At 45.4% G+C, this 259,674-nt stretch overlaps 6 protein-coding genes, 2 long non-coding RNA genes, 1 other non-coding gene and 2 pseudogenes across 65 annotated transcripts, besides 31 other annotated features; 7 read left to right on the plus strand and 4 right to left on the minus strand.

Moving 5' to 3' along the window:
- Positions 4,046 to 4,205: a silencer, noted in NCBI's record as "silent region_4444". NCBI's record gives its function as "represses an Ori minimal core promoter by ATAC-STARR-seq in GM12878 lymphoblastoid cells {active_cell/tissue: GM12878}" and the evidence as "EXISTENCE:reporter gene assay evidence [ECO:0000049][PMID:35858748]".
- ASIC1 (acid sensing ion channel subunit 1) lies at positions 4,243 to 30,269 on the plus strand. 13 transcript variants are annotated; one of them, NR_046389.2, is made up of 13 exons: positions 4,243 to 4,563; positions 5,398 to 5,775; positions 6,406 to 6,601; positions 23,615 to 23,696; positions 23,860 to 24,010; positions 24,647 to 24,774; positions 25,068 to 25,224; positions 25,571 to 25,627; positions 26,549 to 26,702; positions 27,145 to 27,236; positions 27,749 to 27,828; positions 27,907 to 28,011; positions 28,192 to 30,258. NR_046389.2 is itself a non-coding variant. In XM_011538350.2 (13 exons), the coding sequence occupies exons 2-13, from the start codon at positions 5,414 to 5,416 to the stop codon at positions 28,294 to 28,296; spliced, it is 1,683 nt and encodes a 560-aa protein (XP_011536652.1). In that variant the 5' UTR covers positions 4,243 to 4,563; positions 5,398 to 5,413; the 3' UTR covers positions 28,297 to 30,269. The 13 variants fall into 13 exon arrangements, 12 of the variants coding, with proteins under 12 accessions (XP_011536652.1, NP_001399685.1, XP_011536654.1 ...); XM_011538350.2 differs by having other exon boundaries at positions 23,615 to 23,707; positions 25,065 to 25,224; positions 28,192 to 30,269; NM_001412756.1 differs by having other exon boundaries at positions 23,615 to 23,707.
- Positions 4,276 to 4,445: a silencer, noted in NCBI's record as "silent region_4445". NCBI's record gives its function as "represses an Ori minimal core promoter by ATAC-STARR-seq in GM12878 lymphoblastoid cells {active_cell/tissue: GM12878}" and the evidence as "EXISTENCE:reporter gene assay evidence [ECO:0000049][PMID:35858748]".
- Positions 21,716 to 21,985: an enhancer, noted in NCBI's record as "active region_6339". NCBI's record gives its function as "activates an Ori minimal core promoter by ATAC-STARR-seq in GM12878 lymphoblastoid cells {active_cell/tissue: GM12878}" and the evidence as "EXISTENCE:reporter gene assay evidence [ECO:0000049][PMID:35858748]".
- Positions 22,006 to 22,105: an enhancer, noted in NCBI's record as "active region_6340". NCBI's record gives its function as "activates an Ori minimal core promoter by ATAC-STARR-seq in GM12878 lymphoblastoid cells {active_cell/tissue: GM12878}" and the evidence as "EXISTENCE:reporter gene assay evidence [ECO:0000049][PMID:35858748]".
- Positions 22,236 to 22,285: an enhancer, noted in NCBI's record as "active region_6341". NCBI's record gives its function as "activates an Ori minimal core promoter by ATAC-STARR-seq in GM12878 lymphoblastoid cells {active_cell/tissue: GM12878}" and the evidence as "EXISTENCE:reporter gene assay evidence [ECO:0000049][PMID:35858748]".
- Positions 27,735 to 27,904: a silencer, noted in NCBI's record as "fragment chr12:50474871-50475040 (GRCh37/hg19 assembly coordinates)". NCBI's record gives its function as "represses an EF-1alpha promoter that drives an FKBP-Casp9 reporter gene in an ReSE screen in HepG2 liver carcinoma cells {active_cell/tissue: HepG2}" and the evidence as "EXISTENCE:reporter gene assay evidence [ECO:0000049][PMID:32094911]".
- Positions 30,482 to 31,214: an enhancer, noted in NCBI's record as "H3K27ac-H3K4me1 hESC enhancer chr12:50477618-50478350 (GRCh37/hg19 assembly coordinates)". NCBI's record gives its function as "activates a minimal SCP1, AML or CMV promoter by ChIP-STARR-seq in primed H9 embryonic stem cells {active_cell/tissue: H9 hESC(primed)}" and the evidence as "EXISTENCE:reporter gene assay evidence [ECO:0000049][PMID:30033119]".
- Positions 31,572 to 31,831: an enhancer, noted in NCBI's record as "active region_6342". NCBI's record gives its function as "activates an Ori minimal core promoter by ATAC-STARR-seq in GM12878 lymphoblastoid cells {active_cell/tissue: GM12878}" and the evidence as "EXISTENCE:reporter gene assay evidence [ECO:0000049][PMID:35858748]".
- Positions 31,902 to 32,341: a silencer, noted in NCBI's record as "silent region_4446". NCBI's record gives its function as "represses an Ori minimal core promoter by ATAC-STARR-seq in GM12878 lymphoblastoid cells {active_cell/tissue: GM12878}" and the evidence as "EXISTENCE:reporter gene assay evidence [ECO:0000049][PMID:35858748]".
- SMARCD1 (SWI/SNF related BAF chromatin remodeling complex subunit D1) lies at positions 31,989 to 47,354 on the plus strand. Of its 11 annotated transcripts, none has more exons than XR_944683.3 (14): positions 31,989 to 32,193; positions 32,808 to 32,995; positions 33,268 to 33,310; positions 33,403 to 33,525; positions 34,010 to 34,132; positions 35,168 to 35,284; positions 36,531 to 36,632; positions 36,888 to 37,049; positions 37,140 to 37,237; positions 41,084 to 41,219; positions 43,497 to 43,619; positions 45,361 to 45,462; positions 45,594 to 46,547; positions 46,701 to 47,289. XR_944683.3 is itself a non-coding variant. In NM_003076.5 (13 exons), exons 1-13 carry the CDS (start codon positions 32,017 to 32,019, stop codon positions 45,645 to 45,647), a joined length of 1,548 nt encoding a protein of 515 aa, NP_003067.3. In that variant the 5' UTR covers positions 31,989 to 32,016; the 3' UTR covers positions 45,648 to 47,354. The 11 variants fall into 11 exon arrangements, 5 of the variants coding, with proteins under 5 accessions (NP_003067.3, NP_620710.2, XP_005269164.2 ...); XR_944684.3 differs by having other exon boundaries at positions 45,594 to 46,212; XR_007063120.1 differs by lacking the exon at positions 43,497 to 43,619 and having other exon boundaries at positions 45,594 to 46,212.
- Positions 32,681 to 33,412: an enhancer, noted in NCBI's record as "H3K4me1 hESC enhancer chr12:50479817-50480548 (GRCh37/hg19 assembly coordinates)". NCBI's record gives its function as "activates a minimal SCP1, AML or CMV promoter by ChIP-STARR-seq in primed H9 embryonic stem cells {active_cell/tissue: H9 hESC(primed)}" and the evidence as "EXISTENCE:reporter gene assay evidence [ECO:0000049][PMID:30033119]".
- Positions 49,665 to 49,714: an enhancer, noted in NCBI's record as "active region_6343". NCBI's record gives its function as "activates an Ori minimal core promoter by ATAC-STARR-seq in GM12878 lymphoblastoid cells {active_cell/tissue: GM12878}" and the evidence as "EXISTENCE:reporter gene assay evidence [ECO:0000049][PMID:35858748]".
- On the plus strand, positions 50,655 to 57,960 carry GPD1 (glycerol-3-phosphate dehydrogenase 1). Of its 2 annotated transcripts, none has more exons than NM_005276.4 (8): positions 50,655 to 50,738; positions 51,221 to 51,398; positions 52,195 to 52,335; positions 52,935 to 53,073; positions 53,452 to 53,564; positions 54,214 to 54,447; positions 54,671 to 54,777; positions 56,070 to 57,960. In NM_005276.4, exons 1-8 carry the CDS (start codon positions 50,698 to 50,700, stop codon positions 56,164 to 56,166), a joined length of 1,050 nt encoding a protein of 349 aa, NP_005267.2. In that variant the 5' UTR covers positions 50,655 to 50,697; the 3' UTR covers positions 56,167 to 57,960. The 2 variants fall into 2 exon arrangements, with proteins under 2 accessions (NP_005267.2, NP_001244128.1); NM_001257199.2 differs by having other exon boundaries at positions 52,264 to 52,335.
- Positions 58,323 to 58,372: an enhancer, noted in NCBI's record as "active region_6344". NCBI's record gives its function as "activates an Ori minimal core promoter by ATAC-STARR-seq in GM12878 lymphoblastoid cells {active_cell/tissue: GM12878}" and the evidence as "EXISTENCE:reporter gene assay evidence [ECO:0000049][PMID:35858748]".
- Positions 58,433 to 58,692: an enhancer, noted in NCBI's record as "active region_6345". NCBI's record gives its function as "activates an Ori minimal core promoter by ATAC-STARR-seq in GM12878 lymphoblastoid cells {active_cell/tissue: GM12878}" and the evidence as "EXISTENCE:reporter gene assay evidence [ECO:0000049][PMID:35858748]".
- Positions 58,883 to 67,100, plus strand: COX14 (cytochrome c oxidase assembly factor COX14). 4 transcript variants are annotated; one of them, XM_047429769.1, is made up of 3 exons: positions 58,883 to 58,948; positions 59,479 to 59,550; positions 66,683 to 67,100. In XM_047429769.1, the coding sequence occupies exon 3, from the start codon at positions 66,691 to 66,693 to the stop codon at positions 66,862 to 66,864; it is 174 nt and encodes a 57-aa protein (XP_047285725.1). In that variant the 5' UTR covers positions 58,883 to 58,948; positions 59,479 to 59,550; positions 66,683 to 66,690; the 3' UTR covers positions 66,865 to 67,100. The 4 variants fall into 4 exon arrangements, with proteins under 4 accessions (XP_047285725.1, NP_001244062.1, NP_001244063.1 ...); NM_001257133.2 differs by lacking the exon at positions 59,479 to 59,550 and adding an exon at positions 65,140 to 65,199; NM_001257134.2 differs by lacking the exon at positions 59,479 to 59,550 and having other exon boundaries at positions 58,883 to 59,144.
- Positions 58,913 to 59,152: an enhancer, noted in NCBI's record as "active region_6346". NCBI's record gives its function as "activates an Ori minimal core promoter by ATAC-STARR-seq in GM12878 lymphoblastoid cells {active_cell/tissue: GM12878}" and the evidence as "EXISTENCE:reporter gene assay evidence [ECO:0000049][PMID:35858748]".
- Positions 59,163 to 59,212: an enhancer, noted in NCBI's record as "active region_6347". NCBI's record gives its function as "activates an Ori minimal core promoter by ATAC-STARR-seq in GM12878 lymphoblastoid cells {active_cell/tissue: GM12878}" and the evidence as "EXISTENCE:reporter gene assay evidence [ECO:0000049][PMID:35858748]".
- CERS5 (ceramide synthase 5) lies at positions 75,936 to 114,016 on the minus strand. 18 transcript variants are annotated; one of them, NR_138535.3, is made up of 12 exons: positions 113,748 to 114,016; positions 90,850 to 91,011; positions 90,599 to 90,704; positions 89,721 to 89,851; positions 88,700 to 88,757; positions 85,214 to 85,264; positions 84,375 to 84,467; positions 82,588 to 82,716; positions 82,379 to 82,485; positions 81,193 to 81,349; positions 79,609 to 80,715; positions 75,936 to 77,341 (listed from the first exon to the last, which is right to left on the minus strand). NR_138535.3 is itself a non-coding variant. In NM_001331073.3 (12 exons), coding segments are annotated over exons 4-12 (714 nt in total). In that variant the 5' UTR covers positions 89,723 to 89,851; positions 90,599 to 90,704; positions 90,850 to 91,011; positions 113,748 to 114,016; the 3' UTR covers positions 75,936 to 77,327. The 18 variants fall into 18 exon arrangements, 12 of the variants coding, with proteins under 12 accessions (NP_001318002.1, NP_001317998.1, NP_001318000.1 ...); NM_001331073.3 differs by having other exon boundaries at positions 79,609 to 79,711; NM_001331069.3 differs by lacking the exon at positions 90,850 to 91,011 and adding an exon at positions 91,416 to 91,616 and having other exon boundaries at positions 79,609 to 79,711.
- On the plus strand, positions 89,847 to 112,270 carry LOC124902931 (uncharacterized). 2 transcript variants are annotated; one of them, XR_007063304.1, is made up of 2 exons: positions 89,847 to 90,338; positions 111,673 to 112,270. It is a non-coding gene; the product is annotated as an uncharacterized LOC124902931 (long non-coding RNA). The 2 variants fall into 2 exon arrangements; XR_007063305.1 differs by lacking the exon at positions 89,847 to 90,338 and adding an exon at positions 111,023 to 111,456.
- Positions 113,363 to 113,502: an enhancer, noted in NCBI's record as "active region_6348". NCBI's record gives its function as "activates an Ori minimal core promoter by ATAC-STARR-seq in GM12878 lymphoblastoid cells {active_cell/tissue: GM12878}" and the evidence as "EXISTENCE:reporter gene assay evidence [ECO:0000049][PMID:35858748]".
- Positions 113,643 to 113,792: a silencer, noted in NCBI's record as "silent region_4447". NCBI's record gives its function as "represses an Ori minimal core promoter by ATAC-STARR-seq in GM12878 lymphoblastoid cells {active_cell/tissue: GM12878}" and the evidence as "EXISTENCE:reporter gene assay evidence [ECO:0000049][PMID:35858748]".
- Positions 113,893 to 114,292: a silencer, noted in NCBI's record as "silent region_4448". NCBI's record gives its function as "represses an Ori minimal core promoter by ATAC-STARR-seq in GM12878 lymphoblastoid cells {active_cell/tissue: GM12878}" and the evidence as "EXISTENCE:reporter gene assay evidence [ECO:0000049][PMID:35858748]".
- Positions 114,393 to 114,552: an enhancer, noted in NCBI's record as "active region_6349". NCBI's record gives its function as "activates an Ori minimal core promoter by ATAC-STARR-seq in GM12878 lymphoblastoid cells {active_cell/tissue: GM12878}" and the evidence as "EXISTENCE:reporter gene assay evidence [ECO:0000049][PMID:35858748]".
- Positions 114,604 to 115,365: an enhancer, noted in NCBI's record as "H3K27ac-H3K4me1 hESC enhancer chr12:50561740-50562501 (GRCh37/hg19 assembly coordinates)". NCBI's record gives its function as "activates a minimal SCP1, AML or CMV promoter by ChIP-STARR-seq in naive H9 embryonic stem cells {active_cell/tissue: H9 hESC(naive)}" and the evidence as "EXISTENCE:reporter gene assay evidence [ECO:0000049][PMID:30033119]".
- On the minus strand, positions 122,435 to 230,167 carry LIMA1 (LIM domain and actin binding 1). 13 transcript variants are annotated; one of them, NM_001394887.1, is made up of 12 exons: positions 230,067 to 230,167; positions 196,330 to 196,433; positions 195,280 to 195,421; positions 178,312 to 178,357; positions 168,668 to 169,132; positions 152,631 to 152,715; positions 151,199 to 151,347; positions 147,424 to 147,531; positions 142,477 to 142,534; positions 139,099 to 139,208; positions 128,551 to 128,684; positions 122,435 to 124,716 (listed from the first exon to the last, which is right to left on the minus strand). In NM_001394887.1, exons 3-12 carry the CDS (start codon positions 195,396 to 195,398, stop codon positions 123,711 to 123,713), a joined length of 2,280 nt encoding a protein of 759 aa, NP_001381816.1. In that variant the 5' UTR covers positions 195,399 to 195,421; positions 196,330 to 196,433; positions 230,067 to 230,167; the 3' UTR covers positions 122,435 to 123,710. The 13 variants fall into 13 exon arrangements, with proteins under 13 accessions (NP_001381816.1, NP_001381822.1, NP_001381820.1 ...); NM_001394893.1 differs by lacking the exon at positions 196,330 to 196,433 and having other exon boundaries at positions 168,668 to 168,859; NM_001394891.1 differs by lacking the exons at positions 139,099 to 139,208; positions 196,330 to 196,433 and adding an exon at positions 132,037 to 132,095.
- Positions 164,851 to 166,050: an enhancer, noted in NCBI's record as "MED14-independent group 3 enhancer chr12:50611987-50613186 (GRCh37/hg19 assembly coordinates)". NCBI's record gives its function as "activates an origin of replication core promoter dependent on BRD2, BRD4, P300/CBP and CDK7 cofactors, and independent of MED14, by STARR-seq in HCT116 cells {active_cell/tissue: HCT116}" and the evidence as "EXISTENCE:reporter gene assay evidence [ECO:0000049][PMID:35650434]".
- Positions 168,531 to 169,382: an enhancer, noted in NCBI's record as "H3K27ac hESC enhancer chr12:50615667-50616518 (GRCh37/hg19 assembly coordinates)". NCBI's record gives its function as "activates a minimal SCP1, AML or CMV promoter by ChIP-STARR-seq in naive H9 embryonic stem cells {active_cell/tissue: H9 hESC(naive)}" and the evidence as "EXISTENCE:reporter gene assay evidence [ECO:0000049][PMID:30033119]".
- Positions 169,222 to 169,281: an enhancer, noted in NCBI's record as "active region_6350". NCBI's record gives its function as "activates an Ori minimal core promoter by ATAC-STARR-seq in GM12878 lymphoblastoid cells {active_cell/tissue: GM12878}" and the evidence as "EXISTENCE:reporter gene assay evidence [ECO:0000049][PMID:35858748]".
- Positions 169,312 to 169,361: an enhancer, noted in NCBI's record as "active region_6351". NCBI's record gives its function as "activates an Ori minimal core promoter by ATAC-STARR-seq in GM12878 lymphoblastoid cells {active_cell/tissue: GM12878}" and the evidence as "EXISTENCE:reporter gene assay evidence [ECO:0000049][PMID:35858748]".
- Positions 179,016 to 179,065: an enhancer, noted in NCBI's record as "active region_6352". NCBI's record gives its function as "activates an Ori minimal core promoter by ATAC-STARR-seq in GM12878 lymphoblastoid cells {active_cell/tissue: GM12878}" and the evidence as "EXISTENCE:reporter gene assay evidence [ECO:0000049][PMID:35858748]".
- On the minus strand, positions 180,789 to 180,859 carry MIR1293 (microRNA 1293). Its single transcript, NR_031625.1, has one exon. It is a non-coding gene; the product is annotated as a microRNA 1293 (primary transcript).
- Positions 181,162 to 181,301: a silencer, noted in NCBI's record as "silent region_4449". NCBI's record gives its function as "represses an Ori minimal core promoter by ATAC-STARR-seq in GM12878 lymphoblastoid cells {active_cell/tissue: GM12878}" and the evidence as "EXISTENCE:reporter gene assay evidence [ECO:0000049][PMID:35858748]".
- Positions 181,503 to 182,004: an enhancer, noted in NCBI's record as "H3K4me1 hESC enhancer chr12:50628639-50629140 (GRCh37/hg19 assembly coordinates)". NCBI's record gives its function as "activates a minimal SCP1, AML or CMV promoter by ChIP-STARR-seq in naive H9 embryonic stem cells {active_cell/tissue: H9 hESC(naive)}" and the evidence as "EXISTENCE:reporter gene assay evidence [ECO:0000049][PMID:30033119]".
- Positions 182,005 to 182,504: an enhancer, noted in NCBI's record as "H3K4me1 hESC enhancer chr12:50629141-50629640 (GRCh37/hg19 assembly coordinates)". NCBI's record gives its function as "activates a minimal SCP1, AML or CMV promoter by ChIP-STARR-seq in naive H9 embryonic stem cells {active_cell/tissue: H9 hESC(naive)}" and the evidence as "EXISTENCE:reporter gene assay evidence [ECO:0000049][PMID:30033119]".
- Positions 193,617 to 193,666: a silencer, noted in NCBI's record as "silent region_4450". NCBI's record gives its function as "represses an Ori minimal core promoter by ATAC-STARR-seq in GM12878 lymphoblastoid cells {active_cell/tissue: GM12878}" and the evidence as "EXISTENCE:reporter gene assay evidence [ECO:0000049][PMID:35858748]".
- RNU6-1093P (RNA, U6 small nuclear 1093, pseudogene) lies at positions 202,885 to 202,991 on the minus strand (annotated as a pseudogene).
- Positions 219,778 to 219,957: a silencer, noted in NCBI's record as "fragment chr12:50666914-50667093 (GRCh37/hg19 assembly coordinates)". NCBI's record gives its function as "represses an EF-1alpha promoter that drives an FKBP-Casp9 reporter gene in an ReSE screen in HepG2 liver carcinoma cells {active_cell/tissue: HepG2}" and the evidence as "EXISTENCE:reporter gene assay evidence [ECO:0000049][PMID:32094911]".
- Positions 230,078 to 230,387: a silencer, noted in NCBI's record as "silent region_4451". NCBI's record gives its function as "represses an Ori minimal core promoter by ATAC-STARR-seq in GM12878 lymphoblastoid cells {active_cell/tissue: GM12878}" and the evidence as "EXISTENCE:reporter gene assay evidence [ECO:0000049][PMID:35858748]".
- LOC107984505 (uncharacterized) lies at positions 230,268 to 243,114 on the plus strand. Its single transcript, XR_001749144.2, has 2 exons — positions 230,268 to 230,529; positions 242,323 to 243,114. It is a non-coding gene; the product is annotated as an uncharacterized LOC107984505 (long non-coding RNA).
- LOC100418734 (KIAA1586 pseudogene) lies at positions 234,379 to 234,921 on the plus strand (annotated as a pseudogene).
- Positions 243,115 to 259,674: the final 16,560 nt, after the last annotated feature.

Consider the following 259,674-nt stretch of genomic DNA (forward strand, 5'->3'; position numbering starts at 1 on the left):
CATTGTTTCAACAGCATGGGCATTAGCTGGGTTTTATGGTTTCTGGAGAAAAGTGAGACTCAGGCTAGGTTACTTGCCCAGGGCCACACAGCACTGGTGTGACAGAGCTGAGATTTGAACCTAGGTGAGCACAAGGCCAAAGTCCTAAGTGGGCCCTGGCTAGATGCCTCCTGCCAGCAGAAGGAGAAATATCTTCAGGCCTGTTTCCCTCTCAGTCCGTGGTGGGGATAAAGGGTACTGAGGTCTAAGGACTGCAGGGTCCAGAGAAAACGAAGCATGGAGAAGAAGCTGGGAGGATGCTGAAGGAGCCAGTATCCTCTGTCAGGACTTGGACAAGGGGTGGGTGGGCCAGAGAAGCAGAAAGAAGTAATGAGACACTAATCACAGCCCTTGGATCCCTCAAGTGTTATCTTACTAAGGCCCTGCCAACACCAACTTCCTCTTTTCCTCATCCTTGTCCCACAAACCCCTGTCAGAGTGACTGCCCCCCTGCCTCTCTCTGCTGGCAGCCCTGGCTCAGCCTTCTATTTCACTCCTGGCCCTTGCACTAGAGTCACAAGTCAACATGTTTGTCTCTCTTTCCACACTGGGATATTTTGAGGCAAGGACTCTGCCAATCCTCACCATGTCCACAGGGCCAATCTTGGGGCTTGATCCAGGAAAACCCTCGGTGAAGGTTTGCTGCGATGTACAGGGTAGGGATGAGGGGATGTGTGTGTGCAAGGACCCATCACTTCTCAAACGAAGAAGAAACAACAGCATGAGGGATTTAGGTTGTATATAAGAAAGAACTTCCTAAGACTGGGGCCTGTGACACTATGAAACCATAATTCAGACCCATAAGTTCTGAAGAGCAAGGTTGCTCAAGATTGGCTATATGTTAAAGGCCTCAAAAAGTTGGGCGATTGTCCGGGCGCAGTGGCTCATGCCTGTAATCCCAGCACTTTGGGAGGCCAAGGTGGGTGGATCACCTGAGGTCGGGAGTTCAAGCCTACATGGTGAAACCCCCAGCTCTACAAAAGATACAAAAAATTAGCCGGGCGTCGTGGTGTGCGCCTGTAATCCCAGCTACTCGGGAGGCTGAGGCAGAAGAACCTCTTGAACCGGGGAGGCGGAGGTTGCAGTGAGCCGAGATTGTGCCATTGCACTCCAGCCTGGGCGACAGGGTGAGACCCCAACTTAAAAAAAAAAAAAAAAAAAAAGGCCGGGTATGGTGGCTCACGCCTATAATCCCAGCACTTTGGGAGGCTGAGACGGGTGGATCACAAGGTCAGGAGATTGAGACCATCCTGGCTAACACGGTGAAACCCCGTCTCTACTAAAAATACAAAAAACTTTGCCAGGTGTAGTGGCGGGTGCCTGTAGTCCCAGCTACTTGGGAGGCTGAGGCAGGAGAATGGCGTGAACCCAGGAGACTGAGCTTGCAGTGAGCCAAGATCGCGCCACAGCCCCAGAGATTCTGATTTAACTGGTCTAAAGTGGAGCCATGGCATTGCAGTTTTTTTTTTTTTTTTCTGAGACAGAGTCTCGCTCTGTTGCCCAGGCTAGAGTGCAGTGGCACGATCTCCGATCACTGCAACCTCTGTCTCCCGGGTTCAAGCACTTCTGCCTCAGCCTCCTGAGTAGCTGGGATTACAGGTGCGTGCCACCACGCCTGGCTAATTTTTGTATTTTCTGTGGAGGCAGGGTTTCACCATGTTGGCCAGGTTGGTCTCCTGACCTCAGGTGATCCACTCACCTCGGCCTCCCAAAGTGCTGGGATTGCAGGCGTGAGCCACCACGCCTGGCTGGCATTGCAGTTTTATCTTATTATTTTTATTTTTTGAAATGGAGTTTCGCTCTTGTCTCCCCGGCTAGAGTGCAATAGCACAATCTCGGCTCACTGCAACCTCCGCCTCCCAGGTTCAAATGATTCTCCTGCCTCAGCCTCTCGAGTAGCTGGGATTACAGGTGCCCGCCACCACGCCCAGCTACTTTTTGTATTTTTAGTAGAGATGGGTTTCACCATGTTGGCCAGGTTGGTCTCAAACTCCTGACCTCAGGCGATCCACCCTCCTCTGCCTCCCAAAGTGCTGGGATTACAGGAGTGAGCCACCGCGCCCAGCTGGCATTGCAGTTTTAAAAGCTCCCCAGGTGATTCGAATGTGCAGCCTGGGTTAAGAACCAGTGCCTTAGATTCTGCCCTGGTTTGGCTGCACTGGTGGTTTTACCACTAGATCCAAATGCTAATACTAATAATAGTTATTTACTTATTGGGATTTACTAGGTACATGCCAATGTACTAAGCACTTTCCATGCGTTAGCTCATGTAATCCTCGAAAAATCCTGTGAAATAAATATTATCTCTGCCTTACAGATGAGGAAACCGAGGTCCAGAGAGGTCAAGGGGCCTGCCTATGCTAATGAATGGCAGGGCCAGGTCTGGAAGCTGATTCTCCTGATTCATACCTTCTGTCTTCCCCCAGACTCCTCCTGAGGCTGCTCCTTGGCCTCAATCAGTCCTCGCCTGCCTCCACCTCACCTCATCACCTTCCCTCCACCCCCGCTGCTCCCTCAGTAACATCCCAGGTGACTGAAGCAATTGCAGCCATTTGAAGAGGCTCCACGTGTCAGTCAGCCTGCGAGCCGCGGGGAGGTGGGGAAATTACAGATGCTCCAAAATAGTGTTCCCCTCCCCCTGAGGATATTTGGAATTCAGGAATCAGACTCTGCCTGATGCTTCCTCAGGTCTCTGGGACCCTCCCAGGTGATTTCCCACTCTCAAATGCCCCCCACGAGTTGATTCTAAGTATCTGGGAGAGGGCTGCCACCCAGTGGCTGCCCGGGGGCATAGCAACCCTCCAGCACTGCCTGGTACCGCTGAACAGCTCCCCAAGACCTGAATGGAAGATCCTCCCTTCCTTTTGGCAGCTCCGTGTCCAGTCCCCTAGTAAATGGATCTCGACCTCCCTCCTCCACAATCTTAAGTCCACTCTCCCACTAGGGACCTCCAGACCCCTTCTCTGGTTTCCTAGATGTCCACTACTCCCAACTTCTCATCCAACTTCTTTCCAATGTGCCATCCCCTTCTCGTTACAGGTTTTCTTCTAACTTAAAGCCCGGCACCATGTCCTAGGAATACACCTCTCACCATCCTTCTCCCCGAGCCGCACCAGCCTGCAAGTAGAGCGAAGGAGCCACTAGAGACAGAACTCTGGTCCCCCGCACCCTCCTCCTCATCATCTGACACCATCAGACCTCAACAGCCTCTGTGCTAAGAGCCCCTAATGAGCATCAGCAAATTAACAACTTCCCCTTGATTGCTCCTTCTCTGTTAATTGGATAGGGAGGGCCCCCCTCCCCAAGGCCTCTCAGAGAAGAGGAGGGAGGCAGGGAAGGAGAAAGGTGAGAGCCACAGGAGCAGCCCCCAGGCCTGCGTTCTGTGCTGAGACTTCTGCTCCATCCCTGAGCATAGCTCCCCGTTCCAACCCTTCCTCACCCTGTCCCCTTCACTCCCTTTGCCTCCTTCCTTCTGTCCAAATTCCCTTGACCTCTGGCTATTTTTCCTTCCTTTTCTCTGCTCCTTCTTTGGAGATTTGGCAGTAAGGGGTTGCGACCATGCCCCCCACAAGCCCAAAGCTACAAGGATGGGATCTGAGTGGTCAAGGCTGCGTGTTGGCTCACATATGTGCACGTGTATATGTGTCACATGCAGGTGGGAGCAGGGATAAGAGCAGGTGAGTGCTTGCCATGTGGGTCAGGCCCCCGGGATACGTGGACATCTGTTGCGGGGGGGTGTGGTTGTGAATGGTGTGGTGTGACTCTGGTCGGTATGTGTGTCTGTCTCCATATGGGCTAAGTGCTTGAATTAGTCAAGTGTGACTCGGAGCGTGTGTGTGTATGTGTGTGTGTACGCGCGTGTGTGCCACCAGAGGAAGCAGCAGCAAGAGGCAGGAGCATCGATCCGAAGGAGACAGCGCGGGGAGAGGGACGCTAGGGGCAGACACCCTCCCTCCTGCGCGCACACACGCGCGCGCGCACACACACCACACACAGAGTCATACACACAAGCCATAGGGCCTCGCAGGCAGGGAGACGGCTCCGGGACTGGAGAGAGGCAGCGCCGCCGAAAGCGGCCGCGAGGAGGGGCGAGGCGGCGCGGGGAGCCCTGGGTCCCGCTCCCGGATCCGGGGCCCCGCGCGCACACCAGCCCAGAGACAGCCTCGCAGACACTCGTAGGCGCGCACGCGCACCCTCTCCCCTCCCCCTCCCCTCCCGCCGCCTCCCGGCCGGACGATGGATCCCTGCAGATCCCAGGGCTGAGAGCACCGCGCACCGCGCCGAGCCCGGGCAGACCGAGCCGAGGCGAGCGAGCCAGCGAGCCAGCGCGCGCGGGCGGGCGGACAGATCGGAGCCGAGCGGGGCCGGGCGGGGCGCTCCCTGCAGGGCTCTGCGCGGCGTGCCGCGGCGGCCGCGGGCTCCGGCCCCGGGCCATGAGCCCCTCCGCGACTCGGCGCTGAGCCCGCCACCGGTCCAGCGCCCCAGGACCCGCCGCCGGCTGCCGGCTTGCCGAAGCCCCCTCAGGTGGGTTTCCGATACCCCTGCCTTTGGCCGCGAGGCTCCTCGGTACCCCGAAGCCGGGACTCTCCTCCCTCTGGATTTCCCTTGCTGCTGGGGCGGCTCGGTGGCTGGGGAGGGGGGCGGGGGCCGAGCTGGGGATCTGACTGCGACGAGAAGCTGGACTGGGGGGGGCTGCGTCCGGGGCGGGGACAGCTCGCTGTCATAGGGAACCGCGCCCCCCCTCCATACATCCACCTCGGGCAGCCCGCCACCCCCCACTCCCAACATACACACAGCCTGCGCTTATGTGAGAACTGGAGACACCCGCAGGTGAGGACTCAGGCTGGGCCCCTCCCTAGATGTAGCCACCTCCCTGGGGGTTTTCTGGCCCCAGTTTAGCCCTTAGGACCACAGCCCCGTCCAGGGAATACCCGTGACCAGGACAGGAGCTCCTTACCCCGGGGTCAGCCCATCTGGGTGAGTTTTCATCTCCAGGATGGGGTGGATATTCTTGTCCCAGAGTGACCCCACATCTGGAGGGAACTCCTGCGCCTGCCTATGGGTGCATCAGGACTTCCCCCTCAACCTCGGATGACTATATCTGGGGTCTCCCCGGGCCTGGGAAGCTTCTCTGGGGAGCATTCTCTTGGCCTGACCTGACCCCCTGTGCCTCTGTATTTGGAGGAACCCTGGATGTGTCCCTTGGTCAGCCACCTCTGGGCTTGCAAAGCAGGGAAGTCTTCTGCCCGAGGAGTGGTGACCTCTGGAGATGAGGATTCTGGATGGGCACATGTGGAGGGGCTCCATGTGTACTTTCATCCCAGGACAATGATAGACTGTCCCTCCCTCCTCCCCCAGGATCCCCTCAACAAGGATGGAACTGAAGGCCGAGGAGGAGGAGGTGGGTGGCGTCCAGCCGGTGAGCATCCAGGCCTTCGCCAGCAGCTCCACACTGCACGGCCTGGCCCACATCTTCTCCTACGAGCGGCTGTCTCTGAAGCGGGCACTGTGGGCCCTGTGCTTCCTGGGCTCCCTGGCTGTGCTGCTGTGTGTGTGCACGGAGCGTGTGCAGTACTACTTCCACTACCACCATGTCACCAAGCTCGACGAGGTGGCTGCCTCTCAGCTTACCTTCCCTGCTGTCACGCTGTGCAACCTCAACGAGTTCCGCTTTAGCCAAGTCTCCAAGAATGACCTGTATCATGCTGGGGAGCTGCTGGCCCTGCTCAACAACAGGTGGGTGGCTCCCACCCTCCCTCAGCCCTGCTCCTGGAGTTGCTTGAGTTCCAGTCAGGATGTCTGCCTCCCTGACCCACCATAGAGCCCAGCCAACCCTGCCCTTTAACCCACCCCCACCCCCAAACCTGCCACTCACAGCAGAGGAGTTAGGGTGCTGCTGAGCACCCAGTTAAGGGCACCCAGCCTCCGATCCCAGCATAGTCCAGAACAGCTCGACCCCCACCCAGCCTGAGGTATGAGACATTGTCACCCTCTCTGGAGTGAGCTTTACCTTCATTCTGGCCACTCTGTCTTGACCTTCTCGTCAGTTGGGGGATGGGGACAGAACATCTTTAAAGGGTAGAAACTACAGTATAAAAGCCACAGCCCCTGCCTTGTCTCTCTGCCCACCTTATCCATGCTTCCTCTCACCCATGTGCTGGGATGGGATGCCCTGCCCCTGGGCAGCCACTACAGTTCCTCCTGTCATTTCAGACCCATGTGGTAGAGCCTCTGCATGCCCAGCTCTCCTTCCTTGCCTACACCTGGGACTGATCCCCAGGGCTGGAGGCTGCCCCCATCACCCAAGTTGGGTGCAGGACACTGATGACTGTACTGACCCGTGTGTCACTCACCCCCGGACCCCAGGTATGAGATACCAGACACACAGATGGCAGATGAAAAGCAGCTGGAGATACTGCAGGACAAAGCCAACTTCCGCAGCTTCAAACCCAAACCCTTCAACATGCGTGAGTTCTACGACCGAGCTGGGCACGACATTCGAGACATGCTGCTCTCCTGCCACTTCCGGGGGGAGGTCTGCAGCGCTGAAGACTTCAAGGTGGTGAGTCCCCTCGTGTGGGGTGTGAGTCAGCCTGGCCCACAGAGGAGGAGGAGGAGACAAGGAGCAGGCTGGGCCTCTCCGGGTGCTTGCTACTCTGGGAGAGGAAGTTGTATGTCCTGGGGTTTGCTTCTAGTAGAAGGGGAGTTTGTTCAGCATAGGGGCACATTTGCACTCACTGCATGAGCACCTGAGCCTCAGCCTTGCAGCCATGATGGCAGGAAAGAGAGCCTACAGTGCACAACACACACATATATGCACACACGTGCGTGGTCTGGCATAGCCACAAACCCACCAAGCTTACCTTCTAGGCCACAGGTGTCAGAGCTGAGCAGACAGGTGGGTAAGCTACAGCCGTGTTACTTGTAGTGAGGTCCAGGACCATCAACTGGGAGCTTGAAAGGAATGCAGGACTTTGCCACCCCACTTCCCAAACCTACTGAACCAGAATCTCCATCTAATAAGATCCTCAGGTGACTGGAGTATACACTAAAGTTTGAGAAGCACCGTGAAGCACAAGTAAGGGAAACCTTCTCTTAAATAGCCAGACAGTAACTCCCTGTGTGCCATCCGCACCCCATACATAGACACATACACTGTTTGGTTAGGTTTCCTGCTTGCCGGCAAGAGCCGCAGAGCCAGGATCTGAGGAAAGGAAGGCCATCGGGACACCCAGTCATGGCTGCCCTGGAGGCTTCCTTTGCATCTTAAAATGGAGATGCCCCACAGATGTGGCTGCCTCAGGCCAGCACCTCAGGGAGGGCATAGGGAAACTGATTTTGGCATCTGATGTGCTGGGCAACCCTGGGCAAGTCACACAGATTCCTGAGGGTTAAGACCTGGACCCAGATGGCAAAGAGACCAGAGGCTCCAGAGCCATGCAGGAACAATAACACCAAATGAATGGACAATGCTTGTAACTCTTTCAAATGCTTTCTAGGCTCCCCTCAATCCCCTTGATACATAATCACATTACCTCTGTTTTACAAATGCACGAAACTGAGACACAGGCAGAATGATTTACCCAAGCTCACACAGTTAGTGACAGGTGACAGGTTCAGGATTAGAACTCATGTCTTGTTAAGCTGAAAATGTCCTTTACTCTTTTAATTAATATTGTGGACCCTGGGGTTATTGTGTCCACTTCAAATTCTTGCCAGTCTTTTCCAGGACCCTTTGCTCTCCATGCCTACTCAGCTCTTGGATTCTCTTCCTTCTTCCTGCCTATTTTCTCCCCGCTTGCTTGCTTCCTCCTGCAGTATGGGAATATGAACTGTATTTGTGCAGAAAGGATGGCACCATAGTCATGCTTAGTGTTTCTAGCTGTGCAAGACCTCCCAATATCCTTAAGCCTTGCTCTGCAGACCAGTTTCACTGGCCTTTGTCAATCCTGCTGGACAAAGTTCACATGACTGCACTCTTTGCTGAGCCAAGCTGATGGGGAGCTTAGCCAAGATGCAAGAACCACTTCCTTCCCTCTCTTACTGCTTCATAACAGGAGAGTCCTGGATTCCCCAGAGCTTGAGACCAGAGGGTTTGCAGTCTCACAAGTGATGCTCCCAAGAGTAACAGGACTGTAGGTGAAGGTGGAAGCAAAAGCCAGAGCCGCCTCCCTCCAACACACCCAACACACAAGCAGGAGGGACCCGTGAGAAAGATGGAGAAAACGTATTTGTTTGAGTGGTTTGTAGTGTTGGATGAGGGAGAGAAGTGCTTGGCTCAATCTGAGGAGGTGCTAAGATATAAATTTGGGCACAGTTAGTCCATAGAAAGTATTCAGTTGAGGCTCCATCTGTCCATCATGTCCAGAAAGATTCCAAGTGGTGATGCTAAGATAACATTTGGTTGATGGTAATGGAGACACTGAGATGTGATTGGTCCATGCTGTCTGAGGGGACCATTCTAAGTAGTCAGATGGAGATGTGATTGGCTCACAAAGTTCTGGAGCAGTCTGAATTATTCCTCTTACTCAGGGGTAAAGACACACAGGCTAGCACCCTGCAGCCCCAGCTGTGCCCCTTCTTGCTTCTGGGTTGTCAGGGAAGACCAGGTTTTTGCTGTTTTGCAGCCCATGTCAAAGACCTGACCCTGAATTTTGCTGGACTCAAACCTCTCACTCCTCCCTCTGCTCTCTTCAGTTGGTTTCATTGCCAGCCCCTCTCCATGTCAAGAGCTCTACCCATAGGGATGTTCCCACACAGATGGGCGTCTGGCTGGAGTCCATGTCTGACACCTCCCCGGTGGAGAAGGGCCTGGCAGTCTCTCTCCTCCAGCTCCCCAGTCCTAAGGGCTCCCACACTCCTTGCCTGATACTCCATGCTCTCCCTTCTCTCCTCAGTCTTGTGATTAACATCCTTGCCATTCTCTGCTAGGCCAAGAGGTGTGTTGGGAGTGTGTCTCTAGCCCTGGGCAGATGTAGCACTGACAGGAAACACCTGTCTATAGGGTCGATCTAAGGGAGACCATCTTGGCATCTTCTGCAGCCTTCAGAGCAGAGGTTCTTCACTGAGGAAAGAAGGTAGTCAGGGAAGAGAGGCTTTGTGGTTAGGGCTTTGCTTGCTCTTTCAGTAGCTCAGGAAGAAGCTGCTGGGCCCCATCCAACAGGATTGCTGTGGGATACCACCCCCCACTGTCCAAGACCTTGCTCAATGCTTTTGCAAAGTATAGCGTGCGGGGGCACGTGTGGACTCTTTTGTAGATTTCTAAGGGCAACCCTCTTCTCAACAATAAGAACCCTGTTTCTCAAGGCTGGTTGGGGGAGGCATAAGAAGACAATTCAGGGAGGCTACTCTGGTCACTCAAAGACCCCAGCTCCCCTGATGAGGATCTGCAGTAACAGGCATTTCTCCAGATGTGCTCCTGGATCTAGCTCAACCCCAGGGAATAGTTGGTGGTCACAAAGCATTTGGCCAGGGTCCATCCCCCAGGTGTGGCTGAGTCAGCTTGGGAGGGTGGGGGTGAATATGGGGAGCCTGAGCTGAATCTGGGAGAGACTGGTTTGGAAATCCTTCGGGACTGAAGAGGGAGAAGGGCAGGGCAGGGAGTATCCCCACAGCAACCTGGCTGGGAAGGTTTCAATAGCTGCCTCCTGAGCAACCACAGTGACCCAACCACAAGGCCCCCTCTTCCCGGCCACCTCCTTTTCTTCCTGGTAGGGTGTGTTGTTGCCAAGACAATGGGGTCCATGGCTCCTCTCTCCTGCCCCACCTTGAGGCCAGCCAGGCCAAGGCAGGGCAGGGATTCCATGGAGGGGGGCTGGGGTGCAGCTGTCTGCTGGTGTCTGGGTGGGGGCCAGAGAAGTGAGCACAGTCGCAGCTGGTGCCATCCTCCAGCTGCACCTTATCTGTCCCTGGCAGTGGGAGCAGCTGATGTGGCCAGAATGCTGAGCAGCAGCAAGGGGAGGGGGCTGGCAGATGGTCACCCAGTCTGCCCTATGCCACCCCCTCCTCCGCTGAGACCTAGACCCTTTGCCTAGCGGAGAGAGAAGCAGGAATTCATTTCTGGGGCCTGGAAGAGAAGGAAGAGGAGGACAGAGTGGAAATGCTGGGGTGGACATGTGGTGTGACTCATAATCTCTCTCAGGAGGGTGAAATTGGGGGACAGGAATCCCTGGGAGGGGTCCACAGGAGTCCTTCTCAGGACCCTGGATTGGAGACCAGAATCTCCCAGGGAAGAGGTGGAGTGAATGGGGATGAGCACAGAAGCCTCCCCTGCAATCCACTGCTAGGTTCTGAAGGGGCCCGGGCATCCCCTGGAGCACCTAGGGAAGTAAGATGCTGCAATGAGAGGTGGCTGTGGGCGCCTGATCCTGGGACCCAAAGTGGGGAGAGAGAAGTCATCTTAAAGCAGGAGAGCCAGGGATGGCAGTGCCCAGCAAGAGCCAGGACTAGCATGGAGTTTATTCATCCCTAGGGCTCACCCCTCATCCCCACACCCCATGCTGCCCCATAGAAGCTCAGACCAGAAGTCCCTTGGGAGGGCCTGACCTTACTACTGGGGTCTGCACCCTCCAGCTAGGCAGGGAGTGGAGGGGCTGCTGAAGGGAAAGGCTGCCCAGACTGCCATGCAGACAGGGGAAGGGGAATCTTGGGCAGCCCCACCCAGAGGCCTGGTGGTCTTCATGGGTGGGAAGGGGGAACATGCACAGATTGCAGAGGGATAGAAGAGGCCGACCTGGAGACAGTAACTTTAGAGGAGGGGTTCATGGGGTTCATGAACTTTGGGGGAAGGGTTCCTGCCCTAGGGGTTCATGGCTACCACCTCCTGCCTTATCCTTCTCATCTGTCCCTCTCTCCTAGGAAGTGCCTAAACTGAACACAGGTGGGTGGAGAGAGGAGATGGGAGCAGAGCCCATTGCAGTTGCAGGAATCCAGTGGGTGGTCCCTGGGTTGGGGTCTCAGATGTCTCCTTTTGCCTCTCTCTCAGACACAGATACACACAAACATCCTTCAGGTAGCCCAATTTCCTCTCTCACCTCTTCCCCTTCTCCCCAGACCCCAGCCATTTCTGACTCCATCCCTCTCTCAGACAGCTATCAGCTAAGAACTACTCTAAGCTAATTGACCTGGGGGCTGTTGGCTAAAGCAATAGGGAATTCAGTAACTAAGTGCCTCTGGGGGCCAAGCCTGGAAGTGGAGGGCTGGGGAGGAGCACCTCTAAGTCTTGGGACTTTGTCACTGCCCAGCTGGTGGAGAACTCCTGGATATGGCCACTGCATGCCCAGTGTGTCCTGGAGGCAGAAGGGCAGGCCCACAGAGAGGCTTGGAATGTTCTGCTGTGGATGGAGGTTGCTTCTGAGTGTGTTTCAGTTTTGTGGAAAGTAATTTCAATTCTCTGGGGATAGCGAGGGAGACAGAATATTCAGAATGAGAAGCTGGGATTAGGGGAGCGTTAAGCTCCACTGGATTCATTCCCATAGCAGACAGTGCCACTTCCATGTGCCAGGTCCTGCGCTGGGGCAGTTAAGTGCAGCACGGAAGGTTCAGGGCTGAGAGCCATGGGGGTGGTACTAAAGGGGGCCCAGTGGGGTGGGCTTCAGAACAAGGGGGAACATGCTGGGGATGAGCAGACTCTCAACATCCAGGGGGAGTCCTCCCAATCTCCCCAGCCAAACTCAGCCTCTCGGAAAATGCCAGGTTCATAGAATATGTTGGTGTCTCCCCAGCTAACTAAATCAACCGGCCAATTCTCTCCGGCCATTCTTCCGCCTTGGCCAACCCCTGCCCACCCCCACCCCCAAGCTTTCCCTCACTTGTATGTTTGGGGTGGCCAATGCAGAAGCCTCTACCTTCTGACCTATAACGTCCCAGTCAGGACCCTTAGGTGTGCATTCTGGGAGGCAAAGCTGGAAGGAGACAGCGAGAATGAGAAGGGGTGCCTAGCTGGGTGGAGGATAGGACTGGGCATTAGGGCTCCTGGTCTCTATTTTGGGCAAAGTTCCACCTGGCCCCACTTCTTAGCTTCTAAGCCCAATCTCCTGTAAGGAGGTTGTAAAATTATTCTTTATTGAGGGGCAGTCCTTCCTCTGGGACTCTTTGGCCAAGCCCACGGTGCCCCATGTGTAATGGATGTGCAGCGCCAACCTACCTGGACACAGGAATTGGACATCTTCCTCATAGAATATTTAAAAATGATCATGAAGCTGCTGTGTATTCACTTGAAAGGGAAGTTCCCTTAAGGAACTGTAAGGACAGACACTGCCACCCCAGGCTCTCCAAGGCCACTCTCCAGGGAGAGGGAGGGTCAATTGTGATCTTTCTGAGATCCCATGAGTTCTTGGATAGAAAATGCTTTCCCACCCTTCTGCATGCCCTCTGTGTGGCTGACAGTTCTGGGGGCCCAGGAGGTTGGGCTGTGCAGCTTAGTGCCATGTGTCTCTAGTTGGTGTCACACCAGCATGCCAGGCTGAGAACATCCCTGGGGGTGAGACTGTGGCAGTGGCCTTGGCCATGGACAGCAGCCATCTCAGACTTCCTCACAACACCCTCATCACATATGCGCCCCGAGCATGCAAGCACACATGTGCACCTCTGTGTGTGTCTGCAGGGGAGTGTGAATGTAGAGTGTGAAGTGGAAGCATGTGGAGGTGTATGGGGGCCCATGCAGCTTGGTGTGTGTGGCTGTGAGAGAAAGCTTCTGTGTAGGCAAACCTCTGGTTGCATGCAGAGCACATACTAGCAAAATTAATCATCTCTTTCAGTTGTGCTTTGCAATTTACAAATTCCCTTTACTTTAGCTCACGTGATCTTCATAATTCTTGTAGGAAGGAAATTATTAACATCTTCATTGGAAAGATGGGAAAACTGAGGCTCAGAGGAGTTGTGTGACTTGCCTGAGGTCACACAGCTGGGAAATGACAGAGTGGGACCCTGACTTCAGATCTTCTAAGTCCGGGTTCTTTGTGTGTGGCTGTAGGAGTGTGTATGGAGGAGGGTGCTCTGTTGAGAAGCAGTGTGGAGAGGCAGGAAGGGCAAGAAAGGGTATAGAGAAGAGACCCTAGGAATCCCGTTCCCAAGTTGAGTAGGCCTAGTTTTTTGATGCTTTTGTCTTTTCATTGCATCATCAGGCCAAGTGCCAATCTTAGGTGAACCCACCACTGGCTTTCCCCAGGGTCACACCAGGGCAGTCAGGACCTCCCTGAGGAAGTCACATACCAGGGCAGCTTAGTATCACATTGCGTTCATGCTCAACATCCTTAAATGGGCGTGCAGTGCTGCCTGGCAACCCCACTGTGTTTTCCTGGTCAGCTTGCTCTCTCTGATGACTACTTCGAACTTCTCCACTCTTCTCAGTCACCCTTCCTAGCTCCTCTCTCACCCTCAGCGGATGACCTTGGCTACCACTTACTTCACTGAGAAAATAGAAGCCTCAGACAAGATCTTGTCCTTCTTCTGGGTACCAAGCCCTAGAAGGGAACATTCATCTTATCTAGGATAAAGTCTCAACCTAGAATTTTCATCTTATTCCCTCTGCCTTTTTAAGATCTTTCTCCTGCTAATTCTGTCTCTCCCTGCTCTACAGTTGGTCGCTCTTTCTCAAGTGAAACCCCATTGACAATGAAACATGCTGAAGATGCTCTTGTCTTAAAATACATAGCTGTAACGACAGCTAACATATATTGAGAACTTGCTATGTATCGGTCTTTGTGCTAAGATAAAAACTAAAACATGTGTCTCTCAACTCCACAGCACCTGCCAGCTCCTATAGTATCTCTCTGCTTCCCTTTACAAAGTTCCTAAAAGTGATATGTTTATTTCACTGTTTCTATTTCCTCATCTCTAACTCACTTTCTGATCCACTCCAGGCTGCCTTCTTCCCCCATCATCACCATTCCTCCTAAATGGTTCTAGCTAAGGCCAGTGGTCACCTTCATGTTGCCGAATCCAGCAAATATTTTTTTTATTATTCTTGATCTCTCAATAGCATTTAAAATAGTTGCCCACCAACTCTTCTGCTGTTGTTTTTTTTTTTTTTTTGAGACGGAGTTTTGCTCTTGTTGCTCAGGCTGGAGTGCAGTGGCACCATCTCAGCTCACTGCAACCTCCGCCTCCTGGGTTCAAGCAATTCTCCTGCCTCAGCCTCCTGAGTAGCTGGATTACAGATGCGTGCCACCATGCGCGGCTATTTTTTTGTTGTTGTTGTATTTTTCGTAGAGACGGGTTTTCTCCATGTTGGTCAGGCTGGTCTTGAGCTCCCGACCTCAGGTGATCCGCCTGTCTCGGCCTCCCGGAGTGCTGGGATTACAGGCGTGAGCCACTGCGCCCGGACCCCACCACCTCTTTTTTGAACTATTCGCTTTCCTGACAATCATACTCTCTTTGTTTTCCTCCTATGTCTACCCACTCCTCTGTCTCTTTGCCAGTTCATTTTCTTCTACTTGGCCATTTAGTGTCATCACTACTCAAGGCTCAGTCTCAAGCTTTAATCTTCTTTTAAATCATAAGAGTACAATGCACCAGCTTGAAAAATTTTTACACTGGTATGTCTTACAGTGTAGTATTTTGCATATTGCATTGGTATAAAACATTTCCAGTACCCCAGAAAGTTCCTTCAGGCTGTTTCCTAGTCAATGCTACCCCATAAGAGTTAACCACTGTTCTAACAGTATAGATCAATTTCCCTCATTCTTGAACTTCTTGGAGTATATGTATCCTCCATACAGTGTATACTCTTTTGTGTCTGTTTGTTTTGTTTTGTTTTGCTTGTGATTACGTCTGTGAGATTTAGCCATGTTGTTGTGTGTGGAAGTGGTTAGTTCTTTTTTGATGCTGTATAGTATCTCATTATATGAATATGCCACAATTGATCCATTCTACTGATGCTAGACATTTGGGTTGTTACTAGTTTTTGGCTCTTATCTATAAAGCTACTATGAACATTTTTGTTCATGTTTTTTGGTTGATATATGCACTCATTTCTCCTGGGCACATGACTAGCTATGGAGCTATGGTTAAGTCATAGGGTATGATTCTGTTTAGCTTTAGTGGATACTGCCAAATCAGACCTTTTTTTCTATCTTTTTTTTAAACTTTATATTCTATTCTTGGGCAGTCTCATCTTCACTCATCACTTCAATTACCATCTACACACTGACAACTGCCAAATTTATGTCTCAGCCCAGCTCTCTCCTCTTAGCATCAGCTCCAGTCGCCAATTTTCCCACTTAACGTCTCTACTTGGATGTCCCTAAGACTCCTCAAAACCTGCATGTGCAAAACCAAAGTCATCATCTTACCTCCCAAACTAGTTCTTTACCTGTGTGCCTGATCTAGTGAGCCACCCACTGTTCACCCCGTCATGCAAACCAGAAATCATCCCTGACACTCCATCTCCCTCACCTGCCTTGACAGGATCTGCCAATTTTGCCTCATAAACATCTCCACTCTACCCCCTGTTCCGGCCCATCCCACCACTGCATGTCTCTTTGGGCCACGGCAATGGCTCCTCGACAGGCCTTCCAGCAGCCCTTCTATATCCTTCACTCTGCAGCCAGAGTGGTCTTTTCAAATCAAAGCTCTGATCACTTGAACGCCTTCCATGGGGAGTCTTTCATTGTCCCTCAGCCAGAATCCTCACCGTGGCCTTTAAGGCCCTGAGTGACCTGGGTCCTCCCTGCCTTTACCCACCTCTCCAGCCACACTTGCCCCTTCTCATCTCTCTCCTTCCAGGCCTTTGCATACACTCAGTTCTCTCTCTGGAATATCCTCCCTCCTCCACAGCGGTAAGCGCTAGTGCGCACGTGCACACACACAAATATATACACACACACACCATTACCTAATTACTCCTCTTTATTTATTTTTTATTTTATTTATTTATTTATTTATTTATTTATTTATTTATTATTTAATTTATTTTTTTGAGACAGAATCTCGTTCTATTGCCTGGGCTGGAGTGCAGTGGTGCAATCTTAGCTCACTGCAACTTCCACATCCTTGGTTCAAGCAAGTCTCATGCCTCAGCCTCCCAAGTAGCTGAGATTACAGTCATGTGTCACCATGCCTGGCTAATTTTTGTATTTTTAGTAGATAAGGGGTTTCACCATGGTGGCCAGGCTGGTCTTGAACTCCTGGCCTCAAGTGATCCGCCCATTTCAGCCTCCCAAAGTGCTGGGATTACAGGCATAAGCCACCGCGCCCAGCCTCCTCTTTATTCTTTAGACTGTAATTCAAACATCATTTCCTCAGAGAAAGCTTCCTTAATTCCCCAGTCTGGGGCAAGTCCCTCTGTCATTCACTCTGATAGAGTCATTTTTTTTTTTCATAGCACTTATGGTTTGCAATTAGATATTTGTTTTTTTCATTTTTGAATTGAGGTCTGTCTTCCCTGTTCGACAGTAAGCTCCATGAGGGCAGGTCCATGATGTGTTCTCCACTGTGTCAATGAGTAAATGCAAGAATGAAGAAGCAAGGGATTTGGAGACAGATGACCTCATTCCAGCCTCCAGCCCACTTCTTGCTCTCCCTAAGACTTGAATAGGCTGGTGTGGCTCAGTTTTCTCACTTGTCAGATGGGAATGAAGTTACTCAAACCTGCTTATTTCACTGGGTTGTGTGAGGATCCCATGAGATAACAATTGAAAACCATGAAGCATTACACAGACATGAGGGGTGGCTGGAATGAAGAAAGGGATATAGAAAAAGTCAGAAACCACTCAGCACACACTGCTAAAGAGAAGGTCTGGGTGGGGGGCGCTGTATGCTTGGACAGAGGGTTCAGGACTGAGTGCAGCTCTGTGTGTGTGTCTGCTTGGGCACCTCTCCAGGGGCCCTCTGTGTATGCCCTTTGACACTTTCCTCATCCCCCAATTACTTGAACAAGATGAAGATGGGAAAGAATGTTAGAAGAATAAGCATTTGTTTGAACAAGCATACAGGCGATGGAGGAGAGAGGACATGCAGTTGGGTGTGTGTGTGTGTTGGGGTGTGTGCGTGTTGGGGTGTGTGTGTGTTGGGGCGTGTGTGTGTGTGTTGGGGTGTGTGTGTCGCCCCACACCAGGGCTGCGTGTCTGTGTGGTAATGTGCAAGTGTGCAGTGTGGTCTTGGTTGCTGTGGGGGAAGAGGTATTCAGTTGCACCCAACTTACTGTCCTTTGGCACTGTCTGTGCGTGCACACCCTTGTCTTTGCTGGGGCTCCCAAGCTGGAAGCTCCCGCTGCCTTAGCTGCTTCCTTCTGGAAATCAATCTACTTCCCCTTCCAAAACATCTGAAGGAGGGGGACAGTGCCCTCTAGTGGGAACGCATGGGCAGCTGCAGCTTCCTCAGCCCAAGCCTCAGCCCCACTCCACCCAAGTCTGGAAGTCCTCTCTGAAGCACTTCCTGGGGAATGCAAAGGAGGAGGCCCCTGCCCTCTGAGAGCTCAAGATCTGGCAGGCAGGAAAAAGATACACACAGGACAGGACACACAGGTTCATGCAGGAGAAGCCTGAGGACAGCAGCTGAAGGTGGGGGAGTCTCTCCTCATCTCTGCAATGACTTATCTCTGGTTGCCCTGGGTGTTCCTGGCCTTCCTTGCTTCCTGTTCCTGCACATGGTCTCTTGGTCCTGCTCTTTTGCTCTCGGTCATTACTCATAGCTGTAGGGCCTTGAGCAGAACTGGACCCTTTAGTCTATTCCCTGGGTGGGCACTAACAGCACCCTGTGGAGTCGGGAGGATTCTTGGAGGAGGTAACATGTGAGTAGGATCTTGAAAAATGAGTAGGAATTCTCCAGATGGAGTCCAGGGAAGGCACAGGACTGTGGATGAGCCTCGTGTGTCTGGGGACAGGTGGTGGTGGCTGGATGCTGGCCTGAGGTGGAGGGTACATTGCTTTCAGCTTTTTTTTTTTTTTTTTTGAGACGGAGTCTTGCTCTGTCCCCCAGGCTGGAGTGCAGTGGCTCAGTCTCGGCTCACTGCAAGCTCCACCTCCTGGGTTCACACCATTCTCCTGCCTCAGCCTCCCGAGTAGCTGGGACCACAGGCGCCTGCCAGCACACCTGGCTAAATTTTTTTGGTTTTTTTTTTTTGTATTTTTAGTAGAGACAGGGTTTCACTGTGTTAGCCAGGATGGTCTCGATCTCCTGACCTCTTGATCTGTCCACCTCGACCTCCCAAAGTGCTGGGATTACAGGCGTGAGCCACCACGCCTGGCTGCTTTCAGCTTTGTGGGGCTACAAGAGAGGACTAAATTTTGCCAGGAGGCAGTGGGGAGTGAGAGAAGGTCTTTACTTTTTTGAGATGGAGCCTTGTTCTGTCGCCCAGGCTGGAGTGCAGTGGTGCGATCTCGGCTCACTGCAACCTCCGCCTCCCGGGTTCAAGCGATTCTTCTGCCTCAACCTCCCAAGCAGCTGGAACTACAGGTGCGTGCCACCATACCTGGCTAGAGAAGGTCTTTAAGCAGAAGAATGGTCAGAGTCACACAACTCGAACTAAAGGTGGGGAGAAACTGCAGGGAGGCAGGGAGACCAGTTGAGAGGCTGTTGTTTAGGCAAAAGAGGAGGGCAGTGGCAGAAAGAGGAGGACAGTGGCTGTTGTTTAGGCCAGTCTGAGGGCAGTGGCAGAAGGATGGAGAGGGGCTAGAGCTCAAGACTCTGCTTCTGAGGCCTCTTTGTCCCTGGCAGCAAAGCTGAGGCCAAAGGTTCCACATCACTCAGTTCTGCTAGAACCTGACACCCTGCCTCACATCCCCAACACACTCTAGGGTCTCTGCAAATGGAGAAGGGAAGATGGTGGGAGCAGGGAGGGAGAAGAGAGGAGGAGGAAGGGGAACATGGCCTGGGGCTAGGGGATGCTTAAGGAATGGGGAGGCCCAAGCAGACCCACCTAGCCCCGGTCTAGCCCCACTGCTCCTCCTCTGGCCCTGCAGAGAAAGCATTAATCTGCTATACCTCCCTCCCCCGCTTCCCCTCCTCCCCTCGGGTCACCTTCTTGGCCCTGGAGACTTGGCTGATGGCTCAAGTTCCTCAACCAGTGGCCCTGAGTAATCAGAACACACAGAGGGGCCAGGGGCCTGGGGGCAGGGAATGGTAAATTAGCGGTAGGGGAGCCTCAGAGACTGAGGCCGGGAGTCTGCAAGGCTGAGGGTTTTGGTGGGAACCCCAAGTTGGTTCCCAATACTCTCTACCTGACCCAGGTCCCCCTGCCCCACCCCCAGCACTGATCTCAATTTCTTCCACCCACCAGAGAATTCCTCGAACAAACTAAACTGTTCGGGGGGCGGGGGGCAGGCCAAAAAGGGTAGTGGTGATCTGCCAGGAAGCTTTCCCACTGCAGGAGACAGGGTCCCTCCCCCTAGTGCCGGGAACTGGTCAGAAATGAGTCTGTGGTCAGTGAGAGACTGCTGCTAATGGAACCTGGGCTGGCCCACAAGCCACAGGAGGGGTAGGGGAGAGGAAAGGAACCAAAATACATCTCAGCATAGGTGGGTAGGACGAGGGCTGGTAATGCTGTCCTGAAATAGAGCTGGGGCCAGGGAGGGAGGGGAAGAGAAACAGGGTCGGGGACTGGAATTGGAGGTCTGAGAGAGTACCTGGTGGTGGGGCACGGAGGGGCTCAGGTATCCCAGAGGAATAACTGGACGAGGGAGAATAAGGGAGAGGACCCAGAATTGGGATGGGGACACTGAGGGATATGCTGAGGAACAGATTGGAGGATGACAGAGAGCATGAGTGTGTGTTGTGTGTGTCCTGGGGGGGTAGGGACTGTGGTCGCTGTGATCATCATGGCAGTGGGTGCAAAGGATGGTGCTAGGTCCCGTCTCACCTGGGAGGGGTGGGTTCCAGGAATCCCAGCCCTAGGCTTTTCCAGGGTTTCCACTCTGTCCTAAACCCTCTCTGTGCTGCCGGAGCTGGTGACAGGAAAGGGGCTCCAGCCCCCTGCTCTCCATCAGCCTCCCTTTCCCACTGCCATCAATTATTCATCAGCCCAGACACCCGCCCTCCCTGGCAGGGCAGGCTGGTCCTCCTCCCATGCCCCGCCCCAGCCACACTGCCACAGAGGCCCTGGTGAGGAAGGACGGCCAGCTGGGCTGAGATACCTGGCTGACGGGCTGGGTGGCTGGCTCTGCCGGACTCTGCCTGGAGTCACATCGCCTTCCCCTCTGGCACCTTCCCCCTTCCTCCTGCAAATCCCTGGCACCAGGAAGCCCCTGGAGAAAATGCCCATCCAGATCTTCTGCTCCATGTCATTCTCCTCTGGAGAGGAAGCCCCAGGGCCCTTGGGAGATATTTGGGGTCCCCACCACCATCAGCAGCAGCAGGACATCTCAGAATCGGAAGAGGAGGAAGAAGAGAAGGAAAAGGAGGCAGTGAGGAAGGAGGCCAGTGAGGGGCATTCACCCATGGACTTGGTGGCCTTTGCCAACAGCTGCACCCTCCATGGCACCAACCACATTTTTGTGGAGGGGGGTCCAGGGCCAAGGCAGGTGCTGTGGGCGGTGGCCTTTGTCCTGGCACTGGGTGCCTTCCTGTGCCAGGTAGGGGACCGCGTTGCTTATTACCTCAGCTACCCACACGTGACCCTTCTAAACGAAGTGGCCACCACGGAGCTGGCCTTCCCGGCAGTCACCCTCTGCAACACTAATGCTGTGCGGCTGTCCCAGCTCAGCTACCCTGACTTGCTTTATTTGGCCCCCATGCTGGGACTGGATGAAAGTGATGACCCCGGGGTGCCCCTCGCTCCACCGGGCCCTGAGGCCTTCTCTGGGGAGCCCTTTAACCTGCACCGCTTCTACAATCGCTCCTGCCACCGGCTGGAGGACATGCTGCTCTATTGCTCCTACCAAGGGGGACCCTGCGGCCCTCACAACTTCTCAGTGGTGAGTGGAGCCCCATGCCTGCCACAGTACCCCAAGAGTGTCTGCCATGGCTGTCCCTGACTGTCACCTCCTGGGGTTGGGGCTGGGGCTGGGGCTGGGGCTGATGACTGTGCTGCCCCCTACCTCATCTGGCTGACACAGGCCAGAGCTCACCCAGGAGTCCGGGGCCTGGAGCTGGGCTGGTATTCCCAGGTCCACACCAGTGCTGCTTTTCCTGTTAGAATCTTGAAACACGTCTGTCTTAGTTGGTATTTTGCTGCTGCCTCCCAACATGTCCTCCAGCTTTACCTGCCCTTCTCAAGACTTCCTCATGGTCCAGCAGGGCCCGGGACCTTGCTCCATCTGTGAGGTCAACCTTTGATCTGTTGGTGGACGCCAGTGCCTGGCCAGTTGTTCACTATTTTGACTAGCACCCATGGACTGAAGCTGGGGTGGGTGCTGCCTGGTCTCTGGTGGTACAAGAGAAGGGAGTGAAAGGGTGACAGTAGAGGGGTGGGGATATCCCCCAACCCCACCCCACCATGGCCCTTGTCAGCATCTCCTGCAGCAGGGACTTCATTGCATCTTCACTTGGTCTTCCTGTGCCCTCCTATGGACGCCCCACCCCCACCAGCTCTGTGTGTGTGTGTGTGTGTGTGTGTGTGTGTGTGTGTGTGTGTGTGTCTGAGGGTAAATAACAGGTCTCTAAATCATATCCCTCTCCCCAGCTTTAAGTGGCCAGGGACCCTCTTCCTAGGGGAAGCTCTCACTGGGAACTGTCCTTCTGCTTGGCCCCCCACCCAGGGGTCCAGGGCTTTCCCTGCTGGGGGGCCACCTGGTACCCCACTGTCTCTCCTAAGTTCATCTTCCAGGTCTGTCTGGCCTGACTGCTCTCCTGCCCCACCAGCTCCCAGATGCCAGGCCTTCCCTGCCCCACACACCCATCCCTCAGTCCTCCACCCCCTCCCTAGCGTAGGGGCAGGGGGTGTCATCATACCCGTGCATCATGGGATGACTGCAGGCATACAGGGGCCTGGGGGTTTGGGCCACTGGGCCTCAGGCCAGGAGCCATAGGAATGTGTCTACCTCTGGGCCCGAGAGTAGAGCAGACAGTTCTCACCCAGGCCCACCAGGTGGCAGCAGCAATCCACTGTACAGCAGCCCTGTCCTCTGAACCGGCGCAAGACAGGGCTGCTAGCCGGCCTCAGACACCTCTAATCCCATACAACTCCGGATGGAGTGTAGGCATGGGCATATGTCCAGCCTGGAGCCTGTGGCTGGGTGCCGCAAGACCTGGTCATGGGGCTGGGGACTAGGAGCCCTTGGAGTTCTCTCTTTGCCTCATCTCTGGACCTCACCCACAAAGTGGGGAGAGCAGTATGTCTCCTCTTCTGGAGGTCAATGGAGGAGGCTGTTCTAGGAAGGGGGAAGGGGGCAAAGACCGTATTCCCTAGTAACCTACTGCCATTGCTGCTCCAGTCTGGCCTGAAACTCTTTTGTCTCTCCCCTGCTCTGGGCTGTATTGACTCACCTTATGACCTGTTTTGTGGACTTTGTCACCATCCAGCAGTAGTAAAAGCACAGCCACCCCAACTTGGGGACATTCAAGGAGGCTGTGGGGAAAAGGCCAAGGATAACTGGTTTACTTTTCTCTTTGCAGCTTTTTAATCAGCACTGTGACCAGGGCTGCACTGGGGCATGGAGTGGGGAGAAGACTGGGGAGACAGCCCCTGGGGCTGAGATATCTTCTGAGGCCCTCCTAGTTTTGCAAAAGCATTAACGCACACACCATGCCCTGGGGGCTCAGTCCCAAGTGCTGGAAGAAGAGGTGCTGGTGCTTGGTTGAGTGTGGTCCTTGGCATGGCAACTGGGTCTACTTTCAGGTTCTGCTGATAATGGGATAATGGAATAATGATGGACCCAAGGGGCTAGGGGCTGAATGAAACCAAAAAACTGAGTTTGGCTGGGCACGGTGGCTCATGCCTGTAATCCCAACACTTTGGGAGGCTGAGGCAGGTGGATCACCTGAGGTCAGGAGTTTGAGACCAGCCTGGCCAACAGGGTGAAACCCCATCTCTACTAAAAATACAAAAATTAGCCGGGTGTGATGTTGTGCACTTGTAATCCCAGCTACTTGGGAGGCTGAGGCAGGAGAATCACTTGAGCCCAGGAGGCGGAAGTTGCAGTGAGCTGAGATCGCACCACTGCACTCCAGCCTGGGCAACAGAGCAAGACTCCATCCCAAAAAAAAAAAACTGAGTTTGGGTCTTGGGGAAAGCAGAATTTCAGATTCCCAGAGTGAAATCTAGGAGAAGAGAAGATATGTCTTGGAGGGCCTCAGGAGCTTGGGCCTGAGGAAAGTGTCCCAAGGAGGGGCCGTGTTAGGATCCTGGTGATGAAAATGTATATGTCAGGGTCCTGGCAGGAAAAAGACAGCTACTTGATGATTTAATTGAAGACTTTAACAAAGGGACTGCTGACAGAGCTGGGGGCAGGGTTAAGGAAACCAATAAGGGGGACTGAGGCAGTGAGCAGTACTAGGAAATCGTTATCACTTCTAGGCTGAAGAAGCACAAAAGAAGACAGTGCTCTGTAGGGAGCCCTGGCAGGATCTGTAATCATGGAGGGCCTAAGGCACTACTAGAGCTACAGAGGGGCGAGGGCTGGGGAAGGATTCATACCCCAATCTTTCCTCCTGCCTTCTGAGCCATTACCAATACCTCCCAACTGTCAACCCCAACTAGAAGCCCATGCAGGTGGCAAAGGAGCTCAGGCGATGCACCCTACCAGGAACAGTTTTCCAGGGCACACAGAGGGCAAGAAAGGGTGAGAAACAGGTGGGAGAGGGGAGCAAATGGAGAATGGGCTGCACGGGAGGAACCATTCCCAAAGGGTGTTGAGATTCCAACAGCTGGGGTGGCTAGGAACAGCCCTTGGTGAGTAGAGGGTGCTGGCAGGACTCTTAGGCTCTCCACTCTGCCCTCGCCAGGTCTTCACACGCTATGGAAAGTGCTACACGTTCAACTCGGGCCGAGATGGGCGGCCGCGGCTGAAGACCATGAAGGGTGGGACGGGCAATGGGCTGGAAATCATGCTGGACATCCAGCAGGACGAGTACCTGCCTGTGTGGGGGGAGACTGGTACGTCACCCACTTCAGGGGCCCCTCTGCATGGCTCTAGGCCCCAGCCTCTGCCAGGGGATTCCTGGGCTTCACTGTGAGACCTGGGCAGGGCCCGGGCTTTCCCCTCTCCCTCCAGCATCTCACCATCTCTATCACTGACTCTACCTGACTTCCACACTCACATCTCTCTGGCTCCCACTTCCTGGTTCAGTTACTCTCCAAGGTAACCAGCCATCCTCTTCCATCAACGCCGCCGCCACTCTATAAATAACTCCCTCTCTTCTCGGGCTGCCTGCCTGTCTGGTCTCGGGGGGCCTTGGGGCAGAGAGAGATGGGGGAAAAGGGAAAAAGGGAGTGGGAGAAATGGAGAGCATCTGAAACAGTGACACTCTGGGAGAAAGTATTTGAAACATCAAGATGCAGAGCAGAAGCCAGGTAAGAAAAGAAGTGTGTAGGATACAGGGGTCATCGGAGCAGCTCAGAGCTGGTAAACCCAGAAGGAGGCTAGGGGGTGGGCTAGGACCCTATAGACTTCCCCCACCCCAGCCCCAGTGCACCCTATGCTTATTTCCAGGAGAGGTAGGATGCCCCCAGGTCTGAGGGGTGTTAGGGAGTCAGGAGCCCTCCCAACCCACACACTCCTCATTCCCCTAGACGAGACGTCCTTCGAAGCAGGCATCAAAGTGCAGATCCATAGTCAGGATGAACCTCCTTTCATCGACCAGCTGGGCTTTGGCGTGGCCCCAGGCTTCCAGACCTTTGTGGCCTGCCAGGAGCAGCGGGTGAGAGGGCCATGGGAGGCTGGTCCTGGGGTGGGGTATTGAGGGGTCCAGATGGAGTGGTGGGCAATCAGTAATGGGAAGGACAGGTGAGCAAGGACCTGGGTGGTAATCTGGCTAGTCAGAAGCATGAGTGATCGAATGAACAAGAATGCTCTGTAAACTCTGAGACCTTTGGAGGCTGCAGAGGGAGAGGGGAGCAGAACTCCAGAGATCTGCATCTTGTCAGAGGAGTCCATCAAGCTGATTTGGGGAGAAGTCCCCGCACTCCCCCAGCTCCCCGGCTCTCCCAGCAGCTCATCTACCTGCCCCCACCCTGGGGCACCTGCAAAGCTGTTACCATGGACTCGGATTTGGATTTCTTCGACTCCTACAGCATCACTGCCTGCCGCATCGACTGTGAGACGCGCTACCTGGTGGAGAACTGCAACTGCCGCATGGTGCACATGCCAGGTCAGGCCTGGGGCTCCGAGCATACTCCTGGGGTCCCTGGGCCTTTGCTGCCCTTCACTAGCTCCCCATCCATATCAATCTCCCAACCCCAGTTCCAGCCCACCCCATCCCACACCCACCTGGCTCATGTCTCTCTGACCTCAGTTCCCGCCTGCACCCCCAGGGATGGGTGGGAAGGGTCTAGAAGGTATGGACCTGGAGTGGGTCACTTCTGGGGCAGCATGGGGGCCTGCCAGTCCTCCCTTCCCATCTTCTCCCAGCTTACACCTTCTAGGCCTTTGGTACTACCACCATCACCAGACCCCTTGAATTCCCATCCTGCATCATTGTCTTTTCTCCTCTGTAGGGGATGCCCCATACTGTACTCCAGAGCAGTACAAGGAGTGTGCAGATCCTGCTCTGGGTGAGCGCCCCTGGCCTGGGGCAGTCTGGGGGAGGGAAAAGGTGCTGCCAGCCACGTGCGCAGGAGTTTCAGGTCACGCTCCCAGAAGCCTCACATAACTCCTGGACTGGGCTGCACCCTCTCTTGTGTCTGACATTAAAGCTGAGAATGGTCAGTCATGGTGGCTTACACCTGTAATCCCAGCACTTTGGGAGGCTGAGGTGGGCAAATTGCTTGAGCCCAGGAGTTCGAGACCAGCCTGGTTTCATGGTGAAACCCTGACTCTATGAAAAATTAAAAAAAAATTATGTGGGCATGGTGGCATGTGCCTCTAGTCCCAGCTACTCTGGAGGCTGAGGTGGGAGAATTCCTTGAACCGGGGAGGTGAGGTTGCAGTGAGCCGAGATTGCACCACTGCACTCCAGCCTGGGTGACAGAGCAAGACCCTGTCTGAGAATAATAATAATAATCAATAAAGTTGAGAATAGCATCTTCAGAGGCCCCTATGAAAAATGAACAGAGGTCACCTGGGAATGGCCTTCATCTTCTTTCATCAGCCCCTCAGCTGGTTGACCCTGGAGGGTCCTGAGGAAGTGAGATATAAGAGTAAGAAATATCCATGGGGAGGCTTGGTGAGAATTAGCACATGGTAGACACAGCTGTGAGGGGGCAGCTGGGGTTCTCCTCACTCTCCTAGTTCTCTCCATCTACATCGTTGGTTCAGTGGCCTGCAGGGTTCAGCAGGTAAAGTCCTCAAACATGCCTCAGGCTGGATGGTGAGGTAGGATGTTGGCAGAGTTTAGCATCCAGGCAGGGTGAAGGGCAGGTCACGGAAAGAGAAAGGGGCCCAGAGTTTCTCTGGGCAGAGCTAGGATGTGCATGTGGGAAGGTGCTGGCAGAAGGGCACCACTCAACTGAGACCTCTCACCTGGCTGAGTGCAGACTTCCTGGTGGAGAAGGACCAGGAGTACTGCGTGTGTGAAATGCCTTGCAACCTGACCCGCTATGGCAAAGAGCTGTCCATGGTCAAGATCCCCAGCAAAGCCTCAGCCAAGTACCTGGCCAAGAAGTTCAACAAATCTGAGCAATACATAGGGTAAGGGCTCTGGCTGGGTAGAGCAAGGCCCTTGGGTTGGGACTGTGGAATGGATGAGTGGGGTTTGATGGGGGCGGGGGCTGGCAGGCAGGGGGAACTTGAGATAACACGGGGAAGGTCCAAAAGGCAAGCAAAGAGTCTAGGGTGGGTATGCAGGGAAGATCAAGCCAGAATAAGCAGGGAAGCACCCCTTTCTCCTCCTTCTTCATCCTCATTGTTGTAACCGGAGTCACTTTATACTTGATGCATACTGCATATGGTACAGAACATTTTTTCATATATGCCATCTCATTTAATCCTAAAAGGCAGGTATCTCCATCAGCATCTCATTTTATGGATATGGAAACTGAGATTCAGAGAGGCTGCCTTGCCAAGGTCACCTGGTTAGTAAGAGATAGAGATATGACTTGAACCTAGGTCTCCTCCCCCAATCCCTGTGCAGGGAGAACATCCTGGTGCTGGACATTTTCTTTGAAGTCCTCAACTATGAGACCATTGAACAGAAGAAGGCCTATGAGATTGCAGGGCTCCTGGGTGAGCTGCTGATGACACCTGTCCCCTTCTCATGCCATGGGCATGGCGTGGCTCCCTATCATCCAAAAGCAGGGTGCTCACTTCTGTCCCATGAGGGTCCTCCACCCCAGAGGCCCTTCCCCAAACCCTGTTGTCTTGGTAAGTGGTGAGGGAAGGGAACTGAGCCTTCTCTTAGGGCAAAGTGGAAAAGAGAAAAGACAGGCCTGTGGGCATGAGGGAGGGGTAGGCATGGAAGTGGAGACTATTTCATATGCCCCTAAACTAAGAGGGTTGTGGTATTTTGTAAACGATTATTTTTCTTGAAAAACACCTGCTTGTTTTAGAAAGGTAGAAAAACGCAGAAAAGCATAGAGAAGAAAACAAAAATTCCACCTGAATCTGGCTTTGCGATCCTTCTGTGCGAAGGCTACCAATCCCTTTGAGAATACAACTTGCCTGCCCCAGTCCCAGTAAACCCTGCTGCCCCCACGATGTCCTGACCCCACTGACCCCCCTGGCGCCTGCCCCCGCAGGTGACATCGGGGGCCAGATGGGGCTGTTCATCGGGGCCAGCATCCTCACGGTGCTGGAGCTCTTTGACTACGCCTACGAGGTAAGCGGGGGCGAGGCCCGGCACGGGGCCACGTGGGGGCGGGGTCCAGCCCGCCCACCTGCCCCGTCCCCGTCCTAGGTCATTAAGCACAAGCTGTGCCGACGAGGAAAATGCCAGAAGGAGGCCAAAAGGAGCAGTGCGGACAAGGGCGTGGCCCTCAGCCTGGACGACGTCAAAAGACACGTGAGGGAGCGAGCGAGGGCGCCCTCCAGCCCGCCTGTGCCTCCACCGCCCCAGGAACCCCGTCCACCCCCGCCCACCCGCCTCTGCCACCACCTTCTCTCCTTTGCCTCCCGAATGCCCCAGCACTACCTGAAGCCCTTCCGAGGGATAACCCGTCCCTGTCCTGTCCCCTTCCCCCAGAACCCGTGCGAGAGCCTTCGGGGCCACCCTGCCGGGATGACATACGCTGCCAACATCCTACCTCACCATCCGGCCCGAGGCACGTTCGAGGACTTTACCTGCTGAGCCCCGCAGGCCGCTGAACCAAAGGCCTAGATGGGGAGGACTAGGAGAGCGAGGGGGCCCCCAGCTGCCTCCTCACATCTGCCCTGGGGACTCCCCACACTCCGGGGCAGATCTTTCCTCTTGTCTGTGGTAAGGAAGGAGTCTTGACCATAGAGTCCTCTCTCTGCCTCTATCCCATTCTTTTTACATTTAACAAAACTAATCTAAAAAAGAACTAAAAAGGGAGAACGGGGCAAGGGACCTCAGGCTGCCCCTCTCTCCTCCATGCTGCCTCCCCTAGCTCCCAGCCTGAATTCTGTCTATCTAGCTGTCTGCCATCTGAGTGTCCATCTACATTCTGCTGCCACCAGTCACCAAAGGCCCTTCCCAGTGAGGGGTGGAAGGGATCTCTGGGGTCTGGAATTTGGCCCCAAACCAGAGAATGTACCTTAAGGGGGAGGGCTAGTGTGGGGGAGGGAGGCTTCCCCAGCCTTAAGAGACCCTCTCAGCCCAGTGACTGTCCCCAAACCCAAGTCTCCTGGCAGGAACTAAAACCTCAGCCCCACTCTCTCACACCATGTGGAATCTCGTGGGGGTCGGGGATCCCCTTAAGAAGTGGTAATGGGGACAAGATGCGGCCCTGGTGCTGTAGGCTACATCCTGATACCTATAAGTTCACCCCCACCCCACAGCTGCTGGAGAGAAATCCCAAGAGGCAGCCCTTCCTCACCATCCCATTAAAGACCGGGCTGGTTAGCGTCCAGCTCAGGGAGAAGGGCGCTAGTGCCTAACCTCACTGGTCCCTCTCCCGGAGGCCCTTGTAGAGGGCCACGTCCATAAATTTTCTTATGGAACTCTCCCACATCCTCTTCCCCAACTTCATTTGCTTCTCTCAACAACCTCATCTGCATTTTCTATTTCTATATGATACAGACTCTATATTGCTATATCTCTGTATATACTTTCCCAGCCCTGTCTGTCTCCACCCCATCCCCTCTTGTCTCTGAGAACCATTCTCCCACCCCAAGTTCCACCTTCTATGTTTCTACTCCCTCCCTGGTCTCTGAATGCCTTCGCCTGTATAAAGAGTTGGACTCTCTCCCCTGGTGTCTGTACTGTGTACACACATCCCTCTGAGAAGCACAAGGAGACGACACGCGCATTGTAACCTTTGCACTGTCTCAGTGGCGACAAAGGAAGCTGTGAATCACAAGCTCTGCCTCTTTCTGGCCTCACCCTCTCCCCCAACCCGGGCACCCTCGGCCCTCCCTGCAGCCTTAACATTCTCTTCCCCTGCTCCTCCTATCCCATTGCCCTCTGCCCAGCTGACAGTGGCATCCCCAGGGAAGGGGTTGCTGTAGAGATAGCCCCCACCCAGGGGATGGAGGTCTACCCTGGACACTAAGCCAAGTGTGTCAGAGACAGAAGGGAGCTGGGGATTGGCGACTCCTGAAGTTGGGGCAGTGGGATGCTGACAGGCAGAAGCTGAGGTCCTCAGTCAGTGGCCTTTCCTCCTTCTGGGTGCCCAGCCCCCTTTCCTCACCTGATACCCAAGCCCACCACTTTTATTTTCTGGTGAGGTGGGTTTGGGAGGAAAGAGAGGCCTAGAGGAGGAGTTGAAAGCTCTGCTGTTGTCTCACCCTATCTTAATGAGAGACAAGTGAGGTGGAGGGCCTGCCCCCCCTCCCTCCACCAGACACTCCTTCCAGGCCTGAGCCCCAACCCCTCTTCAGGCCTTCCTTCCCTAGCTGTGTCTTGGTCTTCAATCCCAGAACAGGACCTGTGAGCAGCTGCATTGGCCTGGAGCTGGAGAGTAAGGCTGTAGGATCTTTGGAATCTCTTGGTTCCTAAGAGTTTCCTCAGAGATCATACCTCCCCAGAGGGAAGCAGGAATGAGGCCAAAAAGTGTGCATTGGATAGGGGAACAGCAGGCAGGGCTCTGGGTGACGCATGCCTCTGGTCTAATAAACTGGGTTTCAACCATCTCCTCTTCAGTGTTGTTCTCTTATTTGAAAAAGTATTTAGATATTCTCACTAAGTGCCTAAAGCTGAGCTTGGTTTGGGGCCAATTAGGGGATGAGTAAGGAGAAGGTTTGAGTAGGGACACTGTGGTCCCCCTGGGATGGGACAGGCTGACCATTATATCAGGAATAGTTTGAACCACTGGGCAGGGAAAGAGGGAGAAGTCAAAGGCAACAAAGTTCCAAAACAGAATCCCCAATACAAAGGATGCTTTAGAGAGAGAGAGCAGAGTCAAAATTCAAGATAAACTGGAACTTATCATAAAATCTGGAAGCAGGCTGGCACGGTGGCTCATGCCCGTAATCCCAACACTTTGGGAGGCTGAGACAGGTGGATCACTTGCGGCCAGGAGTTCGAGATCAGCCTATGCAACATAGTGAAACCCCCATCCCTATTTTTTTTTTCTTTTTTGAGATGGAGTCTCGCTCTGTCGCCCAGGCTGGAGTGCAGTGGCGCGATCTCGGCTCACTGCAAGCTCCGCCTCCCGGGTTCACACCATTCCCCTGCCTCAGCCTCCCGAGTAGCTGGGACTACAGGCGCCCGCCACCACGCCCGGCTAATTTTTTTGTGTTTTTAGTAGAGACGGGGTTTCACCGTGTTAGCCAGGATGGTCTCGATCTCCTGACCTCATGATCCACCCGCCTGGGCCTCCCAAGTGCTGGGATTACAGGCATGAGCCACCGTGCCCAGCCCCCCATCCCTATTTTTTAATATTTAAAAAAAAAAAAATCTGAGGCCAGGCACAATGGCTCACACCTGTAATCCCAGCATTTTGGGAGGCTGAGGAGCACAGATCGCTTGAGCTCAGGAGTTCGAGACCAACCTGGGCAACATGGCGAAACCCCATCCCTACCAAAAATACAAAACAGTCTGGCATGGTGGTGCATGCCTGTGGTCCCAGCTACTTGGTAGGCTGAGTTGGGAGGATCACTTGAGCCTGGGAGGCGGAGGTTGCAGTGAGCTGAGATGGTGCCACTGCACTCCAGCTTGGGCGAGAGAGAGACAGACCTCATCTAAAAAAAAATAAAAAATAAAAAATAATAATCCGGAAGCAGGTTAGGTCAGAGAGAAAGTTAGGATGAAGTTCCCACGTGAGGTACTTATTGAGGCACTTTATCTGTGGAATGAGTCCCGGGCTATGAGCAAGGGTATCTGGAATCTTGGCTTCGGCTTTATGGCTAACTTGCTGGTTGACCTTTGCCAAGTCATTCACCTGTGAGTTCAGCTTTCCCATTTGTAAAATGGAATAAACTGTGTTTCCCTCCTCAGCCCCTGATAGTTATAGCAGTAAGAAAACGAAACGAAAAGCAGTCAAAGCGTTTTGGAAAGTTAACGCCATGCGCCAAGATGAAGCTATTACTCCAAGCCCCTCTTCATCAGAGGGCTCGAGTTGGGGTTGAGACTGGGGCTGAGGCTGTGGTCCGTCCCCCTTTCCAGGTCCTTGTCTTCCTCCCGTCGGCCTGGGGGCGCCCGCTCACGCGGCCTCTCTATTGCAGAGCTCTTCTCTATGGTTTTCCCTCCCGGACCGTGAAGGCGGGAGGGCGTGGCCAGCACGCCTTTTCCGCTAGTCGCCCCGCTCTATCCCATAGTCTCGCTGCCCTGAGCCTCCCGTGCCGGCCGGCCGGCCGGGGGAACAGGCGGGCGCTCGGGGGGCGCTCGGGGGGCGGGGGGAGTTCCGGTTCCGGTTCTTTGTGCGGCTGCATCGGCGGCTCCGGGAAGATGGCGGCCCGGGCGGGTTTCCAGTCTGTGGCTCCAAGCGGCGGCGCCGGAGCCTCAGGAGGGGCGGGCGCGGCTGCTGCCTTGGGCCCGGGCGGAACTCCGGGGCCTCCTGTGCGAATGGGCCCGGCTCCGGGTCAAGGGCTGTACCGCTCCCCGATGCCCGGAGCGGCCTATCCGGTGAGTGGGGCAGGAGGAGGGGCGCGCGGGCCGGGGGCGGGGCCGAGCGGGGACATGGGAGTGACAGGGGTGGGGGGAGAAGTAGGAGGGACTCCCTTGGGAGGGGTTCGGGCTCTGGGTGGGGGTTGGGGGAGGCAGTGCGCAGAAAGAGAGGGGGAGGCAGTTACACACCTGCTCCTAGGGGCATTGTTTCCCTGGGGAGTCGGTAGAGAACCTGGGTGGGTGAAGTGGGTCCAGGGATACCTGTATGAGGGCCGGAGTGCAAAGGGGCTTGAGCAGCTCCAGTGATCAGAGGAACACAGAACGTGTAGCTGACAAATTGAGGTCAGCTTCTAAAGAGATAGTAGCTAGCAGAGTAAATGTGGAACTGGCGATGTCCGATGTGTCCCATCCAAAATAGACTGAGAATTTGAGTATAATCTGGCTCTCGCTTAGCTTTTGGACTCTGTTTTTCTATGGAGTCACTACTGGAGCAAAGGGTTCTCCTCTCATTGTCCTCCATTCCATCCCTAAACCTTACTTCATTCAAAGATCTCAGGCGTTCCCTGCTTTTCTTTCTTGATGGGGTTTAGCAGGTGAAACCATGACATCTCTGGGTCCTCTCCCCTCTGTAGAGACCAGGTATGTTGCCAGGCAGCCGAATGACACCTCAGGGACCTTCCATGGGACCCCCTGGCTATGGGGGGAACCCTTCAGTCCGACCTGGCCTGGCCCAGTCAGGGATGGATCAGTCCCGCAAGAGACCTGCCCCTCAGCAGATCCAGCAGGTCCAGCAGCAGGCGGTCCAAAATCGAAACCACAAGTAAGATGATCCTGGGGCAGAGGGAGGGAGGGAGGGAGCCTGGGAGGACACAGGTGGTGGGAGTACCTGAACCAAGAAGTGGTGGTGCTGTGTCAGCAGATGGTGCTACAGAACTCATCCTTGAGAATGCTTGGTGGTGGTGGTGGTGGTGGTAGTTCTTTGAGAGAAGCTTTGCAGTCCCTTCACATTACTATAAATGGACGTGCTGACAGCTTATTTTCACGTTCTGACTAGTTCTGTCCCAACCTGATAATAGTATTTATTCCCAACAGTGCAAAGAAAAAGAAGATGGCTGACAAAATTCTACCTCAAAGGGTGAGTCCAGGCTATATGTCTTCTGGAAAGTGTGGTGAGTTTGAGTATAGAGATGATCATCCTAGATTTCAATTAATTTTTCTGTTCCTAAGATTCGTGAACTGGTACCAGAATCCCAGGCCTATATGGATCTCTTGGCTTTTGAAAGGAAACTGGACCAGACTATCATGAGGAAACGGCTAGATATCCAAGAGGCCTTGAAACGTCCCATCAAGGTAACACAGGAAAGTACTAGGCAGAGAGCCAAAGGAGAGGACCCAGGAACCTTCAGCAGAATTAGGATGAGAAATCAAAGGCACAGCACAACTCTCCTTGGCATTTAAATTGCATCTCTCCCTTCCGCCTACAAACTGAGAATTACATTAGGAGGATAAGAACAGAATGGCAAAGGGGGAGGGGCTCTTGATGTCTCTTGCACTACAAATATACCCTTGTCCATGTTTTCGCTGTAACTGCTCTGCTACCTTGGGAACCTGGCACCTTGCATGACTTTGTCCACCTGGCATCCCACTATATGCACTTGTACTTAGGCTGATGGCCAGTACTCCTCTTCTAAATGGAATCTTCATCCACCCACCCAAGGGACTGGGTAGACAGTAAGCCAGTCTGTTAGGAGTAATTTTGGGGTTTGGGGAGACCGTTGTCTTCAACATCAGACCACTGAAGCCCCACGATCAATCCTGTTTCTGCCTTCCTCAGCAAAAACGGAAGCTGCGAATTTTCATTTCTAACACTTTCAATCCGGCTAAGTCAGATGCCGAGGATGGGGAAGGGACGGTGGCTTCCTGGGAGCTTCGGGTAGAAGGACGGCTCCTGGAGGATGTGAGTTCAAGGTCCACAATGGTTGGCATCTAGGGTGGGAGCTGCTGGGAATGAACAGTGTTGTCTGGTCAGCAGGAAGCCTAACTGGTGCTCACAGCTCCTTTTGGGAGCAGTAAGGAGAGGGACACTGTTCCCTGCACTGAAAGACAGTGGTCCTTTGTGTTTGCCCCCACACCTTTGGCCCTCACTGGTATCATATGGAGAACCTTATTGTCCTGGGATCTGATTTGTGGTTTACCTTCCTCTTGGTGCTGCTGGCCATTGGATTTAGCCATATCTGTAGATTATTTAGTTTTTTTTTTTTAATCGAGTTTGCACTTAATTTGAGGCTGTGTTTCCTCTCTGAGTCCTTGTGGTATCTCCATCTTCTCAACTTTCACTGGAGGCACCCCACAGTTTAAGTAGGATAGATTTCTCTTGACAGGCTCTTTGTTGCTTCCTGGGGAGCATCAGCTGACAGGTGATAGTCCCCAAACTTCCCACCCCAGAAGCTCCTCGGGGAAGCTCACCTTTCTCTCATTCCCTTACATTCTCTGGCTCTTATTTTTAGCTGCTCGCAGGCAAGCTAGTTGGAATGCACTTTTGCAGGAGAACCAGGGCTCAGTGTCAGAGCCTCCTTCTCTATATAGGTCCGGTCCATCTGCTGGTGGTGTCATTCTGTCCAAATAAAGCTGTTTTTGTTCTGGCTGCTTATTGCCTGTGATTCATTTCCCCTCTAGAGTCAGACTTTTCTCTGTTCAAACTCGCTTAGTTATGTGCAATGGTTTGCTTAACTTGCCTCATTTCCCTTGGGCAAATGAGATGGGTAAAACAGTGACCCTCTATGTGTTCTAGGCTGCTTCTTCAGGGTTCTGTTGCTACTATGATTGGTTTAATACCTGCAGATGCCTACTTTGCCTATCTCTCTTAAGAGATATTCAGAAGATATTTTTTGAGTTTTTTTCCATTGTTGTTGGGGTTCCTTTTTCATAGGATTTTGTCTTGGGAAGTTTCTTCTGGCCTTTCCTAATGTGATTTTTATTTTCTCTCCTCTAGTCAGCCTTGTCCAAATATGATGCCACTAAACAAAAGAGGAAGTTCTCTTCCTTTTTTAAGTCCTTGGTGATTGAACTGGACAAAGACCTGTATGGGCCAGACAACCATCTGGTAGAAGTGAGTAGCTCTGCCTTCTAGGCTTTGACTCTGATTGGAGGATGATGGACTTGGGAGCCGTATTTTAATGTCTAAGGAGATGGGGAGGTATAAAGTAGTCACTCTAGGTGTACACAGTACCGCTCCAGGTGTACAGTTTGCACATTGACCTCTAGGTGGCACTAGCATGTTTAGTTAGGACCAAGGGCTCTTGTAACCTAACTTGTCCCATCTTTTTAATGTTACTATCCTGGTCACTGCCACCTCTTTCAAGGGAAAGTCTACTGGTGGCCTCTTGTATGTGCCAGGCCATCTCTGTATCTTGCTTGTTAATAATGGTGAGATGTAGTTATCCATTTTTCCTGGCAGCAGTTGCTGTAATTAGAGTGATTGACTGATAGGGTACTAGTACTTGCCAAGGTTACCATTATAGATCTGGGACTTCCTCTTGGTCTCTGCTCTGTTTACATTTACATTCCAATTCACCAAAAATCCTTTATTATGATGCCTGATTGCACAACGTTTTGAAGCCCATGTTAGCAACAGTATTCTTTGGGAAACAGGCAAAACCAGAATGACAGTCCAGCCAGCACTCCAAGTGAACCTAACCTGCTCCTTTCTTTGCCAGTGTAGCTGCAGCCCCTTAACCTCAACCACTAAGAGACATGGGGAGGTCTTTACCATCTAATAAGGGAAGTAAGTCATAGAATCAATAGAAACTTGTAAATATATTTAATTTTATAGCAGTAGAGTATAGTGGCTAAGAATGTGGACTGTAGAATCAGACACATCAGAGCTCAAATGGTGGCTCCGCCACTTACTGGCTGTTTGACCTAGGCAAGTTACTTTATTATGCTGAGCATTAGTTTTCTCATCTGTAAAATAAGTATAATTGTGCCTATCTTGTATAGATGTTCGGGAAGTGAGATAATCCAGGTAAATGTCTTAGAATACTGTCACACATAGTAAGTACTCAGTAAATGATAGCTATGTTACTGTTCACATGTGTATTATCCATTTTGTGGATAAAATTATCACTGGACATTGAGGCTTATTTAAATCAACCACAAACAATTAAAAGGTTAATCTACTTATACACAGACAGTAATCCCAAAGCCATATGCAGTTTTTTAAAATGCCTCATGCTATTACTCTTCTCCAGTAGCCTCAGTAATCAAAGTTGAATATTCAGTCATTACAGAAGCTCTTCCCTCCCACCCCAGCTCTTCCTCTGGGAGAGCACCCCCTGACATCTTCCTCTCTGTAGTGGCACAGGACCGCCACTACCCAGGAGACCGATGGCTTTCAGGTGAAGCGGCCGGGAGACGTGAATGTACGGTGTACTGTCCTACTGATGCTGGATTACCAGGTATTCTGTGGTGGTGTGAGGGGGTCCAGCTTTCACAGCCACATACCGTCAGCAGTCTCACTTTAAAGAGTTTATGTCTAGTTGTGAATAATTTGCCACTTTGGCACAGAGATAGAGTCTTAGTCATCTCTGAGTTCTTCCTAGAATTTTTCTGTCCCAGAAAAAGCACTACATTATTTGTTGAATAGCTTGAATGTATTGCTGCATATAGACGCAGCTAACTAGCTTCATCCCCTATACTTTGGTTCCCTGCAGCCTCCCCAGTTTAAATTAGACCCCCGCCTAGCTCGACTCCTGGGCATCCATACCCAGACTCGTCCAGTGATCATCCAAGCACTGTGGCAATATATTAAGACACATAAGCTCCAGGACCCTCACGAGCGGGAGTTTGTCATCTGTGACAAGTACCTGCAGCAGGTAAGTAATGGACCCATTCTTTTGCTAGAATCCATTAGAACACTAGTTATGCTCAAACTGCTAACCTCGTGCTTCTCCCCTTTGCTACAGATCTTTGAGTCTCAACGTATGAAGTTTTCAGAGATCCCTCAGCGGCTCCATGCCTTGCTTATGCCACCAGAACCTATCATCATTAATCATGTCATCAGGTAGGCCTGTGTGTGGGAGGCAGTGCTGTGCCGGAGCTGCCTTGTGCCGATTTGCACAAGCCAGTTGTCAAATTTTCAGGAATTTTGCAAACAGGTTGTTAAACACAACTGTTACACTGTTACTTACAATTAAATTACATAAACTTATAATTAAATATATTAGACTAAAAGTGGGTAACATATATTCAAAATGTATAACTTCCTAATTATTACATTTTATTGTATTTGTGCTTTTTTTTTTTTTTTTTTTTGGAGACAGAGTCTCACTCTGTTGCCCAGGCTGGAGTCCAGTGGCGCGATCTCGGCTCACTGCAAGCTCCGCCTCCTGGGTTCACGCCATTCTCCTGCCTCAGCCTCCCGAGTAGCCGGGACTACAGGCACCCGTCACCACACCTGGCTAATTTTTTGTATTTTTAGTAGAGATGGGGTTTCACCATGTTAGCCAGGATGGTCTCAATCTGACCTCGTGATCTGCCCGCCGAGCCTCGTGATCTGCCCGCCTCGGCCTCCCAAAGTGCTCGGATTACAGGCATGAGCCACCGCGCCCAGCCTGTATTTGTGCTCTTGAGGTTATTTTTGCCTGTTGTATCCATCTGGCGGAAATATGATATAATGATGTGCTTATGTGTTACTGTGCATCTCTTCCCATGAACAGTAATGTAATGTTGGTAGCTTGAAATCAGAATTTTTTTTTTTTTTTTTGGGATGGAGTTTCACTCTTGTTATGCAGGCTGGAGTGCAATGGCACAATGTTGGCTCACCGTAACCTCTGCCTACTGGGTTCAAGTGATTCTCCTGCCGTAGCCTCCCACATAGCTGGGATTACAGGCATGTGCCACCATGCCTGGCTAATTTTGTATTTTTAGTAGAGACAAGGTTTCTCCATGTTGGTCAGGCTGGTCTTGAACTCCCGACCTCAGGTGATCCACCCGCCTTGGCTTCCCAAAGTGCTGGGACTACAGGCGTGAGCCACCGCGCCCGGCCTTTTGTTTTGTTTTGTTTTGAGATGTAGTTTTGCTCTTGTTGCCCAGGCTGGTGTGCAATGGCATGATCTCAGCTCACTGAAACCTCCGCCACCTGAGTTCAAGCAATTCTCCCTCCCCAGCCTCCCACGTCGCTGGGATTACAGGCACCTGCTACCATGCCCAGCTAATTTTTTTATATTTTTAGTAGAGACGGGGCTTCACCATGTTTGCCAGGCTGATCTCAAACTCCTGACCTCAGGTGATCCGCCCACCTGGCCTCCCAAAGTGCTGGGATTACAGGTGTGAGCCACTGCGCCCGGCTGAAATCAGAATATTTAAAGCCCAAAGATCAGCAAATGCCACACATCTGGGCACTTCCTCCCACTCTCCTTTGGAAGATCAGTTGTTAAACATCTACCAGCTCTTCACTCATGGAAGGGCTCAGCAGCCATCTTTTCTCTGGATGGTACAGCATTCTAGTCCGAGCCTCCCAATTCCATTACCTCTGTTCACTTTTTTGTTTAGAAGCTGGAGAGCAAGGCATCTCTAGATAGGGGGTGAAGAAAATTTCCTTCTCAAAGCAGCGTGTCTCTGTAGTTGGATATAGTCTCTTTGTCTTCCTTCCTTTATTCCATATTAATTCTGGTAAGGGCTTTCTTTTCTTTTCTTTTCTTTCTTTCTTTTTTTTTTTTTTTTTTTTTTGAGACAGACAGAATCTCACTCTGTTGCACAATCTCGGCTCACTGCAACCTCTGCCTCCTGGGTTCAAGCGATTCTCCTGCCTCAGCCTCCCAAGTAGTTGGGATTACAGGCGCATGCCACCACGCCCAGCTAATTTTTTGTATTTTAGTAGAGACGGGGTTTTACCATGTTGGCCAGGATGGTCTCGATCTCTTGGTCACGTGATCCACCCGCCTCGGCCTCCCAAAGTGCTGGGATTACAGGTGTGAGCCACCACACCCGGTGGGCTTTTTTTTTTTTTTTCTTTTGACCCTGAACCTACAAGATGACAGAGAGGGAGGGGAAAAAAAGAAAAAAGATAAGACCCTGAACCTTCACTTACACAGTAGTAACTCCTCAACCTATAAATTAGGTCAGTAGAAGTTGGTCTGTCCTATATTCCTATGCTTAAAGTTAGACCACTTTTAATTTTGTGTTTGACTTTATTTTTGGGGTCAATTTTAGTTTAAAAGGGAGAAAGCCAGGCACGGTGGCACATTCCTGTAGACCCAGCTACTCCAGAGGCTGAGGTGGGTAGATCACTTGAGTCCTGGAGTTCGAGTCCAGCCTGGGCAACAGAGTAAAATCCTGTCTCTGAAACAATAAAAAAAGATTTGTTTGGCTGGGCGCAGTGGCTCACGTCTGTAATCCCAGCACTTTGGGAGGCCAAGGTGGGTGGATCACAAGGTCAGGAGTTCAAGACCAGTCTGGCTAATATGGTGAAACCCCATCTCTACTAAAAATACAAAAATTAGCTGGGCATGGTGGTGGGCGCCTGTAGTCCCAGCTACTTGGGAGGCTGAGGCAGGAGAATCACTTGAACCGGGGAGGCAGAGGTTGCAGTGAGCCAAGACTGCGCCACTGCACTCCAGCATAGACAACAGAGCAAGACTCCATCTAAAAAAAAAAAGAAAGGCTTCGTTTGTTTAAACATACAGAGTCTTGCTCTGTCATCCAGGCTGGAGTGCAGTGGCATGATCTTCGCTCTCTGCAACCGCTGCCTCCCAGGTTCAAGCAATTCTCGTGCCTCAGCCTCCCAAGTAGTTGTAATTACAGGCGTGCACCACTTTTTGTATTGAGGTTTCGCCATGTTGGCCACACTAGCGTTGAATTCCTGGCCTTGAGTGATCTGCCCGTGTTGGCTTCCCAGAATGCTGGGATTACAGGTGTGAGCCACCGCACCTGGCCAAAAAAGTTTTAAAAATTATTATTATTATTTCTTTTTTGAGACAGAGTCTCTCTCTGTTGCCCAGGCTGGAGTGCAGTGGTGTAATCATGGCTCACTGCATCCTCGACCTCCTGGGCTCAAGTGATCCTCCCACCTCGCCTCCTGAGCAGCTGGGACCACAGATGTGTGCCACCACGCCCAGGAATTGTTTTGAAATTTTTTGTAGAAACTGGGGTCTGTGTGGTGTAGGCTGGTCTCAAACTCGTGGGCTCAAGCAGTCCTCTTACCTGAGCCTCCCAAAGTGTTAGGATTACAGGCATGAGCCACCATGGCTCGCCGAATTTTTTTTATTTTTAGAGATCGTCTCACTCTGTCACCCAGGCTGAAGTATAGTGGCATGAACTTGGCTCACTATATCCTCTGCCTCCCGGGTTCAAGAGATTCTCCTGCCTCAGCTTCCCCAGTAGCTGGGATTACAGGCGTGAGCTACCACGTCCGGCTAGTTTTTAGTAGAAATGGGGTTTCACCATGTTCCTGACCTCAGGTGATCGCCCACCTTGGCCTCCCAAAGTGCTGGGATTACAGGCATAAGCCACCACGCCTGGCTGCCAAATATTTTTTTTAAAGGGAGAAAGATATATAGGAGACTGTAGCAGTGATTTCCTCTGGAGAGAAAGGAACTACTTTTCACAGGATACCTTTTGTACTGCTTGAATTTTTACCATTGACTTTTTAAATAAATCAACTTTATTGAAGTATAATTTATATATAACAAATTATACCAATTGAAAGTGTAGTTTGAAGATTTTTGCCAGATCTGTACACCATGTAGCTGCCACAATAAAGTGTAGAACATTTCTGTCACACCCGAAAGTTCTCGGGCCCTTTTACAGTTAGCCCCTTTTCTCTTCATCCTGGGTCATCTTTTTGACCCTGTGTAATTAGGTCTTAGGGGACAAGCTCTTTACCAGGCTCCTTTGGTTTCCTGTCCAGTGTTGACCCGAATGATCAGAAAAAGACAGCTTGTTATGACATTGATGTTGAAGTGGATGACACCTTGAAGACCCAGATGAATTCTTTTCTGCTGTCCACTGCCAGCCAACAGGAGATTGCTACTCTAGACAACAAGGTAGGGGTCTGTGCCCTGGATAGTTGGGTACCACCAGCCCCTATCACAGCTTCAAGGCCTCCTTTTGATTCTTAGTGTTCATTCAAAATACGGTGACACCCAGTATATGTCAGGTACTGTGCTTGGTGCTGGTTTGAGCCAGACTCAAATGAATTCTGATTGTGGGGATACTCTCAACAGCACTGAGCCTCGGTTTCTGATTTGTGGAATAGAGACCATAGTACCTTTTTTTTCCTTTTTTCTTTTCAGGAGTCTCGCTCTCTCGCCCAGGCTGGAGTGCAGTGGTGCAATCCCGCCTCACGGCAACCTCCACTTCCTGGGTTCAAGCGATTCTCCTGCCTCAGCCTCCCAAGTAGCTGGGATTACAGTCACCCACCATCACACCCGGCTGATTTTTGTATTTTTAGTAGAGACGAGGTTTCACCATGTTGGCCAGGCTGGTCTCCAACTCCTGACCTCAAGTGATCTGCCCGCCTCAGCCTCCCAAAGTACTGGGATTACAGGCGTGAGCCACCACGCCCAGCCCATAGTACCTATTTTAATCAGGTTGCTATGACGATTAAATGAGGGAGTGTGTGTAAAGACTTGAGACTGTATCTGGCACATAAAAACAACAAATGGTAACTTCTGCTACTATTATTGTTATCTGGGTTGTTATTACTAGACGCAGTCCTTGCAAATAAAGCCAAAAGTGCTTTGGGAACATGAAGGAGAAAGGGAGGCTTTGCTGGAAGAGTTGATGCCCCAACTAAATCTTTTCTTTTTTTTTTTTGAGATGGAGTCTTGCTCTGCCGCTCAGGCTGGAGTGCAATGGCATGATCTTGGCTCACTACGACCTCCGCCTCCTGGGTTCAAGCAATTCTCCTGTCTCAGCCTCCTGAGTAGCTGGGACTACAGGCACCTGCCACTACGCCCGGCTAATTTTTGTATTTTTAGTAGAGACGGAGTTTCACCATATTGGTCAGGCTGGTCTTGAACTCCTGACCTCAGGTGATCCACCCGCTTCGGCCTCCCAAAGTGCTGGGATCACAGGCGTGAGCCACCGCGCCCGGCCCCAACTAAATCTTGAAGGACAAAGTGGGTGTTAATGAAAGGGCAAAAAGGATAGTAGTGCTGGGGGCATAGGAGGCAGAAGACGTTCCAGAAAGAGGGAATAGGGCATGTAAAGGTCCAGAGAAGAGAGAGAGAGCCTGGTGTCTTAAAGAAGTACGAGCCATTTAGTATGCTAGATGCAGCATAGAGTGCCGAGGACGGGATGTTTTGGGAAGGAAAGCTAGATAGGGAGCCAGATGCCTAATTATGAAGAACCTTTGATTCAGGGAAAACTGGTTTATGTTTCATCCCGAAGACTGTGTAAGACAGCTGGTTGAGAGATCATTACCAGTGGAGGGACTGATGCTATTTGTATATAGAATGATCACTTGCAGGAAGGTGGATGGAGAATAATTTGTCAAGAGGGCAGGGCTGGAGGCAGGAAGCCCAGTTAGGAGGCTGGTGCAGTAATCCATGTGAGACGTGTTGAGGCCCTAAATTTACAGTCCCGACAGTGAGGGTGGAGATAAGTAGATAGATTTGAGAGGTGTCAAGGTGGAATTGAAGGAATTTGGCCACTGTTTGGATTATTAGAGTGAGGGATGAATGAGAAGGAAATGTTATGATGCCTCCCAGGTCTCTAGCTTGGGTGGACAGTAGTATTTACTATGACTGGGAAGAGGGGAGGAGGAGGAGCAGGTATTGGAGAAACGGTAGTGAGTTTAATGTCAAGTTTAAGCAGTTGGATTGGTTGGAGTATAGAAGATAGACTCTGGGCTGCAGACTGGGGACTCATTACCCTGTCACTGGTAATGGAAGATATACAAGTCAAAGAAATTGCCGGGAGGAGTATGCAGAATGAGAAGAGAGTTGAGAACAAAACCCAGAGATGAGAGCTTATGAGACAGCCCCATATGCCAGTCCTTTTCTTCCTGAGAACACTTTTGGACCCATTTGTGCTGTGGAGTAAGTATTCATCATGTAGCTTTGCCCATAGTGGGCAATGTGGAGACCAAAAGGAAAGCTTTCCTCACATGGGGTATACAGAGAGACAGAAACAAGGGCAAATTACTTGCTGAAAGAATGCCAAGGGTCGGAGCAGTTGGAGCTCTATATGATGGTGCCAGCTGTGGGCAGCATGGTGACTAGGTTGGAAGTGGCATGTGGAGTTGTCAGGCACCACCTGCCATTTAACTTCTCATTTTTCTAGTTTGAAAATGGTATGAGCTTCGTTCTTCCTTTCAGATCCATGAGACAATAGAAACCATCAACCAGCTGAAGACTCAGCGGGAGTTCATGCTGAGCTTTGCCAGAGACCCTCAGGGTTTCATCAATGACTGGCTTCAGTCCCAGTGCAGGGACCTCAAGGTAAAGAACCTAGGAGAGGTCTGAAGGGACTTAGGTCAGTGAGGTGCACAGCTGCTTTATTCATGTAGCAGCTGGTAGGAGACCCAGAGGAAGGAGTGAGGGGCCAGATTTTTCTTTAGCATGTTCCAGGGTCCATTTTGCAATTAAGCAGGGAAATGGGGGCAGAGCCATCAAGTGTTGATTTAGTGCTTACTTTGTCTGTCACTGTGCTTCATCTTGTCAGGGATACAGAGTGGAAGACCTGATCTCTGCTTTCAAAGCAGCCTACATTCTGTCTGAAGAAACTAGGCTAGTATAGCCGGGCATGGTGGCTCACACCTGTAATCCCAGCACTTTGGGAGGCCGAGGCCGACGGATCGCTTGAGGTCAGGAGTTTGAGACCAGCCTGGCCAACATGGCGAAACCCCGTCTCCACTAAAAATACAAAAACTTAGCTGGGCGTGGTGGTGCGCGCCTGTAATCCCAGCTACTTGGGAGGCTAAGGCAGGAGAATTGCTTGAACCCAGGAAGCAGAGGTTGCAGTGAGCCAAGATCGTGCCGCTGCACTCCAGCCTGGGTGACAGAGCGAAACTCTGTCTCAAAAAAAAGAAACTAGGCTAGTATGATACAAAGTAGTAAACCACATAAGACATTATCAGGCCAGGTGCGGTGGCTCACGCCTGTAATCCCAGCACTTTGGGAGGCTGAGGAGGGCAGATCACCTGAGGTCAGGAGTTTGAGACTAGCCTGGCCAACATGGTGAAACCCCATCTCTACTAAAATAAAAAAATCAGCCAGGCGTGGTGGCGGGTGCCTGTAATCCCAGCTACCCAGGAGGCTGAGGCAGGAGAATCGCTTGAACCTGGGAGGTAGAGGCTGCAGTGAGCCGAGATTGCGCCACTGCACTCCCAGCCTGGCTGACAGAGTGAGACTCCATCTCAAAAAAAAAAAAAAAAAAAAAGACATTATTAGACTGACCAGGACCAATAAGATGATTCAGATAAGGGAGATCAGTGAGACTAGAATCTCTGGGGAAGGCTTCATGGAAAATTTGGGATTTGAAGACGTTCCCAGAAAGGGGAGCACAGTAAGCTCAGACAAGAAGATAGGAATGGGCACAGAGTATGAACTCATCCGTTGTCACCCCTCCTGTGCTGACTGTGACGAGTTAGAGAGGCTGAGCAGAGGAGCAAGGAAAAAGGGATGCCAGGAAAGATCCCTGAACAAGGCAACGACTTGTTGATTGCAGAGGTGACTGGGTGTTGTATCAGTTTGCTGAGGCTGCTGTAGCAAACTACCACAAACTGGGCAGTTTCAAACAACAGGCTTGTCTCACAGTTGTGGAGGCTGGAAGTCCAAAATCAGTGTGGGCAGCACTGCTTCCTTCCGCGAGCTGGGAGGGAGACTCTGTTCTGTGCATCTCTCAGCTTCTGGTACCTCAGGCATTCCTTGGCTTGTAGGTGGTGGTCTCTGTGTGACTTCACGTTGTCTTCCTTCTGTATGTGTCTGTCTCCATGTCTAAATTTCCCCTCTTTATAAGGGAACCTACCGGTCATATTAGGGGGTACTCTAATGACCTCATCTTAACTTGAGCATCTGTAGAGACCCTATTTCCAAATAAGGTCACATTCACAGGTACTAGGGGTTGGTTAGACTTCAACATTTTGGGGAAGGATACAATTTACCCAATAATGGGTGTGAAGGAAGGAAACAAGCCTTTTCTCCTCTCTCTTCCTCCACCCTGCATCTCCATTTCCCTCAGACAATGACTGATGTGGTGGGTAACCCAGAGGAGGAGCGCCGAGCTGAGTTCTACTTCCAGCCCTGGGCTCAGGAGGCTGTGTGCCGATACTTCTACTCCAAGGTAAGTACATGGGGTGCACGGGGGAAATTGACAAAAGGCACGGGGTTTTCACCCCTGATGGGGGTCAGTGGTGTTAGATACCAACTTCTGGTTTGTCTCATCTTCCACTCCCTTCACTATTTTCTCCTTAGGTGCAGCAGAGACGACAAGAATTAGAGCAAGCCCTGGGAATCCGGAATACATAGGGCCTCTCCCACAGCCCTGATTCGACTGCACCAATTCTTGATTTGGGCCCTGTGCTGCCTGCCTCATAGTATCTGCCTTGGTCTTGCTTGGGGCGTTCCAGGGGATGCTGTTGGTTCAAGGACAACACCAGAATGAAGAGGGTCTCACAAGACACCTGTTATCCTCTTCTTTCACCCTATCTCTTCCCACCCCCAGCTTCCCTTTGCCCCACAAAGTTCCCATGTGCCTGTACCCTCCCCTGGTCTACATAGGACCTCTAGATAGTGTTAGAGAGAGAACATGTAGTGGTAATGAGTGCTTGGAATGGATTGGGCCTCAGGCCAGGTGGTCTTCAAGGGGACCAGCTAACTGATCCTGCCCTTCAGAGACCCAGGAGTTGGGAGCTTTCGCTCCTTCTCCAAGACTCAGGCCTGTGGGCACTCTATAAGCTAGTTGATCTTGGCTCTCCTGATAACAGAATCCAATTTCCTTCCTTCCCTCCACAGGTTTGGAACAAACTCTCCCTTCACTTGTTGCCCTGTAGCACTACAGAAACCCTGGTTCTTGGGCTCCACTGAGCCCCAGGTCAGTCCCCAGCCCTCTGGGTTGGCCTGCTGTCAGTGCTTCTCTCACTCCTTAGTTGGGGTCCACATCAGTATTGGAGTTTTGTTCTTTATTGCTCCCTCCCAGACACTCCCTGTGGCTGCCCTTTGTGATTCCCTCAGATCTGCCCTAATCCCGGGCATTTGGGTGGGGGAATCTTGCCTTTCCCTTTCAGAGCCCCAGGGATCTCATCTGGGGAACTGTCATTGCCAGCAGAGGCTGTTCCTTCCTGCTGTTTGGAGATGTGACTCATTCATTCACTCACTCCACCCTGCCTCTGCATCCCTTAATGGAGAAACGGGCCTAAAACCAAACGGGTAAAAAGCCCTGGGCCATCCCTGTCTTCCTGTCCCTTGTCTGCCCAGTTGACACCTACTGGTGACTTCTAGGGCACTGAGGAGTGAAAGCGCCTAGGGCTGGAGAATAGCGCTGAGTTGGGTTTGTGACTCTTCCCTCTCCCTGCCTCACAGGATTGTGACTCCCCAGCCCCTGCCCTCAAAGCTTCAGACCCCTCAGGTAGCAGCAGGACCTTGTGATCTTGGCCCCTTGGATCTGAGATGGTTTTTGCATCTTTCCAGGAGAGCCTCACATTCTTCTTCCAGGTTGTATCACCCCCGAGTTAGCATATCCCAGGCTCGCAGACTCAACACAGCAAGGGTGGGAGACAGCTGGGCACAAAGGGGGAATTCCGTTCAGCATGGGCTCTAAACCCACAGAACTGACAAAGCCCCTGCTTCCCCACCCCCTCCTCAGGCTCCTGCGAGCACACCCCCACCCCCAAATCCCTCCCTGTTCTACACTGGGGACAGCAGAATTTTCTCCCCGTCTTCCCCTTCCTGCCATTTTCCCTCCCTTGAAAGGTTGACACTGGACAACCTTGGGGCAGCTGAGCCCTGGCCGCCTCCTGGCTGGAACCATGAGAAGGAAGCTCAGTACTTCCCACAGTGTCCCTGTTGATAACTGTTTTTATTAACTGAATTGTTTTTTTCATGGACCAAACTTTTTTTTGTACTGTCCCCTTATTGATGTTACCCAGTTTTAATAAAAGAATCTTCTGAAGGATGGGTCCTCCTACCTACTGTGAGAGAGCTCTTCCCTGAGCTCTTCTTCCTTCAATACCATTAGCCACGCTTGTAGTGTTTGTTCATTTTATTTGACAAGTATTTATTGAGCACCTGCTATGTGCTAGTTGTGATGCTAGACACGGGAGATAAAGTGGAAAATGAGATTTCTACTTTTGTGGACCTCAGGGTCTTACCTTAAGAGATTGCTGTCTGCCCCAGTGGTCCAAGCAGCCTAGTTGCTGGTTGGGATTATTGGGCTTCACCACTGGATCTTAAGAGCCCTTTCCCGACTTGCTAGGCAGGTACTAACAGGTTGGTGGCAGTCATTTTCCCCCTTGTCCATCTGAGCTCCCCAGAGCACTTGTTGGCTGGAGTGAGCCATAGATGCCCGTGATCCCTTAGGTTTGACGAACCTGAGCCGCCTTTGGAGGAGTTTCACTTCTTCCCCAGGGCTTCTGTTTAGATGTGGGCAGGATCTGGACGACCAAAGACATTTTTGCTTTTTGTGCCTGCTACTCTTTTTTTTTTTTTTTTTTTAGACGGAGTCTCACTGTTGCCCAGGCTGGAGTGCAGTAGCGCGATCTTGGCTCACTGCAAGCTCTGCCTCCTGGGTTCACGCCATTCTCCTGCCTCAGCCTCCCGAGTAGCTGGGACTACAGGCGCCTGCCACCATGCCCGGCTAATTTTTTGTATTTTTTAGTAGAGACAGGGTTTCACCGTGTTAGCCAGGATGGTCTCGATCTCCTGACCTCGTGATCCGCCCGCCTCGGTCTCCCAAAGTGCTGGGATTACAGGTGTGAACCACCGTGCCCAGCCTGTGCCTGCTACTCTAAGGTTCCGCTTTCATGGTTCAAATAAGAGTTCAGTTTTTGTTTGCCTGTTTTGAGATGGAGTTGTGTTCTTGTTCCCCAGGCTGGAGTGCAATGGCGCGTTCTCGGCTTACTGCAACCTCCGCCTCCCAGGTTCAAGTGATTTTCCTGCCTCAGCCTCCTGAGTAGCTGGTTCTTAAGAGCACCATGGAAGTTCTGTGTTGTCATCCTCATACTGTAGACAACTAGCCCCTCCTTGGCAGAGTTTGGAAGACAGCTCAGGAGGGATTCCCATTAGCAATCACTTGAAACTCGCCTGCAGTTCTGCCTGCTTCCCACTTGGAGGCTCATGACTTTTTTCCTTTGTCATTATGCAAGAATGGGGTTTGGAATATAGGATCAGAGTACAACCACTTTCCAAAGTTGTAGTTTAAAAATTATCCTTTGCCTGTTTGGATGGGAACATTCTAGTATTGCCTGTTCAATATATGTAATCAAACCCACCAAAAAATCCAACCACTGTTCCTACTCCGGAACTTGGGGTTTATCAGACTTGAGAAGGGAAAGCAGAGAGGAGTGGTTGGGCCGATAACTAGGAGTGGAGAAAATTGATGTCAAGGACATTGAAATGGCATCTGTTTTTACCCAGGCTAATTACATGTGTAATGAATGGCTGATGAACCATTATTAATTTCAAGCAAATCTACAGTTTGCTCTTGGGAAAAGAGCTCTAGTGATACAGATAACTTCCTGTGATGAGCCGATTCTGAATCTCTGCACCCTCTTTATTCCCATGTAAATGAGCACATTCTTAGTCTCCACACTATCTAAAATGATTGTAGGGGCAAAATGAGAGAGGGAAGCATTTAGGCAAAAACAAGGGGGTTATTTTATGCATAAACATCCATTCTTTGGGGCTCCCATCATTTGTGCCAGGGACAGAAGCATCCTTTCTCTTCCATCACCCGTAATCAGTGCTCCCAGCTGGCAGCCTGGCACTGGAGCCTTCATCTCAGTGCCAGTGCAATAAAGGAGTGGTCTGTGGGAGGCTGTTTCTGTATTAGGTATAACATTGTGCTAAGAAAAACAGCCAACTACTGATTTCATGTCCGTTTCCCTATGGGAAATTACTGGCCATGGAAGGAGAATATGGTTGGTTTTTCCTGGGCAGTCCCCGGAACTTAGAAAGCCATTTCTCCCCAGTCTTGACCTCCTGCCTGCTTACTCCTACCCATGGGTTGCACACAGACTCCCCTGTAGCCCAGTGCTTGTTACCAGTTGCTGGCCAGCAACAGCCCAGGGGGATGGCAACACCCACCTAGCCGTCTGCCAAGCCAGGAGGTCAGCACATGAGCACACAGTGGTGTCTGCCCTCTAGGCCAAGGTGCACAGTGTTAGGAGCCTCTTGCTCCACTCTCCAGATCAGCCTGGAAACCAGAGCTTCCCTCGTCTTAGACAAACAGATGGCCGTGGGCGATGCAGAGCCCTGAACTGCTGAGGGTGCTCCTTCCATTCTCGCCCTTCCCCAAAAAACATACACCAAACTTACCCCCAATCACAGCATCTGAGACCACAAAGCCCCACGGACACAGCTGCCCCGGGTACTGCCTGCCTTCCCCTTTTCTGGCCTCTGCAAACTAGCCATTCACCTGATGAAGCCCCTGGGGCAGTACCTTGGAAACCCCTGAGAGGAGGAGTTGAAGGAGGCTCAAAGCCTTTCAAGGACAGTGTGCACTCTGCCTGCCTCCTATTCTCTCCTGTCCTCTTAAGCCCAGAGTCTACAACAAAATTGTGTACCGCAATTCTCAGAGCTCTCTAACTTTAACCTTTCCCACCTTCCCTAGAACACATTTTTGGGTGGGGATCATCTGAGAGGCCCATGGATGAGTCCCCAAGATGACCTCTGTGGGTGACCAAGACAATCTTGTCTTTTGAGGCACCTGGAGTCTCTCATCCTTTTTTGAGCTGGGCTGTCCTCAAAGCAGGCCCTTACCTCTTATGTGGCCTCATCTTTAGAGGTGGGAAGTGGGCCCACATCCCCCACCCCAGCCCTGCAGTGGAGCTAGCGTGGGCCTGCTGGAGGACAGAACTGTGGAACAGGGTCCTGTGAGGATATGTGGCAGGGTTGGCGGGGGGATAGGGGGTCATGGAGGAGCCTACCTCTGAAAAGCATTCCCCTAGCTGCTACTGAAGCTAAATACAATTTATTTCATGCTGGGGGACAGAAAGGAGCAAGGGAGAGCAGTCACCTGCTCCTTATCTGGGCTATTTTCTTAGCAGACCTCAAAATGAGACCATGGTGGGAAGCTGGGCTGGGGCCAAGGGAAGAAGCTTGCCAGCACTGTCAGCCGATGAGCCCAGGAGAAAAAGCTGGGCCTAGTCTCTGCCCCATTCCTGTTCCACACCTGTCTGTACCCCTGTCTCTCCTTTCCCTGGCTCTGCCAGACTCTCTATCTCCCTGGGCGCCAGCCTCCCCACCCACCCCTGGAGGGCGGGGCTTGGCTGCACCCACGTGTGGTGGAGTTAAATGCTCCTAGCCGGCAGAGGAGCTAGGGAGTGTGGCACTGAGCCGGCTCAGGCAGAGACGCGGCACCATGGCTAGCAAGAAAGTCTGCATTGTAGGCTCCGGGAACTGGTAAGCAGCTCTGTCAAGTGATATGGGGGAAGGGTAGGCCCCCCAAGACAGAGGTGGGTAGGAGGCAGAATGGGTGGGAAAGGCCCTCAGGTTCCTGTTCAGCCCCTGCTGCTATCTTCTATCATAGCAGCACAGGACAGACGGTGCCCGGCCCTCTCCTGACCCCCGCCCTCCTGGGCAGCTGCACCTGTTCACCATGGGAAGGCGTCTCCAGAGCTCTCTATGTGAAGAGCCGCTTGAGTTTGGGGGTGGGAAGATGAGAAGTGGGGCTCCCTTCTCTAGTAGCAAAGGGTGAGGAGACTGAGTCTCCTTTCTACTGCCAGGTCACTGGGGACTATTTGTCATGGGAGTGGAGGTGATAAGGAAGGTAGGTAGGAGTGAACAGCCTGGGGGGCTGCTGTGAGATCCTGAGGTGGGGCGCTGCCCCAACTCCTGCCACTGTTCCCTCCTCCTGTACTTTCCTGTGCTCCCCCTCCCACCAGGGGCTCAGCCATCGCCAAGATCGTGGGTGGCAATGCAGCCCAGCTGGCACAGTTTGACCCACGGGTGACCATGTGGGTATTTGAGGAAGACATTGGAGGCAAAAAGCTGACTGAGATCATCAACACGCAGCATGAGAATGTCAAATACCTGCCAGGGCACAAGTTGCCCCCAAATGTGGTGAGCCCCAACACCCTGCGAAGAACAGGGAGAGGAAGGGAGGGCCAGGAGTTGGAGCCGACCTTACTCAACAGGTGCCTCCTGCTGAGAGGGCCGCTTCAGGTGCAGCAGGACTTGGGAAGGTCTCAGGAGGGCTGCTCTGGGCCCTTTCCTGAGGACTGAGGAGAACCTATGCTTTCCCCTCACAGGCTCCCAGGCGGGTGGGTGGGGAAGGGATGGGAGAACAAGTTGGTCTCCATGGCAGCCAAAGACTGGGCTCCCAGACTTGGGGTCCAGTAGTGCCTGCCTCCGGCACTAATCCTGTTACTCATTCACTGAGTGAGTAGCCGACTTGGAGGCTGCTCCTTGGACTTACGGTCTTTGGTCAAATCCACGTGGCTCTCCCCACCTGGAAAGGGGAAGCAGGGAAGAGAGCAGAAAGGCTGGGGCTCCCCCTTCCCAGCTGGGGTTCCTGAGGAGCTGGGTGATGAAATCTTATTTGAGCTCTTTCTTTTGCCAAGCCCAGGCTGCTTTTGGCCTCCCGCACTGTCCCACAGCCAAGGGATAGGAGAGTGCTGGGATGAGGTTTCCAGGAGTCCTCAAGAGCCCAGGACAGCTGGAGGGAGACAGAGTGGTAGCTGGGGGGAGGGAGTAGAGTGTCTTATTCCTCCAAGTTCAGTCCTTCTAGATTCAGTCCCAAACAAGCCTTCCTGCTCCCCTACCAGCCTCACTCTTTGGCTCCCAGATCTCCTGAATAGGGTTCCACAGGGGCTAGGGGAGGTCTGCCAGGCCCGCGAGCACTTGGTCACCCCCACAGGTGGCTGTCCCAGATGTGGTCCAGGCTGCAGAGGATGCTGACATCCTGATCTTTGTGGTGCCCCATCAGTTCATCGGCAAGATCTGTGACCAGCTCAAGGGCCATCTGAAGGCAAACGCCACTGGCATATCTCTTATTAAGGTGCCAGGGACACCTTCATGTGGATGGGGGAGGGTGCGGCTCACTGTTGTGGGGTTCAGGGTGGGTGAAGCAAGGAGAACAGAAAATGGCAGACGCAGGCCAAGAGTTTGCTGGAGAAAAGAGAGGCAGTTGGCTCTGGAGAGGCTTAGGAAAGCAGTGAGGTGCTGGGGGTCACTGGAAGGGAGGCTGAAGGGAGGAGACGAGATTGGTTTGGAGGTCCTCTCGGGGAGTTTCGGAGGTATAAAGGAATGCCTGGGAGATATGAGAAGCGGGCTGGTTTGAGAAGTGTGAAGAGTAGCTGGTTTGGAGCAGTGACTGGTCACTGAATGGCAGTTTGTTGGGGCAGTCAGGCGGGGTTGCCTAGGGATGTGGAGGGGACCCGTTGCCTTGGAGAAGTAGACTGGTTGAGGGTATGTGGCAGGACAGTTGGTCACATGCTGTCTGGCCTCCTCACAGCAAACTTGAGCTGGGTTGGAATGGGGCAGGACCTGTCGGGAGGGACACAGATGAGCAATGGATTTGGAAGGGACAGAATTTCTGGGCGGAAGCCCGCAGGTGGGCCCAAAGGGCACCTGGCCTGAGCTCCATCCTGTGCTCAGGGGGTAGACGAGGGCCCCAATGGGCTGAAGCTCATCTCGGAAGTGATTGGGGAGCGCCTCGGCATCCCCATGAGTGTGCTGATGGGGGCCAACATTGCCAGCGAGGTGGCTGATGAGAAGTTCTGTGAGACAACCATTGGTGAGAGCCCCCTGGCACCTGCATACACAGTGCATCTAGTTGCATCCCCTCCCCAAACTGCCCCAACCCCACTTAGCCATCTCTTTCCCATAAGGCAGAGAAAGGAAAATACAAGCATCAGAGGTGAAGGAGGCTGGGACACCCCCAGGGAAGGGGCTTCAGGGCCTGCTTAGGGAAACACAGTGATGAGCCCTCCCTCAGAGTTGGTGCAGTGGCACACCTGTGGTCCCAGCTACTTAAGAGGCTGAGGTGGGAGGATCGCTTAAGCCCAGGAGTTTGAGTCCAGCCTGGGCAACAGAGAGAGACTCCCATCTCTATAAAATAAATATTTTTTAAAAAGAGTCCTTCCCTCAAAGCCTTGCCCCCTCCTCACTTTAGGCTGCAAGGACCCGGCCCAGGGACAACTCCTGAAAGAGCTGATGCAGACACCAAACTTCCGTATCACAGTGGTGCAAGAGGTGGACACAGTAGAGATCTGTGGAGCCTTAAAGGTGAGAGGGGCACAGAGGCAGCTATGGGGTGAGGAGAAGGCCCCAAAGGAGGTCTGGCTGAGCTCTGCAAGGCTGCAGGTACTCCAGGCTCTCACTATTGAGCAGTGGTTCCCCTTTCCTACCATGTCCCATGCATATAGGAGGAGCTGCAGAAGCAAGGCCAGGGCCATTCAGGCCGGCTGATTATTCATCATCAGACCGTGGACCCCCTTGCTCCTGTCCCATTTTAGCCCCGTGTGGGACTCCCCACCCTCTGGCTCCAGGAGGTGGTCCAGGGGGACAAGGAGATGCCCAGGCTAATGGGAGACAAAACATCCTTGACACCCAGACAGACTAATGGCCAGAACTATGGATCCTGGACAGCTGTTGACTTGAGGGCTGTACAATGGAATGGTCATAGATGGGAAGATCAACTAGAGAGAAGAGTGGTTTTCAGAAAATGTCCTCGAGGAGGGAGTATGGGGCAGGGCTTAAGAAAGGGGGTGCAGCAAGGGGGGAAACCAAGAGGCGGAAGTAGGCTTCTAAAAGGCCACACACTATACCTCTCTTCTGCAGTGGGTGTCACGGCTGATGAAATGAGTATGAGGGGGCTCCACATGGGGCCTATAGGAGGGGGTCTTTTCTCACCTATGACCTCCACTCCTTCAAGAATGTAGTGGCCGTGGGGGCTGGCTTCTGTGATGGCCTGGGCTTTGGCGACAACACCAAGGCGGCAGTGATCCGGCTGGGACTCATGGAGATGATAGCCTTCGCCAAGCTCTTCTGCAGTGGCCCTGTGTCCTCTGCCACCTTCTTGGAGAGCTGTGGTGTTGCTGACCTGATCACTACCTGCTATGGAGGGCGGAACCGGAAAGTGGCTGAGGCCTTTGCGCGTACAGGAAAGGTGGGCCCCGGGAGAAGGGAGAACAGAGGGGCGGCTCTGTAGGCATCCAGGTAGAGGTGCTTGGCGGGAGGCATCTCTGGAGCACAAACATTAAGACTGTTGTGCACATCCCCATCCCTCTTTTCCTCCCAAGACCCCACTCCCATCTGAGCTCCAGTCTCTCCACCCCCTACTGACAACCCTTCTCTCCCATTTCCATCCACTCATCCTGTTTTCTGCACAGTCCATTGAGCAGCTGGAGAAAGAGTTGCTGAATGGGCAGAAACTGCAGGGGCCCGAGACAGCCCGGGAGCTATACAGCATCCTCCAGCACAAGGGCCTGGTAGACAAGTAAGTATTGGCCACAGCCCCACTGATTAAGGGAGCCACAGCCAGAAGTGCTCGCCCTGTTCATCATCTTCCTAAACCTGCCACAAATCTGTGAAGTGGACAGAAAGGGGAGTATTACCTTACATTTCAGACAGAGTCCAGAGCTTGCAGAGTCTGGCATGCCCATTGTCCGCCAGCTAGTTCATGGTCTTTGAACTCCTTCCAGTCTAGTGCTCTTCACACTACATTACCTGGATCCCTTTGTGCCCCTCCTTCCTTGTCCTCTGCTCTGGGGTTGGAGCTCTGGGGCAGCAGGAATAAGCTCATCCCACTTCTGTCCATCACCCCTAGTTTGAGTCTCTTCCCCAAGGCCAACCCATCTGTTCCCTGAATCCTGTTCTGGGTGCTGAGGTGTAAGGAGAAGGATGGGCTTCAAGGTGCTCGTTTTCAGAAAGACAGCGGGGGTGATTGGGCTGATCAGAGCAGAGCTGTGCTGGTCTGAGAAAGACTCCTAGAAGAAGACAGTATGAAACAGGTTCAGAATATCCACTCATGACTGGTCAGGGTAAAGCTTGGAAAAGGGAGCAGCTGGGCAAAAGGACAGTAAGAAGGAAATGAGTATTTATTAAGCACTTTCACATCATACCTAATTACATCTTCACATACACAATCATTCCTTTGTTATATTGGCCCCATTTTACAGTTGGTGACACTGAGGCTCAGAGAGGTTAAGTGGGTTGCTCAAGGCTGGGTGTGGTGTCTCACACCTGTAATCCCAGCACTTTGGGAGGCCAAGGTGGGTGGATCACGAGGTCAGGAGTTTGAGCTCAGCCTGACCAACATGGTGAAACCCCATCTCTACTAAAAATACAAAAATTAGTCAGGCATGGTGGTGTGTGCCTGTAATCCCAGCTACTCAGGAGGCTGATGCAGGAGAATCGCTTGAACCTGGGAGGCGGAGGTTGCAGTGAGCCAAGATTGCACCACTGCGCTCCAGCCTAGGCGACAGAGCGAGAGTCTGTCTCAAAAAAAAAAAAAAAAAAAAAAAAGTGGGTTGCCCAGTTGGCACAGAAAATCCAAGCCAGAGAATCATGCAGGCCAGTTCAACATGGTAGGGAGCAGGGCAATTAGCAATCTGACCTTAAACCTAGGGCTAGGGAGTTCACATTCTCAGAAGGTAGAAACTCACAGCCATCCTTCCTGAGCTCCAAGGTGGGAGGGCAAGGGACAGGAGGGTTAGGCAGTGAGTGGGGGTGGGGGTAGAGTGGACCAGGAGTGGGAGGCTAAGCTGAGCCTTTCCCTCTCCAATCTAGGTTTCCCTTGTTCATGGCTGTGTACAAGGTGTGCTACGAGGGCCAGCCAGTGGGTGAATTCATCCACTGCCTGCAGAATCATCCAGAACATATGTGAGTGGGGCCAGGGCCCAGGCCAGGCCGCTTTTTTACCCCAGTGGAGACCAGCAGAAGCCTGGGGTACCTAGTCACCAGGATCTCCAGGACTCCCAGGGAGCAGAGTCTTCTCATCTTTTCACTGGAGGACAGGAGGCTATGGGGCCCAGCTACGCACCTGGAGATCCTGAACTGTCAAGCCACTGGCAGCCTCATGCCACCACATTTGCCAGAAATGCAGTTGCCCTGTCCCTCTCCAGATGTGGGGCTTTCTCCATATCCTCTGGGAGGGGTGGAATCAAGCCCCAGTGCTGCCTGCTTGGTGGCGGGGGTGATGTATGTGGAGAAGGGTTGGGGGAGAGGCCGGTAGGGCAGGGGCTGCTAGTGGCTGTCTCACATACACCAGTAATCCTGTTAAAGGGCTGAAGAAGTATCTTAGCCACAGGAGCGATGAGGCAAGGATTGTCAGGGAGGGGTCTGGGCTTCTGAGCTGATGCAGGCCCCAAGGACCCCTTTGCTGACCTCTGCCAGGACCCACACAGCTTCGATGGATCTCAGTGTTTGTTAACAAAATACAAAGATCTCAAACAAACCCCTTTTAGCTTCTCCTAGCAACATCTGTGTCCTCAGAAACCTCTGGTTCTCCCCCTTCCCCCTCCCCCAGGCTGCCCTGGCACCCAAATTGCTGCCATGCTGGCATCTGTAGCTCGGTGGCTTGACATTCTCCCCAGGGACTTCCCGGTTCCTAGTTCTTTGCCAGCTCCTCCCCACTCTGTGCGACCTTTCCAAGCCTTCCCTCACCCTCCCCGCCAGCACCCTCTTTGGGGAGCAGGAACTTAATCTGCTGACAGAGCTACACCTTTCATAACAGGCTCAGATCACTCAGCTCCCTGTGACCTTTGTATTCACCCAGGCTTCCTTCTCAGTAGCTCTAGCTGGGGGAGGTGTCAGCTGGGCCCCTCCTGTGCTATCTCCCCAGAGGACATCCCTGACTCCACCCCTTTCTTCCTCCCAAACTCTGCACCTCTTCCTCAGCTGCTCCAGACCGGCCAGGGTAACCAGCTAACCATGCCTGGCATCTGGAAGCCAGCAGGCCAGAGGGTGGCCCAAAGGCTGATGAACGGTAGGGAAGGGTGAGCAGATTCCTATGTTGGTGGGCACCAATATTCCAAGGGCAGCTCTCTTTGCTGAATGAGGGCCTTCTCGTGAGGTACTGACAACACCAGCAACTCGAGAGCTGGGAAACTCAAGGAGGAGGAAGAAAATCAAAACCACCCTACTCCCTGGGGTGAGGAAAGAACAGGAGGGGAGGAGGAGGAGTGTGCTCTGCACTTGCCTTGCTCCAGGATGGGGTGGCAGCAGAGGAATGTCACAGGTCAGCAGCCTAGGCCTCCAGCTATAAATAGTCCGGAGGGCCCGAGAGGCTCCCGCCCGTCCAGCAGGGCTGTCAGCTTCCTGTGTGGCAGCACCTGGCACACTGGCTCTGGCCAGCATTATGCTAAAACCCTGTTACTCTCCAATGAACCAGGGAGGCGGGCTCCTCTCTGCGCCTATCCCTTGAGAATTCTGTCTTACCAGTGAAGGGTGGGGCTGCCCAGATCAGGCAGCAGGAGTGAGGGGCACAGTCACCCCAGGCCTTGCTGAGCCCAGGTCTGGGTACTGAGTGTCCAGAGCTGCCTCCCCAGGAGGTTAAGGTGGGGGCAAAGGGGAAGCTTCAAGCACTTTGCCTACTTTTGTTCACTCCCCAGTGCACTGTGACTCAGGCCTTCCCATCAGGCCTATTTGTCTACCCAATAAAGCGTGTTTTTTCCAGAAACAAGAAGAGTTGGGAGAGGGAGCTTCAGTGCATGTGGCAGTGCGTGTGCTGGCGCGTATCATTGCACGTATGTTTTCCCTCTTACCGTAGGAAAAATGAAAAAAGAAATCCCTCCTCCATAATCGCAGCTACTCCAGGGGTCAGCGGCGGTGCCCACTCAGTCCCCATCCCTCTCTCTCCCCTCCCGCCAGCGCCCCCTCCCGCCCTCGCCGCAAGCTGGCCCCGGCCTTGCCGGCCCTTCTTAGGGGCTTTATCATGCCTCCTGCAAGAATAGAGATCACACACGGGACGGAAACGTTAGACTCTCATCCCTTGTGCCCATTCCTTGGTCACGGGCCAAGCTGCCGCATCCTTAGCGGTCCAGGCATCGCGGTGCCCCTCGGGCCCCTACCTGGACTAGGCCCACAGCCGGGCTCTAGGGGGCGCGCGATCCACCTCCAGAAGGCCGGCTGCGAAAATCTACCCAGCTACTGGCGACGTCACCGCACCGTAGGCTGAGGATTGGCTGACTCTGATTTAGCATCCTAAAACTTCCGGTTCCAGAGCTTGGCTCGCCAAAGACCCTCCCTCGAGGGAGAGAAACCACAGCCCCCAGAATTCAGCGGGCCTCTCCGAGAGCACGGCGCGTCTGAGGATGCGTAGTAAGGATAACGGGCCCGGAAGCCGGAAGTTCAAAGCCGGCCTCCAGCCAGAGTGACGGCCTGCGCGGACTCCCGCCTTAGTGGGCGGAGTTGTGCCGCGTCTGATGCGCAGTTCCCTTTATAGCGCGGCAAGCCGAATCCTAGAGGCTAACCCGGCAGGTGGGAGGGAGAAAGTTGCTTTCTGCACCAATAGCTGAGGCGTTCAGGGTTGTCCAGGGACGCTACCCTCACGTGTCTGGTTCCGAGTGCTGCGTTCGGCTGTGCTGGGAAGTTGCGTAGACAGTGGCCTCGAGACCCTGCCTGCCTGAGGAGGCCTCGGTTGGATGCGAAGGAGCTGCAGCATCCAGGTACGCTGCCGGCTAGGGCCGAGCAGGGGCTGCCAGTCCCACTGCCTGCGCGCCCACCTGGGCCAGTCTCCGCTTGCCGCGTCCTCCCATCCCCTAGTCTGCAGGCCTGGTGCCCTTGAATTCACCCGCTTCTGTTGCGTTGCGGACCGCGAGCTGCACTGCTTCCTGCCCAAGCCCAAGCTCCTCGCAGCAGTAGGTCAGTCTTGCTAGAGCTCAGCGCTAATCCTGTCAAACCTCGACTCCTGCCTGGCGTCTCGACCCTCCACGCTCCAACTCTGCCTCTTCCTTGCTCTATAGACCTCTGCGTCCTGATAAGTGGCTCTCCGGGGCACCCTTCGTGCATATCGGCTATCCAGCTCCACCTCTTGACCGCTTTCACTTCCTGGAATGCTCTCACTGCTCCTCTTCTCCAGGCCATCCTTCTAAAAAGACAGTTCCACTCCCACCCCGATTCCCACCCCTACACCTTTCTGCTAAGTTTTCTCAAGCCCCCACCCTGTCTTTGAGCTGTTGTCTCTGAACTCTCACAGTGCCTCTCCATGAGACCATAAGCTCCTGTATGACAGAAGCCATGTTCTTTTTAGCGGCCTCCGTAGCATGATGTACGTTATGTTATGTTATGTTATGTTATGTTATGTTATGTTATTTTGAGACAGGGTCTTGCTTTGTCGCTCAGGCTGCAGGTGTGCGCCACCACGCCCGGGTAATTTTTAAAAAAAGGTTTTTTTTTTGTTGTTGTTGTTGTTGTTTTTAAATAGAGAAAAGGTCTCCCTATGTTGCCCAACCTGGTCTCCAACTCCTGAGCTCAAGCCATCCTCCCGCCTCGGCCTCCCAAAGTGTTGGGATTACCGGCGTGAGCCACCGTACCCGGCCGATGTACTACTCTCTAAGTGCCAAACAAAAAGTAGATAAAAGATGATGGATACCTTAAAAGCCCTGAGTTGACCACTATGCAGTGTATGCATGTAACAAAATCGCACTTCTACCCATACGTTTACGCAATTTTTTTTTTTTTTTTTTGAGACGGAGTCTTGCTCTGTCGCCCAGGCTGGGGTCCCGTGGCGGGATCTCGGCTCACTACAAGCTCCGCCTTCCGGGTTCATGCCATTCTCCTGCCTCAGCCTCCAGAGTAGCTGGGACTACAGGTGCCCGCCACCACGCCCGGCTAATTTTTTGTGTTTTTAGTAGAGATGGGGTTTCACTGTGTTAGCCAGGATGGTCTCGATATCCTGACCTCGTGATCCACCCGCCTCGGCCTCCCAAAGTGCTGGGATTACAGGCGTGAGCCACTGTACCCGGCCGTTATTTTATTTATTTATTTATTTGTTTGTTATTTTATTTATTTTTTTGAGACGGAGTCTCGCCCTGTCGCCCAGGCTGGAGTACAGTGGCGCGATCTCGGCTCACTGCAACCTCCGCCTCCCGGGTTCAAATGATTCTCCTGTCTCAGCCTCCTGAGTAGCTGGGATTACAGGCATGTGCCACCATGCCTGGCTAATTTTTGTATTTTTAGTCAAGACAGGGTTTTATCATATTGGCCAAGATGGTCTCGAACTCCTGACCTCAGGTTATCAGCCCACTTCTGCCTCCCAAAGTACTGAGATTACAGGTGGCTCACGCCCAGCCTTTTTTTTTTCTTTATTATCATTATTATTATTATTTTTAGAGACACAGTCTTGCTCTGCAAGTGCAGGGCCGTGATCACAGCTCACTGCAGCCCCAAACTCGTTGGCTCAGGCAAGCCTCCCACCCAAACCTCCCTAGTAGCTGGGACTGCAGGTGCATGTCACCACACCCAGCTATGGTTCTCAATTTTTATTCTAGCCTAACACACTGGAAAGATACAGTACACCTCCATCAGTGGCAGTGACTTGATTCAGCAGTGGTTTTCAACCAGGAAGGGGGATGTAGTTAAATGAAAAAAAAAAAAAAAAAAACAGGTGTTTCTGGAATTTTTTTTTTTTTGAGGGGTGGAGTTTCACTCGTTGCCCAGGCTGGAGTGCAGTGGCGCGATCTCAGCTCACCACAACCTCCGCCTCCTGGATTCAAGCGATTCTCCTGCCTCAGCCTCCTGAGTAGCTGGGATTACAGGCATGTGCCACCCCACGCCTGGCTAATTTTTGTACTTTTAGTAGAGGTGGGGTTTTTCCGTGTTGGTCAGGCTGGTCTCGAGCTCCCAACCTCAGGTGATCCGCCCTCCTCGGCTTCCCAAAGTGCTGGGACTACAGGAGTGAGCCACTGCGCCGGGCCTTGGAATTTCCTACCTGCCTTTTCTCCTTAATTGTTGCCTTCTTTGAACTGTTGCTCCCTTGGCCTCTCTCTTTCTGGTCTTATCCTCTCCTTTGGTTTTGCTTATTACCTCCATATGTATCTGAAACATAGCTTCCCTTCTAAGCTGTATCTATCTAAATTTGTATTTCCATCTGCCTGATAGACATCATCACATGAATGTTGTGTTGAGTATCTTAATTTTTTTTTTTTTTTTTTTTTTTTTTTTTTTGAGATGGAGTCTCACTCTGTCGCCAGGCTGGAGTACAGTGGCTGCAACTTCCGCCTCCTGGGTTCAAGCAATTCTCCTGCGTCAGCCTCCAGAGTAGTTCCGACTACAGGCAGGCGCCACCATGCCCAGCTAATTTTTGTAGTTTTAGTAGAGATGGGGTTTCACCATGTTGGCCAGGATGGTCTCAATCTCTGGACCTTGTGATCTGCCCACCTTGACCTCCCAAAGTGCTGGGATTACAGGCGTGAGCCACCGTGCCCGGCCGGTTTTTTTTTTTTTTTTTAAATAGAGATGGGGTCTCGCTGTGTTGCCTAGGCGTAGTCTTGAACTCCTGGGCTCAAGCGATTCTCCTGCCTCAGCCTCCCAAAGTGCTGGGATTACCAGTGTGAGCCACCATGCCTGGCTGAGCATCTTAATTTTTTTTTTTTTTTGAGACGGAGTCTGGTTTTGTTGCCCAGGCTGGAGTGCAGTGGCGCGATCTCTGCTCACTGCGAGCTCCGCCTCCCGGGTTCATGCCATTCTCCTGCCTCAGCCTCCTGAGTAGCTGGGACTACAGGCACCCGCCACCATGCCCGGCTAATTTTTTTGTATTTTTACTAGAGACGGGGTTTCACCGTGTTAGCCAGGATGGTCTCGATCTCCTGACCTCGTGATCCACCCGCCTTGGCCTCCCAAAGTGCTGGGATTACAGGCTTGAGCCACCGCGCCCGGCCGAGCATCTTCATTTTAACGTGTTCAAGCCCAGCTCATGATCCTCCTTTTTTTTTTTTTGAGACAGGGTCTCCCTGTCACCCAGGCTGCAGTGTAATGGCATGATCTCGGCCCACTGCACCTCTACCTCCTGGGCTCAAGCGATCCTCCAACCTCAGCCTCTTGAGTAGCTGGGACTACAGGTGCATGCCACTACGCCCCACTAATTTTTGTATTTTTTGTAGAGACAGGGTTTCACCATGTTGCCCAGGCTGGTCTCAAACTCGTGGGCTCAACGATCCGTCTGTCTTTGCCTCCCAAAGTGCTGGCATTACAGGTGTGAGCCACTGCACCGGCCACGTGATCTTCTTGATGGACACTGTCACCACCCTGTATATACAGTGATACATACCTCTTCTCTTGTTTCTTATTTCTGTTAACAGTATCCCAGTCTACAAAGTTTCCTAACTTGGAGGTATTAATATTTTCAGCTTTGCCCTAATTCGCTCCATTGATAAATCCTTTTCTACTTCCAAAGTATCTTCTGCATCTGTTCTTTCCACTTCTACTGCTACCACTGCTTTAGCTCAGAATCTGAAGAGTTTTTTTTTTTTTTTTTGAGACAGAGTCTTGCTCTGTCCCCCATGCTGGAGTGCCGTGGCACTCTCTTGGCTCACTGCAACCTCTGCCTCCCAGGTTCAAGTGATTCTCTTGCCTCAGCCTCCTGAGTAGCTGGGGCTACAGGCATCCGCCACCACGCCTGGCTAATTTTTGTATTTTTAGTAGAGACAGGGTTTTGCCATGTTGGCCAGGCTGGTCTCGAACTCCTGACCTCAGGTGATCTGCCCGACTCAGCCTCCCAAACTGTTGGGATTATAGGCGTGAGCCACTGCGCCCGGCCTGAAGAGTTTTTGCTAATTGGATATTAGGGAAAACCACAGGATGGATTAAGACAAGAGAGGGAAGGTAAGGTTCTAGACAGCAGGATTATGTCTGTTAGTTGGTTTTATGTCACTTTTCTAGCCAAGCTGTACCATCCTGTTTTTGTTGGTTGGTGAATGCTTCCAGCTCTTTTCCTCCAGCCCTTGGAAGAGGTGGTCCTATAATTGTTAAGCATCTAGCTAGGGTGATGAGTAGGAATAGCAATAAGTGACAGGGAAGTTGAAGGCTGCAGGGCTCTTTGCAGGCGGCTTAGCGTTCAGCTCCATGGGTGTGTGTTTTGTTCACTATTGCATGCACAGCTTGGGGCCATTTCAAACCTCAGATTTCAAACCTGAACACAATCCTTTCTCATCTTGAACTTGTGTCACTTAGTATTCTTCCTCTGACCTTACTTAATATCACTTTCCATAGTGGGATTATATTTCAAAGAAGCTGTGTCTCAGCTCAGCTTGGGGTCCACACTCAAGACCTGCCTCAAAGGCAATGTTCAGCCCTTAGGGTTTACTCTGAGAAGTATTTACATGTCTGTACCCATGTCTGACCCCTCTAAACCAGCGAATCCTGAGCTTTACTTTCAATTTTTTTTTGTTTTTTGAGACAGGGTCTCACTCTGTCACCCAAGCTGTAGTGCAGTGGTACGATCTCAGCTCACTGTAGCCTCAACCTCCTGGGCTCAAGCAATCCTCCCACCTCAGCCTCCTGAGTAGCTGGGACTACAGCCATATGCCACCATGCGTGGCTAATTTAAAAAAAAATTTTTTTTGTGGGGACAGGGTCTCACTATGTTGCCCAGGCTGGTCTCAAACTCCTGGCCTCAAGTGATCCTCCTGACTCGGCCTCCCAAAGCATGGGATTACAAGTGTGAGCCACCATGCCCTGCCTAGGTTCTTGACTTTGTTGTTTGTGTGTATGCTTTGGTGTGTGTGTGTGCGTGGCCATGGTAAGGGGCGGGATTTTAAGTGTCTCTGCCTACAGTGCTGAGAGCCATTAAGTGGAGAGCAAGCTGCCAAAAACTAAAAATAGGGCCCTCTTAGGCCTCACTGGCAGGCTTATTGGGCCCAGTTCTCTCAAGGCTCCTCAGGACTGGGTCCAAAGGTCCTTGAGACATTCCCCTCTTGGCTTCCACCCTGGCACTCTTTTTCTGTCTCTTTTTTTTTTTTTTTGAGACGGTGTCTCACTCTGTTGCCCAGGTTGGAGTGCAATGATGCGATCTCGGCTCAACTGCAACCTCTGCCTCTGGGATTCAAGCAATTCTCCTGTCTCAGCCTCCGAGTAGCAGGGACGCAGGCATGCACCACCACGCTGGGCTAATTTTTTTTTTTTTTTTTTTGAGATGGAGTCTTGCTCTGTCACCAGGCTGGAGTGCAGTGGCACGATCTCAGCTCACTGCAGCCTCCGCCTCCGGGTTCAAGTGATTCTCCTGCCTCAGCCTCCTGAGTAGCTGGGACTACAGGCGCGCACTGCCATGCCCAGCTAATTTTTTGTATTTTTAGTAGAGACAGGGTTTCACCATGTTGGCCAGGATGGTCTCGATCTCTTGACCTCGTGATCCACCTGCCTCAGCCTCCCAGAGTGCTGGGATTACAGGCGTGAGCCACCATACCTGGCACCCCCCCTTTTTTTTTTTTTGAGATGGAGTCTCACTCCCCGTCATCCAGGCTGGAATGCACTGGCGCAATCTCACCTCGCTGCAACCTCCGCCTCCCAGGTTCAAGCAGTTCTCCTGCCTTAGCCTCTCGAGTAGCTGGGATTACAGGCATGCGCCACCACGCCCAGCTACTTTTTGTATTTTTAGTAGAGACAGGGTTTCACCATGTTTGCCAGGCTGGTCTCGAACTCCTGACCTCAGGTGATCCACCCTCCTCGGCCTTCCAAAGTGCTGAGATTACAGGCGTGAGCCACTGCATCCGGTCCCACCTTGGCATTCTGAACACAGTCTTGCCTTTCACTGCAGTTTCTGTCAGTCTTCGTGCAGCTTGCACATACCCCAACCCCGTCCTTGATGGACATCATGCTCTGGTTGTTGTTTCTTTAAAAATAAATATGTATTTTTGGCCAGGCGCGGTGGCTCACGCCGTAATCCCAGCACTTTGGGAGGCCAAGGCGAGTGGATCACAAGGTGAGGAGATCAAAACCATCCTGGCTAACACGGTGAAACCCCATCTCTACTAAAAATACAAAAAATTAGCTGGGTGTGGTGGCGGGCGCCTGTAGTCCCAGCTACTCGGGAGGCTGAGGCAGGAGAATGGCATGAACCTGGGAGGTGGAGGTTGCAGTGAGCCGAGATCGTGCCACTGCACTCCAGCCTGGGGGACAGAGTGAGACTCCGTCTCAAAAAATATATCTATATATCTATATATGTATTTTTTATTTTATTTTATTGAGGTAGTCTTCCTGACTTTTAAGAAACCTATCTCGCTAATTTCAGTCAGTCTTTTAATTTCAGTTCCCTCAACAGAGTAGCACCTAGGAACACATTCATAGTCCCAAATTGAGGGACATTTTGTTCCAGATGAGGGATTCTCTACTAAACTTTCTCTTGTTTCCTAGCTTGGAATATCCAGGGAACAGTTAAATTAGAAGTAATTTATCTCATGCAAATATGAGTTAACAATTTGCTGGGGACCCAGTAAGTTTCTTTTTAGCCTGTGGGATAGGTTCTTAGTGTTGGGTTTAGAACGTAGAATTAATACTGTAGAAGGTTAAGTATAATTGAAATAATATAAAAGTACTTTTGACACTATTTCAGTTATATTATGGCTTAAACAAGCTTTAGTGTTGACTTGGAAACCTAACCACCATGAATAAGATCGTTTTTATGGGGAAACAAATTGGATATTGCCTGAAAGGTTCCCATTTGATCTTCCTAGAGAGAATAATTCACTGCAAATGTTTCATTTCTGCTACCTCCATTAGTTCCCTCCTAGCTAGAAAAACTGATGCTTGCTTAATGTTACCAGTTAGAGCAGCCCTGGCTGGTGCAGTGGCTCATGCCTGTACACAATCCCAGCACTTTGGGAGGCCAAGGTGGGAGGATCACTTGAGCCCAGGAGTTCAAGAGCAGCCCTGGCAACATACATAGCAAGACCCTGTCTCTACAAAAGTAGAAAAACTGGGCGGTGTGGTGGTACACACCTGTAGCGTCAGCTACTTGGGAGGCTGAGGTGGGAGGGTGGACTTCAGCCCAGGAGGTTGAAGCTGCAATGAGTCATACTCACACCACTGCACTCCAGCCTGGGCAACAGAGTGAGAACCTGTCTCAAAACAAAACAAACCCCAGCAGTCCAGGCTGGTCCATGCCAGTCACTTCTGTCCACAGGCATGGAAGGCCAAATGTTGGCTTTGATGACATTCAGAGACACCTGGTTCCAGGCTTGTTTCTGTATCTTGTAGGCACATTTTATTTGCCCTTTTGAATCATAGAGTTCCTAAATGATATCTTCCAGTATCCCTATGAGACTTTACCTAGACATAGGGGCCATTCAGTATAGAGTGCAGACAGACCAAGCAGGATGCAGAAGTTATGGAATGGCGTTAAACAGGGAGATGGGCTGGGCAGATGAGGCCTTATCCTCAGGTCTAAATTCAATCTGTCTTTGTAGGGGACAAGATGCCAACTGGCAAGCAGCTAGCTGACATTGGCTATAAGACCTTCTCTACCTCCATGATGCTTCTCACTGTGTATGGGGGGTACCTCTGCAGTGTCCGAGTCTACCACTATTTCCAGTGGCGCAGGGCCCAGCGCCAGGCCGCAGAAGAACAGAAGACCTCAGGAATCATGTAGAACTGGGGGGCTTTTTCTCCTGAGCAGAGAGGCCCAAGGCATGCTGTGGAGAGACTTCACCTGCCACCATTTCCAGGTCAACAGGACTAGAGCGTTGATGGTTTTCAAACCCTGTTGGAAGAAAGTGCCCATGGTTTCTCTGGTTCTGCCAGTTTGACAGTTTATGGAGGCTTTTGAATCGTAATAGCAATGTGAGGGTGAGGTACACCTACAGACATTAAATAATTTGCTGTGTCTGTGTCTTGGTGTTTTTTGTTTACCCAAATAGCATATGGACCACAAAAGGGGAGCCTTGACTACCAGTTTTCTGGGTATAGACTGGATTACCATATCTTGAGCTCTTAGCACCCATGAAGTGGGTGATGTACAGCTCCAGGAGTAGTATCTGCCCTCATGATCTTAGAGGAAAGGTTGTCCCAGGATTTATATAAATCCCCTGAAATAATTCTGTAAGGAGCTTTTCTCTGGGTAGAGCCCATTCCTGAGCTGATTACTGGATCTAGGTATCTGGTTACTCTGGCCAGCATGGCCACATGTGCAGCTCTGCATCAAGGAGGGTAGAGGCCCTTGTTTGACAGCCGTAATCAAACTGCATGCAGCAGAGGAGGATAGTTCGCAAGAGGAAGGGCTGTTGGGCAGCGTGTGGTAAAGCAGTTCACCTCCTTAAGCTCAGTGGGTGTAGTAGAGCATAAGGATAGATTCACTGTGCTACTGCACGGGAAACCTACCTGGAGGTTTTATTGCAGAGATGTGAAGAGGATTTGAAAGAAAACAAAGTGCTTTCAAGACCTCATTAGGAAGTGAGAGATCCTTGCCACCATTCCATTTTGAGCTTTGAGGCTCAGCTGGTTCACCTCATTCTTGATGATTGCCCAGAATATCAGCCTCTCTGGACACCTGTCCTCTCCCATACACTCATGTGCAGACTGCGCTGACCTTTGCCCCTGCTCATAAACCTCTTCCATGATTTTAAAACACCAACTTTCGGCTGGGCACGGTGGCTCACACCTATAATCCCAGCACTTTGGGAGGCTCAAGCAGGAGGATCCCATGAGCCCAGGAGTTTGAGACCAGCCTGGGCAACATGGTTGAAACCCTGTCTCTACAAAAAAATTTGAAAAGTTAGCCAGGCATGGTGGTGCATACCTGTAGTCCGGCTGGAGGATCGCTTGAGCCCAGGAGGCTGAGGCTGCAGTGAGCTCTGATTGTGCCACTGCAGTCTAGCCTGGGTGACAGAGACCCTGCCAGCCAAAATCCATCCATCCATATATACATACCAACTTTCCTATATCCTCAACCCCTGTACTCCCATCTTTGTGTCAGCCTAGGCATTCCTGCCTGCTCTGCTTTCCCACAGTAGGGTCATAATTCTCCCAGATCCTCAGTGCCACTTTCGAATATTACTTTCCCTACCCAAGCATCAGATTAGTCCTTTTTGACAAACTTTCTTATATTCTCATTTCTACCATTCTAGACCTTGGAGACTTCAGGTCTCTTGATTCCATTTTTCCCCAATCTGTCAGCCCCCTTTGCCTGCACTGCTTCCTTGTCCAGCATATGCCCATAGATGATCCCCTGAACAACTCACCACACCTGCAGTCTCTGCCTTCATCTGTCTTGTTACCAAGCCTGGACCTTGCTCCTTTAATTACCCTTTCTAACTCACCCTCTTCTTTCGAGTATGTAAACTTGCTTAAGGCCCTCTATCCCACACCAAAACAGCTATTCAAGGTTTGTTTTTTGTTGTTGTTGTTTTTTGTTTGTTTAGATGGAGTCTCGCTCTTTCGCCTAGGTTGGAGTGCAGTGGCGTGATCTCGGCTCACTGCAGCCTCCACCTCCCAGGTTCAAGCAATCCTCCCACTTCAGCCTCATGAGTAGCTGGGACTACAGGCGCATGCCACTGTGCCTGGCTAATTTTTGTATTTTTAGTAGTGACAGGGTTTCACCATGTTGTCCAGGCTGGTCTTGAACTCCTGACTTCAAGTGGTCCTCCCGCTTCGGCCTCCCAAAATGATGGGATTACAGGCATGAGCCACTGTACCTGGTCCCTGGGGTAGTCTTGTACAACAAATTGTCCTAAGTCCTGCACAACTATCAGATGTCCTAGATATTTGGTAGGTGAAAAAAGTTTATATAATAATTAGCTGAGCATATAACCTAACTCCCTTTTACATAAAAACAAAGTATTTTTTGTACAGTTCTGCAGGCATGCAACTAAATAGAGGCAAGACTGTACAGTAGTTTGTTCACCATTTCAGAAAATCGTGCCATTAATGGCTGAGCTGGCTCCTGGTGTTTGAGTCTCTGATACAACAGAATATAGATCAGTCTGCACAGGATAGTAGAGTGTTTTAAGGCCAGGCACAGTGGCTTACGCCTGTAATCCCAACACTTTGGAAGGATGAGGTGGAGGATTGCCTGAGCCTAGGAGTTAGAGGTTACTGTGAGCCATGATTGCACGACTGCACTCCAGCCTGGCAACAGAGTGAGACCCTGTCTTTTTTTTCTTTTTTTGAGACAGTCTTCCTCTGTTACCTAGGTTGCAGTGCAGTGGCGCAGTCTCGGCTCACTGCACCCTTCTGCCTCCCGGGTTCAAGCGGTTCTCCTGCCTCAGCTTCCCAAGTAGCTGGGACTATGTGTGTGCGCCACCACACCTGGCTAATTTTTGTATTTTTAGTAGAGATGGGGTTTCACCATGTTGACCAGGCTGGTTAACTCGAACTCCTGGCCTCAAGTGATTCACCCGCTTTGGCTTCCCAAAGTGCTGGGATTATAGATGTGAGCCACGGTGCCTGGCCAAGACCCTGTCTCAATTAAAAAAAAAAAAAAAAAGGGTAGGGGGTGTGTTGTAAATACAGAAAGTAGCCCAAAGGCTGGGTACCATGGTACATGACTGTAATCCCAGCTACTTGAGAGTCTGAGATGGGATAATCACTTGATCCCACCCAGGAGTGTGAATCAGGCCTGGGCATCATAATGAGACTATTTAGTCTCCAAAAAAGAAAAACAAAAACCCAAAAAACTCAAAAGGTATTGGGCTGTATAGATGAGAACCACTGGCTACAGGGTCAAGGTCAGTGCAGTGTCTTGGTTTGGGTGGCTAAAGCAAATTACCATAGATGGTAATAGCAATTTATTTCTCATAGTTCTAGAGGCTGGGAAATCCAGGATCAAGTTGCCAGCAGATCCAGTGCATCATGAGGACACACCTCCTGGTTTGCAGATGGTCGTCTTGCTGTGTCCTCACATGGCAGAAAGAGGAAGCAAGCTCTCCTTGTTTGTTTTATAAGGGCACTAATCCCATCACGAGAGGTCCATCCTCAGAACCTAATGACCCCCTAAAGAGCCCACCTAATGCTGTCCCACTGGGGGTTAGGGTTTTGACATTGGAATTTTGAGGAGGACACAAACATGCAGTCCATAACACATTCCCTCTCATGATATGCAAGACCTCTTTTTTTTTTTTTTTGAGGTAGGGTCTCCTCTCCGTTGCCCAGGCGGGAGGGCAGTGGCATGATCATAGCTCACTGCAGCCTCAACCTCCTGGGCTCAAGTGATCCTGCCGCCTCACCCTCCTGAGTAGCTGGGCTACAGGCACATACCACCACACCTGGCTACTTTTATTATTTTTGTAGAGATGGAGTCTCACTGTTGCCCAGGCTGGTCTCAAACTCTTTGCCTCAAGCAATCCTCCCACCTTGGCCTCTTAAAATGCTGGGATTATAGGCATGAGCCACCACACCTGGCTATGATGGTTAATTTTATATGTCAACCTGACTGGGTCATAGGGTAACCACATATTTGGTCTTACTCTGGGTGTATCTATCAGGATATTTCTGGGCCTCATTCAACCCATTGAAGGCCTGTACAGAACAGGAAGGCTGATTAAGAGAGAATCTCTGTCTTTGAGGTGGAAAATCAGTCTTCTACCTTGTGACGTGGACTCAGACTGGAACTCATACCGTCAGCTCTCTTGGTTTTCAGGCCTTTGGAATTGGCCTGGAACTATACCATTGGCTCTTCTGGGTCCTCAGCTTATCACCTGCAGATCTTGGGACTTCTCAGCCTCCAGAACCATAGAAGCCAATTCCATATAGTAAAGCTCTGTCTCTCATCTATATATCTTATCGGTTCTGTTTCTCTGGAGAACAGACTAATGCATCCATATTGACAGGAAAATAGTTCATTCATTGTAATTGCTGTATACTATGCCACTGAATGAGCATATCAATTTGTTCCATTACCCTAGTGAAGCATTATTGGGTTGTTCCCACTTTTCCCCTCTTATAAATCAATAGCAATGCAGTGAGTATTTTGTATGTTTACTTGGGCCTATGTGTTAGTTTCTCCAAAGGAGGAAATATCACTGGTATTTAGCTTTACCAGTTGTTAAGTTGCTTTTCCGAAGTGGTTATGTGAATTTCACTTTCACCAGCATTTCCCTATTCTGTTGGTGTTGAGTGGTTCTATTAATTTTAATTTACATATCATTGATATCTGATAAGGTTGAGGACTTTTTTTTATTGATTTATTGGCCATTAGTATGTTTACCCTCTGGGATTTTCCTATTTATATCCTTCCCTCACCCCCACTTTTTTTTTTCGAGATGGAGTCTTGCTCTGTCGCCCATGCTGGGGTGCAGTGGTGCGATCTCAGCTCACTGCAACCTCTACCTCCCGGGTTCAAGCAATTCTCTCTCAGCCTCCCGAGTAGCTGGGACTACAGGCACATGCCACCGTGCCAGGCTAATTTTTGTATTTTTAGTAGAGACAGGGTTTCACCATGTTGGTCAGGCTGGCCTCAAACTCCTGACCTGAGGTGATCCACCCACCTCAGCCTCCCAAAGTGCTGGGATTACAGGCATGAGCCACTGTGCCTGGCCCCACTTCTCTTTCTATTGAGTTGTCTTCTTTGAAAAAACAGTTCGTAGGCAGTACTTTATATATTCTGGATAATAGTATTTTATTAGTTACATGGGTTGCAGGTTTGACTGAAATCATCTTTTGGAGTTTTTATAGGGTGAGGGTGGCTGTAGAGTTCCATGTTGCCTGCATCATATGTCTCTCCAGAGCAAACCTGTGGACAGTGGATCTGAGACCACTTTTTAGAACCTTCTTGGCTGGGGATTTGGTGGGAGTGGTGGTTTTCCAGACCATACAGGAAGAGCACTCATTATTCACATGAGAAATGTTCTAAAATTGACATAAGGGGCAGGCCCAGGATTCAGAATTTTCAACAATCTCCTGATCTCACAAGCCTAGGCATTCAGACTTCCTTGCTTCTTCCTTTCACCACCTGGGTGGGGTTTTTTTATGGTTTCCCCTCTTTCACTAAGGCTGTTGCTCTTTCAGGGTCCCAGCTTTAACTGGGGGTTTCAGTTTCCTGCCTGGAGCCAGTCTTGTCTTTAGTTGTCAGTATTAAAACAAGTCCTTAAGGTACGTTTCCCTTATCCCCTCAGTAATTGCATCGGCTATTTTCCTGTCTGCTCCAGTTTTCAGTTCCTTTGTCTTTAGTCTTTCTTGGAAGCTCTGCTATGCATTTTTAAAAAACAGCTTAGAAAATACTTCACCTATCATTTCTAGATATTTGTCTCAGTTTATTTTAGTCTGCATTAAGCTAGAACTGATACCTTTCATATACTCTCATGTCTCTTCTAAACATAATACCCTTCCCTTCCATTGCTTTTTTGCCTGGCAAAACTCCACCTAACTCTAATGGCCCAGCTTTACTCTCAAGTTTTCCTCCACCTTGCCAAGAATAATTTAGAATAGTTCTTATCACATTGCATTTTATTTCCCCCTTACTGGAGTATGAGCACTTTGAGGATAGAAACCAGATCTTGTTCATCTTTGTGTCTGTAGCTCCTGCTATAGTGCCTATCATAAAGTAGGTACTTAATGACTATGTTACTGAACTGAAAATATTTTCCTGCATGAATACTGGATTTTTTTTTTTTTTTTTGAAATGGAGTCTCGCTCTTGCTCTGTTGCCCAGGCTGGAGTGCAATGGCGTGATCTCAGCTTACTGCAACCTCCATCTCCCAGCTCCAAGCAATTCTCCTGCCTCAGCCTCCTGAGTAGCTGGGATTACAGGCACGCACCACCACACCCAGCTAATTTTTGTATTTTTAGTAGAGACGGGGTTTCATCATATTGGTTAGTCTGGTCTCGAACTCCTGACCTCATGACCTACCTGCCTCAGCCTCCCAAAGTGCTGGGATTACAGGCATGAGCCACCGCGCCCGGCTTTTTTTTTTTTTTTTTTTAGACAGGGTCTCACTCTGTCACTCAGGCTGGAGTTCAGTGGTGTGATCTTGGCTCACTGCAACCTCCATCTCCCGGGTTCAAGCGATTCTCCTGCCTCAGCCTCCCTGGTAGCTGGGATTTCAGGTGGCAATCACCGTGCCTGGCTAATTTTTGTATTTTTAGTAGAGATGGGGTTTTGCCATGTTGGCCAAGCTGGTCTCGAACTCTAGACCTCAGGTGATCTGCCTGCGTCTGCCTCCCAAAGTGCTGAGATTACAGGTGTGAGCCACTGTGCCTGACCATGAATACTGGATTTAAAGTCTGAAGAACTTCATTTATCACCCACCAACTAAACTTACGTAATTATTTTTAGGATTAGATGGACAATCTGTTTTTTTGTTTTTGTTTTGTTTGAGACAAACAAAACAGTGTGTCCACTCTGTCATACAGGCTGGAGTACAGTGGCGTAATCACGGCTCACTGCAGTCTTGACCTCCAGGCTCAAAAGATCCTCCCACTTCAGCCTCCTGAGTAGCTGGACCATAGGTGCATGGCACCACTTGTGGCTAATTAAAAAAATTATTTGTAGAGATGGGGTCTCCCTTTGTTGCTCAGGCTGGTCTTGAATTCCTGGCCTCAAGCAGTCCTCCTCCCTCAGCCTCCCAAAGTGCTGGGATTACAGATGGTAAGCCACCACACCTGGCCTTTTTAAACAACTTCTGAGACTAGGTTTCCTCATTGTGGCATATTGAATCTTTCATAGATGGCTGCAGCAATGTCTCCCATTCCACTGGTCTTCAGTGACCTTGCCACTTCTTCATCAAGAGGTAGAGTCTCTTACCACCCTGCCTTGCATCTGGGCAGTCCCTGTGATTACTTTGATCAGTAGCATACAGTGGAAGTGATGGGTGCCACTACTAGACAACACTGTTTTTTTGAGACAGGGTCTCATTCTGTCGCCCAGGCTGCAGTGCAGTGGTGCAGTCATTGCTCACTGTTAACTTCAAACTCCTGAGCTCAAGTCATCCTCCCACCTGATTCTCCAGAGTAGCTGGGACTACAGGTGTACACCATAACACTTGGCTAATTTTTTAATTTTTTGTAGAGATGGGGTCTCACCTTGTGCCCACGCTGGTCCCAAACTCTTGGCCTCAAGCAATCCTTCTGCCTTGGCCTCCTCAAGTGTTGGGATTACAGGCAGGAGCCACCATGCCCAGCCTAGACAACACTCTTAAGTGTCCTAGCAGCTTCTGCTTCCTGCCTCTTGGAACCTAGCCACCTGTGCAAAGCCCAAGATAATGGAGAGGCATGTACAGGCACTTCAGTTGACAGCCCTGACTGAGCTCCTAGGGAAAATCCAGCATTGACTGATAGCCAGGCAAAACTAGGTAAGTAAATCATCTTGGACGTCCATTGCACCTGCATCTTCATTCAAATAAATAACTCCATTCCCAGCTGAAATCTGACTGCAACCACATGAGATACCTCCAACTGAGCTCAACCAAACAACCACATCATGAGCAATAATAATATTCTGTTAAACCACTATGTTTTAGGGTGGTTTGTTACATATTAATAGATAATCACAACACTCATTTATGGAATGGGGATAATCCTACTTCTACAGCAGTGTTTTTTTTTTTTTTTAACATACTTGGCTCAGCCAGTGTTTTTTCTTTCTTTTTCTTTTCTTTTTTCTTTTTTTTTTTTTTTTAACAGAAGTGTTTCAAACCTTTTAGTTATTGTTGTATGTGAAATCACTTTTGCCAGGCGTGGTGGCTCACACCTATAATCCCAAAATGTTGGGAGGTCAGCATGGGTGGATCACTTGAGGTTAGGAGTTCAAGACCAGCCTGACCAACATGGGGAAACCCCATCTCTACTAAAAACATAAAAATTAGCCAGGTATGGTGGCACGCACCTGTGGTCCCAGCTAGTCAGGAGGCTGAGGCAGGAAAATCACTTGAAGATGAACCGAGATTGTGCCATTGTACTCCAGCCTGGCGACAGAGCAAGACTCTGTCTCAAAAAAAAAAAAAAAAAAAAAAATCACTTTCTAAGCAGTAAAGCACTATACAAACATAAGTCGTTTTTCAGTTAATAATAAAGCTACTTGGGAGGCAGGAGGATCGTTTGAGCCCAGGAGATCGAGGCTGCAGTGAGCTATGATCAAGCCACTGCATTCCAGCCTGGGTGACAGAGTGAGACCCTATCTCTAATAAAAAAGAATAATAATAAAGTTAAAACCCTTTTATAGCCAATAGATGAGAGGTAACGCCTTCTTTTAAAAATACTCCTGGTTCTCTGGTATAGATGATGTTAGTCTGTATCTAACCTACTCCACTAATTTGGGTCCCTCCAGGCCATCTACAAAACTGGTTTTATGACAGTCTTGCAGCACCAATAACGGTTATCTTCTAGCTCTGTATTCAAACTCTCTAGAACCCTACCTGTCACCTCCACCCCAACCATATGCACACAGTTCCTTCTCAGAACAAGATTCTGTTCTGATAGTTGGCCCTCATCTTAATAATTCATTTATCCAATGCAAACTAATATAATCAGTCTGTGCCTTTCGCTGAATGTTTCTGCAACATCTAATCTTCCTCATGAAATCTTGGGAAGTGCTGGTAGACACTGCAGAGCGGTTAATTAGATTATGGTATAGATAGTACGGTGGTTAGGAATAGAGAGGGATGGTAAATAAGATAGGAATAGTAAGGGTTTGACTCCTTACTAGCTGCTTGACCTTAGCAAGTTAACCTCTTTTTGCCTCCTGTTGTCATATGTGTTTAATACAGTGCCTAGCATGTAATGAGTCATGTGTTAGTTATTATTTTTATTATTGTTTTATCCAATTGCATCTTTTGTCAGATTAGCTACACCAACCAATCCAGTTTGTATTAACAAGGCAATTGTTCAAATTTCAGAAGGCAAAATACATTTCTCATCTGACTTTCAAAAGCATATTCATTCATATTTCACAACAATATTAGTCTATTCAATATAGCAAGTTGAGGAACTAAAAGTATGACCTAATTTTTTTTTTTTTTTTTTTTTTTAGACAGAGTCTCGGTCTGTCGCCCAGGCTGGAGTGCAGTGGCACGATCTTGGCTCGCTGCAACCTCTGCCTCCCAGGTTCAAGTGATTCTTCTTTTTCTTAAAAAACATAAAGCTCTAAAATGTAAGCACCCTGGCTGACTCTTCCTACCATGCACAGAAAGGAAAAATTTGGTGTCCAGGGCCTTCTGAATCAGACCTGGAAAAGCTCTTAATTAGCTTATGGATTCAGGAAACTGCGGATAGAGTCACTGAAGAGGTTGAGACAGTAGAGGTGGGTTGAAGCACTTTTAATCACAAACAAACAATAGTATAAGACCGTGAACAGCTCACCCAGTGGCTGTTGCCCTCCTCCAGCCCTCAGCTCACCCTCTTCCCATGCTCCCTCCCTGGGTACCATTGAGTAAAGAGCAGGGTATTGGCAGCTGTCCCTGTTGCTATCAGGTGATTGATAGGAAGGGGATCTAGCTAGGGACCACGGCAATCCTGGCCATCCATCCATGGTTCTGTTTCTATACAACTTCATCATGTGACATATTCCAGCTGTGAAAGAGGAACAGTACAGAAATGTGGGACTGAACTTGGCTGCTCCATTCAGATGGTCCAGGGGTTTAGAGTGTCAAGAGCCAAGGGCAAAAAAGAAGGAGAAGTCTGGAGTTGGCATAATTCAAGATGCAGCCAAATGTGGAACTAAGGTGGGTTCAGTGGGGACCAGGGAAGGCCTCATGGCCCCAGTCCACAATTGTGCCCCAACCCCGGCAATGAAACTCACGCATATGCACAAACGCACATCAACAAACACACAAAAACACACAGAGCAAATAACATTACTGAAAGAACCTGGAGGCTATTAAATACAAAATGGCAGTTTTCTTTCAAAGTGAAAATATTTGCTTCTTTGATACTCCTCAGTGCCTTGCAGTCTCCCAATCACAGAAGAGTAGATATGGGAAGGGCCAAGAGGAGTATGTTGCCAGTGGCCCTACAAGTCCATGTGTGCTGAAGTCCCTATAGCAACCACCTTACTCTTCAGCCCAGTAGCTGCCTCCCATGTGACCATTCACCCGATTGGCACCATTGCTGGAGCTACTGTCACAGGGACTTTTTGTGCAGGTGGTCACATCTTCTTCCTCTGAGCTGCTCTCCACATCACTGCGATCATCCTTCGATACCTGGGTGGGATGAGACCAAAGACAGAAAAGTGAGGAAAGAACTGTAAGACACCTAAGCTCAGAGACCCAGGTGTGGGCACTGTGTTCCCAGTCTGGTCTGCTTTCTGATGACATCTAACTCAAAGAAGTATTGTCTGGACTATGGCTACTGTTGTGACTATGCTTTACCTGCTTTCTAGTTTTCTCCCTTGTCATCTCCAATTCTGTTCTCTGTGGAATTGAAGCTACTTTGGTAGAGGAGTGTGTCTTTCAGGACCAGCCTAAGAGAACTGACATCATTCACTGAGACCTGGTTTAGGTTTCAGACACCCTTTCTCTTCTTCCACTTCAAAGAACAGGGAAGGCCAACACGAACAATACGTATGACTGTCAGCAATGCTTCTATCTTCTGGTGGTTGTGGACAATGCATTTATTCGTATTGGTTATGCTGTTTTGCTTTATCCCCAAAGCTGATCCATAACAGGCCTTTTTTAGTAGTTTCCCACTCCTGGGCTCAACTACCACTATCCTATGACACTGTTTTCCAATCTTCTTCCCTTTCCCAATAGCAAGATCACTTTTCTTATGAAACTTCAGCATCCCTGGCTGGGCGTGGTGGCTCACGCCTGTAATCCCAGCACTTTGGGAGGCCGAGGCAGGCGGATCACAAGGTCAGGAGTTTGAGACCAGCCTGAGCAACATGGAGAAACCCTGTCTCTACTAAAAATACAAAAATTAGCCGGGTGTGGTGGCGCGCACCTGTAATCCCAGCTACTCAGGAGGCTGAGGCAGGAGAATCTCTTGAACCCCGGAGGTGGAGGTTGCAGTGAGCTGAGATCGTGCCACTGCACTCCAGCGTGGGCGACAGAGTGAGACTCCATCTCAAAAAAAAAAAAAAAAAAAGAAAAAAAAAAAGAAACTTCAGCATCCCCAAGATACACAGTATAGTGAAAACACAAATGGATTGGCAGTCAATGAGAAAAGAATCCCAGTTCTAATCATGCTACCATCTGTGAATGCTTATTAACCTGGGTTTTTTTGTTTTGTATTATTTTCAAATGAAGCATTTGGATTACAGCAGCATTTCCTAATCTAAACTATCCTGCATATCAAGCAAAGTATTTCAATTTCTCCACCATGAGCCAGGCACAGTGGCTTACACCTATAATCCTAGCACTTTGGGAGGCTGAGGGAGGAGGACAGCTTGAGCCCAAGAGTTTGAGACCAGCCTGGGCAACATGGAGAGAGCCCTGTCTCTACAAAAAATAAAAAATGACAAAATCAGTTGGGCATGGTGACATGCACCTGTAGTCCTAGCTACTTGGGAGGCTGAGGCAGGAGCATCTCTTGAGCCCAGGAGGTCGAGGCTGCAGTGAGCCATGATTGCGCCACTGTACTCCAGCCTGGGCAATGGAGCAAAACCTTGTCTCTAAAAAAAAAAAGGGCCGAGCATGGTGGCTTACGCCTGTAATCCCAGCACTTTGGGAGGCTGAAGTGGGCGCATCACCTGAGGTCGGGAGTTCGAGACCAGCCAGACCAACATGAAGAAACCCCGTCTCTACTAAAAATACAAAAAAATTAGCCAGGCGTGGTGGCGTATGCCTGTAATCCCAGCTACTCAGGAGGCTGAGGCAGGAGACTCGCTTGAACTGGGCAGGCAGAGGTTGCAGTGAGCCAAGATCACGCCATTGCACTCCAGCCTGGGCAACAAGAGCTAAACTCTGTCTCAAAAATAAATAAATAAAAATTAAAAAAAAAAAATTACCCTGGACTCTAATAGTAAAGAACAGAAATCCAGTGAGACCTGTGTCGGACTTCTGACCTCCAGAACTGAAGGATAATAAATGTGGTTTAAGTAAAGGAGAGAAGGAAGTGAAAAGGAACACAGCTGTAACAACTGTTGCCAAGGAGGTGGGCATTTGCTTTGGATCAGCTCCTTGAATTTGTGTTGGATGGGTCTTCTACAGTTGATTATAGCTGTTGGCCTCTGAACTTAGATGACTAACTGATTACCTGACCTTTAGGAAATTTCCACTAGAGGGCAGAGTGTCTCTAGATTTGAGGTAAACAGAGACTCAAGAAAAACAAAAAAAAGTAGACTCAATTCTTGCCTCAGTTTAGGAAAAAATCTGGCAACTGCAGCTCTAGTCAATAATGGCCCCGAAAAGTCAGGAGAGAGGGCATGCTCTGAGACAAACACAAGGGAACAGAAAGGAGAGCAGGAGGAAAGAGAACCACATTCAGATGGACATGCCTCACTGAATACTAGAAGCACAGATACACTTACATGCAAGAGATGAAACTGTCCAGCTCCCGCCAGGCATAGAAAAAAGGAAGGAGGTGAGGAAAGAGTGGAGAGTACAGGGTCTAATCCTTCCTGGACAGGTCACCTAGTCAGGAAAGAAAAGCAGGAGAGAACAGAGATGTCCAGTAGCTACAGCAAGATGCACAGGCACACTGAGCAAGTTCTGAGCCAATGGCAGCTATAAGGAATAATGATGCAGGAGATCATCAATATCTAGGCCACATTCCATCACTTGGTCCTAGTATCAGTACCTGCTCAAGCAGAGCCCCTCCCACTTGGGATTCTGTATTCCTTTAGGCTGAAATCCCTAGCCCTTTGACTACAGTCTGACTGCTTCAAAACTTGCAAAGTTCAATTATGAGTTTATCATTAAGTGGCACCTTTCTTTCGCTCTTGGCATAAGATGGGTATTTGAAACACTACATACCCATTCACTTAGGACACTTGCCTCATACACTAGTGGGGTGAGGTGGGTATTTAGTTCCTTATATAAACCATATCTTGAATATCACAGCATGGTCACCTTGTGGTGGCTTGTGAACTACCACACACCACTTCTAGGCAACTTAACAATCTGCTTTTATACAGTTTATATGGTTCTGCATATGATTTCCTTTGAAAAGGGCCCCATGTCAAAAAGAAAAATATGAAATCCACTGAAGCAGGTAGGTAAGGGGTAGGAAATGGTTGAGGCCATCTCTTAAAAAACTCTTAACCCTATCATCCTTTAACAAAAGCCATTCCTAAGGGACAGGAAGAAGGTAGAACTTTCCTCTTGCGTCTAAGTCACATCTTAAAAGGTAAAACAGGCAGGCCAGGTGCGGTGGCTCACGCCTGTAATCCCAGCACTTCGGGAGGCCAAGGTGGGCAGATCACAAGGTCGGGAGTTAGAGACCAGCCTGGCCAACATAGTGAAACCCCGTTTCTACTAAGAATACAAAAATTAGCCAGGCCTGGTGGCATGCGCCTGTAATCCCAGCTACTAGGGAGGCTGAGGCAGGAGAATCGCTTGAACCCAGGAGGTGGAGGTTGTGGTGAGCCAAGATCGTGACATTGCACTCCAGCCTGGGCAACAGAGCGAGATTCCATCTGAAAAAAAAAAAAAAAAAAGGTAAAACAGGCTTGGTGTGGTGGCTCACACCTGTAATTCCATCGCTTTGGGAAGCCGTGGTGGGAGGACTGCTTGAGGCCAGTAGTTGGACATTGGCCTGGGTAACATAGTGACACCCTATCTACAAAAAATAAGAAAATTAGCCAGGCGTGGTGGTGCACACCTATAGTCCCAGCTACTTGGGAGGCTGCAGTGGGAGAATCCAAGCCCAGGTGTGAGGCTGCAGTAAGCTATGATCATGCCACTGAACTCCAGCCTGGGTGACAGAGCAAGACCTTGTCTCTAAAATAAAAAAGGCAAAACACTTACCGAAGAGGCGAAGACTTTGGAGCCCTAGGCTTTTTGCTTGGCCTGCTTGAGTAGATGGGGCTCACCAGGTTTGATGGAGAGAGAACGTCTGTTGAGTAATCCCTATCTTCCATACCCAAAAGAAAGAAGCCATCTTTCATCCTCACCTTTCCCCTGATCAAGGCTTTCAAAGCAATCCGTGCAATTAGGTAGGACCAGATGACATGCAGAAGCTGTAGGGTCAGCAGCAGGCCATTGAGGAGCCACCATGAAGCATAAGGCCCGATTATCTCCCAACTCTCAAAGAGGGTCGTGTTCAGAATCCTAGAAGAGGGAGGCCAATAGTCAGATTCTAGAGTCAAAGCTCAGCAGACAGGGATGAAGCTGAGTCCTGGGGATGCAGAGCCCTGTGTGTTTTCCTACCAGCCCTTTTATCAGCTGAAGTTCCAGGGACCGTCATCCACAGTAAGAAAATAAAGAAAGGGAGGAGCCTGTTGTGTTTTCTATCCTTAGGGACAGAGAAAGATATATAAATCTTAGGAACTGATGGATTAAGTCACATTATTAATCACTTCAAATATCCAGAGTTTCACGAAATTAGGACAGCAGTGGGACTCTAATCCTATGAATGACTGAGCTCCTCAGGCACATATAGGATAGGACAGTAGGTAGCTGATTCCCATAGAGCAGTGAATGTAAAAGTGAAAGGAGACAGGGAGAGAGAGGAGAGGGAGGGAGGGAGAGAGAGGAGAGGGAGGGAGAGAGAGAGGAGGGAGGGAGAGAGAGGGGAGGGAGGGAGAGAGAGGAGAGGGAGGAAGAGAGAGAGAGGAGAGGGAGGGAGAGAGAGGAGGACAGGGAGGGAGAGAGAGAGGAGGGAGGGAGAGAGGGGAGGGAGGGAGAGAGAGGAGAGGGAGGAAGAGAGAGAGAGGAGTGTGTGTGTGTGTGTGTGTGTGTGTGTGTGTGTGTGTGTGTCAGGGTTGGGACCAGAGCAGGAACACAAGCAAGAAGGGACTGAGAATTGTATCAACAGTGCAAAAGAAGTCAAAGGAATTACTTAGGCATAAAATGAGGACTGTTCCTCAGAGATGAGTCAGTCCTGAGAAGCCAACCAAGCCGGGTACTCTGAGTCTGGATCCGACCTTGCTAGAAATACGGTCTGAGGCAGCAGAGGTCCTATGAGAGTCCACAGAAGGTCAGCACAGGCTAAGGTAAAAGCAGGGCAATAGGGTTCTTGTGTTCTATTGGCGAAAGTAGAATAGAATAGAACAGAAAAACTGAATGGGCAAAATGAGAATTGGCAAAAAGGTATCATTAGGCTCATACCTACCACAACTCTACAGCCCTACCACTTACCAGAATGGATAGATTCCTAGTCGTGTAACCATAAAAACAGCACTGAAGATCACAAAAAGGGTGTCACAGAGCCGCTGATACTTGGCATAATTGGCCAGTTTGGCTGCCTGGAGAAAGGAAGAAAGAATTGAGCTGGGGAGAAAGTCATTCCTCACATAGGAAGAAAAGAAGAGAAGAAGAAGATGGAGAAAGAGAGATTGGGTTTTTACCTCCAGCAAGAAGTCTGAGACATCATGTAGACACATGATCAGAGTTCCCACTCGAACCATATTGTTGATGTAGGAGAAGGAGATAAGCCCAATGGTGACCAAGTGATGCACAAACATGATCAGGAAGTCCTAGGAAGGAATGGAAATAGAAGAGGGAGGTAAAAGCTGGGCCCTAGAAACACCAGCCAACCCAACGTCCTGCATTATTCTCTAAGAATCTTACCCCACCCCATATAGAATAGTTTCCATTGGCCGGGCGAGGTGGCTCATGCCTGTAATCCCAGCACTTTGGGAGGGCAAGGTGGTCGGATCACCTGAGGTCAGGAGTTCGAGACCAGCCTGGCCAACATGGGGAAGCCCCGTCTCTACTAAAAATACAAAAATAAGCCGGGCTTGGTGGCATGTGCCTGTAATCCCAGCTACTCGGGAGGCTGAGGCAGGAGAATTGCTCAAACCTGGGAGGTAGAGGTTGCAGTGAGCTGAGATCGCGCCACTGCACTCCAGCCTGGGCGACAGACTGAGATTCCGTCTCAAAAAAAAAAAAAAAGTTTCCATTCTGCTTAGACTCTCCCTTGGCTACCTAGCATTTAACTGAACACTCCCTACATCAGTGACTGACCCATACTCTATGTTAATGCAGCTCAGAGGCCAGAAAGTAAAAATTTCCTTTGGTAACTGCAGAATACGTATAGCATGGATGCTAAGCTGACACTTGGGGATAACATCCCAGTAAGACATACAAGCCTTAGAGTTCCCTGAGATTCTATGACTCTTCTGCTTTAATGAGAGAAACGTCAACCACAAGGACCTAATGGAAGGGAGAGGTTTGTGGCTCTAATTTCCTCTTGGGTTCAAATGTCAAGTTAGACCTGGGGAAGTCTCTAAATACTTGAGTTATCAGACACATCTATTAAATACTTCTCAGTTTATTATTTTTAAAACTTAAATATGTATTTCAAACTTTCTTATATGTATCACAATTAAAATAAAATTTTAATAAAGTGACCTGTGTCTTCTGACCATAGGAGAGTAAAAGGCATAAAAATTGAGTATCAAGTTTCTATGTTAGATAACACTAACAACCTGGGTAAGTTTTAATTCATTCCCATAAATGCTAACCCTGGTTTTCTTCATCAAAGATAACCCTGAGTTAGTGACAGATTAGGGTTAGAGCTGCTAGAACCACATTATTTCAGGTAGACACTAATAAAAAGGTAAAGATTCTGCCTTTAAATGACTTAAGTTGTGTAAAACTTAAGTCATTTCCAACTCTGTCACTATCTGGGCAAGTCAGCTCACTTCTCTCAATCTTTGCTTCCTAAACAATAGCAGGAAGAGAGCAAAACCCCTTCCAATTGACTTTCTTTGAGTAAGTGGGGTAACCAGAAAGGGAGAACAGAGAGAGCAAGGGTCCCTAATGCCATGTGAAAGCCATATCCAGCTTTTCTGGAATCAGACATTTTTTCTGAATAAGGCATTGCTATCCCCCAATTCTGACTAGTTTCCTGAGCTTTAGATATGTAAGAAGCTTAAAGAAGAATATGGAAAAAAGTATGCTTCTTAGCTGGTTAATTGTTCTCATCCTGGGGCTTCCCTGAATGTCTTAAATATACTTCATCATTAATTCAGTCTCATTTCTGGGAACATTACGACAAGCTAAGAGTCCATCAAACCCAGTTTCTCCTTTTGCAGTCTCAGGGAAGATAATACATCGTAATGGCAGTCATGGAAGCTGCTAGAAAGGAGGATGTAATAAGTTGGGGAATTGAGGGAGCCAACGTCCTTACCTTTCTTTTAATGTCTGTAAACTGAGAAAACATAAGGGACCAATAGAAGGCCAATTCCATGATATAATAGTGATAAAGCCCACTTGAAAGAGGCTGGAAGAGAGAAAGAAGTAGTTAGATTACCGGCTAGTCAAAGGTGCATTCCATCTCTCCAACTTTCTCTGCCTTGGAGGACCAATACCCCAAATTATTAGACATCTCTCCTCCCCATTATCTGCCAAGATATGCAATAGCTAACAGACTTTGGATTGGTGTAGAGACTTAAGCCTCTTCCCTTGCTCCTCTGCACACACATCTTCAGCTCTCATCTTGCAGAGATGAGATACAGTTAACACATACTGTAACACAATCAAATCAGTATGTCTAGGATTCTGGGCAATTAGTGCTTTTCACAGGATTAAATACACATAGGCCTTCTCTTCCACCCCTTTAGCAGTTCCTAGACATATTTCCAGTATAGGTTACAACCAAGATGCTCTACTGGGATTCCAAGTTACCCTTGATACAAAAAAGACACCTGAACCAGAAAGTACCTCATTAAATACCAGAAACTTGCTTTTCTTTTAGCCCAATTAGGGGGAATTAAATGGGGAAAATCAGAACAAAAAACTCATTGGATTTCATTGCTATGGGGGCCTCAGGAATAGATACCTCATATGACTCTTAGCAGTGGGGGGGAAAAAAAAATAGATACCCTGAATATGACTTAAAGGGACTCAGTCCCTAATCCCTCAATCCCAAGGAAACGCACCATCTGTCCTGGGGACTGGCAAAGGACCCTCACTCACTCCACCTTATACACATTCAAGACCCCTATCCTGAAACGACTCAGATCCTACCTGAAATGGATAGTTATGCCAGCACTGTCGGATGTCCCAGAACCAAGGTGACTAAGAGAAAACAGATAATCCATGTCAGTCCTCAAGATTCTCACCTGGCTTCAAGATCTACCTCATATAATCCCCTTCTCTCTAGGCTGGGGCAAAAGAGGACAGAAAAGCCCCCAAACAGATTTTAGGGCTCCCTAAAGGATCAATAAATAGCTAGACTGTTCTTCTACAACAGAATGTTATAAATAGAAAAACAATGCTTTGAGGTAAATAAGAACAGTGAGAGCTTTAGGCTAGTTTTAGGAAATATCACTACCTGGAATATATATACAGGAAGACAATGATTCATTTGATAACCAAGAAAGATATCTCCATGCCATGTTCAGAAGTCAAAAGTAATCATCTCTAATGGAATAATGATTATGTCCTTTAAGGAGTTTGTCTACATCATCTTTGCTGCTGGATTTCTTATCATTAAATTGTTCATAATACTGTCTTATTATCCTTTCAATGACTATAGGATCTGTAGTGATAACCCTTTCCATATTGATAATTCATATTTCCTTTTTTTGTTGGAGTTGGTCAATTTTAATCAAACCTTTCAAAGAATGAACTTTTGGCTTTATTAATTTTATCCATGGCCAGGCACAGTAGCTCACACCTGTTAATCCTAGCACTTTGGGAGGGTGAGGTGGGTGGATTGCTTGAGCCCAGGAGTTCAAGACCAACTTGGGCAACAGAGTAAAACCCCATCTCTACAAAAAATACAAAAATTAGCCCGGTGTGGTTGTGCACATGCCTGTAGTCCCAAGTTTCCTGGGAGGCTGAGGTGGTAGCATTGCCTGAGCCTGGGAAGTTGAGGCTGCAGTGAGCTGTGATCACGCAACTGCACTTCAGCCTGGGTGACAGAGTAAGACCCTGTCTTTAAAAAACAAAACAAAACAAAACAAAACAGGCCAGGCGTGGTGGCTCACGCCTGTAATCCCAGCACTTTGGGAGGTCGAGGTGGGAGGATCACCTGAGGTTAGGAGTTCAAGATTAGCCCGGCAACATGATGAAAATCTGTCTCTACCAAAAATACAAAAATTAGCTGGGCCTGGTGGCGTATTCCTGTAGTCCCAGCTACTAGGAAGGCTGAGGCAGGACAATCACTTGAACCCAGGAGGCAGAGGTTGCAGTGAGCCGAGATTGTACCACTGCACTCCAGCCTGGGAGACAGAGTGAGACTCTGTCTCAGACAAACAAACAAACAAAAACCCCACAAATGTATCCATTGTTTTTCTAATGCCTATTACATTAATTTCCACTTACTTACTTTATTATCATTTTTTAGAAATGGGGTCTCACTATAGAGACTGGATCTCGCCATCTTGCCCAAGCTGATCTCGAACTCCTGGGCTTAAGTGATCCTCCTACCTTAGCCTCAAAGTGAGGGGAGTACAGGGGTGAGCCACCACGCCTGGCCAATTTCTGCTTATTTTTTATTATTTCCTTACTTTAACCTATTTTGCTTATCTTTTTCAAGAACCTAAAGCAGAAATTTAGATCAACTTTAAACCTTTTGTAATATAAACATTTAAAGCTATAAATTTCCCTCTAAGTATGTTTTATCTGTATCCCAGAAATTTTGATATGATTTTTAGCATGATTCAATTAAAAATATTTTCTTCTCTTGTGATTTTTTATTTGATCCACAGGTTATTGAGAAGAGTTGTTTAACTTCCAAATTTTTTTTTTTTTTTTTTTTTTTTTGAGACAGACAGAGACCCAGGCTGGAGTGAAGTGGCATGATTTTGGCTCATTGCAACCTCTGCCTCCAAGGTTCAAGCGATTCTCGTGCCTCAGCCTCCCCAGCAGTTGGGATTATAGGCACGTGCCACCATGCCCGGCTAATTTTTTGTATTTTTAGTAGAGATAGAGTTTTGCCCTGTTGCCCAGGCTGGTCTTGAACTCCTGAACTCAGGCAACCTGCCTGCCTCAGCCTCCCAGAGTGCTAGGATTACAGGTGTGAGCAACCTCATGCAGGCGAATTCCAAATGTTTTCCATGTCTCTCATTACAATTGACTTGTAATTTAATTCCGTTATGGTCAGAGAACACATTCTTTAAGATTTCAATATTTTGAAATTTACTGAGACTTATTTTATGGCCCAGCATTAGTTTATCTTTCTACATGCACTTGAAAATTATATGTATTCTTCAGCTGTTGGTGTAGTGTTTTATAAATGTCAATAAGGTAAAACTGGTTGATCATGTCATTCATATCTTTTACACCCTTAGTGATTTTTTTTTTTTTTTTGCCTAGGGTTTAGGTCAATTACTGAGAGAAAAGTATTAAAATCTTCAAATACAACTGTATATTTGTCTATTCTCTTCCTTTAGTTCTGCCAGCTTTTTGTCTATAATATTTTGAAAACACAATGATATCATTTAGAGAGAAACAGTATGGTATGGGGAAAAAAACATGAACTAAAGAATCAAAAAGCCTAAAATTCTTCTTCCTTCTTTTTCTGAGGCAGAGTCTTGCTCTGTCACCCAGGTTGGAATGTAGCGGCTCCATCACGGCTCACTGCAACCTTGACCTCCTGGGCTCAAGCGATTCTCCTACCTTAGCCTCTTGAGTAGCTGGGACTACAGGTGCACGCCACCACGCCAGGCTAATTTTTGTAGCTTTTTGTAGAGACGGGGTTTCACCATGTTGCCCAGGTTGGTCTTGAACTCCTGGGTTCAAATGATCTGCCCATCTTGGCCTCCCAAAGTGTTAAAATTACAGGTGTGAGCCACTGTGCCTGGCCCCCTGAAATTCTTCTTTGATTCTGACAATTAACTAAAAAGTAGGAATAATACCTGTTTCACCCACTTTAAAGGGTTTATTCCATTTCTCCTCCTTCAATTTTTGTCAAGTGCTTTGTAAACCATTAAGTATTATGCTGATTTAGTTATTACTAGTATTATTAGTATCTTCTAGGGGAGAAGCAGTAAAGTTATAAAGTTACTGAAGTCAGGCCCCAGACAGAAGACAATCTATTAGGATATAAACCTGGGCTGTGGGCATCACAGAGGAAAAGTTGGGGGAAATATAAAGATCTAAAGGTATTTAGGCCAGGCTCAGTGGCTCATGCCTGAAATCCTGGCACTTTGGGAGGCCAAGGCGGGTGGATCACCTGAGGTCAGGAGTTCAAGACCAGCCTGGCCAACATGGTGAAACCCCGTCTCTACTAAAAATACAAAAATTAGCCAGGTATGGTGATGTGCACCTGTAGTCCCAGCTACTCGGGAGGCTGAGGCAAGAGAATCTCTTGAACCCAACAGGCAGAGGTTGCAAGTGAGCTGAGATTCCACAACTGCACTCCAGCTTGGGTGACAGAGCAAGACTCCGTCTCAAAAAAAAAAAAAAAAAAAGAAAAGAAAAAAATCTAAAGGTATTTAACTCTTACTTCTAGAGATCTAGGCATGATTAGAACCCAACAGAGGACTAGAGAAAGTTAAGACTCACCGACCAGAGAAATCTAATTCCATAGCAGAATATACATAAATAAAATGTGAATCTCCACCTGGGTGGGCAAAGAGTAAAGGTTAGACAAATGTCCACTCAAACCAAAGCCTCTGAGGCTACGGAAGTCAAGATAGCAAATTTGGGGATAAGAGTTACTGGTGAGAAAGAGGATCAATTCCTAGAATAGGCAACTACTGTCATTTAAAAAGCCAAAGACAGGGGCCAGGAGTGGTGGCTCACACCTGTAATCCCAGCACTTTGGGAGGCCGAGGCAGGTGCATCACCAGGTCAAGAGATCGAGACTATCCTAGCCAACATAGTGAAACCTTGTCTCTACGAATACAAAAATTAGCTGGGCATGGTGGCGTGCACCTGTAGTCCCAGCTACTCAGGAGGCTGAGGCAGGAGAATCGCTTGGACATGGGAGGCGGAGGTTGCAGTGAGCAGAGACTGTGCCACTACACTCCAGTCTGGTGACAGAGCAAGACTCCGTCTCAAAAAAAAAAAAAAAAAAGCCAAAGCAGCGTCATCTTTCATTAGGAAAATATTAGGCTGTATCATCAGACTCCCTAGCATTTTTCTTTACATGACAATTACTAATACAGTGCTCACAGACAGGATAATGAGAAAAAGCTCAATAAAATGAAAAATAGTATTTCCCAGAAAAGGAATGCTTCCTAAAAATTGTCAACTTATAGCAAGCAAGCTAGTACTCCCTCTATTAAGGTATACATGTGTTAGTACATCTACTTACATAAGTACAGTTATAAGGATTTACTCCCAATCTATTTAGGAAAAGGGAACAAAATAGAACCACACCTAGCTTAGTGGCAACATGCCCAAGAAACTTAAGGGAATCAGTGTTCCAGTTCCCTTCTTTCCTACCTATAATAGGCTGAGTTAGTTCTCTATATCCATTAACTGTTGTCCTAACAACAGAAGTGATGTTCAAAACAGAAACTTCAGTCCAGTTGTATCCCACCGTCTTCCTTATTCCCTCCCTCCCTCCTTGCGTACTTACATGCTTTCACAGAATTTAGTAAGCGTTGGGGGCTTGTCCTGATTCCTCCGATGGCGAAACCAGCATTGGATTTTTCGGACATTCCAATCCAGCTGCTTTGACAGGCCCTCCAGCCTTTTCTTATCAGGATACTGTGAATGTATAACCAGAGTCAGAACACCCGTCTCCTCATACCCCTCCTTCAATCCCATTGACTAGCTGAGCGACAAGGTATGATAGCCATAAGTGGCTCAAGTGATGTTTATCTTTCCAAGTTTTATCCCAAAGTCATTTTTAGTAAGAAATTTTATCTTACATATCAAGGACCTGTACTGCTCACCTATACATATCCTTTTGTCTCTTCCTCCAGCCCAAGCTGAGTAAAAAAGGATATTAAAAACCCAAATTGCAGGCCAGGCATGGTGGCTCATGCCTGTAATCCTGGGATTTTTGAAGGCTGAGGGCCGAAGGATGGCTTGAGCCCAGGAGTCCGAGACCAGCCTGGGCAACATGGCAAAACCTTGTCTCTCCAAAAAACAAAAAACCCAAACTGCAAAGGCTATCAGTACTGTCTCCATCTCGATCACACAACTAGGCAGTGACAGAAACTGGAACAAGGAAAAACAAAAACCAGATATGGTATGTGTCTGGGGAAAGAGGGGTAAGGGTGGCTGCTGGGCCTAAAACTCAAACCTACTACGTACGTAAACTTGACATACGTAGGGCCCAAAGGTTTTCCCTGAGGGGATAAAGCTCTCCATATAGCTACATGGACTACTCAAATATGAAGGACCATCCCATCCTATCCTTACCCTTAGAGGTACGTGCTCTCTATCCTCCCCTGCCCCATGGAGCAACGCCTTATGTGAATATTCCTCTCTGTTTCTTTGCCCACTTACCTTGGTAATAGATATGAACACCTTTTCAAGGATGGCATTGGGTTGGGCCTGATAAGGACCACTGTCCTCGATGCCAATACAGAGTGCACAGGGTTTGGCAATAAATCTGTAATGGAGAAAACCCACGGGCCAATTCTTTTTAAAAAAATTTTATTTATAGTTGACACATAATAATTGTACATATTTATGGGGTACAATGTGATGTTTCAATGCATGTATACATAGTATAATGATGAAACTGGGGTAATTACCATATCCATCACTTTCAACATTTATCACTTCTTTAGGGTGACAATGTTCACCAGCCTCAGTCTCCCAAAATGCTGGGATTACAGGCGTGGGCCACTGTGCTGGCTGGAAGCTTTTTAGAGATGCATAATCTTGAGCCCATCTCAGACTTGCAAAATCAGAATCTGCATTTTAACAAGATCCCCAGGTGATTCACATGTCCATTAAAATGTGAGAACCACTAATCTACTTCATAAGAATCTTGTAAGTAATTCAGTGAGATAATGTATATGAAAGACCCTGGCACAAAGGAGGTGATTAATAAATGGCAGTTTCCTTACATCAAAAGACCAAGATCTTAATTGGAGGGAAAAGTAGAACTGAGACTAAGCTCTTCCTGCATATAGATATCCTGGATCTTGGATACCTTCCTGCCTAACCAAGAGATTATGGAAATACTTAGATCTTTCAGGAGTCGAGAAGAAAGAAATCAGGAAGCTAGGAAAGGTGAGAAGGAAATCACCTATTAGCACTCTATCGTAGTCTCAGATCTACTAATAAGGCATATAAACTTGGTAAAATCACTTACCTCTTGGGTCTTGGTTTCATCATCTAAAAGAAGAGGTTATATCAAGCAGAGTCCCAAGGATTTAAATTTTTAAAAAGAATAAAAAAGCCGGGCGTGGTGGCTCACGCCTGTAATCCCAGCACTTTGGGAGGCTGAGGCAGGAGGATCACAAGGTCAGGAGTTGGAGACCAGCCTGGTCAACATAGTGAAACCCCGTCTCTACTAAAAATACAAAAAAAAATTATCTGGGCGTGGTGGTGGGCGCCTGTAATCCCAGCTACTTGGGAGGCTGAGGCAGGAGAATTGCTTGAACCCTGGAGGCGGAGGTTGCAGTGAGCCGAGATTGTGCCACTGCACTCCAGCCCAGGCGACAGTGTGAGAATCCGTCTCAAAAAAAAAAAAAAAAAAAAGAAGAAGAATAAAAAATAAAAAGAGGTTATATGAGATGATTTCTAAGATTTTTTTGTATATCTAAGATTCTATGATGTTATCATTGATTGATTATAATTAATTTCCAACTTTTGAATCTTTGAAAATTGAGGAACTATTCCTTGGTTCTTCAAGAAAGATCTCACTCTCCCCCGTAATCAGAGATTTTTAAGAACATCAGCACTAGGAAAACTCTATATTGCCACTTTCAGGATAAGTCAAAACCAGTTTTAGCCCTTAGCATCTTAAGGAGTCCCATAATGAAAATATGACTGGGAGGTGTAAAATGGAGTGCCGTTAACCTATTTTCTTGAGCTGCATTTGAACCTAGAATATATTATCTCTAAAGGAGGGATTGAGAATAAGAAACTTTATCTCCCTCTATGAAAACTTTTTACCTTATCACCAAAGTTCCTGAGCCATAGAGTAATATTTATTCAGAGCATAAATTTAGCCACATCTGTAACACATTCTCTTTTACACCGGTGGGGGGGAAAAAAAAAATAGTTCCATTCAAAGGCCAATGCCAGTGGATACCTTAATTTACATTTACTGGTATACTATTCTGTATACCAATAATATTTAACCCCCAACTCATGTTTAAACTCCTTGTAAACACAAATAGACTGCTTTTATATTTACCAAGGTACTATGCTCAGCAGTTGCTCAGTAACTGACAAGCAACATGTTTTAGTGAAACCCACTCTTGTTGTATTGGAGGTCAATTCTGACCCAAAATTAATCAGCATTCAGAAGAGTAAATGAGGCCGTCATTCTTTGTTGTTGAGTTGATGCCATATCAGAGATAAAAATCATCTAAAAACCCTGTCTCCTCCTTTCTCCTATCGACATAATTGCATGAAAATCCAAAGGCAGAAAACAGCCTTTCCAATTCCTACTCTTACCCCTAACCCAGGCTTCTTTAATCCAGAGGCAGTCAGCTGATTAAAACTCAGATCTGCAGTTAGACAGATTTTACCAGCTGAAAGACCTTGTGACTGTTACATACCCATAGAATGGAGATAATATCTACCTCACAGGGTTATTTTAAAGATAAAATGAAACAATGTATGCCTACACCAATACCTGACACTTAGCAAACATTCATTAAAGAGTAGCTATTATTATTTCACTAGAAACATATTTCAGTCTGGGTACTCTCTGGTACCTCCAGCAGAAAGTGAGAAGCAAGAAATACTCTTTGATATAACAGGTCTATATTCTGCTCACCTCGGTGAAGCCAATTTTAAAATTACTATTATCTGGATCATGGAGTGGACTTAACAATCTAGAATTGTCATTAGCTCACATCCTGCCCTCGTTAGTTCAGAGTTCGGTGAAAAGCATAAAGCTACTCATATCCAGTCAGTTCCAGCTATATGGAGCGTAAGAACATTTGACAGCCGGGCGCAGTGGCTCACGCTTGTAATCCCAGCACTTTGGGAGGCCGAGGTGGGCGGATCACGAGGTCAGGAGATCGAGACCACGGTGAAACCCCGTCTCTACTAAAAATACAAAAAATTAGCCGGGCGTGGTGGCGGGCGCCTGTAATCCCAGCTACTCGGGAGACTGAGGCGGGAGAATGGCATGAACCCGGGAGGCGGAGCTTGCAGTGAGCCGAGATCGCGCCACTGCACTCCAGCCTGGGCGACAAAGTGAGACTCCGTCTCAAAAAAAAAAAAAAAAAAAGAACATTTGACAAATACTTGTTGATTGTTTATTTTGTGCTACAGAATGAAGCTTTATTATATTTTCCAGATGTGATTGGAAAATAATCTTTTCTAATTTGTGATAAAAATTAAATATATAGATTTAGTTATACACAGTTAATGAATTACCTTACTGAAGAAAGTGAAATTATTTGAAATTATAGCTTTTGAGAAAGTATTAATTCTACATCATACAAAAGGTTGGTATTTGGTATAACTTATAAAACAGGTATCTAGGCCAGGCGCGGTGGCTCATGCCTGTAATCCCAGCACTTTGGGAGGCTGAGGCGGGCGGATCACGAGGTCAGGAGTTCGAGACCAGCCTATCCAACATGGTGAAACCCCATCTCTACTAAAAATACAAAAAGTTAGACAGGCGTGGTGGTGTGTGCCTGTAACCCCAGCTACTCAGGAGGCTGAAGCAGGAGAATTGCTTTTACCCAGGAGGCGGAAATTACAATGAGCTGAGATCACGCCATTGCACTCTCTCTGGCCTGGGTAACAGAGCGAGACTCCATCTCCAAAAAAAAAAAAAAAAAAAATAGGTACCTAGGGTGGTCAATTTCCAGAGCCTGGCATTCATCATTTCTGCTACATCAGCATTTCTCAAAGTGTGGTTTAGAGACCCCTGGGGGATCCAGAGACCCTTTCAGTAGGTCTACAAGGTCAAAACTATCTTCAGAATAATTCTATAATTTCATAAAAATCTATTCTCTCTCATGAGAGTACAGTGGAACTTTCCATAAGTTACATGACATATAACAACAGACTGAATGCAGACGCTGACATGAGACTACAGCTGCCAGATATTTTCAAAAATGTTAAAATGCTACTCTTCTCACAGTTTTTTGTTTTGGAAAATAGTTATTTTTCATAAAACGTAATGAGTTCATTGTTATTTATTTATATTGAGACAGGGTCTCACTCTGCCACCCAGGCTGGAGTGCAGTGGTGTGATCACTGCTCACTGCAGCCTTGACTTCCTAAGCTCAAGTGATCCTCCCACCTCAGCCTCTCAAGTAGCTGGGACTACAGGTGTTGGCCATGCCCAGCTAATTAAAAAATTTTTTTTTTTGTAGAGACAGGGTTTCACCATGTTTCCCAGGCCATTGCTATTTTTAAATGAATAAATATGGGCTGGGCACGGTGGCTAATGCCTGTTATCCTAGCACTTTGGGAGACTGAGACAGGTGGATCACTTGAGCCCAGGAGTTTGAGACCAGCCTGGGAAACGTGGTGAAACCCTGTCTCTCCCCAAAACACAAAAGTTAGACAGGTGTGGTAGCTCATGCCTGTGGTCCCAGCAACTTGGGAGGTTGAGGTGGGAGGATCACTTGAGCCTGGGAGGTCGAGGCTGCAGTGGGCTGTGATTGCGCCACTGCACTTCAGCCTGTGTGATAGAGCCAGATCCTGTCTCAAAAATAAATAGGCTGTATGCGGTGGCTCATGCCTGTAATCCCAGCACTTCGGGAGTCTGAGGTGGGCAGACTGCTTGAGCTCAGGAGTTCAAGACCAGGCTGGCCAACATGGTGAAACCCCATCTCTACCAAAAAATACAAAAATTAGCCAGGCATGGCGGCACATACCTGTAGTCCCAGCTGCTCAGGAGGCTGAGGTGAGAGGATCTCTTGAACTCGGGAGACAGAGGTTGCAGTGAGCTGAGATCTCACCACTGCACTCCAGTCTGGGCGACAAAGCAGACTCTGTCTCAATAATAAATAAATAAATAGGCCGGGCGTGGTGACTCAGACTTGTAATACCGGCACTTTGGGAGGTTGAGGCAGGCTGATCACTTGAGGTCAGGAGTTTGAAACCAGCCTGGCCAACATGGCGAAATGCCATCTTCTACTAAAAATACAACAACAAAAAATTAGCCGGGCATGGTCGTGCACACCTGTATTCCCAACTACTCAGGTGGCTAAGGCAGGAGAATTGCTTGAACCCGGGAAGCGAAGGTTGCAGTGAGCCAAGATTGCGCTACTGCACTCCAGTTGGGGTGACGGAGCGAGACTCCATCTCAAAAAAAAAAAAAAAAAAAAAAAATATATATATATATATATATGTGTGTGTGTGTGTGTGTGTGTGCGTGTAGACATTTTATACATGTATAAATACATGTAGAAAACATGTACATTTTCCCCATTTTTTTTCTAAAACAGTAGACATTGATAGGTACTATCCACATAAACAAAAACTCTTTGGGATCCTTGAAAATTTTTTAAGATTGTAAAGGAGTCCTGAGATCATAGTTTGAAAACTGCTGTGCTAGATGATACTGACAAATTATACTTTTAGTGTGGCTTTCTGTCTTCTCCAGGATCAATCCACATTTTAAAATAATTTGTCAGACAAGATTTTTCCTTTCCTGGCAGATTTTAGTAAGTAGGCATTTAGTGGTCTATAAAAAGAAGCTACTACTTTCCACCTGTAACTCCAGGAACACGAGTCTAGTGACCCATCCTGACAGTATTAGATTTGTCCTGCTTTGTAGAGATCATTTCACTCTGCCCTTTTCCTGCTCTCCAGATACATAGCAGCAGTTGACCTAAGCCTGGGTTAATTAGGATGAAATTACCTAGTGCTTTCGCTTTTTCCTATCAAAGACAGGATGTATATTCACAATGCTACTTTTGTGATTCATTACACCACTGATGAATATGAATTATACACAAATAAAACCAAAGTCTAGATTAAGCTTCTCAACTATTGTGGCAAGTAACACAAATGGGCTATACTTATGCTGAGATATTGATTTTAGCTCTCAGGGTGATCCATGGGGCCTTCGGGTAGCCAGAAACCTTTAGTCTGTAGTCTCTGGCCTCATATACCTTACTGTATAATGCAAATGTTATTTATGTATTTATTTAGAGACAGAGTCTCGCTCTGATGCCTAGGCTGAAGTGAAGTGTGGTGGCGTGATCTGGGCTCACTGCAACCTCCGCCTCCCAGGTTCAAGTAATTCTTGTGCCTCAGCCTCCCAAGTAGTAGCTGGGACTACAGGCGTGCACCACCATGCCCAGCTAATTTTTGTATTTTTAGTAGAGACGGGGTTTCACCACATTGGCCAGGCTGGTCTTGAGCTCCTGACCTCAAGTGATCTGCCTGCCTCGCCTCCCAAAGTGCTGGGATTACAGGCGTGAGCCAGCATACTCAGCCACAAATGTTATTTTTTATGTGTGCAGCAATATTTCCAGATTGAGAAGTACCAGCTTAGATCAATTTCTGGAAAAATATAAAGTGCCAAAGTAGACATATAAAAAGAACAGGAGTTTAAGACCAGTCTGGGCAACATGGTGAGACCCCGTCTCTACAAAAAATTTTAAAAATTAGCTGGATGTGGTGGCATGTGCCCATGGTCCCAGCTACTGCGGAGGCTGAGGCAGGAGGACTGCTTGAGCCCAGGAGGTGGAGGCTGCAGTGAGCCCTGATTGTGCCACTACACTCCAGCCTGGGTGACAGAGTGAGACGCCATCTCCAAAACATAAAATAATGAAATAAAAAAAAGTTTGGGAGTGAAAGATGAGTTGAGTTTTGTGTATGCTGAATCTGAAGTACCCATGGGACACTGAAATGGAACTGTCTAGCATGCAAATACACTTGGAAAAGGGGCTTGGGTATGATATATATATAGAGAGAAAGAACAGAATATACGAATACAAATGAATGAGAATGTAAGTGATAGCTAAATTTGTGGGGGTGGCTGTGATTACATATGAAAGGAATATAAACTTAAAAGAGAACTGAGGTCAGAACGCTGGACAACATCAGCATAAAAGGTGAATTTAGGGGACAGGAAGGTCAGAGGTGGAGTTGTATCAAATAAGGGAAAGACCAAGACAAGGACTTCAGTATCTACTACATTTGGCAATTTTTGGAGATCTGTAGTAACCTTCACCAAAGAAATTCCAGTAAAATAAAGACTCTAAAACACAGCAGTGAGTTAAAGCAGTTAAAGATATAGGAGGAAAGAAGTAGAAATAGCCAAACCCTCAAGCATTTAGGCTAAGAAGAAAATGGAATGTCCTCAACTTTGGCATCAGAATCACTCAATCTAAACTAATCACATCTAAAACCAATCTCCCTGTGCTTTAGACCCACTCTTTACTGATCAGAAATTTCATTCTACTTATCCCTCCTTCCTTCTATTATCTTCAGCCTCACTCTCAACTTTGTTCTTCTCATCAGATCTTAAACATGCTCAAGTTTTTCACATCTTAAAACAGCCCTCCCGGTCCCTAGCACCCTCTGGCCTTCCCCAAACTCACAACTAAACTCCCACACATTCCTCAACTCTCCTTTCTCTCCCCTCTGGCTTCTGTCCCTACACTCCACTGAAGCTGTTCTTGCCAAAGTTGTCAATGATCTCCATATTGTGAAAACAAATGGATGCTTTTCAGTCCTTTATCTTACTTGACCTTTCAGCAGCATTTTATTAGGTTGGTGCAAAAGTAATTCCCATTACTTTTAATGGCAAAAACCACAATTACTTTTGCACCAACCAAATACATTAATGACTAATCTCCTTCTTGAAATGCCCTTTTCTCTTCCTTACTGCCACTCTTCCTAGTCTTCTCCCTCTACCTCTTTGGCAGTGGAACTAGACTGCCTGGTAAGCACTGCTAGTTGAGTCACCTTGGACAAGTTCCTCTGTGCTTCAGTTCTCTCATCTGTAAAATGAGGATAACAGTAATGCCTACCTACCTCATAAACTTACTAAAGAGGATTCAAGCTTAGCACTTAGAACAATGCCTAGGACAAAGTAAACACTTATTAAACACCCACTTTGAGATGGAGTCTCCCTCTGTCACCTGGGCTGGAGTGCAATGGCACAATCTTGGCTCACTGCAACCTCCACCTCCCAGGTTCGATTCTGCCTCAGCCTCCCGAGTAGCTGGGATTACAAGTGCCCACCACCACACCTGGCTAACTTTTGTATTTTTAGTAGACACGGGTTTCACCATGCTGGCCAGGCTGGTCCCGAACTCCTGGCCTCTAGTGGATTCACCCACCTCGGCCTCCCAAAGTGTTGGGATTACAGGCGTGAGTCGCCGTGCGCGGCCTATACCAACTACTAATATTATCAAATAACGTATGGCTGTCATTCCTCTATCTCCTTTGCAGTTTATTTTTCCTCTGCCTTTTCCTGAAACATGGTGTTTCCTCAGGGTTCACTTAGAGGTTCTTTTCGTACTCTACACGCTCACCCTCAGTAACCTCATTCAGTTATGGTAGAGGGTCTCAAGGTATGGACTGCAGATCCCTGAGGGTTCCTGAGGCACTCTCAGGGGCTCTACAAACTAAACTATTTTCATAACAATATTATTATTTGCCTTTTTCACTGTGTTGACATTTGCAGTGATTGTGCAAATCAATGGTAGGTAAAACATTATGGTACTTTAGACCAAATCAAGGTAGTGACACCAAACCATACTAGTAGTTACTATACTGTAGAGCTAGGTCTTCTCAATTTTTAAAACATGCCAGTTTTGCTTAAGAATGTCCTTGATGAAGCACTACAAATTATTACTTTTATTAAATCTTGACCCTTGAATATATTTTTTAAAAGTATTCTGTGATTGGGCACAGTGGCTTATGCCTGTAATCCCAGCACTTTAGGAGGCTGAGGCAAGCGGATCACTTGAGGTCAGGAGTTCGAGACCACCCTGGCCAACATGGTGAAACCCAGTCTCCACTTATTCTGTGATAAAATGGATGTACCCAAAAAGCACTTCTGATGCATACCAAAGTATATGGCTCCCAAGGAAAACCATTTGTATGACTACTGCAAGCTGAATAAACTAAGTCGCTTTTTCCATAGAATACCACTTTTACCTGAAAGGACTGACAGACTAACGTTAGTCAGCTCTGAGTATTTAGCAAAAACTTTCTCAAAAATAAATGAGGCCAGACGCAGTGGCTCATGCCTGTAATCCCAGCACTTTGGGAGGCGGAGGCGGGCGGATCACCTGAGGTCAGGAGTTTGAGACCAGCCTGGCCAACACAGTAAAACCCCATCTCTACTAAAAATATAAATATTAGCCAGGCGTGGTGGCGGCCGCCTGTAATCCCAGCTACTCGGGAGGCTGAGGCAGGAGAATTGCTTGAACCCAGAAGGCAGAGGTTGTAGTGAGCTGAGATCCTGCCACTGCACTCCAGCCTGGGCGACAGAGCAAGACTTTGTCTCAAAATAATAATAATAATAGTAATAACTATAATAAGTGAGCCCGTCATTTCAAGAAAAGCATTGTTGCCAATGATAAAATTCAAGCTTTCAAGTGAAACTTAGAATGTTTAGAAAACTTTTACCTGCCTTTCAGCCTGACAACTTCTCAATACTTAAGACTTTTCTGATGAGATTGGTTATAATGAGATAAACTAATATGATTTTTTTTTTTTTTTTTTTTTTTTTTTCTGAGACGGAGTCTCACTCTGTTGCCAGGCTGGAGTCCCGTGGCATGATCTTGGCTCACTGCAACCTCTGCCTCCTGGGTTCAAGCGATTCTCCTGCCTCAGCCTCCCGAGTAGCTGGGACTAGAGGCATGCACCACCACGTCCAGCTAATTTTTGTATTTTTAGTAGAGACGGGGTTTCACCATGTTGGCCAGGATGCTCTCAATCTCTTGACCTTGTGATGCGCCCACCTCGGCCTCCCAAAGTGCTGGGATTACAGGCAAGATTTTAAAATATTGTATAATGTCACATATTGACATGTGGGACATTTGCATAACTGAATGAACCAGTATTTTCCAAATGATGGATACATGATGTCCATTCAAACTGTAATATAGGCCAGGCATGGTGGCTCACGCCTATAATCCCAGCACTTTGGGAGGCTGAGGCAGGCGGATCACCTGAGGTCAGGAGTTTGAGACCAGCCTGGCCAATATGGTGAAACCCCATCTCCACTAAAAATACAAAATTAACTGGGCGTGATGGCGCATACCCATAATCCCAGCTACTTGGAAGGCTGAGGCAGGAGAATCATTTGAACCTGGGAGGCAGAGGTTGCAGTGAGCTGTGACTGCACCATTGGACTCCAGCCTGGGCGACAAGAGCAAAACACCACCTCAAAACAACAACAACAAAACACAATGAACATAGAACAATGGATTTTAACATAATAAAATGAAAAGCTCATTAATATGGCTTCAGATTCTACCTAGGAATCAACGTTTAAGAAACTGCTACTTGTGGCTGGGCGTGGCACGCCTGTAATCCCAGCACTTTGGGAGGCCGAGGCAGGCAGATCACGAGGTCAAGAGATCTAGACCATCCTGGCCAACATGGTGAAACCCCATCTCTACTAAAAATGCAAAACTTAGCTGGGTGCGGTGGCACATGCCTGTAATCCTAGCTACTCGGGAGGCTGAGGCAGGAGAATCGCTTGAACCAGGGAGTCGAAGGTTGCAGTGAGATCGCGCCACTACACTCCAGCCTGGGAACAGAGCAAGACTCCGTCTCAAAACAAGACAAAACAAAACAAAAAACTGCTACTTGTGTTTTGGTGTAGTATCAAAGATAAATATCAAATTATTTGAAAGGGCTATTAAAATACTTCCTGCTTTTCAATGACAAAGCTGTGTGAGGCCATCTTTTCTTCATATACTTCAATCAAAACAATGTATCACAAGAGATTGAATGCAGAAGCTGCTAGGATAATCCAGCTGTCTTCTATTAAGCCAGATATTAAAGAGATTTGCAAAAATGTAAAATCAATGCTGTTCTTCTATTTTTTCTTTTGGAAAATAATATTTTTCAAAAAGCTTATTTATGTTAACATGTAAATCAATTTATTATTATTTTTTGTCTATTTTCTCCCTTTTTGTGGAGAACGAGGTCTTGCTATGTTACCCACACAGGTCTTGAGCTCCTGAGCTCAAGCTATCCTCCTGTCTCTGCCTCCCTAAGTGCTGGGATTACAAGTGTGAACCCCTGCACCTGGCCTGTTGTTATTTTTAATGAATTAATAAGCATTTCTTAAATTTCTTTTTGAGACAGAGTTTCGCTCCGTCACCCAGGCTGGAGTGCAGTGGCGCTATCTTGGCTCACTGCAACCTCTGCTCTCAGGTTCAAGTGATTCTCCTGCCTCAGCTGCCCAAGTAGCTGGGACTATAGGCGTGCACCACCATGCCTGGTTAATTTTTGCATTTTTAGTAGAGACGGGGTTTCACCGTGTTGGCCAGGCTGGTCTTGAACTCCTGACCTCAGGTGATCCACCCACCTAGGCCTCCCAAAGTGCTGGGATTATAGGGGTGAGCCATCGTGCCCGGTCAGCATTTCTTAAATTTCTCAATTTTAATTTAAAATATGGTAAAGTTGATGGGTATATGTAACCCACATAAACAAAAGCTCCTTGGAGTCCTCAGTAATTTTTAAAAGTGAAAAACAATCCCTGAGAACAAAAAGTTACAATGTATTCTTCTGAGTAAATTCTTAAAAGAAGAGGATTCCTTGTATACAAGGTATTGCACTTTTCAAGATACCTATACCACCAAACCCAACATTTCTTGCATGGTCTGTGCTCAAGTGATCTTTGCAGCTTCCTTTGAGGGCCATTAAAAAAAAAAATTGCCAGGCACGGTGACTCAGGCCTGTAATCCCAGCACTTTGGGAGGCTGAGGCAGGTGGATCACGAGGTCAAGAGATCGAGACCATCCTGGCTAACAGGGTGAAACCCCATTTCTACTAAAAATACAAAAAAATTAGCCAGGCGTGGTGGCAGGCGCCTGTAGTCACAGCTACTCGGGAGGCTGAGGCAGGAGAATGGCGTGAACCCGGGAGGCAGAGCTTGCAGTGAGCCGAGATTGCGCCACTGCACTCCAGCCTGGGCGACAGAGCGAGACTCCATCTCAAAAAAAAAAAAAAAAAAAAAAAAAAGGCCCAGCCTGGGTAACATGATGAAATCTTGTCTCTACAAAAAATATAACAATTAGTGGCCGGGCATGGTGGCTCACGCCTGTAATCCCCAGCACTTTGGGAGGCCAAGGCGGGTGGATCACCTGTGGTCAGGAGTTTGAGACCAGCCTGACCAATATGGTGAAACCCCGTCTCTACTAAAAATACAAAAATTAGCTGGGTGTGGTGGCACACCTGCAGTCCCAGCTACTCGGAGGCTGAGGCAGGAGAACTGCTTAAACCTGGGAAGCAGAGGTTGCAGTGAGCTGAGATCGCGCCACTGCACTCCAGCCTGGGCGACAGAGCGACATTCTGTCTCAAAAAAAAAAAAAAAAAAAAGGCCGGCCGTGGTGGCTCACGCCTGTAATCCCAGCACTTTGGGAGGCTGAGGCGGGTGGATCACAAGGTCAGGAGATCGAGACCATCCTGACTAACACGGTAAAACCCCGTCTCTACTAAAAATACAAAAAAAAATTAGCCGGGTGTGGCAGCGTGCGCCTGTAGTCCCAGCTGCTGGGGAGGCCAAGGCAGGAGAATGGCGTGAACCTGGGAGGCAGAGCTTGCAGTGAGCCAACATCACGCCACTGCACTCCAGCCTGGGTGACAGAGCAAGACTCTGTCTCAAAACAAACAAACAAACTATATATATATATATATAAAACAATTAGTAGCCAGGTGTGGTGGCATGCACCTCTGGTCCCAGCTACTGGGAGGCTGAGGTGGGAGGATTGTTTGAGCCAAGAGGTGGAGGCTGTAGTGAGTCATGATCATGCCATTGCATTCCAGCGTGGCTGACAGAGTGAAGCTTAATACATACTTAAAAAATTTATCAGTATTAGTTTTTAATAGAGAAAATATTGATAGATATAACTCATATAAACAAAAGCTATTTGGGGTCTTCAATAATTTTTTAAAATATAAAGGAGTCCTGAGCAAAAGATTTGAGAACCCACTGCTGTACAGCATAGGAATCTCAGGAGTCAAAAAGGAAATTATGTAGCTGGGCCTGTAGTTCCAGCTACCATGGAGGCTGAGGCAGGTGGACTGATTGAGGCCAGGAGGTCAAGGCTGTAGTGACATCAGCCCTGTGAATGGCCACTGAATTCCAGCCTGGGTAATTGTGATGGTTAATACTGAGTATCAACTTAATTGGATTGAAGAATGCAAAACACTCATCCTGCACATGTCTGTGAGGGTGTTGCCAAAGGAGATTAACATTTGAGTCAGTGGGCTGGGAAAGGCAGAGCCACCCTTAATCTGGGTGGGCACCATCTAATCAGCTGCCAGCATGGCAAGAGGCAGAAAAACGTGAAAAGACTAGACTGGCCTAGCCTCCCAGCCTACATCTTTCTCTTGTGCTGGACTCTTCCTCCCCTCAAACATCGGACTCCAAGCTCTTCAGTTTTGGGACTTGGACTGGCTTTCCTTGCTCCTCAGTGTGCAGACGGCCTATTGTGGGACCTTGTGATAGTGTGAGTTAATACTTAATAAACTACCCTTCATATATATATCCATCCTATTAGTTCTGTCCCTCTAGAGAACCCTGACTGATACAGTAATATAGCAAGATTCCGTCTCTTAGGAAGGAAAATTAGAAAAAAAAACAGTAATTACTGTACTAGAGTCGCAACATCTCAAGCAGAAGTAGGTTTCAGAGTGATTCATTCAATAAACACTTACTGAATAGCTAATATGAATGTACAAAGCACTGCATTAGATACCTACAGTTTCATGGGGGAGACAAGTCCATAAACAGAGCCCAATCTGAAGGTCATTCCCCAAAAATAAGGCAGTTCATTCAAGATCTCTGAAATGGTTCTCTTCAAATTCCAGCTGTGACCTGACAAACATTTCTGACATTATTCACTTTACCTAGATCCTTGACTTCATTAAAGGCATACAACGGAGAATATTAGATGAGGAAAAAAGAAATTGTCCAAAAAAAAAGAGATCAAACCTGAAACAATAATTGACACTATCTAGACAGAAGCAAAATAATCTACTGTAGGCCAGGCATGGTGATTCATGCCAGTAATCTCAGCACTTTGGAAGGCCGAGGTGGAAGCATCACTTGAGCTCAGGAGTTCAAGACCAGCCATGGCAAAACCTCATCCCTACAAAAAATACAAAAATTAGCCAGGCACAGTGGCACATGCCTGTAGTCCCAGCTTCTTGGGAGGCTGAGGTGGCAAGATGGCTTGAGCCAGGGAGGTGGAAGTTGCAGTGATACCAGATTGTGCCACTGCACTCCAACTTAGGTGACAGAGTGAGACCATGACCAAAAAAAAAAAAAAAAAAAAAAAATCTGTAATAGATGTTTTTCTCAAGGAATGCATGTAGATTGTATATTTTTGTAAATCCAATCATTCTAATGTACTAGAAGAATTCTACTGAGAGGACACTAAAGTGAATTCAGGCCAAAGTGGTAGGATAAACCCACTTGTTCCTTTCATTAAACATATTTACCTTTTTTCAATGGATAATTATACAACTTAATGCATTTGCTTAAAATAGAAACACAAACACACATAAGGGATAACCACTGATTTTGTTGCTCTCTCCAGGGTAGAAATCATGGTTTATTCACCTTTTAATCCTTGGCACATAGTTTGATACCTTTTTATTTATTTTTACATTTTTCTTGTCCAACTTCTAAAACCATCACATATAGTTTGATATGACATATCCTAAGCTTTCAATAAATAGATGTTGAAGAATGAACAGATGAACAAATGGGTGAAAACTTAATTCTCAACTAAGAGGCAAAGTGTTTCATGGAAGTGTGCCACTTGTAAGGATGAAATTAAAACTCAGCCTTATCCTCCTGGGTCATCAGATAACCTACCAGTTTGGTGTTTATCAAGTGTAGGAGATGACTGATTTCTGGGGAATCAGTAGATATTCAAGTTAACCGATTTCAATCTATAACTGGAGATTGCCCTAAACACAACCACAACAATCTGATCTAGTTTGAGACACTTTATGCCTGTAATTGCGACTGCTTACTAATGCTGACAATACCCAAAAACTAAAAACTACAAGGAATATCCTTACAAGAAATCTTGTATTTTACAGAAGAGATATAGTAAGAGTGTGATTATTCTCAATGCCTTATCAGAGCTATGCAGTTCTGCATGGACATTTACCTACTTGACAAACTTTCTTATAGATCATTAACACCGAGAAGATAGATGTAAAAAGGCAAAATTATAGAGCAATGCTTGGCTAGAAGCAACTGTCAATCAAAGATTACTCAAGCGGCCGGGCGCGGTGGCTCACACCTGTAATCCCAGCACTTTGAGAGGCCGAGGCGGGCGAATCATGAGGTCAGGAGATAGAGACCATCCTGGCTAACACGGTGAAACCCCATCTCTATTAAAAATACAAAAAATTAGCCGGGTGTGGTGGCGGGCGCCTGTAATCCCAGCTACTCAGGAGGCTGAGGCAGGAGAATGGTGTGAACCCGGGAGGCAGAGCTTGCAGTGAGCCGAGATCCCGCCACTGCACTACAGCCTGGGCGACACAGGGCGAGACTCTGTCTCAAAAAAACAAAAAATTACTCAAAATAGAATATGACCAGTCATTTGAATATTTCAGAAAATAATTTACATTTAGAAATCTTATTTTTACTAAAATGTCTTAGATTCATTATTTAAAGGAACATCTAATACCTTTGCATCATCTTTTGATCCTAAAAAGTGTATCAAATGTGAATTTACATTAAAATTATTTTCTCAATTATTATTAATATTGTCTGAATTACTGTCATCACCATCCAACAGAAATATAATGTGAGTCACATATGTAATTTAAAATTTTCTTTTCTTTTTTGAGACAGGGTCTCGCTCTGTTGCCCAGGCTGGAGTGCAATGGTGCGATCTTGGCTCGCTGCAACCTCCACCTCACAGGTTCAAGCGATTCTCCTGCCTCAGCCTCCTGAGTAGCTGGGATTACAGGTGCCTACCACCACACCCAGCTAATTTTTGTATTTTTAGTGATGGGGTTTCACCATGTTGGTCAGGCTGGTCTCGAACTCCTGACCTCAGGTCATCTGCCCACCTCAGCCTCCCAAAGTGCTGGGATTATAGGCATTAGCCACCGTGCCCAGCCTGTAATTTAAAATTTTCTAATATCCACATTTTAAAAAGTGAAAAAGAAACAAGTGAAATTAATGTTGACAATGTATTTTGTTTAACTTGATATGTCAAAAGTACTGTCAATATGTAATCAATTAAAAATTGAGACCAGGTGTGGTGGCTCACACCTGTAATCCCAGCACTTTGGGAGGCCGAGGTGGGTAGATCACCTGAGGTCAGGAGTTCAAGACCAGTCTGGCCAACATGGCAAAACCCCATCTCTACTAAAAATACAAAAATTAGCTGGGCGTGGTGGTACACACCTGTAGTCCTAGCTACTCAGGAGGCTGAGGCAGGAGAATCGCTTGAACCCAGGAGGCGGAGGTTGCAGTAAGCTGAGATTGTGCCACTGCACTCTAGCCTGGGCAACAGAGCGAGACTCTGTCTCAAAAAAAAAAAAAAGAAAAAAAAAAGAAAAGAAAAAAGGAAATAAATGGAAACATGCACAAGAAAATGAATCACTACTCTTGTTGTCAGTTACATGACAGGCCAGCGAATGAGTCTGTTCAATCCCCACTGAGAGAATGGCATTGAGAAGGCTCTTTAGACACCCCAGTGAGGTTGCCTTGAAGTAATAAGAGAGAAGAGGGGACTGGAATAATGAATAAGCAGCGGTGAAAGCTCTCAGCTATCTCCTGTATAATTCGCCAAATTACTTTCTTCTGGCAACATAAAGCTCCTATTATAGTACCGTATTTAAAATAAATGAACCTATATAGATCTGATGGTATCAATATTGTCTCAAACTCCTACTTGATCCCAGGGAAAATATGCTCAAGGGACAAAATACTAAGTTTCAAACAATTTTATCTTTAAGATTCAGTTTAAGTCAGATCCAAGAGGCCTACTTGGACTTGGACCACACCTTGGACTATTCTTTCCCTAATCAGCACACAATATTCAAAGAAGCAACAAGTGGAAGACTTTCTTATCTCTCTTTTGATAGGTAACAGTGGGTAGCCTGAGTGTGTGTAAGAGGAAAGGGGAGAAAGAGAAGCTGTAGAAAAGTGTACAACATGCAAACATAGTATGGTGAAATTTAACAACAGAAACAAAGAAATTATAATTTCACCTCTCTTAAGCCAAATATCTATTTCAGATTGAATAATTAGATTCTGGGTTACTCCTCAGGGCATCTGAGTGGACAAGAATAGACCCTTCTCAATCATTATACTCACATGCTGCACTGAGGCACTGTGCAAGAGTACAGTCCACTGCAATGAACCAGTCAACAGAGGCCCACAAAGGCAAGCCTCTGTGCTTTGGTGGGTAATAATCACCTTTCTGCAGTTCTTTAACAAAATAGCTAAATATGCTTAACTTATGGTCAGATGGCTTTCCAAGTCATCCCCATCAGGTGAGGCTACAGTTCTCTATAGGGAATATGGAAACTTAAAAAATATTTAATAAATGCTCAGTGTGGTTGATGAGAAGGAAGAGAAAGTAAGACCAAATTGTACCCTCTATATTTATTCTTTGGGAGATTCCTGAAACACAAATAGAGACTATGTATCTAGGCACATAGAGTAAGATGCATTTAAATATGCAATAATGATATGAAACAAACAAAGCAAAGTTGGCCAGATGCGGTGGCTCACGCCTGTAATCCTAGCACTTTGGGAGGCCGAGGCAGGTGGATCACTTGAGGCCGGGAGTTCAAGACCGGCCTGGCCAACATGGCAAAACCCTGTCTCTACTAAAAATATGAAAATTAGCTGGCTGTGGTAGTGTATGCCTGTACTGCTAGCTACTCAAGAGGCTGAGGCATGAGAACTGCTTGAACCTGGGAAGCAGAGGCTGCAATGAGCTGAGATCAAGTCACTGCATTCCAGCCTGGGTGAGAGAGTGAGACTCCGTCTCAAAAAAAGAAAAAAAAAAAAAAAAGCAAAGTTCAAGTTAAAAGGATAATGTTAAATAACTAAGAACAGGATGAATACAGATTTGTTCTTCTTCTTTTTTTTTTTTTTTTTTTTTTTGAGACAGAGTCTCACTCTGTTGCCCAAGCTGGAGTGCAGTGGCATGATCTCAGCTCACCGCAACCTCTGCCTCCTAGGTTCAAGCGATTCTCCTGCCTCAGCCTCCCAAGTAGCTGGGACTTAAGGCGCATGCCACCACACCCAGCTAATTTCTTGTATTTTTAGTAAAGACAGGGTTTCACCATGTTGGCGAGGCCGGTCTCGAACTCCTGACCTCAGTTAATCCACCTGCCTTGGCCTCCCAAAGTGCTGGGATTACAGGCATGAGCCACCATGCCTGGCTGATTTGTTCTTTTTTTTTTTTTTTTTTTTTTAAATGTATATGAAGTGTGTAACAGGAAATAAATTTGTTCTTCAAATACTAGAATACTAGAACAAGAGGTTAAATCTTAACACTTGAAAGGGGGTTTAAGGAATAGGAAAAGATGAACGGCCCTATCAGTGAAAGAGAACTGGGCTGGGGAAAAAGACCAGTTGTATGTTGCAACCTCTGAAAAGCTGAAGGATGTTTCTAAGCCTTAGTAACTGTCTGTAAAAGGAGGCCGGAGTTCTAGCTTTTAGCAGTCTATGATTACTACATAAATCATTTCTACAAACTAAATAGGTAGGATTTTAGAATGAGAAAATGTATGCAAGGATTCTGGGCTCTGAAAAAAAGAGAAAATGTAGGAAAGATGACTAATTGTCCCAATATACCTCTTTATCTCTCTCTCTCTCTTTTTTTTTTTTGTGATAGAGTCTTGCTCTATTGCCTAAGCTGGAGTGCAGTGGTGTGATCTTGGCTCACTGCAACCTCCACCTCCCGGGTTCAAGAGATTCTCCTGCCTCAGCCTCCCAAGTAGCTGGGATTATAGGCACATGCCATCACGCCCAGCTAATTTTTGTATTTTTAGTAGAGATGGGGTTTCACCATGTTAGCCAGGTTGGTCTCGAACTCCTGACCTCAGGTGATCCGCCCGTCTCAGCCTCCCAAAGTGCTGGGATTACAGGCATGAGCCACTGTGCCTGGCCTCTCTTTCTTTAAGAGACAGGGTCTCACTCCTTTGCCCAGGCTGGAGTGCACTGGCGCTATCATAGTTCATTGCAGCTTTGAACTCCTGGGCTCAAGCCATCTTCCTGCATCAGCCTCCTGAGTAGCTGGGACTACAGATGCATGCCACCACATCTGGCTAACATTTTTATTTTTTGTAGGATCAGGGTCTCGCTATGCTGCCCAGGCTGATCTCAAAGTCCTGGTCTCAAGCAATTCTCTCACCTTGGCCTCCAAAGTGTTGGGATTACAGGTGTGAGCCACCATGCCAGGCCCCAATATTTATTTATTTTTGAGATGGAGTGTCGCTCTGTTGCCCAGGCTGGAGTCCAGTGGCACGATCTCAGCTCACTGCAACCTCCACCTTCCAGGTTCAAGCCATTCTCCTGCCTCAGCCTCCCAAGTAGCTGGGATTACAGGCGCCCGCCACTACGCGGGGCTATTTTTGTATTTTTAGTAGAGATGAGATTTCATGTTGTTAGCCAGGCTGGTCTCAAACTCCTGACCTCAAGTGATCTGCCTGCCTCGGCCTCCCAAAGTGCTGGGATTACAGGTGTGAGCCAGCATGCAAGGCCATGCCCCGATATTTTTGATATGCCTTCTATTGCATTCTACAAGTGGCTCTAGGCCAGGGGCAGTGGCTCATGCCAGTAATCCCAAAACTTTGGGAAGCTGAGGCAGCAGGATCGCTTGAGGCCAGGAGCTCAGGCCTCTACAAAAATTTATTTTATTTATTTTTCTGAGACAGGGTCTCACTCTATCACCCAGGCTGAAGTACAGTGGTTTGATCACGGCTCACTGCAGTCTCAACCTCCCGGGTTCAAGCAATCCTCCTGCCTCAGCCTCCCAAGTAGATGAGACTAGAGACTATAGGCATGCACCATCACACCCAGCTAATTTTTAAATTTTTTTGTAGAGACAAGGTTTCACCATGTTGCCAAGGCTGGTCTCAAACTCCTAGGCTCAAGTGATCTGCCCTCCTCGGCCTCCCAAAGTGCTGGGATTACAGGCATGAGCCACCATGCCCAGCCTCTACAATTTTTTTTTTTTTTTTTGAGACAGAGTTTTCCTCTGCAGCCCAGGCTGGAGTGCAACAGTGTGATCTTGGCTCACTGCAACCTCTGCCTCTCCAACTCAAGCAATTCTCATGCCTCAGCCTCCTGAGTAGCTGGGATTACAGGCATGTACCACTATGCCCAGCTAATTTTTATATTTTTAGTAGAGATGGGGTTTCACCATGTTGGCCAGGCTGGTCTCGAACTCCTGGCCTCAAGTGATCTCCCTGCCTCGGCCTCCCAAAGTGCTGGGATTACAGGTGTGAGCCACCATGCCCCGCTCTCCCAATTTTTTTTTTTTTTTTTAATTAGCTGGGCATAGTGGTGTGCACCTATGGTCCTGGCTACTTGGGAGGCTGAGGTAGGAGGATTGCTTGAGCCAAAGAGGTCGAGGCTGGAGTGAGCTTCGTGCCACTGCAGTCCAGCCTGGGTGAGGCTGAGACCCTGTCTCAAAAACAACAATAAGAGTGGAGTGGTCTATTTTCTTTATGGAAGACCAGAACGGTAAAAGAGGAATTGGCAAGTCAGCAGTGAATTATATTACTGAGGTAATGGGTCTTAAAAGAAACAAAATAGCAAGAGTGCTTCTAGGGTTAAACTTTCCTAAGAGCAAACATGAGACAAACAAGGTGCCTGTCTTTACTAGCCAAGAATTATCATACTAGAATGCTTTCAGCTCAGTATTCCCATCCACCTGTACTCCTCTGACACTGGAGCACCATAGAAACACTCAGATAGAATTCCCACAGGTAAAGGATCCCTTCCAGCAGCTCTGCCAGGGGATATATGTCTTCAGCCATCTGAGGGAACACTTTGGAATCTCAAGAGATACGTAAGTTTATATAAAATGGGTGTTTATAAGCAACAAAACTATTTCCTCTTACCACTAACATGGGGAAATTTCCATATTGGCACATATTTATATGAAAAGCAGAGATGTTTTTCTATGAAAATCACCTTTTAAAAAAAAATTTGTCCTGACTTGTGTATTTTCCTTTGTAGTGATTACATTGCCTTCCTCCTTTTTTTTTTTGGCCCTCATATACAGAGACTATGGAAGAGAGTACCTGGATCTAGTTTATTCCAAAGACAGACAAGCAGTTTGTGCCTCCACTCCAGGATGACTAACTACAACGATTACACGTAAAAAGACAAAACAAGGCCGGGCGCGGCGGTTCACGCTTGTAATCCCAGCACTTTGGGAGGCCGAGGCAGGCGTATTACGAGGTCAGGAGATCGAGACCTTCCTGGCTAAGACGGTGAATCCCCGTCTCTACTAAAAATACAAAAAATTAGCCGGACATGGTGGCGGGCGCCTGTAGTTTCAGCTACTCGGGAGACTGAAGCAGGAGAATGGCGTGAACCCGAGAGGCGGAGCTTGCAGTGAGCTGAGATCGCGCCACTGCACTCCAGCCTGGGCGACAGAGCGAGACTCCGTCTCAAAAAAAAAAGAAAAAGAAAAAGAAAAAAAAAAAAACCTTGCTACACTAAGTTCCTGAGGGCCAAGGAAAGCCATTTAGATCTTTGGGTTTCATTTGCTTCACTTAAGCATCTTTATTTTTGCACTTGAACGTCTGGCAGAGCATTTTGATGATGATGATGCACAAATACTACGAATAAATGGATGCGTGACTAGCTAAATAGAACACAAGATTTTGAAAGACTTGAGTCAAAAACAGTAGGCAAATCAAAGAAGCAATCCCAAACAGATGCTATCTTTCAGAAATTAACAGATTATTTCACCTGCAACATATTCCCATCCTAGAAAGGGCATTCCTGCATTACAATCATTTATGCTTGGATAAAGGCAAAACGAACAGATGTCCAAGAACCACCCTCATTACCTGAGGCCTATGGCAGAAACATGTCTCCTTTCTTGGAGTCTGAGTAGACTTGATCAAAATCACCCACAGGTATAAATTCACATTATAATATCACACACCAAAGCCTCAGTGAATATCTTTATCTTGGACAAACATATGATCCATTCACTTAAAGGTGAAATCATGTGGTTGAACAAAGTATACTGCAATTCTGCTAAACTCATTTAGAAGCTGGCTCAAGGCCGGGTGCGGTGGCTCACGCCTGTAATCCCAGCACTTTGGGAGGCAGAGGCGGGCGGATCACTTGAGGTCAGGAGTTACAGACCAGCCTGGCCAACATGGCGAAACCCCGTCTCTACTAAAAATACAAAAAGTAGCCGGGCGTGGTGGCGCGTGCCTGTAATTCCAGCTACTCGGGAGGCTGAGGCAGGAGAATCGCTTCAACAGGGGAGGCGGAGGTCGCGGTAAGCCGAGATCGTGCCATTGCACGCCAGCCTGGGCAACAAGAGCGAAACTCTGTCTCAAAAAAAAAAAAAAAAAAAAGAAAAGAAAAAAGAATCTGGCTCAATATAGCTGTCCTCTGATAAAGCCCTGTGGCTCTCCTCCATCCCTTCGAACACACTCCTCCTTCCATTTCAGGCCCCAAGGCCTGTTCTGCAACTAATCTGACATCTTTCCATTACTTTGGAAGCCTAGGGCTCCACCACACCCTATCCCAACCAGATTTCTACCCTCCTACCAACAAACGTGCATGAGTTGACATACCAAACCAACTCTTAGGGCCAAACTAATCCTGTTCCCCCCAATTCTCGGAAACTCAAGCGTCCTAACAAATCTTAAGAGTCTGATGAGTCCATTCCTTTCCCTTGGAACGTCTGGCCCTTGCGTTGACCCCTCGGCTTCCATGGTCACAACTAGCTCTGGTTCTCCTGGCCCCTTCCTATCCCTCTCTTCGGGGCCTCTGCCAGAGCTCACACTGAACCTGTTTCCTCATCTGTAGGACCCTTGGAGGTTGGGAGGAGGCCTATATGACCCCCCCAATCCAACTCCGGATCTAACATTGAAGGGGCCCAGCATTCCCCTAGACCCTCACTCTTTCTCTTGCCCACGCCCCAAACTCCTTCTCCATCTAGGCTACCACCTCGCCCACGCGCCTAGCATCACCCGCCGCGGCCCAAGCTCCCCCAGCCCCTGCTTCCGGGCTTTCCTTGCAGTTCTGCTTCCGGCCCTCGGCCCTTCCCACAGCGGGGCGCCCCCGGCCCGCGCCCGGCCCCCGAGCCGCTCGCTCCCGGGCTCTCACCGCTCGAAGAGCAGCCTCACGAAGAAGATGCCCGCCGCCAGCGGGAACACCGAGAGGATGTGCCGGCCGCGGGGGTAACCGTAGCCGTCGGCCGGCCCCTCCAGATCAGCCCAGCTCACGTTCTCGGGTAGCCAGAAGCGCTCGCTCCACAGCCAGCCCCACAGCAAGCTTAGGGGTCCCTGCGCTGCTGTCGCCATCTTACGCCCACCCCGAAGCCACCGCCGCCACAAGCGTCAGCTGCCGCCACAGCCAACGGAACCCGCGGGGAGGCGGCCCCAGGGCGGGGCCCGGCCGGCGGCCACCCCCTTCCGGCCCCTTCTGGTCACTGCCACGGATCCGCCCGCCTCCCTGGCAGGGCCGGGCCTCTTCACCGCCCATCTCTCCTCCCGGCCCACTTCCCTCACTGCAACCCGGGGACCGCCTCCGGGGATCCACGCCCCTTCCCGAGCCTCTGACTCGCCCAGCCCGGCCCTGGGACCACGCCTCGGGCGGCCCTGGGCCCGCCCTCTTTTGCTGCTGGTCTAGGCCACGCTTCTACTCCTCCCTCACTCTTCCATCCAGCTACGGCCACACCCCTTATTTCAGGCCTAGCTCCTTTACGGGGACATTCTCCTTTCTCAGCCTGTTGGAATCGAATCCGTTCCGGCTCCCACCCAGGCGGTACCTCTGTCTCCACTCCCGGAGGCCAGATCGATCTCTCAGGTCAGGGCTTCTCTTGGATGTCAGCTGGTCCTGCCCACTACTGTCCGCCACTAGAGTTCTTTTCGCTCCCAACCTTTTCTTCCCTTCGTGCCCCGTGACCTCAGCCTACTTTCACTGCTTTATCCCTTAAAAATTAGTCACTTTTCCTCAGAAAAAATGGACTTAACAGTTTACAAAAGGCCGGGCGCGGTGGCTCACGCCTGTAATCCCAGCACTTTCAGAGGCCGAGGCTGGCGGATCACCTGAGGTCAGGAGTTCGAGACCAGCCTGGCCAACATGGCAAAACCCCGTCTCTACTAAAAATACAAAAATTAGCTGGGCCTGGTGGCGCTGTGCCTGTAATCCCAGCTACTCGGAAAGCTGGGACAGGAGAATCGCTTGAACCTGGGAGGCGGAGGTCGCAGTGAGCCGAAATCGCGCCATTGCACTCCAGCCTGGGCGACAGACCAAAGACTCCGTCCCAAAATAAAAATAAAAAAAGTTTACAAAAATCCTTTTATTCTTCTCTTGGGGAAAAGGAAATGGAAGAAAAACAAAGTGAAAAGGGAAGCACTCAAAAAGTATACGTAAAGGCAGGCCGGGTGTGGTGGCTCACGCCTGTAATCCCAGCACGTTGGAAGGCCAAGGCGGAAGAATCACCTGAGGTAAGGAGTTCGAGACCAGGCTGGCCATGGTGAAACCCCGTCCCTACTAAAAATACAAAAATTACCCGGGTGTGGTGGTGCATGCCTGTAATCCTAGCTACTCGGGAGGCTGAGGCAGGAGAATTGCTTGAGGCGGAGATCACAGTGAGCCGAGACCACGCCATTGCCCTCCAGCCTAGGCAACAGAGCGTCTCAAAACAAAAACAAACAAAAAAAGGCCGGGCGCGGCTCACGCCTGTAATCCCAACACTTTGGGAGGCCGAGGCGGGCGGATCATGAGGTCAGGAGATCGAGACCATCCTGGCTAACACGGTGAAACCCCATCTCTATTAAAATACAAAAAATTAGCCAGGCATGGTGGCGGGCGCCTGTAGTCCCAGCTACTTGGGAGGCTCAGGCAGGAGAATGGCGTGAACCCGGGAGGCGGAGCTTGCAGTGAGCCCAGATTGCGCCACTACACTCCAGCCTGGGCGACAAAGTGAGACTCGTCTCAAAAAAAAAAAAAAAAAAAGTATATCTAAAGGACCTAAAGGCAAAACAAAATAAATAGCCAATGTTTGATGAGGTTTCCTGTGTGCCAGGCACTGCATGGAACATTTTACACAGGTTATTTCACTCCTTCACCCTATAAAGTTGATCTTGTTATCCCCACTGGATAAGTAAACTGAGGTCCAGTGAGGCCAAACAACTTGCCCAAAGTTATGTAGGTAAGAAGTGGTAGCTAGTGTTAAGTCAAGTTTAATCTAAAGCTGCCTCCTTACATATTTAAGTTCGGCCTAAAGGTTTTCTGTACATTGTGAACTGTAACAAGTGGAGGTGTAAATCGAACGTAGACCACACCAGTGCCAATCACTGAATTTTGGCCAATCAAATGTAGCCAACTGTTCCAACCACGTTCAAATGAGACAAACGCTGATCTGTAACCAATCTGGTTGTTTCTGTACCTCACTTTCATTTTGCTGTCCATAAATCTTCCACCACGTGAATATGCTGGGTCTCTGTGGATATGCTGGGTCTCTCTGAATCTGCTGTGATTCAGGGGCTGCCCAATTTGAGAATCATACATTGCTCAAACTCCTTTAGGCTGGGCACGGTGGCTCACGCCTGTAATCCTAGCACTTTGGGAGGCCGAGGCAGGCGGATCACAGGTCAGGAGATCGAGACCATCCTGGCTAACATGGTGAAACTCCGTCTCTACTAAAAATACAAAAATTAGCTGGGCGTGGTGGTGCGTGTCTGTAGTCCCAGTTACTTGGGAAGCTGAGGCAAGAGAATCGCTTGAACCCAGGAGGCGGAGGTTGCAGTGAGCTGAGATAGCACCACTGCACTCTATCCTGGGCAACGGAGTGAGACTTTGTCTTGGAAAGAAAAAACAAAACAAACAAACAAACAAAAAACTCCTTTAAATTTGGCTGTTTTGTTTGTTTGCATGTTTTTTTGTGAGAAGGAGTCTCACACCCAGGCTGGAGCGCAGTGGTGCCATTTCTGCTCACTGCAACCTCCACCTCTGGGTTCAAGAGATCCTCCCTTCTCAGCCTCCCGAGTAGCTGGGACTACAGACACGTGCCACCACACCCGACTAATTTTTGTATTTTTTGATAGAGCCTGGGGTTTCACCATGTTGGCCAGGCTGGTCTCGAACTCCTGACTTCAAGTGATCTGCCTGTCTCAGTATCCCTGTTGGGAATGAAGTTTTTGGTGTTGCAAAAAGAAAAGAAAAGAAAACAAAACAAAAACAAAAAAACACGGGAACAAATGATCTCTCAGCAAGGAGAGCTTTACTTTCTGCAGAAAGGGTGCTGCTACTCAAAAGCTGTCTAGCCATGAGAGCACACCGAACAAAGGAGACAGAGTTATTTATAATCTGAGGTGTCTACCCTACTGCTGTGTCCATTTTCCATTGGCTGGAATAGGACCTCACATTTTACACTTTACCTGATTGGCTATTAGTTTAAAACTTTTAAAATTGGTTAAGGGGAACAGAACAAAGAAAGAAAAGGAAGTTGCCCAGGGATCATTAAGGAAGCATCACCAAATAAGGAATGGCATGCACTGTGGGCTGGGGCTTGTCTAGTTCTGTCCAGGCATGCAGGAGCAATCTAGGACAGCTGATTTGGAATACACACACACACACACACACACACACACACACACACACACATACATACACACACACACACACACACAGTGGATAGCAATCTTATAGTAAGAAATTGTGACTTTTTATAATCTTTGAAGAACTTTCCGATTTCTCACACTCCCAAAGTGCTGGGACTACAGGCGTGAGGCCACTCCGCCCAGCCTAAAGTGTTTTTTTTGTTTGTTTGTTTTGTTTTGTTTTTTGTTTTTTGTTTTTTTTTGAGACGGAGTCTCGCTCTGTCGCCCAGGCTGGAGTGCAGTGGCGGGATCTCAGCTCACTGCAAGCTCCACCTCCCGGGTTCACGCCATTCTCCTGCCTCAGCCTCCCAAGTAGCTGGGACTACAGGCGCCCGCCACTACGCCCGGCTAATTTTTTGTATTTTTAGTAGAGACAGGGTTTCACCGTTTTAGCCGGGATGGTCTCGATCTCCTGACCTCGTGATCCGCCCGCCTCGGCCTCCCAAAGTGCTGGGATTACAGGCGTGAGCCACCGCGCCCGGCTTTTTTTTTTTTTTTTTTGAAACGGAGTCTCGGTCTGTAGCCCAGGCTGGAGTGCACTGGCGGGATCTCGGCTCACTTCAGCCTCCGTCTCCTGGATTCAAGCTATTCTCTCCCCTCAGCCTCCCGAGTAGCTAGGATTACAGGCAGGCTCCACCATGCCCTGCTAATTTTTGTATTTTTAGTAGAGATTGTGTTTCGCTATGTTGGCCATGGAACTCCTGACCCAAGTGATCCACCCGCCTGGGCCTCGCAAATGGCTGGGATTACAGGCTTGAGCCACCACGCCCGGCCGAATTTTTTTTTTTTTTTTTTTTTTTTTTGAGACGGAGTCTAGCTCTGTCGCCCAGGCTGGAGAGCAGTGGCGCGATCTCGGCTCACTGCAAGCTCCGCCTTCCAGGTTCACGCCATTCTCCTGCCTCAGCCTCCCTAGTAGCTGGGACTACAGGCGCCCGCCACCACACCCGGCTAATTTTTTTGTATTTTTAGTAGAGACGGGGTTTCACTGTATTAGCAGGATGGTCTCAATCTCCTGACTTCGTAATCCGCCCACCTTGGCCTCCCAAAGTGCTGGGATTACAGGCGTGAGCCACTGCGCCCGGCCTAATTTTTGTATTTTTATGAGACGAGGTTTCACCATGTTGGCCAGGCTGGTCTTAAACTCCTGACCTCAGGTGATCCGCCCGCCTTGGCCTCCCAAAGTGCTGGGATTACAGGTGTGAGCCACCGAGCCCAGCTGGTTAGCTTCATTTTAGTTCAGTGCCTCTCAAACTTTAGCATCAGCTCAGATATCAGCTTGTCCCATCTCGCATAAAGAGAGTTTCTTTAAGTTCCTGGACCCCATCCAGAGAGATTCTGCTTTCATGAGTTTGGGGGTAGGATCTATGAATTTGCATTTCCCATTTCTAACAAACTCATAGGTGATGCCACTGCTGCTGTTCTGTGAACCACTGCCTGAAGCCACTTCCATCCAAACCCAGGAATAGCTTCATGGTAACTACACTATATTAAGATACAGTTTTAAAGGGCTGGGCAGGGTGGCTCGCGCCTGTAATCCCAGCACTTTGGGAGGCTGAGGCAGGCGGATCACCTGAGGTCAGGAGTTCAAGACCAGCCTGGTCAACATGGCAAAAATCCACCTGTACAAAAATATAAAAATTAGCTGGGCATGGTGGCAGGTGCCTGTAGTTCCAGCTACTCGGGAGGCTAAGGCAGGAGAATCGCTTGAACCCGGGAGACGGAGGTTGCAGTGACCCGATTGTGCCACTGCACTCCAGCCTGGGCAACAAATGGAGACTCCATCTCAAAAAAAAAAAAAAAAAAAAAAAGAAAAGATATATTTTAAAAGGAAGTAATAAACCCAGCCCCATGGGATTTTCAATCAGCATCTCAAGGAACAGAGGACATACTAACTTAGCATACAGGAACCACCAGTACACAATGATCTTGGTCTGAGACCCTATTCATGATTTTTTTTTTTTTTTTTTTTTGAGATGGAGTCTTGCTCTGTCACCCAGGCTGGAGTGCAGTGGCGCCATCTCAGCTCACTGCAACCTCTGCCTCCCGGGTTCAAGCAATTCTCCTGCCTCAGCCTCCCAAGTAGCTGGGATTACAGGTGCACGCCACTACATCTGGCTAATTTTTGTATTTTTAGTAGAGACGGGGTTTCGCCGTGTTGGCCAGGCTGGTCTCCAACTCCTGACCTCAGGTGATCTGCCCACCTTGGCCTCCCAAAGTGCTGGGATTACAGGCATGAGCTACTGTGCCTGGCCCCTGTTCATGATTCTATCCCCAGAAAAATGAGCATGTACCAATTCCCAGTCTCTTGGCTGTTGGGAAACATTGCTAATGAAATATGTAATGCAAAGCAAATTTACTTTCACCTTGCCCAAGAGTGATCCAGCAAGTCACTGGAACCAAGCTGGCCTTGTAGCAGTCATGAGCAGAGCCTCCTTAACCATCATAAGTCCCAAGCTGGCCCCTTTTTCTGCTTTACCAACAGAAAAGCTGTCATCACCCTATAGTCACCAGTGATATACCAGGTCCAAACAAGGTAGCCTTCATTTAGAGAGCTAAAAGAACAAATGATTAATGCTTTTTCTGTTTGGCTGCTTTTGTTTTCTAAGAATGTTCAGTGTTATCTGGTCATTCTTTTGGCTAGGACATCCTTTCTTTATATTGACTCTGGAGCTATTCCTTGTTCCTACTCTGTGTACCCATGATACGTCTATATCTTAGCCCTTGAAAGGCATAGAAAAGAGTTTTTTTGTTTTTTTTTTTAGATGGAGTCTCACTCTGTTGCCTAGGCTGGAGTGCAGTGGTGCAATCTCGGCTCACTGCAGCCTCCACATCCTGGGTTCAAGTGATTCTCCTGCCTCAGCCTCCTGAGTAGCTGGGACTATAGGCACGTACCACCATGCCCAGCTAATTTTTGTATTTTTAGTAGAGATGGGGTTTCACCATGCTGACCAGGCTGGCCTTGAACTCCTGAGCTTGTGATCCACCTACCTCAGCCTCCCAAAGTGCTGGGATTACAGGTGTGAGCCACCGCACCCAGTCAAAAAGAATTCTTCTGAGGGTAATCTCAGTCCCCAAGGGGTGGCCCACTCAACTGATATCCACAGGTACTTAAACTTTTTTGTATAAAGTCAGTGCATAATGTGAGTACCATGTGGATGGATTATAGTAAAACGCAAGTCACAGAAGTTCAAGCCAGGATTGGATATTTTATATCAGTGGGAGCTTTTGGATTAACGTGAATATGGATTTTTTTTTTTTTTTTTTTGAGATGGAGTTTTGCTCTTGTTGCCCAGGCTGGAGTGCAATGGCATGATCTTGGCTCACCGCAACCTTTGCCTTCCAGGTTCAAGCGATTCTCCTGCCTCAGCCTCTCTAGTACCTGGGATTACAGGCACCTGCCACCATGCCCGGCTAATTTTGTATTTTTAGTAGAGACGCGGTTTCTCCATGTTGGTCACGCTGGTCTGGAACTCCCAACCTCAGGTTATCCTCCCGCCTCTGCCTCCCAAAGTGCTGGAATTACAGGCATGAGCCACCACACCCGGCTTTTTATTTTTTTGAGACGGAGTTTCGTCGTTGTTGCGCAGGCTGGAGTGCTATGGTGTGATGTCCGCTCACTGCAACCTCTGCCTCCCGGGTTCAAGCGATTCTCCTGCCTCACCCTCCTGAGTAGCTTGGATTACAGGCATGTGCCACCACGCCCGGCTAATTTTGTATTTTTAGTAGAGATGGGTTTTCTCCATGTTGGCCAGGCTGGTCTCCAACTCCTGACCTCAGGTGATCCGCCCGCCTCGGCCTCCCAAAGTGCTGGGATTACAGGCATGAGCCACTGCGCCCGGTCTGAACATGGATCTTTAAATGACTCAGTGGGGGCAAGAGCAGAAAGTAGTATCCTACCAACCACTCAGAAAACCAGGCAAGACTCTAGAAAACACAGGGATCCTGGAAAATGTAACAGATGACTCAAAAAGCATGCCTTAACTCTCCAAGGAAATCCACATTTCAACCCTACCAATTAAAAAGAAAGCCTGAACAATTGGAACAGTTGCCTCTACAGGCAAGGATATCAATCAATCAAAAATGCATCTGCCCACTTGGTGTGAACAGTGATTTTTTTTTTTGAGACGAAGTCTAGCTCTGTCGCCCAGGCTGGAGTGCGGTGGCGCGATCTTGTCTCACTGCAAGCTCCGCCTCCCGGGTTCACGCCATTCTCCTGCCTCAGCCTCCCAGGTAGCTGGGATTACAGGCGCCCGCCACCACGCCCGGCTAATTTTTTGTATTTTTAGTAGAGATGGGGTTTCACCATGTAAGCCAGGATGGTCTTGATCTCCTGACCTCGTGATCCGCCCGCCTCGGCCTCCCAAAGTGCTGGGATTACAGGCGTGAGCCACTGCACCCGGCCAAACATTGATCTTAAAACAGCAACAACAACAAAAAAAAAAAAAAAAAAAAAGAAAAGAAAAAAAAGAAAAAAGCGCCAGGCACGGTGGCTTACACCTTACGTAATCCCAGCACTTTGGAAAGCCGAGGTGGGTGGTTCACGAGGTCAGGAGTTTGAGACCAGCCTGGCCAACATGGTGAAACCCTGAGTCTACTGAAAATACAAAAATTAGCCGGGCGTGGTGTCAGGCGCCTGTAATCCCAGCTACTCAGGAGGTCTGAGGCAGGAGAATCACTTGAACCGGGGAGGCGGAGGTTGAAGTGAGCCGAGATGGTGCCACTGTACTGTAGCCTGGGCGACAGAGCAAGACTCGGTCTACAAAAAAAAAAAAAAAAAAAAAGCATCTGCCTAAAGTGAAAAACAAGTCCATTTTCAGCAGAGACATTTGGAAATCCATTCAGCATGCTAGGCATAATTGTAAGGTGAATTATTCAATGTTGAGTGTTATAAACAATAAAAACCACCACTAGATTTCGAATTGGTAAAATACCTCATTTTGAATGCACACATTAATTCTCTTGCCAAGTTGCCTGCAATTTTCCAGAAAAATTTGTCTTCCTTCAGGGAGGATTGAAATCCAAGATCAGCCCAACACTACCATCTAGTGGTGAGATGTATTGATAATGCTTCTATTCAACTAAAACTTAAAAAAGTGGTACCATTTTTTTCTTCCCAAACTGCAAAAGTAGATCCTGAGAGACAGTAATAACGTAAGAAAATAATGGAAGAGAAACATTGAAAAGTTCAAATTTTAATTAAAATCTTTATTGAATAAAAATGTTTCAGACTAGGTAAGACTAAGAAAGCAGAATGTTTTACATCTCTAAAAAATATTAAAGCTAAATCTCTATAAATGCAGTACAAAGAAAAGCCTACAGCTTAAGACACCTCTCCCTCCCATCCATACAATTTGGAATATCAACTGTGTACAACAAATGTACTCAAGTTTATAATGTCCCCAAACCTTAAGACTAGAAAATCATCCCAAGAAAAAGGCCTATAGTTGGTTTAATTTCACCCTGAGAATACTGTGATAAAAATCAATATATTTCAGAGCTAGTAAGTATTTAAAAATTAGTGTCTCAAAAAGGGGACATCATAAGGGAAATACAGGGTTTAGAGGTCTGAGCTCAAGTGGTGTAAGACAGTTCTTTCTTCTTCCTCCTTTAAACTCTTCACTTTGCTCTAACACGGAAGATGGGGGACAGTGATCCCGAAGGTATTACTAAAATATTGCAGCTTTCAGTAATTATGAGAAGCACAGATATCACCAGAAAAGAAAGCAATCATTTGGAGTACAGTAAATTCACTGGCAGATACAAAAGCTTATTTGGGAGACAGCAGATCTCTCTAAGCACCGAAGAGTGTAGGTTGGTTTTTCAATTGCCTCAAAAAGTGCTCTGTTGTATTATACCTCAGGACGTCGAGTTCAGGATGTAGTTTAGAGAGCAGGACATAAAGTAGTAAATTCCTCATATATATCACAGCAAGAAAATTAACCTAAAAAATTTAAAGACTAAATAATCTCTTAACAGGTAAATACTAAAAAATTAAATTGGTATTCATTTAAAAATATACAAACTGTGCCCTTTATACTAAAGTGCATTCAGTCGTAATGTTTAAGCCCCTAAATTCCTTCTGTATGTTCTCTAATTCCAAAATAGTGTGTAACAATATACTACTAATCATCTGTCTACCTTAATATTGCCTTTTGGGAATACAGTAGAATCTGGGCTATTATCAGGTGGAATATTTCCCCAGTTACAAGCCTTACAGCACTTATGCATATCATCACTGCTAAAATGAAGAATTTAAGTAAAGTTATCTCTAGTATTTAGAATGTGTTTTTTGTGTTTTTTTGTTTTGTTTTTGATTTTAAGAAGGAATTCTTTTCCAAAGTTACTTCCAAGTAAATTACATTTCATGCTGGGATACCTGCTTATGTGCATCACATTTTGACAAAGGGCAGTGGCTCGCTAACACTAACATGAATTTAAGGCCCAGCATCATTGCAATTTGTCACTCTTCATCCTCATCCTCATCATAATACCGATTTCTCTTTATCTGTTCTTCCACAGAGAGCTCTTTGACCACTTCTCCCTCCCAGAGTTCCACATCCTGGGATTTCTGATTCTGAGTAGTGAATTCTTCAGCAAAGGTGTTGTCTACAAAACTCGACCAATTCAGAGACTTGGGTTCTTGTGGAGATTGTTGTTTGAGGAAGCTGTTATCATCTTCATCGGAGTCTGCACCATTTTCTACAAGATTCTCATTCTCCATCTCCAAACTATGACCTTCCTTACTTCTCTTCCCTGTCTCTCCTTTAGATTCTTTGTTTTGCCAGGTTGTTTTTCCCACATTCCCATTCTTCTTAGAAGCCTTGGCATTTTCCACTTGTTTCCTTTCTGCAACTCTTCCACCCACAGACTCTTCACTCTGCTCTGACATGCTCCAGCCTTTCCTGATAGGTGGGGACACAGTTTTTGGGCTCTTGACAGAGGTGCTTTGAAATGAAGCTGCTACAGTGAATGGGCGGCTTCTTTCCTTCAGTGAAGAAGATCGTCTTAGCTTCTTCAGATCTAGATCGACATCCTCAGGAACTTCGGGCTTGCTGATTTCGTCTTCAGGAGGCCATTTGGGCTTTGACATTTTGATCCCTTCCTCCAAGGCACTTCCTGAACTTCCAAGTTCAGTGGGGGGTGGCCAGGCGATCCTCAGCTTCTTGGTTTCAGCTGGCTTGTCTTCCTTCTCCTGCTGAGAGGAGGCCTTGGCTTCCATACTTGCAGCCAGGACACCCACCTTAGCAATAGGGGCATCTTCTACCCCTGGGCTGTGAGGGGTCTCCCTTGCATTTGCAAGCTGGGCTGGTCTCTCCAAAATCTCTTCGTTTTCATTTTTGCTTGCCCATAGATCCTTGTGTGGTCTGTGCCCAAAGCCTTCATCATAGTTGCCCTTAGATTTAAAGAGTTGATTGAAGTGAGGCTTACAATAGATTCTTCCATGTAAAGATGCATATGTTCCTAGACTGTCATTAAAAGAAAAAAAGCATAAACTTAGCAAATCTTCACATTCTCACTTATACCAGGAGGCTAAAATCTGGCAATTCCAGTATTTTCAGAAGATGCCAAGTAAGAAAAAGATCTTTAAAAGCCCTTCAGTGACCAGGAATTCCTTACCCCCATTTTAGCACATTTGTTTTCTTATCATAACACAAAGCACGGGTTGGGTGCAGTGGCTCATGCCTGTAATCCCAGCGCTTTGGGAGGCCAGGGTGAGAGGATCGCTTGAGCCCAGGAGTTTGAGACCAGCCCGGCCAACATAGTGAGAATTCATCTCTACAAAAAATTTAAAAATTAGCTGGGTGTGGTGGCACATGCCTGTAGTCTCAGCTACTTGGGAAGCTGAAGTGGGAGAATCACTTGAACCCGGGAGGCAGAGGTTGCAGTGAGCTGAGATTGTGCCACTGTGATAGAGCGAGACTGTCTTAAAAAAAAAAAAAAAGAAAAAAAAACCAACAGTAATAGAAACTTTAAATCATTCTGAGCCTTGAGAGGAATGTGGCTATGCAACCTGGGTCACACAGCATGTAGCTGCAACTCTTTCTTTTCACTATAAATTATGAAGACCAAAGGGCACCAGAGATAAGACCCCCTCAGATCACTATCCCTTCTTTGCGAGTGATAATCTTCCTTGGAATGTACCAATCTGTACCCAATCAAATCACTGTGGTATATGCACTGGTCTTATATGAAAAATGTCATAATCTTTGCTAAAATTTCTGTGTAAGTGAAACTAACTTTCTCCACTTTGGAATGCTGACCCCATTCATTTGGAGTCAGTGTTTCTGGGTAGCCATCATCAAGCTTTTGTGCTTGAATTAACTCTATTCTTAACGGTATATAAATACATATATATATATATATTTTTTTTTTCTTTTTCTTTTCTTTTTTTGAGAGAATCTCGCTCTGTCGCCCAGGCTGGAGTGCAGTTGCACAATCTTGGCTCACTGCAACCTCCGCCTCCCAAGTTTAAGCAATTCTCCTGCCTCAGCCTCCTGAGTAGCTGGGATTACAGGAGTGCGCCACCACGCCTGGCTAATTTTTGTATTGTTTTGTTTTGTTAGAGTCTCGCTCTGTCGCCAGGCTGGAGTGCAGTGGCATGATCTCAGCTCACTGCAACCTCTGCCTCCTGGGTTCAAGCGATTCTCCTACCTCAGCCTCCTGAGTAGTTGGGACTACAGGTGTGTGCCACCATGCACGGCAAATTTTTGTATTTTTAGTAGAGACGGGGTTTCACCATGTTGGCCAGGATAGTCTCGATCTCTTGACCTCGTGATCTGCCCGCCTCGGCCTCCCAAAGGGCTGGGATTACAGGCGTGAGCCACCACGCCCAGCCATTTTTGTTTTTTTTTGAGACAGAGTCTCGCTCTGTCACCCAGGCTGGAGTGCAGTGACACGATCTCAGCTCACTGCAAGCTCCGCCTCCCAGGTTCACGCCATTCTCCTGCCTCAGCCTCCCGAGTAGCTGGGACTACAGGCACTCGCCACCACACCTGACTAATATTTTGTATTTTTAGTAGAGACGGGGTTTCACCTTGTTAGCCAGGATGGTCTCAATCTCCTGACCTCGTGATCTGCCCACCTCGGCCTCCCAAAGTGCTGGGATTACAGGCATGAGCAACTGCACCCAGCCATTTTTTGTTGTTTTTTTTTTTGAGTGGAGGTCTTGCTCTGTCACCCAGGCTGGAGTGCAATGGTATGATCATAGCTCACTGCAGCCTTGACCTCCAGGGCTCAAGTGATCCTCCAGCCTCAGTCTCAGCCTCCCCAAATTTTTCATAGAGATGGGATCTCCGGCCAGGTGCAGTCCCAGCACTTTGGGAGGCCGAGGTGGGCAGATCACTTGAGGTCAGAAGTTTGAGACCAGCCTGACCAACATGGTGAAACCCCATCTCTACTAAGAAATACAAAAATTGGCCAGGCGTGGTTGCTCACACCTGTAATCCCAGCACTTTGGGAGGCCGAGGAGGGCAGACTGACTGAGGTCAGGAGTTCAAGACCAGCGTGGCTAACATGGTGAAACCTCATCTCTATGAAAAATACAAAAATTAGCCAGGCATGTTGCACACGCCTGTAGTCCCAACCACTCGGGAGGCTGAGGCAGGAGAATTGCTTGAACCTGGGAGGTGGAGGTTGCAGTGAGCTGACATCATCCCACTGCACTCCAGCCTGGGCGACAGAGCAAGACTCCATCTCCGGAAAAAAAAAAAAAAAGAAAGAAATTAGCTGGGCGTGGTGGTGCCCGCCTGTAATCCCAGCTACTCAGGAGACTGAGGCATGAGAATCGCTTGAACCTGGGAGACAAAGGTTGCAGTGAGCCAGGATCACACCACTGCACTCCAGCCTGGGCAACAGAGTGAGACTCCATCTCAAAAAGAAAAACCAGATGGGGTCTCTCTATGTTACCCAGGCTAGTCTTGAACTTCTGGCATCAAGTGATCCTCCTACCTGGGCACTCCCAAAATGCTAGGATTACAGGTGTGATCCTTATATCCACACCTAGATATAAGCTTGATTAATAGAAGAATGGTGAGGAGTTGACAGGAGGTAGTTTTTCCCTAATGTCAGTCCTAGACAAGCCTTTAGGAGATTTGGTGTCTCTTGCAGGATGATAAGTTTTATCTTTTTAAAGTTTTTTCCCTTAAGTTACGAACCATTCTGAAGAGTGACAAATGTTAAAGGGGGTATAAAACGGCAGCACTTCCACAAAAGAAATAAGGTGCTTTAAGCCAGGCACAGTGGCTCACACCTATAATCTCAGCACTTTGGGAGGCCGAGGCGGGTGGATCACGAGGTCAGGAGATCAAGACCATCCTGGCTAACATGGTGAAACCCCTTCTCTACTAAAAATACAAAAAATTAGCTGGGTGTGGTGGCGGGCGCCTGTAGTCCCAGCTACTTGGGAGGCTGAGGCAGGAGAATCGCTTGAACTCAGGAGGTAGAGGTTGCAGTGAGCTGAGATCACGCCACTGCACTCCACCCTGGGCAACAGAGTGAGACTCTGTATCCAAAAAAAAAAAAAAAAAAAAAGGTGCTTTGGAGAAAAAAATTAACACAGTGGGCAGCAGAAGAACTAATGAGTGGAAGTGACTGAGGTACACTTTGGCTGCATGTTTGGAGAAGCTGTCTAGCTAGAGCTATCTAATAGCTAGAAATGTCACACAGATGCCAAAACATCTTTCAAGAGTATTTTAGGAAGGATTGCTCAGAAAGGAAAGCTGGAGAAAGTGACATCTTGGTTACTTCCTTCTGTAAGACTCTATGATTAAAATGAGTTAATTTGGAATGTTTCCCCGATTTGTCACATTTATATTTGCACTTTGAGTTACTTGGAAGAAATGATATGTAACAACTATTTTCTCAGAAATAAAGTGAGGCAACATAGAGAAAAAGACATGCTCTCCAGGGGCTATTATTATTGCCATTATTATCATTTATACAGTGGTTAAGACAAGTAAGGGCTTAAACAAGTAACCTCTTGAGATTTCTTAACTTTGTGATTCTGTGATACCAAGGGAAAACATTCTATTAAATTAGGTCACAGGGGGGTTTACCTGCAACTCATATTATTTAAGCTTCGGTCCTAACATGTAAATTAACATATCAATACACCAAGAAGTTCCAAACACCATCATTATTTGGTATGAAAGACTTGTCACTAAATGATGCTTTTTACTTTATTCAAGAGCCTTCAACAGAATATCATTAGCACAGTAGCTTTTAGCACCAGTGCTCTAAAAGCCAAAGACTCCCTCTAGAGTTCCAGTTATAGACAGATGGCTTGTTTTGGGCTGACTTACCTGAGTTTGTTGTTGCAATAGGAGCAACGGAAGCAGCTGATGTGAAACACCTGCTGGTTGGCCAAGAGACGCTCCATTGGATAGACTGTCTTCTGACATTCCACGCAGGTCTCTCTTGCAGGTGCCTGAAACTTCTAGGAAAAACAAAAAGACAACTTTAGCATGGGCAGCGATGAGTTAGCACTGTCTTGAGATGGACCCTAGAATTTACTTTGTCTAAGGGCTCCCTTAGCTGGTCAGTCAATTCTCATGGAGCACTAAACCTGCTACAATTCTATCAGCTGACTCTTTAAAGCCAAGAGGCTCTCTTGATATTCCCTTCCCAAACTGTGTGGCTGCTCTAAATGTAGCAGCCACCAAGGATAGGTGGAGCTACGTCTGGATTACAAAGAATGGCTTAGACAAGTCACGACCCACATAAAAAATGTTAGGAGCAGGGGATGGGGGAAGGGGTCGGGGGGGGGAGTGCAGGGATTAGGAGAAAATGTTATCACACACAGAAGAAAGAAGTTTGATTCAAGTGCCAAGTAAACACAAGACAGATTCTAAAGGGGATAAATTTCAAGGAGAGGAAGAGCATTTGGCTTTGGGAATTAGGAAAGACATTTCAGTAAAGCCCCTTTTATTCTGCTCTGCTTATAATCTTGATTTGTTCAATCAACTAGACATACTATTTTTAAACAAGTCAAAACTGACACACAAGTGGAACAATTTATAAGAGACACAAAGTATTTTATTAGGACACCAGAGGGAAGCATAGCCCATTAAAGCTATAGGTTCTATAATATTTCTAAAAACCAATGGAGAGAAAAACTAATGCAATGGGAAACACACTGGTTAATGTATTAATGACTGGGAATTCATGAACTGTTTGTAAAGTTGGAACAAACATGGGCACAGTGGTTCTACCTGATAAACTCAATCCTAAAGAATATAAAACAGTTGGTATTCTAGCACTGATAAAAGCCAGAACTCCAAAAATATTATAAGCTTTCACATGATAAGAAATAGTTACATGGGCCAGGTGCGGTGGCTCATGCTTGTAATCCCAGCACTTTAGGAGGCCGAGGTGGGCGGATCATGAGGTCAGGAGTTCGAGACCAGCCTGGCCAACATGGTGAAACCCCGTCTCCAGTAAAAATACAAAAATTAGGCAGGCGTAGTGGTACACTCGTGTAATCCCAGTTACTCGGGAGGCTGAGGCAGGAGAATGGCGTGAACCCGGGAGGCAGAGCTTGTAGTGAGCCGAGATGGCGCCACTGCACTCCAGCCTGGGCGACAGAGTGAGACTCCATCTCAAAAAATAAAGAAAAGAAATAGTTACATGGCTACTAAGGGGTGGGGAGTAGATGGGAATGCAAAGTCCCTAGGTGTATGGGAGTTAACCCTTGACTTGCCCAACACAAACACCTCAACCAGTAGATGCGGGAGACAGCTTAGGTGGCCAGGAAGCTCTCATCAGCAATTAGGAGGTGCTTTTGCTGCCATGATCAGCCTGGGCTCTCACCAGAAAACACATGATGGTAAGTAATGCAAATTAATCCCAAGGCCCAGGACCTGGATAGTTAAGCCTGAAATGAACCAGGTTATGGGCAAGATAGAATTTTGAGTAAAAAAAATCCAAAATAGGCTGGGTGTAGTGTCTCACGCCCATAATCCCACACTTTGGGAGGTTGAGGTAGGCAGATCACGAGGTCAGGAGTTCAAGACCAGCCTGGCCAACATAGTGAAACCCCATCTCTACTAAAAATACAAAAATTAGCCGGGCATGGTGGCGTGTGCCTATAGTCCCAGCTACTCGGGAGGCTGAGGCAGGAGAATCGCTTGAACCTGGGAGGCAGAGGTTGCAGTGAGCCGAGATTGAGCCACTGCACTCCAGCTTGGGCAACAGAGTGAGACTTGGTCTCAAAAAAAAAAAAAAAAAAAAAAAACCCAAAACAGGCCCATAAAAAATTCAGACTGTTGGTTCACTTGCCACATGATTCACTAGGAGGTAAAGCAAAAAATAAAAATGGTTTTCCAAGTAGATTTGGGCAGGAAGTGAGAGCAGAAAATGTGCATAAAATGAAAATAAAGAAATCTATAAAAGGAAGTTTAATAAAATTAGTGGTAAACTCCCAAGTAGTGCCCAAGGGATTTAAGAAGGAAGGAACAAAGCTGAGTGGAAATGGCTAGTTACCAGGACTCTGCTTTATTCTAGGGGCAATGTCCTAAAAAGAAACATCTAAAGAATCAAAAGACCACAGGTTACAACCTAGTTTAGCATAAGGGAGGTATTTAAATATAACCAAATGTTATTGTAATGAATGTTGTTGCAAGTAATTAACACATTATCGTATTTGGAGTTCAGAATTCTTTTTTTCTTATATGGACACTGCTAAATGGAGATATCTTTGCAGAGTTTTAATTAAGTTTTCTCTAAAAGGACTAGGTCTTTGTCTAGGTAGGAGATACACTGGCCAGGTGCGATGGCCCAGGCCTGTAATCCCAGCACTTTGGGAGGCCAAGGCAGGTGGATCACTTGAGGTCGAAGTTCCAGAGCAGCCTGGCCAACATGGTGAAACCCTGTCTCTACAGAAAATGCAAACATTAGCTGGGCGTGGTGGCGGGCGCCTGTAATTCCAGCTACCAGAGAGGCTGAGGCACAAGAATCACTTGAACCCAGGAAGCAGAAGTTGCTGTGAGCTGAGATCTCATCACTGCCCTCCAGCCTTGGAGACAGGGCAAGACTCTGTCTCAAAACAACAACAACAAAAGGAGAGATATTAAAAAGCAGAATAAATTTTTGGTGTAATAGTATAATGGATGCTACTGGAGAGAGCCTGTACAAATCACAATTCACATAATGTAAAAGTAGGACAAATGTATTTATCAGATTAAAAATCATTTTCAGTTGCAGAAAGGGAATTCTGCGTTTTTTGTTTTTTTTGTTTTGTTTTGTTTTTTGAGACAGAGTCTCACTCTGTCACCCAGACTGGAGTACAGTGGCGCGATCTCAGCTCACTGCAAGCTCCACCTTCCGGGTTCAAGCGATTCTCCTGCCTCAGCCTCCTGAGTAGCTGGGATTACAGGCGTGCACCACCACACTCGGCTAATTTTTGTATTTTTAGTAGAGATGGGGTTTCACCATGTTGGTCAGGCTGGTTTCTAACTCCTAACCTTGTGATCTGCCCACCTTGGCCTCCCAAAGTGCTGGGATTACAGGTGTGAGCCACTGCGCCTGGCCCGGAATTCTGTATTTTTTAACACTTGAAATAGATGTAGGAGAGTAAGTGCTCATTCTGGTCAGTAAAGACACAGCAGGAGACAGAAACTTCACATGGGATAAGAGGAGATGGATACTGTTCTGCTAAAGGGGAACTGAAGGACGCAGAGCACTCCTCCATCACAAACACACGGAGGGGAGGCACACACTGTGGGAGGGGGAAGCAGCCCAGGGAACAGAAGGAAAGGAGAACCTGTGAGAAAGCTGAAAGTTGAGCTCACATTAGGAGGAAAGTGGAAGGCAGGAGCAGAAATTAGGTACCAGGAGCAGGAGGCAGAAGCTGGAAGAGACAAACAGGAACCTTCAATGAATACACAGCATTTGGCGTGCCCTGGAGAGCTTTACTGCAGCTGAGCTGAAACTCAGAGACTCAGATCCAAGAATAAGACCACATTTTTCTTTTTTTCCTTTTTAAGTAACTCTGCTAATCATGGCAAAATCAGCCTCACTCGTATCTACCTGAGGCTGGAACATATCCCAGCTCAGGAGAGCGAGCTTTTATGAGCCTTCACCCACACAAGGAGTGTCTCATTAACAATTCTTTAGTGGCTTACTACCTCCCACACCTGACCCACATCGGCTCTCTCTTTAATAGAGCCTTCACCCACATGGAGCAAAAAGTCTGTCTTCCTCCTTAACATCAAGTTAATAGATTGCTAGCTCACATAATTGACTAACCTTGAGCTTCTAACTAGCCAGACCTATCAGAGTCCCATTATTCCTATTCATTTCTCACATCAACCCTTTTCAATATTATTTAAGGTTTATGCAGCAGCAGCTGCCTAAGGGCCCCTTCTAGTTTCATAAAGACAAGAGGGTCCCGACATGGTAAAATGCCAACTCACAGCGGCTGCGGCTGTGCCTCCCCTTTATTTTCTATGTCCTGGGCTCTCAGCCACTTTTCTGTAATTGCCCCCATGTCTATTCAGACAACAGGAAGCATAGTCAGTGCCTAAAAATCTCTACCATTATCACAGGCCTGGCATACATCCTGCCCATGCCTTCATGGCATGCTCAGACTTGGCACAGCCATGTTTAAAACACTGCCAATACGACAATGTTAGACATTTTTTATCTTCACAGTATATTTTTTCAGTTAGTAAGAGATTTTTTTTTTCATTCCCCTTCTCCCACCATTTTGCCCCTACCAAGTAGAAAGTTAAACACCAGGTCTTATCAAAGTTCACATAGTCAATAACAGAAATAGAATTAAAACTGTAGGAAAACAGCCTGTTGCATGGCAGGAGTGATGCCATCTTGGAGTGAAACCACCATGCTAACTGGTGGTTTGACTCCTGCATACCAAGGTGGTTTGTTCTGCAGCAAAGTCTTTAAACAATGCCTGTAGCATAGATTATCCCTCATAAAGGGGTAGTGCCCAGAGCATAGACAACCCCTCATAAAGATGCTTATCCAATCGCTCCAGTGATAAGTTTTGCAAGAAAGTCAAGCGTGACTAGCTGCACATGTTTTATCCTAAAACCTTGCTATATAAAGGATATTTTCTGGAGGGCTGGTGCAGGGATCCACTGTCTCATGGCCTCCTAGACATCACTTCTGTTCATAAGCTCTTATTAAATGTTTCTTTCTGAGAAACTGGATTTGTCAGCCTCTTTCTTTGGCTTTTCAGCTCCCTCAGCCTTTGTGGGTAGGTCTGCATAGACCTGCTCACTGCACAAACTCAGAACTCCTGACTCACAAACCAAGAGAGCATTTTCTAAATTGTCCTGGAATGTTAAATTTCCACAGCCAAGGGAAACTCTTTGGGGAGGAGAGCAGATGCTAACCCAAATGAAATTAATCCCACGACAGCAATTTGAACAAACTATGGTCTTCCCTTTGTTTCAAATAAAAATGTGTAGATAATATCTTCAGGATATTCTAGAGTGAATGAGGTAATCTATAAATAATTGATGTTCATAAATACTGTCTTTCCCGTTTGAGGGATATTACAGACCCTCTGTTGATTACCATCTACTTAAAGCTGTTTTTCTAACAAATTTGCATGGCTTCATTTACATTCTTTTACCCTCTTGTCTCATATATTTTTTACTCTAATAAAGGCCCCAGTTGTGGTGTGTGTGGGAGGTAGGGGGGAGCAGCTGACAACAGACATTGATGTTAACTAGCCTTTAGACATAGTGAAAGAAGATGAAAATTCTGTATTGACGTCAAGCCTCTATTCCTCAGAATACCACAAAATGCCTTTCATTCCTTCCAATTTGTGTAAAATATCTAGGTAATGAAACTGAAATTCTTCACCACACAGCAAATGGTTGGGCCAGCCCTGTGCAGCCTTAACCCTTCCTCTAATTTTCTGTGAAACTCTATGAAAGCATTTTGGGGAATATTCATATCTTAAATAGAGTGCTCTACACAGAGAAGAAAGGACAGTCCTCTGAAAAGGCAGTAATAGTGAGTGAGTGAGAAAAGATTCTAGACACTCTTCTAGCATAATTTTGACAGCTTTGCAAGCCAGCATAAAACCTCCCACTGTGTCTTCAGGGGGAGGAACAGCTGGCAGGGTACCGAGAGGGGCAGTGCAGTGTGTGCTGCCCTCTCACGTAGAGTGCCATGTTCTCTCTCAACATTCATCAGCAAAACGCTGTGAGGAGGCCTGGGACTTGGTTGTCCCGTACACAGTGAGGGCAGACAGTTGTTCCCTAGGGCCAGTCACATCTCCTTGCCTCTTCCTTCCCTATCCTCTCCTCTGGGAACGTTTAGGGGATGATTTCTTTCAAATGGGAGGACATAAAGCCTAAGAGATCTCTGAGTCTCTTGAAGTAGAAAGGCCTGATACTTCTCACAGGGTCCACTAAGCTCTGCTCTCAGAACGACACCCTTTTTGAGAATGAACCTGTAACTTCATTGGTACCAAGTCTTACCAAGTAAGCTCTGTGGCCAGTGTTCAAAGTGTACAGAATCCTTAAAGACCTCTATCATTTCTTTTTACTTTATTAAGCTAAAATTTGAAATGAATTGAATCTCTACCTTAGATGTCCTCTTTTCAATAACAGACAGGCACTAAGAAACAGTTTTTTCCAGGATGTGTGGGATCCAAAAATCTATTCTGAGTGAACAAGTTTATTCTTAGCTGTATGTAATTTCCCAAAGTGGAGAAACAACTTCTGTTCATAGTCTGCAGCCATGAGACCAGTTCTGCCAGCAGGTCTTCCTATAAACATTTACTAAAGTATCTGTATATTTGCCTGCAGACTGTAAAGGGGAACTCTGAGGAAGAGCAAATAAATTGCCCTTAAATAACAGTGGAGATGTAACTGGGTTCCACCAGGCTCTGTACACCATGATCATCTGAGCTGTGGACCAGAGGCAAACAGCCAGGCCAGTTTACTCTGGTCATTACACAATGCTCAAAACCCGAGGTGTGTGACTATGCAGATAGGGCCGTCTACTACTATACTACTATTCTACTGCTGAGTGACCAGTGCCAAAGGAGTAGGCATGGGTCTGAGGCAGAGACAGAGACAGCTTTACCTCTGTTTCCTCTCCCTGGTGCCAAAGGAGACCTAAGTGAGGTGTGCCCTTTCACACACCACTCATCCGCTCACCCCGTGGAACTTGAGTGGGGAGGGATCCCCACCCAGTACAAGGAAGTCTGGCCAAGCAGTTGAACGAGGGATGCAAGACTGCATTGAGAATTCAAATAGTCACAAGAACAGATTTTAGTTCCTGTATTTCCCCAGGTCCTGGGTTACACAGAATCCATCACCAAGTTAGATTTGCTAGCCGTTCTTGATCCCCAACCACAACCTGAGCACTCACATCTAGGCAGCATTGCTGTCAGAGAGGAAAGTAACCCTGTGGGGTTTGCTACTTTGTGAGACTCCAGATACTGACAAAGAAAGTGCTGATGGCAGCATCAGCCAACCTTCAAGGCCAGAACACAGCCATGCGGAGCACATGTACAGATTCAATCACCATGACCCCGCCCATTCTTCCTGGACTTGCTTTCTCTTTCTGCTTTCTTTACCTTTTGTTCCTTTTCAATAAACCTTACTCTTCTCATAAATCTCTGCCTCCTTTAAAATTTTCATGTTTTATCTTTTTCACCTTGCTCACCTTTTAAATCCACTCTTTAAATCCTGGATTCTCCCCTTTCCTCCTTTTGTTCCAAACCCTCCCTGATGTCCCCTCCTCTTCATACTTTGTGTGCAGTAAAACTTTTATCTGTGGACCAATCATGCTCACAGTCAGAGGTATAAGCACGGCAGATATGAGCATGAGTTGGGAGCAGCACAAACCACCTTAAAACTCATTCTATTTATTGAGTTTCTCTCAAATGCTAAAACTTTTGAAACACAACCCTGCTACTTAAAAGAGCACTAGAGGAGAAAGACACTAAAGAAGTGTGGGTAATCCAAACGAGTGAAGTAGCCCCTCATTAGCAAGCTAGTCAATTAAAACAAGTCAGCTAACAAACCTAAAATAAGTTTTGCATTTTTAATAAACATTTTTTGGCTTATTTTTATGGGAATATATATTTGCCCATAGAAGAGGAAAAGACGACTTTTAAAACTTGGGTAATAAAAGCAGATTATAGATTGAGGAGCCTAGCTCTGTTGCCCAGGCTGGAGTACAGTGGCGCGATCTTGGCTCACTGCAACCTCCACCTCCCGGGTTCAAGCAATTCTCCTGCCTCAGCCTCCCAAGTAGCTGGGATTACAGGTGCCTGCCATCATGCTCAGCTAATTTTTGTATTCTTAGTAGAGACAGGCTTTCACCATGTTGGCCAGGCTGGTCTCAAACTCTTGACCTCGTGATCTGCCCGCCTTGGCCTCCCAAAGTGCTGGGATTATAGGTGTGAGCCACCATGCCTGGCCAATTTTTTTTTTTTTTTTTTTTTTTTGAGATGGAATCTCACTCTGTCACACAGGCTGGAGAGCAGTGGTGTGATCTTGGCTCACTGCAACCTCTGCTTCCCGGGTTCAAGTGATTCTCCTGCCTCAGCCTCCCAAGTAGCTGGGACTACAGGCACGCACTACTGCGCCCAGCTAATTTTTGTATTTTTAGAGACAGGGTTTCACCATGTTGGCCAGGCTGGTCTCGAACTCCTGACCTCGTGATCCGCCTGCCTCGGCCCCCCAAAGTGCTGGGATTATAGCTGTGAGTCACCGTGCCTGGCCTCAATTCTTAATATCTAATGTTATACCCTTAGTATAAGTGTTGCTTGAATGTCATTTTTTTTTTTTTTTTTGAGACAAGAGTTTCATGCTTGTTGCCCAGGCTGGAGTGCAATGGCATAATCTCGGTTCACCACAACCTCTGCCTCCCAGGTTCAAGCAATTCTCCTGCCTCGGCTTCCCAAGTAGCTGGGATTACAGGCATGTGCCACCATGCCCGGCTAATTTTTTTTTTTTTTTTTGTACTTTTAGTAGAGATGGGGTTTCTCCATGTTGTTCAGGCTGGTCTTGAACTCCCGACCTCAGGTGATCCGCCCGTCTCAGCCTCCCAAAGTGCTGGGATTACAGGCGTGAGCCACCACACCCGGCCTCATTTTTTTTTTTTTTTTTTTTTTTTTTTTTTTTTTTTCAGAAAATGGGCTGGCCAGCCCCCATTCCAGTGGACACATTCTTTCGTTAAAAATGTTAATGACATTGTTGTAAACAACAGGTCCTAAAAAAAAAAAAAAGTGGGAACAACAGGGCCAGGTGTGTTTGGTGGCTCATACCTGTAATCCCAGCATTTTGGGAGGCCAAGGTGGGGGGATTACTTGAAGCCAAAAGTTCAAAACCAGCTTGGGCAACATAGTGAGACCCCATCCCTATAAAAATGTAAAAAATATATTAGCTGGGTGTGGTGGCATGTGCTTATAGTCCCAGCTACTTGGGAGGATGGTTTGAGCTCAGGAGATAGAGGCTGCAGGGAGCTGTGACCACACCACTGCACTCCAGCCTGGGTGACAAAGTGAGAACCTGTCTCAAAAAAAAAAAAAAAAAAAAAAGCTAACCACAGGTTAAGATCAAGCTCTGCAGATTAGGAAGCCATTATCTTTAAGGTGAAATTGCACATCTCGTCCAATGTGCTGATTTTAGTTGAACAGATTTTTCCTGGCTGGGCACAGTGGCTCATGCCTATAATCCCATCCCAGCACTTTGGGAGGCCGAGGCAGGCAGATCACCCAAGGCCTGGAGATTGAGGCCAGCCTGGGAAACATGGCAAAATCACATCTCTTAAAAAAAAAAAAAAAAAAGCCAGGCATGGTGGCATGTGCGTATAGTTCTAGCTACTCAGGAGGCTGAGACAGGAGGATTGCATTAGCCTGGGAGGTCAAGGCTGCAGTGAGCCGTGATCACACCACCATACTCCAGCCTGAGCAACAGAGCAAGACCCTGTCTCAAAAAAACAAAACAGGCCAGGCGCAGTGGTTCACGCCTGTAATCCCAGCACTTTGGGAGGCCAAGGCAGGCGGATCACGAGGTCAGGAGATTGAGACCATCCCGGCTAACACGGTGAAACCCCGTCTCTACTAAAACTACAAAAAGTTAGCCGGGCGTAGTGGCAGGACACCTGTAGTCCCAGCTACTCGGGAGGCCGAGGTAGGAGAATGGCGTGAACCCGGGAGGCGGAGCTTGCAGTGAGCCAAGATAGCGCCACTGCACTCCAGCCTGGGCGACAGAGCGAGACTCTGTCTCAAAACAAAACAAAAACAAACAAACAAACAAACAAAAACAAGGCCAGGTGTGGTGGCTTACCCAGCACTTTGGGAGGCCAAGGCAGGCAGATCACAAGGTCAGGAGTTTGAGACCAGCCTGGCCAACATGGTGAAACCCTGTCTCTACCAAAAAATACAAAAAAATTAGCCAGGCATGGTGGCGCATGCCTGTAATCCCAGCCACTCAGGAGGCTGAGACAGGAGAATTGCTTGAACATGGGGGGGCGGAGGTTACAGTAAGCCGAGATCATGCCACTGCACTCCAGCCTGGGTGACAGAGCGAGATTCTGTCTCAAAAAAAAAAAAAAGATAATAATAATAAATAAACAAAAACAAAAATAAAAAAACCGACATTATTTTAAAACTTTCATGAGTTTTCCAGAGTTCAAACTGAGAGTCATTAGTGAGCCTTCTCGCTCCCGGGCCAAAGACCTGAGCAGAGGCAGCAAGATTTCCAGGGAAAGCGACTGGCTTCAGTGTGCTCTTCTGTGGCATTATCATCCACAGGAAAGCAAAACCAGGTTATAATCAACATCATCATCATAAAAGGTACAATTAGCTCTACCAGTAGACCAATGTCCAAAGGCTCAGAGAGAAATTGCCATCATACCTTCATTGCTTTGGGAGGAGAACTTTCAGAAAGACTGGAGGCTCTGGAATCTGGACTTAGTGGCTTGGGATGGACAGGCTGTTGAACCTCACTCTTAACCTGGGAGTCACCTGCTTGAGTTACAAAAGGAAGACATTTTACAGTATCTCATGGAATGTCTTGGAAAGTGTTCTTCCGAAAAGCAAAGTTTGGGCACTTTCATTAATGACAGATCCTTCCAACACCAGGAAAAACACTGCTTTTCTGTTGAAGAATATTCGAACACTAACAACTATGGCTCAGGTATTCTCTGGTCCTGTCAGAAATCAGGTTCTCAGTGAGGAGGCTTTCTTACCCTCTGCCACACGTAGCAGAAATCCAAACCACTCTGTATAAAGAACTTTCTTCCTTGTGCCATTTGTCATTTTTAAAGGCCGTTTATAGACTTAGATGTCTTTTTGGTCATTAACATTCCTAATAACTTTTTCTGAAGTGTTTCAACTGAAGTTGGAAAAAGGGGGAGATGTGAGGGCAGAAATTTTGTACTCTGTGTGTGTGTGTGTGTGTGTGTGTGCGCGCGTGCGCGCATTTGTGTATACATGTAACCTGACACTGTTTTTGGTCAGTTCTATAGCAGATACCAATGGATGAAGATTATGGAAAAGGGCTCCATGAAGTTTTTTTCATAATCATTGAAATTCCAACTACATGAGTTACTTTCCTGCCAAAATGAAGAGGTGAGTCAACAAAGTACTAAAATATTAAGGCTTATTTTTCAAAAAAATGTTTCATAAACCTAGTCAAAAACATTTCTCAGAAACATTTCTAGTCCCAGAAAAATGATTGCAAAAAAAGAATGTTTCTGGATTCAAGCAGAAGGAGTTTTTCTCCGAAATTTTAAGGTAGGATTAACTAGAGATCTGTTTAATTCATCATTCTATTTCAGTTGTAGGGTTTTCAGTGTCCAGTAAACTAGCCTGGGGAGATGCTAGAAATCCACATATATATGTTTTTCTTTTTTGTCTTGTGACCTACAAGAAATTTATATATATATAGTATATATATATCATATATGTGTATATATGATATATATACACATATATGATATATATATACATATATATCATATATGTATATATGATATATATATACATGTATATATGATATATATATACATGTATATATATATACATATATATACGTGTGTGTGTGTGTGTGTGTATATATATATATATATTTTTTTTTTTTTTTTTTTTCAGAGTCTCACTCTGTCACCCAGGCTGGAGTGCAGTGGCATGATCTCGGCTCACTGCAACCTCTGCCTCCTGGGCTCAAGTGATCCTCCTGCCTCAGCCTCCCAAGTAGCTGGGACCACAGATGCATGCCACCATGCCCAGCTAAGTTTTGGTACTTTTGGTAGAGACAGGGTTTCACCATGTTGCCCAGGCTGGTCTCCAACTCCTGAGCTCAAGCAAACTGCCTGCCTCAACCTCACGAAGTGCTGGGATTACAGGCATGAGCCATAGCGCCCAGCAAACATATATATACATATATATATATATATATATTTTTTTTGAGATGGATTTTCACTCTGCTGCCCAGGCTGGAGTGCAGTGGCATGATCTCAGCTCACTGCAGCCTCCACCTCCTGGGTTCAAGCAATTCTCCTGTCTCAGCCTCCTGAGTAGCTGGGACTACAGGCACCCACCACCACATCCGGCTAACTTTTTGTGTTTTTAATAGAGATGGGGTTTCACCATGTTGACCAGGCTGGTCTTGAACTCCTGACCTCAGGTGATCCACCCGCCTTGGCCTCCCAAAGTGCTGGGATTACAGGCGTGAGCCACCGTGCCTGGCCAGCAACATATATATATATTTTGTTTTGAGTCGGAGTCTCGCTCTGTAGCCCAGGCTGGAGTGCGATGGTGCGATCTCAGCTCACTGCAACCTCCACCTCCTGGGTTCAAGCAATTCTCCTGCCTCAGTGTCCTGAGTAGCTGGGATTACAGGCGCCCACCACCACGCCTGGCTAATTTTTGTATTTTTAGTAGAGCTTGGGGTTTCACCATATTGGCCAGGCTGGTCTTGAATTCCTGACCTCAAGTGATCCACCCACTTAGGCCTCCCAAAGTGCTGGGATTACAGGTGTGAGCCACTGCGCCTGGCCCAGCAACATATATTTTTAAATGGGCTGGGCACAGTGGCTCACGCCCGTAATCTCAACACTTTGAGAGGCTGCGGTGGTAGGACTGCTTGAGACCAGGAGTTGGAGACCAACCTGGGCAACAAAGTGAGACCTTTTCTCTACAAAAATATTAAAAAATTAGCTGGGTACGGCCAGGCACGGTGGCTCACGCCTGTAATCCTAGCACTTTGTGAGGCCGAGGCGGGTGGATTGCCTGAGCTCAGGAGTTCAAGACCAGCCTGGGCTACATGGTGAAACCCTGTCTCTACTAAAATACAAAAAATTAGCCAGGCATGGTGGTGTGCGCCTGTAATCCCAGCTACTCAGGAAGCTGAGACAGGAGAATCGCTTGAACCTGGGAGGGGGAGGTTACAGTGAGCCGAGATTGCACCACTGCACTCCAACCTGGGTGACAGAGTGAGACTCCCTCAAAGAAAATTAGCTGGGTATGGTGGTGTGTGCCTGTAGTCCTAGCTATTTGGGAGGCTGAGGTGGGAGGACTGCTTGAGCCCAGGAGTTTGAGGCTGCAGTGAGCTATGATCACACCACTGCACTCCAGCCTAGGCAACAGAAAGAGACCCTGTCTCTAAAAAATGAAAATTAAAAGTTATACTGAAAATCAGAATAAAAAGTGGACATAGTCAAGTAAAAAACAAAAAAAAACATTTTTGTCTTTGGGAAAAGGGAGGCTCAAAATGACTCCAAAATAGGATGACAGGTGACAAAATTCACTGTCAGCAGGAAAATCCCTAGAACCTGGCTAGGAGGTTGACTATAATATACATTTAGATAAACAGGGAAAAAATATGTATCTTTAACAGATTATTCAAATACTTATTCACTAAAGAATAGGTATTTATGAATAACATTATAAATGAATAAAATCCGTATTGGCCAAACTTCTGTTAAAATGAAACTTCAAAATTAGTTTATACAGCTTCAATTCTGAAAGGGTTTGGTGCAAAAAGTAGGATGAATTCAATGAGAAAAGCATTACAAGTATTCAGTTTGTCCCAAGTTAACTATATTCAATTGAATTTAACTTCTCCTTAAGCCATGAAGTGTGTAAAGGACATTCAAGCATTAGCCCTTAAATTCAAGTAGAGGATTTACTATGTTATTTTCTCAGCACTGACAGTAATGGGAACACCCCTGAACCAAATACAGATAGAAAACAAGAACCTCATCCTCCAGATCTAAGAAAGAATGCTTACGGGAGTCATCTTCGGCAGGGGTGGAACGGACTGCCAGGCTATTCTCATTTGCAGAAATCTACAAAAAAAAAAAAAAAAAAAAAGTTAGAGGGGGATTAAGAGTCATATTAAAAATAAAAGAGCAAACTGCTGTTAATGCCATAAAAACCTGCTGACTCCAGTCAGTCACTGGCTGCCTAGGGGAAATAACGGGCACCAGAACAGCTGAGCATTTGAACAAGAGGCAGCAAAATGTCTTTTATGAGGATATTAACATGCCTCTCAATTACAGAGTAACCCGAGAAACAGACTGCACTCAACTGCCAAAAGTGTGCATCATCTCCCTTTATAAAACAACTTCTAAACCATATTTTTCTGCTCTCAAAAAACAAAGCAAAACAAAGCCCTCTATCAAGGAGAGCAAAGCTCCTCACCGTATAACCATAACCCACTCCAAGGAAAGATAAAGTATTTAAATATAGGAACCATTCTTATTTTTTAATTTTCCTAATTCTTATTTCCCAACCAACTACATCCTGCTGAAACGAGCTTGCCTATATAGAAGACCTTTTGACAGTTATAAAACAAATTTACCTAAAACTAACCTCAGTATTATCTTTGAGGACAGTTTCCCTTCTAATCCCAGTCTCAAAATGGCAATGTTTAAAAAGATGGCAGATCTTACGTATAGGTGTATATATCATTTTCTCAAAAGCCATCAAATTTAAATAAAAGAACTCTCTATTAGAGCTCTCCCTCCTTTCTACTGGCCCCCATGCCTTCCTGGTATCTTACTCCACATCCAAAATCATGAAGAGTCAACAGGTGACCCAATGTGCACTCTTCACATAATTTCCTTTTATTCAGATGCCACGGATTTTATGGGCAATGCTGAGTGTTTATATCAGGATGTCTGACAAACTGAATAGATTTACAATGAAGATTAAGCTGCTGGCTGACTGCACCTGAATTTCAGCGTGGTTATTTTTTCCACTACTCTCTTCATTACAGGAATTCTGACATGGCATAAAATAAACCGGTACAATCACAGCCAGCATTTACTGGGTGTTTACTATGTGCCAGGTATTCAACTAATCGCCTTACAAATGCACTATTTTATCTAATGATATGAAATAAATTTTCTGAAAGTTGTGCATGCCTACAAAAAGCTCTTCAGTTCTTGAGAATTAGTAGGTACCTCCATCCCAGGATGTTCTTCTCTCACCTTTAATTTGGTCACCTTGAACCTGTGAGGTAATCTTTGCTTTTTTTTTTTTTTTTTGAATGGAGTCTTGCTCTGTTGCAAGGCTGGAATCCAATGGTGCGATCTCAGCTCACTGCAACCTCTGCCTCCTGGGTTTAAGTGATTCTCCTGCCTCAGCCTCCCGAGTAGCTGGGATTACAGGTGCCCATTATCACACCCGGCTAATTTTTGTATTTTTAGTAGAGCAGGGTTTCACCATGTTGGCCAGGATGGTCTCAGACTCCTGACCTCAGGTAATCTGCCCACCTTGGCCTCCCAAAGTGCTAGGATTACAGGCGTGAGCCACCTCGCCAGGCACATGTCCTTTTTTTTTTTTTAACAAGCTGAAGTTCAAATAACACTTAGGTATTGGTTAACAAAAGCTAGGCAAACAGCCAAAAGGATAGCTAAGGGTCTGAAAAACATTGCGAATTTTAAGGCAGCTGAGGGTTTGTAAACCTGCAGCATGTGCTTGAAGAATATGTATTGTCTTTATCTCCTTTCTTCCCCACCCACTTCATGATTCACAGTCGCACTAATGTCCTTTTAGGCTATAATTAAAATGTTCTAATCTTCCAGTTCAGTTCAGAGTTCCAGTTTCAAATCAGCATGAAGACAATGACGAAGGAAACATGAATTTAGATACAGGGACAATTCAAGCATTATTTCCCAAATGACTGTTTCCCAAACTATGCTCCTGGGATAAAGATGGGGATATTTCAATGCTGGGAATATTTTTCTCTTAAAATTTCTTTCTTTCTTTTTTTTTTTTAACAGTATATAAGAAAAACTTCAAAAATATTTAGTCAGTTATTCTTAAGAAATAATCTCCCATTTAAAAGATGAGAAAACAAGACAGTTTAACAAGATAACTCACTTAATACATGGCATGTGCCTCATGGGCTAATGCCTGAGTCCACTGCTGCAAGGATGTTTGCAATTTATGGGGGATTATATGACCATGTAACACATGACTGCCAAGTATTTTGTCTTGTTATTCCAACATACATTTGTGATGTTTTTATAAAATAAACTATTCTAATATTTTTTTCTGTTCTGGTCTTTGAATCAAATTTTGTAGCCATCAGTTTGAGACCATTTTTCTGTGGGTCTGCTTTGATCCAAGAGTAGTATATCTCATGAGTTCCTGTTAGTATTCTGACAATATACCATCCTACTTTGTAAAGTCTGTTGTAGTCAAATAAGTTTGAGACAGGGTGCAGTGGTTCACACCTGTACTTCCAGTACTTTGGGAGGCTGAGGCTGAGGGGATTGCTTGAAGCCAGAAGTTTGAGACCATTCTGAGAATTATAGCGAGACCCTGTCTATACAAAAAATAAAGATAAAAATAAATTAGCCAGATGTGGTGGTGCACACCTGTAGTCCCAGCCACTTGGGAGGCTGAGGCAGGAAGATCACTTGAGCCCAAGAGTTGGAGGCTACAGTGAGCTATGATCACACTACTACACTCCAGCCTGGGTGACAGAGCAAGACCTCATCTCTAAAAAAATTTAAAAAATACAAATTCCAACTAAGCTTGAGAACTGTTGCTCTTAATCCATTTAATGATCTCCATGTCTTTTGGAAGAATGGCGTCAAGGGTGTCAATAAGTGTAACAGAAGCAATGGCTTTTCTCCTAAGATTAAATCACTGTAATAGATTTGAAAACCCTTTCTCCTCATCTCATTTAACATTCGATTATCATATTGACTGAAAGACTAAAAGAATTGGACAATGGGCAATGGTAGAGAACATGATAATTCCCCTGACATAAATAATGTTACTTATTTCAATTAAGCCATTCATCTAATGATTAATACATAACACACAAATATGATTTGCTTAAAATCTTTCAGTGGCTTTCTCCTGCTGCACCACTACATCCAAACCCTTAAGGGTGACATAAAGATTTACCCTAGCCCTCTCCTTCCACCTGTCTCTCACTGCTGCCTATGTGTACCTCATGCTCCAGCCAAGTCAGCAAACCTGTAATTCTGGCCAAGCACGGTGGCTTACAGCTGTAATCCCTCACTTTGGGAGGCCAAGGCGGGTGGATCACGTGAGGTCAGGAGTTCAAGACCAGCCTGGCCAACATGGTGAAACCCCATCTCTACTAAAAATACAAACAATTAGCCAGGCATGGTGGCACGTACCCGGAATCACAGTTACTTGGGAGGCTGCGGCAGGAGAATTGCTTGAACCTGGGAGATGGAGGTTGTAGTGAGCTGAGATCACGCCACTGCACTCCAGCCTGGGTGACAGAGCGAGACTCCATCTCCAAACAAACAAACAATCCCTGTAATTCCTCAGCCATCATCTCTGGTTTCCAAATCTCTGTTGTATCTGCCTGGAATAGCCTTCTATTTCTAACTCAACCTTCCCCTCATTCACTTGGCCTACTTCCACACGTTCTTCAAGACTCAGCTCAGACATCACCTTCTTGAGGAAGTCAGGTTAAATATCTTTGCTCTGGGCTTCTGTGGTCCTGTATACCCCTCTCACAGCCTCACAGCACCTATCATACATTTTTATGATAGCTGACCTCTTATTAATCTCTCCTCTACTCTGTTTTCTTGCACATAAAGACCACATGGAATGGTTTGTCAATAAGTTTTTAAGCTTATTATTTCCTATGCTTACTTAGCATAGTGACTGCCTTTCAAAATAATATGAGTGGAAGAGTAAGATTTTCTTGCACAAAATGTGTTAAATGTATACTTAAATTAAGAATATATGAGTATCTGAAGATAATCTCTAATCAAATATATTTTTATTTTATTTTTGTAAATTATTCTTCCCAGGAGCATGGAATCAAGTTGCCCTGAATCTATGCTCTCCCAAATAGATTTTTTTTTTTTGAGATGGAGTTTCGCTCTTGTTGCTTAGGCTGGAGTGCAGTGGTGTGACCTCAGCCCACTGCAACATCCGCCTCCTGGGTTCAAGCGATTCAACTGTCTCAGCCTCCTGAGTATCTGGGATTACAGGCATGCACCACCATGCCCGGCTAATTTTTTGTATTTTTATTAGAGACGGGGTTTCTCCATGTTGGTCAGGCTTGTCTCGAACTCTCGACCTCAGATGATCTGCCTGCCTTGGCCTCCCAAAGTGCTGGGATTACAGGCGTGAGCCACCACACTCGGCCCGAATAGATTTTTATTTTATTTATTTATTTTTGAGACAGAGTCTTGCTCTGTCGCCCAGGCTGGAGTGCAGTGCACTCAGCTCACTGCAACCTCCACCTCCTGGGATCAAGCGATTCTCCTGCCACAGCCTCCCGAGCAGCTGGGATTACAGGCATGCACCCCCACACCCGGCTTTTTATATTTTTAGTAGAGATGGGGTTTCACCCTGTGGGCTAGGCTGGTCTCGAACTCCTGACCTCAGGTGATCCACCTGCCTCACCCTCCCAAAGTGCTGGGATTACAGGCGTGAGCCACTGTGCCCAGCCTCCAAATAGATTTTAAAAAATCACTTCAGCTCTTTGCCTTCTGAGCATCTGCTGAGCAAAATAATTTTCCAATGAAGGCTCATTATTTGGTCAGCTATAAGTTGCAGAGCTACTCAACTGAAATTATGTGACCTGCAAAAATGGCAATCTGTCCTGGCAGCTGTTACCAAATTCCCAGACACTCTACAGCCTAGAGTTAGAGTTGTTTCTAATTTCAAGCATCTAATTTAGAACACATGCTTCCTTGGCAACTGGACATCAGACTTTTCAACCTACCTTTTCCCCTTCCTGATGGGTGATGCAGACCTCAGGACCTGGGGGCACATTCTCCTTTTGCTCCATTTTATGAATTTTGATTTCGCCACCACTGGCTTTCAGCTCATTCTACAAAATAAAAATAACTGTAAAAATTTTTTTAAAGTCCCATCATTCTGTTCTCTTCATAGCACATCTATTAGATAAACTTGGAATGTTAAAAAATTCTTCTAAGAAGCCTCGGGTCAAATCAACCCCCTAACTCTCACAAGCAAAACCCACTGACTAGTGAAATGACAAAAGCAGCTTTGTGGACACATACCTCAGAGTTAAATATCTGTATGCTAGTGTAAAACTGGATTGCTCATTAGAATACAGACACATCAACACAGGCACACAGAACACCCCAAGCATACAACATTCTTGTGATTCACTCTTCTAGCAGCAGAGCTTGTGGTAATGCAAAGCTTGTGAGTTTTATCAGAAAAGACCATTCTGGAGCAGGGGAAAGGAGATGCCAAGTGCCAATAATAGAAAATATACTGACCATACATATATAAATGCCCGGCCTGGAAAGAGAGACAGGGATGATGTATACATATAAAAACTGAAATTATATTTAATGATACCATAAAGAAACCTTTTTGGTGGGACTTTCAAAAAGCATGTTTTTCCATATACAATTCATATATTGTACTAAAGACATAATTTATTTTACTTCTCAAAACAGAGCCTCAACATAAAAGAACATGCATTTTATTGTCATAAGGAATAAGGATAATTGCATTTTTTTCCTTGCAAAGGACACTGGGGTGAATATTACAATTAACTCATCTATTACATCTAAAATCAACATAGAACCTGGGTGCAGTGGCTCACGCCTGTAATCCCAGCACTTTGGGAAGCTGAGGCGGGTGGATCGCCTGAGGTCAGGAGTTCAAGACCAGCCTGGCGAACATGGTGAAATCCTGTCTCTACTAAAAATACAAAAAATTAGCCACGTGTGGTGGTGCACACTTGTAATCCCAGTTACTTGGGAGGCTGAGGCAGGAGAATCGCTTGAATCAGGGAGGCAGAGGTTGCAGTGAGCCGAGATCACGCCACTGCACTCCAGCCTGGGGAACAAGAGTGAAACTCCATCTCAAAATAAAAAAATAAAATAAAATAAAATAAACATAGAGGTCGATGACTATAGACATTTCCCACCATTAGTCTGCTAATAATGTAGTAATCTAGTACTTTTCTGTTCTCTGTGAATCTTTAGGCATGGGAGGAAACAATTTATGGCCACCAGGTCAATGAAAGGAATGTGAGTATGACTTAGTCACCTAGTGATGGTATTCTAGATTACGACCCACAGCACCGGAGGTGCATCTGTGAGGAGGAGCTGGCAGCTAGCACTGCAGAACATTATATAGCCCAACAACTCATTCCTGACCCCATCTCAAAGCCCCACCTCCAGAACTGCTGCCAGAGAGTATGTATGTGCCTTGTTACAACCATATTCTGTAAGGGGCCTGGGAAATTCTTTGGGGATGAGACAAAATGTACTTTTTACAAGAATTCCCAAAGAGTTTTCAACTCTTAAAATCTCCAGAGCAGGAGAACTGTAATGCAGAAATGGTTAGGAGTTAAAAAAAAAAAGTTACTCAACAGGTTTCCCCACATAGGGAGTCACCTGGTGGGAATGTTTACAGCAGGAGGGCACTGAGAAGCAGTAAAATCTGGTAACAAGAGGAAGTTCAGCTTCGCAGATCCCAATTTGCTGTATCTCCTGACCTGCCTTCTAAGGGAAGTCTAAATTTGCTCGCTTTTCACATTCACGGTGCATAATCAGCCTGTGATACTCCACTTTGCTAATTGATTTACACACATCATCTCTTCTTAAAACATAAAGTTGTTAAAATTACAGTTAAAAAACCAAGATGAAATTATTCATTGCCCAGAGAATTAGTCCACCAAATATTATTAGAGAATGTATACTTAATAATGTGGGGAAGAGAAGGCTTAACTCCCAGAATACTCATTATGGTTTCCAATATGCACCAATTTCGATCTGCCTAAGAACAAATAAAATTCAATATTGTTCTTTTTGATTTTGTTAGACAATTAGGACATCAAGAGATTAATGGTTTGTAATTTGAAATCTTAGAACAAATGCTTGAAGGATACAAAAATATGTGTGTGTACATTTGTATCTATGTGTGTGTATACATATATATGTGAATAAATGGCATTTGAAAGGTAACTTCCTTTTTTTTTTTTTTTTTTTGAGATGGAGTCTCACCCTGTCACCCAGGCTGGAGTACAGTGGTGTGATCTCAGCTCACTGTAACCTCCATCTCCTAGGTTCAAGTGATTCTCCTGCCTCAGCCTCCCTAGTAGCTGGGATTACAGGTGTGTGCCACTACACCTGGCTAATTTTTTTTTTGTATTTTTAGTAGAGACGGGATTTCACCATGTTGGCCAGGCTGGTTCTGAACTCCTGACTTCAAATGACCCACCCACCTCAGGCTCCCAAAGTGTTGGGATTACGGTGTGAGCTCCTGCGCCTGGCTATAAGGTAACTTCAATTTAGCAGTTCTGTAGCATCAGCTTACCCGTTAAGCACAGGACAACGTAAAGGGGAAGGACCCTCCATTGTATTTTGAATACCAATCTTTTTTTTTTTTCCTGGAGACGGAGTCTTGCTGTGTCGCCCAGGCTGGAGTGTAGTGGCGCAATCTTGCCTCACTGCAACCTCTGCCTCCTGGGTTCCAGCGATTCTCCTGCCTCAGCCTCCCAAGTAGCTGGGATTACAGGTGCCTGCCACCATGCTGGCTAATTTTTGTATTTTTAGTAGAGATGGGGTTTCACCACGTTAGCCAAGCTGGTCTTGAACTCCTGACCTCAGGCAATCTGCCCACCTCGGCCTCCCAAAGTGCTGGGATTACAGGTGTGAGCCATCACACCCAGCTGAATATCAAAATTTTCATGCTTACTGAGCACGTCACCTTCTTGTGATCTCTCCCTTTTCCTTATCTACTATTCTACTTCTTTAGGAAAACAGTACATCGTAAGGATTAAAGATTAAGTAGAAGATCTACTGTATGACTCCTTCATATGAAATTTCCAAAATAGGCAGATACATAAAGACAGGAAGTAGCTAAGTGGTTGCCAGGGGATGAGAGCAGGGGAAGTTGGGAGTGACTACACAGGTATGAAGTTTCTTTTCAGGGTGATGGAAAGGTTCTGGAATTAAACAGTGGTAATGGTTGTACAACCTTGTGAATATGCTAAGTATCACAAGATTGTATACTTTAAAATGGTGATTTTATATTATGTGAGTTATATCTCAGTAAAAAATCACAAAAAAAACCCTCGTTAATGAACACAGCTGATATTTCTCTCCAGTCTTCTTCTTTCTTCCCTCAAAAGCCAAAATAAGCTCTTCAGTCTTCTTCCTTCTTCCCTCAACAACCAAGATAAAATAAGAGTTATATTAAAACTAATAAAATACTACTTCTTTAACAACACAAAGATTAAGTAGAAGAGCCAGGGAAACTCTCAATGATACTCACTGGTAACATCACAAAAAAAGTGAGTGGGGTGGGAACCAGGACTAAGAAAGCAAAGTCAGGATTAGACCATGGTAAGAACTGCAAATCCAGCGAGGGTAGGGTTCATGTGAAAAGAGAACAGCTAGGGGACCAGGGCTCAGATACAAGGGTCTGGTGACATTTCCTAATTCCAGTACTCAGTGACCATCTGCTGGATGATGGAATGAATGAATGAATGAATGATGCAGAACACATACTGTATAGTTGGTTGAGCTGCTTTGTTTGGACACAGCTGCCTGGTACTTGGCCATTCGATCCTTTATAGAGGTTTCTGAGAGGCGTGGAAGTTCCAGATTTCGTCTACTCTCATTTTTCTCCGAGTCAAATGTAGAAGATGACAACTGACCTGGAAGCATCCAAATAACATGTTTTATTTTATTTCTGAGATGGGGTCTCACTCTATCACCCAGGCTGAAGTGCAGTGGCACGATCATAGCTCACTACAGCCTCGAACTCCTGAGCTCAAGATATCCTCCCGCCTCAGCCTCCCAAAGCGCTGGAATTATAGGTGTAAACCACCGTGACTGGCCAACATGTTTTATTAGAAGATAAAAGTGATTCAAATAATTTCAAAATTCTAAATTTTGGGTTATTTTTATCTAATGGCCAATATCTTCTGTTAAAAGCACGAAGAAGAAAATCAGGAATATAATTGTCATTTATAAAGTAATATTCACTCACTTTCTTAGCATTAAAAGAACCTTACCATAATTGAGGATTGCATATTTTATTTTTTGAGACAGGGTCTCACTCTGTCACCCAGGCTAGAGTATGGGGCAGTGGTACAATCATAGCTCACTGCAGCTTTGAAGTCTTGGGCTCAAATGATCCAACCACCTCAGTTTCCCAAGTAGCAGTGACTTCAAGGATGCACCACCACGCTGGGCTTTTTTTTTTTTTTTCTGTAGAGATAGGTCTATGTTGCCCAGGCTGGTCTCAAACTCCTGGATTTAAGTGGTCCTCCTGTCTCAGCCTCCCTAAGTGCTGAGATTATAGGTCTGAGCCACCATGCCTGGGCTCGTATTTTAAAATTCTGGCTAATTTAACATGAAAAAGAAGAGATCTCAATGCTTTTTAATTTACATTTCTTTGATGACTAGGTAGCTGATGTTTTCCTGTTTTTACTAATTTTTTCTTTTGTGAAGTGCCTGTATATGTCCCCTTTAAAACATAATTCCACTCTCAAAGTGTTATGTTATCACTGGTAATACAGGGTAACCAAACCTGATAGGGGACACAGCCCATCTACTGAAGCCCTCAAACCCCAGATGACTGGAGGCAAAACTGATCGTAGCACTTTACTTATAGCTCCTCAAAGTACCCTTTGCTTACCATAGGTTACCACTAACAAGGGTGGATTAAAAATATGAAAAAAGCAGCCGGGCATGACGGCTCATGCCTGTAATCCCAGCACTTTGGGAGCACGTCAACTTCCGTCTCAAAAAAAAAAAAAAAAAAAAAGCTATTTATCGAGAGCAATGAGATTTGAGAATGGCTTGCATCTAATAGGCAGACTTCCTTTTAATTTGTGCCACTCTTCCTTTAAAAGCATTGGCTTCGAGTCCAAAAGATGTTACTACTAGTGAGTACTTCCTAAAGGACCTCATACACATGGAACTCTCTGCTTACCTGGGCCTATTTCCAGGTCATCTAGAGAATAGCTGTTTTCAGAGATCTTCCTTCCACTTGCACTTCGGCTTTGGGCCCGGAGAATCTGGAAAACGAAACCCAACGATAAGTTTTGCAGAAACAATGGGAAATCTTGACGCAAGGTTCAACTTGCAAACCTTCTTTATAAATAAAATCCAGATTTGATTTTATATTTTATATTCTATAGAATTTTTTTTAAATTACAAATATCAAGCACTACACATTCACAGGTGCCCAGGGAAAAATAAGTAACCCTATATAGGTAATATTCTCTGCTAAAGATGGCTTCCTAACCAGCAAGCTTTGTAACACTTATTGGAGGGGAATCCTCACATACCAGATGACAATGACATGTCCTTCTAAACTGCCAAGTGCTGATGCAGAATCTGCTGTTTCCTTTCTCCGTCTCATGTTATTTCTGCTATTGCTGCCTTAGTTCATGTCTTCATCATCTTTCCCCTGGACTACTGCATTATACCTCTTTAACTGGTTCTTCATTATCTTCCAATCCAGTCTCTATGATGCTACCATTATCCCCAATAATACAAAGTAATTATCCAAAAATATAAATCTATTTTACCCTCCTTTTCAAAATTCTTTCAGCATTCCTACTCATTCCTGAAATTAAACTCGAAGTGCTTAGTAAGTCACAGAAGTCCTGTTCTAGATCTGGTCCCTACCGAGCCAGCCTCCTTTGTCCTTCTGTTGCCTTACAAATGCCTGTTCCTTCAAAGACTCAGTGTAAGCACTATGAAGTCTGAGTACCTTGCCAACATAAATTTAGGTAATCTTTCCTCTGTTCTCAAGGTACCTGGTCAAACTGTTGGGTGACTGTCCCTCTACTGCACTGTAAGCTCACTAAGGGCAGAGACCATGCCTTTTTGTCCATATATTTCCAGGACTTACAGAAAAGTGGATGACACAGATTTTTTTTTTTTGAGACAGAGTCTCACTCCGTCACCCAGGCTGGAGTATAGTGATGTGATCTTGGCTCACTGCAGCCTCCGCCTCCCAGGTTCAAGTGATTCTCCTGCCTCAGCCTCCTGAGTAGCTGGGATTACAGGCGCCTGCCACCATGCTCAGCTAATTTTTATATTTTTAGTAGAGACAGGGTTTCACCATGTTGGCCAGGCTGGTCTCGAACTCCTGACCTCAGGTGATCCGCCCACCTCGGCCTCCCAAAGTGCTGTGATTACAAGCTTGAGCCACTGCGCCTGGCCAACAAAGATTTTTTTTAATGAAGTGTTTTGTGATTCCATTAAATTACTACATTTATCTCTGTCATATCTAAGGTAGATCTTTAATGAAAGTTACAAATTATAATTTTTAAGACTGTAGTGTCAAAGAATATTCCCAGACATAGTACACAGGGAGTATGTCATGTTTATTCAGCTTATAATGAGATCCTTACATCAGATCCTATCATTCAAATCTCAGTTTATTTCCAGACAACTTGAGGTTAAAAAAGATATCTGAAATCCAGTATGACAGGAGATAAGAATAAAACACTTAGCACCCTTTTGAATTTAACATTAGTAAATAGTTACTAAATCTTTAAGTTCAATGGACTAATCAACTTTACTGTAAAGTTTGAGGAAGTGAGACTGGGCATGGTGGCTCACACCTGTAAAACCACCATTTTGGGAGGCCAAGGCGGGCAGATTGCTGGAGCTCAGGAATTTGAGACCAGACTGGGCAACATGGTGAGACCCTGTCTCTACTAAAAATACAAAAAATTAGCCAGGTGTGGTGACATGCACCTGCGGTCCCAGCTACTTGGGAGGCTGAGGTGGGAGGATTGCTTGAACCAGGGGGGCAGAGGTTGCAGGGAGCAGAGATCGCTCCACTGCACTCCAGCCTGAGAAACAGAGTGAGACCCTGTCTCAAAAAAAAAAAAAAAGAAAAGAAAGTGAACTATCACTTTTACATATTTTTTATACCCCCTCCTTGGAGACAGAAAACATACCACATCAGAAATCAGAGCCAAGGATTGGTCTGTTTATACCACACCAGTAAGAATAGTTTCTTTCAAATTCAATATATATTTAATATATCTCCCAAGGCTAGGCACAGTGGCTCAAGCTTATAATCCTAGCACTTTGGGAGGCTGAGACAGGTGGATCACTTGAGCCCAGGAGTTTGAGACCAGCTTGGGCAGCATGGCAAAACCTTGTCTCTACAAAAAAGATACAAAAGTTAGACTGGGCACGGTGGCTCACGCCTGTAATCCCAGCACTTTGGGAGGCCGAGGCAGAAGGATCACGAGGTCAGGAGTTCGAGACCAGCCTGACCAACATGGTGAAACCCCGTCTCTACTAAAAATGCAAAAAAATTAGCCAGGCGTGGTGGCCCGCACCTGTAATCCCAGCTACTCAGGAGGCTGAAGCAGGAGAATCGCTTGAACCCAGGAGGCGGAGGTTGCAGTGAGCAGAGATCAGGCCACTGCACTCCAGCCTGGGTGACAAAGCAAGACTCCGTCTCAAAAAAAACCAAAAGTTAGCTGGGCATTATGGCATGCGCCTGTAGTCCCAGGTACTCAGAAGGCTGCAGTAGGAAAATTGCTTGAGCCTGGGAGGTGTATGTTGCAGTGAGCCAAGATCATGCCACTGCACTCCAGCCTGGGCAACAGAGTGTGACCCTGTCTCAAAAGAAATAATAAAAATAAAAATATATTATATACATATTACATATGTGTGTGTGTGTATATATAATTTGTCTCCTTGCTGGGTTTGGTGGTTCATGCCTGTAATCCCAACACTTTGGGAGGCTGAGCCAGGAGGATCCTTTGAGCCTAGGAGTTCAAGACTAGCCTGGGCAACATAGGAAGACTCCATCTCTACAAAAAAGAATACAGTGAGCCGTGACCGCACTACTGCATTCCAGCCTGGGTGATGAGTAAGACCCTGCTCAAAAAGTAATAATAATAATTTATATCCAGTCAGCTTTGCAATTTATATTGTTGATTTAAGTCTATTTTTTCTTTCTTTCTTTTTTTTTTTTTTTTACAGTAGAGACAGGGTCTCACCACGTTGCCCAGGCTGGTCTCAAACTCTTGGGCTCAAGGAGCCTCGGCCTCCCAAGGTGCTGGGATTACAGGTGTGGGCCACTGCATCCGGCCTGATTGGGTCTATTTTTAATAAAAACTAAAACAAGCTGGAACAACACTATCCGTGCTACATCACACACAGGTCAGGCATACTTTCATGAATTATTATACATCCATATGACTCACACAGCTCAACATACTCTTGCTCTAGGAGCAGCCGCTATCTGAAAATGAAGTGGTTGGGTGCGGTGGCTCACACCTGTAATCCCAGCACTTTGGGAGGCCAAGGTGGGTGGATCTCTTGAGGTCAAGAGTTCGAGGCCAGCCTGGCCAACATTGTGAAACCCTGTCTCTACTAAATATACAAAAATTAGCTGGGGTGGCGGTGCGCACCTGTAATCTCAGCTACTCAGGAGGCTGAGGTTGAGAATCACTTGAACTTCAGAGATGGAGGTTGCAGTGAGCAGAAATTGTGCCACTGCTCTCCAGGCTAGGTGACAGAGCGAGACTCCATCTCAAAAAAAAAAAAAAAAAAAAGAAAAAAGATAATGAAGATCTTGGTCAAAAGGAAAAGATATGTCTGGCAGGATACCCTCAATCCACATTTTTAATTTTTATTTATTTATTTATTTTGAGACAGAGTCTTACTCTGTCACCCAGGCTGGAATACAGTGGTGTGATCTCAGCTCACTGCAACCCCCACCTCCTAAGCTCACACAATTCTCCTGTCTCAGCCTCCAGAGTAGCTGGGATTACAGGCGTCTGCTACCACACCTAATTATTTGAGTTTTTGGTAGAGTTGGGGTTTCACCATGTTGGTCAAGCTGGTCTGAAACTCCTGACCTCAAATGATCTGCCCTCCTTGGCCTCCCAAAGTGCTGGGATGACAGGCGTAAGCCACCGCGCCTGGCCCACCTTTTTATTTTGTTTTCAACATACTTCTTATTTGCTGATCATTAAAATAAAGAAAATTCCACATATTTATTCCAAATGCTGCTGCACTGGAAGATAACCACTACAAAAATTAGAATTTTCAAAACTCAAAATGGGAGAAAGCCTACTGATAAACTTCTTTTGAAAAACCAAAAGGGGCCGGGTGCAGTGGCTCACACCTGTAATCCTAGCACTTTGGGAGGCCGAGGCAGGTGGATCACTTGAGGTCAGGAGTTTGAGACCAGCCTCGCCCACATGGCGAAACCCCATCTCTACTAAAAATACAAAAATTAGCTGAGCATGGTGGCACGTGCCTGTAATCCTAGCTACTGGGGAGGCTGAGGCAGGAGAATCGCTTGAACCAGGGAGGTGGAGGTTGCAGTGGGCCAAGATTACTGCACTCCAGCCTGGGCAACAGAGCAAGACCCCATTTCCAAAAAAAAAAAAAAAAAGAAAAAAAGAAAAGAACAACCAAAAGGAAACGGGTTCTGTGTTCTTAATACAGATATTTGCTTTCTGTCAAAGTTCAAGCACAATTCCAAGAATATGTGTTACATGTTACAACCTGCAGAGAGCTGTTTTCTGTCTAGTTGGAGCTACACATCCTTCTCTGTCTTGTGTGAAGTCCCTGCACTGCTGTTATTGGGAGCATAATCATTTAGAACCAGAGCATACACCTTGCCAGGGCAGAGGCTTTCTTTGGTTTTAAACGCATAAAATTTCCCATCTTTGTTAGCTTTTAATTTAAACTGCTGGGTTAATTAAATAAGGCCCCCTTACCTTTTTTTTGAAGCCTTTTGCTCCATGGGGGTATCAAAACTCTGCATTAATTTATTTCAAGTACTAAAAAAGTACATGAACAAAGCCATTTGGTCTCAGAGAAAAATAGGAAGAGAACTGTCTCTGAAAAATCCCTCATACAGACTGTGGCTCTGAGGAGAAACACAGCTGTGAGGTAAGATGGGTTTTCATGATATCGCAGGTTCAGTGAAGCACAGCATTACTTTCAATATATTTCACCTTTAAACCACTCAAACATTAAGAATAACAAGGCTTGGCTGGGCATGGTGGCTCATGCCTGTAATCCCAGCACTTTGGGAGGCCAAGGCAGGTGGATTACCTGAGGTCAGGAGTTCAAGACCAACCTGGCCAACCTGGTGAAACCCCATCTCTACTAAAAATACAAAAAATTAGCCAGGCATGGTGGTGGACACCTGTAATCCCAGCTACTTGGGAGGCTGAGGCAGGAGAATCACTTGAACCTGGGAGGCAGAGGTTGCAGCGAGCCAAGATCACGCCATTGCACTCCAGCCTGGGCAACAAGAGCGAAACTCCGCCCCACCCCCCCAAAAAAAAAAAAAAAAAAGAATAACAACAAGGCTGGGCGTGGTAGCTCACGCCTGTAATCCAGCACTTTGGGAGGCAGAGGCAGGAGGGTTGCTTGAGGCCAGGAGTTTGAGATCAGCCTGGGCAACATGGTGAGACCCTGTCTCTGCTTTAAAAAAAAAAAAAAAAAATTAGCCAGGCATAGTGGTGATGCCTGCAGTCCCAGCTACTCCGGAGGCTGAAGTGGGATGATTGAGTCCAGGAAGTCGAGGCTGTAGTGACCTATGATTGTGCCCCGGCACTCCAGCCTGGACGATATAACAAGGCCCTGTCTCAAAAGCAAGCAAACAAACAAACAAACAAAAATGATCTCAAATGCATTTAAGATGAGTTTTATGATCCACATTTTCCAAGTGGTAATCTGAGGTACAGGAAGAAGGAGGGGTTTCCTCCAATATTTCTCAAGGAAGTAAAGGAACACAAAACACACACACACACACACACGAATTCTGATACCAAAATACTCTTCTGTAACAGACTTTTATCACATTTTAGCTCTTTTTACTCAGACACTTGAGGGAGCCTTAATCATTCTAATGTCAAGGAAAGAGAATAGACAAGATACTTTTAAGACTTTCTGGAATTTCCTGAGGCCTGGCCTCACCCACCCTGAAGTCCTCCTTCCTGTCAGCTGACAATAACTCTTGTTAGTATGAACATCCCTTAAATATTCTCTGTGAATCCATAAATCAAACGCACCAAGATGTACTAGTAAGAGGATAAAAGTTTTAGACAGTAGTCTGTAGAATTTTTTTCTGTATTTTTTAAAACAGAAATAAAGTAAGTTAGGTTCTAAATAAGTAACAAAGCAGGATTTCCTGTCTTTTCTACACCTATCTTCAGAAAAAATTATCTTTAAAAGCTGATTCTCAACACTTTAATTTACTGAGAGTCCCCTGCCTCACTTAGCCACTTCCTTCAACCTTTCAACTTCAGCTTCCTTTGGACGCTGTCATCTCACCAAAGTCAAGGGCAGAGGAAGGTTGGCTTTTAGGGAAAAATGGAGCTTTGCTGAACTATGCATGGAAATCGGGGCATAGATAAAACCTAGCCTTGATTTATTAAAGTATTGAGAGAAAAATTTCTTTCTTCAGGGACTCTCTTAGAAAGAGAGTTAATGTAAGTAAAATAATACACATAGAAAGAGATTTATCTCCAGGTGGTAGGATTTCTCTACATTTTTTGTATTCCCAAGCATTCTACAAATACTTTGTGTTAGTCTTACAATTAGGAAAAGAAAAAAAAAAGAAAGGATAACAAGTCATATCTATTAATTTAAGTAGACAAAAATGGTAAAACCAAATGCTAATGCTTTGGGGAATGTGTCCTTATATTGTACTAGTGGTGTTATAATCTTGAGAACAAGCTGAAAATATATAAGAATAAACAATAAATCATACCTTTTGATGTAAGAACAATGTTTAATGAATTATATCTTTTTAATTTTATTTTTTATTTTTTTTGAGACAAAGTCTTGCTCTGTCGCCCAGGATGGAGTGCAGTGGTATGATCTCAGCTCACTGCAACCTCTGCCTCCCAGGTTCAGGCAATTCTCTTGCCTCAGGCTTCTGAGTAGCTGGGATTTCAGGCGCATGTCACCACGCCAGGCTAATTTTTGTATTTTTAATAGAGATGGGGTTTTGCCATGTTGGCCAGGCTGGTCTCGAACTCCTGACCTCAAGTGCTGGGATTACAAGTGTGCCTTGTGCCTTGGCCTCCCAAAGTGCTGGGATTACAAGTGTGAGCCACCACGCCAGGTCCCAAACTCACAAGCTTCTAACTCCAGTGCTTTCATTCATATCTCTTGCATTCCAATGTATTCCTTCTGTTCACTGTCCTGATGCTTTTCAATTAGTTAAGCATAAACTGTGGGAAGACAGAGTTAAAGTCTTTGAGAACATAGCTGTTTTTATGTTTTCAATTTTTGCCAGTTTCCTTAGATTTCAAAGATATGTAGGGCCCATTGTTTCTATCCAATAAATAGTTATTATATCCATGAAGATAGTGTTATATGGTAGAAGGGGTACTACCCAATTTCAATCCTGTTCTGATATTAATTAGCCACATGCCATGGGGCATATCAATTAACTTCTCTGACCTCATCTAATCGCATCTGTAAAATTGGGATTGTAAAGTTCTAACTGACTGAGGGCAGTGAGCTGGATTAAATAACTTCTTAAACTCTCTTAAGGTTCTAGGATCTATATGTCAACAATTTTGATAGCGATTTCTCACTCATTGTAACTCACTGATGAGTTAGAATGAGTTAGAAGGCTAGAGGAAATGACTTGTAAATATATTCATCTGGATACACACCTGTGTTGTCTAATTTAGGAATGAGCCCACTAGCAGGAAGACAAAGGTAGTAATATTTGTACTGGGGGGAGATGAAGTCTTTCTAGCCCCCTTGAAGTCTAATATAGCCAACATTGCTTAAAGAATATTCCAGTCCCCTGACATTGCTTGTTGATATGTTTTACTATAATGAAACTGGTTAAAAACCAGTACATAGTTAGTGGACATGAAAGTAAGCAGAGAAGAAGAGATGAGTGGTCTCTAGCTGGCACATCAAGGACAGTCATTTAGGGCAAGGAACAGTTAAAAAGATTGGAATTCTTTGACTGCATCTTTACCCTGGATCAATTATTATCTTACCACACACACACACACACACACACACACGAGATTACTCAGAGTTATTAAGAGTAAATAAAAAATTTATGCTGATATGTAGTCTTTACAAGAAATGTACCACTATAAATAGATGTCAGTCAAAATAATGCTGAGGATAGCCTTATTTACATTTTTGAAATGACAAGAGAAGCTACAAACTATAGGTGAATATGCTAAATCAGCAAAAAGTTAGTTTTACCAAGATATGTAAGAAAGTGCATTGATAGAAAAACAAAGACAATTCTTGTGTACAATTAACAATAACATGCAAAACCAATTATCCACATTTAAAGCACTAGCAATGTATCTATTGAAGATTAAATGTTAGGTCAAGGTAAAAGTGAAGATTCACTGACAGGCAAATTAAAGATATACTCCCCTACATTGAGATGACTGTATAGACTCCACATTGATGTTAATAGTTATTCAAATACCTTTCCTCCCCAAACTTACTTTAAAATTTTAACTTAAAACCATGCAATTTGGCTGGGCGCAGTGGCTCACACCTATAATCCCAGCATTTTGGGAGGCCAAGGTGGGGGGATCACAAGGTCAGGAGTTCAAGACCAGCCTGACCCACACGGTGAAACCCAGTCTCTACTAAAAACACAAAAATTAGCTGGTGTGGTGGCATGCGCCTGTAATCTCAGCCACTCAGGAGGCTGAGGGAGGAGAATCACTTGAACCCGGGAGGTGGAGGTTGCAGTGAGCTGGGATTGTGCCACTGCACTCCAGCCTGGGCGACAGAGCAAACAAACAAACAAACAAAACTATGCAATTAATACAATTATGAACATCCTCAGAATTGTATTCTTCTTGGGATATAATTCTAAATAAGACATATTCAGAAAGCAGAAGAAAATTTTTTATCTTAACGTTAAGTAGATAAAGGAACACATACAATTATTAACTAAGAGGAAGATAAGATGTTATGAATAATTTCTGCAACAATCTGGGCATTCCCTATGGACACCTACCCATTCATCAAGAAGGCCTATATAAATTATTTCTTTGATGCAGATTACAGATTGGCTATGAATAAGTACCTGATGAACAGAGATCATCACACTTTAGCTTGGTTGCCTTACTCTCTAAAGACTCATTCTACTACATCAGCGCATATACACTCTTATGTACGAGTGTTATGCAAAACTAAACAAAATACCAAGTGTCACTTCCAGGAACTTACAAGAAGAAAAACCACAAAGATGTTGGAACAAGTGAAGTTTTTGTTGGCATTTTGATGCTATCTATACATATCATGATCCTGGTGCTAATAAGAACTGAAATTCAGAGGGAAGCTGAAGGGCTGGGAGTCTACGGGGAGAGGTCACAAACAAGAGAAAAGGGTGATGAGTCAAAGGAAACTTCCTTTGTTATTTTATATATGTCTATTTTACCTGAATATATTGCTTTATTTATTTTATTTATTTATTTATTTTTCTTTGAGGCAGTCTCGCTCTGTCGCCCAGGCTGGAGTGCAGTGGCGCAATCTCGGCTCACTGCAAGCTCCGCCTCCCGGGTTCACGCCATTCTCCTGCCTCAGCCTTCCGAGTAGCTGGGACTACAGGCGCCCGCCACCACGCCCGGCTAATTTTTTTTTTGTATTTTTAGTAGAGATGGGGTTTCACCGTGTTATCCAGGATGGTCTTGATCTCCTGACCTCGTGATCCGCCTGCCTCGGCCTCCCAAAGTGCTGGGATTACAGGCGCGAGCCACCGCGCCCGGCCTGCTTTATTTTTATAATATAAAATCCCAGCACTTTGGAAGGCCGAGGTGGGTGGATCACTTGAGGCTGGGAGTTCGAGACCAGCCTGGCCAACATGGCAAAACCCCGTCTCTACTAAAAATACAAAAATTAGCCGGACTTCGTGGTGCACACTTGTAATCCCAGCTACTCAGGAGGCTGAGGCAGAGAATTGCTTGAACCTGGGAGGCTGCAGTGAGCTGAGATGGTGCCACTGCACTCCAGCCTGGGCAACAGAGCGAGGCTGTCTCAAAAAAAAAAAAAGGCAACATGACAATAACTAAACATGGGTCATAACTAGTTGGTCAGTTATCTTTTTCATAAAAGGCTGTCCTGAATGGTTATCTTGGCCACCTAAAATCCAGATTAATACATATAAGGAATTAGGAATGCTAAACCACACTCACTAAGTGTCACCGTGGCATTTCTTTTCTTTTCTTTTCGAGAGAAGTTTTGCTCTTGCTGCCCAGGCTGGGATGCAATGGTGTCATCTCAGCTCACTGCAAACTCTGCCTTCTGGGTTCAAGTGATTCTTCTGCCACAGCCTCTTGAGCAGCTGGGATTACAGACATGCACCACCATCTCCAGCTAATTTTTGTATTTTTAGTAGAGATGGGGTTTCTCCATGTTGGTCAGGCTGGTCTCAAACTCTCGACCTCAGGTGATCCACCTGCCTTGGCCTCCCAAAGTGCTGGAATTACAGGCGTGAGCCACTGCTCCCAGCCCACTGTGGCATTTCTTTTGACGATAGGTTACATTAATCCATATACCACTCATTCACTCATAGGAAGTAGAACCATCACATTCAGGCTGGGCGCGGTAGCACTTTGGGAGGCTGAGGTGGGCAGATCACCTGAGGTCAGGAGTTCAAGACCAGCCTATCCAACATAGTGAAACCCCATCTCTACTAAAAATACAAAAAAAGTTAGCCGGGAATGGCAGCGGACACCTGTAATCCCAGCTACTCGGGGGCTAAGGCAGGAGAATTGCTTGAACCTAGGAGACAGAGGTTGCAGTGAGCCAAGATTGTGCCACTGCACCCCATCCTGGGCAATAGAATGAGACTCTGTTTCAAAAATAAATAAATAAAACCATCATATTCAGCTAAACCACCTGACCTAAATAACCTATCTATTCATCAAATGTAGAGAATAACTGAGAAATAGGCTTTAATCAATTTTCATTATTTGGAAGGCAGCTATGCTTACCACTATACCACCAATGCCACCTTCCTTTTATTAAATAAATACTATGAACTAAGTTATTGACCACTAGGGTATAAAAACATCCTTACTTTTCTTCTTGAATTTATAAAAATAAGTTTTTATTTTTGCCTTATCTAGTAGCAAACATAAAACTATCCTGACTTAAAAAGCCAACATTGTTCTTTCTCCTATTTTTTCCTTGGATCACAAGTTCATATACAGTCAAGCAAGCACCCCAAAAATCCCAGAATTGAAAACAGGTGTATTCCCTTCAGAAAAATCAAAGCTAGAATGTTTAGCTATTAAAGTGTTTCTCTCCAGACTGAGATCAAGTGACTTCACTGCAGTGGCTCAAGAGTGGCTGACTCCCTCCTTCCAAATCAGCCCATCATAGAACACCTATTGCTAAATAGCAAAAGCCAGAGGCTTAGACTGGATCCCTCATAATTGGAGACTTCAAAGTGTTCAGAACTTCAAGCCTGGCCTTTGAAGTAAAATCTTTTTTTTTTTTTTAAGTACAATTGCAATTTTTTTATTTTTCTCCAGAGGCTAGTTTTTCTTCAGTCCTTAAGAACTCTGCTCCTTATATGGGCTTCGGTGGCAGTCATGGGGCAGCACCGCAGGTCTACAGTGGGGTGGAGGTGTTCGGTCCTTGCGGGCTTCATGACCTTGATTTCTGGCGGTCGTGGGGCAGCACCCGCAGGTCTACAGTGGGGGGAAGGTGTTCGATCCTTGTGGGCTTCATGACCTTGATTCCTGACTACCGTGCTGTGAATGGCACAACTCACACAGTAATGTAGCTTCACATCCAGCCTGGGAAGTACACAGGCATCTAGGACGCTCACTTCAGAAATATCGCTGACTGCCGCAGCCTCTACATTTCAAGCATTTCAAGTGATGAATTTCTTTTCTTTTTTTTTTTTTTTTTTTGAGACGGAGTCTCACTCTTGCCCAGGCTGGAGTGCAGTGGCGTGATCTCGGCTCACTGCAAGCTCTGCCTCCCGGGTTCACGCCATTCTCCTGCCTCAGCCTCCCGAGTAGCTGGGACTACAGGCGCCCGCCACCACGCCCAACTAATTTTTTTGTGTTTTTAGTAGAGACAGGGTTTCACCGTGTTAGCCAGGATGGTCTCAATCTCCTGACTTCGTGATCCGCCCGCCTCAGCCTCCCAAAGTGCTGGGATTACAGGCGTGAGCCACCGCGCCCGGCCTATGATGAATTTCTTAATAAGCCTTGTCATTGGGCACACAATGGGCACAGTTTATGCAGCAAATTGGCTGCAGTGAATAGCGTACACCTGGTTGCGGCCCTCTTTGGTGTGACCATTGTTTCTTCTTTTCTTTGTCATCTTGGAGGTACAGGCCCAAGAAAGATGAAGTAAAAATCTTAATTTGAGGGTGACTAAATGAGTGCTTCAAGACCACTTACCCCAAATCCACATTCTGCAAGACAGTTCAAGAAAAAAGGCAAAGTAGCCGTCTACCTCAAGGCTATGGGCTCCACAGTACTTAGCACAGCTGTACCCAAATGTAAACACTTCCCATGGCGTGCTTCTTCCCTGTCTCCCAGGTTAGTCACAATGATGCCAAGGTGCTCTGTCATTGACATTCTCATCCTTTAAGAATTTCAGGCTGGGTGTGGTGGCTCATGCCTGTAATTTCACCAGCTTGGGAGGCCAAGGCAGGAGGATCACTTGAGCCCAGGAGTTTAAGAACAGTCTGGGCAACATAGCGAAACGCTGTCTCCATAAAAAATTTTAAAAATTAGCTGAGAGTGGTGGTACACACCTGTGGCCCCAGCTATTTGGGAGGCTGAGGCAGAGGGGTCAAGGCTGCAGTGAGCCATAACTGTACCACTGTACTCCTCCAGCCTGGGCAACAGAGTTAAGACCCTATCTCCATAAAAAAAAAAAAAACAAAAACAAAAAAAAAACGCATTTCAAACAATAACAGCAGTTTAATTCTTCCTTTGGAATCTAGGTAAAACTGGTCTTCTCTATAAAGTCTACTATGTTCTGGTCTCATTTCAAAAAGTATAAACACACTGAAGTTAAAACGTGAAATATTAAGAATAAAAGATTCAAAAAGTAGCAGTTGGGGGATGAGTATTCCAAGGTTTGAGTATAAGATTGGCTGTGAGACTATACAGGTAGGTTGAGCTCAGACTATAGAATACCTGACAGAACTGTTAAAAATAATCTAGACTGAGACTGGGCGTGGTGGCTCATGCCTGTAATCCCAGCTCTTTGGGAGGCTTGAGGCAGGCAGATCACCTGAGGTCAGGAGTTCAAGACCAGCCTGACCAATATGATGAAACTCCGTCTCTACTAAACATACAAAAATTAGCTGGGCGTGGTGGCGGGCGCCTATAATCCCAGCTATTTGGGAGGCTGAGGCAGGAGAATTACTTGAACCTGGGAGATGGAGGTTGCAGTGAGCCGAGATCGCACCAATACACTCCAGCCTGAGTAACAGTGAGAGATTCTGTCTCAAAAATAAATAAATAAATAAATAAATATAATCTAGACTGTTTTCAGTATGGACAATGATGCTTATTTACAAACAGCAATAAAACCAAGGGTGGCTGTGTTTTCCACTCCCTAAGCAGTCCATTAAGTGACAAATCAGGAAATTAAAAATGGCACACACAAAAAGCAATGAAACCTAGAAGCCCAGGTGAATCTTATGTCTCTTCCATCTTCTTGTTTTTAAGGGACAGGGATCTTACTGTGTTGCCCAGGCTGGAGTGCAGTGGCGATCATGGCTCACTGCAACCTCAAACTCTCATGCTCAAGCAATCTTCTGCCTCAGCCTCCTAAGTAGCTGGGACTATCAATGCATACTACCACACCTGGCTAATTTTTAAATTTTTAGTAGAGACGAGGTCTGGCTATGTTGCCCAGGCTGGTCTCAAACTCCTGGGCACAAGCAATCCTCCTGCCTTGGGCCTCCCTAAATTCTCATTACAGATGTAAGCCACCGTGCCCAGCCTCTTCCATCTTCCTATACCTTTAGCAATCAATCTGGTGGCCCAGTGCTATCAGCCATCTAGTAGGATCTTTATTTTTATTTTTATATATTTTTTGAGACAGAGTCTCACTCTGTTGCCCAGGCTGGAGTGCAGTGGCATGATCTCGGCTCACTGCATCCTCCACCTCCCAGGTTCAAGTGATTCTCCTGCCTCAGCCTCCCAAGTAGCTGTGACTACCAGCAACGCCACCATGCCTGGCTAATTTTTGTATTTTTAGTGGAGACGGGGTTTCACCATGTTGGCCAGGCTGGTCTCGAACTCCTGGCCACAAGTGATCCCCCAACCTCTGCCTCCCAAAATGCTGGGATTACAGGCTTGAGCCACCACGCCCGGACTAGTAAGATCTTATATGGAAAGTTTTTCTCCTCTCCAAGCAGCCTTAGGGAGATAGGCTTGTTCTGACCCATATCTCACTAGATATTTATGAGAAAAAGTGTCTCACCATATCCTTACACATAATCAGCATTTTTGTCTGCTACAGTCCCAGTCATTTCCTACCTTTGGCCAGTTTCAACATGCAGCAGCCTTTTGCACTGAATCTACATTGTGTGTACTGGCATGACATCAGCTGTCCTGTTCCTAGCAGGGTCTGGGAGGAGGAGACTTACAATGGTGCTTTGAGTCACAACAAAACCCCTTCCTCTCTATTTAGGATTTCTGACATTTTTTCCTTCCACTTAAAATTCTTCTTCCCATTTAAATAAAACAAATTTTTAAATTAAAACCATAAAGGGGAAAGAAGGAGTTGGCAGGACTAAAGGTCTAAAAACTTGAGAGGGAAGAGAGTTAAGAAACGTTATAAAACTGCTTTGTGGTTACATCTCTTGCCAACTGGTTTCACTGTTAAAGTAGAGCTAAAGCTCATGCACAGAGAAGTGTTGTAGCTTTACACATCGTCAAAAACTCGCACAACTTCAAACATGACCCGCAAACATTCAAGAACTTTTCTAATTCTAAGTAGAAAAGTGACTGGCACTGCAAGTCATGGGAAGGGATTGACAATATCACATCTAATATAACTGAAGACTACAGGATGAGTTATTTTTTATCTCAGAAAGAATGCTTAATATTATTATATTACTTTCCAAACATAGGGACTTGGGCCAAATATTTAGCTTAAAAAAAATCCAGCTTTCCCATCTAGGTGGAATCTAGAGTAACAGATGGTTTTGCTCCCCATCAGGTCTGTTTATTTCATTATAACGACTGTTGTAACGAACCATCCCCATGTACAAAGCCAGATATATAGGAAAGTATGAGAAAACTGGAAAAATTTACCAGCTCTGTGGCCTCTGGATTGTGTTATAAATCACCAGCATATGTAACTCATTTTCTAGTTAAGTAATTCCCTCTGGGGACGAGGTCTGCAATCCACATGAAGGATCAAATTTCATTAGCAGTTGTAGGAAAACGCAACCCTGTGCATTTGCAAGTCAAAACTCCCGAAAGCTATAGCTAGTCTGGCTATCTTCATTGATTTTGCCTGAGAGAGGATTTTAGCTGATAGAAAACATTTGTTGGAAGGCACAGATGAGGAAGTTGAGAAGAAGAGAAGGGATTCAGCTAGCAGAGACAAGTAAGCCTCAGTCTTAATGTTAAACTCCGGCCTTAACACTCAGTCTGCAGCTGTGTCCAAGCAGAGAGCTATTCAGCAGTAATTCCACCCCCAAAGCTACAAATGATAAAGAACACAGGAAGACAATTTAAAAGGGCAAGTGTACAAAAACACATAATCCAATCGGTATTAAACTCTCTTCATTTCTAGATACCAATTTGAATCCCAGTGTGAACCTGATTTAACATGAAATTGTGTCAGAGACTCACAAATCTTAGCATCTATGTAAATAATGCATTTGAGACTATTAACTTATCTAACTGGAATCAAAAGACATACTGACCACATATTCGCCTCTACTCAAAATAGCTAGATTGGAAAAACAGCTTTGTTTAGTGCTTGAATTGGCTTTCTCAAGTTTCAAACCCGCCCAATTCTTACCTTAGTTTGAGTTGGTTCACCTTTCTCAAACATCATCTTAAGCCTGTTCAGCGGAACATTATATTTCTCTATTTTGCCCGAAGCATCTGTGTTTTCACTGATTTCTGATTTTTCTACTTCATGCCTGGATTCTCCTAGACAATTTTCCATTTTTTTACTTTCTGTTGAGTGGTCTTTAAGATCCTCACCGTCCTTGATGTGGGGATATCGACCCTGAACGAGGGCTTCAGGAGGTGACCTGAGTCTAGATCTGGGGTGGATTTGTTCTTCTTGGTCAGCTTTGGCTCCAGAAGCAGCGTGGCTTGTCACTTCAGCAGGAGGATGGTCTGCTCTGTGCCTAATCTCAGTGCTGCTGTTCCGTAGAGAGTCTGTGTGAGACTCTGCTCCCAGCCCTGGGTTCTCCCACTTCTTCTTTAACACAGTCAGGGTCCCCTTTCTAAAGTGCTGGGAGAGATTTTCGGTGTTCTAGAAGAACAAGAAGTAGATGCCAGTTATAACTTGCCTGCTGAAACATTCAAACATGTTGTTCTTTGTAAAATGAAAGTTAAAACTCCAAGCTGCTCCTGGTCCACTGCTGTTTCAGACAGCTGTGAACAGTTACAGCCTTGCCACATGGAGAAAGCATCCACCCGGCAGAGGGAGAGGGAGAGGGGAAGAGAGAAAAACTCAGGAGCTGAAGCAGGAAGTGATAAAACAGGATGGCCTTATAAGGACAAAATGAGAAGAAAGGCAAACCCAGCTCTAATGATAGTTACATGCGAAACAAGAGATTTTTACCCAAAGATTAATGGGGAAAAAAACAAGAAAGAAAAAGCAAAATACAAGTGCTTGAAACACTGTAACTACACATCAGCAAAGTTCATCATTACCTGCCATAAAATAACATGGTAAATTCTGCTGGGTTTTTTTTTCTTCTTTTAAATAAGACAAAGATGCAGGATAGTTGCAGGATAGCTGAAACTATACCATTAATTACGGATAGTGGCAGCAAGGATTGAAACAATTTGTAGAACCCTGGAGAAGTCCCCAGACTTTCCAAGTATTTGCATAAATATTTAGTTATATCTGACATAATTTACATGCATATGAGCAGTCAAATTTTATTTTTCATAAGAATTTAATCTTTTTTTTTTCCCTGCTCTTCTCTACAAGTTTATCTGTGTATAAATTCTCACTTATCAGGGCCAGGCACGGTGGCTCACGCCTGTAATCCCAGCACTTTGGGAGGCCGAGGCCGGCGGATCACAAGGTCAGGAGTTTGAGACCAGCCAGACCAACATGGAGAAACCCTGTCTCTAAAAAAAATACAAAAATTAACTGGGTGCAGTGGTGCACACCCATAGTCCCAGCTACTCTGGAGGCTGAGGCAGGAGAATCGCTTGAACCTGGGAAGTGGAGGTTGCAGTGAGCCAAGACTGCGCCACTACACTCCAGCCTGGGTGACAAAGTGAGACGCCATCCCCCAACCAAAAAAAAAAAAAAAATTCTCAGTTATCAAGAAATTCACTGTTTTACAGATCCTCTGGTTGTAAAATATGCAGGCTTCAAATGCAAATACCACTACTTATCACTCAGATGATCAAAGGACACACATTTACATATCTAAGAGAGTTCACTTTCACTAGGGCCAAAAATGGAATTAATTTATACATGTAAGACAGACTGAAAACAACCTGGAAATTGTCACTGTTGTTCCATAATAGAGGAAACACGCTTGTTGAAAATTAAATGTCCCGGCTGGGCGCAGTGGCTCATGCCTGTAATCCCAGCACTTTGGGAGGCCGAGGCGGGTGGATCACCTGAGGTCAGGAGTTCGTGGCCAGCCCGGCCAACACCGTGAAACCACGTCTCTACTAAAAATACAAAAAATAGCTGGGCGTGGTGGCACGCGCCTGTAGTCCCAGCTACTCAGGAGGCTGAGGCAGAAAAATGGCTTGAACCTGGGAGGCGGAGGTTGCAGTGAGCCCAAATCGCGCCACTGCACTCCAGTCCGGGTGACAGAGTGAGACTCTGTCTCAAAAAAAAAAAGAAAAATTAAATTAAATTAAATGTCCCGTACTTTGAAAGGACTGTACTCCTAAATAAATTGAACAGCACCACCTTCCCAACAAACTGCAAACTCCAATACCTTCTCTCCTGTAGTCTGTGACTCACCAGTCTTTCAACTAAGAAAGAAAGGACAAACAACCTAGGAATTAAACAGGATTAGCAGCTATTTTGGGAATTAAGTCTCTCACCCTATTACTCTTCTGAATATACTCTTGAAAGCCACTTCATCAAGTAGAAATAAGGCTTGAAAAGAAATTATAGAACTGCTTGATTCTAGTGTTTAAATTTTAGCTTACAAAATGATCCATTGGGGGAAGAATGTATGCATCAGAGATATAAGAAGCTTAAAAAGTTTTCTTGCTGGAAAAGAAGGAATTACAGAACAGCTCCAGAAGCTGGTTCTACCCTAACTGCCAGCAGCACTCTTGGCTCTGTAAGGTCTCGTGCCACACAATGGATGAGTCATCTAGGTCTCTGACTTCACCTGCCCTTACTGTAACCACACAGGAGCCCTGACAATCAAAGTGGCACTTTGCCTTGGTAACTGGACACTGTTTTTCTCAGATACCTATCATGTGATCAAAGTATACTTATTGACATGAAAAGATGCTCATAGGATACTTTTGAATGAAGAAAGCAAATTATAAGACAGCATGATCCTATTTTAATTTTTTTTTAGAGACGGGGTCTCGCTCTGTCACCCAGGCTGAAATGCAGTGGTGTAATCATAGCTCACTGCAGCTGTTTGACTTCCTGGGCTCAAGTGATCCTCCCACCTCAGCCTCCTGAGTAGCTAGGACTACAGGTGTATGTCAGCATGCCTGGCATTTTTTTTTTTTTTTTTTTTTTTGAGACGGAGGTTCACTCTTGTTGCACAGGCTGGAGTGCAATGGCGTGATCTCGGCTCACTGCAACCTCGGCCTCCTGGATTCAAGCAATTCTCATGCCTCAGCCTCCTGAGTAGCTGGGATTACAGGCATGTGCCACCATACCTGGCTAATTTTGTATTTTTAGTAGAGACGGGGTTTCTCCATGTTGGTCAGGCTGGTCTCGAACTCCCAGCCTCAGGTGATCTGCCTGCCTCGGCCTCCCAAAGTGCTGGGATTATAGGCATGAGCCACTGCGCCTGGCCCCAACTGTCTCTTTAAAATGTTCATAACATTATCTTATTTTTAATTTATTATTTTTCTCAATTAAAAAAGTAATAACTTATTGGGGGAAAAACTCTCAATCAATATAGAAATATGTACCCGACATGAATAGATGCTGTAATACATGCCATTTTCCCTACTTGACTCCCCACCTCTCCCAACCTAGATACCCAGTCCTGACAGTTTATATGGTATATATGTTGTCTTTTTTTCTATTTTGTACACTATATGTATTTTTTTGTACAAAATCATACTGTACTTACTGTTCTACACTTTGCATTTAATCACCTAATGTGCTTTTGATATCTTTTCATGCCCATACATGAAATCTTCAATCTTTTTTTCTTTTTGAGACGGAGTCTCACTCTGTCACCCAGGCTAGAGTGTAGTGGCACGATCTTGGTTCACTGCAACCTCTGCCTCCCAGTTTCCAGCAGTTCTCTTGCCTCAGCCTCTCAAGTAGCTGGGCTTACAGGAACATACTACCATGCCGGCTAATTTTAGTGTTATTAGTAGAGACGGGGTTTCACCATGTTGGCCAGGCTGGTCCTGACCTCAGGTGATCTACCTGCCTTGGCCTCCCAAAGTGCTGGGATTATAGGTGTAAGCCACCATGCCTGGCCAAAATCTTAATAACCATATAGTATATTATACTGTATGTGCAATTACCATTCCCCCACTGATGAATATATGTATTGCTCAAAATTATTTGCCAACTGTTTAGATTACAATTTATATCTCATTATTAATTTACATTTATCTGATCATCAGTGAGGCTAAGCATGTTTTTACACTGTTACTTCTTTGTTATCTATTTTATTTATTTATTTACTTATTTATTTTTGAGACAGGTTCTTGCTCTATTGCCCATGCTAGAGTGCAGTGGCATGATCACGGCTCACTGCAGCCTTGACCTCCTGGGCTCAAGTGATCCTGCCACCTCTGCCTCCCAAGTATCTGGGACCGCAGGCCCATGCCACCACGCCCAGCTAAATTTTTAAAATTTTTATAGAGAGGGTTCTCACTATGTTGCCCAGGCTCAAACTCCCAGGCTCAAGTGATCCTCCCACCTCGGCCTCCCAAAGTGTGGGGATCACAGGTGTGAGCTACCATGCCCACCCTCTTCTTTAAATACCTATTCACGTCCACTTACCTCAACTGCTAAAAGCACTGGAGGCTTCTGCTTTATTTTATCTCACTATAGCATCTGACATTACTGACCACTCTCCCTGGTAAAAATTGCTTCCAACTTTTCTGTGATACCCCTTTTTCTTAGATTTCTTCCCATTTTGAGATGCAAGAAGGGTGTAGAAAAAAACAATAATGAAAAAAAGATTTCACTGGGCGCAGTGGCTCACACCTGTAGTCCTGGCACTTTGGGAGGCCGAGGCGGGCGGATCACAAGGTCAAGAGATTGAGACCATCCTGGCCAACATGGTGAAACCCTGTCTCTACTACAAATACAAAAATTAGGTGGGCGTGGTGGCGTGCGCCTGTAATCCTAGCTACTCGGGAGGCTGAGGCAGGAGAATCGCTTGAACCCGGGAGGCGGAGGTTGCAGTGAGCTGCGATCATGCCACTGCACTCCAGCCTGGCGAAAGAGCAAGATTCCATATGAAAAAAAAAAAAAAAGATTTCTTCTCATTTATCTGGCCACTACTCAGTTTCATAATTTAGTAATTCTTTTTCTTTTTTTTTTTTTTTTACAGGTTTCTCCTCCTCTGTCCCTCCCTTATATGGTGGGGTCCCTCAGGGTTTTTGTCTTAGGTCCTCTGCTTTGCTTACTTTACATATTCTCTGTATATGATGTTATTCATCCCGATTTCACCCACCATATAGATTATAGTATCAACAAATACATAGATAGATGTATACTGTGTATCTATATAGACAGAGTTATAGAACTTATCTCTAGATAGACATCTCTCCTTTTCTACCAATTCTACCTGGAAGTGCTAGAGGCATCTTAAACTCCTTCTTGATTAAGGTTGAAGTCTTCACTTTCTTTTTTCTTTTCTTTTTTTTTTTTTTTTTTTGAGATGGAGTCTTGCTCTGTCACCCAGGCTGGAGTGCAGTGGTGCAATCTTGGCTCACCACAGCCTCTGCCTCCTGGGTTCAAGCAATTCTCCTGCCTCAGTCTCCCGAGTAGCTGGGATTACAGGCGTGAGCCACCAAGCCCGGCTAATTTTTTGTATTTTTAGTAGAGATGGGGTTTCACCATGTTGGCTAAGCTGGTCTCGAACTCCTGACCTCAGGTGATCCACCCGCCTCAGCCGGGATTACAGATGTGAGCCACCGTGCCAGGCCCGAAGTCTTCCCTTTACTCCTCACTCTCTAACCTGTTTCTTTTCTTGAATTGTCTATCTTGGTGAATGCGACAACCATCTTTTCATCTGTCAAGTAGGCCTGTTCTCTTATGCCTTCATGCTGTGCGTGTGCTGCTTCCTCCATCTAGAATACAAAGATTCTGCCACTCCCTGTCGCCTCTGCTTAGCTAATTCCTCTTGGTCCTTTAGGGTTGAGTCAGGCACTGCCTCTTCTGGGAAGCCTTTCTAGATGTAGCACAGTTCAGATCCCTCCTAAATTCTCCCCCAGCCCACTCTGAGTATTTATTTGATATGGTAATTTTTTTTTTCTTTTTTTTTTTTTTGAGACGGAGTCTCGCTCTGTCACCCAGGCTGGAGTGTGGAGTGCAGTGGCGCGGTCTTGGCTCACTGCAAGCTCCGCCTCCTGGGTTCATGCCATTCTCCTGCCTCAGCCTCCCGAGTAGCTAGGACTACAGGCGCCCGCCACCGTGCCCGGCTAATTTTTGTATTTTTAGTAGAGACGGGGTTTCACCGTGTTAGCCAGGATGGTCTCGATCTCCTGACCTTGTGATCCGCCCGCCTCGGCCTCCCAAAGTGCTGGGATTACAGGCTTGAGCCACCGCGCCGGGCCTGATATGGTACTTATCACACCTGGGTTGTAATTCTATTTTCCAAATTCTAAACAGTCCCTTTGGAGGTAGAGAATACATCTTATTCTTCTTGTGTCTTCAGGAGCTGGAACATAAGAGATGCTCCACATATGATTGTCTATACTCGTGGGGTCAACTTCTCTTAACCCACTGTCTTGAACCTAGTCCAATTCAGGCCTCTATTCTACCACTCCCAAACAACACAAGATGACCAATGACCTTCATGTTGCCAAATCCGATGGTCAATTCTCAGCTTACCTGTGTGTTTGATTCTGTTAACTCCCCTTCTAGAAACACTTTCTTCACTCGGCTTCTGGCACTTGTTTCCTCTGCTGGTTACTCCTTATATCTCCAACCTTTAAACACCAAGGTGCCCCTGAGCTAAGTCATGAGACCACTTCTCTGTCTACACTCACTTCCTAGCTTATATCATGCACCTCATAGCTTTAAGTACCACTGACACTTTGACACATGTCCATTTTATCCGCAGCGGGGATCTCTTCCAATTCTAGATTTTTATATAGTATCCAAGTTCCTACTGACATTTCCATTTGGATGTCTTAATAAAACATGTTACAGTTTACATGTGCAAAACTGAGCTTCTACTATTTCTCCCTCTCTAATCTGCTTTTACTGTAGTCTTCCCCATCTCAATTAATGGTATTTTAATTTAATTGTGTTTGGGCCAAAAACATTGTTGCTATTCTTTTATTTTTTACTTTTTGTAATAGAGATGGGGTCTGCTATATTGCCCAGGCTGATCTTGAACTCCTGACCTCAAGTGATCCTTCTGCCTTGACCTCCCAAAGTTCTGGGATTACAGGCACAAGCCACTGTGGCAGAGCCACTGCTGCCATTCTTGATTCTTCTTTCTCTCTACATTCAACATACATCCTGACCACTTCTCAACACCTATACTGCTACTACTCTAGTCCAAACCATATTATACCTGGCCTAAATCATTATAATTGTCTCTTAATTGGTCTCCATGCTCCTGCCATTATTGTTCCTCTACATTCTCTTCCTTCTATTTTTTTACATTTAAAAAATAGAGATACAGGGTCTCACTAGGTTGCCCAGGCTAGTCTTGAACTCCTGGCCTCAAGCAATCCTCCCACCTCGGCCTCCTGCGATCCTCCCGCCTTGGCCTCCTAAAGTGCTGGGATTAGAGCCTTCTCTTCAGCCATAAAAAAGGATGAGTTCATGTCCTTTGCAGGGACATGGATGAAGCTGGAAACCATCATTCTCAGCAAACTATCGCAAGGACAAAAAACCAAACACCGCATGTTCTTACTCACAGGTGGGAATTGAACAATGAGAACACTTGGACACAGGAAGGGGAACATCACACACACGGGGGCCTGTTGTGGGGTGGGGAGAGCGGGGAGGGATAGCATTAGGAGATATACCTAATGTAAATGACGAGTTAATGGGTGCAGCACACCAACATGGCACATGTATACATATGTAACAAACCTGCATGTTGTGCACATGTACCCTAGAACTTAAAGTATAATAATAAAAAAAGAAAAAAAAATTTAAGTCAGACCACATCACTCCTTTGCATATAAACCCTCTCCAAAGGCCTCCTTGCATTCAGAGTTAAAGCCCAGGTCTTTACAATGACACCATTTGACCTTTCTCTTCTATTCCTCAAACACACCAAGACTGTTCTTGCCTGAGGACATCCGCACAAGCGGTTCCTTCTGCCTGACTCTTCTCCCTGGCTCATGTCTTCAAATCTCTGCTCAAACGTTTCCTCACCACAGGCCTTCATTGACCACCCTAGACTCTATCCTCCTTACCTGCCTCATGCTGTTCCACAGCACTAATCACTACTGACACAATTTCTTTTTTAAATTTTTTTATTTTTTTTGAGACGGGGTCTCACTCTGTCGCCCAGGCTGGAGTGCAGTGGTGCTATCTCGGCTTACTGCAATCTCTGCCTCCCGGGTTCAAGTGATTCTCCTGGCTCAGCCTCCAGAGTAGCTGGGACTACAGGCATGTGCCAACACACTCAGCTAATTTTTGTATTTTTAGTGGAGACAAGGTTTCACCATCTTGGCCAGGTTGGTCTCCCAACTCCTAACTTCAGGTGATCTGCCTGCCTCGGCCTCCCAAAGTGCTGGGATTATAGGCGTGAGCCACCGCGCCCAGCCATACTGACACAATTTCTTTATTGTCTGTCTTTTGCACTAGAATGTAAATTCCACGAGGGCTGGGATGTAGTCTGTGCTTGGCATGTAGTAGGTGCTCAGTGAAAACTTGTTAAATGGATGACAGTGAAGGGAAGGAAGAAAGAAAGGAGCAAGTTGGGGGAAAAACAGAGGCAAGAGGGAAGGAAGAAAAGAAACCAGCAGTTGAGTAAAGTAATGGTAGTTTTTTCTTTTTTTCTTTTTCTTTTTTTTTGAGACAGAGTCTCGCTCTGGCTGACTGCAGAGTCAAGCTGGAGTGCAGTTGCGTGATCTCGGCTCACTGCAAGCTCCGCCTCCCAGGTTCACGCCATTCTCCTGCCTCAGCCTCCCGAGTAGCTGGGACTACAGGCGCCCGCCACCACGCCCGGCTAATTTTTTTGTATTTTTAGTACAGACGGGGTTTCACCGTGTTAGCCAGGATGGTCTCGATCTCTTGACCTCGTGATCTGCCCGCCTCGGTCTCCCAAAGTGCTGGGATTACAGGCGTGAGCCACCGCACCCGGCCAGTTTTTTCTTATAATGCACCAGAGGAGACCCATTTTTTAATTACAGGAAAATGAAGCCAAGGACCTTAGCCTTAGAACAAATTTACAGGAACATATTATGCACTAATTTAAATAGGTTAGCTACTGAAAACTGCCAGGAGGATGTTTTTGTAATGCCATCCGAATTAAGGAATTATTGACCAAACATATGAGTTTTTTTCCTCACAAGATTAAATCAAGTAAAATTTCAAAAGACATGTATTATTCAGCCTCACCGGAAGTTAGCAAGCACGGAGACTAGAGAACGGGTAGAAGCAGAGAGTTTATTCTGGAGGTTTTTGTCTTTGGTAGATCCTGCAGCTAGGAAACTTGCTAACTAGATTGGGTCAAGAAGTTTGCTTTAAACAAAAAACCCAGAAGATGACAACAGCTGCACAGCTACTACCATTTAAATGCACAGATGTAGAAGTTCTGATTGTCTGATTTGGAAAAAAGGAAGACCACCTAGGAAACCCTGTGTTCTCATTTGAGTAGAAGCCATTTTACTAACCTCAGGCAAGCATTTGGCCTCTTGTCCTTCACTCAACACAGGAAAGAAAAAGTGGTTCAAAAGGAGAAAAGCAGTGAAAAAATAAGATTCCCTGCACTAAGCCAAGTTGTCCTGAGCAAATGGCTCAGAGATCACACCAGCTGGCACAAATGTCCACTCAGCTGACATAGAACCCAAGCCCCACAGAGGCTGCAGGTGGCTTGGCCACACAATTCTGCTCAAGAAGTGCCACATGCCCTGGAATTTCTGAATACTTACACTTCTCTTCTTCTCCATGTTTGTTTCTTCAGCTGCTTTCTGGTACCTTCAGAGAAGGGAAGGAAAGAATGTCTCAAATTAAACTTATATTTTTACTCTTTCAATTTTTTATCTTTTTTTGAGATGAAGTCTCACGCTTATTGCCCAGGCTGCAGTGCAGTGGTGCGATCTCGGCTCACTGCAACTTCTACCTCCCGGGTTCGAGTGATTCTCCTGTCTCAGCCTCCAGAACAGCTGGGATTACAGGCACCCACCACCATGCCCAGCTAATTTTTGTAGTTTTAGTAGAGATGGGGTTTTACCATGTTGGCCAGGCTGGTCTCGAACTCCTGACCTCAAGTGATCCACCTGCCTCGGCCTCCCAAAGTGAGTGCCCAGCTTTTTTTTTTTTTTTTTTTTTTTTGAGATAGGGTCTCACTCTGTTGCTCAGGCTGGAATCCAGTGGTACAACCATGGTTCATCATGGTTCACTGCAGCCTTGACCTCCCGGGCTCAAGCAAACCTCCTGTCTCAGCCTCCTGAGTGGCTGGGACTATGTAAGTGCACACCACCACACCTGGCTTAATTTTTTTATTTTTGTAGAGATGGGGTCTTGCCATGTTGCCTAGGCTGGTCTCAAACTCCTGAGCTAAAGTGATCCTCATGCTTCAGCCTCCTAAAGTATTGAGATTACAGGCATGAGCCACCAGCCCGGCTACTTTCTTTTTTCTTTTTTTTTTTTTTGAGATGGGATTTCCCTCTGTTACCCAGGCTGAAGTTCAGTAGCGTGATCTTGTCACACTGCAACCTCCGCCTCCAGGGCTCAAGTGATCCCACCACCTCATCCTCCTGAGTAGCTGGGACCACAGATGCACACCACCACACCTGGCTAATTTTGTATTTTTCGTAGAGACAGGGTTTCACCATGTTGACCAGGCCAGTCTCAAACTCCTGAGTTTAAGTGATCTGCTGGCCTCAGCCTCCCCAAATGCTGGGATTACAGGCATGAGCCACCAGGCCCAGCCCCCCAGCCACTTTTAATCTTTAAGAAAACCAGTTCTGGGCTGGGTGAAGTGGCTCATGCCTGTAATCCCAGCACTTCAGAGGCCGAGGTGGGTGGATCGCCTGAGGTCAGGAGTTCAAGACCAGCCTGGCCAGCATGGTGAAACCCCACCTCTACTAAAAATACAAAAATCAGCCAGGCATAGTGGCGCACACCTATAATCCCAGCTACTCGGGGGGCTGAGGGACGAGAATCGCCTCAACCCAGGAGGCGGAGGTTGCAGTGAGCTGAGATCACGCCACTGCACTCTAGCCTAGGTGACGGAGCGAGATTCAAAACAAACAAACCCAAAAAAACAGTCTGCATACCTATTTCTGCCAGCAGTTGCTTTTAATCAACTCTATCAGAAGAAGCTGTAAATCAGAGCAGACCTCACTTCCTGCAGCTATTCCAGTCATCTGCTCTGATATAACAACAAGATCCCCGTGGATAAGGTCAAATGCTGAAACAATTGGATAGAGCAGAAAGTCTAGGCTTTAAGCCCCAGTTTTGCTGCTTATTAACTGTGATCTCTGGCAAGTGACTTAATCTCTCTAAGCCTCAGTTTCCTTATCTAGAAAGAAGTTACAATCTACTTTCAGGATTGCCAGGAAGATTAAATGTAATCATGTGTAAAAACATTTTGAAATTAGTTAAGTCCATACAGCAATGCATTAATTCCAACATATACATTTCCCCTCCCATATTTATGCCTGATATCTTACAATTGTTCTCAGCCAAATGGTTGAGAGATAGTCACATTGCCTGTACATGTTGAATTTAGTGTAAGTTATTGATATTGTCATTTTAACTCAGTTAAAAGTATTTGATGGTACTACATGGTTTTGTTTTGTTTGAGACAGAGTTTCGCTCTTGTTGCCCAGGCTGGAGTGCAATGGCACAATCTCGGCTCACTGCAATCTCCGCCTCCCGGGTTCAAGCATTCTCCTACCCCAGCCTCTCAAGTAGCTAAGATTACAGGCATGTGCCACCATGCCCGGCTAATTTTTGTATTTTTTACTAAAGACAGGGTTTCACCATGTTGGCCAGGCTGGTGTTGAACTCTTGACCTCATGTGATCCACCTGCCTCAGCCTTCCAAAGTGCTGGGATTAAAGGCTTGAGCCACAGCACACAGCTATTATTATATGTTTTAAATGCCACTTAAAAATGTCTTTTAAAAGATCATACTATGTTTGGCATTTAAGGAAAAATTATTTTACATATGCACAAGAGTGATATGTGAGAAAAGTTTGTAATAAGCAGTGATTAGTTTAATCAGCATTTTTTCTTAGAGATGCAAAAATAGTGGCACAGCTATAGTTGATGACATCTTAGATTTCATAAATAATTATTTGTTATTACTTTTATCATTTTGTCATTTTTATTACTTGGATTGGAAGACCTCTGAGAAAAAAATTAAAGTTCTTTTCAAGGAGGAACAGGTTTTCTCCATTTAAAGACTAAGTGGTCCGGAGATTTGTGCAGGTACAAGCTGCACAAATCTCCAGACCACCCAGAACAACCTTTTTTTTTTTTTTTGAGACAGAGTCTTGCTCTGTTGCCCAGGCTGGAGTGCAGTGGCACGATCTCAGCTAGCTGCAACCTCCGCTTCCTGGGTTCAAGTGATTCTCATCCCTCGGCCTCCCAAGTAGCTGGGATTACAGGCATGCCCCACCACACCTGGCTAATTTTTGCATTTTTAGTAGAGACAGGGTTTCACCATGTTGGCCAGGCTTGTCTCGAACTCCTGGCCTCAAGAGATACGCCTGCTTTGGTCTCTCAAACTGCTGAGATTACAGGCATGAGCCACCATGCCTGGCCCTAGAACAACCTTAACCTGGCTTCCTCCAGACCTCTGAGTCATGCATTGAAGTCAGCACCACCACGTGGAGAATCACCATTATGTGCCTCTCCTTGGGCCTGCCTTAGCAGAACTCAGCCCCACCCCTAGAAAAGGGCACTGTCCTCTGCCTAAAGGTAGAATTTCAGAATTCATGAGGCATTTGGAGTAGGAGGTAAAAGAAGAAGAAAAAAAGCAGCCTCAGGCCTGGTGCAGTGGCTCACACCTGTAATCCCAGCACTTTGGGAGGCCGAGCTGGGCGGATCGCTTGAACCCAGGAGTTCGAGACCAGACTGCGCAACACAGTAAAACCCTGTCTCTACGAAAAATACAAAAATTAGCCAGGTGTGGTGCACGCCTGCAGTCCCAGCTACCGGGGAGGCTGAGATAGGAGGATTCCTTGAGCCAGGGAGGTTGAGGCTGCAGCGAGCTACGATCATGCCACTGTACTCTAGCCTGAGCTACAGAGTAAGACCCTGTAGCTTGCCTTGACCTCCAGGACTCAAGCAATTCTCCTACCTCAGCCTTGCAAGAAGCTGGGTCTAAAGACGTCTACCATCACACCCGACTAATTTAAAAAAATTTTTTTTAGTATAGGGTCACGCTATGTTGCCCAAGCTGGTCTCAAACTCCTGAGCTCAAGTGATCCTCCTGTCTCAGCCTTTCAAAGTGTTGAAATTACAGGCATGAGCCACCATGCCCAGCCAAGAAAGAGTATTACATAAAGGGTCTTCCAATCCTATCACTTTTTTTTTTTTTTTTTTTTTTTGAGAAGGAGTCCTGCTCAGTCTCCTAGGCTGGAGTATAGTGGTGTAATCTCGGCTCACTGCAACCTCTGTCTCCCGGGTTCAAGTGATTCTCCTGAGTAGCTGGGATTACAGGTGTGCACCGCTATGCCCGGCTAATTTTTGTTTTTTTACTAGAGACGGGTTTCACCAAGTTTGCCACGCTGGTCTCGAACTCCTGACCTCAAGTGATCCACCAGCCTTGGCCTCCCAAAGTGCTGGGATTACAGGTGTAAGCCACCGTGCCCAGCCCCCAATCCTATCACTGTCTAATTTTAATAATCAGATATTAACAAGCATCTCAGTCGCCATGTAGTACTGCTCTGCAATTGAGCAGAACTCTCTAATGGGGTAGGGTAAAAGGGCTACCAAAAATTTCTGGCACTTCGTTGACCATAACTAGGAAGAAAGTGGGATTAGAACTGCTGTGATTCAATTGACAAGCTGAAAATATATTTGCAACTTATATTACAGACAAAAAATTAATTTCCCTAGAATATAAATAACTACTAATAAGCAGGAAAATGACAACTGAATAAATAAAAAGGCAGATATAAACATACTGTTCACGGCTGGGTGCGGTGTCTCATGCCTGTGATCCCAGCACTTCGGGAGATGGAGGTGGGTGGATCACCTGAGGTCAGGAGTTGGAAACCAGCCCCGCCAACCTGGCAAAACCCTGTCTCTACTAAACATACAAAAATTAGCCAGGCATGGTGGTAGGCACCTGAAATTCCAGCTACTAGAGAGACTGAGGCACGAGAATCGCCTGAACCCGGGAGGTGGAGGTTGCAGTGAGCCGAGATTGCACCACTGCACTCTGGCCTGGGTGACAGAGCCAGACTCCATCTCAAAAAAAACAAAAACATACAGTTCACAAAAAGAACATCTCATGACTCTTAAACAGAAAAGATGTTCAACCTCAAAATGCAAATTCAAACAATGCTAACAACATTTTACCTATTAAGTAGGAAAATATTTTTTTTTCTTTTTTTTTTTTTTTGACATGGAGTCTCACTCTGTCGCCCAGGCTGGAGTGCAGTGGCGTGATCTCGGCTCACTGCAACGTCTGCCTCCCAGGTTCAAGTGATTCTCCTGCCTCAGCCTCCCAAGTAGCTGGGATTACAGGCACGCACCACCACACCCGGATAAGCTTTTTGTATTTTTAGTAGAGATGAGGTTTCACCATGTTGGCCAGACTGGTCTCCAACTCCTGACCTCAGGTGTCCGCCTGCCTCAGCCTCCCAAAGTGCTGGGATTACAGGCGTGAGCCACCGCACCCGGCCGGAAAAGATTTTCTTAAAAAGCTAATATGCAGGGGGTTCCCTTTCTCGGCTTGGAGTCCTTCTCCCTCTGTCTCTGTATGGGGAAGCTGCTTCTTCCGTCTTTCTTGCCTATTAAAGACTCTCTGCTCCTTAAAACCACACACACACACACACACACGCACACGCACACAGCTAATAAGCTAATATGCAGTTGGGTTGGGTAGCTCATGCTTGTAATCCCAGTAATCCCAGCGCTTTGGGAAGTGGAGGCGATAGGATTGCTTGAGGTCAGGAGTTCGAGGCTGCCGTGGGCTGTCATTGTACCACCGAACTTCTGTTTAAAACAAATAAACAAACAAAAAAGGCTAATATGGGACATTGGTGAGGGTATGGGGAAACAGGTTCTGTCTTACATTGCTGGTGGGAAGGTAAATTGGTAAAACCTTTATAGAAGGCATTTTGTCTATGCCTTCTTTAATATCTGCCAAAATTATAAAAGCACAAATGTTATAATTTACCAATTCTTTCTGCTCCCAGAATTTGTCCTATAGATACACTAAAAAAAGATTTTAATATTGGATTATTTATCATAGCATTAAATATAACAGCAAAAGACTGAGAACAACCTGAATGTCCGTTAGCAGAGGAGTGGTAAATTATAATGTATATGTATAATGAAATACTGTGCAGCAACAAAAGGACAAAGGGAAGGTGGTAGTGATTGTACAATAATATGAATGTACTTAATGCCACTGAACTGTGTTCTTAAAAGTGGTTGGCCAGGTGCAGTGGCTCACGCCTGTAATCCCAGCACTTTGGGAGGCCAAGGCGGGCGGATCTCCTGAGGTCAGGAGTTTAAGGCCAGCCTGGCCAACATGGTGAAACCCCATCTCTACTAAAAATATAAAGATTAGCTGGGCATGGTGGCTCATGCCTGTAGTCCCAGCAACTCGAGCGGCTGAGGCACGAGAATCCTTTGAATCTGGGAGGTGGAGGTTGCAGTAAGCTGAGATCACACCACCGCACTCCAGCCTGGGCAACAGAGTGAGACTCGGTCTCAAAAAAAAAAGAAAAAAAGTGGTTAAAATGGTAAATTTTATGTTATATACTGTGTATTTTACCACAGTTAAAACAAAACAGTATGATACTGGCATAAAGACAGATATACAGACCAATGGAACAGAACACACAGCCCAGAAATAAACCCTTACATGTATGGTCAGATAATTTTTTGACAAGGGTGCCAAGACCATCCAGTGGGGAAAGGAAAATCTTTTCAACAAATGGTGCTAGGAAAACTGGATAGCCACATGCAAAAAAATGAAATTGGACTACCATATACAAAAATTAAGTCAAATGGATCAAAGACCTAACTATAAGAGCTGAAACTATAAAACTCTTGGTTGAAACATATGGGAAAAGTCTCATGACACTGGATTTGGCAATGATTTTTTGAAATTTATTTTTTGTCGTTTTTCTTTCTTATTCTTGTTTTTCTTATTTTTTCATCTTATTTTAATTTTTTATTATCTTTTGATCATCTCATCATTACAAGATTTGGTAATGCCTTATTGGAATACAACACCAAAAGCACAGGCACAAAAGAAAAAACAAACTAGACTTCAGTAAAATTAAAAACTTTTCTGAGGCTTGGCATGGTGGCTCACACCTGTAATCTCAGCACTTTGGGAGGCCAAGGTGGGCGGATCATGTGAGGTCAGGAGTTCAAGACCAGCCTGGCCAACATGACGAAACCTTGTCTCTACTAAAAATACAAAAATTAGCCAGGTGTGGTGGTGGGCACCTATAATCCCCGCTACTTGGGAGGCTGAGGCTGGTGAATCATTTGAACCCAGGAGGTGGAGATTGCAGTGAGCCGAGATTGCGCCACTGCACTCCAGCCCTGGCGACAAAGCAAGACTCTGTCTCAAAAAAAACAAAACAAAACAAACAAAAAAAGACAAAAAAAACTTTTGCGCATCAAAGAACACTATCAACAAGCCGGGTGCAGTGGCTCATGACTGTAATCCCAGCACTTTGGCAGGCCGAGGCAGGTGGATCACTTGAGGTCAGTCAAGACTGGCCAACATGGTAAAACCCCGTCTCTACTAAAAATATAAAAATTAGCTGGGTGTGGTGGTGGGTACCTGTAATCCCAGCTATTGAGGAGGCTGAGGCAGGAGAATCGCTTGAACCTGGTAGGTGGAGGTTGCAGTGAGCTGAGATTGCACCACTGCACTCCAGCCTGGGCGACAGAGCGAGGCTCTGTCTCACGAAGAAAAAAAAAATCATGAAGAAAAAAAAAAAGAACATTATCAACAAAGTGAAAAGTTCCCATGGAGTGGGAGAAAATATTTGCAACTCATATTTGAGTTTTAAGTAACAAAAATGAGATAATGTGATACATACTATTCTGCTTCTCCCTTTCTCCATTTCAGAGAGAAATTCAGAGAAGCTGACATTTTCATTCGAGAAATACTTATTGCTGTCTACTATGTTCCAAGCACTAGAGAAAAAGTAACGAAAGAAATAACCAAAACAGACATAATATCTGCTCTCCGATGCTTACAATTTAGACACTAAAAACAGAAGCACACAAATATACATACACATACACACACACAGAGTGGTAAGTCCTTTGAAAAAAAAGAACAGGGTATTATTAAATAACAAAGGAACACAATTGAGAAAGGAAGAGGAAATCAAGGAAAGCCTCACTTATATTAATTAGCCTGATTTGATAATTCTACAATGTATTCATGTATTAAAACATCACATTGGCTGGATGTGGTAGTTCATGCCTGTAATCCCAGCACTTTGGGAGGCTGAGTCGAGTAGATCACTTGAGGCCAGGAGTTAAGACTGGCCTGGGCAACATGGAGAAACCTCGTCTCTATTAAAAAGACAAAAATTAGCCACCAGGCACGTTGGTGCACACCTGTAGTTTCAGCTACTCGGAGACTGAGGTGGGAGGATCGCTTGAACCTGGGAAGAGGAAGTTGCAGTGAGCCAAGATAGCACCACCACACTCCAGCCTGGGTGATAAAGCGAGACTCTGTCTCAAAAAACAAACAAAAAACCATCACATTGGACCCCATACATATGTAAAATTATTCTTTGTCAGCTAAAAACAAATGGATGAGTACGATGGCTCAAGCCTGTGATCCCAGCACTTTGGGAGGCCAAGGCAGGCCAATCACTTGAGCCCGGGAGTTTGAGAAAAGCCTAGGCAACATGGCGAGACCCCATCTCTTAAAAAAAAAATAACTAGCAGGGCTTGGTGGCATGCGCCTGTAGTCCCAGTTACTCAGGAAGCTGAGGTGGGAGGATCACCTGAGCCCAGGAATTTGAGGATGCAGTGTGCCGTGATGGCGCCACTGCACTCCAGCCTGGGCAACAGAGTGAGACTCTATCTCAAAATAACATAACATAACATAACATAACATAACATAACATAACATAACATAACATAACATAACATAAAATAAAAAATTTTTAAAAGGAGCGCCTCACTGAGAAAATGACCTGTAGGCTGAGATGTGAAGTTTGACCAGATGAAGTTAGCCAGACAAAAGGAAGGGAGGAAAGCATACCAGGAACAGAAAAACACCATGCATAAAGGCCTCAAGGCAAGAAAGTGTCTCATGTATATAGGGTGCACAAAGAACTCTAGTGTTGCAGAAGCTCACTGAGAGGGGAAAGGGCAGGCAATGAGGCGGGAGGCAGGGATGGGCCATGCAGGTAATGCTAAGGACTTTGAATTTAATGGTAGGATGGTCACTGATTCAATTCGTGTTTTTAAAGAGTGCTCTGGAGTGTGGAGAATGGACTGGAGGGGCTGAGAATGGAGGTGGCATTAATGAGAGATAATGCTGGCTGGGCTGCAGAGATAATGGCACTAGAGATAAAGAAAAGTGAATAGATTTGAGATATATTTCGAGAAAGAATCAGTAGGGTAGTAATCAGATGGGGAAGAGAGAATGATTCCTAGGTTTCTGGCAGCTGAGTCAATGGAAGTAATGCTTCCTGGGACGAGGAATTGTGAAAGAAGAGCAAATTTGGAAACGGGGAAGATCAAGAGTTCAATGCTAGCCATGTTAACTAAAACATCCATTTGGTGGTAGCAGTGATGAGATGCATGTGTCCGGAGCTCAGAAGAAAGCTCTGAGCTAGTTGTATGCATTTAGAACTTGCGTGCCCATGGATGGTATTAAAGCCACAGGAGTAGATGACATCTGCAAGCAGTGTGTAGTGTGAGAAGATGCCTGGAACTCAGTCCTGGAGACTCGAACATTTCAGCAGTCAGAACAAATGATAAGAGAGACTGACAAGGAAGAGAGAGAGAGGGAGGAAGAAAATGATGAGACTGCCAGAGAAGCCAAGAGAAGCAAAAATGTGGGAGGGAAAAAGTGGTGAGAGTTCATGTAAGATAAAGGCCAAGAAACATCCCTTTGATTTAGCAACATGGAAGTGTTTGGTAATCTTGACAATCCTCTCTCATTATAATTAATTCACCCATATTCCTTTAATGGGCATTTGGATTGTTTCCAGTTTTTCACCATTGCAAATAACGCTTTGGGGAATGTCCTTTTACGTATATTTTTCCCACTTGTACTAATATATCTGTCTAAGAGATTCCCTAAAAGTGAGAATTCAGGGATACAGTGGATTGTAGCTATTATAAAAAGGAACTTAGAACTGGCCTTGAACTTGCGTTTCCACACCCCTTGGATAATCATCTACAGTATATTACAGCAATAATACAATATATGAAAACTAGAACCAATTGGCAGACAGGTTTATATTTAGCCAACTGTTCTCCAAGGCAAGGTATTTACATTGTGGTTAGTTGAGTAAATAAGCTCAGAGGTTCCCTTCCCTTTAGTGTCTAATAGAAACATAGATTAAAAAAAAATCAAAATAGTTCCCATCTTTAGCCTTGTCCTTTTAGCATGGAGGCATCTGTAAGACCAGGTGTATACACCAAAGGCTGTCTTTAATCCTGTTCTCAAACCCCTACTCAAATATCTCCACCTTTTATTTGTAATGAAGTTCCTGCTAAATAGTAGATAACAGGGAGAAAGGCTCTACACCACCTCTTTCTTCCAAGTTAGATCCCTGGTACTTTTATATTTTGTACTCTTAGATTGCCACAAGACTGAGGCTCAATACTTCTGAATTCCGTGTTCAGGCCTCAGACTTTTCTCAGAGGCCCTTACAGCAACTAGCATTCTTCTGACACAAAATGTGAAGGACACAAAATGGGGGCACCATTTTGAAGATCCAAATTTGAGAAAATAAAACATTTACAATAAAATTTCTGTAATTAAAATTTTGTTCCTCTTTCCTTCCCAGATTTTTTTTTTTTTTTTTTTTTTTTTTTTTTTTTTTTTTTGCGGTCCAGCCTCCTTTTCTTTACATAAGGAATTTAATCTTGCAACAGCTCACTAATGCTCAGCTGTGGGGCAGGCAGCTGATGGAGGACGCTAAAATTATCTGGGGAGTAATAACAGTGTCTCAAATTTTTCTAGGGCCAGAAAACAGAGTTCCTGAGCCATGACTCTTGCTTGTATGCCCTCAAATAGAGCAAAGGGAATGCTGAGCCAAAAAGGGAAAACAGAAACTCCCAAGGTTTAAGCAATGTATTTTCTTCTGGAAAAATTTCACCACTAAAATGTTACAGAGAAGCGAAAGAAGAGGAAGTTAACCAGGCTGACTTGAAGGTCAATTTTTTTCTTATTGAAGGAAGAATAGTCACAGAAAACTAAATATGAACGCTCTTTGTTTTTTTTTTTTAAGATAGGTTCTCACTCTGTCACCCAGGCTGGAAGGCAGTGGTGCAATCATAGTTCACTGCAGCCTTGAGCTTCTGGACTCAAGTGATCCTCTCTACCCGGCCTCCTCCTGTTTCCTGGAACTAGGAATGGGTAAAGTTATAACAAAAACAGGAGAAGCTGTGATAAGGTAGAGGCATGCTGGCAGGGGGTTAGGTTAGGGATCTTCATGCTGTGATCATCAATTCTACCATCTTGGTGTATGACCTTCAGTCATAATTGCTAATCCTCAAGCTCCTAATCTGTCAAAGGAATAGGGCAAATGCTAGCCAGACCAGTGGTTTCAAGCTCTGCTAGCTGCAGAACCCTCTCTTCAAATGCTGTCTTACGCAGAACCTAACCTTTACAAGGGATCAAAGCAGGATTGCTGGAATGGAAAATCTAAAGAGCTGGGCCTGGGATCTGGGACTGGGATCTGGGCCTGGGATCTGGGCTTGGGTTTAGCCCTTAGGGTGTTCCAGTTGTTGGAGAACTGGCCCTGAGATTCCTCTGAAGACTTCAATTAAGATAGTTTAAAAACTACCAGGCTAGATTCTCTTTAATTCCAAAAATGTATGAGTCAAACAAATTCCACCCAAAGAGTCAACTGTTATCAAATGAAGGATCATATTATGCTGAAGTCAGTGGTGAGTGAAACCAAAGCTAGCTATTCAAATGGATGTATCAATAGGAACTTCTTACCTCAAATTTAACGACTGTTATAGAGGCTTAGTCAGAGAAATAAGCCTGCAGCTATAAAGGACCATGGGACACAAGCTCTGATGCTAGAAAAAGTACTCTTCTATACATATAAACACAAAATGCACTGTTAACAATTAGAAAGTAAAGCTGACTTATCTACAAACATCAGCTAGATTAAGCTTCCTCCAAACAACAATTTCATATTAATCTCTGATCAGAGACCTCCTAAGTTTTCCTACTGTTTTTAGCTAGGCTTGTATAGGACTCACTATTTGCAAACCCCATAAATATAAAGCCACTAGGTGTTGGAAACAGACATTAGTATATGCTTTGTGGAAAATAGTCCTGTAGTCTACAGCCATACCACCCTCAACGCGCCTGATCTCAACTGATCTCGGAAAATAGTCCTGCAGTCTTCTTTGGGAAGCTGCAGTGAGTGAACCTTACAAACCTTAAGTAATATTAGCAACGTGTTTCCACTGAGTATAAAACCTAGAACAGAAATCCAGGCTGATTCCCTGGTTTTCACTCCTTTCAGTATATACCACCACCTGTCCTACTTCTATGCCTTTACCTCCTGTTGCTCCCCTTCCTCTGGAATGTCTTCAGCATTCTCCAAGCCTACCAAATAACTCTATTCATCTTTCCAAACCAGTTCCATGTGTTAAGCACATCAGAAGAAAAATATGTGACAGGAACAAACTCAAATATTAACTTCAGCAGGTTACTTCCTTTACCTCAGTTTTCTCAACTATAAAAGAGGGGTAAAGCCCCTTCCTCATATAGTTTTTGTTAGGATTCAAAATAGTATATATTTTATATATTTCTTTTTTTTTTTCTGAGACGGAGTCTCACTCTGTTGCCCAGGCTGGAGTGCAGTGGCATGATCTTGGCTCACCACAACCTCCGCCTCCCAGGCTCCAGTGATTCTTCCACCTCAGCCTCCCAAGTAGCTGGGATTACAGGCACGCACCACCACCGCCCAGCTAAATTTTTGTATTTTTTTGTATTATTATTATTTTTTGAGACAGAGTCTCGCTCTGTAGCCCAGGCTGGAGTGCAGTGGCGTGATCTCGGCTCACTGCAACCTCCGCCCCCCAGGTCCCAGTTAAGCAATTCTCCTGCCTCAGCCTCCCGAGTAGCTGGGATTACAGGCATGGGCCACGATGCCCAGCTAATTTTTGTATTTTTTAGTAGAGATAGGGTTTCACCACGTTGGCCAGGCTGGTCTTGAACTCCTGACCTCGTGATCTGCCCGCCTCAGCCTCCCAAAGTACTGGGATTACAGGTGTGAGCCATTGCGCCCAGCCATTTTTTTGTATTTTTAGTAGAGATGGGGTTTCACCATGTTGGGCAGGCTTGTCTTGAACTCCTGACCTCAAATGATCCACCTGCCATGGCCTCCCAAAGTGCTGAGATTACAGGCATGAGCCAGCGTGCCCAGCCAAAATAGTATGTGTTTCTATCAAGGGTCTAGCATGGTGCCTGGCACACTGATTGTAATTAATGGGTTCAGGATTGACAGTTTTGCAATCCTTTCAGCCTTCATGGAGAAAAGACAGTGAACCCAGTATACCATGAGAAGGACCTGTGAGATCCCTCTGCACTTTCTCTCTGCAAGATTAAGAAGGCCCTAAAGATGAAGCCTTTTCCAACCTCTTAACTCTCCTTAGTGCTACTATAGGACCCAAATCCTAATGAGAACTGGCTGGGCTGGACAATGACAGAATAGAGTGGTGAGAAAGGCACTGGGGAAGAGGTGAGAGCCTCACTGAAGTGACTGAGCTGGGCAAGGAAGAAAGTGAGGCCAGGAAGGGGACTGACATCCAGGGCTGGGTGTCCTGGTGAGGTCAAAACACAGGGTCACTGGGAATAAGAGTTAAACAAGTGGAAAAACAGAAGGCTCCAATCAAACAGTAGGTTCTCCAAATGCATCATTTCAGAGAAGGATTCTGAGTGATAGGTTGAGACGGGAGGCAGAGGCATGGGAGACAACATGCAGGTTGCAGAAACAGGGAAGATCAAGAAATTATGAGTCCAGGTTGGGCACAGTGGTTCACACCTGTAATCCCAGCACTTTGGGAGGCTGAGGCAGGAGGATCGCTTGAATCCAGGAGTTCAAGACCAGCCTGGGCAACATAGTGAGACGCTGTCTTTACAAAAATAAAAAATTAGACGGGCATGGTGGTGCATGCCTGTGGTCCCAGCTACTTGGGAGGCTGAGGCAGGAGGACTGCTTGAGCCTGGGAGGTCGAGTCTGCAGTGAACCATAATTGCACCACTGCACTCTAGCCTGGGCGACAGAGTATGACCCTGTCTCAAAAAAAAAAAAAAAAGAGAGAGAGAGAAAAAGAAAAGAAATTATGAGCCCAAAGTATCAGACAGGTCACTGATGTGGACCCAGTGATCCTTTAATGAGGACACCATTGGTGCCAATGGCCCTGGGGGACATTTAGACACATGTGTTAGAATCTTGTTGGGTTTTCTCCCCTATCACTTTTTTTTTTCTTTTTTGGTTGTCACAATGTCATGGGTTCATTTAGAGGAGGGCATGATGATGAATACCCTGCATGGGGAAGATCTGCCTTACCCCAAATGCTACAGCACCCCCAGTGAGAAACACTAAAAAAAAAAAATGATGCTAGAAGCCAGCGTCCCCTGGAGGCTGGCACGCCACTGCAATGAAGGGGAGGATAACAGTGCATTATAGTTAGATGTGAGCCTGAAAGCACATGTCTAGAACTTCAGAAGCAGGCATGAGAAACAATGAATGGGAAACATTATTGGAGATATAGAAGAGTAGCAACCCTGGCCCCCAAAATATTTCAGGGAAGCATGTGCAGAAGGAGCAGGCAGCCAGGCCGGGCGTGGTGGCTCACGCCTGTAATCCCAGCACTTTGGGAGGTCGAGGTGGGCAGATCATGAGGTCAGGAGTTCAAGACCAGCCTGACCAATATGATGAAATCCCATCTCTACTAAAAATACAAAAATTAGCCGGGCATGGTGACATGTGCCTGTAATCCCAGCTACTCGGGAGGCTGAGGCAGGAGAATCGCTTGAACCCAGGAGGCGGAGGTTGCAGTGAGCTGAGATTGCACTATTGCACTCCAGTCTGGGTGACAGAGTGAGACTCCATCTCAAAAAAAAAAAAAAAAAAAGAAAGAGCAGGCAGCCACTGCTCAAACACAGAATGCATGTCATGCATGTCAAGGGAAAGCCAAGTTTAGTTAAAGACAGGTGGGGCTAAGGAGGGTGAAAAGGGTAAGAACGTGGAGAAGTTTCTGTGCAGGACAGGGAGTTTCCAAGTCCCATAATCACATCTCAACACCGTCTGATATCCTTCCCTTTCTCTCTATTCCTGTTCCCCCTTGACCCCCAACAGCTTTCACTTGGGTTCCCAAGAGAGCCTCATAAATTGTCTCCATGTTACCAATCTCTCACCTTTCTAATATAGCTTTACACTGTTGCCAGAAGGCTTTTTCTAAAATACCGGTCTGATCATGTCACTCTCCCCACATGAAAACCAATTGCGTTCCCTGGTTTTCTTACTAAATCCTAACCTTAGCAGAGCATCCGAGGTCTTCCATCTGGCCCTAAATGAATTACACCAGTTCCTTCTCCCTTCTGTATTTTTCCATGGCAGACTGCTTGCTTTCCTATTCCCTTTATTCGTGTTCAGCTTCCATAATCCTTTGCTTCAATCTCCTATCTTAGACTCGACTCATTCCACTTCAAGCTCACTGCTTTGACTCCACAAGTCCATCCCTTCCACTACCAGTGCTTCTTAAACTTCCCTGAAGGTAAAAATTACCTGGGATACTTGTTAAAAACATAATTTCCTGGACTCTATCCACACATACTGAATCAGAATATAGGATGATTTTAAAACATGTCCAGGCCAGGCACAGTGGTGTGTGCCTATAGTCCCAGCTACTCAGAAGGCTGAGGTGGGAGGATTGCTTGAGCCCAGGAGTTTGAGGCTGCACTGAGCTGTGTGGTCACACCACTGCACTCCAGCCTGGGTGACAGAGTGAAACCCTGTCTCAACATTTTTTTTTTAATTAAAAAAATTTAAAATGTCCAAAAAATTCTGACATTCCTCCTATCAGAGAAGGTGGAGTCAAATTGCCCTTCCCCGAAATGAGTCAGCTTTAGTGACTCACTTCTAATGAAGTGAATGTGGTAAAAGTGATACTGTATGACTTCCGAGGCTAGGTCATAAAAGGCAACACAACTTTGAACTCCCCCTTTTCTTCCCTCCTTCCCTCTGTCTCTGGATGATTGCCCTGGGAACTGAGCCACCAAGCCAAACAGCCACATGGAATGGCCATGTGTAGGTGTTCCTACCATGGCCCCAGCTGAGATCCCAGATGACAGCATCAACCGCCTGACTTGTGAGTGAGCCAGCCTTTTGATGATTACAGCTCCCAGCCTTTGGGCCACCCTGGCTGATGCTAAGTAGAGCAGAGATCCTGCCCAAACTGGAGCTTCAAAAGCAAAATAAATGCTGGAATTATTATTATTATTATTATTATTATTATTATTATTTAAGACAGAGTCTCGCTCTGTTGCCCAGGCTGTAGTGCAGTGGCACGATTTCAGCTTACTGCAACCTCCGCCTCCTGGGTTCAAGCAATTCTCCTGCCTCAGCCTCCTGAGCAGCTGGGACTACAGTACAGGCATGTGCCACCATGCTCGACTAATATTTGTATTTTTAGTAGAGACAGGGTTTCACCATGTTGGCCAGGCTGATCTTGAACTCCTGACCTCAAGTGATCCACCCACCTCGGCCTCCCAAAGTGCTGGGATCACAGGCATGAGCCACCGCGCCTGACCGGATGTGTTCTAATGAAGTTTTATTTACTAATCAGCAGCCAGTGGGCTGTAGTGTGCCTGTGTAGGTTACACTTTTCAGCAGAACTTCGTGCAATGATGAAATGTTTCTGTGCTGTTCAATACGACAGTCACCAACAAGTAGTTACTGAGCACTTGAAAAGTGATAAATGCAGCTGGTAAACATTTAAAACTAAATTTTAAATGTTATTTAATTTTAATTAACTTAAACTGAAATAGCCACCTATATAGTGGCTACCACATTGGAAAGTGCAGGTATAGAGAGTGCTTAACGCACCATTCAACCAAATCAAAACTCGCCTCAACACTCATCTCAACCAGAAAGCCTTCCTGATGAGCTCCTGTCTGTGATGCTCTGTCTCTTATTCTGTACCTAATCCTCACTCCTATTCATTTTAGACTTGCTGATATTTTGCTTTATAATTATTTCATAATTATCTTTTTTAAAATAATTTTTGTGTCTATAACTGTTTCTTCCACAAACTAAACAAAAATTCAAAGAATAGAATGTATCTTCTGATTATTACCCTCCTCCTCCTTCTCCACAGTACCTCATATAGTGTTTAAAATCCACGAGGCGCCCAATAAAATTATTTTACATTATGTACTTCCTTCACCAATTTCCCTGACAGGTGGCAATGTGTGCTCCAGACAGATGGTCCTTTTGGACCAGGATCAGCACTTACTTGGAGAATATTTCCACAATAGCCGATGACTTGTTCTTGTTGACAAGAGAAAGTTCTTTGGCTGTTACCCTCAATGATAGTGAGGTCCATTGCCGTCTATTAAATGGAGATGATTCCATCTTGTCTACAGACACTGAAATACCTATGCAATAAAGAAAGTCAGAACATTAGACACAGAAGAGGATTCTCCAACATCCAAGGATTGGCAGTGGTGTGGTAGAGCCCTAAACTTGCAGACCACACTCCTCCACTGTTCTCCCCCAAACTGTGTAACCTTGGTCAAATGATCCAATATCTTTGGGTTGTGGTTTCTTATAAAAGGAGGCTACACCAGATGACCTTTAAGGTCCCTTCCAGTTCCATTTTATGACTGACCCCACTGTGCAAACATCAATTGGCCTTTCCCTGAACTGAAGTCTGTTCCAAAGTCACATTTGGAGTGAAATGTTTCCCTCTTCTGAATTACATCCCAGGGGAGGTACAGTCAGCATCTCAGTAGAGCCAGGTCCAAATTAGTTTCTACCTACATTCAAGTTTCTTTTGGCTGCCCTCTCTCCCCAAGCTCTGCAGCACTGGCCACTCAGTGCCAGGGAGAGAGCTGGGGGCGCAGCGTGGTGTAATAGGAAGAGCAGGGCTTTAAGGTGAGACAGACTTCGGGGAAATCCTAACTTTGTTACCTTGAACATATTATGTAATATTTTCCATTTCACTTTCTTCAGCTAAAAAATAAGGATAATATCTATCTTTAGGAGGTTTTGATATAGATTTAAGGAGATAATATATTTAAAATACTGGGTATATTACAGTAGTATTAAGAGCATTTTAAGTATAATTATTATCATTGACTCTTGTTATAATTCTCATTTTAAAGCCTTTATCAAGGAGAAGTATAATGTACTTTAAGTTCAGGAGACAAACCCTATTTTCCAACATCCCTTTCAGCCAAAGAATACATAAAGCCATACCCTTGATATCACCTAGTCCCTACCCATTAATCTGGATCGTTTGGTTATTTTGCCCCACTAATTACCAAAGGAAAGGAGTTCCAACCTTTGTCCAGAAGACGAGAGATTAGAAATGAGTCAACAGTTTCCTTATTTGAAGAGTGAAAAATATAAAGTACCACTTTGTTTCTGATCCAGGAGTCTTGAAAACTAAAAAAAAATAATAATAAAGTACTGCTAATTCACAGCTTACCAGAAGTAAAAGAAAAATAAAGTACTACTTGCAGCTCTTGGCAACCGAAGAGCATAACTGATCTGGTTGAATGTATGGTTCATCAGGTACTGCTTTCAATAACCTTGACAACTGTAGAACACAGAGAGTATTTAAATCCAGCAACTCAAGCTGCCATTTCACATTAAAAGTCCTGGGTCAGGCTGGGCATGGTGGCTCATGCCTGTAATCTCAACACTTTGGGAGGCCGAGGTGGGTGGATCACTTGAGGTCTGAGGTCAGGAGTTTAGGACCAGCCTGACCAACATGGTGAAATCCTGTCTCTACTGAAAACACAAAATTAGCCAGGAGTGGTAGCGCATGCCTATAATCCCAGCGACTTGGGAGGCTGAGGCAGGAAAATTGCTTGAGGCAGAGGTTGCAGGGAACCGAGATCACACCATTGCACTCCAGCCCAGGCAACAAGGACGAAACTCCGTTTCAAAAAAAAAAAAAAAAAAAAAAAGGTCCTGGGTCAGACATGGTGGTTCATACCTGTAATCCCAGCACTTTGGGAGGATAGCTTGAGGCCAGGAGTTTGAGACCAGCCTGGGTAACATAGCAAGACCCCCTCTTCTCTACAAAAAATTAAAAATTAGCTGGGCGTGGTGGCACACACCTATAGTCCTAGCTACTAGGCCCAGGAGTTGGAGGCTACAATGAGCTATGAATTGCGCCACTGGACTCCAGCCTGGGTGACAGACCAAGATGTTCTCAAAAAAAAAAAAAAAAAAAAAAAAAGTCCCGTGATGCAGAATAAGCAATGGACAATTCTAAAAGACCACACTACTACTGTTCTACATGTAATATTTGTTCTTCCAATGAAATCCTTGTCGGAAAATAATACTAGTTTTGTTAATATGTTTTAATCCTCATGTTGGAAGGCATAGTATGCCCTTTAATGGTAAGGAGCTCTGGGTTAGAGACAGATAAGTCTAAGTGGGAATGTTGGCCTCATCACTTAATGAAAAGTTTCCCTAAAACTTGGATTTCTCATCCATAATAATAGCATTTACTTCACAGTATTCTTATGAGAAATAAATAAGATAAAGAAGAAAAGACCCTGATACAGAATAAGTAAGCAATAAATGTTACTGTTTAGTGTTTTTAATGTTTTCTTTTCTTCCTGAACAAAATAATCTTAATTCTATACATGTACTTTGCAATAAACTGGAATGTACCAAATAATACATGATACCTATTTGTCTATCTGGTATTAAACTGGCAGACTCACCAAACAATGCCAGCCCCTTCTCTAAGATGAAAAAGACACAGAAGCAACAAACATTTCAGCTAAACTTAACTATATAAAACTATCATAGTTTTTTTTAAACTCTGTAAGGCAAGTTAAGGAAATGCTAATGAATGCTTTAAGATATTATTTGGTAGAAATATACTACCAATATAGTTGTGGGTATAAATACTGTCAGTTCTTCCATAAAGATCAACTCTGGATCAAAGGGGAAAAAATATATACAAGATACATTTGCAGGCCAGGCACGGTGGCTCACACCTGCAATCCCAGCACTTTGGGAGGCCGAGGCAGGCAGATCACTTGAGGTCAGGTGTCCAAGACCAGCCTGACCAACATGGTGAAACCCAGACTCTACTAAAAATACAAAAATTAGCCAGGTGTGGTGGTACACCCCTGTAATCCCAGCTACTTGAGAGGCTGAGGCAGGAGAATCACTTGAACCCTGGAGGCAGAGGATGCAGTGAGCTGAGATCATGCCACTGCACTCCAGCCTGGGTGACAGAGTGAATGAGACTCCACCTCAAAAAAAAAAAAAAAAAAAGGTATGTTTCTAAAAAAGGAAAAGGATTTATTATTTGAGATACCGAGCACGATAAAGAAAAAAAAGGTTAACTCCCAAGTCTAAGTCCGTGGTTTTGATTACTCCCAGCCAGAAAGTTAAGAAAAGTCAGAACATCTATTTTGGTATACAGCTAGGAGAGGCACACAGTTCTTAGAGTTCTTACACTCAGGGAATGAGATGACTCTCACCCTGACCACACTTGTCTTCACAGAAGCATAATGTTATTTCTTAGCAATGTGATTAGTACCTATGAAACAGATAAACGTGAGAATCAATACATGATTTTTGATAGACTCTGGTACCAGGCTATTGAATAACTACTTCTTATGAGATGTAGGGAGATGTCCCTGCCTGAATGGTGTACATAATCTACTGTGCTTGCTGACATACACACAAATATTTATAGTACAAGACAGAATGTGGTTAGAGGCTATGCGTGGTGTAGGAATACAAGACCTGATTTTCTGGCTTTGTGAGAGGGAAAGGAAAAGATATCAGATGACTTGGGACTTAAAGAACGGGCAGAATTTCATCAAAGTGAAGGCAGGAGGAGGAAGGAGGAGAATAGCATTAGCACCTTTGGGGAGTGAGTTAAACTCTAGGTGCAAGAGAAGTTGAAGATAGACAAGACTTGGCCAGGTGTGGTGGCTCACGCCTATAATCCCAGCACTTTGGGAGGCTGAGGCAGGCGGATCACCTGAGGTCAGGAGTTTGAGACCAGCCTGCCCAAGATGGCCAAACCCCATCTCTACTAAAAATACAAAAAATTAGCTGGGCGTGGTGGCACGCGCCTGTAATCCCAGCTGCTCGGAAGGCTGAGGCAAGAGACTCTCTCGAACCTGGGAGGCGGAGGTTGCAGTGAGCCGAGATTGCACCACTGTACTCCAGCCTGGGTGACAAGAGCGAAACTGTCTCAAAAAAAAAAAAAAAAAAAAAAAGACATAATGGGGCCTGACTGGGAAGAAAACCATGCTAAGGAGTTTGGGCCATATTTCAATAGTGGGAAGAAGTAACCCATGAGTGATCAGAGATTAGGTCTAATCTTATGTGCTATTTACTTAGCACATGCATGGTTTTTATAACAAAAAAAGTTTCTGATCCTCAATATCCACACCTGTAAGATAAGATCTCTGTAGTGGATTAACCACAGTCTCTCTGGTGGAACACAGAAAGTTTCTGAAAAAGCATGTAACATGACTAACATCATATTTTAAAATATTATTCAGCAGTAGTGTGCAACTTGCTAAGAGGGAAAAAGACTGGAGTCTAAATTACTAGTCAAGAAGATCCTGAAACTAAGTGAGAGGTAATCAAGGTTTAAATTCGTAAATTAATTAGGGTAGGTGGAAATGGAAAAGTGGGAAGAGAGAAATTGACAGTTCTTAGAATAAAATGAACTTAGGGTAAAAGAGAATCAAAGCTGGCATCATCAAACCCGAATGATGGAAGGCTGTTGATTCCATTAACAGAGACAGTAAATATAGAAAGAAGAGGGAAAATGATGAGTGTTGATTTACACATGTTGAGACATACATGTCAGCAAGAGAAATCCAAATGATATACAATAGGAAACTACAAATTCAAAGCTAAAGTTAGAAATCCGACTCTTGGAAGATTTTAAGACACTAACTTTATGCTTTGCATATATCTCAATCCTCACAATCATTCTACAGGATTGGTTTTATTGTCTTATATTTATGGTAACGAAATTGAGATTCAGACATATTAACTTTACAAAGATCACTTAGCTATAAAGTAGCAGAGCTGGGATTCAAACGCATATTCTGTTTGATTCCAAAGTCCATTTTCTTTCAACTACAATTAATGAAGAATGATTAAAACCGCCACTTTTAGCCAATGTAGAAAACCAGCTAGAAAAATCCCTGAACCACCTAGCTGAAAACCCATACAAATTATTTTTCAGTAAGAGAATAGTGGTGAGTATCTTCCCAGAGTGGTGAATATCAGAGATAATCATTCCTGCTTTCAGGGAAACTTAAAAGTTATCCTGGGCTCACTTGGAATACCCTCCATTGTAGTAACTGGCTTTCATTGGCCTGCATTAAAGGTGTGGTATTGGGGCCAGCATGGTGGCTCACGCCTGTAATCCCAGCACTTTGGGAGGCTGAGGCAGGCGGATCACCTGAGGTCAGGAGTTCCGGACCCAGTCTGGCCAATGTAGCAAAATCCTGTCTTTACTAAACATACAAAAAATTAGCCAGGCATGGTGGCAGGCGCCTGTAATCCCAGCTACTTGGGAGGCTGAGGCAGGACAACTGCTTGAACCCGGGAAGCAGAGGTTGCAGTGAGTCGAGATCATGCCATTGCACTCCAGCCTGGGCGACAGAGCGAGACTCTGTCTCAAAAAAAAAAAAAAAAAAAAGAAAGGTATATTATCTCTCCCCACCCACACAGTCTCTCTCAGATATGAGTTCCATTTTCAGACTTTCAGACTCCAAAACCCATTCTCTTCAGTCATATGCATTCTACTACCACATGAACTGTGAAGGAAGAACTGCTGGATTGGAAGACAGTTGGCTGCAAGAGTTAAAGGAAACATATAACAAAAATAAACACAGATTTTTAGCTTCAGAGACTAGAAGGATCGTTGCATGACAAATAAATGGTATACATAGAAAGGGGAACAGTTTGCTGAGAAGGAAGATGCCTTCAGTTTCAGATACAAATGGCAGATTTTTTTCATTAAGAAAGTAGCTTGGAAATCAAGTAACCAAATCCCCTTTTTTACAGTGAGGAAACTGAGATGCATAAAGCTCCAATCATTTTCCAAAGTCACCAGCTGGTTAGTATTAGAGCTAGAGTTCTAACTCCCAGGATCAATGTTCTTTTATCAAACCAGGTAGCTTGAGATGGGCCACTAAATTGTCCTAGGGTAGGGTAAGCTGTAGCTTGGAGATAAAGATCTCTCGAACAAAGGTCCTTGAAAAGTTGAAGAGTGACTCACTGGGAAATCTGCCCCAGGTATCTGCTTCCTCAAGCTGTTGCTTACGGTGAGGCCGGTAACTGCTCCAAGAAACCTATTCTAATAAATTCATTTACAGACTCTCCTGACCAAGGAAACTGTCTCTCAGAAACCAGGCTTGGACAAAAACAGCCGGGCGCGGTGGCTTATGCCTGTAATCCCAGCACTCTGGGAGGCTTAGGTGAGTGGATCACTTAAGTTCAGGAGTTCGAGGCCAGCCTGGCCAACATGGTAAAACCCTGTCTCTACTAAAAATACAAAAATTAGCCAGGCGTGGTGGTGCATGCCTGTAATTCCAGCTACTCGGGAGGGTGAGGCAGAAGAAAAATTGTGTCACTGCACTCCAGCCTGGGCAACAGCACAAGACTCTGTCTCAAAACAAAACCAAAAAAAACAAAACAAAAAAAAACCACCAAACCAAACCAAAAAATAAATGAGCTGGCCCTGCAACCAGCCCTCCCCAAGCCACTAATAAAATCCTGTTCTTATATATCCGATCTCAGTGGCCTCCTCTCTTTTTTTTCTCCTGAGATGGTTACTTATTCAAGCTGTATGGCTTCCTGAACATAGCCTCAAAAAATTAGAACAAAGTAAAAACTACAAACTCACTTATGAAGAAAAAATGGGCCACATGTGGTGGCTCATGCCTGTAATCCCAGCACTTTGGGAGGCCGAGGCAGGCAGATCACATGAGCTCAGGAGTTTGAGACCAGCCTGGGCAACATGGTGAAACCCTGTCTCTACAAAGAAAAAATACAGAAAACTATCTGGCCATGGTGGTGTGTCTGTGGTCCCAGCTACTCAAGAGGCTGAGGTGGGTCACTTGAGCCTAGAGGTTAAGGTTGCAGTGAGCCGTGATCACACCACTGTACTCAACCTGGACTATAGAGCCAGACCCTGTCAAAAAAAAAAAAAGAAAAGAAAAGAAAAAAAAAAGTAAAGAAAAGAAAGAAAAGAAAGGAAAGAAAGAAAAGAAAAACATTATTTTTAAGAAATAGATTGTAGAGTTTTAGTTTTTCTACCAACCTCTCTTCCCAATTTGAATGTCATCAGGTAAAAGGGAGCAATTAAAAGAAAAAAAAAAACTAAAAAACTTCAAGTTGCAAAGGGAATTTTAAATAAAAGCAACATGAAATACATTGCTACATAATGTTTTTTCAGAAAATTACATTTCTAAATTTATATTTCTGTACAAAAATAGTGACTAAATTCACATTCTTGAACATTTTTTGGAAGTTAATAGTTATTTATTTTTTTTTTGAGATGGAGTCTCACTCTGTCGCCCAGGCTAGAGTGCAGTGGCGCAATCTCGGCTCACTGCAACCTCCGCCTCCCAGGTTCAAGCAATTGTCCTGCCTCAGCCTCCTGGGTAGCTGTGATTACAGGCATGTGCCACCACACTCGGCTAATTTTTTTTTTTGTATTTTTAGTAGAGATGGGGTTTCACCATGTTGGTCAGGCTGGTCTTGAACTCCTGACCTCATGATCCGCCCGCCTCGGCCTTCCAAAGTGCTGGGATTACAGGCGTGAGCCACCGTGCCTGGCTGGAAGTTAATAGTTCTTTAACCTTTTTTTTTTAAACTTTTTTTTTTAAACATGGACTGCTTCACAAATTTGTGTGTTAACTTCACACAGGGACCATGCTAATCTTCTCTGTATCATTTCAACTTTAGTATATGTATGACTGAAGTGAGCACTCACCTTTTATTCTGAAACAATTTCATACATAAGAGTTGCAAAAACAGTACAAGAGTTCCCATATACATTTCACCTAGCTTTATCTTATATTACCATAGTACAATTAGCAAAACTAAGAAATGAGCACTGGTACAATACTATTAACTATAGACTTTATTGAAATTCCACCAGTTTTTTAATTAACGTCTTATTTCTGTTTCAGGATCATACACTGCATTTAGTTGTCGTGTCTTCCTAAGTCTACCCCAATCTATGACAGTTACTCTGCTTTTCCTTGTCTTTCATGACCTCGATATTGTTGAAAGTATTGGTCAGATATTATGTAGAATGTTCCTCAATTTGGGTTTCTTGGTTTCTCCAATAAAATAGAATCAAGACTCCTTGGAGAAGCGGTTGATTCCAGAGCTGGGGAAGGGCAAATACAAGATCAGCCTGGAACATCTTGCAATACTCAAAAGACAAAACAAAAAAAAGTTTTTTTAAAAAACATGATATTTTCTCAGATTAGATTGAGATTATAAATGTTTGAAAGGAATAATCCAGAGTTGATGTTCCCTTCACAGTGCATCATATCAGAGGGTACGTGATGTTGATGTGATGTCTTATTACTCACGACATTAGCCTTGATCACATGGTTAATGTGGTATATCAGGTTTCTCCTCTGTAAAGTTATTATTTGTTTTCCCTTTGTAATTCATAAATATTATGAGGGAGAACTTTGACTCTGTTTCTCCTTAAACTTTTTCCCATTAATTTTAGCATTCATGGGTGTGTCTTGCTTATGGCAATTATTACTGGTATTCTAATGGTGATTTTCTGTTACTGTCATCCTTTCTACATTTATTAATTGAAATTCTTCTATAACGAAGATTTGTTCTCCCTCATTTATTCAACCATTTACTTAGAAGATTTTACATTACTTAGAACCATTTACATAGAGATGAAGTCTCCCTATGTTGTCCAGGCTGGTCTCAAATTCCTGAGCTCAGATGATGTTGAAGGCCGAAAGAGTGAGGGTCGTGATCAACTCAGTATACCACTGGAGGCTATATGAGTAAACAGCAAACTGTTCTCATGAATGCAGAATGTTGGCAAACTGACAAATTGCATCTGCCACCCAGAAGGAATGCTGAGGGCAGTCACACCAGCAGTGTTTCTTGTGATTAGGCATAATTGATACCTGTTAACAGTAATATGAACCTGTGATCAATTAAGCAGCTGACCAATCGTTACCTCCTCCTCCCTGCTCTTTCTACCCAATAAATACAAAGGGCTGTGGAAGCTCAGTGGGCTGCCTTTGCTCACTAGAAGCAGGGAACTCTCTTTTTCTTCCTCTGACCCCTTCCTTTAAAATAGTTACTTTTAAGTTTTCATTTCTGCTTTCCACACCCTTAGTTCAGTCTTATAATGATGGTCTCAAGTAGTAACAGTAGTAACTGTCATAGTGATGGTCTCAAGTAGTAACCTTGGCAGTATGCCACAAGATGATCTTCCTGCTTCGGCCCTCCAAAGTGCTAGGATTACAGGCATGAGCCACCACGTCCAGCCCAACCATTTATTTATATTAGGATGGTTTCATAGATAGTTACTTTATTCCCTGTATTATAATCCAATACTATCCTTATTTTATTGCTTAAATTGTTCCAGCTCTTGGAGTTTTTGGCTTGGCTCCAGTGTTCTCTCAACTTGCCCTGTTTTTTGTTTGTTTTGTTTTTAGCACTTCCTTACTTTCTAGCACTGCAAGATGTTCCAGGCTCGTCTTGTATTTACCATGCCTCAGCCCTGGAATCAACTATTTCCCCAAGGAGCCCTGTTTTCTTTTATGGGAGAAGTTAGCATCTGGGCACTACTAGTTATGCTCATTGCCACTGAGATGTCACTGCTTCTAGGCGTCTTAGTGGACAAAACCAAGAATTATATGTATGTATACTGGCCCATGTATACACACTGCTTTTTGTGTGTGTGTGTGTGTGTGTGACAGAATCCACTGTCACCCAGGCTGGACTGCAGTGGTGCAATCACAGCTCACTGCAGCCTACCTCCTGAGCACAAATGATCCTCCCACCTCAGCCTGCCAAGTAGCTGGGACTAGACACATGCCACCGCGCCTGGCTAATATTTTAAATTTTTTTGTAGAGACAGAGTCTCCCCGTATTGTCCAGGCTGGTGTCAAACTCCTGGGCCTAAGTGATCCTCACGCCTCAGCCTCCCAAAGTGCTGGGATTATAGGTGTGAGCCACTGTGCCTGGCCTATAGGCACACATTTCTTTATTTAGCTCTATATCTACCTATACTTTTTTTTTTTTTTTTTTTTTTTTTCTGAGATGGAGTCTCACTCTGTCACCAGGCTGGAGTGCAGTGGTGCGATCTCGGCTCACTGCAACCTCTGCCTCCCGGCTTCAAGCCACTCTCCTGCCTCAGCCTTCTGAGTAGCTGGGACCGCAGGCATGCGCCACCACACCCGAGTAATTTTTGTATTTTTAGTAGAGACAGGGTTTCACCATGTTGGCCAGGATGGTCTCGATCTCTTGACCTCGTGATCTGCCCACCTCGGCCCCCCAAAGTGCTGGGATTACAGGTGTGAGTCACCGCGCCCAGCCCTATAAAAATTTTATAAACTATAAATTCATACTGATATTTCTGACTCCAGTCTAGCATCACAAGGTTCATTCTAGTATTCCCTCTTGGCTTATTTATAACTTCTTTCTCTGATAGTAAAAAGCCTAACCCCACAGAACTTTGATTTCTGAAAACAGATCTAGAATCTCTAAAATTATGCCATAACCAGCTTCTCCTCCCATGATACACCGTATATTTTTTTCACTCCATTTGAAATGTTATCCCGTACTCAACCTATTCACCTTAAAAGACTCAAGTGAAAGAACACACATGGCCCTTTTCCAAACTGCCCTAGCCCTATTCCTAATCAGCATAAGTCAATCCCCCTGCCTTATAATAATTTCATAATTCCTACTCAATAGCAAGATATTTGAAGTCAGAAGACAGATCTACTTTGTCTTTTAACCTTCTGACATCTAGTATTTAATACATTGCTTTCTAAATAGAAAGAACTCTATAAATACGCCTTCCATAAAATTACACATAGCTTTAAGTTTTATCTGAAACACAATTAGTACAGAAACTGAATGCTTATCCTGCAGTCCCAAGACTAGTTATGAGGAAGCATATATTTTTCAGAACTGTGAATTACCCAGTAATTTTAGCTTATTCAAACTCTCATATAAACTCACAATATAAAAAAATGGAACCACTAAATAACATCAAATGTTATAAATAAAAAGCTCACTACTCTATTATTCAGAAACATGATGATAGACAAGTCTGCAGGCATGTTAGAATAATCACTGCTACTGTTCTTGGAAGAGCTTCAGGTATGTGTAGAAACATGAATCTAGACAATAGCACAATTGTAACATTGACCAAATTCCCAGGGGTCAACAAGAATGTAAATGTTTACATCAGGACAGACTCACTTCAATAATATTTGATCTCTTTATCGCCTTTTAAAGGATATTTTGTGCCTTCAAAAACACTAAGACCCAGAGCAAAAGCAACAAAAATGAGGCTGTGTAATTGAGAATAAATTCCACTTTTCTCTTTTCTTGCAGAATCCTCTTTTCCTACCTCCACTCTTACTCCCAGGAATCAATAAAGAGTCAGTCTCTCTCCCTTCTCTGAGCGAGCTCACTTACTCTCAACTCATCAAAAGTCACTTATTCCACATGATTCCCAAAGCTGGATCCTAAGGCCTAACTTTCCTGGCTTCCACTCCTAGAGTTTCTTTTTTTTTTTTTTTTTTAGACAGAGTTTCACTCTTGTTGCCCATGCTGGAGTGCAATGTCGCAATCTTGGCTCACTGCAACTTCCGCCTCCTGGGTTCAAGTGATTCTCCTGCCTCAGCCTTCCGAATAGCTGGGATTACAGGTGCTCACCACCATACCCGGCTAAGTTTTTGTATTTTTAGTAGAGACGAGGTTTCACCATGTTGGCCAGGCTGGTCTCGAACTCCTGACCTCTAGTGAGCCACCCGCCTCGGCCTCCCAAAGTGCTGGGATTAGAGGCGTGAGCCACCACGCCCAGCCCAGTCCTAGAATTTCTACTCCATGCTGGATAGTTTCATATGTCCAATATGCAACGTAACATAACCCAAATCATATGTATTATCCTTTCTTAACCTCTACTCTTCAAATTAAGTTCATTTAATTACAAATCATTTTTCTCCAAAGAATTGGTATATGAATTTTTGCTTCTATCAAATAAAATAACACATAACATAGTATAACAAAATGTACACAAAGTTTGAAGTTAAAAGGAGAACTTACAGGTTCTCACTGGGCCTCTAACTGTGGTGACATGTGCAAGTTTCTTTACTTCTCTGAGGCATATACCATTACCTACCCTAGCTAGTCAAAAATTCTATATAAAATGCCTAACACAGGGACACATTTTGGAAAGAAAATAGCAAGAGGCTAAGGGCATGGGGCATGGATTAGAATTTAGCTGTTGAGATCTCTCACCACGAACACTAGCTGAGTGATCTTGGGCAAGTTTAATAACTTGCCCCAAAAAAAAAAAAAAAAAAGGAAGTCATTTATTTACTTATTTACTTATCAGTAAATGCTATTTTACCCCTCTCCCTGCTTTTTTTGTCTTTTGCTTTTCTGCCATCTAGTATATTTTTTTTTTTTTTTTTTTTTTTTTTTTGAGATGGAGTCTCGCTCTGTCGCCCAGGCTGGAGGGCAGTGGCGTGATCTGGGCTCACTGCAAGCTCCGCCTCCCGGGTTCACGTCATTCTCCTGCCTTAGCCTCCCGAGTAGCTGGGACTACAGGTGCCCACCACCACGCCCAGCTAATTTTTTGTATTTTTCAGTAGAGATGGGTTTCACCGTGTTAGCCAGGATGGTCTCCATCTCCTGACCTCGTGATCTGCCCACCACAACCTCCCCAAGTGCTGGGATTAGAGGCGTGATAGTGTATTGCTTTCTAAATAGAAGGAACTCTATAAATGCAGCTTGAATAAAATTGGACAAAGCTTTGCACATATGGATTTTGCACAAGCTTTTCCTCACATCTTTAGGTATGCTCAAGTTATTTCTTGATGCAAGCCATTCTCTGAGCACACTACTCCCCCCGAGGACACTGCTACCCTCTGTCTGAAAATGCTTGAGCCTCCCTGGCCTTCTGCTATGGGTCCCAGCTTGGGTGACACTTTGTTCCAGATGCCTTCCCTGACCCCTCAAGCTTGGGCTAAAAGGTTCCCTATAAGTTCTCAAAGTATTAGACCTATCCCTACCTGATCAGATGGTAATTTTTTTTCTGAGACAAGGTCTCACTCTTATCTCCCAGGCTGGAACGCAGTGGTGTGATCATAATTATTGCAGCCTCGAACTCCTGGGCTCAAGCGATCCTCCCAGCTCAACCTCCCAAAGTGCTGGGATTACAGGTGTGAGTCACTGTGCCTGGCTCACACTGTAATTTTTTAAAATCACACTGTATTTTAACTTGCAGAACAGTGCCTGACACATGGGGGGCACTCAAGTATTTGTTAATGAAGAGAGGGATCCCAGGCATCTGAAATAATTTTTTGGATTCAGCTATTTTTAGAGACTAGTGTTTCTGGGGAAAAGAAATCAAACAATAGAGTAGGTTGTATATGTTTATTCCAAAATAAATCATTCCAAGGTATGGGAAACCAGTGGAGATAGCCATCAAAAAAATGGTCTCCAGTATTCTACTAAGGTAGAATAAAACTGAAACCCATCAATATTGTTTTAGTTAACTCCTTCTACTGAGATAATTTAGGTGTTTTCTTATAAATGCTAATGAATTACTATTTGGCTCTACAGGTAACAAAGCCAAATAGTAATTTTAGAAACCAAAAGGAAGATGAGAAATAAAGGGGGAAAAACACTTAATTCAGTTGGTCACAAATTTGAGTGTACATAGAATCACTTAGGAAACTTGTATACAATACTGATTTTTCAGGTCCCATCCCATGATTCTGATTCATTAGGTCTGGAGAAGGGCTCAAAAAACCCACATTTTAATAAGAAGAACGTTGAAGCAACTCTAGTGTCAGAGGTTCCCTCATCAAATGCTGGAAAACACTGAATTAAAGGGTTTAAGGCTGGGCACAGTGGCTCATGCCTGTAATCTTAGCACTTTGGGAGGCTGAGGAGACAGGACCGCTTAAGGTCAGAAGTTCCAGACCAGCCTAGGCAATATGGCGAGACCTGTTCTCTGCCAAAAAATAAAGTAAAATAAAATAAAATAAAATAAAATAAAATAAAATAAAATAAAATAAAAATTAACTGGGCATGGTGGTGCATGCCTGTGATCCTTGCTACTTGGCTGAAACAGGAGGATCACTTGAGCCCAGGAGGTCAAGGCTGCAGTGGGCCATGATCACACCATTGCACTCCAGCCTGGGCAACAGAGCAAGACTCTGACTCAAAAATAAGTAAGTAAAGGGTTTAAGACCTACATGTATTCTAAGAAAAATGGAAAGACAGCAACATAAAATATTTCTTATATTGCCCACTTCAATTTCATGTTGCCATTCAAATTTGACAGTGTAAGGAAAATGGCTGCTCTTTAAAAGTACACTGAGGTTTGGACAAAAATGAATCTGAGACACTGCACTGATTAATTCAATCTGCCTAATTTGATGCCCATCATCTAGGTTCACCTAGTACTTTTCTGTCCAGACGGCACAAAATCATTGTGTTAAAACAATGACTCGTGATAATAAAATTGAGTTATTCTCATTCTTTTTTTTCCTCTAGCCAGGTCTGTTGCTGAATTTAAAATGCTGCTTGAGAAAGATAAGAAGCTTAAAAAATAGAAACTATTTTATTTTTATCTACCGAATAAAAGGGCAACTATAATTTACTGAGAGGTCAAAGTTAAAGCAGGGAGCCAACAGGCTTGTGCTCTCATTTTGAATCTGCCACTAATTAGTGGTATGGCCATGAACAAGCCACTTCTCTGGGTCCTCTTTCTTCTTGTGCAAAATGAAGGGGTTAAAATAGCCTAGTGTTTTTCTAGCTGCAGGTCACAATTAGTGAGTTGTAAAAGCAACTTGAGCGATCAGAAGCAACATGTTTGTTTTGATGAAAAAGAACAGAATGCAATCGAAAATGTCAAAGTGCATCAGACATAGTATAGGTAGGTTTTTTCTAAAGTTTTTGTTTCAGTTATTTGTATGTGTATAAACTGAGTAGGAATGTAAAATATTTCTTATTGTGGGGTATAGTTAAAATATAGTTTGACAAGTGTTAGCGAGGACGTGGAGAAACTGGAACCGTTATACACTGCTGGTGGGAATGTAAAATGGTGCAGCCACTTTGGAAAACAGTCTGGTGGTTCCTCAAAAGATTAAACACAGAGTTACCATGGGATCCAGCAATTCCATTCCTCTGTGTGTGTGTGTGTGTGTGTGTGTGTGTCTATATATATATAGAGAGAGTATATATATATATATATAGAGAGTATATATATATATATATATAAAGTATATATATATATATAAAGTATGTATATATATATATATACTCAAGAGAAATGAAAACACATGTCCACACAGAACTTGTACACAAATGTTCGTCAACTGATGAAAGGATGAACAAAATGTGGTATGCCCATACAAGGGAATATTATTCGGCTATAAAGAGTAATGTAGTGCTGACACATGCTACAACATGGATGAACCCTGAAAATATTAAGCTAAGTGACAGGAGCCAGCCACAAAAGACCATTTACTGTATGATTACATTTATATGAAAGGTCCAGAACAGGAAAATCTATAGAGACAGAAAAAGAATTAGTGGTTGCCTGGGACTGGCAGTAGGAAGACAAGGAACTGACTGCTGATGGGTATGAATTTTCTCTGGAAGGTGATAAAATGTTGTAAAATTGATTATGGTGATGGCTGCACAACTGTGTGACCATATTAAAACCGCTGAACTGAGCATTTTAAATAGGTGAATTGTATGGTATATAATTTTTCAATAAAACTTTATAATTTTTAAACAATGGCTTGAAAATCATTAGACTCGATGACAGATGATCACTGAGGTCCCTGAGAATTCTCATGTGGCCCCCCCAGGGCTCACCTTGCCCACCCTTACCCCATGACCCTCTGGAGGCAGGACAGTAGAATGGAAATAGCAGCTGGTTCCAATTCCCATTCTAGTGTTTACCAGATGCATGGCAACCTCTCTGTACTTTACTTTCCTTCTATGTAAAAGGAAGATGATAAATCTGCCTTACGGGGTTGTTTTAAACTAAAGGAGACAATAAATGTAAAACAGTGCCCAGCACATTGCTTGAGGTCAGAGGCAGATCTTGTCAGTCTTCGCATGCTTCAGAGTCTAAGCCACATTCAATAAACATTATTCTAAAGGTTCAGATACTAGAACTCCTATTTGGGTTTAGCTTACTTTATGTGTCATATTGACTTAACAAGGTTTAGATCAATAAGGCTGTGATTAAAAATAATTCATGGCCAGGCACAGTGGCTCACACCTGTAATCCTAACACTTCGGGAGGCTGAGGTGGGAGGATCACTTGAGTCCAGAGTTCAAGATCAGCCTGGGCATGATGGTGAGACTCCATCTCTACAAAAAATTTTAATAATTAGCCGGGTGTGGTGGTGGGTGCCTGTGGTTCCAGCTACTTGACAGGCTGAAGTGGGAAGATTGCCTGAGCCTAGGAGATTGAGGCTGCAGTGAGCTGTGATGGTGCCACTGCATTCCAGCCTGGGCAACAGAGTGAGACCGTCTCAAAAAAAAAAAAAAATCAAAAATGTTACATTTGCTTCAGCTGTTTGACTTTTTAGCTTGAAAGTTGCTGTCATTATTTAAAACATGGCTGGCCAGGGTGGTGGCTCATGCCTGTAATCCCAGCACTTTGGGAGGCCAAGGTGGGCAGATCACCTGAGGTCAGGAGTTCGAGACCAGTCTGACCAACATGGAGAAACCCCATCTCTACTAAAAATACAAAATTAGCCGGGCGTGGTGGCGCATGCCTGTAATCCCAGCTACTTGGGAGGCTGAGGCAGGAGAATTGCTTGAACCAGGAAGGTGGAGGTTGCGGTGAGCCAAGATCACACCATTGCACACCAGCCTGGGCAACAAGAACAAAATTCCATCTCAAAAAAAAAAAAAATTGCTCATCACTATATAATGGAAGTAGTAACATTAGTTGAAGAGAAATTGTTTCTTTAAAATATCAATATTTTTATTTCATAATTATTAGAAAAACTACCCATTTTTTAAAATGTTTGTTTTGAGCACTTTGACCAATTATTTTCTGTAGTTTTTATTCAAAAGTCAAATTAAACACAAATCACTTTTTTAGTATAAATATAACTTAGTGAATTATAAAAAGGATAAGTCCAAATACAAGCTGGGCTTTGTAAGGTTCTTGTGCAATGTAAATTTTTTAAATCTTTAATTAGGTCAGGTGGTTTTCAAAAAAAAAACTTCAGTAGCCATGGTGGAATCCACAAACATCCTTCCCATCTCCACACAGCACCACCCTTCCTTATCCTCCTCCTTCCCATGGGGAACCTTCTTCTGCAGGTCTCAACAAGCCTACTTGTTGAGCCTACAGAGCTGCCACTTCCTTCACTGTCTAGGCTCCTCGGTCAGTGACTGGCCAGGGATGGGCCTGCTCCATATAAACAATGCTATGGAAATACACAATGTAAGAAGTAGAAGTCCCTGCCAGCTCTTGTCTGCCCTCCCCCCAAACCAATTCTACTTCTCAAAGGTAACCTCTGTCAAAGTCTGGAGCATAAACTTTCTGTTATTACCTATACAATAATAATTGCCACCACAAAGCACTATGTGTCAGTCACTGTACTAAGCACTCTACATATGTTATCTCAGTTTACCCTTGCAACAAGTCATGAGGTAGGTACCATCAGGATGCCTATTTTACAGATGAGAAAACTGAGGCACAGAGAAATTGACACACAACATGCATAAATACAAACATGTTTTAGAAATACAATGGTTTCATGTTAATGTGCTGTTCAGCAATTATTTATTTCCTCTTGAACATCTTCCCACCTCAGGGCATACAGATCTATCTCAATCTTTCAGTACCTCATAATATTTCATTCTGTAATAGTTTAAAACCTATTTAACAAGGCCCCTGTGGATGATCATGTAGGTTGCTTTTGCTTCTTCACTGTTATGAATAAGAATGGAACAAACATGCTTGTACTATTGCCTACCTGGGGCGGGGTGCATCTACGGCATAAATTCCTAGAAGGAGCATTTCTAGTTTAAAAGGCCTATGCATTAAATTTTTAAATAGATATTCTGAGATTTCCCTCAAAAAAGTCACATCCATTTATATTTGAATCTTTCTCCACATTCTTGTCAGTAATAAGCATTATTTTTATTTTTTCCAATCTGATAGATGTGTGAAAATGGTACATTATTGTTTTAGTTTTCACTCCTTTAATCATGAGTGAGGTTGAGCATATTTTCAAATATGTGTTGGCCACTCAATACATTTACTTTTTTTTTATTCTGAGACAGAGTCTCACTCTGTCACCCAGGCTGGAGTGCAGTGGCCTGATCTTGGCTCACTGCAGCCTCTGCCTCCTGGGTTCCAGTGATTCTCCTGCCTTAGCCTCCTGAGTAGCTGGGATTACCGGGGCGTGCCACCATGCCCAGCTAATTTTTTTATTTTTATTATTATTTTTTGAGACGGAGTCTAGCTCTGTCGCCCAGGCTGGAGTGCAGTTGCGCAATCTCGGCTCACTGCAAGCTCCATCTCCCGGGTTCACGCCATTCTTCTGCCTCAGCCTCCCAAGTAGCTGGGACTACAGGCATCCCCCACAATGTCCGGCTAATTTTATATGTATTTTTAGTAGAGATGGGGTTTCACCGTGTTAGCCAGGATGGTCTCGATCTGCTGACCTCGTGATCCACCTGCCTTGGCCTCCCAAAGTGCTGGGATTACAGACGTGAGCCACCGCACCCGGTCACGCCCAGCTAATTTTTGTATTTTTTTTTAGAGATAGGGTTTCACCATGTTGGCCAGGCTGGTCTCGAACTTCTGACCTCAGATGATCCACCCTCCTTGGCCTCCCAAAGTGCTGGGATTACAGGTGTGAATCACCGTGCCCCCTGGCCACATTTACTTTTTTTTTTTGAGACAGAGTCTCGCTCTGTCGCCAGGCTGGAGTGCAGTGGTGCAATTTTGGCTCACTACAACCTCCACTTCCTGGGTTCAAGCAATTCTCCTGCCTCAGCCTCCTGAGTAGTTGGGACTACAGGTGCATGCCACCACACCCAGTGAATTTTTGTATTTTTAGTAGAGGCGGGGTTTCACCATGTTGGCCAGGATGGTTTTGATCTCTTGACCTTGTGATCCACCTGCCTCGGCCTCCCAAAGTGCTGGGATTACAGGCATGAGCCACCACACCCAGCCTGCCTATTTTTTCTTTTGGTGAAGAATGAGGTCTCACTATGTTGCCCAGGCTGGCCTCAAACTCCTAGCCTCAACCTATCTCTCACTTCTGCCTCCCTAACTGCTGGGGTTACAGGTGTAAGCCACCGTGCCCGGCCACATTTATTTTTTTAACGACATTTATAAATTGTTTATTATCTCTACAACTTACTTTTTTTTAAATTATACAAGGACTTTCTGAATATCATGTGTAACTCCTTGTACAATTGGATTTGCCTCTCACAGCAGCTGTCCTTTCCTGGTGTCTGATTCTTATCCAGATCTCATTAATATTCTTTCCAAACAAAAATGCCGCTTGACTATACAGATGAGTGCCTCGTTTCTGCGGGGTTCCCTTTTGCAGGACACCCACCCCTGACTGCTCATTAATATTCTAAGCAGAGCACAACCCTGTAAGAAGCCTGACGGACACTGACAGCCCAGGCATTGAGAGAGGATCACTGCTGCTACCCTCCACCACCCAGTCTAGTGCTTTCAGATAAGGGTGGTACTCTGAGTATCAGGATCACCTATGGAATCTGAACCTCTCATATGGAGTCCAAACATGTTAATTTTTGCAGACCCAGACCCTAAACGCTCACCATCTAGACAGATAATGTCAGAATCAGGTACAAGTTTGAACCCCTTAAGCATAAGCCTGAGGATTGGTTATTGAGTACTGGCCATATGCCAGGTGCTTTACATGTTATCTCATTCCATTTGATCTTATTCACTTAATTCTTACACTGCCATGAAGCAATTATTATTATTATTATTATTATTGTAAGAGACAGGGTCTTGCTATGTTGCCCAGGCTCGTCTTGAACTCCTGGGCTCAAGCGATCCTCCCACCTTGGCCTCCCAAAGTGCTGGGATTATAGGCATGAGCCACCACACTGGGTCAGCAAATATTTATTATTCTCATTTTACAGAGGAAGAAACTAAGGCTCTAGAAATGTTCAATAACTTGCTCAAGGTCACAGAGCTAATAACTGATAGAGCTAGGATTTGAAACAATCCCACAGACCATAATGTCCATGTTCTAATGACATATTACAAACCACATCTTCCCGGTATTTAGGGGCTGTCTGGACCGGTCTTATCCTTTAAGAGTCTTGAAACTAGGAATATTAAAGGCTGGGCCAGATGCCCCAGCCTATTCCACATCTAAGCCAACTCTACCCAAGGCTCCTTTTGGCTCAAGTCTACATATTGAGTCTACCACACACTTACTGGGTAACATGAGGAAAATTACTCTAAGCCTTAGTTTCATCATCACTAAAATGTTCTCTTAGCACATTGCTAAAATAAGTACTTAATAATGATAGCAGTGGTGGTAATAAAAATACCTAACATTTATTGACCATTTACCATGTGTCAGATACTGTCTTAATTGTTTTGCATATATAACTTATTTAATCTTCACAGTAACACACTCAGAATTATTACCGACTCACTTTATGTAAGTGTATTATTGAATAATATTCAGATGAAGAAACTGAGGCCCAAAGAAGTTAAATAAATGTTAGCTCTTTTCATTTTTTAGGAGGTTGGCCTGGAAACAAAATGATCTGCAGCACGGAAAATAAACCAGAAAAGCAGTTCTAGCGTACATGATATTTCAGGGTCAGCTTATTTCTGTTAAATCACCAATAAAAAGAGAATATCTCTAATGTAATAATATCTGAGAAACTGATGGTTACTACCAGGAACACCAGATCTGATCAAAGACCTGACACCATTTCTCTGCACCATAAAGTCTAAATCGGTAAAAGTTATCTCTCTTAAGGATAAAATTTTAGGAGCGGGCGCAGTGGCTCATGCCTGTAATCTCAGCACTTTGGGAGGCCGAGGCGGGAGGATCACCTGAGGTCACAAGTTTGAGACCAGCTGACCAACATGGAGAAACCCCGTCTCTACTAAAAATACAAAAAATTAGCCGGGTGTGGTGGCACATGTCTGTAATCCCAACTACTTGGGAGGCTAAGGCAAGAGAATCGCTTGAACCTGGGAGGCGGGGGTTGCAGTGAACTGAGATCACACCATTGCACTCCAACCTGGGCAACAAGAGCAAAACTCCGTCAAATAAAAAAAAAAAAAAAAAAAAAATTTAAAAAGGCTAGGCACGGTGGCTTATGACTGTAATCTCAGCACTCTGGGAGGCCGAGGTGGGCGGATCACCTGAGGTCGGGAGTTCAAGACCAGCCTGACCAACGTGGAGAAACCCCGTCTCTACTAAAAATACAAAATTAGCCAGGTGTGGTAGCACGTGCCTGTAATTCCAGCTACTCGGGAAGGCTGAGGCAGGAGAATCTCTTGAACCCGGGTGGCAGAAGTTGCGATGAGCCGAGATCGCGCCATTGTACTCTAGCCTGGGCAACAAGAGTGAAACTCTGTCAAAAAAAAAAAAAAAAAAAAAAAAAAGGGATAAAATTTTAGGTGTTATCAACGCATCAACACCTCTGTAAGAACTCTAAGTTGGGCCAGGCACAGTGGCTCACGCCTGTAATCCCAGCACTCTGGGAGACCAAGGAGGATAGATTGCTTGAGTTCAGGAGTTCAAGACCAGCCTGGGAAAAATGGCAAAACCCCATCTCTACAAAAAGTACAAACAAATAAGTTAGCCAGGTGTGGTGGCTTGAGCCTGTAATCCCAGCTACTCAGAAGGCTGAGGTGGGAGGATTGCTTCAGCCTTGGAGGTGGAGGTTGCAGTGAATCCAGATCACGCCACTGCACTCCAGCCTGGGCAACAGAGTGAGACCTTATCTCAAAAAAAAAAAAAAAAAAAAAAAAAGAACTCTATGTTGAAGAGAACATAACTATAACCTTCCCACAGGGCTTCTATTACCTTATTCATTTGTGTGAATATCTTATCTTCTTGTGCTTATGAACCCCAAATTAGTTTTTTACATAATTGTGGTAATCTTCACATATCTTATTTAGACAGGTAAAAAAGAGTAACCCCAGTTACAGCCTTTGAAAACTGACTTTGGGCACCTGTAATCCCAGCACTTTGGGAGGCCGAGGTGGGCGGATGACGAGGTCAGGAGATCAAGACCATCCTGGCTAACACAGTGAAACCCCGTCTCTACTAAAAACACAAAAAATTAGCCGGGCGTGGTGGCGGGTGCCTATGGTCCCAATTACTCGGGAGGCTGAGGCAGGAGAATGGCATGAACCCAGGAGGCGGAGCTTGCAGTGAGCCGAGATCGTGCCACTGCACTCCAGCCTGGGCGACAGAGCGAGACTCCGTCTCAAAACAAACAAACAAACAAAAAACTGACTTTGGGCCAGGTGCTGTGGCTTACGCCTGTAATCCCAGCACTTTGGGAGGCTAAGGTGGGAGGATCACTTGAGCCCAGGAGTTTGAGGCTGCAGTGAGCCGTGACTATGCCACTGCACTCCAGCCTCGGCGACAGGGCAAGACTCTATCTTGAAAAACAAAAACAACTGACTTTGGTCTAAAATTTGTAGGTCATGAAGAACCACCCAAGAACTTTCCTAATCTTTTTTTTTTCCCTTTAAATTAAAAAATTACCAGATCAAATTCAAGTCTAACTCCACCTCTCTCCCAATTAATAAAATTTGTTATTTGCTCATTTGGTTCTTTCCCTCCCCGTCCCAGCTGATCATTAACTTATTCTAAGGGCAAACATAATCCAACGAAGTGAGGTTTTCTTATTTTTCCAGTAGTTTTTTTTCACACATAGTAAGAAAAATCTCTTTCAGTAAGTAGAAAAACAGATCATTAAGTCACTAGCTTCAAATTTAAGGTAAAGAGTAGAGAAAAACATAGCTAATTAGAAAAAGAATGTGGAAATTTACAATTGACCAAGACCATCACGACAAAGCACAGACTTCCTCTGAACAGCATATTTCTCCTTTAACCTTTGTACCTTTCCATACTTTAACATCAGATGTACTGAATACCAGTGCCTGGAACATGTAGGGGCTCAATAAATATCTGTTATATGAATGAAAAACAGTGTTACACTAGTACTGAATTGCCACACATCTCAGCAAAGGCCCACCTACATAACTGAAAATCTGCCGAGAAACTACATGCTCATAAGTCTTGCCAATTACATGCTTAATTAAGGCAAAATAGTTCATTAAGGAGCCTTCTTTACAATCTCAAAGCAAAAGAAACACATACGCTTATTTTAGGAAGGCTCCTTCTGTTAAAGATATAACCTTCTTAAAGCAGCCCTTTGTCCTTAATAACTAATCAAGTTTTCTCCAAATACAGGGCTTCTTAGTTTCACTTCTGGACATTTCCAGGAAGGGCCTGGCTTCCATTCTTATCTGAAATTTTAGATGATGTGCTGTTTTTCAGGACTTGCTCAATCTGAAGAGTCAGTTCAGATCAGTTTAACCAATACCTTCAAGCAGGAGAATTAAAATGGATTTACTAAAAAGTGACTCTTCTCTAGGCAAGTTCTTTAATCCTTCCTTTCTTTAAAAGAGAAGCTGGCCGGGCACGGTGGCTCATTCCTATAATCCCAGCACTTTGGGAGACCGAGGCGGGCGGATCACCTGAGGTCGGGAGTTCGAGATCAGCCTGACCAACATGGAGAAACGCCGTCTGTACCAAAAATACAAAAAAATTAGCCAGGCATGGTGGTGCATGCCTGTAATTCCAGCTACTCGGGAGGCTGAGGCAGGAGAATTGCTTGAACCCGGGAGGTGGAGGTTGCAGTGAGCCGAGCTCGTGCCATTGCATTCCAGCCTGGGCAACAAGAGCGAAACTCCGTCTCAAAAAAAAAAAAAAAAAATCTGAGCAGCTACCACGTAACAATGCCTTAATAAAGGACAAGCATCACTGAGGCTGATCACATAAAGATGTACCAAATCACACCGCCACACAAGTGATAAAATTTGGCTACTTATCTGGACCAGTGCTAGGTATCTTATTAAGAATTGGTTATAGGGCCGGGCGTGGTGGTTCACCCCTGTAATCCCAGCACTTTGGGAGGCCGAGGCAGGCAGATCACGAGGTCAGGAGATCGAGACCATCCTGGCTAACATGGTGAAACCCCTTCTCTACTAAAAAAAATACAAAAAATTAGCCGGGCGTTGTGGCGGGCGCCTGTAGTCCCAGCTACTCGGGAGGCTAAGGCAGGAGAATGGCGTGAACCCAGGAGGTGGAGCTTGCAGTGAGCAGAGATCACACCACTGCACTCTAGCCTGGACAACAGAGCAAGACTCTGTCTCAAAAAAAAAAAAAAAGAATTGGTTATAAACATTTTTTTTTAAGAGGGAGCCTTACTCTCTCTCCCAGGCTAATTTTTGTAATTTTAGTAGAGACGGAGTTTTGCCATGTTAGCCAGGCTGGTCTCGAACTCCTGACCTCAAGTGATCCGCCAGCCTTGGCCTCCTAAAGTGCTGGGATTACAGGCGTGAGCCACCACACCTGGCCTGGTTATAAACATATTAATGTTACTGTTTCAATTGAATTTTAATGATTAGCTTCTAAAAGCTACATTTAATTCGGGACTGTAGAAAATAGTTATTGAGAGGCATTTGCTGGGTAGTGGTCTTTCAGTTGGCAGGGGAAAGATCATCACTGTCTTTGGGCCTCAATTTCTTCATCTCAAAAACAGGTATTGATTCACACAGGATGCTTATGAGGACTAAATGAAAGGATAAAAGCAAAAGTACTTTGAAAACTGTCAGCTACTCTACAAAGCATTATTTTAAATAAAACTTCAAGCCAGCATTAAGAAAAAAAATGGAATTAAAAAAGACTAACCAATGAAAAGAAATAGAAATTAGAACTAATTCATTATAATGTCTGGTTCAACTAGATGTTAATAAGAAACCTTTTGTTTAAAGCTGTTGCTGAAAATCTTTCTAATCAGTACACTGTCTAAACAGTGTGTCTAAACAGTAACACATTTCAGAGCATGTGTTAATAGTAAGTATAATGAAAATCATTTCATTTTTTCTTGAAGATTCTAGATAGCTTTCTAATTTTTCTCCTAGAGAATGAAAACAGAAGAAAACTTCTGGTTGTTTGTGGATTCCAGTAATTGGGTTTTAGTTTTGCCACACTGGCTTTTGAAAATGTAATAGGAGTTGATAGACTAGTATAATCCAGAGTAACAATCTGGGAAGTAGATGGCTATAGTGGTAGGAAAATAGTGGCCTGGATCCTGGAAACACCTTAGAAAACTTGCACTCAGATGGAACTTAATCCTGGTTGTCACAGTATCCAAACTTTTGTCCTGCTACCTTCCGAACTCCTCAGAGACTGCTACCTGATTTGAACCCAGATGGACCGACCTCAGCTGTTGTCCAGTTAAAAAAAATACAACACTTTGGATTGCAAAACAAAACAAGACTTGTCCAAATGAAAAGTCCATCTTCAAGGCTTATTCATTCATTCAACAAATATTTATTTAGCATTTACCAAGTCTTTGGCAGTATTCCAAGTGCTGAAGATATAATGTTAAAAATGACAGACAAGGCCGAGCGCGATGGCTCACGCCTGTAATCCCAGCACTTTGAGAGGCCAAGGCAGGCGGATAATGAGGTCGAGAGATGCAGACCATCCTGGCCAACATGGTGAAATCCTGTCGCTACCAAAAATAAAAAATTTAGCTGGGTGTGGTGGCAGGTGCCTGGAGTCCCAGCTACTTGGGAGGCTGAAGCAGGAGACTCTTGAACCTGGGAGTTGGAGGTTGCAGTGAGTCAAGATCGTGCCATTCCACTCCACCCTGGGTGACAGAGTGAGGCTCCATCTCAAAAAAAAAAAAGACAGACATGGTCTCTACTCTCATGAAATTTCCATTCCACTGGAGAAGCCGGACAATTAAAGACTGTGATTAGTGGTGTGAAGGAAATACAAAAAGAGTAACTGGAGTTGTGGTAGGAACAGGGACACGAACAGCTTCTTTAGGCAGTGATCAGGGAAGGCCTCATTGAGTGAATGACATTTGAACTGAAACCTGAATGATGGGGAGAACATATGCAGCCAGCAAGGTGAAGACAATAGATGGGGGAGTTTTCCAGGTAGAGGAAAGCAAATGCAAAGGCCCTGAGGAAGGAATAATACAGCTAGGAAGTAAGTGAGAAGCATGCGATGACACAGAGATGAGTAGTAGTCAGATTAAATACGGATTAATAACAATGCTAAAGGATTTTAATTTTATTCTATGTGTGATACAAAGCCAAACATTATTATATAAAAGTGTGTTTGCAAGATCAGATATATTTCATGTACTAAATGAGTACTTTGGCCAGGTGCGGTGGCTCATGCCTATAATCCCAGCACTTTGGGAAGCTGAGGTGGGCAGATCACTTGAGGCCAGGAGTTCTAGACCAGCCTGGCCAACATGGTGAAACCCTGTCTCTACTAATAATACAAAAAAAAAACAAAATTAGCCAGGCGTGGTGGCGCGTGCCTGTAGTCCCAGCTACTCCGGAGGTCTGAGGCATGAGAATCACCTGAACCCAGGAGGTGGGGGTTGCAGTGAGCTGAGATTGCGCCATTGCACTCCAACCTGGGACAGAATGAAACTGTGTCTCAAAATAATAAAATAAAATGAGTTCTTAATTGTTTATATGTGCATAATGGCCACAAAATGAAAAGGAAGGGAAAGGTTCTCATACCTAAAAGGCTTGTAATCTTACAAGGAAGCAATAATTTATAAATAGTGACAACATTAAGTAAGGTAAGAAATGAAGCAAAAATCAAGTGTTAAGTATAAAGACTGGGGAGGCAGCCACTGATTCAAGTAGAAGAAATTAGAAAAGGCTTTTTTTTATTAAAAAAATTTAAAAAGGTAGCATTTGATTTGGGCTCTTAAGGAAAAGGATTTCAACAAGAGGGTGGGGAAGGGGAGGAGCATGAGGCTGTGGTAACTGCATGAGCAAAGGCACAGAGGCAGGAAAGAACTGGGCAGGTCCAGGAAACAGAGAATTATTGTAGGGTCACAGTGCCAGGTGGGTGGGTCGTGTTGTGGGAGATAAGCCTAAAAGAATAGGCTGTCAGAGTGGGGGTGTGGGTGTCTTGAAGAGCATGTCAGAAAGCTAGACTGAATTTACTTAGGCATTGTCTCCCCTTAAGTTTGTATATAAATCTCTTGAGGTACTTGATAAACTTCAGGTTCCCAGGCCCATCCCTCAGACACACTGATCTGCAGGTCTAGGTGGGACCTGAGACTCTACCTTTTTAACCACTGCCAGGTAATTCTAACACAGGCAATTAAAGGAACCATATTTTGAAAATCAGTGCTTTTTTTTTTTATGACAACTCTGATAACTTTTCTGCAAGGGAAAAACTGAAGCCAACTCTAAGGATTACTCAAGGACTCAAGGACTCTGGCAAAAAACTAAAAGGGGAATCTGAATTAGAAGACTGATTAAAGAACTCTTATCACCCCTGGGGCAGAATCAGCCAAACTTGGGGATTGATCAAATGTGGGTGGAGAAAAGTATTAAAGTGGTAAGTACAACCTCAAGCTTTCTCCTTAGTGAATCTGGGTGTACGCAGATGCATGGCGTACAGGGACTATCCACATAGCCTAACAGGTAGCTGGAAATACAGATCTGGAACTCAGATATACAAAGGCATTAAACATATTGGTTTGGTACTTCAAAGTAAGTTCAATACAAATTAAAGAATTAAATATAAAGTGTAAAACGGTAAAAATCAGAAGGAAATGAAAGTGAGTATTTAACCAATCTCTGGATGGTGAAGGCCTTCTAAACATCACAGCACCAGAAGAAATCTCAAATTTAAAAATCCAGGCTGGGTGTGGTGGCTCACGCCTGTAATTGTAACACTTTGGAAGGCCGAGGCGGGCAGATTACCTGGGTCAGGAGTTCAAGACCAGCCTGGCCAATATGGAGAAACCCTGTCTCTACTAAAAATACAAAAATTAGCTAGGCGTGGTGGCATGTGCCTGTAATCCCAGCTACTTGGGAGGCTGAGGCATGAGAATCACTTGAACCCTGGAGGAGGAGGCTAGAGTGAGCCGAGATTGTGCCACTGCACTCCAGCCTGGGTGACTGAGTGACACACTGTCTCAAAAAAAAAAAAATCTATAGATAAGTAATAATATACTATATACAAAATTAAAAGGCAAACTGGTTAAATATTTGACCACAGGACAAAAAATTAATATTCTTAGAAGAGTTTATACCAATCTCAAAGAAAAACACTAAGAATGGTTCTGTATGAAGTAGAAGAAGTTGTTAAATAACTTGCCTTGGAGACGTACACCCTCTAGTCACAAAATGAGACATTTTTCACATACATTGTAGATAATCGAGTTTTGTGGCACAGGTCAGCAGGGCTTCTGTGATTTTATCTTACCAGTTTCCAAGTGTCAGTCTATGGGAGTGCCTAAAAAAATACCAATCTTTTTGACTTCTTTTTTTTTCTTTTCTTCCCCCAACCCCCACAGCAAGAACCCCATTCAATTTTTTTTTTATACTTCTATTTTCCTGAAAGTTAAAGGGCACAAACAAATTAAGCTGTCCCCAGGCTCCCCTTGCTACTCCGGTGGACACTGCCTTTACTGCATCCAGTCTTTCCTCAGGCTCTATATATCTAAAATTAGGTGAAAGGTTAGAGATGAGACAGAAAGTAATTCCAGAATGTCTAGTGAACAGTAGTAGCTCCAAAGGCATCCTTTCAGCACAGAGGTTGTCCAGTCTTGGGGATCAAAAGCCCAACCCTCTCATTTTACAGATGAGGCTCTGAGTCAATGAATCAATGACTTGTCCAAGATCACCTGATTGGTTGATGACAACATTAAGTTGGGAATCCTGACTCTCAAATAGCACCCTTTCCATTCTGCAGTACTGCTTCATTGATCACAAGCTCTGGCCCCTCAAAACAATGGGCATTTATAACACCACAATTCCAACTTCTGTATACTTTCCACTTTGTCACTCCATTCACTCTATTTGGTCTAATAAAAGCCTGTGCTTCCCCCACAAAACGCTCCAAATAAAAGAATACCAAACAAAAAACCAACATAATTAAAATGTTAACGCCCAAATAAAAATGGGAGTGGGATTAACCCAGACATAATTCACAGAAGAAACAGAAATGAATGTATGAAAAATGTTCTCTCTCACTAGCAAAGAAATACAAATTAATTCATTTCTGCCTATCAAATTAGTAAAGATTAAAAAATAATATTCGGGCCGGGCGCGGTGGCTCATGCTGTAATCCCAGCACTTTGGGAGGCCGAGGTGGGCAGATCTCCTGAGGTCAGGGGCTTGAGGTCAGCCTGATCAACAGGGTGAAACCCTGTCTCTACTAAAAAACACAAAAATTAGCCAGACGGGCTGGGCGAGGTGGCTCATGCCTGTAATCCCAGCACTTTGGGAGGCCGAGGTGGGCGGATCACAAGGTCAGGAGATTGAGACCATCCTGGCTAACACGGTGAAACCCCATCTCTACTAAAAATAAAAAAAAAAATAGCCAGGTGTGGTGGCGGGCACCTGTAGTCCCAGCTACTCAGGAGTCTGAGGCAGGAGAATGGCATGAACCCGGGACGTGGAGCTTGCAGTGAGCAGAGATCGTGCCACTGCACTCCAGCCTGGGCGACAGAGCGAGACTCCATCTCAAAAATCATCATAATAATAATATTCAATGTTACCAAGGCCGCACTAAGATGGGCACTCACAATCACTGCAGTTGAGAATGTTAATTAGTCTAATCTTTACAAAAAGCAATTTGGGAGCAGGTTTAGTATTTTTAAATTTTCACACTCCTTGACCTGGTAATTCAACCTCTGGGAATCTAACCTAAGGAAATAATGAGTCATTTGCACAAAGATTTATGCATAAATTTGTTCTCAATTGTTTTCATTTAATGTAAAACCAAAACACAAATAAATTATGCAACCTCAATATAATAAATTATTAAATAGATTACAATGGAGATTAAATATCCATTTAAATGTTTTCAAAAATTTTTGATGCTATGAAAAATAATATAAAGCAAAAAAAGCAGACACAAAACTATATCTACTGCAACAGTATGAGTTCAATTACCTTTGTGTTTATGTGAGTGTGTGTATATCAAAGAAAACAAAACCACTGAAAGGAAATATATCAAATGATAGATCTCTCTGGAACAGATTATGGAATATGGGTTATTTTGTCTTCTTTATAATTTGTTTTTTCCACATTTTCTTTTTTTCTTTTCTTTTCTTTTTTTTTTTTTGATATGGAGTCTTGCTTTGTCACCCAGGCTGGAGTGCAGTGGCATGAGCTTGGCTCTCTGCAACCTCTGCCTCCTGGGTTCAAGGGATTCTCCTGCTTCAGCCTCCTTAGTAGCTGGGACTACAGGCATGCGCCACCATGCCCAGCTAATTTTTGTATTTTTAGTAGAGATGGGGTTTCACTATGTTGGCCAGGCTGGTCTCGAACTCCTGACCTCAAGTGATCACCCGCCTCAGCCTCCCAAAGTGCTGGGATTACAGGCATGAGCCATCACACCCGGCCTGTTTTTTCCACATTTTCTATAATAAACATATATAATTTTTATTTTATAATAATATAAATATCTATAATTTTTATTTTTAAATGTGTTGGCATATATGAAAATAAAACAATTATATATACAATATGAAAGAAGTTTTTTAAAAAGATAAATTTTCAGGCCACTTACATGGAGGTGATAGTGGAAGTCATGGAAAGAAATCAGATTATAAAGGGAGAAAGTATAGTGAGAATAGGAAGCTGAGCAGGGCTATGGTGAACCCGGCATTTAAGGGGCAAAAAGACTGAGTTAATGGATCATGGGAGTAAGTGGTTAGATTAGAAAATGGAGAACCAGATAGTAGTCATGTCAAGAAAAGCAAATGAAAGGAAGAACTAGACAAGTTGTTCACTTGGTCAGTTATTGCCAAGGGGTAAGGACCGTTAGACAGAAACCACTGGATACTATGCATGGACAGACAGCTTTCCTGTAGTGCTGGAAGCCAAATTTTTGCTCAGACGCCAAAGCTGAGCAAATGTTACCTGTTTAGTAAAACTGACTATGAAATAAAAGAAGTCCCGGGGCATTAGCTTGAATTTCAGTTTATGGAGAAAAAAAAGATTGTGGAAATCTAAAACTAAGTAAAGCGGATATTGGGACTAATTTATGGGTAATGAAACAAAAATGGCAATACTTTGTGCAAGACAAAACATATTTGAAGGACTGTAAAGTTTTCCATATCATAAACTCTGTTACAGAATAATTAAGGGGGAAAATAGATCCACACTTGTTATCAGAAGTACAAAAAAGTTGCATCTTTTTTTCCCCTAAAGATGAAAGTTCTTAGTTTCAGGGTAGTAGTATTTTTTTTTTTTTTTTTTTTTTTTTTTTGAGACGGAGTCTCACTCTGTCACGCAGGCTGGAGTGCAGTGGCGCGATCTCCGCTCACTGCAAGCTCCGCCTCCCGGGTTCACGCCATTCTCCCGCCTCAGCCTCCCGAGTAGCTAGGACTACAGGCGCCTGCCACCACGCCCGGCTAATTTTGTTTTTGTATTTTTAGTAGAGACTGGGTTTCACCATGTTAGCTAGGATGGTCTCGATCTCCTGACCTCGTGATCCTCCCGCCTCGGCCTCCCAAAGTGCTGGGATTACAGGCGTGAGCCACCGCGCCCGGCCCAGGGTAGTAGTATTAAGAAATTATTTAAAAGAACATCAAAAGAATGTAAAATTTTCATGGTATCATGTTAACTTCTTATGAGTGGACACAGGAAGTCTCTAGAAAGTTTTCACGTGTCAAGAAATCATCTGACATGCTGAATAATGGATTGCTTGTTAGGTCAAACTCCATCCTTTTTATGAAAAGAGGTCTTCAGTAGCACAATAATTTGACTGAGTCTTGAGGACTCTGCACCCAGCTTCAGAATAAACTCATCAGTATGGTCCTACCTTATCATCCACCATAGACTCTCAACTCCATAATCATTAAGTAGAAACTACTTCATTTACAACCACTGGTTTGTTAGTAACCTGAAGAGGCTGTGTTAAGTAACCTCACCTGGAGATTACTGTATGCAATCTAAAATGAAGTACCTTAAGTTTCTATCAAAAAACATACAGTGAAAGACAATAGCAAACTTAAAAAACAATTGCCTTTTCTAATGGAAATTACTAACTTAGGACTCGTTATACATTTTCCTATCTGCAGAAAGGGTACAATTCTAATCTAAAAGTCATCTATCTAATAGTGTATGGAATTAAGAATGCCTGAAACTAGTTTCACTGTCAATTTAAATAATAAATTCTTCCAATTTGTGGTTAGGTGCCCTATTATGCCAAAGATGTCTAATGAACTCCCACACTCTCAATATTCTTTTGTGTCTGTGTGTGTGTCTTTGATAAATTTTTTTGGTACGAGGGCTCTAAGTTAATTGCAGTTAACTGGTGAAAAATACCAGAGAAAATATAAGAATTTGAAACCTGAAGAAACACTAGTCAAAATTATACTTAAAAACATTTTTCCCCACCCACCTATCTACCCTGTCTTCCCCACCCAAGAAAAAAAGAAAGAGAAAAACATTTTGAGGGCATCTTAGCAGGAAAAAGTATCCCCTGTCACCAAGATGTGAATTGTTTTAGCTTCTGAAGCTTTCTTTTAGAATTATTAGGTTGAAATTTAGCCCCACCTTTAACCAGAGTCTGGAACAAAGCTTGAGTGTACCAAGTTAAAGAAAGTTATACAATGAGGTAATTTTTACAAAATGGCACTCCTTTGCTAATGTTGCCAATATACTGTTCTCTTCCCAGGGACTACCTGATAACAACACTTCCCAGCCCAATACAGAACAGTGGAAACAGATCCAACTATTTACTAAATGCCACATTAACAACAGGGTCTAATCCCATTTTCCATAGGCCATAGAATTGGAGGAAGAGAGGGTAAGAAATATGAAAGTGATACAAATACATAGATTGAAGAGAATCACTCATTATTACTCAGAGGTTTTTGTTTTTAAGGAAAAGCAGAAGAGAGAATTAAAAAACAAAACAAAACACCTATATTCCCTATGCTCCTACAGTACCCTGGGCTGACCTCTAGTATAGAAATGACCTCACTAATACCATAAATTGTATGTGGATCTGTCTAACCCATTTGATTTTAAGTTCTTTTAGGGTAAAGACGTTTGGCACTTTGAATCTACAGTAGGACTGACATGAAAGGCACTCAATATTTTGTCCAAAGAATGAAATAAGTTCCTAAACTAATTACCTAGTACATTATATGTTGTTCTATCAATGCAAAACAAGAAAACATATATGAACACACACTTTTTTTTGCCTTCTTTCACGCCAACTCTATAATTTTTTGAAGATCTATCTAAAACGTGATCATCCTGCACCCAGGTTATACCTCTACAGGAACTTAGAACATGTTGTTAGGGGTCATGTTCTTTTGTGTCTACATCATACCTCAGAAGAAAGGATTGGTGTTATTTCATGGCTCCTGAAATATTTAGCATTTGTGAATAGTATTGGTAACCAAGCAGATAAAAGGTACTGTGTTAAACCATTTAAATCAAGAGCAAAAGAAAGAATACTTAATGCAAAAGAAAACCTCTCCCCAAAATGGGCATTGCCTTAAAAACTGATAACTCCCTAATTACCTTTGACTAACCTGAAAAGTCAAGTCAATTGAACCATCTGGATTAGGCAGATCTGGATTAGGCAGACTTATCTTTTATTTTTATTTATTTATTTATTTTTTTGTAGAGACAAGGGTCTCGCTAAGTTGCCTTGGCTGGTCTCAAACACCTGGGCTCAAGCGATCCTCCCGCCTCAGTTTCCCAAAGTGTTGGGATTATAGGCGTGAGCCACTGCGCCCGTCCAAGGCAGACTTTTGAAAGCTGGAATTAGGTGCAAGACAATAGTAGTTCAAATATCTCTCACCAGGATCAGCTAAACCGTTCTTGCAAGCATCAGTAAGGAGGCTAGGAAGGGTGCCAGATGGTTCGTTCCTAGCAGCTACAACTTCAAGCTTTAGTATGTGTAGCCAGGGGTGTACAATTACCTTACATTAACACCAACATATGTCGGGGGCAAGTGCCAGCGATATATACACGATAGCGATTCGGGGATGACACATCGGCTGCAAGGACTGCTATATTCTCAACATTCCTCAAAAGGGTGTAAGTGTCTTAAACAGAGTTCAGCTGGCGTAATGGAAGGGAGAAAAAATCGAAAAGAGAGGGAATGGCTGAAAATGAAGGAAAAAGAACAGTTGAATATTACAGTATTTCCCTGGAAGGAGGGTATTTGGAGTTTTAATGAATTGTCACCTTCCTCCACCACACCAGAAAGTATACAGTTAGAATGCAGTGTTCTCGGTGGGAGAGGACGGGGTATTTGCAGCTCCCGCCCTTGGGCAGCAAAGGCTCAGCCCGACATAAGCACTCCCCACCCAGCGCAGGCCCCAGAAGTGAGGAAAGAACGGAGGATCAGCGTCCCTCGACCCCTTATCTCGAGGGGGAGGGACTCACACTCCTTGCACTCCCCCCGCCCCAAAAGTCGAAGGAGAAAGAGGGTGTGGAGAGAAGCCGGGGTCTTCCCGCACTCTCCGGTTGTGGAGAGAGAAGGCCCTTACCTGGCTAAAAGCCGCCTTTCCTCTGCGCTGCTACCAGCCCTGTCACAGGTCCCGGCGCTCTACCTAGCGCACCTGTCGCGACCAAGCTGCTAACACCTACTGCTCCTGCGGCCCCGCCCCGGACCCCGCCCACCGCCGCGGGGGCGCGCACGCCAGACAGCCTCCCGTGCGGCCTCGGGCTGAGCGTGCGCGCCACCGGCTACGTGCCCAGCGCTCGCGTCTGCTCCAGTCGCTCTGGCGGTGCGGGGCGCTGGCGACGGGACAGGGTTTTTGCTGCCCGGGGCCTAGTCTACCTCGGCACGCTTTTCTCTGAAGGAGACACGCACTTGCACGACGTGGGCCTCTGTGCAGCTCTACTTTGTCCTTAACTCCTCTGACTCAACGTTATCGCAGTTTGACTCTGGAGCCACTCAGGTTTTTCCTAAGCTCAACTCTAGCCAGCTAGGTTCCTGGTGCTTTGGGGGTAAGTTGTGTGCAGGGAGGGTGTTTTACAGGAGGCTGTGTGGTGTAGTGGAAAAAGCTGAATTAAGTACATTAATCCTGAAAACGGTTTGACAAGGGCAGATGACGTCCAAGTTCTCCAACAGCTGTTTTTACTCCTCCATTCAGAATAGGAGCTGTGCTAATGGTTTGGAGACCGTCAATTGGCCTAGCACTTGGCCATCCTGCCCCCAAATTCTTGTCCCAGTTCCGTGCCAGCTGCATGATGCCTTTTGATAGTATCCTTCTTTCCTGTACCTCAAGCATAGTAGGGTTTCAGACCACAAGTTTTCTGAAGCTTTTCGGAATTCATGCAGCTTGATGCGTTATTAGTAGGGGCTGCTCGTGGGAAAACGCTTGTAATTACACTTCCTCAAGAAGTTAATGAAAATGTGTGAGAAGAGAGATTTCCAACAGGTGATGAATATGCCAGCCAGTTATTCCCTTCTTCCTTCAAATATCCAGCCTAGACTGATTTCTGGATAGGTATTGTAGAAATAAAAATTTCAGACAAAACAAACTTAGATTTTGAATCGGACAACAGTCAGAACCAAAAGAGGCTCAGACACCCCTGCTCTAGCTGCCCAGGCATCAAACTTTATAGGCTGAACACGAAAGTAAAGAAATTTGATTGGCTACAGCTAAGCGTTTGCCTTATTTGGGTATGGTCACATGGGAGGTCCCTAATTATATAACCACTTGGCTGGTTGTCTGTTTGTGATTGGTTGAAACTCCATTCAAAATCAGGTACAAGGGGCCGGGCGCGGTGGCTCACACCTGTAATCCCAGCACTTTGGGAGGCTGAGGCAGGCGGATCCCCTGAGGTTAGGAGTTCGAGACCAGCCTAGCCAACATGGCGAAGCACCGTCTCCACTAAAAATACAAAAATTAGCCGGACGTGGTGGTAAGTGCCTGTAATCCCAGCTACTCGGGAGGCTGAGGCACGAGAATGACTTGAACCCGGGAAGTGGAGATTGCAGTGAGCAGAGATCTCGCCACTGCACTCCAGCCTGGATGAGAGAACGAGACTCCATCTCAAAAAAACAAAACAAACAAAAGGTGCAAGGAATACCTCTAAATTTTGGGTTGCTTTCTGGGTACAAAAACAACTCCAAACTAATGGCCTGCTACTTATTTTGCATTAACAGTATCAAGTATCAAGACTCCAGCAAAAGTGGCAGACAGCATGGGAATGCTAAAGAGCATACAATATCAATACAGGATAGTACTCCAGAAAATACGTTACCCTGCATGTGGCGTTCCCTCAATAGATGTCTCCCCTCCCCCCAATTTTTTTTAGCTCTGTGCTTTAGTGGATACAAAAATTACTTGCTTTCCCAAAGCCTCCTTTTGAAGATAGAGCTAGCATTAGGTTGATTGCTAAATTTTCAGGGATTTTATGAGCCAGGTCATAAGCACAACCATTATTAGAAATCAAATTATATAAGCTACAATTAAATTATCTTAAAAATAAAAGTAATAGGCCAGGCATGTTGAGTCACATTTGTAATCCCAGTGCTTTGGGAGGCTAAGGCGGGAAGATGGCTTGAGGCTAGAAGTTTGATGTTGCAGTGAGCTATGATCACACCACTGCACTCCAGCCTGGGCAACAGAGTGAGACCCTATTTCTAAAAAAAAATTTTTAAATATAATAAATATTAAAAACTCATCACTTTGTAGTTTTTTTCTTCATTTTACTAATAATTCTGCTCTTGAGGTTATTTGTCCATTGTATTCCCTGTGGAAATACTACATATGTTGTATGCATCTCTTCCCAACTCTATTCAGAAATGTCACATTGGTAGCACGAAATTGGCTGTAAGGGGAGTATTTACACCATGGAAATGGGCAAATGCAGCAAGTCAGGGCGTGATTTATTGTTTTGTTGATTTTTCTAGACCATATGTTAGCAAACCTTTTGTGTAAACAGCCAAATAGTAAATATTTTAGGCTTTGTGGGACTTATAGTCTCTGTCACAGCTACTCAGCTCTCACTGTAGTGCCAAATGTGCCAAAGTAGCCATAGACAATACTTAAAGAATGGGCATGGGCCAGGTGCAGTGGCTCACACCTGTAATCCCAGCACTTTGGGAGGCCCAGGCAGGGATCACTTGAGGCCAGGAGTTAGAGACTAGCCTGGCCAACATGGCAAAACCCTGTCTTTACAAACAAATAAAATAAACAGACAAAAAAGCTGGGTGTGGTGGTGTGTGCCTGTAATCCCAGTTACCTGGGAGTGTGAAGTGGGAGGATGCCTTGAGCCCAGGAGTTGGAGATTGTAATGAGCCGAGATCACACCACTGCACTCCAGCCTGGGCGACAGAACAAGACCCTGTCTCAAACAAAAAACTCATAGGCCTTTATCTGATAGTGAAGGGAACAATAGAGTTGAAAGGGAAAAATGGAGTAGATACAGGCAAATGTTTACATACATGATACGGTGCAACAAGAATAGCAGAACATACTGCAAAAGAAATTATGTCAACATATTTAAGAATCTTGGAAGAGAATGGCAAATATGCACTATAATTGATGAGACATCTACATATTGGAAGAAAATTACCTAGAGATTTATCTCCAGTACACAGTTGAATAAGCTTCTGTACTGGTAAAGATATTTGTTGCTTTAAAAGAATTGGTGTCAGCTGGGCACGGTGGCTCACGCCTATAATCCCAGCACTTTGGGAGGCTGAGGTGGGCAGATCACAAGTGGGCGGATCACGAGGTCAGAAGTTCGAGACCAGCCTGGACAACATGGTGAAATCCCATCTCTACTAAAAATACAAAAATTAGCCAGGTGTAGTAGTGTGCGCCTGTAGTCCCAGCTACTCAGGAGGCTGAGGCAGGAGAATCGCTTGAACTCCAGAGACACAGGTTGCAGTGAGCAGAGATCACACCATTGCACTCCAGCCTGGGCAACAGAGCGAGACTCCATCTCCAAAAAAAAAAAAAAAAGTAATTGGTGTCTGCCACACAGATTATATTTCTACTACATTATTGTCTATTTTACTTTTTTTCTTTTGAGGCAGAGTTGTGCTCTGTCCCTCAGGCTGGAGTGCACTGGCACGATCTTGGCTCACTGCAACCTCTGCCCCCTGGGTTCAAGTGATTCTCCTGTCTCAACCAAGTAGCTGGGATTACAGGCGTGCACCACCAAGCCCAGCTAATTTTTGTATTTTTAGTAGAGACAGGGTTTCACCATGTTGGCCAGGCCGGTCTCAAACTCTTGACCTCTAGTGATCGACCAGCCTTGGCCTCCCAAAGTGCTGGGATTACAGGCGTGAACCGCCGCGCCCAGCCGATATTGTCTACTTTAAATGTGGCTTCAGTAATGAATATTTGAAATTTAATAATGAATAGTTGAAAGTAAGCTGCATTTTGTTTTAATGGTGCTTTCACAATAATGGGAAAGAAGACTGGAGTGGCCACAGATTTGTCAGAAAAATTTCCTAATGTCATCATTTGGTTCTGTTACCAATTATAATTCAGTATCTGAAATAAAACAAGTCAATCATTTAAAAATATTCTGGATAGTCTGGGCACGGTGGCTCATGCCTGTAATTCCAGCACTTTAGAAGGCCGAGGCAGGCGGATAACTTGAGGTCAGGAATTCAGAACTGGCTTGGCTAACATGGTGAAAGCCTGTCTCTACTAAAAATACAAAAATTCACTGGGCGTGGTGGTGCACGCCAGTAGTCACAGCTACTCGGGAGGCTGAGGCAGGAGAATCACTTGAACCCAGGAGGCGGAAGTTGCAGTGGACTGAGATTGTGCCACTGCACCCCAGCCTGAGACAGAGTGAGACTCCGTCTCAAGAAAAAATAACAATATTATGGATAAAATTTATTCTGTTTACCACCAACCCAAAAAAAGGAAACAGTTGGAAATTATAGCTAAATAACTTGAAACTGAAATTATTAAAATTAGCCAAGTACTTAGGTTGAGATGGGTGGACATGTACTTTACCAACCGCTAATGCTGCATGGCACACATATCCTACATTATAAATGCATTTTTCTCATTCTTTTTATTCTGGCCTAGCAACAAGATCAGCTAATATTAATTTCTTGTAATACCTTACTTTAATGATTGATATTCTTAAATAATTTTCATTACTTTCAGTTGCACTGCAGTTAAGATCAACCAACATTCAGAAAATTAAAAAATTAATAGAATGCACTATAAAAGCTTTGGAAAAATTAAAAATTGGCATTAGAAAGCATGACTCTCAAGTTGAATATTTGGTTAAGTCATCAGTTTGAAGTCATTCCATTTAATAATTTTTTTTTTGAGGCAGGGTCTCACTCTGTTGCCCAGGTTGGAGTGCTGTGGCACAATCATAGCTCATTACAACCTCACACTCCTGAACTCAAGTGATTCTCGTGCCTCTGCCTCTCAAGTAGCTGGGACGACAGGCACATGCCACTACACCTGGCTAATTTTTAAAAACTTTTGGTAGAGATGGGGTGTCACATGTTGCCTAGGCTGGTCTTGAACTCTTGGCCTCAAGCAATCTTCTCATCTTGGACTCCCAAAGCACTGGGCTTACAGGCATGAACTGCCACACCTAGTCAAAAATAGATTTAAACCTCTGCCTAAGAATGTGTTACTAAAAAGTAATGAATACATGTCTTTTATTAGAAACATCATTTTAAGTTGTTTTTATTTGTTAAAATCACCTTCTTGGACTTCTTCACTGTGGAAAATAATATCATTTAAGTGAAATTTTAAAACATGTATTTTGAATTATTTTTTCTTTTTTTTTGATATGGAGTCTCGCTCTGTCACCCAGGCTAGAGTGCAGTGGCGTGATCTCAGCTCACAGCAACCTCCACCTCCCAGGTTCAAACGATTCTCCTGCCTCAGCCTCCCAAGTAGCTGGGATTACAGGCGCCTGCCACCACGCCCAGCAATTTTTTGTATTTTTAGTAGAGACAGGGTTTCATCATGTTGGTCAGGTTGGTCTCGAACTCCTGACCGCAAGTGATGCGCCCACCTCGGCCTCCCAAAGTGCTGGGATTACAGGTGTGAGCCACCATGCCTGGCCTTGAGTTATTTTCAAGATTTTGCAAGTAATAATTTAGAATCAAACAAAATTACAATCCCTGCAATTATACAAAAAGCTAAAAAGATAGCATTATTGCAATCAATAGTGCTAAAACTGAAAGAAGTTTCATTTTAATAAGTTTGTATGAGGTTGAAAAATGGTAATGGATGAGGAATGGTAGTTTAATAGTAAATCAAATGTCACACTTAAGGACAAGAAATATGTTGGGAAAAGATTAGCAGATTGAAAACATCGAATGATGGTTGAATTGCCATCATAAATTGGCTGAGGTAGAAGAGTTTGGAAAAATTATTGAAAGCTTGTGGAATCAACTGGCTGTGTGGAATTCACAAAAAGAGTATTTTATATTTATTATTTGTAAGCTGTAAGCTACACATGCTTTATATTAGTAACATTTTTATAGATTTATATAGATAGATATAGATATGCACACATTATCTCCCCAGGGAGCTGGTTGTTTATTAGCACATTAATGAGTAGTATGTATTTTTAGGGGTAATGTGAAGCTCAAACAAGAAAATGTATGTAAAATATTTGGTATTGCTTACTACAAACTTGATAATAAATGTTAACTCTGTTCCCACTTTCCACCCTACCTGCTTTGTTCTTTCCTGAACAAGTTACTTAACTTTTCAACCATAGTTTCCTAATGGGAATTACAGGTTCATTCCTAATTGACTTTTGGGGATTCAATAAAATGGCATGTCTTACTTAGCTGACAAACTAGGAGCTTAGATTTCTGTTCCTCCTTCTTCTTTTAGTATATAAAGGTGTAATTCATTAAGCATTTGGTAAAATGAAACTTCTGCCATGTCCTTAGGAATAAACCAAAGAAAAATGTTCCAAAATTATTTATAGTTAATAATCTCATATATTGTTATTTATCTAGATCTAGTCTACTTACTGCCAAACTTTTTTTTCATTTCAGTTTATAGTTATAGTTGATCAATCAGATGTCTTTTTTTTGGTAAATATTCTTGTTTTTTATTTTGTTTTTATTCCTGGCAAGCTATGATAGATAGGTAAACATTCTTTTTTTTTTGAGACAGAGTCTCACTTTGTTACGCAGGCTGGAGTGCAGTGGCACAATCTCGGCTCAGTGCAACCTCCGCCTCCCAGGTTCAAGGGATTCTCATGCCTCAGCCTCCCAAGTAGCTGGGATTACAGGTGTGCACCACAACGCCTGGCTAATTTTTTTTGTAAAGACGGGGTTTTGGCCATTCGCAGTGGCTCACACCTGTAATCCCAGCACTTTGGGAGGCCAAGGTGGGTGGATCACCTGAGGTTGGGAGTTCAAGACCAGCCTGACCAACATGGAGAAACCCCGTCTTTACTTAAAATACAAAATTAGCCGGCCGTGGTGGTACATGCCTGTAATCTCAGCTACTCGGGAGGCTGAGGCAGGAAAATCACTTGAACCCGGGAGGCAGAGGTTGAGGTGAGCTGAGATTGCGCCATTGCACTCCAGCCTTGGCAACAGGAGCAAAACTCTGTCTCAAAAAAAAAAAAAAGAAAAAAGAAAATGGGGTTTCACCATGTCTTGAACTCCTGACCTCAAGTGACTTGCCTGCCTTGGCCTCCCAAAATGCTTTGATTACAGGCATGAGCCACCACACCTGGGCAGTAAACATTCTTGAAAAAATATTGTTTACCTTAGATTATAAACTTGAGAATCAAGATCTGTTTAACCATATTCTCTCTTCTGCTTGCCTTCCATAGTTGGAAGAATTGAGTCAACCAAAGAGTACTATCCACTTCCAAATTATTTTTTACTCTTACCAAAATATGAACTTCTAGGGGGTTTTGTTTGTTTGTTTTGAGACAGGGTCTCACTCTGTTGCCTAGGCTGGAATGCAGTGGTGTGATCGTGGCTCATTGCAGCCTCAACCTCTGAGCTCAAACAGTCCTCCCACGTCAGCCTTCTGAGTAGCTGGGACTACATAGGCACATGCCACCACATCCTACTAATTTTTGTATTTTCTGTAGAGACAGGGTTTCACCACGTGGCCCAGGCTGGTCTGAAACTCTTGAGCTCAAGTGATCCACCTGCCTTGGTCTCCCAAAGTGCTGGGATTACAGGTGTGAGCCACTGCACCCATGAGATCTCTCTTTTTTTTTATGGCTGAATAGTACTCCACTGTGTATAGGTACCACATTTTCTTTATCCCATTCATCTGTTGATGGACACTTAGGTTGCTTCCAAATCTTGGCTATTGTGAATAATAGTGCTGCAATAAACATGAGAGTGCAGACATCTCTTTGACAAAGTGATTTCCTTTCTTTTGGGTATATACCTAGGAGTGGAATTGCTGGATTGTATAGTAGCTCTATTTTTAGTTTTTTGAGGAACCTCCAAACTGTTCTCTGTTATAGTTGTACTAATTTATATTCCCACCAACAGTGTACGAGGGTTCCCTTTTCTCAACATTCTTGCCAGCATTTATAATAATAAATGCCTGTCTTTTGGATAAAAGCTATTTTAACTGGGTGAGATGATATCTCATTGTAGTTTTCATTTGCATTTCTCTGATGATCAATGAATTATGTTGATCACCTTTTCATAAACCTGTTTGCCATTTGTATGTCTTCTTTTGAGAAATGTCTGTTCGGATGTTTTGCCCATTTTTAATTGAGTTATTAGATTTTTTTTCCTATACAGTTGTTTGAGCTCCTTATATATCCTGAGAAAATATTTGCAAATATTTTTCTCCTGTTCTGTGGGTTGTCTCTTCACTTTGTTCATGGTTTCCTTTGCTATGCAGAAGCTTTTTAACTTGATGTGATCCCATTTGTCCATTTTTGCTTTGATTGCCTGTGCTTGTGGGGTATTACTCAATAAATCTTTGCCCACTTCAATGTCCTGGAGAGTTCTTCCAATGTTTTCTTTTAGTAGTTTCATAGTGTGAGGTCTTAGATTTAAGTCTTTAATCCATTTTTATTCGATTTTTGTATATGCTGAGAGGTAGGGGTTAAGTTTCATTTTTCTGCATATTGGATATCCATTTTTCCCACCACCATTTATTGAAGAGACTGTCTTTTCCCCAATATGTGTTCTTGGCACCTTTGTTGAAAATGAGTTTACTATAGATGTATAGATTTGTTTCTGGATCCTCTATTCTGTTCCATTGGTCTATGTGCCTGGTTTTATGCCAGTACCCATGCTGTTTTGGTTACTATAGTTCTGTAGTATAATTCAAGGTCAGGTAATGTGATTCTTCCACTTTTTTTTCTTTTTGCTCAGGATAGCTTTGGCTAAAATATCTAAAATATAAATTTTAGATAAATTTATATCTGAAATATAAATTTTAGATAAATTTATATCTGAAATATAAATTTTAGAATTGCTTTTTCTATTTTTGTAAAGAATGTCATTGGTATTTTGATAGCATTGCATTGAGTCTGTAGATTGCTTTGGGTAGTATGGATATTTAAACAATATTGATTCTGCCAATCCATGAACATGGAATATATTTCCATTTTTTCATGTTCTCTTCAATTTCTTGCCTCAGTGTTTTATGATTTTCACTATAGAGCTCTTTTATTTCTTTGGTTAAGTTAATTCCTGGGTATTTTGTTTTATTTGTAGCTATTGTAAATAGGATTACTTTCTTTTTTCTTTTTTTTTTTCCTGAGACGAAGTCTCGCTCTTGTCCCCAGGCTGGAGTGCAATGGCATGATCTTGGCTCACTGCAACCTTTGCCTCCCAGGTTTAAGCAGTTCTCCTGCCTCAGCCTCCTGAGTGGCTGGGATTACAAGAGTGCGCCACCACACCTGGCTAATTTTTGTATTTTTAGTAGAGACAACATTTCACCATGTTGTACTTACTCCAGCTAGGCTGGAGTAAGTACAATTTTTAAATTCTGCTTCCCTTACTTCATACTTCTATAGGTAAAAGTCATTCATTTTTAAATACAATAAATATTTATTAAGTACATACAATATGCCAGGTACAGTGTGAAGCACTGAGGATTCACTGGAGAACAAGACAGTGATTCAGTGGGATGAATAATTAAATAGGTGGAATACTTTAGATAACTGTGTTATGGTAAGGGAAATACAGGAGGCTAGTAGCCCTTAGGAGGGGTACTTATCCCAGAGTTGGGAATCAAGGATGTCTTCGTAGTAGAGGAATTGATGTCTAAATTGAATGGTAAATAGGTATTAGCAAGGCAGAGGTGTGTATCATTATGTGTGTGTGTGTGTGTTTGGTTGGCTCGCTGAAAGGTTAGATGGGGTAGGATCAACAGGGGAGAACAAAGCATTATAGGGCTATGTTTACTTTAAAAATGGGAAAATACAGTATAGCTTAAGTCTAGGTTGTAGGAGGTGGTACTTACAGATGAAGGTGAAAAGCTAAGCAGGGACTAGATCTTATAAGGCATGAAGACATGTTAAGGAGTTTGAGTTCTATCTTAGGAGAACTGGGGACCTCTTAACCCTGTGCCTTAAAGCTAAAGACTACCTATATCAGAATCACCTAGAGGTCTGGTTAAAAATGCTCATTTCTGGCTGGGCATGGTGGCTCACGCCTGTAATCCCAGCACTTTGGGAGGCCGAGGCAGGCGGGTCACAAGGTCAGGAGATCGAGACCATCGTGACTAACACGGTGAAACCCCGTCTCTACTAAAAATACAAAAAAATTAACAAGGCGTGGTGGCGGGTGCCTGTAGTCCCAGCTACTCAGGAGGCTGAGGCAGGAGAATGGCGTGAACCGGGAGGCGGAGCTTGCAGTGAGAGGAGATCGCGCCATTGCACTCCAACCTGGGTGACTGAGAGAGACTCCGTCTCAAAAAAAAAAAAAAAAAAAAAATGCTCATTTCTATTTTCTGCCCCAGATCTAAAAATCAAAATCACTGGAGTGAAGTCCCCAAATCTGTATTTTTAACAATACTTCCAAGTAATTTCTTTCTTTTTTTTTTTTTTTGAGACGGAATTTTGCTCGTCACCCATGCTGGAGTGCAATGGCTCTCAGCTCACTGCAACCTCCACCTCCCAGATTCAAGCGATTCTCCTGCCTCAGCCTCCTAAGTAGCTGGAATTACAAGAGTCCGCCACCATGCCCGGATAATTTTTGTATTTTTAGTAGAGACTGGGTTTCGCCATGTTGGCCAGGCTGGTCTCAAACTCCTGACCTCGGGTGATCTACCCCCCTTGGCCTCCCAAAATACTGGGATTACAGGCATGAGCCACCGTGCCCAGCCCCAGTTAATTTTTTTATTTTTGTAGAGATGGGGTATCAGTATGTTGTCCAGGCTGTCTTGAATTCCTGGGCTCAAGGGATCCTGCCTGGCCTCCCAGAGCACTGGGATTATAGGCATGAGCCACCACGCTCAGCCAGTTAATTCCTTTTTAATGCCAAGTAATATATTCCATTATAGGCACATATCACAATTTATCGATTCACCAGTTGATGGACATTTGGGTTGTTTCTAGTTTTAGGCTATTTATTAATAAAGCTGCTGTGAACATTTACATAACAGTCTTCATATAGACGTGTGTTTTTATTTCTCTTGGATAACTACTTAGGAGTGGGATTGCTGGGTTGTATAGTAATGTACATTTAACTTTTTAAAATACTGCCAAATTTTTCCAAAGGTGGTGTACTATTTTGCATTCCCGCCAGCAATGCATGAGAGTTCTAGTTGTTCCCCATCCTCTAATGTACTTGATCTTGCTGGTCTTTTAAGTGTCAGCCATTCTATTGGGTGCCGTGATAGCCCATTGTGGTTAATTTTCATTTCACAAATAACCAATGATGTTGTACATCTTTTCATATGCTTATTTGCTTTTATATTTTATTTAGTGGAGTATTTGTTCAATTTTTTTGCCCATTTATTAATTGGGTTATTTGTCTTATTATAGAGTTGAAAATATTGTCCATATAGCCTGGATACAAGGCCTTTATCAGATACATGCTTTGAAAGTGTTTTCTCCCAGTCTGTAGCTTATTTCTTAATTTTTCTTTTCTTTCTTTTTTTTTTTTTTTCAGATGGAGTTTCACTCTTGTCGCCCAGGCTGGTGCAATGGCACGATCTCGGCTCACTGCAACCTCCACCTCCCAGGTTCAAGTGATTCTCCTGCCTCAGCCTCCCTAGGGATTACAGGCATGGGATTACAGGCATGTGCCACCACGCCTGGTTAATTTTGTATTTTTAGTAGAGATGGGGTTTCTCCATGTTGGTCAGGCTGGTCTCGAACTCCCGATCTCAGGTGATCTGCCTGCCTCAGCCTCCCAAAGTGCTGGGATTACAGGCGTGAGCCACCATGCCCGGCAACAGTGTGTTTCAAAAAGCAGTTTAGGCTGGGCGTGGAGGCTCACGCCTGTAATCCCAGCACTTTGGGAGGCCAAGGCAGGTGGATCACCTGAGGTCATGAGTTCCAGACCAGCCTGGCCAACATGGTGAAACCCCATCTCTACTAAAAATACAAAAAATTAGCCAGGCTTAGTGGTCTGCGTCTGTAATCCCAGCTACCCGGGAGGCTGAGGCAGGAGAATCGCTTGAACCCGGGAATTGCAGGTTGCGGTGAGCCGAGCTTGTGCCACTGCACTCCATCCTGGGCAACAGAGTAAAACTCCATCTAAAAAAAAAAAAAAAAGCAGAAGTTTAAAATTTTCAAGTACAAATTACCAAATTTTTTTTTATGGCTTGTGCTTTTTGCATCCTGTTTTATTTTATTTTTAAGACATGGTCTCATTCTGTTGCCCAGGCTGGAGTGCAGTGGTATGATCATGGCTCACTGCAGCCTCAACTACCCAGACTCAAGCAATCCTCCTACCTCAGCCCGCCAAGTAACTGGGACTACTGGTGCACACCATGACGCCCAGGTAATTTTTGTATTTTTCTATAGAGCCTCCCAAAGTGCTGGGATTACAGCATCCTACCTAGGAAGTCTTTTTCTTGTCCAGGTGTGGTGGCTCATGCCTATAAGCCCAGCACTTTGGAAGGCTGAGGTGGGCAGATCACTTGAGGCCAGGTATTTGAGACCAGCCTGGCCAACATGGTGAAACCTCATCTCTACTAAAAATACAAAAAAAATAGCTGGGTGTGGTGGCACGTGCCTGTAATCCCAGCTACTCGGGAGGCTGAGGCAAGAGAATCGCTGGGACCTGGGAGGCGGAAGTTGCGGTGAGCCGGGATCGCTCCAGTGCACTCCAGCCTGGGTGATGGAGGGAGACCGTCTCAAAAGAAAAGAACAGAAATATTTGTCTAACCCAAGGCCCCAGAGATTTTCTCCTATGTTTTATAGATTTAGAAGTTTTATAGTTTTAGCTCTAACCTATAGTTAAGGGTCAGAGTTTTTCCATGTGAATATCCAGTTGTTCCAGCACTATTATTGAAAAGTCTATCTTTTCCCCCATTGAATTACATTGGCTGCTTTGTTGAAAGTTAAATAAATATATTTGTGTGGGTCCATTTTTGGAAATTCTGTTCTATTCCATTTTACTATATGTCTATGATAATCTTTTTAATAAAGAAAACTATTTTACTTTGGTGAAAAGAACTCTGAAGTTATTTTTAGGTATTATGAAAAAAGGCTGAATCTTTTTTTTTTTTTTTTTTTTTGAGATGGGGTCTCATTTTGTCACCCAGGCTGGAGTGCAGTGGCACAATCTTGGCTCACTGCAGCCTCTGCCTCCTGGGTTCAAGGAATTTTCCTGTCTCAGCCTCCTGCGTAGCTGGTATTACAGGCATGTGCCACCATGCCTGGCTCATTTTTTATTTTTAGCAAAGGTGAGGTTTCACCATGTTGGCCAGGCTGGTCTTGAACTCCTGACCTCAGGTGATCTGCCCGCCTCAGCCTCCCAAAGTACTAGGGTGACAAGCTAGAGACACTGCGCCCGGCCAGGCTGAATGTTATACGTGTGAACAATTGGCATTCTTCCCAAACATCTCTTACTCTAACCGGAAATATATGTGTATATTAAAGGTATTTTCTGTAACTAATTTCTAGGATAGTAAGTTATCATTGTATTGAATGTGCATTTTTATGCGTAAGAAGTAATTAGGCATTCTTTGCCTGAGCTTCATTTTTCTCCAAATATAAAAAAGGGAGTAAAATAAACTCATCATGTGGAAATCTTTAAAATAACCAAAACCAGGTTCTATTAAAGAATAATGAAAAAATATATAGAACATTTCAAAGGGTAAACCAGAATAAATTCTGTTCTTTGGGAACAACAGTTAGCCACATAAATACCACAAATCAAGGAAGGGGATTTCCTGACTTCCGCTTCCAAGCAATTCCAATAAATGAAGGAGGAAGTTATTTTCCTTTTTAAAAAACTTACTGTTGGCAGGATTAGTGTACTTCCTTTCACTCTTTTAGGATGTTAAACGCACATACACGAATATTCCTGTACTTCATAAACCTTTGGGATTTTGTCAGGTTCTGAGTATGCAGATTTTTTATTTATTTTTTTTTTGAGATGGAGTCTTGCTCTGTCATCCAGGCTGGAGTGCAGTGGCACGATCTCGGCTCACTGCAACCTCCGCCTCCCAGGTTCAGGTGATCCTCCTGCCTCAGCCTCCTGGGTAGCTGGGATTACAGGCATGCACTACCATGCCTGGCTAATTTTTGTATTTTTGGTAGAGACATGGTTTCACCATGTTGGCCAGGTTAGTCTGGAACTCCAACCTCAAGTGATCCTCTGGCTTCAGCCTCCCAAAGTGCTGGGATTACAGGTGGGAGCCATGGTGCCCAGGTCAGAAGGTTAAATTGTTTCAGTAAAAAGTCATTCTGTTGTGGAAATGTTACAAATGCATTGCTAAAAGGGAGAGAAACATCCAGGCGTAAACACTTATTGTCAGGGATCCCTTATCCTGGTGGAATAAGCATAAACTTTGGAGTCAGAATTAATTTGCATTCTCTTTTACTTATTATGAGTCAGGGGACAAGTTTCTTAGCTTCTCTAAGCCTCAGCTTCTTCCTTTGCAATAATAACACTTGGCTGACAGTGTTATCATGAGGATTAAATTAAATGACATCTAGTATTCTGCTTGGCCTAGAGTACACACTCAGTAAAACTGATCCCTTTCTCACTTCTCCCAGGCTTAGAAGTTTTCTGGAGGTAAATTGCATAGCCCACAGCTGAAGTTGATCTCTTGGTTCTTCCTCATTCTTTTTTAGTAACAGAATGATAGAAGTTTGAAAAGTACTGGAGGACAGGAGAACACCTGAGCTCAGGGATCAGACTCTAGGATAAGAAACTAGTTCAGCAGGAAGTGTGCACTGTCAGCCTCTTAAGGATCATATGCTCAAGGTGTCCAATCCCATCGCACATGTTTAATACCTCAAATGTCACTTGATGGTAGAAGACTCTCTAGGGAACTCTGAGAACAGTACCCAGCTGTAGTGGAAGGCTCACCTGAGAGCACCTTTTAGTCTTTCTCTATCCTTCTTTGTCCTCATGTAATTTAATTATGTCCTTTCTTGCTGCAGCTTTTAAATTCAAAGACCTTTGTTATTAGTGTCTGTCACCTTAAATTACCAGATTTGGGCTCTCTTCACTTCCTCCCACCCTTATCCTGTGAAACAGACAGTGGTACTGCCTAATTTGTTTCTGGTTGTTCCTCCCATCTCCCCAACACACCTGACATTTAACAATTAATTTTATTCCAAAAAGCAGAAAAAACATTTTCCAAATGCCCTAGCTATTTATTGAGAAGCTCTCCACATCCATATTAGCAAATAACAGATTTTCAGTTATGTGTGCAAATATCTCAATGTACTTTAGGGATCATACAGAATAATGGTCAATTTTTATATTCAGAATATTGGCCAAAACATAAAATAGTCTCAATTGGACTGGTCATACTAATTTATAGTTATATCTGTATCAGTATTCCCATATTATTGAAGAACAAAATGAAGATTAGACTTTTATATACTGTTTATGTACTATATGCTATATACTGTTTATGCCCTGAGAATATAAAAAGTACAATATTTGGACCTTATACCTAAGTTTCAAGGAAGGCAAGCTAGTGTTAGAACTTAAAGTTCCTAATTCTGTTTTTCATTTTGTTTTGTTTTGAGATGGAGTCTCACTCTGTTGCCCAGGCTGGAGTGCAAATGGCACAATCTTGGCTCACTGCAACCTCCGCCTCCCGGGTTCAAGCGATTCTCCCACCTCAGCCTCTTGAGTAGCTGGGATTACAGGCACCCACCTCGGCTAACTTTTTTTGTATTTTTGTAGAGATGGGGTTTCACCATGTTGGTCAGGCTGATCTCGAACTCCTGAACTCAGGTGATCCCCCCCACCCCCACCCCCACCCCTCCCCGCCTCGGCTTCCCAAAGTGCTGGGATTACAGGCATGAGCCACCGCACCCAGTCCCTAATTCTGTTTTTTTGCATGGACAAATATTTTGTCCTATAGTGCATTGGATCTATCTCAAGCATAAAAATGCACAGAACTGTTTCTCTGATTCTATATAAATAAAATATATTCATTTGTATGTATGTACATCCACCTTACACTATAACACCTAACAATATTTAATTGGCCAAGCCTGGTGGCTCATGCCTGTAATCCCAGCACTTTGGGAGGCTGAGGCAGGTGGATCGCTTGAACCCAGGTATTTGAGACCAGTCTTGACAACACGGCGAAACCCCGTCTGTATAAAAAATACAAAAATTAGCTGGGTGTGGTGATGCACACCTGTAGTCCTAGCTACTCAGGAGGCTGAGGTAGGAGGATAGATTGAGCCGGGCAGGTCCAGGCTGCAGTGAGGCGTGATTGTGCCACTGCACTCCAGCCTGGGCGAGAGAACAAGACCCTATCTCAAAAAATAAAAATAAATAAATAGATAATATTTCCTTGATTGGTTGATTTCCAAAAGCTCTTTCTTTATGGGCTTCTTTTGTTCAGGCATAAATTTGAGCCTGATCAGATGTGTAGTATAAACTTTTTTACACTTTCTGTTACAGTGTCATGCAGGTGCTGCACCACTGAGAGCAGAACACTCAGATTTTTTTTTTTTTTTTTTTTTGAGATGGAGTCTTGCTCTGTCACCCAGGCTGGAGTACAGTGGCGCGATCTCAGCTCACTGCAAGCTCCGTCTCCCGGGTTCACACCATTCTCCTGCCTCAGCCTCCTGAGTAGCTGGGACTACAGGTGCCCGCCACCACGCCCGGCTAATTTTTTATATTTTTCAGTAGAGACGGTGTTTCACCATGTTAGCCAGGATGGTCTCGATCTCCTGACCTCGTGATCCTCCCACCTCGGCCTCCCAAAGTGCTGGGATTACAGGTGTGAGCCACCGCACCTGGCCACACTCAGATGTTAATACTGTTTCTGGAAAGACTTCTTGTTAAGGAAATACTTAAATGTCTTCATTGATCAAGCCATTGTTAAAAGGATATTCTGCTATATGTTACTGAAAGCAACATTAAAAGCAATTTTGTTTGCAGTTAAAGCACCTGACTTTATTTAGGTGTTCGTTCAGGTTTTCAAAGATCTGATTATTTAAGTCTTATATAAAATTTTCTGGAACAGAAAAAGTAGAAATATTCTCCAGCTCTTTCTATAAAGTTGTGATAACTTGAAACCAAACCATCAGTGTGGCGATTCCTCAGGGATCTAGAACTAGAAATACCATTTGACCCAGCAATCCCATTACTGGGTATATACCCAAGGGATTATAAATCATGCTGCTATAAAGACACATGCACACGTATGTTTATTGCGGCACTATTCACAATAGCAAAGACTTGGAACCAACCCAAATGTCCAACAACGATAGACTGGATTAAGAAAATGTGGCACATATACACTATAGAATACTATGCAGCCATAAAAAATGATGAGTTCATGTTCTTTGTAGGGACATGGATGAAGCTGGAAACCATCATTCTCAGCAAACTGTTGCAAGGACAAAAAAACCAAACACCACATGTTCTCACTCATAAGTGGGAATTGAACAATGAGAACACATGGACACAGGAAGGGGAACATCACACACCAGGGCCTGTTGTGGGGTAGGGGGAGGGGGGAGGGATAGCATTTGGAGATATACCTAATGTTAAATGACGAGTTACTGGGTGCAGCACACCAACATGGCACATGTATACATATGTAACTAACCTGCACGTTGTGCACATGTACCCTAGAACTTAAAGTATAATAATAATAAAAAAAAAAAGAAACCAAACCAAACAGGGAGAAAAAGAAAATGAAAGGCCAGTTTCACTCATTATCATAGATACATCAATTCTAAATAAATTGTTATGGTGAGTGTGCTTGGAAATAAAAATAAATAAATAAATAGTAAACTGAATCCAGCAGTATATTAAATAGATAATATGTATGCATGATCTAGGTGGATTTATTCCAGAATATAAGAGTGGTTTCACATTAAAAAACAAAACCAAAAAAGTATCAATGTTAAGTTGCCTATTAACAGATGGGGGTATCATCATCTCTAAAGATGTAGAACAAGCATTTGAATTTATCACCCATTCATGATAAAAGCTTAGCAAACTAAAAAGGAAAATTTCCTAATTTGTTAAGGGGAATCTACAAAAAACTTAAATTGAACATCATTCATAACATTAAACTTTAGAAAATTTTATCTAAAACTAGGAAAATATAGGGATGTCCACTATAATTACTGCTTCTATCAGCATTTTACAGGAAATTCTAGACAGGGCAGTAAGTCAATACAAAGAAATAAAAGATATAAGAACTAAAAAGGAAGAAACATTGACAGAGAATATGCTTGTCTTTGTGGAAAGCTCCAAATTATATAACCGTAAATTATTAGAAATAGTAATTGCACTTAACAAGGAAGCTGGGTTTACGATCAACATACAAGGCCGGGCACAGTGGCTCACGCCTGTAACCCCAGCACTTTGGGAGGCCGAGGCAGGTGGATCACCTGAGGTCAGGAGTTCGAGACCAGTCTGGCCAACATGGTGAAACCTGTCTCTACTAAAAATACAAAAATTAGCTGGGCGTGGTGGCAGGCACCTGCAATCCCAGCCACTCAGGAGGCTGAGGCAGGAGAATTGCTTGAATCTGGGAGGTGGAGGTTGCAGTGAGCCGAAATTGTGCCACTGCACTCCAGCCTGGGCGACAAGAGCAAGACTCCATCTTAAAAAAAAAAAAAAAAAAAAAACAAGGAGGCTGGGTTTAAGATTAACATACAAGGCCGGGCATGGTGGCTCATGCCGGTAATATATATATATTTTAGATGAGACCTTGCTCTATCACCCAGGCTGGAGTGCTATGGCACAATCATGCTCCACTGCAGCCTCAACCTGCTGGGCTCAAGCAGTCCTCCCCCTTCAGACTCTCGTGTGGCTGGGACTCCAGTGATGCGCCACCATACTTCAAAATATTCTATCTTGGTAAAGAAACTGGGAAAAGTAGAGTGAAAATAGCTAAAAGTTTTAGGTATTGTAGTTGTCAAAAACATCGTTAACATTTTCCAGATCCTAACATTAAAAGAACACCACCGAGCTAGGTCCATTGGGTAAGAGGACTACGTGGAACACTGAACCATGTTAAAGAATGTTGGCGGCCAGGCACGGTGGCTCACGCCTGTAATCCCAGCACTTTGGGAGGCCGAGGTGGGCAGATCACCTGAGGTCAGGAGTTTGAAACCAGCCTGGCCAACATGGTGAAACCCCATCTGTACTAAAAATACAGAAATTAGCCAGGCATGTTGGCAGGTGCCTGTAATCCCAGCTACTCAGAAGGCTGAGGCAGGAGAATCGCTTGAACCTGGTAGGTAGAGGCTGTAGTGAGCCAAGATTGAGCCATTGCATTCCAGCCTGGGCAGCAAGAGTGAAATTCCGTCTCAAAAAAAAAAAAAAAAAAAAAAAAGGATGCTTTGGAATGAAAATGTACAATGCCTTCCCAAGGAGTGAGAAAAGGTCAGCAGTCTCATCCCGGCCACATCCTTGTGGCAACTGACCTCATCTGGAAAGCAAACTGTTTATTCCACTCATTTAAATGTGATGGAAGTTCATGACAATTGAGCTCTGGGAGCTGGTTCTAAAAGAGTCATCCACAGATTCTTTACCCTGAAAGGAATCCCAGATGTGTTCAGTTTATCTCCTTTCATTGGGAGATTTTTTTCATTAGATTTATTAGGGAAGTATAGTATTGTGCTTTAGGGTTGCTTAATTTGTTTTTGTTTTCGTAATTAATAGACAATGTCAGGAGCTGCTAAACCTGGGTTTTTGTATAGCAGGTGAATAGAATTAGAACCATGGCCAGGCGCAGTGTCTTACACCTGTAATCCCAGCACGTTGGGAGCCTGAGGCAGATGGACTGCTTGAATCAAGGAGTTCGAGATCAGCCTGGGCACATGGCAAAACCCCAACTCTACAAAAAAATGCAAAAAGTAGGCAGGGGTGGTGGCACATGCCTGTAGTCCCATCTACTTAGGAAGCTGAGGCAGAAGGATCATTTGAGACTAGAATATGGAGCCTGCAGTTAGCTGAGGTCGTGCCGCCATTGCACTCTGGCCTGATGACAGTAAGACCCTGTCTCAAAAAAAAGAAAAATAATTAAAACTATGAACTTTAATTAGTTCATTTACATAGCAGAATTGGGAGCCAAGGCTTTGGTTTCAGCACTCTTGTAATTATAAATTACTACTTGAAATAAAAGCTGACCATATTTTAAAAATATTTATTTCTGTTAGGCAGTTCTCTTTTTTTTTTTTTTTTGAGACAGAGTGGTGTGATCTCGGCTCACTGCAACCTCTGTCTCCCAGATTCAAGCAATTCTCCTGCCTCAGCTTCCTGAGTAGCTGGGATTATAGGCACTTACCACCACACCAAGCTAATTTTTGTGTTTTTAGTAGAGATGGTTTCGCCGTGTTGGCCAGGCTGGTCTTGAACTCTTGACTTCAAGTGATCCACCCACTTTGGCCTCCCAAAGTGTTGGGATTACAGGCATGAGCCACCACGCCAGGCCAGACAGTTCATTCACTGAGTAGCTAAAGTAGATAAAAGAAGAAAAGATATCGTTTCCTTTTTTTTTGAGACGGGGACTTGCTCTGTCACCCAGGTTGGAGTGCAGTGGCGCGATCTCAGCTCACTGCAAGCTCCGCCTCCTGGGTTCACTCCATTCTCCTGCCTCAGCCTCCTGAGTAGCTGGGACTACAAGCACCCACTACCACACCCGGCTAATTTTTTTGTATTTTTTAGTAGAGACGGGGTTTCACCGCGTTAGCCAGGATGGTCTCGATCTCCTGACCTTGTGATCCACCCTCCTCGGCTCCCAAAGTGCTGGGATTACAGGCGCAAGCCACCGCACCTGGCCCCGATGTTGTCTTCTATAAGTAACTTTCATCCTAGTTGGAGATAATCACCACATACTTGCAAGAAAGACTTTATCCTTATCCTCTTGTTCTGTCTTCTGCTTGAGGCTTTGGATAAAGGCAAAGCCCTTTTAAGCCCAAGCAGGACAAAGTCCAAATCTGAAAATTGCACTATCCTCCAAAGGTCTTTACCTTCCAATGAGTCAGATAATTTTGGATCATTCCCATTAATGAGTCATGCTGACCAAATGTAGTTTTTGTGTATTTCTTGCTACAACTTTTAAATATTCCCTTCCTTCCCTTTCTACATTTGTTGAGTGACTACTGTGGAAACAAGACTCAGAAAGTTAACAGGCTCTTGTATAAAAGTATTTTAGTAATTTAACAAACTAGTGTTGCTGGGCGCGGTGGCTCATGCCTGTAATCCCAGCACTTTGGGAGGCCAAGGTGGGCGGATCACCTGAGGTCAGGAGTTCGAGACCAGTCTGGCCAACATGGAGAAACCCCATCTCTACTAAAAATACAAAAAATTAGCTGGGCATGCTGGCAGGTGCCTGTAATCCCAGCTACTCAAGAGGCTGAGGCAGGAGAATCGCTTGAACCTGGGAGGTGGAGGTTGCAGTGAGCCGAGATCATGCCATTGTACTCCAGCCTGGGTGACAAAAGCAAGACTCCGTCTCAAAAAAAAAAAAAAAAGAAAAGAAAAGAAACTAGTGTTATCTGAGCATTGACAGCAAACTATATACTCAAGGATCAATTTTCTGTTTTAATAAAAAATCCAAATTTTTACTTTTAGTATACCATCTGTGATGGTTTTAAAACCACAAATTCCAGGCCGGGTGCGGTGGCTCACGTCTGTAATCCTAGCACTTTGGGAGTCTGACGTGGGTGGATCACGAGGTCAGGAGTTCTAGACCAGCCTGGGCAATATGGTGAAAACCCATATCTACTAAAAAATACAAAAATTAGCCAGGCATGGTGGCTCACACCTGTAATCCCCGCTACTCAGGAGGTTTAGGCAGGAGAATCACTTGAACCCGAGAGGCAGAGGTTACAGTAGTGAGTCAAGATCACACCACTGTATTCCAGCCTGGGCAACAAGAGTGAAACCCCATCTCAAAAAAAAAAAAAAAAACCCACAAATTTTTTGATGCTTCTCCCTATAAAATGTGAAACGCCCCTCCCCTTGAACATGGGTGGGGTTTATGGATTTTCTTTTTTTTCTTTTTCTTTTTTGAGATGGAGCTTCGCTCTTGTTGCCCAGGCTGGAGTGCTATGGCGCCATCTCGGCCCACTGCAACCTCTGCCTCCCGGGTTCGAGCAATTCTTCCGCCTCAGCCTACAGAGTAACTGGGATTACAGGCACCCGCCACCATGCCCAGCTAATTATTTTTGTATTTTTAGTAGAGGCAGGGTTTCACCATGTTGATCAGGCTGGTCTCAAACTCCTGACCTCAGGTGATCCACCCGCCTCAGCCTCCCAAAGTGTTGGGATTACAGGCGTGAGCCACCGTGCCCGGCCTGGACTTTCTTCTGAGTAAAAATGACAGTATGTCACTTTTTTTTTTCTTTTCATGGCTCATTGCAGCCTCAACCTTCCAGGCTCAAGTGATTCTCCCACCTCAGCTTCCTGAGTAGCTGGAACCACAGGCAAATGCCACCATGCCCAGCTAATTTTTTTTTTTCAGGGATACGGTCTCACTATGTTGCCCAGGCTGGTCTTGAGTGCCTGGGCTCAAGGGATTCTCCTGCCTCGACCTTCCAAAGTGCTGGGATTACAGGTGTAAGCCACTGCGCCTGGCCTGACAGTGTGTCACTTCTAAGACTAGGTCATATAAAGGCATTGTGGCTTCATCCTTCCTCTCTTGGACCATTTATTGTGGATGAAACCAGTCATCATGTCATAAGGATACTCAAGAAACTTTATGAAGAGGTCCCTGTGGCCTCTAGCTAAGAACTATGTGAGTGAGCTAATTTGAAGGCAGATCCTCCAACCTCTTCCCCTACCCTCTACCAAGCTTTTGGACGACTGCAACCCCAGCCAACATCTTGACTCCAATGTCATGAAAGACCCTGAGCCAGAACCTGCCAGCTAAACTGCTGCTAAATCCTGACCCACAGAAATTATGAGATGTATGTATGTTGTTTTAAGCTACTAAATTTTGGAGGTAATTTGCTATGCAGTAATAGATAACTGATACACCATCACGTACAATTTTATAATAAATAATTCACAAACTTTTTACCCATCTTATGAATAAGCTCACCAGAATGGCACAGTGGCTTACGCCTGTAATCCTAGCACTTTGGGAGGCCAAGACAGGTGGATCACCTGAGGTTGGGAGTTCGAGACTAGCCTGACCAACATGGAGAAATCCCATCTCTACGAAAAATACAAAACTAGCCGGGCGTGGTGGCACATGCCTGTAATCCTAGCTACTCGGGAGGCTGAGGCAGGAGAATTGCTTGAATTGGGAAGGTGGAGGTTGAGGTGAGCCGAGATCACGCCATTGCACTCCAGCCTGGGCAACAAGAGTGAAACCCCATCTCTAAATAAATAAATAAGCAAGCTCATCAACATCATTGTTTAGTTCTCCTAAATTCTTGTTTGTTATTGCTTGTTCTTCTTTTTTTATTTTTATTTATTTATTTTTTTTTTTTTTTGAGACGGAGTTTCACTCTTGTTGCCCAGGCTGGAGTGCAATGGCGTGATCTTGGCTCACCAAAATCTCTGCCTCCCAAGTTCATGTGATTCTCCTGCCTCAGCCTCCCGAGTAGCTGGGATTACAGGCATGCGCCACCATGCCTGGCTAATTTTTTTTTTTTTTTTTTTTAGTAGGGACGGGGTTTCTTCATGTTGGTCAGGCTGGTCTCAAACTCCTGACCTCAGGTGATCTGGCTGCCTTGGCCTCCCAAAGTGCTGGGATTACAGGTGTGAGCCACCTTGCCCGGCGATTTTTTTGTTTTTTTGTTTTTGTTTTTTTTTGAAACAGGGTCTCACTCTGTCACCCAGGCTGGAGTCAGTGTCATGATCTTGGCTCACTGCAACCTCCGCCTCCTGGGTTCAAGTGATCCTCCCACCTCAGCCTCCCGAGTAGCTGGCTCTACAAGTGTGCACCATCATGCCTGGCTAATTTCTGTATTTTTTGTGGAGATGTTGGCCAGGCTGGTCTCAAACTCCTGACCTCAAGCAATCTGCCCACCTTGGCCTCCCAAGGTGCTGAGATTATAGGCATGAGCCACCCCACCTGGCCTGTAATTATTACCTTTATATCAGTATTCATATAACACCTCGGTCCCCTTTTTCTTTAGCCATTGACTATTAGTTTCCTATTTGGAGCAACAATGAAAGAACTTGAAACCTCCTCCTTCTCTCCTCTGTGCCCTTCACCATCCAATTTTAGTTAATAGTATTATCTTTCTTAGTATTTATTTATTTTATTGTATAGTATTTATTGTATTGTATTGTATTGTATTGTATTTATATTTTTTTGAGATGGAGTCGTGCTGTGTTGCCCAGGCTGGAGTGCAGTGGCGCGATCTTGGCTCACTGCAAGCTCCTTCTCCCGGGTTCATGCCATTGTCCTGCCTCAGCCTCCCGAGTAGCTGGGACTACAGGCGCCGGTCACCATGCCCAGCTAATTTTTTGTATTTTTTTTTAGTAGAGACAGGGTTTCACCATGTTAGCCAGGATGGTCTCGATCTCCTGACCTTGTGATCTGCCCATCTCGGCCTCCCAAAGTGCTGGGAATACAGGCGTGAGCCACCATGCCTGGCCTATTTTATTTTATTTTTTTTTGAGTCGGAGTCTTGCTCTGTCACCCAGGCTGGAGTGCAGCGGTGCGATCTCGGCTCACTGCAACCTCTGCCCCCTGGGTTCAAGTGATTCTCCGCCTCAGCCTCCTGAGTAGCTGGGATTATAGGCTCGCACCACCATGCCTGGCTAATTTTTGTAATTTCATTTTTATTTATTTATTTATTTTTGAGATGGAGTCTCACTCTGTTGCCAGGCTGGAGTGCAGTGGCGCGATCTCGGCTCATTCCAACCTCCACCTCTCAGGTTCAAGTGATTCTCCTGCATCAGCCTCCTGAGTAGCTGGGACTACAGGCGTGCGCCACCAAGCCCAGATAATTTTTTCATATTTTTAGTAGAGTCGAGGTTTCACCATGTTGGCCAGGATGGTCTTGATCTCTTGACCTCGTGATCCACCCGCCTCGGCTTCCCAAAGTGTTGGGATTAAAGGTGTGAGCCACTGTACCTGGTCCTTAGTATTTATTCTTATCCTCTTTAATATATTTTGGTTTATAATGCTCAGTTTGGCTGGGTGTGGTGGCTCATCATGTCTGTAGTCCCAGCTACCTGCTACTCAGGAGGCTGAGGTGAGAGCGTCACTTGAGCCTGGGAGGTCAAGGCTGCAGTGAGCCATGATCATACCACTGCACTCCAGCTTAGGTGACAGAGCGAGACTCTGTCTCTAAACAAATAAATAAGTAAAATACATAATATCCAGTTTCTTGGCCTTAAATGACATCATTTATCCCTACTTTTTACTTATGAGATAATCAATGAGCCAATTCTACTTTTTTTTTTTTTTTTTTGAAATGGAGTTTCCCTCTGTTGCACAGACTGGAGTGTAGTGGTGCGATCTCATCTCTCTGCAACCTCCGCCTCCCAGGTTCGAGCGATTCTTCTGCCTCAGCCTCCTGAGTAGCTGGGATTACAGTCACGCACCACCATGCCTAGCTAATTTTTTTTTTTTTTTGAGGCGGAGTCTCACTCTGTCACCCAGGCTGGAGTGCAGTGGCGCGATCTCGGCTCACTGGAAGCTCCGCCTCCCGGGTTCCGGCCATTCTCCTGCCTCAGTCTCCCGAGTAGCTGGGACTACAGGCGCCCGCCACCATGCCTGGCTAACTTTTTTTGTATTTTTTGGTAGAGACAGGGTTTCATCGTGTTAGCCAGGATGGTCTCCATCTCCTGACCTCGTGATCCACCCGCCTTGGCCTCCCAAAGTGCTGGGATTACAGGTGTGAGCCACCACTCCCGGCCAAATTTTTGTATTTTTAATAGAGACGGGGTTTCACCATGTTGGCCGGGCTGGTCTCAAACTCCTGACCTCAAGTGATCTGCCCACCTTGGCCTCCCACAGTGCTGGGATTTCAGGCAGGAGCCACTGTGCCTAGCCCCAGTTCTACTTCTTTATACTCCTTTTTTTGTTTTGTTTTGTTTTTTGAGACAAAGTTTTCGCTCTTGTCCCCCAGGCTGGAGTGCAGTGGCATGATCTTGGCTCACTGCAACCTCTGCCTCTCAGGTTCAAGCAATTCTCTTGCCTCAGCCTCCCGAGTAGCTGGGATTACAGGCGTCTGCCACCACGCCCAGCTAATTTTTTGTGTTTTTAGTAGAGAAGGGATTTCATCATGTTGGCCAGGCTGGTCTTGAATTCCTGACCTCAGGTGATCCACCCGCCTCAGCCTCCCAAAGTGCTGGGATTACAGGTGTGAGCCACCGCACCCAGCCTATACTCCTTCTCTCTCTCTCTCTCTCTTTTTTTGTTTAATTACTAAATTGTCAGAGCATATAAAATTTATATACAATTGCAGGGGAAGAAAGATTTATTTTCTCACCTGTTACTGGGTACATGGCTGAGATCCCTATAACAAAAGCCAAATTAACAAGAGAAAAGCATGGAAATTTATCTCACAAGTCTTTACATGACACAGGAGCCTTCAGAAATGAAGACCCAAAGAAACAGGGAAAATTGTATGTTTTATGCTCAGTTTGATGGAATGTGAACAGTCAAGGGGAAATATGATTGGAGGAGAAAGGGGTATGAACTAATGGGAAAAAATTCGGAGAAACTCAGCAAGGTCTGTTTGTTCAGATTCTCTCCTATGTCCCTCTGTCTTCAGAGATAAGGATGTTCCCTTCCTCTGGGCATAGGGAGGGTACCTCTCACATGAGGGTTTTGTGACCTGCTTCTGGGGAGAAGGGTGAGAGAAAAGTGAGAGTGATCATGTTTCTGCTGTTTTCTCAAATGCCAAGAGGTAGAGTGTTCTGAACCGCATCACTATTCATATCTCCACTTGTGTTTTAGTCTTGGATATTCAGCTAAATATATTCAACACTCGCCATCAGTCTCTTTGCTGAAGTTTTCTCAGTCCTTTCTTAGTTGGGTGCAGTTTGTTTGCATGAAGGACTAATGAGTATAATAGTCCCTGATGTTTAGCACACTGAAGACTTTTTTTCTATAGCCTTGCTACTTGTAGGACAGTTTGTTGGCATTTAGAATCCCTGGTGCACATTTTTTCCCTTCATTCAATTGTAGATGTTGCTTTACTATTTTCTGGCTTTGAGTATTGTTGAGAGCTCTGATGCCAAACTGGTTTGATATCCTTAGAAGGTAACTTGATCTTTTTGCCAGGAAGCACAGGTAATTTTTTTTCTTTGTATTAAAGTATAATAGTTGGCCAGGTGTGGTGGCTCATGCCTATCATCACAGCACTTTGGGAAGCTGAAGCAGGAGGATCACTTGAGCTCAGGTTGAGACCAGCCTGGGCAACATAAGAAGACCCTGTCTTTACCAAAAATTTAAAAATTAGGCTGAGTGTTGTGGCTCATGCCTGTAATCCCAGCATCGAGAGGCTGAGGTGGGAGGATTGCTTTAGCCCAGGAGTTCAAGACTAACCTCGGCAACATAGCAAGAGTAAAAATAAAAAAAATTAGCTGGGTGTAGTGGCATGTGCCTGTAGTCCTAGTTAGTTGGGAGGCTGAGGCAGGAGGATGGCTTGAGCCCAGGAGTTTGAGGTTGCAGTGAGCTATGATCACACCACTGCACTCCAGCCTGAGCAACAGAGTGAGATCTTGACTTAAAAAAAAAAAAAATTAGCCAGGCTGGGTGGGGTCGCTCACGCCTGTAATCTCAGCACTTTGGGAGGCTGAGGTGGGTGGATCATGAGGTCAGGAGTTCAAGACCAGCCTGGCCAATATGGTGAAACCCCATCTCTACTAAAAATACAAAAATTAGCCAGGTGTAGTGGCGGGCGCCTGTAGTCCCAGCTACTCAGAAGGCTGAGGCAGAGAATTGCTTGAACCCGGGAGGTGGAGGTTGCAGTGAGCCGAGATCGCAGCACTGCACTCCAGCCTGGGCGACAGAGCAAGACTCCGTCTCAGAAAAAAAAAAAAAGAAAAGAAGAAATGAAAAACTAGCCAGGCATGGTGGCATGGACCTGTGGTCCCAGCTACTTGGGAGGCCGAGGTAGGAGAATCGCTTCAGCCTGGAAGGTTGAGGCGGCAGTGAGCCATGATTCTGCCACTGCACTGTAACCTGGGCAACACAGCAAAACCCTGTCTTAAAAACATAAAGGACTAAAGAATAATAGTTTTCTAGGATATATCTTAGAGTTAACCAATTTGGGTTTATTTTATTTGATGCATGGTTTGCTCTTCCAGTATGTAGAGTCATGTCTTCTCCCACCTCCACCCAAAGTGTTAATTGAATTATAGTTGTAAATATTAATTCTATTCCATTACTTTTGTTTTCTTCTTCATGGCATCCAGAAATACATATGTTGGATCTGGTTTGATTATTTTATCACTTTGTTTTCAATCTTTTTAATCTTTTTAATTTTTCTTGGCCTTTCTTATTTCCACACTCTATATCTCACATTATATATTTGGTCCTTACTATTCTTTTTGTTGATTGAGGTCACATTCTCTGGGACGCAGATTCTAAGACAGAGACATGTACACATTTGGAATCGACAGTTGTGACAAAGTGAAAGGAGGAGGATTGGACAAGAGTAACAGCTGAACTGTAATCAGTGATGTGCTAGTAAATAGTTAACAACTGGCTCTTGGGGGAGGAAAGCTTTGATTTGTAACATTTGACAATTTCCAGTGTATAAATATGTCTTTCTTTTTTTTGAGATGGAGTTTCACTCTTTTGCCCAGGCTAGAGTGAAGTGGCGTGATCTTGGCTCACTGCAACCTCTGCCCCCCACGTTCAAGAGATTCTCTGGCCTCTGCCTCCATACAGGCACCCGCCACCAGGCCCAGCTAATTTTTTTTGTATTTTTAGTAGAGACAGGGTTTCACCATGTTGGCCAGGCTGATCTCAAACTCCTGACCTCAAGTGATCCACCCGCCTCGGCCTCCCAAAGGGCTGGGATTACAGGCGTGAGTCACCGCGCCCAATCAGTGTGTAAATATTTATATCATGGCTAACTGAAAATTGGCAACATGATGTTACTGAACATGGAGCTGGAAAGAAATGCATAGTAGCTAATCCCAGCACTTTGGGAGGCCAAGGCAGGTGGATCACCTGAGCTCAGGAGTTTCAGACCAGCCTGAACAACATGGCGAGACCCTCTCTCTACAAAAAAAATAAAAAAATTTGGCCTGGCGCGGTGGCTCATGCCTGTAATCCCAGCACTTTGGGAGGCCGAGGCAGGCAGATCACTTGAGGTCAGGAGTTTGAGACCAGCCTGGCCAACACGGTGAAACCCCATCTCCATTAAAAATACAAACATTAGCTGGGCGTGATGGTGCCCGTCTGTAATCCCAGCTACTTGGGAGGCTGAGGCAGGAGAATCGCTTGAACCTGGGAGGCAGAGGTTGCAGTGAGCTGAGATTGCGCCACTGCACTCCAGCCTGGGCATCAGAGTGAGACTCCATCTCAAAAAATAAATAAATAAAATTTAAAAAATAAAATAAAATAATTAGCCGGGCATGGTAGTGCCTGCCTATAGTCCCAGCTACTTGGGAGCCTGAGATGGGAGGATTGCTTG

Source organism: Homo sapiens, chromosome 12 (assembly GCF_000001405.40).
Source record: "Homo sapiens chromosome 12, GRCh38.p14 Primary Assembly".
In the NCBI taxonomy this organism is placed as follows: Eukaryota; Metazoa; Chordata; class Mammalia; order Primates; family Hominidae; genus Homo; species Homo sapiens.

What these genes read in the sequence shown, in the direction of transcription:
- SMARCD1 (NM_003076.5), top strand. Translation starts at nt 32,017, where the DNA reads ATGGCGGCCCGGGCGGGTTTCCAGTCTGTGGCTCCAAGCGGCGGCGCC. An exon ending in TGCCCGGAGCGGCCTATCCG is followed by an intron (nt 32,194 to 32,807) that starts GTGAGTGGGGCA and finishes TCCCCTCTGTAG; the next exon opens with AGACCAGGTATGTTGCCAGG. An exon ending in AAGGACGGCTCCTGGAGGAT is followed by an intron (nt 34,133 to 35,167) that starts GTGAGTTCAAGG and finishes TCTCTCCTCTAG; the next exon opens with TCAGCCTTGTCCAAATATGA.
- GPD1 (NM_005276.4), top strand. Translation starts at nt 50,698, where the DNA reads ATGGCTAGCAAGAAAGTCTGCATTGTAGGCTCCGGGAACTG. An exon ending in ACAAGTTGCCCCCAAATGTG is followed by an intron (nt 51,399 to 52,194) that starts GTGAGCCCCAAC and finishes TCACCCCCACAG; the next exon opens with GTGGCTGTCCCAGATGTGGT. An exon ending in GTTCTGTGAGACAACCATTG is followed by an intron (nt 53,074 to 53,451) that starts GTGAGAGCCCCC and finishes TCCTCACTTTAG; the next exon opens with GCTGCAAGGACCCGGCCCAG.
- COX14 (NM_001257134.2), top strand. Translation starts at nt 66,691, where the DNA reads ATGCCAACTGGCAAGCAGCTAGCTGACATTGGCTATAAGACCTTCTCT.
- ASIC1 (NM_020039.4), top strand. Translation starts at nt 5,414, where the DNA reads ATGGAACTGAAGGCCGAGGAGGAGGAGGTGGGTGGCGTCCAGCCGGTG. An exon ending in CTGGCCCTGCTCAACAACAG is followed by an intron (nt 5,776 to 6,405) that starts GTGGGTGGCTCC and finishes CCCGGACCCCAG; the next exon opens with GTATGAGATACCAGACACAC. An exon ending in CCCCAAACCCTGTTGTCTTG is followed by an intron (nt 27,375 to 27,748) that starts GTAAGTGGTGAG and finishes CTGCCCCCGCAG; the next exon opens with GTGACATCGGGGGCCAGATG.
- CERS5 (XM_005269220.3), bottom strand. Translation starts at nt 113,944, where the DNA reads ATGGCGACAGCAGCGCAGGGACCCCTAAGCTTGCTGTGGGGCTGGCTG. An exon ending in GGCATAACTATCCATTTCAG is followed by an intron (nt 84,468 to 85,213) that starts GTAGGATCTGAG and finishes TCTCTCTTCCAG; the next exon opens with CCTCTTTCAAGTGGGCTTTA. An exon ending in TCTCAGACTTCTTGCTGGAG is followed by an intron (nt 82,486 to 82,587) that starts GTAAAAACCCAA and finishes TCCTTTCTCCAG; the next exon opens with GCAGCCAAACTGGCCAATTA.
- LIMA1 (NM_001113546.2), bottom strand. Translation starts at nt 195,398, where the DNA reads ATGGAATCATCTCCATTTAATAGACGGCAATGGACCTCACTATCATTG. An exon ending in GTGAACCAACTCAAACTAAG is followed by an intron (nt 152,716 to 168,667) that starts GTAAGAATTGGG and finishes TTCGTTTTCCAG; the next exon opens with ATTCTCCGGGCCCAAAGCCG. An exon ending in GCAGCTCAACCAACTATACA is followed by an intron (nt 147,532 to 151,198) that starts GTATGTGTTCTG and finishes TTTATTTTGTAG; the next exon opens with AATGAGCTGAAAGCCAGTGG.